This window comes from Myotis daubentonii, chromosome X (genome assembly GCF_963259705.1).
Source record: "Myotis daubentonii chromosome X, mMyoDau2.1, whole genome shotgun sequence".
In the NCBI taxonomy this organism is placed as follows: Eukaryota; Metazoa; Chordata; class Mammalia; order Chiroptera; family Vespertilionidae; genus Myotis; species Myotis daubentonii.
This window is the reverse complement of record NC_081861.1, coordinates 57,017,855-57,306,212: the sequence shown is the minus strand read 5'-3', so window position 1 is coordinate 57,306,212 and position 288,358 is coordinate 57,017,855. Positions and strand designations below refer to the sequence as shown.

Sequence of the window (288,358 nt, the reverse complement as noted above, 5' to 3'; positions counted from 1 at the left end):
GGTTAGAGAATTTTTTTACCACGTTCCTTTGAAAATGAAAAGTAATACTTTCCAGGTAAGTAGTTACTTGCCTTAGGCCACTTAATTATAAAGGACAGTTAGGAACAGTACTGAGCTGGGTCCTGAACTCCATTATAGTTGATTGTCAGTCAAAATAATTAATAATTAAATATCTTCTATGTCAGGCACTAGTAACTGACTCCAGGATGATTAAGACTTAATCACTATCTTGAGAAGGGCACACACTCAAGCAAAAATAATGCTTAAAAACTTAGTATTGTTTTTAAGAACTTACAAAGCAGTTTGTTTCAGGTGTGGTAGGGATAAAAATGGGAAAGGAGTGTTTCAGCTTTAAAATGTGTTTCCCGCCGAGACCGGTTTGGCTCGGTGGATGGAGCGTTGGCCTGCGGACTGAGGGGTCCCGGGTTCGATTCCGGTCAAGGGCATGTGCCTGGGTTGCGGGCATGTCCCCAGTGGGAGATGTGCAGGAGGCAGCTGATCGATGTTTCTAACTCTCTATCTCTCTCCCTTCCTCTCTGTAGAAAATCAATAAAATATATTAAAAAAAAATGTGTTTCCCTAATATAATTTCCATTTATCTTCAGGTAAGTCTGTTAAACTGGTTGGGCAGGCCTGTCCAGATGCTCTTTTGAGAAAATCCCCAAAAAGGATAGAAACATGGGCAAAACAAAGCTTTTAACCTGCTTGTTTTGCTTTTGTTTGTTTTTAAATATATTTTTTATCGATTACAGAGAGGAAAGGAGAGGGAGATATAGAAACATCAATGATACAAGAGAATCGTTGATCAGCTGCCTCTTGCACATCCCCCACTGGGGACTGAGCCCACAACCTGGGCATGTGCCCTCACCTTACTGGGAATGGAACCGTGACCTAATGGTTCATAGGTCGACGCTTAACCACTGAGCAACACTGGCTGGGCTAGCCGGCTTGTTTTGGTGTCCTGAAGTAGTGTATCTTGGACACACCATGGTGACATCTAGATGTGCCTCCTGAGCTAGGCCCCAGTGCCTTCATTTCTGAATTCTTTGAAAAGGAGGGGCATAAAAATAAACGGTAGCCCTAGCCCGTTTGGCTCAGTGGATAGAGCATCGGCCTGCAGACTGAAAGGTCCCAGGTTCGATTTCGGTCAAGAGCATGTGCCTTGGTTGCGCGCACATCCCCAGTAGGTGTGCAGGAGGCAGCTGATTGATGTTTCTCTCTCATCAGTGTTTCTAACTATCCCTCTTCCCTTTCTCTGTGTAAAAAATCAATAAAATATATTTTTTAAAAAATAAATAAAAATAAACCCTAAAGTTGTTTGGTTAAGAGCCAACATTAAGACCAAGAACCATGGGAATGGTGTTAACTTGATAAGCAATTATAAAGGGAAGATAAAGGCATTTTTTAAACTTCTATAGAGGTCAAAGGGAGATTTAGCTCACCAGGACTCCAGAAAAATCAGTGAGGTATTGTTACCTTGACGACTTGACTCTTGCACATCAGCAACAGGAGCCAGCAGAAGGGCAAGTATGCTCAACTGATAAGGCAATGCACAAGGAAGCAAGAGTATTGCAAATATCAGAGAACTGGCAAGGTGGAACCCACATACTTTGGCCCTCTGTACTTATGAGCATGGGTGAAAGCTCCCTTTAGTCATTCCCACACCTGATGGGGGCAGGATTCTGTTAAATGCTGAGGAGTTGCATAGGAAGTAGCTCAACACAGTTATACACCTCATTTATTCCACTCTGCAGCCTGTCAGGCAAGCATTAGTCCTCATTTTACATAAAACTGACTCTAAAAAAAATGTATCTGTAATAAAAAAGTTTATCTTTCAACTAAGACTGGGAGATATTTAAAGTTCATTCTTTAAGTTTGTTGAAGCAGTATTATGTTCCTGTACTACATTCATAGACTCACTGAAAAAAATTGTTTTCATTACTCCTGAAACTCCAGATAATTAAAGGGAAAAAATCATAGACTAGCCAACCACAGAGAAATGTTCCCTGATTAACACCCTGAGGGATTTGATTTCAGATTTTTCGGGGAGAACTCCTATATAAAAGGTGGGGCAAAAGTAGGTTTATAGTTGTTCATATGTAAAGTAACACAAGAATTAATAACACAAGTATATACTGTGTTGGGTGTACTCACAACTGTAAACCTACTTTTGCCCTCCCGTGTGTGTGCGTGTGTGTGTGTGTGTGTGTGTGTGTGTGTGTTTAATGAGACAATAAATGTATAGGTTGATTTTTATTTGCTTTATTAACTTTACATTTTTCCATGCAAATGGGTGAAACTACTGTTGGCAGAAACTTAAGACTGTGTGCCAAGGCAATCTCCAAATAGAAGCTGGTAACACAGAACCCACTTGACACATGGAAATTACATGAGGTTCATAGCAAACAGATCAGTAAAGGCCTATCAGAAAACGCAAGGAAAAAGAAAATAACAGTGGGAATCACAGTATTAATCTCATAGAAAATGGCAGGAATCAAGGCATAAGGCAAAATTCATCATGATGGTCATGGTGGTTAGAGAGCTCCCCCATAAGGATACGCAGACAATTCCTTAATTGCAGCTCCCTAAGTTTTCTCCTGATTTCTCTCATCTCCTCCATGAACATTTCCATATCATCTCCATCTCCGCCCATCCCATCATTGACCTGCCTATTGGGTATGGCCCATCGGAAGTTAGGGGCCAGTCGGCGGGCCTGTCCCCGTCGATTATTTCCCGCTGGCTGGTGGCCTTCACCTCCTCCCAAAGGGCGGTCTTCCTCTCCATTCTGCATGGGCTGCTCCATTTCCTCGTTTTCGTGGTGGATATCTGCCATGATGAGATTTTTTTCCAGGTTGTTTTTCTTTGAACACAAGTAAGACAAAGGCAAGGAGTGACTGAATGCTTGGTGCACTGACCAGTAGGATTCAGAGCCTGATATCAAAGGTTTTTAAAGTGTCATTTTTCCCCACCTCAGGAGTTTCGTGCGCCCTCTAGGGGGCCTCCATTCCAGCCCCACCCTCCAGCTCGCTCCTTTTCCTCCCTCCCACAAAGCCCACCATTTTTCCCTTCCCAGAGCTCAGCATACAGCAAAATGGAGGACTGGGGACTGGGAACAAGAACCTGGGGGAGGTCTCTGACTGGGCACTGCACCCGCCCCCCGCCCCCCACCACCGTACCCCGCACCCACCTGGGCCTATCCTTGCAGGCGGCTCCTCCTCCCGATTCTCGCCTGGAGCGCGCGGCCGCGACTCTGGGACCCGAAGACCTGCAGGGGCCGGCGAGGGGGAGCGGGTGGCGCCGCAGCCGAGCGCTGGCCCAGCGGGTGCGCCCACCCGCCCCGTCCGCCCCCTTCCTGGAGCCCCCCCCTTCCCGGGCCGCGTCCCCCCTCCCCCCGCCCCGTGTCCCCGTAGCGGCTTCACCATTTTCCTACAAGAACTCGGCGGTGACTTCCATCGCTGAGTTGCTCTGCTGCCCTCCCTGGAACCCCGCCGCCCCAGCACCCCCACCCCACGGGGTCGCCGTGGAAGTTCCCGGGAAAGCCGGGGCGCAGAAAGCCGGCGGGGACCAGGCGCTGATGCCCTGCGCCGGCCTCCGGGGTTGGCGGGCGGCCGCCGCCCTGGGCCCCGCGCGTCCCGGGCCCTTACCTGCTCCGCTTGCCCTGGGCCGGTGCCAGCCCGCCGCGCGCAGGACAGCGGGGCGCTGGTACCCAGAAGGGAGTGACGACTGCACCGAAGGCTGCGTCCCTCTGCAGCTCCCGGTCACGTGAGGGCCTCGCGTCACCAAGGAGCTCGCCCCCCAACTCCCGAGGCCAGTACAGCAGGAGCGCGCGTCCCCTCCCCCGGCTCATGCACTCGCACATACAGCCCCCTCCTCCGGTTTGTGCTCGGGGGCCCAGCAGGCACCACCCTCACACTCATCTCTGTCCTATCCAATCTGAGGGCCCACAAGTGGCATCACGTTCCTGGGGTTGGAATTTGCCCTTCTCTGTTTACCTAGGCGGTTCTGCAACACCCTCCACCCCCTCCCACTCCCGCCCCAGGCCTTGGTTTTGGCGTTTTCTGCTTTCTGTCCTCTTCTCGCTGGCCACCACCTCACACACACATAGGCACACCCTGCACAAGCACAGCCACCATTTTCCACCTTCTCCCCTGCATTTATACCCTTCTAGGAAATTTAGAATGAGGACTAGGGTAGGGAGGGGACAAGGGACTTGTCAGAAACCTAGGCAAAGAGTTAGAGTGGGTTGTATATAGCCTTCCCAATAATCTCTTAGTTTCCTTTTTTTTTTAAGTGAACATGCCTCAAAACAAAAATTATGAGGTTTCATTTTTAAAGAAATGCTTCATTCCACAGAACGAAAAAGCCTCATTGTTTGATTATGTTCACCTGTACCACACAGAAAATATTTTCTCTGGCTCCATACAACATCAAATCACTTTTGAAACACACTAGCTTGTTGCAAAGTTTCGTTTTGCAAGAGGGCCTCACCTTTCTGAACACAGTTGGTGTTTTCAAAATTATCTGTGAAGTAAATCTTCAGGGAGAAGTCCAGTTGTCAGACCTTGGCCATTTTATGTAAATTTGTGTGATGTTTTTTACAGAGTTCTTTCCAAACCTTCCAAACCACCCCTACAGGTATCTCCTTAGAATGATCTCAGAGGTTAAGTACCTAATATACAGAAGTAAGTTTCAAAGCCTTTTGATGTGAATGTTTCAAAAATTAAAAATAAGCAGGAGGTAAGTGAAGAAACTAAACTTGAGATTGAAACTCACCTTGAATGTAAATGTTCCTTTCTCCAACTTGAAATAACTTAAAAAAAATTATCACAGTTAGAAAATAGAGATGTCTTTAGAAAAGTGGTACTATTATAAAAAAATAATTAGGAGGTATTGCTTGTGATAAAGCAACCAAAAGAGTTGTGTACACTGAGGCAAGACAGGCCAGAAAAAGGCTAGCTTTGGCTCCAAATTCCTACGTAATCTCCTATCCTGCTAAACTAGCTGGAACATTGAATAAAGGAAGAGTATGTGTCTAGTGCATATATAGTTTGGAGATATATAAAGTTTTACACACACACACACACACACACACACACACACACACACATGCTTTTAGGGACATATGGTGTCAATATAAGGTTGCTGCCACCAATCCAATGCCAACATGAATCCCCAATCTGGGCTGTGGTAAATGGATAGACTTCATTCAGGTGAACAGTTTGCAAAAATGGCTAATGCAGCCTTAGGTGGGAACCAAAAGTATGCTCCCCCAAGAAAAAGAGGAGGTCTACTTATGTGTAAATAGTGAATGCCCTGATCCCTGATTGTTCCATTTTTATGGAAATGAGGGATTCAAATTTGCACAATTTGATTGGTCCAAATAGCATTGTTCTGATTGGTCAGAATTGTGCTTCCTGGTTTGTCATTATGAAGGAGTTCTGATTGGTTGGTAAATATGCAAATGAAGATATGACTGCATAACTCTGATTGGGCAGGCCAAGTCTCAGTCCATTGGTCAAAATATGCTTGCAGGAGCTCCTTTATAGGGTTGTCTTAGCCCGGAGGAACATGATACAGGAGGCTTGGCGACTCAGTCTGCAGCTTTCCCTGATACGTATTTTGTTTGAGAGACTCTCTGTAAACAATGACTGCTAGACTCTGATTACGAGTTTAGGTCCAGTTTATCCTCCTTGATGTTTCCAATAGATATATTAGCACGTAGTCCCGAAAGCTCAACTTACAAAACCACATCTAATAATTATCTTTTAAAGGGATGCTAGTGATTTCTGGGTTCTGTCTCACAGAGTACTCTTCATACAAATAGCTCTATTAGTGATATTGACTGAAAGGTGTTATGCCCAGAATTCAAGATCCCCAAGATACCATGCCAGGGAGCCAATCCGATGCAAAAGCAGAAGGTCCTTTATTGAGTTAGCTAACCCGACCCGGGCCTCCAGCCGACGCGGCGACCGGAAAACCGAGTGATATCCATGGGAAAATCAGGGCTTTAATAGTGAGGGGAGGGGGCTAGCTGTGGGCCCTTCGGATTGGCCAGGCGCCAAGTCGGGTCTTGTTGCACAGGATGTGGTCATCTCTATGGCGCGAACATCCCTTGCTTGTCATTGGCTAGTTCAAAGAAATCCCGGGCGTGGCCAGCAGGGGCCTGGGCTTCCGGGAAGAAGGCACTCTTCTGAGCACATGGTCTCTGTCCCAACATGGAGGATCCAGGGTAAGATGGAGGGCATAGCCCTCGCCCTTTCATTCCCCCCTTGTCTTGGAACTTCCGTCTCAATCATGAGACGGACTGCACTTTTATTTCACCGTCGCTAGGGGCCCATAGTGAGCACACAGAACTATCAACCGAACTATTTTATACACTTAACAAATGGTCCGGTGGAAGGGAAAGAAACCATTTTAGCTTTAACAACTTCTATTGAAATAGGATTTTTCTTCTTAAAATTCCTCCATGGCTATTAAAAAGCCAAATCAAGATAAATTTATTTACTGTCCTGATGTTTGCATAAACACAACAAGAATGGTAACTGACTATCTTTGCTGGAATTTCATGGTTGAACCTTAATGTGCCCCGTAGGGCCAGGAAGCCAAGCCATCCAGATGCCATCAGGCCTGCCTGCAGTATCTGCTGAGTTAGGTGAATCCCTCACCTGTAGCAACTCCACCTGAGCCCACGCTCCAGGCTTTAAGGCCCATCTCAGTAGCCCTCCTACTCGTTGCGGCCCAGAGTGTGTGGGGGTTTCGCAGGGATGCAGAGGCATCTTTACTGCTCCCCTTCTACTCTTACCAACCGCCAGTGATGGTAGGGCATGGGCCTGACGCTCCAGCGCCAGCCATCTTCAGGGCTCCCAGGCAGGACACCAGGCTTTCTTCGTGGCATTCTTAGTGGCTTCAAGTCTTTAGAGCTCAGATAGGGCTCTTCAAAACATGATACTCCAGTCAAAGTTTTCCGTTAATAAAACCACTATTAGGAACCAGTCTTACTGAATCTATGCAAAGAAATGTACTTACTTAGCATTGCCAGATTTTGGAGGAATTACATAAGGAGAAAAACATACTGATTTACTCTAAGATTTTCTGACTTTCCTTGCTAATTTCTTTTCATGGATTTAAAACAAAACAGTAATTGTTGGTATAAAACCTTCTTTCTATGCATAACCATGCCTCAGACTTTCTAGTCTAAACAGGCTTTTTCCAGCTTTACTACCCCTGACATGGGCATGGTCACGCAGGCCTGCAAGACAGTATTACAGGCTGCCAACTGTTAGCTGTCTCTCAACAGAGACCAAAACCTGATGGGCACCCTTCCCTGCCCAGTTGGGCACTTGTCCTCTTGGCAGCTAGACACCCTTTACTTTTGGGGGTCACCCCACACAGCTCCCTTCCAGGACAGCCAACATACATTCAAACCTGCAAACGAATCAAAGGTCAGTATAACATATCAGTACAATAAAACATGATACTAGACATGTGATACTAAAGTCTATTCCTGATCTTCCTATGAATTGTCCTTGTCATTTTGGAGCCGTGTCCATGAAGGTGCAGGCATTATCTAAATCTATTTAATGTTACCAGCATCACGCAGGTCGAGCACGCCGTAGCTTGAGCTTGAGCGGGTTGCGTTGATCTCGATCGACGCTCCATTTGGTGATGAAGTCCTTCCGGATCGTGGAGGGGTCCGCTGACCGGACGTGAGTGTGATGAACCCAGGTCGCGACGCCGTCTACCTTGAGAGCAGTGGGGGTTGTTAGCACCACGGTGTAAGGACCCTTCCAACGTGGTTCAAGGGTTTCTCGATGATGCCTTCTGACGTAGACCCAATCTCCTGGTCTGTGTTGATGAGGAGTTGGGGTTGGGCCAGTCTCGTAGATGGCGCGGAGGCGCGGCCAAATGTCCTCGTGTGCCCTCTGGAGCCCTCTTAAGGAAAGAGATAGTTCTTGATTTTCAAATTCAGTGAGTAAGTCAGCTTTAAGGTTAGGAATGATAGGGGGTGGCCTGCCAAACATGATCTCGTAGGGAGTAAAACCCAGGGTGTAAGGGGAGTTCCTCACCCGGTAAAGGGCATATGGAAGGAGAGCCACCCAGTCTCCGCCAGTCTCCATGGTTAATTTGGTAAGGGTCTCTTTTAGAGTTCTATTCATTCTCTCTACCTGACCTGAACTCTGGGGTCTATAAGCACAATGTAATTTCCAATTTGCCCCAATAGCCCTAGTTACTACCTGCGTTACCTGTGAAATAAAGGCTGGCCCATTGTCGGATCCTATCATAGCAGGAAAACCATACCTGGGTAAGATGTCTTCCAGCAGCTTCTTGGCCACCGTCTGGGCTGTTTCGTGCTTGGTTGGGTATGCCTCTACCCAGCCAGAGAAGGTGTCTATGAACACTAAAAGATATTTATAACCATACTTCCCTGGTTTAATTTCAGTGAAATCGACCTCCCATTGTGCTCCCGGTTTGGTGCCTCTGAGCCTGGTCCCTCTTTCATTTGATCCGACCCTTGCGTTTGTAAGTTGGCAGGTCTTGCAGGCAGACACAACCTGATCTATCTTGGTATTCTGCTGGTGAATTATGATTCTGGCATGTTGGATTAAGTCCTTCATTTTCCGGGTTCCCAGGTGAGTGGATTGGTGCATATGTTTTAACATCGTGTCCCCGAGCCAGTCCGGCAGTATAAGTTCTCCTTCTGGTGTATGCCACCATCCCTTTATTTCCTGGGCTCTGGGGAGCTTTCTGATACGTTGCAACTCTTCCTGGGAGTACTTGGGCTGGTCTGGTAAGACTGGGTCCCCTGGGTCTGGGAGTTGTAAGGCCATGGTAGGGACCGAGGTAAGGGCTACTGCCTTTGCAGCCTGGTCAGCCTTTTGGTTGCCTTTCGCTACCGGGTCATCAGCTTTTTGGTGTCCCTGGCAGTGGATTATGGCTAACTTGGCAGGAAGCCACAAGGCCGCGAGCAGGTCGAGAATTTCCTGCTTATTTTTTATTGTCCGTCCCTCGGCTGTCAATAGCCCTCTTTCCTGGTAGATTGCCCCATGAACATGAGCTGTAGCAAATGCATAACGGCTGTCTGTGTAAACGTTAAGCCGTTTTCCAGCCCCCAGTGTCAGTGCCTTGGTGAGTGCAATGAGTTCTGCTCTCTGAGCTGATGTCCCAGGGGGCAGAGCCTCCGCCCACACGGTGTTCGTGTCTGTGACCACCGCTGCACCCGCGTACCTGCTCCCGTTCCGCACGAAGCTGCTTCCATCCGTGAACCAGGTGGCCTCTGCATCCGGGAGGGGCCGATCGGTCAGGTCCTTCCGAAGTCCATGTACCTGCTCCAGGATTCCCGCACAGTCATGCAGTGGGGCATCTAGGTCAGGGTCAGGTAGCAGGGTAGCAGGGTTGAGGGCCGCACTGGGATGGAACCGTACTCTAGGGGGGTTGAGCAGCAAGCTTTGATAGTGGGTCATGCGAGCATTGCTCATCCACCTATCGGGAGGTTGTTTTAGGACCCCTTCAATGGCATGCGGGGTTGTGATCCAGATCTCCTGTCCCAGGGTCAGTTTGTCAGCATCCTTGACTAAGAGCGCGGTTGCCGCAATGATTCTTAGGCACGGTGGCCAGCCGGCGGCTACGGGATCCAGCTTTTTAGACAAATACGCTACTGGGCGACTCCAGGGGCCTAAAGCCTGGGTTAAAACTCCTTTTGCTACTCCTTTGCGCTCGTCTACAAAGAGGCGAAAGGGTTTTGTAATGTCTGGTAGGCCCAGGGCTGGAGCAGCCAAAAGAGCTTTCTTTATCTGATTAAAGGCAATTTCTTCTGTCTCAGTCCATTTAAAGGCCTTCCCCTCCTTGGTGGCTTCGTATAGGGGCCTGGCGATCTCAGCAAAACTTGGTATCCAGAGGCGGCAATAGCCAGCCGATCCTAGGAATTCCCTCACCTCCCTCCGGGAGGTGGGAGCAGGGATTTTCAAGACTGTCTCTTTTCTAGCATCTGACAACCGCCGCTGTCCGCCCTCCAGTATGTATCCCAGGTAACTCACCCTCTTTTGGCATATCTGAGCCTTCTTCGCCGAGGCCCGGTACCCTAAGGTCCCTAAGGTGGCCAGCAGATCTTTGGTCCCTTGCTCACAATCTTTGGCGGTATCGGCAGCAATCAGGATGTCATCTACGTATTGAAGAAGGGTGAGATTGGGGTGTTCCCTCCTGTACTCACCGAGGTCTTCATGCAGCGCCTCGTCGAAGATGGTGGGCGAATTCTTGAATCCTTGGGGCAATCGCGTCCAGGTTAATTGTCCACTGTAACCTTCCTCGGGGTCGTGCCATTCGAAGGCAAACAGGGATTGGCTTTGAGGCGCTAACGGCAGGCTGAAAAAGGCATCCTTCAAGTCTAATACAGTATACCAGATTCTAGAGGGTGCCAGAGAGCTTAGGAGAGTGTATGGGTTAGGAACGGTTGGGTGTATATCCAGGACTCTTTTATTTACTTCCCGGAGGTCCTGAACTGGCCGATAGTCATTCGTATGAGGCTTTCTGACTGGCAGGAGGGGGGTGTTCCAGGCAGATTGGCATGGAACCAGTACCCCTAGGCTCCGCAGTCTCCGGATGTGAGGCTGGATTCCCTTCCGAGCCTCCTGGGACATAGGGTACTGTTTGACTCTCATCGGGCCTTCTCCTGGTTTTAGTTCTACCAGCGTTGGGGCCCTGTGGGCGGCCAGCCCTACTCCCCCCGTCTCTGCCCAGGCTGTGGGGAATTCTCGCAGCCACCTGTCCATATTGTTCTCTACTGGTGGCGCCCCCTGGTGGAGGCGATATTCATCCTCCAGTCTCAGAGTCAGGACCTGGATGGGGTGGCCTTCGCCATCGGTGACCTGAGGCCCCCCTTGTCTGAAGGTTATTTGGGCTCCAATCTTGGTTAGCAAGTCTCGTCCTAATAGGGGGTAGGGGCATTCTGGTATTACCATGAAGGAATGGGATACCCGGCCCGTTCCTAGATCTACTGTTCTTCGGGTAGTCCATGAATACTGGCTCATGCCAGTTGCCCCTTGCACCCAGGACTTTTTGCTGGCTAGCTTCCCCTGAGGTGTGCGGAGAACCGAATGTTGTGCTCCAGTGTCGACAAGGAAGTCAACAGGCGTCCCCTCCACTTTAAGAGTTACCCTGGGCTCGGGGAGGGGATCCGAACCCCGACTTCCCTAATCACTCAGTCCTTCCAGCTCCAAGGCCTCCACCCGGTCTGTCTTGTTCCCCTTTTTACCGGCCTTCTTTGGGCATTCTCGGAGCCAGTGCCCTATCTCTTTGCAGTAAGCACACTGGTTCTGTTGCAGCTTCCTTTTCCCGTCCCGGGCGGTTCTCTTACCTCTTTCTTGGCCATCAGCAAGCTGGCGAAGGTGACGGGTCCGCTCCCCAGGGGACTCCATGGTGGTGGCTAGCAGAATCTTGGCCAGGTTTCGAGTCTGCTTCTCACTGGCAGCCACCATGGCGCGGGCTTGCCTATCCTCAGGGGGCTCTCGGTTATTGAACACCTTCTCTGCTACTACCAGTAAATCCTGTAAACTCTTTTCTCCTAATCTATCTATTCTCTGTAGTTTCTTTCTAATGTCCATGGCTGACTGGTTTATAAAACTCATGATTACAGCTGCCTTATTCTCAGGGGCTTCTGGATCCATGGGGGTATAGGTGCGATATGCCTCCATGATCCGTTCTAGAAAGGCAGCTGGAGACTCATCTCTTTCCTGCTGTACATTCCCTACCTTGGTCAAATTGGTGGGCTTTCTAGCAGCCCTGCGGAGACCTCCCATTAGAGTCTGACGGTAGACCAAGAGCCTCTCCTTACCTTCTGCCGTGTTGAAATCCCATTCAGGCCTAGTTAAGGGAAAAGAGACATCTATCTGGGCCTGGTTCGTGGTCGGATTTCCGTCTACACCGGGAACCATCTTTCGGGCCTCATTGAGGATCCTTTCTCTCTCCTCCGTCGTGAACAGAACCTGTAAAAGCTGCTGACAGTCGTCCCATGTGGGCTGATGGGTGAAAAGAACAGAATCTAGCAAGTCAATAAGTCTCCCCGGTTTTTCGGAGAACTTAGGGTTCTGTGCCTTCCAGTTATAGAGGTCGCTAGTTGCGAAAGGCCAATAAATATGGGGCTGGTTGCCATCCACATCCGGAGGTCCAGCGGCTCGTAAGGGCAGGGTCTTGATAGTGGAGTCGGGTGCTGCGACAGACAGCTCCCGTTGAGCTCTTTGCCGGGTGAGAGGTGGGCCTCCTACCGGAACCGGAACCGCGGCCATTCCCGGAACCCCGCCCCCAGCCATTCCCGGAACCCCGCCCCCAGCCATTCCCGGAACTGCGTCAGCTTCCCGCGACGGGGTAGGATCAAATCTCTCCGGCGTCCTGTGGAAATGATATGGGGGAGGAAAAATTAACTCTTCTCCAGTTCCCCCCTGCAAAACCGGGTAGGGGGGAGCTGGAGCTGACGGCAGGGTGACTTTCTTCTCCTTCTTCTTCTCCGCTTCCTGCAAGGCAAGAATGGGTTCTGGCTCCGGAGGGTGTGGAGGTAAGAAGGGCCTAAGCCAAAGTGGTGGATTTTCCACGAGGTCCTGCCAAGTAACAATGTAAGAGAGTTGACCAGGATGTCCCTCTTTGGGTTGGGAGACGACGTCCCTAACCCGGCGAATGGTGGGGAGATCGAACGTCCCCTCCGGCGGCCACCCAACACCAAAAGTCGGCCACTCCTTAGAACAAAAAGTCCGCCACCGGTCCTTCCGGACCTCCGCACTGAGGTTGCTGGCCCTTCCCTTTACCTCTTTGAAATGATCGACCATAATGCTTAAAGGAGTAGTTTGAGCCTGTCCCATAATGTCCATCCAGTAAATCCACAAAGTAAAACCGAAAAAACACAAACACAGACAACTAAGGGGCCCGAAAATATAGTATTCCAACTCCATGGAAGCGAAACCAAAACAAGCTTCCAACTCCATGGAAGCAAAAACCGAAAACGACCGTTGTGTGCCAACCAGCGGGAGCGACCGGACTGTCTCAGATTGAGGGGTTCCTACAGAACTTCCGACTCCGCGGAAGCAAAATTTCCCCTCTTCAGATGGAGGATCGGGGCGCCCCCCGACTCCTCCTGCCTGTCTCAGATTAAGGGGGTTCCTACAGAACTCCCGACTCCGCGGAAGCAAAGCTATACCCCTTCAGATGGAGGATCGGGGCGTCCCCCAGTTCCTCCCGCCTGTTGATCCACTCAGATCATTATTACAGGCATTTACAGGCATTTACAGATTTCAGAAGTGAGCTCACACCAAAACACACGACACAAACAAAACACGACCTACCTACCGCGGTCAGTCAGGCCCTCCGGACTGGGAGTCCCATCGATGGTGTTGGGGATCCCGGCGAGCCCCCAAAATGTTATGCCCAGAATTCAAGATCCCCAAGATACCATGCCAGGGAGCCAATCCGATGCAAAAGCAGAAGGTCCTTTATTGAGTTAGCTAACCCGACCCGGGCCTCCAGCCGACGCGGCGACCGGAAAACCGAGTGATATCCATGGGAAAATCAGGGCTTTAATAGTGAGGGGAGGGGGCTAGCTGTGGGCCCTTCGGATTGGCCAGGCGCCAAGTCGGGTCTTGTTGCACAGGATGTGGTCATCTCTATGGCGCGAACATCCCTTGCTTGTCATTGGCTAGTTCAAAGAAATCCCGGGCGTGGCCAGCAGGGGCCTGGGCTTCCGGGAAGAAGGCACTCTTCTGAGCACATGGTCTCTGTCCCAACATGGAGGATCCAGGGTAAGATGGAGGGCATAGCCCTCGCCCTTTCAAAAGGATGCTGATTAGAAACATGAGCTGTCTGAATAAAAGTCCTGGCTGCTACTAACTTGATGCGTACCTTTGGGTCAATTACTTATCAAGGTGTGTGCTTCCTTTGTAAAACACATTGTTAGAAGAAGTAAATGACATATATCAAGTACTTACCACAGAGCTTAATAAATTGCCAATAAAAGTTTACACATTTTTTACCATTATTAGATGATTTCTAACAAAATTTGAAGAGTAGGTATAGTTGAATTCTTTCCTTAGCTAGATCAACTTGTCTTTAAAATCCACAAGGACCCAACACATCTGTTTTTTTCTACTTTGCATAACCAGTGACTAGGTTCCTTGTACCAATTGGATGATTAGTGAATATTTGTTGACTGAATGCATTCACAACAGAATTGTTCTTCATTCAAGAAACTGTGTTTAGAGCAAGACAGAAAAGCTTTTATGAAAATTAGGAATTACCTAGAAAGAAACCTCTTCAAGTAGAGAAACCACTGTGACATAACCATTGACTTTCAAAGTTCCCAATTGGAAGTCTAGCAGTTGGAGTTTTATTTCTCTCAGTGGCTAAAGGTTTTGCTATCGTCTTTTTGACCCATATGGAAAAAGTCTTGTTTGAAACCACCACATTTTCTTGGATGAAAATATACGTTTGTATATTGTTCCACATCAGATATTATGCTATATAGGAAGTTGGTTGTAATGAAGTGATGTTTCAAAGATAAGTAAAAATCGTCCTGGAAATGCTATCTTTACTAAAATGTTATGAGGTGTTGCTTGAGATATTTTCTTGTCCCTTAAAGTTTTCTGGGGAGTTGGAGATAGATAACAACATGTTAAGAACAAAATTTGAAAAATTTCCAAGACTAAGTTAGGATACAAGAGTTTCAGTTTGGGACTCATGTGCCCTAAGGACAAAAAGAGGGTAAACTGGTTTGATCGCTCTTACCTTGAAATAATAGAAGGGCGATGTAGTATTGGGAAGGGAGAGAGTGGGCTTATATTTGAGGAAGTACAGTGTTTGTAAGAAGAATTTATCCCCTCTCCTTATCTCTTATAAATATGGCAGATAGTTACGCTTGATTCCCAAAGCCAATGGAGTGGGATCCTAAAAGAATTATACATAAAGTTTAGGGATATCTACAAGATGGCACAATTCACTTTTTATTCCTCTGCTAGATATCTGCTTCATCACTGGGGTTTTGAGCTACCTAGATGCTATAGGAGCTTAGAAAGAACATTTTTGCAGAGATTATGTAGTAGAATGAACTCCTTACCAAAGTTCCCAATTCTGGAGGTGTGAAAAATAAATCCTACCATATCTACAGGCTCTGGAGTTGTTGCTGGGGAGAAGGGAGTTATTGAGCTATAGGCTTACCAGAAACAGTTACATAGTAAGGCAAAGAAATCTATGACATCACAGGAATGTTGTGTGAGAATCAACTAGGAGCCACATGCAAGATATGGCTCAATCTTCCAACATGCCACAAAAATCTAAGGGAGCTGCTTGAGTGTGATTCCTTATCAGCAAGCTCTATAGAAATCAAACTTGAGCCACAGTGATGATTAATCACATGGGGATAGCAATCTTACCCTATGTAGTCAGGTTAAAGAGAGTCTTTTTATCCCCCTTTTCCAAAATCTCAAACCATCTGAGTAAATATAGGAAAGGAGGATGTGATGATTAATTTTATGTGCCCAGTAGGCCATGGGATGCCCATATATCTGGTTAAGCATTTCTGAGTGTGTCTGCGAGGGTGTTTCTGGAAGAACCTAGCATTTGAATTGGTGAACTGAGTAAAGCAGATGGCACTCCCCAGTGTGGCTGGGCATCATCCAATGCATTGAGGGCTTGAATAGAACAGAAAGGCAGAGGAAGATTGAATTTGTTCTCTGTGAGACTGTTTGAGCTGGGACATTGATCTCCTGCCCTTGGCATTCCTGGTTTTCAGGACTTCTAGTTCAAACTGGCATCTACACATCAGCTCTCAGCTCTCAGGTCTTTGAACGATGCCACTGACTTTCCTGGCTCTCCAGCTTGCAGACAGCACATTGTAAAAGTTCCTAGCATCCATAATTGTGTGAACCAAGACCATATCTATCTATCTATCTATCTATCTATCTATCTATCTATCTATCTATCATCTATTCATCCATCCATCTATCTATACTTACCTTGTAAGTTTACACACATTATATGTCAAATCAAAGTACACTAACATTTTATTTATAATTACTTTTGGCTCTTGTAGAGATGGTGATAGGCCAAAATCATAAATCTTCTGATTTATAATATTTTACATTTTTTCAAATATTCTGCAAAAATTAAGGTATGTATGAGAATAAGCAATAAATTATTTTGAAAGACTAGTAACACTGATCATTTCTATGTGTTGGCAGTACAGATGAGTAAATTCTCTCTCACACACACATACACACACATCCTCTTCTCTTCCTCCTCCCCCCATTACACTCCTACCCCATCTCCTTAATCAGGGGCTATATTTCCCACCACAAATCTGAGACTCAGGCAACTGTAGTATGACAGTATCTTGTGCCACATTTTACACTTAGAAACTTATACCTGGTGACTTGGTGCCCCCGTTCCTCCCTCATCCACTCCCATTTACTTATCTTCATCTTTGAGATTAAAGATGCATTTCTGATGCTGTTCCTCAGGTGGTGATTACTTCTATCTTCTAAATTGTCCAAGAAAAATGTATTCCTTTTGCAAGAAGCAAAATAAATCATTATTTTTTTTGTAAATTATGAAACAGCATGTATAGACTTATTTTAGTTTCTTAAACATACATAGTGTTGAAAATAAAACAGCATTTATTTAAATACTGATATGTGACAGGCATCATTGGAAATATATATATATATATATATATATATATATATATATATATACACACATATATATATATATTCATTATTGCATTTTATCATACCCCAAATACTCTGAGTTAGATGCTAAGATTATCCCTCATTTTATACATAAGAGAAATTCAGGACAGTGAGGCTAAGCAACAAATAGGAAGTGGTAGAGTAGGAATTCAAACCCATTTAGTCTATTTCCTAAGTCTATGCTCTTAACCTCTACTCAGTTTCATTTATTAGTAAGTCCCCAAATCTACATTTCACTCATTTTTTTGTCCTTTTATTGTTTGAGCCATTTTTCTGTGCTAAGCCTTGCCTTCCCTTTCCACATCTCAATCTCAGTACCATGTTTAGGAGTTCTGATTCCCAAGACATAGCTTTTTCCACTTAAAAATGTAAGAAATATATTTTCAGTTCACCATACTTTATTGAGCATCTGCTGTGTGCTAGGCAAGGCCCTGGAGGTATAAAAGAGAACAAGGCAGATACAGCCTTCATACTCCTATGGCACTCATGGTTTAATGGAAGGAAACCAGAAGGTGAGTGTGGTAAGTACTGAAATGGGAGTTGGAGCACTGAGTAAGAGGACTTAATTCAGGTGTCAGTGATGTATTCCAGGAAAAAGTAATGTCTAGGACGTCATGATAGAGTGAGGAGCTTTGTGGACCTGATCTCCAGTGAAACTAGTGAAAATTATATATATACTAGAGGCCTGGTGCACAGATTCATGCACATTAAAAGGAAATTAATTAGAAGGTGGCTGGCGGGGCGGGACTGGGCAAGATGGGCTGGACACACCCTGGAGCCAACCTCCCGCAGTCCCTCCCCAACTGGCTGCATCTGGGGTGGCACCTGGGCTTGAACAGTGTCTGCGGAGTGAGTGGGGTCCCTCTGGCAGTGGGGTCCCTTTGCCTGGCATGCAGGGATCGGGCCAAAACTGGCAGTCCAACATTCCCCTATGGGTTCTAGAGTGTGAAAAGGTACTCTCGAAGTTGCTGTCCTTGGCAGCTCCTGTGTTGAGTGTCTGGCCCCTGGTGGTCAGTGTGCATCATAGTGACTGGTCAACTGGTCATTCGGTCCCTTAGGGAATGGTCTTAAGGGCATATATCAGGTGGAAAACTATCTATTCCTCAATAAAATGCACAAAAATTTGATAAGAAAGGCAAGAGCCTGCCATATTTGAACCTAGACTGCTCCCTACCTCCTGACTCCCAGGTCAGGGAGTCATAAATTACACTTCCAGCCAAGAATAAGGGTGTTTTCTTTCTGCTCAGGGAACTCTGCCAGGCCAGAGAAGACACAGCTGATGAGTCCCTCTAAGTGAGCACAAGACCAAGCCCTCAGGTCCAGGTTTCTTAGCATGAATGGTCTTCACTGAGAAGCTCTGTGGGGGATCACTTGGCAAACCCAGAGCTGGTGGCAGGGCACACACATGCCCAATGGCCCAAAGCTTTGAGAGTCAAGCTTGTTTTCTGCAGTTCACCAGGTTCCTGTCTCTATTTACACATTCGTGGTCTCTCCCAGATACTGTGATTATGGCTCACCGAACATGGATTTTTGGTTGGTTGTTTGTTCTGTTTAGTTTCTGCAACAGCCTCACCATTGTTAAATTGCTTTTGCTTTAAAATATATCTCAATATCTTATCATGTGTTTTCCACTACCATTTTGCTCATTTTCAAAATGTAAAATTTAACTGTATTTAAAATTTTCTACTTAAATATTAGAAAAAAAGTCACACTTTCCTAAAGTTCTGACTGGTGTTTGTTAAAAGTAAATTTAGAATATTGATTAAAATCATTATATTCCTATACATTTGCAATGAACAATCTGAAAAGGATTAACAAAACAATTCTATTTATAATAGTATCAAAAAGAATGAAATACTTATAAATAAATTTAATAAAGGAAGTACAAAATGTATACTCTGAAAGCTACAAAACATTCTTGAAAGAAATTATAGGAAATGGAATTATAGCAATTGAATGAAAAAATTCCATGTTCATTAATTGAAAATCTTAATACGGTTAATGGTAATGCTCCTCTAATTGACCTAAAGATTCAGCGCAATCCCTTTCAGAATCTCTTCACAACCAATTTAATATCAACTATACTTAAATAAAAAATAAAAGGTTAAAAGCAAAAATAAAATAAAATTTAAATTAAAAAAGTCCTTCACTTCTGCTAAAATGGTTAGAATCAGAAAGTCAGACAAAAAAAGTGTTGTCAAGGATATGGGGAAACTGGGACTCTTACACACTGCTAGTGGGAATGTAAACTGTCAGCCAGTTTGAAAAATAGTATGGCAAGTCCTGAAATGATTAATCATAGAGTTACTGTATGACCCAGTTCAATTCCTAGATATCTACCCAAGAGAAATAAGAACATATGTCCTCCCCTAGCCCCCAAAAAGTAAAAAAAAAGGAAAAAAGAAACAAAGAACATTTGTCCTCATAAAAGTTGAACATGAATGTTCCTAGCACCACTATTCATAATAAGCAAAAGATGAGGAAAGCTCAAATATCCATAAATGGATTAATAGATAAACAAAATGTGGCATAAACATGCAATAGAATATTGTACAGCCATAAAAAGAAGTACATGCTACATAATGAATTAATCTTGAAAACATGCTAAGTGAAAGAAGCCAATCACAAAAGAACACATTTTATATGAACACAGTTTTAGGAAATATCCATGATTGGGAAATTATAGACAAAGTAGATTAGTGTTTGCTTAGGGCTGAAGCAATAGAAACATGGGGGAAGAGTCATAGCTAAAGGTATGGTGTTTCTTTTTTACTCAAAAATGTTTTATAATTGACTGTAGTGATAAATCGCACATAACTGTGAATATACTAAAAACCATTGTATACTTTCAGTGGGTGAATTATATGGTATGTTAATTAAATCTTAAGAAAGTTGTTTTAAAAGCCATCACGCCTGTCAGAATGGCTATCATCAATAATTTAACAAACAAGTGTTGACAAGGGTGTGGAGAAAAGGGAACCCTTGTGCACTGTTGGTGGGAATGCAGATAGGTGAAGTCGCTGTGGAAAATTATGGAGATTCCTCAAAAAATTAAGAATGGAACTGCCTTATGACCCAGCAATTCCACTTCTGGAAGAAACCTGAAATACTAATTGAAAGCATATATGCAGCCCTATGTTCATTGCAGCATTATCCTATATAATAAAGAGGTAATATGCAAATTGACTGCCACACCCTCATAAGATGGTTGCCTATGACCAGGCCTGTAGGGGGGTTAGTGAGGGATGACCATACGACTGAATAAGCAGGCTGCGTGGGGCAACCAGGCTGGCAGGGGGGCTGTGAGGGGCGACCAGACAGGCAGGGGGGATAGTTGGGGGCAACCAGGCCAGCAGGGGGGACAGTTGGGGGCAATTAGGCTGGCAGGGGGGCAGTGAGGGGCAACTAGGCTGGCAGGGGGCACAGTTGGGGGTGACCAGGCTGGTGTGGGGGGGCACAGTTAGGAGTGACCAGGCCAGCACACAGAGGAAGTGAGGGGCAATCAGACCAATGGGGGGGGCAGTTAGGGGTGACCAGGCAGGCAGGCAGGTGAGCGATTGGGAGCCAGCAGTCCAGGATTGTGAGAGGGATGTCTGACAGTCGGACATCCCCCAAGGGGTCCTGGATTGAAGAGGGTGCAGGCTGAGGGGGCCCCCCACCCCTGTGCACGAATTTTATGCACTGGGACTCTATTTACTTTTAGTTTCTTACTTGATATTTTCATCCTCATTCAGTTATTTAGGATTCATTCAAAAGCCTATGTATTTAATTAAAACCTAGGAAGAGTTACAAATGCCCTATTTGCACTCTACAGTATAATGAATTACTTGCTTTATTTAACTTGGAAGTAGAAATCAAAACTTGTGATGTTAGGAAAGGCTTGCCATTCACATTAAGATTTATTGCACAGAGAAAACCATTATTGGGAGAGGCAATCCACCTTGGGTCCTGAGCATCCCTGCACATTTTAATTGGGTGTACCAAGAGGTAAGGCCTGATCACTCTTCACAGGCAAGCCATTTCTCAGAGTTGTGTTTGCAACAAGCAATGTCTTTCGCTGGACAGGAAGCAGGCTTGCTTCTGCATACTAAGAAAGCTGTGACTTCTCCAAATTCAGGGTTTCTTCCCTGCAATACAATGCACTGCATGTAGAGGCATCCATCATGAGTCCTGTGCCATCCCATGGGACTTGTGGATCATGGATAACTGATACAAACCAGTAGGAAACTCTGGATACTACTTTTGCTGTAATAATGTGCATTGTCTCTGACCCAGGATTCTAGTGTCTTGTCTTCTGACAGTATCCATTAACCACTAGCAGGTTAACCTATTAACTTTTAAGTAGGGTGAAATCTTAAATTGCACAGTTCTTGACAGGTATTTCCAGATATTTTCCCTAAGTCAATTATGCTAAGGCAATGTTTCCCACCAGGATGATTTTTACCATATCATTATTTACCATATGCTATTAATATTGTGTTCTACTTCATTATTGTCTTCAAATTGACTCATTTAATTTGAATACTTTTTTGAAAAGGAAAAATTTACAATACCAGACTATATCTTTAACTACTATCATCATTTGCCTTAGACAGTGTTTATTAATACACATTCAAATTAATACACATACAAGGATATTACAATTTAAAATCCTATCTAATAAAAGAGAAACATGGTAATTAACCATAACTTCGCTACCCTTCCCATTGGCTAATCAGCGAGATATGCAAATTAACTGCCAACCAAGATGGCGGCCGGCAGCCAGGCAGCTGAAACGAACAGGAGGCTTGCTTGCTCCAGTGACAGAGGAAGCCAAGGTTCCCCACCTGCCACTGCCGGCCTCTGAGCTTGCACTCTAAGAAACAATGTTGCAATTATAGAACCGAAACAAACCCCAAAAACCTGCTTTCAGCTGGCCGGCTTTGGAGCTGGAGCTGAAACAGTGTTTCAATTATAGAATCCAAACAAACCCAGGTCAGCAGCCGAGGTCTCAGAGCTGGAGCCAAGCCTCAGAGCTAAAGCCGGCTCTCAGTTCCAGTGACAGCCATAGAAGATAAATAAATCCCAGAATAAAGAAAAAAGAAAAAAAGGAGAAGTTGGGAGCTTCGGTAGCTTGCAAGACTGAACACGGCCCTCAGCCCCTCACCCAGACTGGCCAGGCACCCCAGTGGGGACCCCCACCCTGAAGGGGGTGTGACCAGCTGCAAACAGCCATCATCCCCTCATCCAGGCTGTCCAGGCACCCAAGCGGGACCCCCCACCCTGATCCGGGACACCCTTCAAGGCAAACCAGCTGGCCCCCACCAGTGCACCAGGCCTCTATCCTACATAGTAAAAGGCTAATATGCCTCCCAGCACTGGGATCAGCGGAGCAGTGAGGCCTCACTGCCCCGGTGTCAAGCGGAGCCGCGAGGCCTCCTCGCCCCTGGAGCAGCATGACAGGGGGCAGCTGATCGCCCTGTGGCTCTGTGTGTGACAGGGAGCAGGGCCACAACCTCCCTATCCACCCTGCTCTGTTCGTGATAGGGGAAGGCGCCCCAACCCCCTGATCGGCCCTGCTCTGTGTGTGACAGGGTGCGGCGCCCCAAACCCCCCATGGGCCCTGCTCTGTGTGTGACGGGGTAGAGCCACAACCTCCCCATCGGCCCTGCCTTGAGTGTGACGGGGGGGGGGGGGGGAGTGCCCAAACCCCCTGATTGGCCCTGCTCTGTGCGTGACAGGGGGCGGTGCCCCAACTCCCCTATTGGCCCTACTCTGTGCATGACAGGGGGGAACTCCCCAACCCCCTGATGGGCCCTGCTCTGTGCGTGACAGGGGACAGCGCCCCAACCTCCCCATCCACCCTGCCTTGAGTGTGACAGGGGGCGGTGCCCCAACCCCTCAACCGGCTCTACCCTGAGCGTGACTGGGGGTGGCATCGCAACCTCCCGATCTGCCCTGCTCTGTGCACGACTGGGGGTGGTGCCACAACTCCCCAATCGGCCCTGCTCTGAGCCCGACCAGGAGCTGCACCTAGGGATTGGGCCTGCCCTCTGCCACCCAGGAGCAGGCCTAAGCCAGCAGGTCGTTATCTCCCGAGGGGTCCCAGACTGTGAGAGGGCACAAGTGGGGCTGAGGGACACACACCCCCCCGCCAGTGCACAAATTTTTGTGCACCGGGCCTCTAGTATTTGTATATTATCTAAAATCATCTCCACCTACCACCAGGTCCTCTACTTTAACCCCAAGTTAGCTGATTATATCAGAATTGGACAGACTATCACAACCAAAGTTTTTAGTTAATGAATATTGAGGTCTTATCTCCTTCCTTATAAAAAGTTCTCACAAGCTCCCGTGAAGAAAAAAAAAGGGGGGGAGGAAGTCTAGTGCTCTGACCTGCAATGGGGACAGTCGTCATGCTCCAGCTAAGTATGTCCAGGACTGTCTGGCCATCAGCCTAGGAGGGTCTGGTGCCTGCTGCAGGCTGGAGCAGAGAAGCCAAAGCCAGACAGTCTGGAGATGAGTGTGGTTGGGGTGGGTCCTTCTACATCCTCAGAGCACCAGGGGGATGGATTCATCCTGTCTGTAAAACTGCCACAGTGAGCCCCTGGACCCTCATATGGAATCCAGCCAGACCAGCATCCATCAGTCTGTTGCAAGCTTATGGAACAGTCTGGAGACATGAATGCCTCCCTCCCCAAAAGAAAGCATCACAGAGGAAAGATAAAATAAAACTGGCAAAACTGTGAGCCGTAGACACATATATACATATGCAGATTTAGCTGCATAGATACACCTTCTTATATAGCACTTTCATGTTTCCAGGTAAGGATGGGAATATCCCCAAATCTGACTTGAACATCTCTTTACACTTTACACATGCGAAAGAGTATCTGTTGAACTGGTGAAGTGGGCTTGCCACCGATCTTCTGGAAGAGCTCACTCACATTAAGGAAATAAGAGTCCAGAAGACAAAACCAGAATTGTTAGGCTCAGAGAAGCTCTAACGTGCAACATCTGTTATTCAGACTTATCTTCTGGTCCAACCCTCAAACAGACCCATCATGTCAGAGTCTTATGGGGAAGAGGGGGCCTATGATTAAAACCCCATTTGCCAGGATATCTATATCATGGCCTAAATGGCCCTGCATGTCTAAATTGAGAAGGGCATTCTCCCCATTTCTGTAGAGGTCAGTCTGGGAATTCAGCCTACTGGGGGTTCTGAAGAAATGTGTTGGGCTTCACTATTTGAGAATTCCAAAATATCAGCAGCAGTAGGGGCCTGAAAGGTACAGAACCTGGATGAAGGGGCAGGAATATCCAATGTATATGGTAGTATCAAGGTGGCTGGTGGGCATTTGGGCAGGTATAGCAGGAGAGGAAGATAAAGTGGTGTCCACCCAACAGTTGGCCTGGATTTGTTCTTAAGCGCAGGTGAAAACTACTTTCTCTACCCTCCCAAACCGCTAAAACAAATCTCTTGGGAGTTGGGATCCTGCATGGACAGATGGGGAAAAAATAATTGTCAGATATATCTCAGCCATTACCTTATCTGGTCTTCACAAGATCCCTTAGAGATCATTATTATCTCTATTTTATAGATAAGAAAAGATATAAAACTCTGGTGGTAATTTGGAGTTCATTTACATTTGCTTCTAAAATTCTGTCAACAAATATCAAGTGTCCCAATGCCTTTAGAAATAAACTGGTAAGTGCTGTTGGTTACCTCTTTTTTTTGTTATAAAATTTTTATTGTTTTTTTAAACTTTTATTATTTTAACAATACATGGATATTCTAGGAATAAGGGAAAATACAAATAAGCAGAATTTTAAAAATCACTCATAATCCTACCACTTAGTGATCTTTTTGTCTTTCATCCCTCACATGTTTTTTCTGTGTATATATGTATATACAAATGTATTCTTCCCTTTTAAAAATATGATATTCACATATTCCTTACTAACATTTTTTTCATTTTGTATCCTGTCAGAAACCCCCTTTTGTATAAACGAGTCAAGCTCTCTCTCCTATTAAAATGCAGAAACTTGGAGATTGGTTCAAAATATGATAAACAATGAGATGCAGAAACAAGAGATTCATCTAAAACTACTAATAGCAACAACTTAAAAGTAGAAAAATGGACAAAGGTTTATCAGGAAAATATAAATCACAAGAAAGCTATATGGCAATGTTAATATCAGAAACAATAAAAATCAAGGTAAGCTACATTAAATAAGGGTAAGGATGGTTTCGATTAACCTTCCAACGCATCACTATAAGTTTGTTTCTTACTCTCCTTATCTCATCTAATTCATTCACTTCTCTAAACATATCATCCTTGCTTAAATGCCTGTTGTGTATATCTTCTTTAAATTCCTGGAGAGACTGAATCAGCCTTTCTCTAAAAGTTCCTTCTGTTTTTTCCTCCTCCTCTGGCTCTTGCTCCTCCTCTGGCTTTTCCTCAGACTTTGGCTCTTCCTCAAGCTTTGGTTCACTCTCATTTTCTGGTTTTCCTTCAATTTTTTGACAGGGTTTCATCTTGTTTCTGTCCTCTTCCTTCCTTTCCTTTTTCTCTTCCTTTGTTTTTTTCTGCTTATTCCTCTTTGAATAAAATTACTTCTAGGAAGCAAGAAGGAGATGGTAAGTCAAAGGCTCTGGACCCGTGCTCTGGACGGAGATCTCAGCATTTGCTTTCTGTTTGTTTCTGAGCCATCATCAAATATCTTCCACCCAGAGACTCATTCAGCAATGACGGCTACCCTAAGACGTCCCCTCTCACCTCCTCTTTCCATTGCTTCTCCTCCCTTTCGTCCCTCCTTCCAGCCATTTTCAAGGCCCTCCTCAACCATCCCCCCCGCCCTCTCCCCGCGCAAGGCATAACACAAGACACTCCCAGAACAGAGGAGTCTAAGAGAAGCGGGGGGGGGGGGCGGGGGGGGGCGGGGAGTTAGGAACAGCGGGGCCCACAACTCAGTCCCGCCCTCGCCCACCTCCACCCCAGGCGTCTTTCTATTCCACTCACTTACCAGTACTGATTCGGTCAGCTTCTTCTTAGTATATTCTAGTTGGGTAGCGCAGTGAACAACAGACTTGCAGATCTGTGGACAAACGGGAAAAGCGAGGGGGAGGGGGTGGGGTGGGAGAGGGAGGAGGGAGGAGGAGGAGGGAGTGGAGGAGTGGGGGTGGAGCGAGCGCTTGGTGACCAGCTCCACGCACCTTTTTCCTCATTGAGGTTCTCGGTAATGGAAACTTTCTCGCCTCTGTTTCCCCCAGTTATCCCCCTCTTCACATGCAAGTTAGCTCGAATTTCCCATCACACAGGGAGATTATTTCTGAATATCTTTAAGACTGAGGTGGGAGTTGGGGGAAGGGTAGATGTTGGGAAAGTGGTCTGAGATGGCAGAGGTTTATTATTTTTAAATTATCACAAGTTTCCCTGTCCTTCTCTCGAGACCCTCAGTCAGTCCCTTTCCCAAGAGTTATAATTTCCTGCAGGCGCAGAGGTAGGAGTGAAGAGGTGGACTTAATCAGGTCTCTGCCCTAGGCCACCCCATCCTAGAAATCCCCAAGCAGTATCTATTTTGACACCAACCTGCAAAATTCCTGCCAAGTGACTCTCCTTGCCCGGTCTCAGGACCCTCTGTCGCGCTGCAGAAGGAAGCTGGTACCCAGACGGGAACAAGGACCAGACTAGCAGGACTTCTGCACACGTCGACTCCTGGTCACGTGATATCTACGTCACCAGTGAGCTCGAGTCCCTAATTTCCACTCCCACCAAAAGCGCGGCATAAGTAAGCCCTCCCTCTGCTCCCTCCCCATTTATACACTTGGCCCTGTCAGTCTTTTCCGTTGTTGAGAATCCCAGGGGGAAATTTTTATTTGCCTTTCTCCGATTACTAGGGAGGGGCTGCATCTTTTTCCGGAGCTACTAAACTTTTCTACTTCTTTCCAGAATTCTCTTCCTGCCTTCTGCTCCAATATTAAGAACTCCTACAGCCATTGCCCCTCCCTCAGCCTCCATTTCATCTGCAACCTGGTCTTTGGGTTGGTTTGCCAGCGGGTTGTAAAAAGTAAAAGAGAGTCTGGGACAGGAATGCGATTTTTTAATGTAGTTTTTACTTTATTCTTAATATTTTTATATTCTTTTTTTAAGCAAAATCTCTTTTATAGTCAGAAAAGACAAAGACAAAATTACTTTAGTTAAATGAGTTAATGTGCACAAGTTGGCAGCTACAAAATAGGGGATGTAAAGTTCAGCATAGGGAATATAGTCAATAATATTGTAATAACTATGTATGGTGCCAGGTGGGTATTAGACTTATTGGGGGGCTCAATTTAAAAAAAAATATTTTTATTGATTCTAAGAAGGGAGACAGAGGGATAGAAACATCAGTGATAAAAGAGAATCATTGATCAGCTGCCTCCTGCACACCCCACATTGGGGATCAAGCCCACAACCCAGGCACTTGCCCTAACCAGGCATGAAACGGTGACCTCCTAGTTCAAAGGTAGATGCTCAACCACTGAGCCACACCAGCCTAGCAGGGGGCAGGGGGGGGGGGCTCACTTTTTAAGTTATATAAATGTCTAACAACTGTGATATACACCTGAAACTAATATAATATTGAATCACAACTATAATTTAAAAAATGAAAAATGTAAAAAAAGAAGATGCTTCATCTCAGAATAGAACCTTAAGCCACCCAGGCTAAATTTTCAGAATCAATTTCTCTAGAGCAGCAGAAACAAAGAAGGGTATTCCTACTTATTTGGAAAGGGTCACAAATTGTGGAGGCTTGGAGTTTTGGTGTTGGAGTTAGCAGGAATCAAGAGACTTAGAGAAAAGCTCTTAAGCATACTCAGGAACAAATCAATCTATGACATTCAAGGGAGAGAATTCACACTTGTAAACTTTCTTAAGAGACACATTCTCTTAGGCTCTAACTTCTGGAATTCAGTATTTTTGTCACACTTGCAAAGTATGGAATTAGTGACAGCAGACTTATGTCCCTGTATCACCCAGCCAAATCATTTAGCACCTTTGGGGACTTGGACTTTTTTTTTTTTATTGGTAGAAAATAATGAGACTAATGAACAAGTTCAAACATTTTAAAAAAATGAATTAATGCCTATACAGTCCTGAGAATAGTGCCTGGCATATGGTAACTGCTTTAAAAGTACAAGCTATTATTATAATTATATTAGGATTTCATCTGGGGGAAAGGATTTAAAATGAAAAAAAATAAATAATGTTTTAACTCCAAAGCCCTGGTGGTGGTATTTGCCTAGAAGCTGTGCTGCCTACAGAATCATCAATTGTTTCTTCATCTGTAAGAAGGGAATAATAACATATTAGTACACCTCATATAATTGACTGTTGGGAATTCTAAATGATAACATTCGGGGAGAAGCACTTCACTTATATAAAGTCTTCAACAGATATTAGTTATCTTTCAACCTCAATTCAGTCTTTAGTAAAAGTCACAAATTTGCCAATAAAAATTGCATAGCTCTCAGAAGTAACATTTGAAAATTAATGAGGAGACATAAACATTATTATTGTTTTTTATAAGTTTTGGTGCCCCTTTGTGAGGCAGAATAAAGACCTCACTGGATTATGTGAAAAAGCAGCAACGTTACTATATCCCATTTTATTTCACTTGCTCTTCTGTCACATTATTCTTTCTTCTGGGAAGTGCGTGTATTTGAGCACCAGAAAACCCTAGATATCATGGTTTGAGTCTGCTAGTGTGAGAGACAGAAGAGGTTAGTCCCAGTGTCAGATCTAGAACGTGCTACTGGTCCAAAGTTGTGCCCAATGCTTCAAAAGACCAAAACTCAAACATCAGAGTTTGGAATAAGGAAAGGTTTATTGATCGAGAAGTCTCCAAGTGAGAAGAGGGGAACCTAATGCTTAAATCCATCTTAATGTACAGATTTCAGTCTTCTTTTATGTCAAGGAAAGAGGAAATGGGGGGGGGGGGCAAAAAGTGATTGACGACCACAGACATGTGGGTGCCAGAAGAGGTCCAAGGAAGATTGTGCTCAGTCTGTTGATCATAGCTGATGTAAGTCCAGGTCACAAGTTTCCTGCAAATCTTTCATAAACAACACATACTTCCCTTATCTCCTCAGGGAGAGTCATTCTCTGGGAATGGGCTGTTTTTGTAAAATTCAAACTGAAAGCAGAATTCCTACAATGATTAGCATGTCTATATGCACGAAGCTATCAACCATGGGAACAGCATGCTTGAACAAGATGAAGTTAGAGAGGCTGAGCATTACTCTGTTACAAACTGACCATGTGACCCTTAATAAGTTACTCACCCTGTATCTCTAAAAAAGGAGAGCACTGGCAAGCTCTAAGAACCTTAAAAAGAAGCATGTGATTGGTAAAAATCCTATCTAATAAAGAGGGAATATGCTAATTGACCCTCCATTGCAAAGATGATGGCACCCACAGCCAATAAGGAGGGAATATGCTAATTGACTGTCATGCCCTCAAAGATGGCGGCACCCACAGCCACAAGATGGCCGGCAGGGGAGGGCAGTTGGGGGGGACCAGGCCTGCAGAGGAGGGCAGTTTGGGGTGACTGGGCCAGCAGGGGAGCAGTTAGGTGTCAATCAGCTGGCAAGGGAGTGGTTAGGGGGTGATCAGGCTGGCAGGCAGGTGAGCGGTTGGGAGCCAGCAGGGATCAGGCCTAAACTGGTAGTTGGACATCCCCGAGGGGTCCCAGATTGGAGAGGGTGCAGGCTGGGCTGAGGGACAACGCCCCCCCCCCCCGCCCCAGTGCATGAATTTCATGCTCTGGGCCTCTAGTTTGAATATATTGTCCTTAGGATGATTGAAACATCCTGAATGGCAGCTGTTTTTCTTCAGCTTGATGGAAATGGTTTCAGAAATCTTTAGAATGTCTGAAAAGGGAATGGTGCTTTACTGCCATTATCTCATTTTATACTCCTAACAATAATAGCAAGGAAGATATTTCTATTTTATATATGAAGAAACTAAACAGAGAGTTTAAGCAGTGTGCCTAAAGACATTATCTCCTTAGATCTGAGTAGAAAAGGCTTCCACTTAAGGCCCTGCTTTTAGAAGGTCAGTGTCTGGCCCTCCTCTCAAGGTCCTCTTCCCTGGGTAATGAAGAGTCAATGGGGCAAAATGTATCTACTCGGAGCCTTCACTTCTTTTCTTCTAAACCACACTCTAGATACCTAGGACTCTAGGATATCCTACCCAAAGGATCTGGAGGCCAAATCCAAGGCCTGCTTGTGCCTCTTCTCTGGGTCTATCCTCCTGAGAATGGGCCACATCCACTATGGGTTTACCCTAGGGGTGGAATAGAAGATATAAGTGTAAAGACAGAACCCCCTCACATGTAGCCATTTGGAGAAAGGGCTAAAGGAAAGGGTGGACTTCCAGGCCAATAGGAGCTCAGAGAAGGCAATAGCCAGTTAGCTAATTAGAGAAAACCTCAAGGAGGAAAAAGAGTTTGACTTGGGCCTGAGATGGTGGGAAGAAAAGAAGAGACCAGTATGACTGAATCTAAGACCTGTGTTCTTACCATTCATTACCCTGGCCTTTCTCAAGCTGCCTTGCTGGGTAAAAGTCCACTTGCTCCTCCTTAGGGGTGCTTAGGTCTATTGATGATGGCTGCCATCTGAAAGTAGGTTCGATACAAACATTTTTGGACATGTTCTGCACTACCCTCAAGGACTTTTTCACTTATTTCCAGGTCATAAAATACAAATCAGTCAACCTTTCTGGATAGTACATAGGTAATTGTTAAGTACTCAAAATGTGCATTCTTTTTGAGTCTGTAAATCCATTCTTAGGTACACATCCTAAGGAAAATACTTAGTGCCAGTCACAATGATTTAATAAAACAAAGTTTAGAGGCCTGAATTCCTAGTATCAATCCTTTGATTTGGACCTGAACATATAAAGAGAAGCCACAAGTGAAAAACAGCAATGAAGGAGCAGAAAGAAAGAGAGCATTGTTCTAGGAAATAGCAGATATGTGCCCAAGCATATACACAAGCATATGAACATCCACACATGTTTGTACACATTCTCATAAACTGAGGGTTTTCCCACATGATTTTGCTATAGGATAAAAAGGCAAACATAATTCTGTAAAAACAATTCAAACTGCATCAATGATATGTACCATTTACAAATGGAAAAGGACTAGTAGGATATTTAACACAACTCTTTATAATAGGCACTTTTAAGAAGAAACTTAAAAGTCTTGCAATAGGAAACAGGTTAAATTAATTATGTAACAATCATATTATAGATTTCTAACAAAACATTAAAATAATACCTGAGAACAGAAATGAGAATCAATTTTACCTATGCAATTAGAAAAGATGAAAAATATTCATTATACTCATAGTTGGTGGGGTTGTGGATAAACAAGCATTCATTCACATGCACTTTGAGAACATAAAATAGTATACGGATGTTAACTAGACTTATTGTGGTGATCATTTCACAATATATACAAATATCAAATCATTATATTATACACCTAACATGCTATATGTCAATTATACCTCAGTAATAATAATAAATAAAAAGTACAAGCAAAATGCAAAAAATAGAATCAAATAGTACATTTTTAAGGTAATTTTGGCAATAGCAAACTTTAAAATATATGTGCTTTTGGACGCACCAATTCCTCTTCTGGTGATTTATCATACAGAAACACTCCCATGACAAATATGGTCATTGTAGTAGTAGTGGTAATGGACTTTGTTTGAAAAAAGAAAAAGTTTAAATATTCCTAAAAAGGGACTGGTTTAAGAAAAGTTTGATCATTCATAAAATGTAATAGTATGCAGTGATGAAAAAATAATGATGTGGAGTTATGTTTACTCACATGAAAAATGTCCAAGCCCAGCTATGGTGACTCAGTGGTTGAGCAACAACCTATGCACCAGAAGGTCATGGTTTGATTCCCGTTCGGGGCACATGCCCGGGATGTGGGCTTCATCCCCAGTTGGGGGGCATGTGCAGGAGGCAGCTGATGGAGGCAATGGATCTGTGATTTTCTCTCATCATTGATGTTTCTACCTTTCTCTCTGAAATCAATATATATATTCCAATATATATTGTTAAGACAAAAGGCAAATGGAAAGTTAACACATGTGGTAGTACTTTTTTGTCACAGCATACATATATTTATTTTTGTGTATTTACAATATGAGAATATAATGAAATTCCACCTCAACATGATAAATGAAGTCCACACAATTTAGTCCTATAAAATTTCAGGTTAGATGAATGAAATAACTGATGTGAACATATCTGGTTAGCTCACTGAGCAACCCAAATCCATTAGGGTCTCAGCTGTGTTTTGATGCCACCTCATGATAGCTGTTTATTGAGCACTTGAGTTTAATTATCATCCTTCCATTTTCCCCTGTGCCCAGGCCCCACCACCAACCATATTATATCCAATGTCAAGTTACTGTGGGGTCTTACTGTATTTCTATATCATATTAGAACTTTGAATGAATATATATTTAACCATTCCTATAGGATATATTTGAAATGAGTATCCAATATAAAGGAAACTTTTAAAAATTTATCTTTAATAGGTATGTATTAATTTATAATAGAAAAATAATTGAGATAAAACTTTGAAAACATGCAGAAGAAAGAAAATATCTGACAAATACAAAACAGTCATCATTTTTAAAAATACTTTTATTGATTTCAGAGAGAGGAAGGGAGAGGGAGAGAGAGACTGAAACATCAATGATGAGAGAGAATCATTGATTGGCTGCATCCTGCATGCCCCCTACTGGAGATCGAGCCCGCAACCCAGGCATGTACCTTTGACCAGAATCGAACCCGGGAACCTTCAGTCCGCAGGCTGACGCTCTATCCATTGAGCCAAACCAGAGAAGGCGACAGTCATATCTTTATTGAAATAAAAATGTTCTTGTAATATATAGGCACATGAAAAAAAGCAGGTTACAAACGGTAACCTGCTGAGGATCCTATTTTTTCAAATAATACGTGTGTGTGTGTGTGTGTGTGTGTGTGTGTATGCACCCATGCACTGGGCCTCTAGTATATAAAATATTATGAAATACTATACACCAAAATATTAGAAGTGGGTGTGATTGGATGATTGGTGGGTTTATGGGTGATTTATGTATTCTTTCATATACTTTCATATACTTCTTTGTAGATTTTTCTACATTTTCTCAGTATGTATGTGGAACTTCTACAATAGAGAAGAGTCTAAAAAATTATGATCTTATTTGTATGGAGTCCTTGTAATGGTTGAACACTTCACATTTGCTTCCCTTGGCCCATTTGTGACTAGTATGCATTAAAATGAGATTCTCCTCCCCAGTGCACTATGCCTCCCTCCAGTGCAATTCTGAGATAGTCAAGCTGTAGTATTAAATACTCTTAGGACAGGAGGTAACTCTTTCTTAAATTTTACCTGTTGAGCAACCTTTTCTAGGAATTTTTTGCTAGGAAAATTAATATTGTTGACAATAATATAATATTTTAAGCAGATTATAAAACAGTCCTAGTTACCAATTCAATTCTTTTAAAAAATATAAAATATAGAAAAAATGATTATATTTCTGGTTCTGCTTGACAAGTGCCATTTATCTATAGTTCCCTGACCTTTTTTCTCAGTGAAAATGTTTTACTTTTACAAATAAAGGCAATAAGTATTATTATTTAAAAGCAGGTTATAGGAGAAACCAAGATGGCGACATAGGTAAACACCGGAGATTGCTGCCTCGCACAACCACTTCAAAAATACAACTAAAAGACGGAACGAACATCACCCAGAACCACAGGAAGGCTGGCTGAGGGGAAATGCTACAACTAGAAGGAAAGAGAAAAGCATACTGAGACTCAGAGGAGGCGCAGTGCGGAAAAAACAAAGTTGCGGAGGAGCGTGCAGAGCTGGCTGGTGGTTGTCTGTTTCAATCTGGAGGAAGTCTCAGGCTCTGAGCTCCAGTTCCAGGCGAGTCCCTGGGGACCCAGACTCAAACGGGAGAAGCGGGACTGTCTGGCATCTGTCAGAACTCGAGGGCAGCTTTCTCTCCGAGGTTTGCAGCGGTTGCTGGGACTCTGAGAGGCAGAGCCTTTGGGAATGGGACTGAGAGCAGCCATAACTGCTCGCTCAGCCCACCCTGTTGATCCCCTGGGACCCGCCCTGCCCAAGCCTTGCACAGAGGCATTTGCGGGATAGCCTTAGGCAAAGGCTAGATTAGCACCTCTCTAGAGGACAGAAGTTCTCCCACTGCAGACACAGGTAATTCTCACAGCCAGTTGGCCTGGAGGTCAAATCCCCCCCAGTATTACCTACAACAATCAAGGTTTAACTACAACAAGACAGCGCACAAAGACCACAAGGGGGTGCACCAAGAAAGCATAAAAAATGTGGAGACAAAGAAACAGGACACAACTGATAGAAATGGAGGATATAGAGTTCAAAACCACACTTTTAAGGTCCTTCAAGAACTGTCTAAAAGCTGCCGATAAACTTAGTAAGGCCCTCGAAAAGACTGGTGAGACTGCCAATAAATATAGTGAGATCCTCAAGAAATCTAATGAGACCCTCGATGTTGTGATAAAGAACCAACTAGAAATTAAGCATACACTGACCGAAATAAAGAATATTATACAGACTCCCAACAGCAGACCAGAGGAGCGCAAGAATCAAGGCAAAGATTTGAAATGCGAAGAAGCAAAAAACACCCAACTAGAAAAGCAAAATGAAAAAAGAATCCGAAAATACGAAGATAGTGTAAGGAGCCTCTGGGATAGCTTCAAGCATACCAACATCCGAATTATAGGGGCGCCAGAAGAAGAGAGAGAGCAAGGTATTGAAAACCTGTTTGAAGAAATAATGACAGAAAACTTCCCCTACCTGGTGAAAGAAATAGACTTACAAGTCCAGGAAGCGCAGAGAACCCCAAACAAAAGGAATCCAAAGAGGACCACACCAAGACACATCATAATTAAAATGCCAAGAGCAAAAGACAAAGAGAGAATCCTAAAAGCAGCAAGAGAAAGAAACTCAGTTACCTACAAGGGAGTACCCATATGACTGTCAGCTGATTTCTCAAGAGAAACTTTGCAAGCCAGAAGGGAGTGGCTAGAAATATTCAAAGTGATGAATACCAAGAACCTACAACCAAGATTACTTTATCCAGCAAAGCTATCATTCAGAATTGAAGGTCAGATAAAGAGCTTCACAGATAAGGAAAAGCTAAAGGAGTTCATCACCACCAAACCAGTATTATATGAAATGCTGAAAGGTATCCTTTAAGAAGAGGAGGAAGAAGAAAAAGGTAAAGATACAAATTATGAACAACAAATACACATCTATCAACAAGTGAATCTAAGAATCAAGCGAATAAATAATCTGATGAACAGAATGAATTGGTGATTATAATAGAATCAGGGACATAGAAAGGGAATGGACTGACTATTCTTGTGGGGGAAAGGGATGTGGGAGATGCGGGAAGAGACTGGACAAAAATTGTGCACCTATGGATGAGGACAGTGGGTGGGGAGTGAGGGCGGAGGGTGGGGTGGGAACTTGGAGGAGGGGAGTTATGGGGGGAGAAAAGAGGAACAAATGTAATAATCTGAACAATAAAGATTTAATTAAAAAAATAAAATAAAAGCAGGTTATAAAACAATGTGTATAAAATGATCCTAGTTATATTTATTTATTTTTAAAATATATTTTTATTGATTTCAGAGAGGAAGGGAGAGGGAGAGAGAGATTGAAACATCAACGATGAGAGAGAATCATGGATCGGCTGCCACAAGCCAGCAACCTGGGCATGTGCCCTTGACCAGAATTGAACCCTTGACTGGAATCAAACCAGGGACCCTGCAGTCTGCAGACCAATGCTCTATCTAATGAGCCAAATTGGCTAGGGCCTGTATTTAAAATACATATAGAAGGAAAGAAAACTCTCAAGAATCTATACCCAATTTATTTGATGACTCTCAAGCACATATCTCATCCACTCATTCAACAAACATTAATTAGATGCTTACTAGGTATTGTCAACCCAAATCCATAGTCTTTTTCAGACCTTTCTTCTCAATTATTCTTCCTGATTGGACATGTTAGTGCAGTGGAACTGCATCTTTTTAAAAAAATATATTTTTTTATTCATTTCAGAGAGGAAGGGAAGAGGGAGAGAGAGAAACATCAATGAGAGAGAATCATTGAGCAGCTGCCTCCTGCACGCCCCCTACCGGGGATTGAGCCTGCAAGCTAGGCATATGCCCTTGCCTGGAATCGAACCTGGGGCCCTTCAGTCTGCAGGCCAATGCTCTATCCACTGAGCCAAACCAGTTAGGGCCAGAGCTGCATCTTAAAACAAGGTTGAATTCTAAAGTCAGCATTTAAAGTGAAATCTCACCTATTCAAATTTACCTTTGAAATATTTAGATCCCTACTTCACAGCATATTAACATAACCTGTAATGTTAGTGGGCGAAAAGTCATGCAGAAGAAGTTTTATGAAAATATGGAGTTTTACAAGAATTTATGTCTATAATTTTAAATATATATATAGATTTTAGAGAGGAAGGGAGAGGGAGAGAGAGATTGAAACATCAGTGTTAGAGAATCATTGATTGGCTGCCTCCTGCATGCCCCCTACTGGGGATCAAGCCTGCAGCCCAGGCATGTGCCCTTGGCCTGAATTGAACCTGGGACCTTTCAGTCCTCAGACCAATGCTCTAAGCATTCAGCCAAACTGGCTAGGGCTACGTCTATAATTTTTGTATATTTCTCAAATTTTCTGCAGTTAATCTGAATTACTACACAGAATTATGAAACAGATATTTTAAAGATAACCCAGACTTCATTCACTGTTGTCACTATATATAAAACAATTATCTATACTAATAAAAGGGTAATATGCTAATTAGACGGGACATCTTCCGGATGATCTTCTGGACGTCCTTCTGGACAAAGCCATGGTGGCAGGGCCAAGGCAGAGGCTGTTAGGGGGATCAGGCCAGCAGGGGAGAGCAGTTAGTGTGATCAGGCTGACAGGCAGGTGAGCAGTTAGGAGCCAGTGGTCCCGGATTGCGAGAGGAATATTTGACTGCTGGTTTAGGCCCAATCATGCAGGCAGTCGGACATCCCATGAGGAGTCCCAGATTGGAGAGGATATAGGTCGGGCTGAGGGAACCCCCTCCCCCATGCAAGAATTTCATGCACCGGGCCTCTAGTATATAAATAATACATAATAGATGTATAAATATATACAATTTAAATTAAAATATATATGTCCCGGATTTAGGGTGAAGGGAGAGAGAAAATGATGCTAGTGCTTCTGCCCTGCTTGTGAGTGGGATGGAGGGGATTATTTTTAGATGTATAAAATATGTATATTTATTTCACTGGGCTACCATATTACACATATTTTCTATCTAACAAAGCAATGTAAATATTTCCATGTTATCAAATATTGTACTTCATCATGTTAAAATGAACAGTAATTCATTTAGTCAATTCCTTGTTGTTTAATCTTAGGTTGCAAGCTATCACTAAAACTATAAGTATTCCCTAAGGAAAATTTTCTAAAAGTGAAATTTCTAGAGCTAAAAGTCTAGATTTTTCCCATGTGAATGACCTCATATAAAATGGATGGTATAATTAACAAAAAATATTCCCCAATTTGACAGGTGAATAAGAGTACCTTGAAAATTTAATTTGTATATCTTGACCACTAGTGAGGCTTTGAAGCTTATACTTATTTTCCACATAGATGTCTTCTTTGATCAATAACCTATTGATGTCTTTGCACCAGTTTTTAGGCCATGGTAACCATTGTTACTTTGTTGATTTTTAAGGAATATTTTATTACAGCTAACCATTGTTTCAGTTAGTCTCATTGTTTATAAGGAATAGAGACTCAGGCTAGCTCATCTGAGGCAGGATCCGTGGTGAGAATTTGAGGCAGTAAAGAAGATTCTGATCTTAAGGGAATCTGAAAACTGACAGCCAGTTTCTAATGGACCTCTAGGAGCCAGGACCTGAGGATTGTAGCTCTCTGCCATTAACTTGGCTCATTTGCTATCTCAGTCTCATCTCCTTTCCTCTCAACCCCCATCTCCACCTATGTCATGTCTCTACCTCACAGTTTCAGCTTCCTCATAATGTCATCCTGCTCATGTATCAGGCTTTCTGAGATTCCTAAGGTATAAACGTGCATGTACCCACGAGCTCCAAACATGCACAAACTTGCATACAATTTCAGGCAGCCACAGACTTCCCTAGTTGAGAACAGTGGGTCTAGGTGAAATAAAATGGTTAGTGGGTGAGAGTTCCTTGAACACTGGCCTAAGACTGGCTGAGGGGCCACCAGGGCCCCAGTGGAATGGCAGGCAGCAGCCCTGCAGCTATACTAGGCTCCTCCCAGGTTCTCTAGAGACAAGGAGGCCAGAGGTGAGAGGCCTTGCATTCCTTTAACAGAACATAACTAAACCAATTATTTATAAAGATTAAAAACTTCCAGGAGTGGAAAAGATAGATCATTTTTTTCAAAACAAGACAAAAATAAGGCACTTATTAGGCTGTAGGGGGATTATTTACTGAACATATAAAATGTTGATTTGTTTCAGGAAAATTTAAGTTTAAAATTTTCAAATGAATTAGTCTGTACTTTTTAAAGCTACTTGGGAAGTATAATTTAAAACATTCTCTAGTTGATACATAGAAACATGATTAAGTTATGAGGACTTTTCTATTTAATAAAAAATCTTATTTTTTATTGTAAATTACTTTTCTCCCTGAAGAGAGGAAAAGCTTGTGAATAATTAGCATGTATAAAAAATTTGCTTTCCTTTGTAGCTGATGGGAAATATTTTCTATTTGATATATGTCGACTTAGCCAAATAATAGAGAATTCTTGGAATAAATATCCACTCTCCTCCTCTCCCTAAAAGGTAATTATTGTATTTCTGTAATGTAAAAAGAAAGCATTTTAAGTTTAAAAATTGGAATAGAAAAGTACATAGACAAAAGTTAATGTTTCACTTTCCACTCTCGGCCTCCTTTACTAATACCTAACTTTCTGTCCACTTAAGTGCAGGTAGGGCCTCAGGGGGAAAGCAATGATTACAGGGAGAAGAAGTGGGGGAGAAAAAGCAGGTTGAAGCCAGTTAGAACAGGGGAGGGGGCTAACTTCACAAGAATTGTAATTGGACAGTAGCGCCAAGAGAAAAAGCTGCCTCTCCTTGGTGATTAGAGAAAGCCAAATACTACACCTGGCTGCCTGACATGCCATGGTGGGAAAAGAGACATTCCAGATTTTGAGTGAAGGGAGGAGAGGTTTGGGGTTCCAGCTGCCCTGCTTGATGGCGGGGAGGGGAGGATGGAAGCCTGAACTCTCCTGTGATGTGGCCATCACGCGTCGGGAGTTTACCTGGGTCCAAGTCCCCTTTCTTCCTGTCTTTTGTACCCTCTGAGTAATGTTACCTGCTGCAGAGGAAGGAAAACTTCTGGTCAAGGAATGCGGGAAAAGCAACTGTTTCCTGAAAGCTGTAGGCTGTGTTCTGACTGGAACAGCCTGGGCTGGACACCAGGATGGCTGGCTGCTGAGAGAAGAATTCTCAAGTGGATCAGAGTCTGTGTTCTTGACACCCATTCCTTACCTCCATTTTGGGGGCAAATGGATTATGAATATGAATATACTAGAGGTCCTGTGCAAGAAATTAGTGCACGGGGGAGTGTGTGTGTCCCTCAGTCCAGCCTGCACCCTCTCCAATCTGGGAACCCACCAGGATTAGGCCTAAATGGGCAGTCAGACACCCCTCTCACAATCCAGGGCTGCTGGCTCCCAATGGCTGGCCTGCCTGCCAGCCTGATTGCCTCCTAACCACTCCCTTGCCAGCTTGATCAACACTTAACTGCTCCCCTGCAGGCCTGGTCCCCCCCAACTGCCCTCCCCTGCAGGCCTGGTCCCCCCAACTGCCCTCCTCTGCAGGCTTGGTCCCCCCCCAACTGCCCTCCCCTACAGGTCTGGTCCTTCCTAACTGCCCTCCCTTTCAGGCCTGGTCACCCCTAACTGCCCTCCCCTGCAGGCCATCTTGTGGCGGCCATCTTGTGTGTTGGAGTGATGGTCAATTTGCATATTATCTCTTTATTAGATAGGACTAGGGGCCCGGTGCACGAAATTCGTGCACTGGGGGGGGGAGTGTCTCTCAGCCCAGCCTGCCCCCTCTCAGATACTGGGAGCCCTCAAGGGATGTCCTATTGATGGCTTAGGCCCGCTCCCTGCCCCCCTTGGGGAGCGGGCCTAAGCTGCAGTCTGGCCTCCCTTTGTGGGAGGTGACTGGGCTGATCAGGGGAAGGAACCAGCCCCATAACCCCGCTGCTGCAGCCACTGCCAGTCACCGCAGCCAGCAAGGTTTTTTCATCAACATGGATTCCAGTCCCGTCACCATGAAAAAATGACAACTTTCTTTAGGCATTTTCAAGATGTGTCTTTCATATAATAATAATTTCTTTATTATTTTTTTATCCTCACCTGAGGATATGTTTCCATTGATTTTTAGAGAATGTGAAAGAGAAAGAGAAAGAGAGAAACATCAAAGTGAGAGGAACACTTTGATTGGTTGTTGCCTGCATGAGCCCTGACCTGGGCCCCAGCCAGGGAGGAGCCTGCAACCTAGGTACATGCCCTTGGTCAGAATTGAACTCAGACCCTGCCATCGGCAGGCTGAGGCAGTATCCACTGAGCCAAAGTGGCTAGGGCAGGATATGACATTTCTTAGCCCTCCAGCAGCGGACCTTCGTTTTTTTCACCAGGAGTGTGGTGAAAAACCCTAGATCACCGTTTTGGATTCTTATTACCCAAGTTACTAAGAATATTACCAGTGGCATACAGGGAGCTTAACCAATGAGCGGTCAGAAAAGGTGCTTCCTCTGTAGTTCACACCAATCGGTGGCTTGGCACCCCACCCACCCCTGCCCCAGGCTTGATGCCTCTGTCCCAGGCTTCAGGCCTGGGCAGGGGAACCCCATCTCCCCCGATCACGGGCTCCACCCTTGCCCAGGCCTGCCGCCTTGGCCAGAGGTGTCAACCCACCGGCTCCACTCCTGCTACCCACAATCTCTGGCACTGCCCCTGCCCAGACCTAAGGCCTCTGGCCTAACCCCCAGCTCCCTACAATCGCTGACTCCGCCCCTGCCTAGACCTAACGCCTCTGGCCAAGACATTAGGCCTGGGCAGGAGACCCCCAGCTCCCCGCGATCTCCGCTCTGCCCCTGCCTAGACCTAATGCCTCTGACCGAGGCATTAGGCCTCGGCAGGGGACCCCCAGCTCCCCGAGGTTGCAGGCTCTGCCCCTGCCCAGGCCTAATGCCTCTGGCGAAGGCGTTAGGTCTGTGCAGGGGACCCCTAGCTTCCCACAATTGCAGGCTCCACCCCTGCCCAGGCCTAACATCTTTGGCCAAGGCTTTAGGCCTGGGCAAGGGACCCCTAGCTCCCCGGACTTCCGGCTCCGCCCCTGCCCAGTTCCCATTGCCGGCTCCACCCCTGCTTCCCGCTATCACTGGCCAGGGCAGCAAAGGCGCCTGATTCTCCAATCACGGCTCGGGGGGGTGCCTTTGCCCTGCCCCCCGGCTCTTAGCTCCCTCCTGGGTTTCTGATCACCATCATTGGCAGGGGGCTTCTTCCATCCTTTCTCTTTTGCCTCCCAGCATTGTGCCTACATATGCAAATTAACCGCCATCTTTGTTGGTGGTTAACCGCCATCTTAGTTGGCAGTTAATTTGCATATCACCCTAATTAGCCAATGGGAAGGCTAGTGAAGTTACAGTTAATTACCATGTTTCTCTATTATTAGATAGGACTAGAGGCCCGGTGCACAAAAATTTGTGCACTCGGGGGGGGGGAGGGGGGATCCCCTCAGCCCGGCCTGTGCCCTCTCGCAGTCTGGGACCCCTCGGGGGATAACGACCTGCTGGCTTAGGCCTGATCCCGGGTGGCAGAGGGCAGGCCCAATCCCTAGGTGTAGCCCCTGGTCGGGCTCAGAGCAGGGCTGACTGGGAAGTTGGGGTGCTGCCCACTGTCATGCACAGAGCAGGGCGGATCGGGAGGTTGCGATGCCACCCTCAGTCACGCTCAGGGTAGGGCCGATTGGGGGTTTGGGGCACCGTCCCCTGTCACACTCAAGGCAGGGTCAATGGGAGGTTGCGGCACCACCGCCTGTCACACACAGAACAGGGCCAATCAGGGGGTTGGGGTGCTGCCCCCTGTCACTCACAGAGCAGGGTCCATCAAGGGGGCTGGGGTTCCGTACCCTGTCACGCACAGAGCAGGGTTGATCAGGGGGTTGGGGAGCTCCCCCCTGTCACACACAGAGCAGGGCCCATCAGGGGGTTGAGGAGCTCCCCCCTGTCACTCACAGAGTGGGGCCGATAGCGGAGTTGGGGCACCGCCCCCTGTCACACACAGAGCAGGGCAGAACAGGCGGTTGGGTCGCCGCACCCTGTCACTCACAGAGCAGGGCAGATCAGGGGGTTGGGGCGCTGCCCCCTGTCACGCTGATCCTGGTGCTGGGAGGCATATTACCCTTTTACTATATAGGATAGAGGCCTGGTGCACGGGTGGGGGCCAGCTGGTTTGCCCTGAAGGGTGTCCTGGTTCAGGGTGGGGGTCCCCACTGGGGTGCCTGGCCAGCCTGGATGAGGGGATGATGGCTGTTTGCAGCTGGTCACACCCCCTTCAGAGTGGGGGTCCCCACTGGGGTGCCTGGCCAGTCTGGGTGAGGGGCTGAGGGCTGTTTTCAGGCTGGCGGGTGACTGAAGCTCCCAACCCCTCCTTTTTTTCTTTTTCTTTTATTCTGGGCCAGCTTTAGCTCTGAGGCTTGGCTCCAGCTCTTAGGCCTGGCTGCTGAAAGCAGGTATCTGGCTTGTTTGGGTTCTATAATCGAAACACTGTTTCAACTCCAGCTCTGAGATCCCGGCTGGCTGAAAGCAGGTTTCTGGGGTTTTGTTTAGCTTCTATATTTGTAACAATGTTTCAAACTGCAAGCTCAGAGGCCGGCAGTGGCAGGCGGGGAACGTTGGAGTCCTCCGTCACTGAAGCAAGCAAGCCTCATGTTCGCTTCAAGGTGCCTGGCTGCCCGCTGCCATCTTGGCTGGCAGTTAATTTGCATATCGCCCTGATTAGCCAATGGGAAGGGTAGCAGAGGTATGGCTAATTACCATGTTTCTCTTTTATTTGATAGGATTCTGGAAGGCTTTCCATGCATACAAACATTTTGAAAGTAGGAGTGTGGAAAAGAATCACAGGATAAGGACAGAGAGACACGAAGAGTGAAAGTTCTTAATCCTCACCCCTCTTTCACCATTGTGGGTATTTAAAAGACAAGGAGTATCAGAGGCTGACAATGGCTGGTGAAAGAGGCAGATAAGGAGGGACAAAGATGGGATACCTGGTGCTGGGGGACTGTGGGCCAGTCCCAGAAGGGGCAGAGCTGCGGCATATTCGCACTGAGTTCTGGGGGTCAACAGCCCCCACTTCAGCCATCCCAGAGGTCGTCAGATGTGAGGGTCAGCAGGTCAGGGCTCCTCCCCCTGGGGAGGGGAATACGGAGGAGGAGCAGGAGCCACCAAGGTTAGGCACAGTTTAGTGTGAGGGACAGTGGTGGGAGGCAGGGACAAAGCCCAGTCTGAGGCTCCCTCTCCTTTTTGGTGCCCTCATAGGCTTGGGGTAAGATCTACAAGAAAAAAATGGAGAACTTCACAGGAGAGGAGGGAATGGGAGGGAAGAGCTCCCACTGGAGGCCCCCCTAGAGGGCACACTATTCCTCTCAGGTGGGAAAATAGAATTTTAAAAAATCATTGATGGTAACGGAAGATTATTTGACTTTGGTTGGTGGACACAGTGCAATACACAGATCTTGTAACATAGAAATCCACACCTGAAACCTATACAATCCTATTAACCAATGTCAACCTAATACATTTAATTAGAAAAAACCACATTGCTATACATGGCTCTGAATCTTGAAAGGTTCATAGTAGGGCCTCAGTTCTCGATCCTGATCTTTTCACCAAGCATTCAGTCCTTTCTCTTGTCTTTTATCTTCTGGGAGTAATGGAGTCCAAAGTGGAATAAGCTGTGGTGAGGAGAGAGGGGCATGGAATGTGTGGGGAGAGAGGAAGTCCCAATATGGAAAATGTACTCAAGAAAAAAGGAAAAAGAAGTGGAACAGATCCCTGTGCAGAATGGAGAGAGAGGAAGGTGACCCTCCATGAAGTCAGTATCCTGAAGGCAATATTAGAGGGTTTGGGCTTCACTTTTCCAGAATTTTAGAGGAGGTGTGTCCATTTAGCTTGTCAATAACATTAACATGATAGATGGAGATGGAGAAGCTATGGAATGGTTCATGAAAGAGATGAGAGTTAAACTCATGGTAATGAAGTTGGGGTATAGTCCACATGGCTTTATTTTATTAATCCTCACCCGAGTGTATTTTTTCCATTGATTTTTGGAGAGAGTGGAAGTGAACGAGGGATGGGGAGAGACAGAGAGAAAGAAACATTGATGTATGGGAGACACATGGATTGGTTGCCTTCTGCTCACCCACTTACTGGGCTGGGGGGAATGAACTGCAACCCAGGTACGTGCCCTTGACCAGACATGGTTGTGCAGTGATGCTCTAACCCAGTGGTTCTCAACCTTCTGGACCTTTAAATACAGTTCCTCATGTTGTGACCCAACCATAAAATTATTTTCGTTGCTACTTCATAACTGTAATGTTGTTACTGTTATGAATCGTAATGTAAATATCTGATATGCAGGATGGTCTTAGGCGACCCCTGTGAAAGGGTCCTTCGACCGCCAAAGGGGTCGCGACCCACAGGTTGAGAACTGCTGCTCTAACCACTGAACACACTGGCCAGGGGTCCACATGCTTTAATGGGGACCACCCTCATCATCACCACCATGATGAGTTTTCCCTTATGCTTTGAAAAATGAGGTTTTCACTGTTTAATACTTTTCAACCCTGCTTTCTGTTTCTTTGCCTTTTCTTGATGTAATTTTGCTGATTCAATTGCTTTAAAACTTTTAGTATTGCCAGCTTCTATTTGAACATTGCATTCTGGCTTAGTCAACACTTCTTTCTTTCTCAGCAGATGTGTTTCACTCATTTTAATAGAAAGATGTTTACTATTATTTTAAATTTTTAAAGTTACAAAGCAGTATATACATTTATCAGTTTCATTTGAAATCATGTATATTTATGTTTCACATATATAAACAAAGAGTCTTTTTTTTAATATATCTTATTGATTTTTTTACAGAGAGGAAGGGAGAGGGATAGAGAGTTGGAAACACTGATGAGAGAAAAACATCGATCAGCTGCCTCCTGCACACCCCCTACTAGGAATGTGCTTGCAGCCAAGGTACATGCCCTTGACTGGAATCGAACCCGGGACCCTTCAGTCCACAGGCCGACGCTCTACCCATTGAGCCAAACTGGTCAGGGCAAGAGTCTTAAAGTATATGTACTAAAATGCAGGTGTTTGTTTATATGGCATAATTGTGAATGGTTTAAATGTTTTTCTCTTTGATAACTGTATTTTCTCCAAATCTGTACGTATTACTTCTATCCCTAAATATAATAAAACAATGTGTCAATCAGCTTTTAAAAGTGTCATTTAGTATAAACGTGTTAAAAGAACAAAAATGTATTTCAGGCTTTTAAATAACTTATTATTTAGCAATATAACCTTAGTATCTATTACCATAACATTACTTTAAAGAGTTACCCTTGTCATCTGTGAAAAGGGAAAACTGCTACTGAGTAGATCAGATGAGGTACTACTGAATGTGTCAGGGATTGCTGAGATGTCTAACCTGTGCTCAGGAACAAGTTCGGGCAGCTTAGAAGTACGTACCACCCTCCTCTGGATACTGCCATGTCTTCTAGACACTACTGTCACTTCTCCATCATTTTCCTTCTTCTGAGTGTGGTTGGTATGTTAGAATCCTCAAGGTGACAAAGCCCCACTGATTTCTATGAGATCATTGTTACACTTATAAGGGTGGGCACAAATGGCCCTCAGTAACTGATACCTTAACCAAGGTCTTAGTATAAAGAGGCCTCTCTTATTTTACTTACTAGGTCTTCCATTCTCCAAAGACTCAGACATGATTCCATTTGGGTGAACAGTGCTGAGTCAAGACATGAATATGAGACCTCATTAATAAAGTAAATGATGAATAAACTTATGATTTGTACCATTGGAGTCATCCAGCCACTTATCATGTTAATTATAATAAAGGTCATGTTGTTTATATATATATTAGTGGTGGAAATTTACAATAATACTCCCCAGTTGGTGATGACATTGGCTTTTTATGCCTTTGCCATGCTCTTGCAAGAGGTGGCTTTTCTTTCAGGACACTCCACAGTCTGTCACAGAAAAGGGTGGGCACAAATGGCCCTCAGTAACTGATACCTTAACCAAGGTCTTAGTATAAAGAGGCCTCTCTTATTTTACTTATTTTACAAGAGACACACATAAAGTTTATAAATTACAGATATTCACTGTCTTAGATTGAAACTGAGCAACACCCCCAAACCTGATCTCATCCCTCCATGAAAGAGTTTAAAATATTTTGTAAGATAAAAAAATTCCATAAAAATGTTAATAACTATTTCTCTGTAAAACTGTGCCATTCTCATAGCAAGTACAATTTATCAACTGTATACTCCCAGTGCCTATTACAATGTTTGATACATTGTAAATGTTGAATAAATGTTCAATATAGCCATTATGACTCTGTGGAGTCTTCAAGTCCTTGACCCAGTTACACTTTTGACTGAAGAACAGTAGACAAGTCATTTCATTTCTCTAGAGACAAAGACTTGCATTTACTAAGGAGCCTAGTAGGGGCCGAACGGCATGTCAAATTAAAACATTAATTAAATTCAGTGCGATGTTCAAAGCATGACACATAAACTGCCTGATTCAGAATCTCCTGTCTCTTTTGCTAACTATGCAGACTTTGGCATCCTTCCCTAGAATCCATGAATCAAACACACTTCCAACCAGGCCCCAATATACACATTATTATCATGCTTCCCTGAGAGATTCTAATGCATACTAACACTGGAGAAGCATTAGTAGTGCAGTGGAAACACAATTATATTGAGTACTGTTTTAGTCCATTCAGGCTTCAATAACAAAAATATCATAGATTGAGTGGCTTAAATAACAGAAATTTATTCTTCACAGTTCTGGAAACGGGGAAGTCCAAGATCAAGGTGCTGGCAGATTTGGCATCTGGAGATGCCCTGCTTCATGTTTCATAGACCCATCTCTTTCCAATATCTTCACATGGTGGAAAGGGCAAGGGAGCTTGCTGGGGACTCTTTTACAGTGGTACTAATCCTATTCATGAGTGGTCCATCCTCAGGCCTAATCACCTCCCAAAGACCCAACCTCCAGTTATCATTACAGTGGGGATTAGGTTTCAACATATAAATTTGGGTGGTGGGGCACAAACATTCAGGCTATAGTAAGTACAAACATGCCTAGAAAAAGACTGCAAGGAATTATATCAAAATGTCAGTGATTCAGCAATGAATATATCACATTACCTAAATGGTCTTGTTCTATGTTAGGATCTAATTATTTTATTTATTTTTTTAAATTATTACTATTTTTTAATCCTCACCCAAGGACATGGTTATTGAATTTTTAGAGAGAGGGGAAAGGAGAGAAGGGAGGGAGGAAGAGAGAGAAACATTGAAGTGAGAAAGAAACATTGATTGGTTATCTTTCCGTACACTCCCTGACCAAGGATCAAACCTGAAACCTGGGTATGTGCCCTGACAAGGAATCAAACCTGCAACCTTCCAGTGTATGGAAGGATGCTCCAACTAACTGAGCCACACTGGCCAGGGAGATGTTAGGTTCCATTTTTTTAAAATCATTCAATATTTCTCATGTAGATTTTATGTGATGTTTTATTTTTTTCCTCAAAAGTGTTTCCAAATAAATGGTGTATGTTGCTGATGCTGTAATCTAATAATCAAGAAAGTAAGGTGTATAAATATGTATGAAAATGGGCATATGCAAATAGAAAAAGACAGAATGGGTGTGTGATTAAAGATGATTTTTCTGTCATTATTTGCTTCAATGTCGTTATTATATTTTAATTGTTTGTACAGTTCCAATCTTATTGCCATTAAACCAATTCTGAATATATATGTCATTGCATTAATTTGGAATATGAAGAAAATAATGGTAATAATAACAATATTCATAACATACTTTTAGTGTATACCATGTTCCAGACAGTGTTCTAAATATTTACAGGTACTAATCAATCCATTCTTCAAAAGAAACCTGTGAGAGCTATTCTACCATTGTCCCCACTTTATATAGGAAGAAACTGAGGCACACAGAGATTAAACAAATTACCTGGGATTGTACAGCTAATAAATTGTAAAACCTGGATATAGCTAAAACTATTGGGCTCCAGAATCAGTGCTCTCAGCCTCTCAAAAACAAAAACAAATAATAAATCCATTAAAATGATAATTGGAACAGCTGGAGAAAGCCACCTAGTTTCTTAAATATAATTTAAAAATTAAGTTGTTTTTCTAGAGATTTTAGTAGTGGCAAATCCCAATCCTATTGTTTGTTTTTTTACAAGGAACCATATTTTTCCTCACATTGAATAAAACTGGTCATAAGGGATATAATAAGGCAATTGATATTGAGAACCAAAAAGAAAAAAAGCAACCGGAATAACATGGAGTCATCCACATTGAGGACCTGAGAAATTAGTATAAGGCCAAATTGTGAGAAAGATGAAATTAGGAGAAAGCAGAAACTATGAAGAAACAGAAGCAAGGACCCAGAGAAAAGCTATTCACTAAAAAATTAAGACCCCTCCTAGCAATGGGAGAGAAATAAGCATTTGTTGTGTGAATGCATATTTCATGGGACAGAAATGCACCAAGTTGATTCCTTCAGTAGTTTTTTTTATCCATACACATTTCAAAAATGAATAGGAATTGTGTGGTAAATAATATCTCCTAATTTGTGTTAAAGTATCATGGTGGATTTATGTATCTCCTTTAACAAAACTTGAATGTCTATTGGAGAAACTTGAAAAGTAAAGGGCTACCTTGTGATCAGAGCCAGCACTATAGCTTGAACATCACGTAGCAGGAAGCCTGCAGTAGAGAAACAGGGTTGATCTTGATAAGCAGTGGAACACATTTTGAACCTGTTTAGACTGAGATACCCTTAGAACATTCTGGAGGAGAGTTCCACTAGAGAAGTGGATAAGCATCTGTAGGACCAGAGCCCAGTTTGTGACCTAAATGTGGAATTGAGTTTCCTCATCACTAAGACTGTAGTGACAGCTGTAGAAGTGGATGAGAACAGCCATGGAGAACACGGAGACTGAGAAGAGAGAGGGAAGCAACATAGTTCAGGCTGTAAGAGTCTAAGGGTTGGAATCTGTCAGTTCTAGGCACATCTAAATCTCTACTCTGTTCTTACAATTCTAAGTAAAAGTAAAATGATAAGATAGTTATATAAGATTCACAATGAATATAAAAAAAAGGGTGAAGCTGAAAAAATGTTAAAAGTTATGTAAATTGAGACAGAACCAAGATGGCGGCATAGGTTAACGCAGGAGTTTGCTGCTTTGAACAACTACTTCAAAAGTGAAACTAAAACACGGAACGGACATCACCCAGAACCACAGGAACGCTGGCTGAGTGGAAGTCCAACAACTAGGAGGAAAGAGAAACGCATACGGACACTCAGAGGAGGCGCAGTGCTGAAGTCAAATTCTGAGGTGCGGAGTGCGCGGAGCGGGCTGGCGGCGGAGGGCGCGGTTGTTATTTTCAATCGGGAGGGAGTCGCAGACTCTGAGCTCCAGATACAGGCGAGTCTTTAGGGACCCAGGCTCAAACGGGAGAAGCGGGACTGTCTGGCTTCGGTCAGAGCGAGTGCAGCTTTCTCTCCGAGCCTTGCAGCGGGTGCTGGGACTCAGAGAGGCAGAGCCCCTGGGGACAGGACTGAGAGCCGCCATAACTGCTCTCTCCGGCCCACCCTGTTGATCCTGTGTGACCCGCCCTGCCCAAGCCCTGCACAGAGGCATTTACCGGATAGCCTCAGGCAAAGGCTAGATTAGCACCTCCCTAGAGGACAGAAGTTCTCTCACTGCTGACACAGCTGATTCTCATAGCCACTTGGCCTGGAGGTCAAACCCTCCCTGGAATTAGCTACAACAATCAAGATTTATCTATAAGACTGCGAACAAAAACCACTAGGGGGTGCACCAAAGAAGCATAACAAAATGCGGAGACAAAGAAACAGGACAAAATTGTCAATGGAAGAAATAGAGTTCAGAACCACACTTTTAAGGTCTCTCAAGAACTGTTTAGAAGCTGCCGATAGACTTAATGAGATCTACACGAAAACTAATAAGACCCTCGATCTTATATTGGGGAACCAACTAGAAATTAAGCACACACGGTCTGAAATAACGAATATTAAACAGACGCCCGACAGCAGACCAGAGGAGCGCAAGAATCAAGTCAATGATTTGAATTGCGAGGAAGCAAAAAACATCCAACGGGAAAAGCAAAATGAAAAAAGAACCCAAAAATGCGAGGATAGTGTAAGGAGCCTCTGGGACAGCTTCAAGCGTACCAACATCAGAATTATAGGGGTGCCAGAAGATGAGAGAGAGCAAGATATTGAAAACCTATTTGAAGAAATAATGACAGAAAACTTCCCCCACCTGGTGAAAGAAATGGACTTACAGGTCCAAGAAGCGCGGAGAACCCCAAACAAAAGGAATCCAAAGAGGACCACACCAAGACACATCATAATTAAAATGCCAAGAGCAAAAGATAAAGAGAGAATCTTAAAAACAGCAAGAGAAAGTAACTCAGTTACCTACAAGGGAATACCCATACGACTGTCAGCTGATTTCTCAACAGAAACTTTGCAGGCCAGAAGGGAGTGGCAAGAAATATTCAAAGTGATGAATACCAAGAAACTACAACCAAGATTACTTTATCCAGCAAAGCTATCATTCAGAATTGAAGGTCAGATAAAGAGCTTCACAGATAAGGAAAAGCTAAAGGAGTTCATCACCACCAAACCAGGATTATATGAAATGCTGAAAGGTATCCTTTAAGAAGAGGAAGAGGAAGAAAAAGGTAAAGATACAAATTATGAACAACAAATATGCATCTATCAACAAGTGAATCTAAGAATCAAGTGAATAAATAATCTGATGAACAGAATGAACTGTTGATTATAATAGAATCAGGGACATAGAAAGGGAATGGACTGACTATTCTTGGGGGGGAAAGGGGTGTGGGAGATGTGGGAAGAGACTGGACAAAAATCGTGCACCTATGGATGAGGACAGTGGGTGGGGAGTGAGGGCGGAGGGTGGGGCGGGAACTGGGAGGAGGGGAGTTATGGGGGGGAAAAAAAAGGAACAAATGTAATAATCTGAACAATAAAGATTTAATTAAAAAAAAAATAAAAAAAAATTCAGAGATGTATTAAAAAAAAAAAGTTATGTAAATTGTATATATAAGAAAGCTTGTATTACTGTTAAAATATCAAACAAGGTAGAATTCAAGGCAATGGACATTTATATAAATAAAGAGGAAATTTGATTTAAAAAAATCAATCCACCATCATAATCCTTTATTTATATACACCTAAAAAATAAAGTAAAATTAGAATAAAAGAACATGTAAAAAATGCATAATCATAGTGGGAAAGAAAAATATGTTTTTGGTAACTATTAATATTATCATAAATGTATCAGTAAGGATATCAAAATTTTACCCATGATAACCCCAGGATAGCTCTCTTACTAAAAGTCTAGGAATTAGAACCAAATCCATATTCTCCCTTTTATTAGCTGTGTGATGCTCATTTTTTTATATCATAAACCTCCTTCTGAAACTAATGAGAACTATAGACTCTCTCATCAGCACATGCATACATCTTGAAGAAATGGATACATCCATCCCCACCCCAAACACATATGTGCACATAAATTTGAACACAAGTTTAGGGAATACTCAAGTTTCCTCTCTGAAGACCTTGTGGTCTAATTTAATTTGATAGGAGCATAGAATAGGAGGGTTAAATAAAAAACAAATGGTAAGGTGAGAGGCACAAACACAAGTATATCAATGATTAGAGGGAATATAAATGGAATGAATACTTCAAATAAGACTGGATAAATAATAATAAATCATATGCTGCTTAAAAAGACACACCTTAAAGTAGGGACACAGAAAGACTGAAAGTAAAAATGTGGAAAAATACATAATGTATGTCATAACCAAAGAAAAGCTGATTCAATTATGAAAATAGCCAACAAGGTAAGCATTAAGTCAGGAAATATTACTAGAGGTAGAGATATATTTTATAATGATAAATGGACAATCTAATAGGCAGATACTAAAATTCTAAATCTGTATGCATCTAGTAACATTGATTCAAAATATAAAATACAAAAATATCAGAAATAAAAAGAGAAATAGATAAGTCTAAAGTTATTGTGGGACATATAATTGATAGAAGAATCAGGAAAAAATCAGTAGAAATGTTGAAGATTTAGGCAACAAAACTAACAAGTTTAATCTTATTTATATAGAGAAATACAACCTACAAATGCAGAATATAAATTCTTTTCAAGGGCAAATGGGACATTTGGTAAAATTGACCTTCTACTAGATCCATAAACCAATTATTGGCAAATTTCAAAGTACTGAAGTAATTCAGAATATGTTCTCTGATAACTGATGGATAGAGCTAAAAATTAATGACATAGATATCAATGAGAAAATCTCAAGATGTTTGGAAATTAGGCAATATATTTTTCAATAATTCATAGGTAAAAACAGAAATGACAACCAGATTTAATATCATCTTTAATGAGTGATAAGGAAAACACAACACATGAAAACCCGTGGGATGCAGCTATCTGTACTTAGCAAGAAATTTCATGCCCTTAAATGCATATATTAGAAAAGAAAAAAGACTGAAAATATCAATAATATAAGTTTGCTTGTAAATAAATTTTGGGGAAAGAACCAATATAAACCCACACATTTCTTAAGACAAAAAACAATTATGAACTTCTGTTATCAAGTTTGTGGGCCAGGGAGACCTTGGTCTTGGGGACTGGGATTGGGAGGAAGGTACAGAGTGTGTCAGTGGGAGGCCAGGACCAGTGGATAAGGGCAGGCTGTCCCTGGGCTGGCTTCCTGCCCCCAGTCCACTGGGCCCAGGGCAGCCTCGGTCCCTGTCCACTGCCAACAGTTCTTGGTAGTGGAGGGGGTTGGGTGGAAATAAGTGGGATCCCAGGGGATGGGGAAAAAAGAAACAATTTATGAATAGACATTAATCAGAGAAATGAAACATTCAAAAGAACGAAATAAACAAAATGTGATTCTACATAAATACTAATAAAATCAAACTCTAACAAAAGTGGTCAAGAAAAAAAGAGAGAAGACACAAATAGAATATCAGGGATAAAGAAGAACAGCAGTACATATTCTAAAGATTTTAAGAAGATAATAAAGGGATAATGTGAACAACTTCATACCAATACATTTAAAAATTTAGATTAAATGCATGAATTTATTTAAAAAACACAACTTCCAAAAGGGAGAAAAGAAGAAATAGAGAGTCTGAACAGTCCCATATCTATTAAATAAATTGAATTACAATAAAAAAAATCTGACATTGTGTACAACTTTGGGATAACAGCAGGAGGAGCTATGAAGACCCAAACAGAAAGAGCTAGCCAAAAAAAAAAAAAATTTAAAACAACAACAACAACAACAGAAAACATACAACAGAACATTTCGTGTCTCTAGAAATTGTCCTAAGGGAAAATAGAAAATGAAGAAATGTATATATATATATATATATATATATATATATATATATATATATATATATGGCTAATATGCTAAGTGTCCCTCTGACCATCTGACAGGTCACTATGACACGCACCGACCACCAGGGGAAAGATGCTCAATGCAGGAGCTGCCGTGGTTTGCACTGGCCATTTACAAAGAAACAGCACCACGGACCTGGCGCCGACAAAGCAACACTCGGCTTCCCCCAAGTGGGACACAGGCCCCGCCACCACCCTGGAGCAACAGCCCACCAAATGGCAGCCAATGCTGCGAAGACCCCATGGCGCAAAATGCGGCCCACAGCCCAGCCCAGCCTGGAAACTGTGGCTGTGGGTGCTGGGCAATGACTTCACATAGCAACGCCCAGCTTCCTCTCCCTTATGACTAGCCTCCTTGGAGTTTCTTCAGCCCAGGAACACGACTTGCTTTATAGCCAGGTGCAAACATTTTACAGTTTAACCAAATATCTGTGAAGCATTTTCCTGTGCCTCATCTCATTTGATCCTCACAGAAGTCCTGGAGTAGGTAGATAGGAGACTTGGTGGAATCCTATTTTCTTTTCATTAGCCAGAAAACAGTGATTTAGAAAGCTTAGAAATTTGACCCAACTGAAAAGAAGTAAGAAATGGTGGACCTTGAAAATGACTTTAGGTTTTCTCACTGCACAGAATATAGTCAAACACTGCTGCAGTTCAATATTTTACCCTTTGTTCTCCCTGTGTGATCTACAATAATAATCTGCTTCGTGTTGATATTTACTGCTTTGTTGCTGACAATTACCTGAAAGAGAAATTGGGGTGCTTCACTGGGCTAGAAAAAGTTTAGCTAAATCAGAAAGCAGGTCTAATTATGCAAGTTTATTCTATATATATAAAAGGCTAAGTTGACTTGCGCATGCACGATACATATAAAGCTCCCACTGGTGCTAATTGCACCCGTGTTTCCATCTGTCATTGTCGATCATGAATTTGGTTGACACTTCTATTACAGAGAAAGGGCGAATAGTGATATTAAAATATTTCTTCTAATTAATTTCCTTTCAATGTGCACGAATCGGTACACTGGGCCACTAGTTCTAAAATAATGGTAAAAACAACAAGAGCTTCTGGTATTTGAACCAGGACATGCTCCCTCCTTCCTCTTAACCCAGCTCTGGTTACAAATGAACAGTTTCAGCCTATGCATCTGAAACCTTTTCAGAAAAAAGGGTTTGTTAAGCCATATGCTAGTCAGAAAAAGAACCAGATCCTGGGACATACAGTTTAAACCACCAGCAACAGGGCTAGATGGAAAGATGAACATGTCTGCTATCCTGGAGCTGACAGGGCTCTTGTATACAATAAGTTTGGGGAAGGAATATGTAAGTTGTTTTGCAAGAACATTGGCTATAGATGAGGGGCGGGGGGCGAGTAAGTGAAATGGGGCCAATCCTAGAATAGGTGCATAGTCCACAAGGAAAAAAATATTACTACTATACTTGATTCATTGTGGGCAACAATCTGGAAAGTTCATGCATAAGGCAGGATGTGGTGATGTCTGGTGGTTGGCTTTTTTTTTTTTTTTTTAGATAGTCACCTGAAATTTGGTTCAAAGTTTCAACAAATATTCAGGGATGTTATTAGTCTTTTGCTGGTTTCAATCCACAGCTGTTAACTGATTACTCCAGTTGTCTCTTTCTCCCACTCTCCTGCCTGCTGTAATTTAAATTAGTACATCTCAGAATTTTTCTCTTGTCAACAGAAACTCTGGACAGTCATGGTCAAGAAGACAGGATTTCCACTCACCTCAGCTCTCAATCACGGCTTATAATATTTCACTTTGAGAGCAGGCCACCACCATTTCTTATTTCTTCCAAATTAGAGTTGGAGAGGCTAACTTTTTGGTGAGTGTGGCCAAGAGGTCCTGGATTCCCCTCTTTAACCAGTCACTACCCTTTAGACAAAAGTTCTACCCAACAGTGGCAGACCAGGAATATCGGGGTCCTGATTGACCTCATCCCAGTGAGCTCTTAGAGCAGAGGTTGTACACCAGGAGGAGAAAGCTAAACAAAAACAAACAAACAAAACAAAACAAAGGCTACTGTCCTGACCCAAAATTAGCAGCTCAGAGTCTTTGCCCAGGGAGAGAAGCAGTTCTTAAGAACAGAGACATTCTATGTGCTCCCTAAAAGAGCTGACTTAATTTGAAACATAGTCTGAGGAAGAGCCAGCTTAAGGGTATAGCAGAAAACAAATTCCTTAATTAAGAGAAACAATTTAAACTATAGGCCACCTGGTACACAATAGAGAGAGTTAATTAAAAAGAGAGTCTGCTGGGGGTCAGAATAAATTTCAAATATTGGCCTCAAAAACTTTCTCTGACTGAATTTAATGTGATCAGACTTTTTGAGAATTTTATGCCTCAGGACTTTGTTGAAAACAACAGAGCAAAGAAAGAGACAGTAAAAACAAACAAACAAACAAATAAAAAACAGTGTTGGTAAAATCCACTGTTATCCCAGGATGCCTGTGTAGGTGCCTAAGTTTGCACCCTCTGAGGGGTGACATCAAAAGGTTCACATAGTGGAGGAAACAGGCTTTACTAACATAGCCAGGCCAAGTCACAAAACAAATAGACAAGCAACAACAAAAACAATGAGTGGATGAAGGGAGGTGAATCAGTACCTAAGGAAGCTAAACTATATTACTTGAACTCTACAGATTTCAACAAAAATTACAAAATGTGCTCTCAGAGAAAAATTATACTGGACATAGTAAAATTTGAAAGTAAGACTTTATTCCTTGAGGTTGAATTGAACTCCAAATACAACAGGGACAGCAGGGTATTTATAATAAACTGGCAGGGATTAAAAATTACTAAGAGGAACTTGATTAGATATTAAGGGTTAGGGAAGAGGAACTCCAATGCATTGTAAGGTTGGGAGGATTCTTGCTAAAACTGGGATCAACAAAATTCTCTGCTAAAACTGTTCTTGACAGTCCAAGGACAGGGCCTAGTCATGAAGAGGGCTCAAAGGAGCCTGATTAAACTTTGGTCAAGAAAATAATACTTGCCCTAACTGGTTTGGCTCAGTGGATAGAGTGTCAGCCTGCGGACTGAAGGGTCCCAGGTTCGATTCCGGATTCCGGTCAAGGGTATGTACCCTGGTTGCAGGCACATCCCCAGTAGGAGGTGAGCTGATTGATGTTTCTCACTCATTGATGTTTCTAACTATTCCTCTCACTTCCTCTCTATAAAAAAATCAATAAAATATATTAGAAAAAAAAGAAAATAATACTTATCAATGTAGAGAAACAGAAATATGAGCCACAAACACAGGAAAGAGAAGGCAAAATGAACTGCTTGTGAGAGGGACAAGATGTCAGATTGAACATACAAAGCCTTCAAAGTAGCCATTATAAGTATCTTCAAGGAACTAAAGGAAACCATGCTTAAAGAAATAATGAAAGATATGAAGACAATGCTTCATCAAACATAGAATATCAATAAAGATTAAGATAATTTTTAAAACAAAATGAAAACTGAAGTTGAAGAATATAATGAAAATGAAAAATTCATTGGAGATACTCAAAGCAGATTTCAACTGGAAAAAGAAAATATGAGTGAAGCTGAAGAATGACAAATAGACATTATGCAATCTAAAGAACGGGGAGAAGCCCAGCAGGCATGGCTCAGTGGTTGAGTGTTGACCTATAACCAAGAGGTCACTGTTTGGTTCCTGGTTCAAACTCCGGTCAGGGAACAAGACAAGGATACCTGCTCTCACCACTATTATACTGAAATTTCTAGTCAGAGAAATTCAGCAAGAAAAAGTAAGTAATCAAATCTAAGATCCCCATCAAGATGGTGCTGCAGGTAAATGCAGTACTACTAGAATCCTCCAACAACCACATCAAAATTAAAATGAAACTACAGAACAACCATCATTCAGAACTGTCTAAAATATAACCAAACAGAAATCCAAAAACTAAGAATATAATAGAGTCCAGATGGCATGGCCCAGTGACCTATGAACCAAAAGGTCACGGTTTGATTCCCGGTCAGGACACATGCCGGGTTGCGGGCTCAATCCCCAGTGTGGGGCACACATGAGGCAGCCTATCAATGATTCTCTCTCATCATTGATGTTTCTACCTCTCCCTTCCTCTCTGAAATAAATAAAATATATTTAAGGAAAAAAAATAACAGGGAGAAAACAGAATGAACAAATGTGATCAGAGACTAAGGAAAATGTAACACACCTTTAAATAAACCAATATTTGTGCAATGCAAGTATCTGAAGGAAAGGAAAGAAAAATTAGTAGAAAATTATTCAAAGAAAAAAAAATAGCTGAAAACTTCCCAGATTTGCATTTATTTATTTATTTATTTATTTTTAAATCTTTATCATTGAAAGTTTTACATAGTTCCTCCTTTCCCCCCATTCACCTCTTCCAGCCCGCTCCCATTCCCCCCCACCCCACCACCACCACCAGGCCCTCACCATCCCACTGTCTGTGTCCATGGGTTATGCATATATGCATACAAGTTCATTTGTTGATCTCTTCCCACCCACCCTCTCCTGCCTTCCCTCTGAGGTTCAACAGTCTGTTCATGCTTCTATGTCTCTGGGTCTATTTTTGATCATCGGTTTATTTGGTTCATTAGATTCCACATATGAGGTTCATGTGATACCTATCTTTCTCTGACTGGCTTATTTCACTCAACGTAATGCTCTTCAGGTCCATCCATGCTGTTGCAAATGGTAAGAGTGCTTTCTTTTTTTATTGTTGCATAGTATTTCATTGTGCAAATGTACCACAGTTTTTTAATCCACTCATCTTCTGATGGGCACTTAGGCTGTTTCCAGTTCTTAGCTATTGTAAATTGCACTGCTATGAACATAAGATAAGTGTGCATATATTCTTTGTGATGAGTGTTTCAGGTTTCTTAGGATATATTCCTAGACGTGGGATCACTGGGTCAAATGTCAGTTCCATTTTTAATTTTTTGAGAAAACTCCGTACTGTTTTCCACAGTGCCTGCACCAGTCTACATTCCCACAGGCAGTGTGCTAGGGTTCCCTTTTCTCCACAACCTCGCCAACACTTGTTGTTTGCTGTTTTGTTGATACCTATTCTGACAGGTGTGCTTTTAAAAAGTAGAAAAAGAAGAGCAAACTAACCTAAAAGCAACCAGAAGGATATCATAAGAATTACAGAACAAATTAATGAAATACAGAAGAAAAAATGTAAAGAAAATTAACATTATCAGAAATTGGTTCTTTGATAAATGAAATTGGCAGACCTTAACTAGATTGAAAAGAAAGAGAAAATGCAAAGTACTAAAATCAAGAATAAAAGAGGGGATAGTACAATAAACTTTATTGAAATAGATATAAACTATAAGGGAATATTATAAATGATTGTATGCCAACAAAGTTGATAGCTTAGATTAAATGAACACATTTATATAAAAGACATGAACTACTGAAACTGACTCAAGATGTAATAGAAATAATGTCCAAAGACTCTTTTTTAAAAAATATATTTTATTGGTTTTTTACAGAGAGGAAGGGCGAGGGATAGAGAGTTAGAAACATCGATAGAGAGAAACACCGATCAGCTGCCTCCTGCACACTCCCCACTGGGGATGTGCCCGCAACCAAGGCACACGCCCCTGACCGGAATCGAACCCGGGACCCTTGAGTCCTCAGGCCGACACTCTATCCACTGAGCCAAACTGGTTAGGGCATGTCCAAAGACTTTTAACAAATTTGATCAAAAGCATGAATCTACACATCAAAGAAGCTTAACCAACTCCAAGTAGAATAGACAAAAGAGATCCACCTTAAGATATTTTATAATCAAATTGCTAAAGGACAAAGACAGAGAAAAAATTCCAAAGGCAACAATAACAGTGACTTCTCATATATAAAGGATACCCAACAAGAATATTGTTCCAATTTGTGGTTTTAATTTGCATTTCCCTAATAACTAATGATGTTGAACATATTTTTATATTACTTTTGGCCAACTACACATTTTTTTGCAGAAAGGTTTTTTGCCAATTTTTTAATTGGATTGCTTGTTATTTTGTTGTTGAGTTGTAGGAGTACTTTATTTTGGATAGTAGACCCTTATTAGATATATGAATTATAAATATTGCCCCCTTCGCTAGGTTGTCTTTTCACTTTCTTGATAGTGTTTTTTGATGCACAAAAGTTTTTAATTTTGATGAAGCACACTTTATATGTTTTTATTTTATTGCATTTTTTTCTCATGCTTTTGGTGTTAATTTGAAGAATCTGTTGCTTAATACAATGTCACAGCACCCAACCCTGGATTCTGTTCACACAGCTCCAGTTCACCACCCTCCCTCTGCTGGAGCCCAAGGTGAGGGGCTGCACAGGAAATTTTGTATGTTAGTCCTTTAAGACGGTGACTGCATTTCCAGCCAGCCGTCTCTCCCTGGCATACTTCAACCCTGCTTTTCACAGGCAGATGTTATGTGAGCACCTTTCTCAGTTCTGGTGCTCTTTGCTGGGGGGCCCCAGAATTCTCAGTGGCAACCCCCCACAGCTAAGATATCTCTCCCGGAACTTCAGCTGCTGTCTGTGGGATCCTAGCCAGCCCTTTCGAGCCTTCGCCCTTCCTACTAGTCTCTATGCAGTCTCCACTTTCCGACCTTGGTTATCAGGGTTCTCTCCAGTTAGGCTTCAGTTGATTATTCAGTATTTCTTTTTTTGTATTTTAGTTGTAATTCCAGTGTGGTCCTCGGAGCATGTCTGTGTAGCATCCACTTACTCTGCCACCATTTTTAATCTCCTTGTAATATATTCTTCATTTCATTTCATGTATTCTGACTGGTTCTTTATTATGTGTTCTAGTTCCATTTTTATGTTTCCTATCTCTTTGGTGAAGTTTTCATTAAGTTCATCTAGTCTTCACCTAAGTTCATTGAGCATCCTTATAACCAGTGTTTTGAACTCTGCATCTAGTAGATTGCTTGTCTCTGTTTAAGTTCTTTTTCTGGAGTTTTGTTCTGTTCTTTCGTTTGGGAGATGTTTCTTTGTCTCCTTTTTTGGCAGCCTCCCTGTGTTTGTTTCTATGTATTAGGTAGAGCTGCTATGTCTTCTGGGCTTAGTAGAATGGCCTTTTGTAGTAGGTGTTCTGTGGGGTCCAGTGGCACAGCCTCCCTGATAACCTAAGCCAGGCACTCCAGGTGGGCTCCACCATGTGTGCTGTGTACACCCTTCTGTTGTACTTGAACTTTGATTGCTATTGGCATATCAATGGGAGGGATTTACTCCCAGGCTGATTGGCTGCAAGAACTAACTGCAACCACTATGGAGGATCCGCTGTGCAGGGGCTCACCCCATTGAGCAGGACTTACTTCAACTGGGCTCTGATGCTTACTCTTTCTATTCCTTGATTGTGTGATTTGTGGAAGTGGCTCTGGAGCCTCCTGGAGGTGCAGGCCAAGGTCAGCTGCCACCTGTGTCCTGCCTGGGACCACAGGGCATGAGCTACAAAGTGATCTACAAGTAAATGCTACTTTTGCTGGGTTTAGAGATGCCCAGGAGAGGCCAAGCTGTGAACCAAGGCTGGCTGCCACTAGTGCCAGGACTGGGGACACTTAGCAAGAGGTATGGGGCACCCCTCCCAGGCCAGATGCTGTTTGTTTGACAGATTTGAGAAAAGTTTGAAGTATGAGCCAAGACAGGCCATTAATATGGAAAAGCCACTAGAAGTAGCTTGGGTGGGCCCACAAGTTGGGTGGGAATTACCAGGGTGGGGTGAACAGTGTTAGCCACGTTAATGGAGACTTAGATATGGTGTCCATCTGCTGGCTCTGTGGGGGAAGGGCTCAGTAAAGGCACAATGGTCTTTGCCAGCACTTCTGTCTTGGTGAAAGCTGCCCCCGCCTCAGCTCTTGCCAAGATGCCAGATAATTCAGTTTCTCCCTGTATGTCCTTGGTTCCTTTCAAGCTGCTGCCCGAGCCTTGTAATTCAGAGGGAGTGAGTCCAAGTAAATATGTGTGGGGGCCCTTTGAAAGGACCGCCTGGGAATCCAGCAGCTCTCTGTCTCATTCAGCTACAATACAGAATGGTTTTTATAGCCAGGTTATGGGGATTTCTCTTGCTGGCACCCCTCTGGACTGGGGGGCCTGGGGCCCTGGTGTGGGGCTAGGACCTCTCACTCATGAGGGAAACTCTGCAGCTGAGATATCCCTCTCAATTTTTTTTAAAAAAAATATATTTTAATTGATTTTTAGAGAGAGAGGAAGGAAGAGGGAGAGAGAGAGAGAAACATTAATGTGAGAGCCAAACATCAATTGGCTGCCTCCTGCATACTCCCTCCTGAGCATGTGCCCTGACCAGAAATCAAACTGGCAGCCTCTTGGTGCATGGGACAATGCCCAACCAACTGAGCCACACCAGCCAGGGCTGCCCCTCTCAATTTTTATATTATTTTTAAAAATATATTTTTATTGATTTCAGAGAGGATGGGTGAGGGAGAGAGAGGTAGAAACAACAATGATGAGAAAAAATCACTGATAGGCTACCTCCTGTGTGCCCCACATTGGGGATAGAGCCCGCAACCTGGCATATGTCCTGACCGGGAATTGAACCGTGACCTTGGTTCATAGGTCAATGCTCAACCACTGAGCCACGCTATCTGGGCTCTTTATTGTATTCATAGTTATTGGATTTCTGTTTGGTTATATTTTAGACAGTTCTGTAGAATGATGGTTGTTCTGTAGTTTCATTTTAATTTTGATGTGGTTGTTGGAGGATTCTAGTAGTATTGCATTTACCTGTGGCACCATCTTGATAGGGATCCTAGATTTGATTAATTACTTTTTCTTGCTGAATTTCTCTTACTAGAAATTTCAGTATAATAGTGGTGAAAGCAGGTATCCTTGTCTTGTTCCTGATCTTACGTAGAAAGCTTTCCATCTTTCACATATTGAGTATAATTTAGCATTGACTTTTTCATAAATACCCTTTATTATGTTGAGACAATCCTCTTATATTCCTAGATTTTTTAGTGGTGTTGTGTTGTTTTTTTTTTATCATGAAAGACTGTTGGAGTTTGTCAAATGCTTTTTCTGCATCAATTGAGATAATGATGTATTTTTCATTTTCTTATATTAATGTAATTTTTATATGTTGAATCACTCCTTGCATATTTGTGAATAATTTCCAATTTATCATAATGTAAAGTTTTCTTTAATATGCTTCTGGCTTAGTTTTCTAGTATGTTGTTGAGGATTTTTGTATCAATATGCATCAGGACTTTGGAGGTGATGGATATGTTTATGGCTTATAGTGTGGTAAATAAACAAACCAGTAAAATATGCACATACTATATGAGCAAACACTTCCACTGTTTTGTATTACCATAGAAATATAGGTACATGCATGCACAGGAAAGCATAGATAGATGTCTATTGTGGCATTGTATGTAAGAGCCAAAATATTGAAAATAGCCTAAGTCATCACAAGGGAAAAGGCAAATAAACTGTGATCAACCTGTATCAAAAAAAACTACAGTCATGCTCTAGTTGGTTTGGCTCAGTGAATAGAGGGTTGGCCTGTGGACTGAAGGGTCCTGGGTTCAATTCTGGTCAAGGGCACATGCCTGGGTTGTGGGCTCGATCTCCAGTAGGGGGCATGTAGGAGGCAGCCTATCAATGATTCTCTCTCATCATTGATGTTTCTATCTCACTCTCCCTCTTCCTTCCTCTCTGAAATCAATAAAAATATATTTTTAAAAAATACTACAGTTATTACAAAGAATGAGATTCTTATATTGAAGCATCTTTAGGAATATTGTTAAGTAAAAATAATATGACAATAACTATAATATAATATTTAGTTAAAATGCAAAACAGAAATATGTAAATTTCTAAATGGATATATGTCAAATTGTGTTTAATTGTGGGCAGGGAATTGAAATTGGAGGTGTGGTGAAAGCAGTATATTAAGATGAAAGAGGCTAGCTCAGTGGCTTTAGAACAATTTATTACTTCTTCATGTCATAGTTCAATGAGAGTTACTGGCTCTTTTGCGTGGTTCTGCTCCATTGATTATTCAGGTTTCTAGCTTGCATTCATCTCACAGTCATGTGTTCCAGATGGCACACATGGTTTCCAAGGTTACTGAAAGGAGAGTGGAGAGACCACCCAGCCATGTTTATAAGTATTAGAAGTGTCTTATATTACATTTGATAGCCCCAACATATGTGCAAAGAAGGCTAGGAAATGTAAGAGAACACATACTTTTTGATTAATAATTCTTACTTTCCAGAATCTATTCCATAGAAATAAAAATACCAGTAAATTTGATATCTGTACAAGCATGTTAATTGCAAGCAGAATTGCTTTAAGTGGGTAAAACATAGAAATTATTTGAATGTTAATTAACAGGGGAATGGTTTGAGTAATGTAAGGTACATTCAAACTATAGAAAATATATTTATTCGCATTTGTATGTACTTACCTCTGCAAAATCCTATAAGACTTCCAAGCTGAAATAAAGACATAGATAACTCAAAAATCATATGAAGAAATAAACAACAATGGTGAAGGTAGCTACATGGGTAAATATAAAAGTAAGTAGTTTTGCATATTTGGTTTATAACGCCTCTTGTTTTCTATATTACTTAAAAGACAAATGCATAAAACAATAATTATAAATCTACTAGAGGCCCAGTGCATGAAATTTGTGCACTCGGGAGGGGGTGGTCCCTCAGCCCGGCCTGTGCCCTCTCACAGTCCAGGAGGCCCGCGATGGATTGCCCCAAAGAGGTAGGCCCTGCCCTCCTGACCAGTGCTCTTCGATGGATCACCCCTGCAGAGGGAGGCCTCGCCCACTTGCCACAGCCCACTGGTCGGTAGCCTGGGCCTCCCTCTGCAGGGCGATCATGGGGTGGTGACTGGACCCCTGACCAATCGCATCACACCCGCCTTGGCTGGCCTGGTGCCAGTGGGTGTCATAGTGTGGTCTTCTGGAAGGTTGTCCAGACAGTTGTTCTACTGTTTGGTCATTTGGTCGATTTGCATATTACGCTTTTATTATTGTAGATGTTAATGTGCACAACCACCATAGACCATATTTCAGTTGAGTTGTACAGGAGTCTCCTTTATAACCAAAGAGCCTAATAGCTTATAATTCATAATGAAGGGCACCTGAAAGTCATAATGTAATATTATAATATTTAGTTAAAATACAAAACAGAAATATATAAGTTTCTAGATGGATAATCATCAAACTGATAAGTGTTTAATTATGGGGAGGAGATTAATTGAAATTGGAGGTGTGATTAAAGTATATTAAAATAAACTAAGTAGCCCTGGCTGGTGTTCTCAGCGGTTAGAGCATTGACACAAGCACCAAAAGGTCTCGGGTTCGATTCCTGGTCAAGGACATGTACCTGGGATACAGGTTAGATTCCTAGCCCTCTCACATCAATATTTCTTTCTCTCCCCCTTCCTTCTACTCTTTCTAAAAATCAATGGAAAAAGATAACCTCAGGTGAGGATTAACAAAAAAACAAACAAAGATGAACTAAGTAATTCATTAATGTGACATTATTATTTGTGGTAATAGCCACATAAAATATATAATGTCCTTATTTAACAACTAGAGGCCCAGTTCACAAATTCGTGCACTGGTGGAGTCCAGTCAGCCTGCCCTAATGGTGATCAATCGGGGGTGGGACCGGCTGGGGGGAGGGGCCACGGTTGTTCCAGTCATTCTGGTAGTTCTGCCATTCAGTCATTGGGCTTTTATTATATAGGATAATCCTGGAGATGTTGCAATATAATAAATTCATTCTTTTCAATTACTGTGTAGTTTTCTTGGTATAGATAGACCACAGTTTATGTAAAATTTCCATTTCGATGACAGGCTATCTTCAATATCTTGGCTATTAAAAACAATGCCACAATAGACATCTATCTATGCTTTCCTGTGCTCATGTGTATCTATATCTCTATGGTAATACAAAACAGTAGAAGTGCTGGGTTATATAGAATGCACATTTTTTTACTGCTTTATTTGTCTTTTTGTTTTTCATTTGTAAAAGCTATTGCGCTATTAGAGATATTTTTCCATGATCTATCATGGTACTGCAAATATTTTCTCCCAGGTTATTTGTCTTTGGACTTTTGATATGTTTTCTTTATAACTTCTGGATTTTCTTTCATGCTTAAGAAGATAATCACATCACAAATTATACATTATTTCTTAATTTTTATTTCAATATTTTATTTTTAATTTTTTAAACTAAATTTTTATTGATTTCAGAGAGGGAGAGGGAGAGATAGAAACATCAATGATGACAGAATCATTGATCAGCTGCCTCCTGCACACCCCACACTGGGGATCGAGCCCGCAACCCGGGCATGTGGCCTGACCAGAAATAAAACTGTGACCTCCTGGTTCATAGGTTGACATCAATCACTGAGCCACACCAGTCCAGCTGAACTTTGCACTTTTAATAAGCACTCTAGATGTAAGGAGCTACCTTTGTTAAGAGTTCTGTTATACAATGTTGCAATAATGTTATAGACTGAATTTGGTGAGTGATCCCTTTCCTATTTCTCTAGAAATAGATTACTGCCAATTTTATGCAGTCAGAAATAAAATACAGTGGGGCCTTGACTTACGAGTTTAATTCGTTCCGTGACGGAGCTCGTTAAGGAGCTTGTTAACTCAAATTACTCTGTCAACTCAGAGCAAAAAATTGGGCCTAGAGACGGCTCATATCTCGGAAAAACTCATTAGTTGGGACACTCGTAAGTCAAGGCCCCACTGTACTTATGTTTATATACATATGTATATACATATATTTTGTAAGACTAAAATATATACACATATCACATATATACACTAAATATATAACACATATATGTATATATGTACACTAAAAGTATATTTTTATATATATATAAATAATATGTTATATATTATATATTAGTCTCACAAAGAATTTTTACAAGTTTCAGCAGGGGAAAGGAGAGAGAGAGAGAGAGAGAGAGAGAGAGATTATTCCTTTAGATCTATTTCCTGAATCACTTCGTATAATTTACGCATGCCCCAAAGACTCTTCTGAATGAGTAAGGCAGGCCTGCCAGGAGCCTTCAGGAAGAGAATATTTCATGAGAAAAGGGAAACAAAACCTTAGTCCTTAGATTTAGAGCAAAAACTCCGACTACAGCATGCTATCTTTTTCTCAACCTTTTATCAGAGTCCGACCCCCAAAATGGACTCATCATGTCTGACTCCTATGGAGAGGAGGGATTGTGGCACTGAAAAACCAAAAGGGGCTGTTTTGCTAACAACAAGTATTCCTAGGGCAATCCCCACCTGTGTTAAGTGTCATTATAAAGGAGACTGAGGCTTCAGAAAACAGAGTGGGGAGTTCAACTCACTGGGGACTCCAGGTAACTCAGTGGGGATTTGGCACTCAGCTCCAGTGCCCCATCGGCAGTGGGGCCAGCAGAGAGCCAAGGACCCAGCAGACTTGGCAGGACCCAAGGGAGACAGGGGTGGGGCTCACCAGCACAGGACTGGCATGGAAACTCCTACCTCCCTGCCTGTTGGACTTGTTCTGGGTCAGGGGTTGAGTCATGCCAGGGCCCTCCCTCAAATTACTATGTTCTGTGGTGGGTTGGGGTCCTACACAGCCGGGAACATGAGCCCACCAAGCACAACCCCTTTCTTCTCCACAGCTGCCCTCTGAGGCAAATGTTTTCCCCATGAAAAGACCAGGTCTTAAGCAAGTGTGTCTGTAATAATTGCCATTTTATTCCTCTGGCTAAGAGATCCAGAGGTGATTTAAAGTTTATATTCCTAGCTCTGTTATAAGAGTTTATTAAGTCTTTCACTGCCTTTCAAATGCCATTTACAAGTTCTTTAGCTGTGTCTGTTTATTTTTAGCTTTTTGTGACACAAATAATACACACATATATATAGATATTCATTTTTTTGGAAAATGAGAAGATACAGATAGGTTAAAAAAAGAAATAAAGTACAGATCACACAGTTACTATTAATGTTTTGGTGTATACTAATTCAGATTTTTTGCATTATAGTGCATATAAATGGTCATTATATGTGTGCATATATATGTGTGTATATGTAATGTTTTACAATGTATTTTTTTCCATTTACAATATTCAATGAGCATCTTCTCATGCAAATGAATGAAACATCCTATTAAATGAATGAGATTGGGTCTAAAGATGAGATGTTGGTAACAAGAGTCATATGTAAATCAAAGGAATATTGAAGAATTGGAGTAAAATGATAACAAATATTTAGCAAGAAAATCCACACCAAAAGAACCCAGCGGTAGCTATATTAATAACAGAAAATAACTGAATTCAGGGGGAAAATGCATCAAATGTGATAAGGACGGTCTCAGGAATGCCGATGGTTAGAATGCAGAGCCCTAAACTCCTTTCTCAGACCCCTTATCTCTTCCAAACACCTTTCCATCTCATCTCCCTCTCTTGTCATTTCTTCATTATTAAAATGCTTGTAATCGATGTCCTCTTTAAATTCCTCGAGAGACTGAAGCAGTCTTTGCCTAAAATTCCCTTCAGTTTGCTGGCGTTCACATTCTCCATAGGGGCACTCTTCTCTCTTTGGCTTGGGGCTCTTGGCTTTCCCTTCATTTTCTTTGCAGGGTTTTTGCATGATGTAGTTGTTTCCTGCTTAAGTCTAGGGAGAAAATGTAGAGTAAAATTGCTTGTCAATTTCTCTTTGAAGCAAGATGCTTACCTAATTCCCCACCTCTGCCAAACAGGGCCAGCCCTCAGAAGTTTGAGATTCCACCCCTTCCCAAACCTCCCCCCTTCTCTACTTGCCCCTCCCTCAGCAACCCACCAATTATCCAGCAGACAAGGCTAATGGCAGACCAAGAGTGAGCTGTGAGCCTGCAAATTTTAACAGCTCTCTACCTTCCCAACACTCACCCGCAGAGACCCAGGTCTAGTATTTCCCTCTCTCTGACCTGTGAGAAATAGGGATAGTTTCTTCCTCTTTTTCTTGTCTGGAGATGTCTGTGAACCCAGATCCTGGGACCTGCAGACAGAAAGGAAGGGGGAGGGGAAAGGAGAGTTCTCTGGGGGATTCACCAGCCCCCAACGGTAAGAGGAACGTTATTATTTGGAATCCAGGATCCTCATAACCATCCTTGCCCAACATTTCCTACCTCCTGGCTCCCCTCCGGTCCCTATCCCTTCCTCCTGGATCTCTGTCTCCACTCCCAACCCCCTAACCCTTAGGCCTAGTCCTTGCAAGGCCCACTGTTCCCTCCCTCCCCATCCTCTCAGGCTGGCGTTGAATGAGACGAATTATTTTATATCTATCTCTAAATTTCTCTGTCTGCATCCCAGAATTCCAGCCGTTCTCCACACACCAGCCCACACCTCGTTTCCTTCAACAGAATTGGAGAGAGAAGGATATGGATAAAGAGAAAGCTTACCAATCTGAGAGAAGCTGATTATTTCTAAACTGTCATTGAATCTCTGAGTGTCTTTCAGGAGACTTCCACCTACTTCAGCCTCCCCTCCTACCCCCTTTCAAAAAATACAATTATCTCCGATGAGACTGTAGAGGTTTGGGGAAAGCCATTAGATTCAGCCATTATCACCCCAGGGGGACCAACGGTTCCCTCACACCAACCTGCTGGGATTTAAGGAATTCACGTCCTCCTTCTCTAGGCCACAAGCACCAATGCCTGCAGGGCAGTAAGGAGCTGGTACCCAGAGGAGAAAGAAACCTGAGAATATAGGAACTTCACGGCAGCTCTTGGTCACGTGAGTATTATGTCATCCTCCAACTCTGGTCCCCATTTTCCCCTCCCACCAGCTGTGCTGCAGAAGTGGAATGGCTAATCAACTTCCCACCCCCCACCACACCCGGCCCTGTCACTCATTTTTGTCATTGTTAAAGCCAGAAGTCAAAAGTGGCCCCTTCTTTCTGTGGATAAAGTTTGTCTTTCTCTGATTACCAGAAAGGGCTGCATCTTCCCATAGTCATATTAACCATTGTTACTTTTTAGTGGCTGTGTTGACAGAGAGGATTAGTCATTCTCTTCTAAGCCACAGGAACAGAAAGGTAACAGTCTTCCCCCCACCCTACCACCCACCAGTCAGTAATAGCCACCATTTCCTCTGCAGTTCAATTCTTGAAACTACGGACAAAAAGGGACCATGTGCTAACCTGACAAGTTCAGGAGAGTCCTGCATGTCGGCCTTACAAACTCAGAGACCTAAAGTAATCACATACAATGGTCTGATATTAAAACTTTTAAACTGAAAGTGGCTCATGGTAGGTAGTCACGTCCTAAGACAGTATTTTTCCCTAACGAAGGTCAATCTTCATCTTAACTAAGCCTGTCTGTTGTCTTTTTGCATCTAGGATAACATACCTGATAAACTTGCCTTTGCAATAACAAAGTAATTTACTTCCCCACCCTTCATCCCTCAAAGCACAGGCATTGCACCAGAGCAGACTGCAAATCATGTTAATTGTTGACTGTTAACTATCCTGTATTCACCTATGTAAAAGAAGCATATATCGTTTTACTTTTTATCCAATCCCAGAGGTTTCCCTGCCAGGAGCCGGTCCATGCTTGCTGTTTCAAGGGACCTGGCATATATGGCATATGGTTCTTAATATGTTTGCTCACCTTCTTGGCGCTGTGTTTTAACCAAGGTCACCTCTCCGAGAAAGGTTGTTTCCCAGGTAGGAATTTTTCCCCGAACCTGGCTGGAGATCTCAGACAGAACCTGGCTGGAGAACCTAGCGAGGGAACATGGCCACAGAACCTGGCTGGAGATCCGAAGCAGAACCTCTCTGGAGATCCAGACCAGAACTTGGCTGGAGATCCTGGCTAGAGATCCTGGCTAGGCTGCTGATCAACTGAACGCTGTCTCCCTGTCATTCCTTCTTCGCCAATTCCATCCACACCTTTGGAGACCCCTGGACCTGCTGGGGTTGGACCCCAGCATCTGGCGCCCGAACAGGGACCCCTAGTTAAGCCCCACTCTTGGGATGGATAGGACTCCACCGTAGGAAGAGGGTGGATAGTCTTCGCCGACTCCGTCCACACCTTTGGGAACCCCTGGAACAGGATTCCCCTAGGTAAGCCCCCCCCCACATTGAGAACCCCACACTCGGGACGGATAGGACTCTACCAGGGTACTGCAGACCCCCCTACAGAGGATAAGTAGGGTAAGAAGGTGGATAGTAAAGAACTTAGATTGACAAGATGTGCCATACTGAGTCCAAAGAAAGAAGACTCTGTATTGATTCTTAGATTGAGAAGATGTGCCATACTGAGTCCAAAGAAAGAAGACTCTGTATTGATTCTTAGATTGAGAAGATGTGCCATACTGAGTCCAAAGAAAGAAGACTCTGTATTGATCTTTAGATTAAGAAGATGTGCCATACTGAGTCTAAAGAAATAAGACTCTGTATTGATCTTTTAACACATATGCTTGCTAGCAGAAGAATTAAGGTTACTCCCAGTCAGACAGAACGTTTTATACAAGAAGTATGTCCATGCTTTTCTGAGGAAGGAAAGGTAAATGTAATGGCATGGGAGAAGGTAGGCCCAAGGAGCCTTATTCTTAACCCCACTGCAGCCTTTCCACCCTGGGAAAGTGCAGGATTGGCAAGCTCTCCCTGGGATGATAGATCAGGACTCAGGTAATAGCGGAAATTGCCAATGCTACTCTTAAAATGGATATAAGAGAGCATTTGAGGTTTTTCTTTTTAATGCCTGCCTTTAAAAAATAAAAAAGGGGGAATTTGACGGGAGCCGGTCCATGCTTGCTGTTTCAAGGGACCTGGCATATATGGCATATGGTTCTTAATATGTTTGCTCACCTTCTTGGCGCTGGGTTTTAACCAAGGTCACCTCTCCGAGAAAGGTTGTTTCCCCAGGTAGGAATTTTTCCCTGAAGTCAGGGAGGGGATGAAACTCCTTAACTAAGTGCCAGGCGGGTAGTTAATCACTACAAACAATCATGCTTAAGCTACATAATCTTTACTCCCTGGAATGGAGACAAGAAACGCCCTAACCTTTGTAATAGAGATTGATAGGATTGAATCAACTGGTATAAATACAGATGTAACAAGACAGCAAGAGACAGAACTGAGAACACAGGGCTTGGAAGACAGGACCAAGAGAGACAGAGCCTAGGCACAGAACCTACACAGAACGTTCTCTAGAGACAGAAGAACTTCGCTGGAGAGAGCATGCCAGAGGATCCTGGACAGGGACTGGCCTCGGAGCTTGGAGGCAAAGCCTGGCGAGAGAGCATGGCAGGGGATCCTGGACTGAACCTGACTGCAGAGATTGGCAGGAGAGCCTGACTAGAACCTGGTGACTGAACCTGACTGGAGATCCTAGGCAGAACCTCTCTGGAGATCCAGACCAGAACTTGGCTGGAGATCCTGACTGGAGATCCTGGCTAGGCTGCTGATCAACTGAACGCTGTCATCGTGTCATTCCTTCTTCGCCGACTCCGTCCACACCTTTGGGGACCCCTGGACCCGCTGGGGTTGGACCTCGGCATTTCCCCTCTTTGCCTTCTCCCACCTCCCTAATCTATCACCAGTGAATTTCATTGTAATGTATAAAATAAGATGCAAAACTGCCACTTTCTGGAGCACTTTCTCAAATCTGTTGAGATTTCGCTTCCTTGAAATTGTCAGTTTGGCTCAAATAAACTCACAAAAATTCTCTACATGTTTGAATATTTCTTACATTGACAAAACAAAATTGGAGCAGGTAGGGTAAATTGAAAAACTCAATGATCGGGATTTTGTTTTTCACCTTTGTTCTGATAATTTCTTATCCTTTTCTATAAATTTATTGTATTTTTTAATAATCAGAAATATAACAACAATCAGAAATAGAATCCAAATATGCACATTTGGAAAAAAGATTCAAAATAGGAAGATAAAAAGACCCAGCCACCTGTTTCTGTTGCTGAGTCATAAGATAAATATAAACCCTCCAGGCAGACACATTTTTTGAAGTTTAAAATGTACAGGGCAGCTGGATAGGCTACCCTTTTGAAGCACTCTTAGATATGTGAAACACTTTCATTACGTGAGCTACTGAAGCCATAATTCCACAGTACCTTGCCCTTCGATTTTTTAGATCTCAAAGGCCAGTCATAAAAATTTACTAGTTCAACCTCAGTATCACGTACTCTCTATCCCAGTTTGTACCAAGCCCTTTTATTTCCTTCAATGATGTACTCAAAAAATCCTCCCTTTCCTCAACACTCTCATTCAGAATCAAATAGCTTTTCATCTCCATCCTTAGACCTTATTCCGCCACAATGGGTAATTAGAAGCACCAACAAAAACTGGCCACTTTTCAGACACTAATTTTTTTGTTGCTAAGGATTTTGATACTAATCTAGGTGTATTTGTTGTTGATTTGTTAGCTTCAAACAGATGCAACAGTAAGAGGGATGTGTTCTTAAAATTTGTTTTTTGGCCCAGCTGGTGTAGCTCAGTGGTTGAGGGTAGACCTTTGAACCAGGAGGGCATGGTTTGATGAACCAGGAGGATTCCAGGTCCTGGCACTTACAAGTGTAGGTTTGCTGATTCGGTCCCCAGTGGGGGACATACAGGAGGCAGCAGATCAATGATTCTCATCATTGATGTTTCTATTTCTCTCTCTCTCCCTCTCCCTTCTTCTCTGAAATCAATAAAAATATATTTAAAACAAGCAAAATACAAACTTGTTTTTAGGAAGACTGTGGATCATTATGAATGCAAAGTTGCCACTAACCAGTTTGATGTACTAGTAAATGGTTCCAGAAAATGCTTTAAAAGACAGAAGAGGTCTTAAAAAGAATGAAATATTGTTATCACAGTTATTAAGGAATGGTTAGTTGTGATAGAGGCCAAAGATTTGTTGGTGGGGTGGGGAACTCCTGAATCCTCTGTAAACAGCTTTTCATGCAGTTGGTTAGACTTATGGTTTTCAAATGGCTGGAGGGCTACAGGTGCTGAAGATTTTGACATTATTAGTGAGAAGTATAGCTTTGAACAGATCTGAGTTTGAATTAATTGCATTTACTTACCTATTGTTTAACCTGAGATTTAAAGATTGGATATTTAAAGTTCCTTGTGCCTCACTGGCTGGTGTGGCTCAGATGGTTGATTGTTGACCTATGAACTAGGAGGTCACAGTTCCATTCGGGTGAGGACACATGCCCCAGTTGCAGGCTCAATCCCATAGAGGGCGTGCAGGAGGCAGCCGATCAGTAATTCTCTCTCATCATTGATGTCTCTATCTCTCTCTCCCTCTCCCTTCCTGTCTGAAATAAAAAAATATATATAAATAAAAAATTAAAAAATAAAGTTCCCTGTGCCTCATCTATAAAATGTGGCTAATAGTTCTAAGTACTTTACAGAGTTGTCATGATTAAATGATATAATTTATATAAAGCATTTAGTACATGACTAACAAATATCAAGTGCCCCAATAAACAACAGGTTTCAATGATTACCTCCTAAGGATCTTAGGAATCCTTCCAGTTCTCACTTTGGTTCCATTGCCACTCCAGTAATGCAAGAAGCCATAAATTCCTGGATAACTCCAGAAACATTTACTGATCTCCTTGTCTTACATCTTGCCACCTTCAATAGAATAATGATGCCAAACAACAGATATACTCATATCACTGCTCTTCATTATTTTACTTCATTCTCCAAAAATCCCATTAGATAGGGACATCTTTCACTGATCCTCTAAACATTTCACGGAGTACATCTCTGTCTATAAGTAAAAGCTTGTGTGAAAATTCATGCAAATATAAGCAAAGTAAGCTATTGAGTTAGATTTGAGCTTTTTTCCTGGTAATGGCTGATGGGACTCATAAGTAATGACAGAGAGACATTATGTGGAAAGGTTAGAGGTGGGAAGTGAGAGTACACCATTGTATAGTTCTTACATGAATTGGTATAGTTGTACTTGAAGCTAAATTGTAGTGAGTTAATAATGCATATTATAAACTTTAGAGTAAACACTAAAAATAAAGTCAAGGGTTATAGCTAATCATCCAAAGTGGAAATAAAATAGTAAAATAGCATTAATTATTTTTTAAAATATATTTTATTGATTTTTTTTACAGATAGGAAGGGAGAGGGATAGAGAGTTAGAAACATCGATGAGAGAGAAACATAGATCAGCTGCTTCCTGCACACCCCCTACTGGGGATGTGCCCGCAACCAAGGTACATGCTCTTGACCAGAATCGAACCTGAGACCCTTCAGTCCCAAGGCCGAGGCTCTATCCAGTGAGCCAAACCAGCCAGGCTAATTATTATTTTTTTTAAGCAGAGATAGAGGGTAAAAAGGAACAACAATGAAAAGATGACATATGAAAGCAAATAGCAAAATACTAGATTTAAATCAATCACATTATAGTTACAATAAATATTCATTGTTTAAGTACTCCAAGTAAAAGTGAGAGATTGAAGGATTGGGTAAAAATTCTGACCACGTATACACCAATAGTGAACTTTCAGAAAGAGAGACTAAAAAAACAATCCCATTTACCACCGCACCAAAAAAATTAAGCTACCTAGGAATAAACTTAACTAAAGAGGTAAAAGACCTCTACTCAGAAAACTACAGGAAGTTGAAAAAAGAGATAGAGGAAGACATAAACAGATGGAAGAACATACCCTGTTCATGGATTGGTAGAATCAACATCATTAAAATGTCCATACTACCCAAAGCAATCCATAAATTCAACGCACTTCCCATTAAAATACCAACGGCATATTTCACAGATCTAGAACGAACTCTCCAAAAATTCATCTGGAATAAAAAAAGACCCTGAATAGCTGCAGCGATCTTGAGAAAGAACAAAGTAGGTGGGATCTCAATACCAGATATCAAGATGTATTACAAAGCCACTGTTCTCAAAACTGCCTGGTACTGGCACAAGAATAGGCATATAGATCAATGGAATAGAATAGAGAGCCCAGAAATCGGCCTGAACCAATATGCTCAATTAATATTTGACAAAGGAGGCAAGAACATACAATGGAGTCAAGATAGTCTCTTCAATAAATGGTGTTGGGAAAATTGGACAGATATATGCAAGAAAATGAAACTAGACCACCAACTTACACCATACACAAGAATATACTCAAAATGGATAAAGGACTTAAATGTACGACGAGAAACCATAAAAATTCTAGAAGAATCCAATGGCAACAAAATCTCAGACATATGCCGAAGCAATTTCTTCACTGATACAGCTCCTAGGGCACTTGAAACTAAAGAGAAAATGAACAAATGGGACTACATCAAAATAAAAAGCTTCTGCACAGCAAAAGAAACCATCAACAAAACAACAAGAAAGCCCACTGCGTGGGAAAACATATTTGCCAATGTCATATCTGATAAGGGCCTAAACTCCAAAATTTATAGGGAATTCATACAACTTAACAAAAGGAAGATAAACAATCCAATCAAAAAATGGGCAAAGGACCTAAATAGACACCTTTCAAAAGAGGACATTCAGAAAGCCAAGAGACATATGAAAACATGCTCAAAGTCATTAATCATCCGAGAGATGCAAATCAAAACAACAATGAGGTACCATCTCACACCTGTCAGAATGGCTATCATCAACAAATCAACAAACGACAAGTGCTGGAGAGGATGTGGAGAAAAAGGAACACTCGTGCACTGCTGGTGGGAATGCAGACTGGTGCAGCCACTATGGAAGACAGTATGGAGTTTCCTCAAAAAACTAAAAATGGAACTCCCATTTGACCCTGTCATCTCACTTCTAAGAATATATCCCAAGAAACCAGAAACACGAATCAGAAAGGATATATGCACCCCTATGTTCATAGCAGCACAATTCACCATAGCTAAGATCTGGAAACAGCCTAAGTGCCCATCAGTAGATGAATGGATTAGAAAACTGTGGTACATCTACACGATGGAATACTATGCTGCTGTAAAAAAGAAGGAACTCTTACCATTTGCAATGGCATGGATGGAACTGGAGAGCATTATGCTAAGTGAAATAAGCCAGTCAATGAAGGAAAAATACCACATGATCTCACTCATTCAGGGATAATAAAGACCATTATAAACTTATGAACAAAAATAGATACAGAGGCAGAACAGCCTCAAACAGACTGTGAAACTGCAGCAAGAAGGCCAGGGAGGTTAGGGGGGCAGAAGAGGGGTAAGAGATCAACTGAAGGACTTATATGTATGCATATAAGCATAACTAATGGACATAAGACACTGGAGGGTAGGGGAGGCCAGGGGATTGTCAAGGGTGGGGGGAAAAAGGAGACATATGTAATACCCTTTGTAATACTTTAAGCAATAAAACTAAAAAAAAAAGATATGAATTAAGCAAGTCTTGCAGGAAAAAAAAATTCTAACCACTTATGTAATCATTATGAGAAGCCCACTTTAATATAAAGACACAAATGGGTTAATAGTAAAAGAATGAAAAAAAATAGTATGGAAACATTAGTCATAAGAAAATGGGGGTGGCTAGATTAATTAAGCAGAGTTGATTTCAGAATATGAAATGTCCATCCACAAGTGAATAAATAAGTTATATACATATATATATATATATATATATATATATATATATATATATATATATATAAAATGAATATAGTTTAGTTTTAAAAAGGAATGAAATTCTGATACATGCTACAACATATATAAACCTTAAATATATTATGCTAAGTGAAATAAGCCAGGCATGAAAGGAGAAGTATTGTATGATTTCATTGCTAGGAGATTCCGAGAATAGGCAAATTCATAGAAACAGAAAGAATAGTGGTTGTCAAGGGCTGGGGGAAGGGAGAAATGTGGAATTATTGTTAATGGATATAGAGTTTTAGTTTTGGAAAATGAAGAAAGTTCTGTAGATGGATAGTAGTGATGGTTGCACAACAGTGTAAATATACCTAATGTTACTGAACTGTACATTTAAAATGGTTAAAATGGTAAATTTTCTGTTATGTACATGTATGTTTTCCTATAAAAATATATTTAAAAGTGATGAGTAGGGAAACTTTGGATTAAAAGAGACCTAAGAGACATATCAAGGAAGGGTAATGTGTGTGTGGTATTAGATCCTCATTCAAACCAATGTAAAATAAAAAACCATGATAAAAAAAATTAAAAACAGAAAAAAATAACCTCATGGACATGGACAACTGTGTGATGATTGCCAGGGAGGGGGTGGGGGAAGGTGGAGGAGGGTATAGGGAGGATAAAATCCTATATAATAAAAGCCTAATAGGCAAATTATCCCCTCAGGTGGTCGTTCGACCTGGAAACCAGGAATTCGATGTCTCGCTATGATGTGCGCTGACCACCAGGGGGTAGCGCGGAACATGGCGGGCGTCAGTGACACAGTGCTGGCAGTGGGCAGCAGTGAAGGTGCTGCCGGCCCAGATGGGCCCCTATGAGAGCAGGACCATGGCGGGATGGTGGAGCAAGTGAGCAGGCGGTGCCAGGCCAAGGCAGATGAGAGTGGGGACCTACTTGCTCCACCGATTGCCCCGCTGACTGCAACCAGTGGCTGGCAGGCCCTGATTCCCAAAATTGGGGCCGGGCCCAGGCTGGGACAGAGAACTGGGAGTGGGTGGCAACCACCAACTTCCCATGGCACCCAGGCAGGGGAAAGGGGCCTCTTACCAGCTACCTGGAGGCAAGGGTGACAGGGATGGAGGTGCAGTGAGAATGCAGGGTGTCCACCCAGCTAGCTCTCACTGGCCCTGTTACCCTCTCCTGGGACACCAGGACTCACTTGCTGGGGAAGCCCCCACACACAGGTACTAGGTGCACAGGGGCACAGGTGCTGCTCAGGGCCCAGAGGTCAGCTGGGACCTGCTCTTCCACAACAGATGCTTACGCCTCGATCACCAGCCAGGCCTAGGGACCACACCTGTGCATGAATTCTGTGCACCAGGCTTCTAGTATAAGAATAAAAAAAAAAGAAAGACAAATACCATATGTTCTCACCTATATGTAGAATCTAATGAACAAAATAAATAAACAAAATAAAAAGAGACTCAAGATACAGAGAACAGACTGGCAGGTGTCAGAGGGGATGGGGTAGTAGGGCTGGTGAAAAAGGTGAAAGGATTAAGGAAAAAAAACCTTCATAGACAGACAACAGTATGGTGATTATCAAAGGGAAAAGGTGGTTGGGAGAAGTAGAGGAGGATAAAGAGGGGATAAATGGTGATGGAAGGAGACTTGTCTTGGGGCGATGAACACACAATAAGATATACAGATGATGAATTATAGAATTGTACCTGTGAAACCTATGTAATTTTATTAACCAGTGCCAGTAAATTTTAAAAAACTGTAATCTATATATATAAAAGCCTAAGCGACCATTAGGACCGAACGACCGGAATGACCAGAACAACAGGTTGACCATTCACTATGACATGCACTGACCAGCAGGGGGAATATGCTCAATGCAGGAGCTGCCCCTGGTGGTCAGTGTGCTTCCACAGCCAACCTCCCCCACCCCTCCCCCCATCTAGCAGGCCCTATCCGGCAGAGCCAACAGGTGCCAGCAGGCTCCGGCCGGCAGCCACCAGGACTCGGCCAGCCTGGCCCCAATCAGGACTGGGCAAGATGACCCTGATAAGCCCTAATTGCCAGCCAGGCCTATGGATCCCACCTGTGCATGAATTTTGTGCACCGGGCCTCTAGTAGTGAAATAAGTCAGACAGAGAAAGACAAATACCATATGGTTTCACTTATATGTGTAATCTAAAAAACAACAAAATAAAACAAAAACAGACTCATAGAAACAGAGATTAAACAAATGGTTGTCAGAGGGGAGGGGCATGTAGAGATAGTGAAAAGGGTGAAGGGGTATATAGTCAATAATATTTTGATAAGTTTGCACGGTGACAGATGATTACTAGACTTAGTGTGTTGATCACATTGTAAGGTATGTAAATGTCAAATCACTATATTATACACTTTAAACTAATATAAGATTATATAGCAATTATACTTAAATAAAAGATTAAAAGTACAATATGGTAAGAAAGGAAGGGGTGGAAATAGAAACAGATTTACCATGAGTTGGAAATTATTGTAGCTTAGTGGTGAGTACATCAGGTTACATTATATTTTTCCAAATGACTTTGAATATATTTGAAATAGTCCATAATAAAAGGATTTTTTTAAAAAATACTATGACAAATTTTAAAAATTAAGCCATCCAGTGGGAGAGGTATTTGCCACACATATAACTCACAAATAACTCATATCCAGATAAAAATATGCTGATGGGAATGTAAATTGATGCAATCACTTTGGAAAATATTTTGTCATTATCTACTAAAGGTGAAAATGGATGCCTATGACTTAGGAATTCCACTTCTAATATGTACCTGCCAGAGATGTACAAACTTGTTAATGATAGCATTATTTATAAGTAACCACCGAAACCGGTTTGGCTCAGTGGATAGAGCGTCGGCCTGCAGACTGAAAGGTCCCAGGTTCGATTCCGGTCAAGGGCATGTACCTGGGTTGCGGGCACATCCCCAGTAGGAGATGTGCAGGAGGCGGCTGATCGATGTTTCTCTCCCATCGATGTTTCTAACTATCTCTCTCCCATCCTCTCCGTAAAAAATCAATAAAATATATTAAAAAAATATATAACTAACCCAAAATTGGGAAATAATATCCATAATGATGAAAATGAATAAATGCATTATATGTTATATTCATGCAATGATATAATATATGCAATAAGAATGAACCAGATCTATACATAAAAACATGAATGGTGTTTATTAACATAATTTGAGTGCTGTAAGAAAGATCAAATGAGTAAAATCAGTGTGATTAAATTTATATAAAATTAAATCATAGGCAAAAGTAAATGGTTAGGAATGCAGATACAGGTAAAAAACTATAAAGAGAAGCAAGGAAATAATTACGGTAAAATTTAGGATAATGATTACCTCTGGTGAGAAGGGAGGATTTTGTGATTAATAAAAAAATCGTCAGAGGGGGCACAGGAGCTTGCAAATTTCTATTTCTTAACCTCGGTTTATTACATGTTACATGGGTATTTATTTTATAATTATTCACTTATGGTTATGCATTTTTCCATAGATGTGCTATATTTCACAATTTAATGATAAAAGGAAGAAATGCTATTGAGATAATTAATTAACATAGAATGATATAAGTTTTCCTAATCCTGTAAAGAGATCCAGATGGGTTAAACATTTAGATATAAAAACAACAACAAAAGTCTAGGAATAAATAATAAGAGAGAGGTTAACTTAAGTGTACTTAAGGAATGGGGAAAACTTTTAAAAACATCAATAAGGACTGATACAGCAAGGGAAGGTATTCAACAATTAGAATGTATGAATATAGAAATTCAAGTTTTATGTGAATAGGAAGTTCCCTATACTACTTCTGGAAATATAAAATGGTACAATGTTTCTGCAGGCAAATGTAGCACATCTCAGGATTTAACTAAGTAACTAATAAGGAACATGTTAAAGAACAATGGTGTAAGATTTCTAACTGAAATTTTTTATCCTTCAGTAAAAATGTATTGAGCACTTGATCTTTACATGAGCTTTGTTGGTGAAAAGCAACCTTAGTTTAAAAAAGAAAAAGCAACAACTTGAAAACAACCAAAATGTTCACCAATCTCCCATAAAACATAGTTATTCATACAATAGAATAGTATGTAGCCATTTAAAAAGATCACATAGATCTAACATATACTCAAGTGAAATACTGTCAAGATACATTGCTAAGAATAAAAAGAATATAAAATATAAAAATATATATACCATACTGGTCACCATCTTTATCCCTGGATAATGGAATTAGAGGAATGATAGGTCCTTATACCTTCGGAACACAATGAAAGGCAATTACAGTGATTTATTGTATGTCCACTGATATGTTTCAGTTTGGAGGTGGATAGGTAGGTGGGGAGAACACAAACGCCAACTACAAGGTATTTGCCCTCTAGAGATCTCTGAGAACCTCACCTTTGGTGATTTCCTGTTATAGACCAAGCATACTGCCGGAAGGTAGTGTAGGCCAGTAGCCTATCCCATGTGACCTCTTGCCAGCCTATGAGGTAAAGATTGTTTCCTATATTTTACAATTGAGAAATTTGATGCTTGTCCATGATTATAGAACAGTTTATCTGCCTGTGTTTTTTCCTCCATGCCCATTTGCCTTAATTATCAGCCATTCCCTGGGAGACCCATATCTTCTCTTCTTAACAGCTCCTTGATGATCACCAAAAGTAGATGCTGAGTACTTGAGATGAAATATTTTAAATTTAATTATATATAGACATTTAAAACAAATATTTTAAAGCTGGTCACCAGAACCATTTTGAGGATGAGGAAAAGTGGGCAGAGGAGCCTTTTAGTCAGGGAATGACGAATAAATGCCTCTATTAGTCAGGTTCTGCGGTGAAACAGAACCATTAGGAGATTATAGATAGATTTATTTTGAGGAATTGACTTATGTAATTATGGAGGCTGGAAAGTCCAAAATCTACAAGGTGGACTGGCAGGTTGAAGACCCAGAAAGAGCCAATGTTGCAGGCCATATGCTGGCAGTATTCCCTCTTGCTTGGGGGAGGTCAGGTTATTGCTCTATTCAGGCCTCCAAACTGATTGGGTGAAGCCCACCCACATTATGGAGAAGAATCTATTTTACTCAAAGTCCACTAATTTTAAATGCTAATCACACCCAAAAAATACCCTCACAAAAATATCCAGAATAATGTCTCATTCAATCGTATAGCCTAAGATGGGTAAGGAACAATTAGAAAAAATAAATACTTTTGTTGACTTAATATTTCAATATGAAGGCTTTATTCCTCCTTTAGCCAGAGAGCACTTTCTATGCTATCTGGACGGGGTGGGGAACATCTGGCCTTGCAAGGCATTAGGGGTGAGTTAATTAAATGTTTGATCAAATACGGCAGGCTAATTTTTAAGTTGATAATTTTGTATGGCCCTTGAACAATGTTATAAATATCCAAATGGCCCTTGGAAGAAAAAAGGTTCCCTACCCCTGCTCCAGGATTGCATGAATAGCACTTATAGAGTATGTTCTCTGACTACAAAAAATTAATTAGTTAAAAATCAGAAACATACAATATCTAAAAAAACACACACCAATATTTTAAGTAACGCTTGTAAATAATCCATGGGTCAAAAAGGAAATTACAAGGCAAATTAGGAATATTTCAAACTAAATGATGACATCAAATTTGGTGATGTTAAAACAGTGCTTAGAGGAAAACCTGTAGTTTTAAATACTTACATTAGAAAAGAAGAGAGATTTAAAATCAATGATCTAAATTTCTATTTACAAAATAGAGAAAAAAGGATATTGTACCCAAAGTAAATAGAAGGAAAGAAATAGTAACAATAAAGGCAGAAAACAATGAAATAGAAAACTGATTTCTTTAAAAAGCAGAAAAAAATTGCTCTAGCTGGTTTTGCTCAGTGGATAGAGCATCGGCCTGCCGACTGAAGGGTCCCAGGTTCGATTCCGGACAAGGCGGGCTCGATCCCTAGTAGGGGGTGTGCAGGAGGCAGCCAATCAATGATTCTCTCATCATTAATGTTTTTATCTCTCTCTTCCTCTCTGAAATCAATAAAAAATATTTTTTTAAAAAGCAGAAAAAATTAACAAAGGCAAATATTGGTTCTTTGAAAATATTATAAGATCATTAAACTTCTAATAAATGAACCAAGAAAAAAATAATTACCAACATAAGGTTTGAACTAGGGATATCACCACAGATTGTACAAACATTAATACATAGTGGTGAAATGTCATGAGCAACTTTATGCCTATAAAATCAATGACATAAATGAAATGGGAAAATTCTGCATAAAGAGAAACAACAAACTCAACTGGGGATCGAACCCACAACCTAGGTATGTACGCAGACCAAGAATCGAACTTGAGACCCTTTGGTGCACCAGACAATGCTCCAACCAACTGAGCCACACCAGCCAGGGTGACACCAAGACTTTTTACAAAGAATATACTAAAGAATCTACAAAAGAGCTACTAGAACTAATTGAGTTTAACAATGTTGTTAGAGCACACAGAGCACAGACCATAAAAGAAAACAATTGCACAATTGGATTTCAGCAAAGTTAAAAACTTGCATATTGATGTGAGGTCAACCTGCAAAAAACAATTGTATTTTTAAATATTAGCAGTAAACAATTAAAATTACAAATTAAAATAAAATCAATACTATTAACAATAGCTGAGAGTTTTAGCAATAGGGCTAGCAAAATATGTCTAAAACATGTCCATGAAAGACAAGACACTGTTGCGAGAAATGAAAAGAAATCTCAATGATTATAGAACTAGATCGTGTTACTTGATTAGGAGACTCAGTAATGTTAATATGTCAATCCTCCTTTTCTAAGTGATTTACAGATTCAATGCAATTACAATAAAAATCCAAGCAGGCACCTATAGAAATTGACAAGATGACTCTAAAATTTATATAGATTTAGAATAGCTAAAATGATCATAAAAATGAAAAGTAAGTCTGATGGAATCAAATTATTTTATGATATGGTATAGCTACAGTGACCAAGGCAGTGAGGGTAGGATATAGAATTTATATATAATCAATGGAAGAAAATACATAGTCCAGAAATAGACCCAAACATATATGGTCAATTATTTCCAACAAAAGTGCTAAGATATCTCACTGAGGATCCTTGATTCTTACCTCACATCATACACAAAAAATAATTTGAAAATGGATCATAAACATGAATACAAAATCTGAAACATCTAAAATAAAAATTAGCAGAAAAATCTTTGCAATATTGGAGTAGACAAAAATTTCTTAGGCTAGACAAAAAAAGAATACAGATCACAAAAGAAAACAATTGTACAACTGGACTTCAACAAAGTTAAAAACTTCTGATTTTTGAAGGACATTATTAAGAAAATAAAATGATAAGCTAACAACTAGGTTAAAATATTCACAATGCTTATAGTTGATGACTAGCTTGTATCCAGAATATATATTTTTAAAAAGTCCTAAAACTCAAAATAAGAAGATAAACAACCCAATTAAAAATGTGCAAAATATTTGGATACAAAATATTTTTAAGTAGATATGCAAACTGCCAATAAGCACCTGAAAAGTTGTTCAACATTGTTAGTCATCAGGAAGTACAAAATAAAACCTAATGAAATGATTCAAATTACAAAGACTAATAATGTAGACGATGTGGAGCAACTGGAAATCATATTTTGCTGGTGGGAATTTTTTATATTCATCTATATTAATTTCTAAAATTTAACCATTCTGGAAAAATATTTAATTACAAACATATACTTACCATAAGACTCAGCCATTCTATTGTCGAGTATTTACTCACAATAGATGAAAACATACTTTCACAAAAATATTTGTACATATATTTTCAAAGCAGTTTTGTTTATAAAAAGCCTATTATTAGAAACAATCCATCAATATTATGAATAGCCAGAGAGGAAATGAGGCCCTTAGTCCAAAGGCCCTTTAGGAACTAAATCCTGCCAACAACCTTGTGAATTAGAAAATGGACTGACTCTCAGTTGAGTCTTAAAATGAGAATGCAGCCCCGGTCAACACCTTGATTGAAACCTTGTGGAAGATTTTGTGGGAGAGCCACCTAGCTAAGCTGTGTCTAATTTCTTGACGCATGGGAACTGTGAGACAATAAATTGTTGTTTTAAGCCACTAAATATTGGGGTAATTTGTTATGCAGCAATAGATAACTAAACATGTACAGTTGAACAACAATAACGAACAAACTATTGATACAGGCAGTAACATGGATGAAACCAGGCACAAAAGATTACTCTCCACAGGCTTCCATTTATACAACATTATTGAATAGGTAAAAACCTCTTTATAGTGATAGAAATCAGATTACTGATTTCCCAAGATTAAGTTTGTTGGGGTACTGACTGCAAAGGGGCATGACTTTCTGGAGTAATGGAAATGTTCCATATCTTCAATGCAGTAGTCATTACGCAGGAGTATACACTTGTCGATATTCACCAGTCATTTGAAGTGTACTCTTCATACATGTACGATTTATTGTATGTAAATTATATCTCTAAAATTGTTTTTAAAAAGTGATCAAACCAAAACAACACAAAATGAGCCTAACACTTCTGCAAAACAAGACCATTTTAGACTGTGAAAGGCTATATAGGAACCCCTTAATTGCCTTGGCTCTGTAGCAGTTTTATCCTAGATGGGCATTCCATACTGATTGAGTGAAAACCACTATGAAATCTTGAATAATTTCATGGAATGGCAGGACAAAGAAATGCAGGACTAGTTCTAGAAACTGGGAAAATCACTGAGCTAATCCATATGATAAGATTCTTAACCCTGATCTTGTTTATCATGAGGTCATTAGGAGACCCTGAGATCTCACTCACTATCATTACCCTTGCTATCATGTTATGATTCTTGAAAAGGTTTCTTAAATCATACTCATGTAAAAAAAGAGAAACTTTGTATGTTTTAAAGCATTTTTATTACAAAATATAACCCAGAAATATTAAAATGTATAGGTTAATAAAATAGTATAAGATGAACACTCCTGTAACCATAACTCAGATCAATAAATAAAACTTATTTCAGCCATCCCAGAAGCCCCTTTATAGGCCCCATCTTTTTAAAAGTGTGCTTTTATTGATTGATTGATTGAGAGAGAGAGAGAGAGAGAGAGAGAGAGAGAGAGAGATATCAATCCGCTGCCTTGGGCATGGATTGAGCCCTTGGTGCATGGGACCATGCTCAATCCACTGAGACATACTGGCTGGGCTATGTGCCCATCTTAATTTAAAACTACCCTTTCTTACTGAAAGTAACTACTGTCCTGACTTTTGTCATAATAATTTCCTTTCATTTTTTATGGTTTTATCTTCCAAGTGTGCATAACAGGACACTATAGTTTAGTCTTCCCTTTTACATTTTTTAATACTTATTTAAAGTCTCTATTAATGTGGGGATTTTTTCTCCACCTCTTTCTTCTTCTTACAATTACCTGTGGAAGAGCTTGGGCTGTTTAACTTGTAGACCACAGTCTGGATTTTGCTCACTGCCTCCTTATGTCCAACCTGATTCTCTTTCCTCTAATTCCTGCAAATTGTCAACTATATCCAGCAGACTAAAATATTGACACCAACAGTTTGCCCTTATCCAGATGATATCATCTGGTGACTACAGGTCTATGGGGGACAATTTGACTTCCAAGTCTTCTGTTGATATTTTATAGTCATCTTTAAGTAAGATTCTGTGCTCTTAATATGTGCCTTATTAATTTGTCTAGTCACTCTATCTTGACGTTTCAGAACTTTTGTGTGAATCTCACTCTTTCCACAGTCAATTAGCCTCCATCTTTCTTCACTGTGACAACTAAATTTGTCATCCTGGTTTAGACCTTTAAGACCTTACATCCGATCCATTAGGGGAGGTGTTTCTCCCTCCATCCTCTCCCTCTTTCAATCTATGAGCATGGTATATTTCTACATTTATTTAGGTCTTCTTTAATGTTTCTCAAAATTTTTAGTGTAAAGGTCTTGCAAGCATTTAGATTTATTCCTAGATTATTTATTTATTTATTTATTTATTTATTTATTTATTTATTTATATTTTATTGATTTAAGAGAGGAAGGGAGAGATAGAAACATCAATGATGAGAGAGAATCATTGATTGGCTGCCACCTGCACACCCCATCCTGGGGATCAAGCCCACAACCCAGGCATGTGCCCTTGGCTGGAATCGAACCTGGGACCCTTCAGTCTGCAGGCCGACGCTCTATTCATGGAGCCAAACTATCTAGGGCTAGATATTTTATTTTTAAATAACTTTATTGGGGTCTAATTTACACACATTTTTAAGTATACAATTAAATGACTTGAACAAATGTATTCACCAGTGAACTTACTACTCCATCAAGATACAGAAAATTTCCTTCAGCTAAGGAAGTTCTATGTCCCTTTACAGTCAGAAAAATCCCAATCTTCAAGCCAGGCAAACACTGATTTCATTAAATTTATATCAAGATAAATTAGTTTTGCCTCATTTAGAACTTTATATAAGTGGAATCATGCAAAAAGCACATTTTTGTGTCTGATATCTTTCCCTGAGTATATTTTTTAGATTAATCTGTTATTGCTGGTACCAGTAGTTTGTTCCCCTTTATTGGGTAACGTATGATTATATCAAAATGTGTTTATACATTCACTTGTTAATGAAAATTTAGATTGTATCCATTTGGGAGCTATCATGAATGAAATTGCTATGAACATTTCTTTTCATGGCAATTTCTTTTTGAGGAAACATATTTTGAAATTTGTTTGGGAAAATTTCTAAGAGTAAAATTTCTGGGACATATGGTAAGTCTAAGTAACTTTTCAAGAAACTGCCAAAAAGTTTTTCAAAGTAGTTGAACTTCTCACCAGCAATGAATGAGAATTACAGTTGTTCCATGTCCTCAAATGTACTTGGAATTGTCAGCCTTTTTAATTTTAGCAATTGGATATTTCATTGATATTGCATTATAGGTTCCCCCCCCCCCCGTTCCTTGGTGATTAATGAGATTGAACATTTTTCCATGAACTCATTGACAATTTGTACACGTATTTTTGTGAAATGTTTGTTCAGATCTTTTGATAATTTTTATTGCATTGTTTGCCTTCTTATCTTAAAGCTTAGGAGTTCTTTATATATTTCTGGACACAGACTTTTTGTCAGTTACACGGGTTGTAAATATTTTCTCCCAGCTTCCCACTTCATTTTCTTAACCATGTCTTTCAAAGAGCAGACTTTTTACATTTTGTTAAGTTCAATGTCTATGTACTCTATTATTATACTGCCTTTATTACTATATCTTAAGTCTGGAAATCAGATAATGCAATTCTCCAGATTTGCGGGGGTTTTTTTCTTTCCAAAACTATTTTGTCTACTCTAGGTCTTTTGCATTTTCATATAAATTTGGGGGTAAGTTTGTCAAGTTAATCAAAGATGCCTGCTGCAATTTCTATTTTGATCAATTTGTAGAGAATTGATATCTTAACAGTATTCAATTTCATGATCCAGGACCATGTTTTTTTTGTTTGTTGGTTTTTTATTTTTTTACATTAATTTTGATCTTTAGTTTCTTTCAGCAGGGGTTTGTTTTTTTCAGTGTGCAGTTTTCTTAAATTTATTTCCAAGTATTTCACGTTTTTGGAATCTATCATAAATTTTATAAACACACATACTTTCCATTTTCATTTATTCATTACTAGCATACAGGAATACAGTTGAAATTTTGTTTATCTATAACTGTAACCCTGCTAAATTAAGTTTAGTTCTATAATAGGCTTATTGTAGACCCATTAAAGGTTTTCTACATACATGATTATGAGATTTGAAAATAAAGATATGCTTTTCCTTTCTGAAGCAGCAATTTGTAAAGATTTTGTTGTTTTAGTTCTGAAAATCCAACAAGGCTCTCTGCACTACACAGTTATTGGCTCACCTCATAGAAGGGCCTCATGTATCTAGGGGCTCCTCAGAAGAGCCATCAGCTGCCCTGTTCTTTCCAAGTTCTAAAAGAGTAGCTGCCTGTAGAGTCTATATTTATAAAATGACTTAGCAGAAGAGACAGGTGGTTGGGTATTTTTCTAACTTTAATACTATTTTTCAAATAAAACAACTTTTTTTTTCTTCTTATAAAAGTATACTTTTTTTCGGTGTTTAATATAAAAAGAGCAGAACAGAGAGATAGCAAGAATTTTTAAAAATCCACTCTCCTGGACTCTTCCTGACATTTCTTCTATGCATTTTAGTGGAGGGAAAATGGAGAGCATTGGTAGCAGAAAGGACAGCAGGTGGAAGGAGGCGTGTCCTGGGAGTTTAGGAAGGAAAAGGCAAGTCCTCAGAGAGGCAACGAGAATGGAGAAAGGACAACAGTCCCCGGAAAATATATTGCCCTTCCCTGGCAGCAGAAAAAGGCCCAGGAATCCACAATGAAGGGATGGCGACCAGAGAACGGGCGGAGCTGAAGCTGTTACAAGAGACCCCAGGGGGCGCGCAGGGGCCAGAGTAACCCCCCCGGCCCCCCGCGCGGAGCAGGCTGGGGCGGGACGGGGGCGGGGCCGCGCTCTGTGACGGAGGCCCCACGTGACCCGCCTCCTTGGACTCGCGCGCCTCGCTCCAGCGCCAGACCCCGCGGAGGCTCGCACCCTTCTGGTTGCAGCGCCCGGTGGCCCTGAGGGCGCGCGGGCCCGGGAAGCCCCAAGAGGCGGAGGCGGAGGCGGAGCAGGTAAGGGACCCGGAGCGGCGCCCGGGGTGGCGGCGGGGCGGCGGTGGCGAGCGGACCTGGCCGGGGGAGCCTCCGAGGGGTCGGGCTGCTCCGGGCGAAGCGCCTCGGAGACGCAACCCCCACGCCCCGACCCGGCGCGCGTGTGTCTGCGGAAATCGCCGAGCTTCCCGGGGGCGCGCTGGGCGGCCCAGGCGACGACCCTCGGGAAGCACCTGCCTCTGGGCCCCCGCCCCGCCCCCGTCTTTCTGGGTGTCGAACGCGGTGGGCAGCGCGGGGTGGGGGTGGGCCGGGGGCGTGCGTGGCGGGGGCGGACGGGGTGGGCCGGGGGCGGACGGGGCGGGTGGGCGCACCCGCTGGGCCAGCGCTCGGCTGCGGCGCCACCCGCTCCCCCTCGCCGGCCCCTGCAGGTCTTCGGGTCCCAGAGTCGCGGCCGCGCGCTCCAGGCGAGAATCAGGAGGAGGAGCCGCCTGCAAGGATAGGCCCAGGTGGGTGCGGGGTACGGTGGTCGGGGGGCGGGAATGAGTGGAAAGCCCTGAGACCCCAAAGCCTTACCCCACCCCCACCCCGTCCTCCATTTTGGTGCCTGCAGAGGCCTGGGCTTGGATCGCAGGGAAAATGGTGGGTTTGGGGCGAGGGATGGGAGGGAGTCAGAGGGAGGGGGGAGAGCTGGGACTGGAGGCCCCCTAGAGGGCGTAGGGAGCCTCTCAGGTGGGGAAAATGCAATTTTAAAAAGTCTTTGAAATTCCGGCCTCTGAATCCGGAAAGGTGCATAGTAGGGCCTCTGTCCTCGGTGCTGATCAGTCCGCCAATGAAGTAGTCCCTTCTATCTCTTGTCTCCTAGGAGCAATGGCGTCCAAAGAGGAACAAGTGGTTAAAAATCTCAACATGGAAAATGCCAACCAGGAAAAAGAAATAAAGGATGAAAAGGAGCAAGATGCTAATAAAGGAGAGCCTGGTGAATATTGTGTGCCACGAGGAAATCGTAGACGGTTCCGTGTTAGGCAGCCCATCCTGCAGTACAGATGGGACGGGGGTCAGAGGCTTGGGGAGCCACCGGCAAGGATGAGACAGGAGAATAGGGAAAGAGTTGGGGAGGAGATGAGGCAGCTGATGGAAAAGCTGAGGGGAAAGCAGTTAAGTCATAGTCTGCGGGCAGTTAGCACGGACCCCCCTCACCATGACCATCACGATGAGTTTTGCCTTATGCCTTGAGCTCTGATGTTTTCCCTGAAGTTGATAGGGAGAAACATCTTCCTAAACTTGTTTGTGATGTACCTTCTTGTAAACCTTTAGTGTTACTTGTTTCCTGTGGGTCTCCCAATACCAGCTTCTAATTGAACGTTGTATTTTGACCCAAAATTTGTAAGTTTCTGTGAGCAGGGGAGTTTTATCTATTGCATGGATAGATGCTCATTACATATTGTGGTTAATAAAGCAGTTTTAAAAGCATTTATTTTCTTATCTATATTTTCTCATTTTTTTCAAAACCAAACATATTACCTACTGGAATAGCTTGACCACATGATAAAAGCCATCTGAACACTTACTAAACATTCCTGTCACAATCTGTTTTAATTTACCTCTGGATCTATAATAATGAGACCTATCTCTTTAAAAATTATTGTATTTATCAACATGAAGATAATATCACTTCCCAGGGCTGCTGTGTGTTCTTGTTAATGCAATAAGTGTGAGCTTTTTGCAAGCTCTTGTTCCCACTGGGATATGCATGACCCATCCCTTTAAATATTCCCTTCAGCTATTTGGGGAATTAAAACCAGGTGTCCTATACTCAAGTCCCCTGAGCTAAGAAATAGGTACTTCTATTTCTCTGCTGCTTTGCCCATTCCCATTCTCTCTACTTGGTATTGATGTTCAGGAATCCTCAAGGCAGGGGTCCTCAAACTTTTTAAACAGTGGGCCTGTTCACTGTCCCTCAGACAGTTGGAGGGCCGGACTATAGTTTAAAAAAAAACTGAACAAATTCCTATGCACACTGCACATATCTTATTTTGAAGTAAAAAAACAAAACGGGAACAAATACAATATTTGTATTTGCATGTGGCCCGTGGGCCGTAGTTTGAGGACCCCTGCCTCAAGGTGAGAAAGTCACACTGATTTCTTTGGAACTCCCAATGAATTGAATCCTCACACTATTCCATAAAAATGTGGAGAAATCCCCTCTGTGTTTAGCATCATGGAAAGATCTTTTCTGTCTGGTTCTCTTTCCTTAGGTGTAGTTCTCTCCTAAGAAACCTCCCTCGTTCATTAGAGTATACAAGATGTGTGAGGCAACAGAGTTCACTTTCAATCTGTGACAGTTACACCAGCCCCCTGAAACCTATGAATACAAAGAATTATACTAAGTTGGATGTCAGGAGATTCAATTGACACTCAAATCTGGAGATCTTTATGAGAAGTTCAACAGAGAACTATTGGGTTTAAGTGTCCCAGCAGAACTTGGGAAATAAGTTACCTTAGAGTGTGCTAAACAGGTGAAAAACATTTTATGTACTAAGTCTTTTGTGGAAATAAACTTATAAGTGAGGATTCTAAAACAAGTTGGCAAGCCTGACTGGCATGGCCTGACTGTGAACCAGGAAGTCGGCACATGCCTGGGTTGTGTGCTCCATCCCCAGTAGAGGCGTGCAGGAGGCAGCCTATCAGTGATTCTCATCACTGATGTTTCTATCTCCCTCTCCCTCTCTGAAATCAATAAAAATATTTTTTTAAAAAATAAATAAAACAAGTTGGCAAGCTAAGACCCATGAGCCTAATCTGGCCTATTGCTTTTTTTTGGGGGGGGGGGGGGGGGGGCGGGGGGGCCAGCCAATGAGCTAAGAATAAATTTTACATTTTTTATGGTTAAAAATATTGACTATTTTGTGACATACAAAACTATGAAATTCAAAATTTGGTAGCTATAAATAAGGTTTTGATAGAATACAGCCATACTTATTAATTTACATTTGTCTGGCTGGTTTTGCACTACAGTGGCAGAGTTGGATAGTTGCCAAAGAAATAGTATGGCCTGCCTGCAAAGCCTGCATATTTATTATCTGGCTGCCCTAACAAAAAAGTTTGCCAACCCCTGCTCTAGACTATAACATCCAATAGCACTAATGAAACCAAAGGGAAAAGTGAATAGACAGGTGAAAATGTCACGTAACACAGCAAACCCTAGACACCATGAATCAGATGCTTAAGTAATTCCAAAGCCTTCCCTCTTTCAGGTGCTTGACACACAGGCACATTCGTGCAAGACAGAAGTTTATAAAGAGAAAAATTAAAGTTGGAAAGAAAACTGATGAACAGAGTAGCTTATGCCTTACCATACTTCTTACTCTTGATTGCCAGTATTTGCACCAGCTTCCATGGCAAACAGAAGCATTCTGTCTTCATTGAACTCAGGGTATTTAGCAGTTCTGTCATGAAGAGAAACTGGAAGCTTGCTCACATGTGAACTGATACTATGATAGGGGGTTAGACATGCATATGCCCAGAAAAAATGTACATTTCTTCCGTGTGTAGGCAGATCCAAGGTGCTCTGTAAGCCTCAGAGAAAGGTGGGTTTAAGATTGTAATTTCTGGAGAAGAGAGCTCTCTGCTAACAGCTTCCCTTGTTTTGTTTTGTTTTAGAGGAAAAATTCCTTATTGTTAAATAGGTTACAGTAAAATAAATAGAGTGATGGCTTGTTGGGGAATAAAAACTCCAATGGAATCATAGTCTCTCCATCCTGCCTCTAGCTCTTGGCTCTGCCTTCGTACTGGTCCCTTTGGACGACAAGGCCTTGGTGGGTATGCCAGGCCTTCTTGGGCCCTTAGGACCTCTGTCTTTCTGGCCAGTGGTACAGGTACTGTTTTGGACCCACTGTCTTTAGGAGCAGCAGCAGCAGCCTTGGCTTTCAACCCTTCCCTGCCCCCTTGGGTAGTGGCCTCTTTAAGGACCTTGTTCCCTGTCTTCTTTTTGGCTGGGGAAGCCACACCATTCTCATCCTTGGTGGCCGTGGGTTTTGAACTCTGAGAACCAGCTTTGGTTTTCCTGTAGGCCTTGCCATCTGCTGAGCTGTTCTTTAACCTTTGACTTCCCATGGGGCCCACTGGCACCAGGAGGGCCTTCGGCCTTGCCTGGCTGTTGGGGAGCTGGGGGGGGGGCGCTTCCTGGCATTGCCCACTCTTGCCTCTTCGTCCTTGGTCTGGCCACATTTCTTGGGGACCTCCTCCTTGACCTCACCAGGTCTCACCATTGAAGAAAATTCAGAAAATAGACTTATGAGCCACCTTGTGACCAAAGAAAGCAGTGCAGTTTGAACTTTCTGGTCAGAGGCAGAGCAGGGATTCTTACACAGACACTGGACTCTTCCAGCAAGGCCAGATAGCATAGGCAATGCTCTTTGGTTTGAAGTGAAATAGAGCCTTCATGATTGGCCATCATTTAAAACATTAAATCAGATTTATTCTTCAAATGAAAATGAAGTAACGGATTAGATTTACCTCCCTAATTTAAACAGCTAAAACCTGGACAAATTTTATGAAAAACAGTTTTCAGTTATTGAACATTAGATAGTGGAAGACGAAGTTTCCTGAGAGAGGGGAAACAATAATGTGAGCCTTGTGGTTTCCCCAGATTACTGTGTATTGTGGGATCTATAATACATGTGGAAGTAAAATGCATGTCAGTAATAGCACAAAGGCCAGGAGAGGGGGAATAAAAGCACACAATTTTAAAGTTCTTATTCTGTACATTGATATCACTTGAAGGTAGATTCTGAAATGTTAAAAATGTATTAAAAACCTCAAAACAACCATGAAAAATGTTGTAGCTAATAAAACCAACATAAGAGATAAAATGGAATCCTCAGTGTTCTCAGTAAAAAAATGTTAGAGGAACAAGAGAACAAAGAACAGATGGGACAAATGGAAGGTGGTTGAGTTAAACACAAACATATTAATATCAATAATCACATTAATGTAAATGGTCTAAACACCTTAGTTATAAAGCAGAGATTATCAGATTGTATATAAAAGGAAGACGCAAATACATGCTGCCTATATGAACCCTATTTTAAATTTAAAGATTCAAATAATTACAAGAATGGAAAAAGATGTACAATCTTAACACCAAAATCAAAACAAAGCTTGAGTGACTATCAGAGCAAAGAATAATATCAGGGATAATATGGTCATAGAAAGTCATTGCATTATTTTAAGGGGTGAGTTTGTCAAGAGGACATGCTAGTAACAATCTTAAACATTCACATATTACAGTGCTTCAAAATAGATGGAGCAAAAACTGATAGAACTGTAAGGAGAAACAGACAAATCAACAATTACCATCAGAGATTTCAACACCCTTTCTAAAAAAAAAAAAGAACAAGTAGACAGAAAATCAGCAGGTATATGTAAGACTCGAACAACACTATGAACCAACTTACCTAGTTGACAATTGTAGAACTTGCCACCAATGACAGTAGAATGAATATGTGTTTCACATGCATATGTAACATTTACCAAGATAGTCTATAATCAGGGTCATAAAATAAGTCTCCATAATGTTTACAGGATTCAAATAATAAAATATATGTTCTCTGAGCACAGTGGAATTAAATGAGATGCTAATAACAGAAAGATCTCTGGAATATACCCAGTATTTAAATTTAACTTCAAATAACACATGAATAAATAAAGAAGTCAAAAGGGAAATTATAAGGTACTTTAAACTGAGTGAAAATGAAAACACAATATATGATAATTTGTGGGATGTGGCAAAAGAAATGCTCAAGGGAAAATTTATAGCACTAACCATATATATGAAAACAGAAGAGAGCCTATAGATTAAATAAATGGAAATTTTATTTAAAATTCTTTCTCCAAAGAAAACTGTAGGTCAGGGTGGTTTTACTGATAATTTTACCAAACATTGAAGGATAATATAACAGCAATTCTATGAAAAACCTTTCAGAAAATTTAAGGGAAGGGAATACTTCCCAAATCATTCTACAAGGTTAGAATTACCCAGATAACTAAGCAGACGATTGTGTTACAAAAAATAACTACAAACCAATATCCTTCATGAACATACATGCAGAAATTTTAAACAAAACTTTAGGACAGAACCTACACAGAACCTAGAGACAGAAGAACTTTGCTGGAGAGAACATGGCAAAAGATCCTGGACAGAAATTGGCCACAGAACCTAGAGACAGAACCTAGAGACAGAACCAGGCAAAAGATCCTGGACAGAAACTGGCAACAGAACCTAGAGACAGAACCTAGCGAGAGAACCTGGCTGAAGATCCTAGAGACAGAACCTGGCTACAGAACCTGGATAGAACATGGCAAGAGAACCTGACTAGAACCTAGTGACTGAACCTGGCTGGAGAACCTACAGAACCTGGCAATAGAACCAGGCAAGAGAACCCAACCATGCTGATCAACTGAACGCTGCCTCTGTGTCATTCCTTCTTCGCTGACTCTGTCCACACCTTTGGGGACCCCTGGACCTGCTGGGGTTGGACCCCAGCAAAATAGGAGACAATAACTAGATAATTTAAATAAAAGTTAAAATCTCAAAACAAAACAAAACTTTAGTATAAAAAATACAATACATCATGATCAAGGAAGGTTTATCCCAAAGATTCAAGGTAGAGTTAATATTTGAAAATCACTGGGAACTCACCACATTAACATAAAATAGAATATGCTCATATGAATATGATCATATGATATAACAATATGATATAAAAATAGAATGTGATCATATGATCATATGGTCATCTCAATAGAAAATGAATGAAAATTTGCTAAAATTTAAAAAACACTTTACCAATTAAAAAAAATTGTCAATAATTTTGTCTAGAAAAATGCCAAAGAAAAACTGACTCCTTCCCAATCCTTTCGTGATTGTTTGAGGTTTATAATTTGGGGAGGGGGTGGGACAAGAGGGAATTGATCTTCCACTTCATTTCACTCGACCACTGCATCATCTGGGCAGAAATAGATTAGTTTCCTTCTAGTCCTACCAACAGTATCTGGGCTGAGAAACAGAGAGTCGCCCAGATAGTGTTGGCAGGACTGAAAAAGAACTACTCTATCTTGGCCCAGATGATGCAGGAATCTGCATCTGACTCTCTTCAGAGTAGTGTCACAATGGTCCAGGGGCAAGTTGTGCCTCTACTCCTACCCAGCAATGAGATTTAACAAAGCTAACTATGCAAGGTGAGTCCAATAACCACTAGATTTCATCCCGTCAGTTCAGCAGGATCTAGCTGAGTCTGTGCTTCACATCAAGAAGTCATTCAAGGGGATGGAAGGTGGAGCTAGTTGGCACCCAGCATTCCCTCTTCTCCTCTCTTGGTGAATAGGGTCGAAAAGGAAGTTGAACAACCTGGCAGCAAAAAAGCCAGTGTCAGTCAGCCCTCTCCTAGCACCATCCTTAGTGAAAACAGCTCAGTGGAGAATTGATCTTACACTCCTATTGGAGGCAAAGAAGGCTGTGACAGTTAATGCCTCACTTTCACCAAGAAAATGTCAGCAGGGCCAACAGAGGAGCTGAACTTCCATTCCATACATCTGCTATGATGCAGTGTGAACCAACCCTGCATTTTTGCCAGGATGAGGTCCACAGGACCCAGGGTGAATCTGACTCCTTCCCAATGCATATACACATACCCAGTGCTCACGCTAAACCTCAACAAGGGAACTGCCTGTTAAAAAATAAGATCAAATAGAATCCATCATCTCATAATAATCAAAGTGTTCAGAATATAGGATGTGAGGGCGATCTGGCTGCGACATCTGTCACCCCATTGATCGCCAGGGTTGATTCGGCTGATCTGGCTGGCTAGGCGGGTGTCCCCCTCCTCCCTCACTGATCCATGTGCGTCCCTCCCAAAGCTGCGCGCTCGGGAAGAGGACGACCTTCCCCCCCGAGGAGAGGACCGGTCTTCGGTCAAGGGTATACGAGTAGCTGTGCTCCCCTGCTAGAACCTCCAAACAAGCTCTCAAAGTGTACAGAATATAATCAAACGAACACAAATGTTCAAAATCAGTTTGTTTGTAATAATCAAAATGAGGAAAAATTCAGCTATTCTTCAACAGGTGATTGATTAAACAACATGTAGTGGTGCATTCATATCATAAAATACTACTCAGTGAAAACAAAGAATGAACTATTGATGTGTGTAACAATTGGATGGATCTCAAAGAAATTATCCTGTCAAAAACTCAAATGGTAAGTTCATTTATGTAACATCTTATAATAAAGAGGTAATATGCAAATTGACCATCATGCCCTCACACAAGATGGCCACCCCCATGTGGTCACAAGATGGCCACCCCCATGTGGTCACAAGATGGCCGCCTTATGTGGTCACAAGATGGCCACCCCTATGTGGTCACAAGATGGCCACGCCCATGTCATCATAAGATGGCCACCACAAGATGGCCAGCAGGGGAGGGCAGTTGGGGGTGAACAGGCCTGCAGAAGAGCGTAGTTGGGGATGACCAGGCTGGCAGGGGAGGGCAGTTAGGGGCGACCAGGAGGGCAGTTGGGGGGGGACTGGGCTGGCAGGGGAGGGCAGTTGGGGGCAATCGGGCCAGCAGGGGAGCAGTTAGGCATCAATCAGGCTGGCAGGCAGAGAGGTTAGGGGCGATCAGGCAGGCAGGCAAGCATTGAGAGACAGCATTTCAAGATTGTGAGAGGGATGTCCGACTGCTGGCTTAGGCCCGATCCCACAGGGGTCCCAGATTGGAGAGGGTGCAGGCTGGGCTGAAGGACACCCCCCAGTGCATGAATTTTGTGCACCGGGCCTCTAGTTTTAAAAATAACAATTATAAAGATGGAATTTAGTTATTGCCAGAGGTTAGGAGGGGTAAAGGGAAGTTAAGGACCTGGATGAAAAAGGTCAAGTGGTTAAAAAGTGCAAATTGGTAGTTAGAGAATAGTCACAGAGATGTAAATTATAGCATAGGGAATATCTATAATAATAAAGGTGTAATATGCTAATTAGACTGGATGTTCCAGACGTCCTGTGAGGGAAGCCTGGTCCCAGGTGCCAGAGGAAAGCTGGTGCCGGCAGTTGGGGAAAGGAAGGCCTACTCTTGCAGGAATTTCATGCATTGGACCTCTAGTAGTCAATAATATAATAATTATCTCTGCGGCCAGGTGGGTACTTGAAATATTGGGGAACCATTCTGTAAAGTACATGATTGTCTACTATGCTATACATCTGAAACCATACAGAATAATATTGAATGTAAACTGTAATTCAAAATGTTTTTAAAAAATATATTCTACTACAGGTCTGGTGCACGAAATTCGTGCACTCAGGGGAGTCCCTCAGCCTGGCCTGCACCCTCTTGCAGTCTGGGAGCCCTCAAGGGATATCTGACTGGCTTGGAGGCAGGAGAGGCTCCTGCCACTGCTGCTGCACGTGGCAGCCATGAGCCTGGCTTCTGGCTGAGCGGCACTCCCCCAGTGGGAGCGCACTGACCACCAGGGGGCAGCTCCTGCATTGAGCGTCTGCCCCCTGGTGGTCAGTGCACGTCATAGCAACTGGTTGTTCCACTGTTGGTCTAGTTGCATATTACCCTTTTATTATATAGGATAGGATAGGCCAATTGACCTTCATGATTTTTTTTGTATTACATACCCCTTTGAGCATCTAATGAAAGCAATAGACTCTATCCTAGGAAAATGTACATACTCATTAAAAAAGTACATATTCTATTCTTCCTCTGTATCCACATGCACACACACATAATTTTGAACATAATTCCAGGGGATTTATAAGATTCTCTAGTTAAGAATTCCTGAACCCACCCCACCTGGTGTGGCTCTGTGGTTGAGCATTGACCAGGAAGTCAGGGTTTTATTCTTGGACAAAGCACATGCCCAGGTTGTGGGTTGGATCCCCAGTAGGGTGTGTGCAAGAGGCAGATGACCAGTGATTCTCTCATTCTCTCTCAACATTAATGTTTCTATCTCTCTCTGAGATAAAGGCCTGGTGCACAACATTCGTGCACTGGGGGTGTGGGGGTCCCTCAGCCCAACCTGCACCCTCTCCAATCTGGGAGCCCTCAGGGGAGTGCTCTCTAATCTGGAAGTTTCTGTCTGTCTTTGCAATCATATAAGTGAATTGTCTGAGACCCCAGTTCAGTTTGGTTTGTTGCTCACAGAATAATAGAGGCTTTTTTTTTCTTTGTTTCATTGATGGAGATTTCCTGGAAGTTTTAGGATATCTTCCCTTTAATTTTTCCTAGACACTCTGATTTTACTTATGTCTTTCACCTTTGTTTTCCCTCCATCCCCCACCGCAACAGTGACTTGCTCCAGGTTCACTTTGCTCTAGTGCAGTGATGGCAAACCTATGACACGCGTGTCAGAGGTGACACACAAACTCATTTTTTTGCTTGATTTTTCTTTGTTAAATGGCATTTAAATATATAAAGTAAATATCAAAATATAAATCTTTGTTTTACTTTGGTTGCAAATATCAAAAAATTTCTATATGTGACATGGCACCAGAGTTAAGTTAGGGTTTTTCAAAATGCTGGCATGCTGAGCTCAAAAGGTTTGCCATCACTGCTCTAGTGTCTAGGAGATCCATCTGCCACCAGAACTATGATTCCCAGCATTCCTGGTGCTCCCTGCACTCTGGGCTTCTGCTTCTGGTCCTGGGGCTGCCACCAGTAGTACTATTCCCAGAATTCCTGGTGCTCCCCATGCTCTTGGTTTTCCTTTCCTGCACTGTCTCTATCCCATGGCCTACCACTCTGCCCAAGTCCTCCAAGCCGCCAGTTCTCACTCTCTGCTCTCCATCTGGCGGCTTGGGGAGCCAAGTTCCCCAAGCTGCTCCACTCTCTGCTAGCTCTCCCACTCTGCTCTCCGCCCGGCACCTGTGTATGCAAGTTAACCTGCCATCTTTGCTGGGTTAATTTGCATACTCACACCTGATAGGCTGGTGAGTGTAGCAGAGGGACGGTCAATTTACATGTTTCTATTTTATTATATAGGATATCTACACTAATAAAAGAGAAACATGCGAATTGGTGTCACTCTGCTATGCCCACCAGCCAATCAGGATGATTATGCAAATTAACCCGACAAAGATGGCAGTTAATTTGCATACGCAGGCTCAGAGTGAAGACTGAAGGCTCTGGCCTAATGAAGACTGAAGACTGAAGACTGAAGAGGCTTGGCTTCTCCACTGCGACTGGACCAAAGGCCTGGTTCCCAGGTGCCGGAGGAAAACCAGTGCTGGCAGTCAGAGGAAGGAAAGCCTATTGCATGAATCTCTTCATGCAATGGGCCTCTAATATATATATATGCGAGATTATTATGACCACCTGACATTTGTAGGCAAATTAGCCGTATACTGCATCATATGGGATATGGAAGCTGAAGGCCTGTTCGAACACCTTTGCTGTCTCCAGTTACCAAGATAAAACGTCTCCAATTCACACAGGAGCACAAGGATTGGACAGTTGAGCATTGGAGAAAAAGTCATGTGGTCCGATGAATCACGTTTCCAGTTGTATCATGCAGATGTCAGAGTGAGAATTGGGTGGAAACAGCATGAAAGCATTCACCCCACAATCATGAGTACAACCCTTCAAGCTGGTGAGGGCAGTGTTATGGTTTGGGGCATGTTTTCCTGGCATGATTTGGGACCTTTAATTCATGTGGAACAACATCTGAATAGCACAACATACCTAAGTATCGTTGCTGATCAAGTTCAACCTATCATGTTGATGGCATATCCCAATGGAGATGGCTTCTTCCAACAAGACAATGTGCCATGCCATGGTGCTCATATTGTGCAGGAGTGGTTTCAAGAACATGAGGGATGCCCTAACTGGCTTGGCTCAGTGGATGGAGCATCAGCCTGCAAACTGAAGGGTCCCAGGTTTGATTCCGGTCAAGGGCATGTACCTTGGTTGTGGACATATCTCCATTAGGGGGTGTGCAGGAGGCAGATGATTGATGTTTCTCTCTCATTGATGTTTCTAACTCTCTGTCTCCCTTCCTCTCTGTAAAAAATCAATAAAATATATATTTTTTTAAAAAGAACACGAGGGAGACTTTACCTTGCTTAGGTGGCCCCCACAATCACCAGATCTCAATCCAATTGAGCATTTGTGGGATGAAGTTAAAAGAGCCATGAGGAAGCTGGTTCCACAACCATCAAATCTCACAGAACTGGACAGTGCTATTCATCAGGCATGGTGTCAGATTCCTCGCATCACCTTTCAACATCTCGTGGAGTCAATGCCAAGAAGAATTGCTGCAGTATTGAAGGCAAAAGGTGGCCCAACAAAGTACTGATGTGGTGGTCATAATAATCTGGCCACTCTGTAATATATATCACAATTTTTTTTTAAAAAAAAAAGAATGCCTGAACCCAAGGAGTTCTCTCCCTTTAACATGGCTCAGCTATTTGTGTCTTCCACTTTCTGTCTCATTCCCAAGTAGCATCTTCTCCTCCTCTCTGTCCTTTCTCTACCTCCTAGATTTTGCTTATTCTTGATGTCAAGCTGCTCATGTATAAGGGTTTCTCAAAGTTCCTAGGGTACAGACTTCCTCAGGTGCAAACACCTGGTTTAGGTCAATCAGTATGGTCAGCATGCCAGAGTTCCTTAGACACTGGCCTAACCTGGCTAAAAGGATGCCATGGTGAATGTGGACTAGCAGGCAGCAACTTTACAGCATGACTGGGCTCCTTCTAGGTGCCCTGGAGGTGAAGATACTGAAATTGAGAGACCCAGCAGGCTGCATCTCTTAAATCAGGTGGTAGGCAGGGTTAAAGAAGCTTCCATTTGGCACTGTGAATAGGGTAGAGAGCAGGGGTCTCGAAGAGACCTGTTCTGGTTTTCAGTTGCAGAACAGCATTCCCATCTCTGCTGGGACTGAATTGCCTCTGTGGGAATTTGGGGGAGGGAGGGAAGGAGCCATCTTGGTCACCTCTCCATGGATATTTTTGGAATGAGCAACTGTCAAGTGCCTGAATACAAAGGATGAGAGGCTTTGGAAGGTGAGAAGGGGTGGAAAACAGCATAACCCTTCCCTCTTGACAAGGCAGAGATCATCAGCTGCCTTTGCTCACAGTGTAATCTCTGAATAAAAATAGCCATCAGCCAAATTTTCAAGACTAATATGTGTCAACCACTAGATTCCAGCAAGTCTACTTAGCACTTGCTCATTGTTTGGGAACATTGAATACCTGTATTTTTAGTAAAACATAACAGAATAAGCTCTCTGTGAAAATTACAAACATTTTGTATGTAGCCAATAAAATTTTCTATATAGTAAATAAAATTTAATGTTATGAACTTTACTTGGTCTCAGAATTTTGGAATCTTGTTGGTTTTTCCCCTTCCCCAAATGAAAATACCTTTATTTAATTTTTTTTCTTATAAGAGTAACCCATGCTATGGACCTAGAGACTACTATACTAAATGAAATAAGCCAGTCAGAGAAAGATAATTATCACCTGGTTTCACTTATATGTGGAGTCTAAAGAACAAAATAAACTGACAAGGAAAACAGGACCAGAGGCATGGATATATGGAACAGACTGACAGATCTCAGAGGGGAGGTGAGTGGGGATGACTGGAAGATATCAACCAAAGAATATATATGCATGTATGCATAGTCCATGGACACAGACAATAATGTGGTGAAGGCCTAGGAGAGGTGGGGGCAGGATGGAGGGGGGCAAAGGGGAGAAAAATGGGGGACATCTGTGATAGAGTGACAATAAAAGAAACATTTTGCAAAAAAAAAAGAAAGAAAAGAAATAGAAGAAATTAGGATGCCACAAAAAACCAAAAACTTTTAAAAAGAGAGATACTGTGATATTACCTTCTTCAAGGCATTTCAAAGTGATTGTGAAGCATTAAAAAAAGAAACTGGAGAGTAAAGAATAAGATTATGTTTATTAGCTCATTTTCCTTTCATGCACGTCAAGAATTTATTTAAGCAAGGAACAAAGGTACCAGGATGTAACAGCTCTCTCACATTCCTTTTACATAAATACCTGTAATAGCAGAAGTTGATCCTCAATATCTGAGTGCCTTAAAAAATTAAAATCTTTTAAATTAAAAAAGAGCAACCCATGCTGAGGCTAGTACATTAAATAAAACTAAAAAATCTTAGAAGGAAATAAAATCTTTATTTTAACTAGCTGCTTCCTTATCTGAGAATCCACTCTGTAGCTATTATGTGAAGGTCCAGAGGACTGGAGGAATGAGCATCCATCCATGGCTGAGTGGAGAAATAGATTACAGGCATAGATGCTCCAAGATCAATGAAGAGAAAGAAAAATTCTTCAGAGGTGTACCAATGTCCTGTAACCCTAGGAGAAGATGCAGCCTTTCCCTGATGAAACAGAACACATACCACAGGGAGAAGGGGCCACAGTTGACCTCAGGGATTAAGAAAGGCTAAAATGAGTGACAGGGTCACAAACCAGAGGATAGAAGCGGAAGGGGCAGGGGGGGCAAGAGGAGGAGGGTTAGTGAAGGAAAGGAGTGGGAGGGGAAGGGGGCTAGTGAAAGAAGAAAAGGCTGGCTCCTGACGCACTTTCTCCTGGTGGGAGGGGAACAAGGGACCCGAGCCCACTGGTGACGTTTCCCTCACGTGATCAGGAGCCGATGTGTACAGAAGTCCCTCTCCTCCAGGTACGTTCCTTATTTCCGTGGAGAAAGAGATTTTTAGACTGAGGGACAGCGGGGCCAACTGCCTCATAGCCCTGCAGGTCGGTACAAGAATGTGTGTGTGTCTGTGTTTGAGGGTAACCTTGGAGTAGGATTGGTGAGACGGATAGAGGGAGGATCTGGTCTGCTTTACAGATGCAACCTCCCGCTCACCCCCATTCATTTTGGCACAGAAAATTGAGTGAATGTTGTGAGAGAGGTCTGGGTACCATCTCTTATTTTTCTGGATAAGTGCAGGCTTAGGGCAGACAGAAATATGAAGAGAAGGAGGCATCTCTCTGGGAAGGCTACAAAGCCACTGCTGCCTGCTGACCCCTGAGGTGGGGGTGGCAGAGGGCAAACACCAGAGAGGGTCCAGGACTCAATTCTCTCTGCCCCTCCCCCGATGCCCATCGTTTGGTGCAAGAAATGGAGGATTTGGTGGGAGGAGATGGAGAGGGGTTAGGGGTTGAGAATGGGTATCAATTAGGACGTCCTAGGAGGCAGGCTATGTGATGGAGGGAGAATGAGGGAGGGGGAGGGGGTTGTTTGAAGAGGATGGCAAGGAAGTGGCTTGATCCCTGCTGGGTGGCTGGAGGAGGGCAAAGCCTGAGATCTCCGGATGGGGGGTGGGGCGGACCCCTGAAAAGGACTGCGCGCTCGGTATATCTTCCCCACCTTCCGCCCCTTTTGGAGCCAAAAATTTTGGGCTAGTGTGTGTGTGTGTGTGTGTGTGTGTGTGTGTGTGTGTGTGCGCGCGCGCGCGGGATGGGGGGGCGGCAGTGGTGGGGTTAGGTGGTCAGGTGTTGCCTATGAGGGTGATAGAGGTTCAGTCTGTGGAGTCCAGTTCCCTGTTGCAGAGGAGTAGCTTCTGAATTAGGGACGGTTATGAGGAGGCAACATAGACCTAAAATTTTACTGAGTTTGGAAATAATTTGTCTCTTGCGTTGTAGGAAAATGTCGTCTTTCTGTGTACGTGGAAGAGGGGGGAGTGGCAGGAATGCTCTGGACATTTCTACCCTGCCCTCCCCCCCCAACTCTACCATCACCATTTTCAGAGAAGTGAGGGGCTTTGTGCTATCTGGCACCGTGGGGCAGGGAGCTTGAAAGGCAGAGAGCTGAGCATAGCGCTGTCTGCCTTCTGAACACCACTGTCCTGAACCTCACTCATTTTAGTGCAAGAAAAAGTGAGCTAGAACTTTGGGAGGAGGATTCAGAAATATAGAAACACATTGGAAATTGTTGTTACCTGCCATTTCCCAGTGGTAGAAAAATGGAGGCTGTTAAGGAGGGACTGTAGAGGGGGATCAGAGGCCCAAGAGAAAAGGGTAAGGGTAGCAGGAATTGGGAAAGTTTTGACAACTATAGTTCAAAAAGAGTCAGTGTCCCTGTTACCAGTCATTCGCTTCACAATCCCTCATTCACCATCTGTCTTCTGTCTCTCTACAGGTCTTCAGGTCTGTGGTTGCATAAGAGAAGGAAAGACCTGCAGGAGCAGTGCAGGTCAGTGGGAAAGAACAACTACCCCAGGACCCCTGGGAGTAGGAGTGATCTAAGCCTGAGCAGAAGTTGAGGAGGCCATCTCCTGCCACCTCTCTTCCAAGTTTTCCTATTCCAGCCTCAGAATCTGTGGCCTCTGTCGGGACCCTAAGGGAACTTGGTGCTTTATGGCTGGTGAGGATAGTGGGGGAGAAAAAGGAAGTGAGAGATGGTGGTGTGGCATCTGTGAAGCCTCTTGAAAATTTTAGAGTTCCCCTGAAATCTGAGAACTGGCCATTGCTGTTGTGTCTGTAGATCTGTAAGTCTTACAATTGCAAGCAAGGGAAAAAAGAGACTAGTCAGAATTCTTGCAGGTCATTTTAAGTTGGGGGCTACCCAGTTAAAATCGTTATGGGCACACCTAAGGCCAGAGCAAAGTTTAGGGACACATCTGTTCTTACATACTTCTCAACACAGTCCGCTTAAATACACGGAGAAGCACTTATGGAAGTTTCTATAAGGCTGGCTCATGCAAACATGTGTGGAGTGGGAGGGAAAGGAGAAAAAGTATGGGTGGGAGTGCACTTGAATGTTTCCTGTGAGGAAACCCCTACATCATAAAGGCAAGTATCAGGACCTGCATTCCACCACCTAAGTCCTCAGTCCCCTTTGTCTCCTCTTTGCCTCCTAGGACAGGCAAACGAGGGGACATCTCAACATGGAAAAACTCTACAAGGAAAATGAAGGAAAGCTGGAAATCGAGGGAAAGCCAGAAGAAGAAGTAGATACAGAAGATGAAGGAAAGTCAGACGGGAAAGAAAAGCCAGAAGTGGAGGGGAAGCCAGAGCACGAGGAAAAGCTCCAAGACCAAGGACAGCTAGATGACGCGGGGAAACAAGAAAAGCAGAGCAAGTCCCAAGGTGAGGGGAAAGCACGCAGTGAGGGCAAGCCAGAACCCCAGGCCAAGCCAGAGAGCCAGCTGCGAGCTGCCGAAAAACGCCCGGCTGAAGAGTATGTGCCCCGGAAAGCTAAGCAAAAAACGGACAGGTGGACGGATGATTCCCTCAAGGACTATCAGGAGGACTTACAGAAAAGGCATTTGGGCATTGAGGAGAGGATGAGAGAATGTGGAGATGTGTCAAGGGCTCAGGAAGAGCTAAGGAAAAGACAGAAAACGGGTGGTTTTCATTGGCTGCAAAGAGATGTACAGGATCCATTCTTCCCAAGGGGCCAGCGGGGTGTCAGGGGAGTGAGGGGTGGAGGTAGGGGCCACAAAGACTTTGAAGACAGTCCATATATTTAATGCCTTTGGCCTTTAAATCAATTTATCTGATGGGAATATTGCCAACCCTGCTTTCCCTGGCAGGCGTTTGCCAGGCAATGTGCTTTAACTTCATGCTGATACTTTACATTAGGCATCACCCTTGTTACCAGCAGCCTTTTGCTCCAACTACACAGTACTCTCTGTTTCAGTAGGGGATTTTCACCCATGTGCATGGAATATATGTTCATGGTACATTGTAAAAATAATAAATAGTTTTCAGAACTGCATATATAGCATCAGCCGTTTTTGGGGGAGAAAAAGTTACACAGTGCATCCATGTGTAGGAAAAATTATGGAACAGCGGACCAAAGGAGGAATAATGATTTTCTCTGTGTGGTGACAGTGGAGGAACTTATGCTTTCTCGCATTTGCACTTTTCCCCCTAAAAACATATTACTTTGTCATAAAATAAAAAATAATAAAAATAAAATATTTTTTAAAGTAGAAAAATATATACCAAGCAATCAAAATAACTGTTCAGTGAGTTTATGAAGGTAGTGGAGACACTTCAAATTCCTGTTGTCAGGATGTGAAATTATGTGTAAAACTCACATTATTTCTGAGACTCGAAGATGGAGGAATCAACCAGGCAGTTATGCATCCATTGTGTTGTCATCTGTGAAATGGGAATAAAAATTGCCTTCAGGGCTGTGGAGATCAGATGAGATACTGAGTGTATAAGCTGTGTTGGCTGGCTCCTACCTTACCCTGCACTAGCAAGGCCAAAACCCTGTCAGATGTTTGGAGTAGGATGAGGAAGTTCTCAATTTTGCCTGAGAATAAGTCCAGACAGCTGAGAGGTGGATGCCACTCTCTTCTGGGACATACCATATCTGTTGGGCACTCTGCCTCTTCTCATGGGCCCTGCACCCTCCTAAGGGCCCCAGGGCTCCTGGTAGGCTGGAGTCCCCAAGGTAACAAAGCCCTTTTGATTTCCCTGGAGTCCCTGGTGAGTTGAATCCCCACTATATTCCCTACTGAACTGTGAAGAAGGCCCCTCTTCTCATGTTATAATTGTATTAATCCTGACATGAAATGTGAAAAAATACATTGTAAAATTGTTATTAATATATTTTAGGCATTATAATTACCCCACTAGACTTGCACTTCTCAAAGCAAAGAAATCTTACTCATTTTGGTAGCCACAATACATAATGGAAGCTAAAAAATCAATACATTAATTATGGACTTAGAAGGTCTCAATTCTTGGCCCAGTTATTGACCTGATTAAATACATAGCCTTAAGCATGTAATTTCATTCTTTAGTAACTGAAATTTGCTACTCTGAAAGGAGCATAGCAGGAGAGCACATTGATTACAAGATACATTGATTTTTAACATTGGGTATAGAAGTGTTTCTCAAAATTTTCTAGCTACTAGCAGGTTACCTGCACCCAAATCTATCTTGAAAATGCAGAATCCTGGCTCCCACCTCAGTTTCAATGCATCAGAATCTCTTTTGACCCGTCCTCACAATGTCTCTGTGTGTTCAGATACAGTGAAAAGGAAAAGAAGAAATTTTTTTCTGTGTGATGGGAACTCTTGGGATTTATTCTCTTAACATTATGTATGTTTTTAGCTCATTTTACTTTTTATCAAATGGATACATGTACAAAATTTTAAAATCCAATAGTGCAAAATAATTTATTATTAAAAACTCTGGTCTGCCTTGCCATTCCACATTCCCTCTCCAGAGACAACTGCCATAATGTTTTGGATTACTTCTTATAGTTGCCTCTGTATTTCTGAATCATATGATTAGGCTGCTTTTCTTTGTTAAATGGCTTCATCATCGAAGTGTAATTTACATACCACAAAATTGACACTCAAAATTGTGCACACTTAAGGCATACAATTCATTGTTTTTGGTGGTTTTTTTTTTAGTATATTAACAGAGTTCTGAAACCATCACAATTATCTAGTTTTAGGGTATTTTCATCACCCTAAAAAAGAGCCCCATGTCCATTAGCACCTACTGCATTCCCTCTCCCCACCAGCATCTGGCAAACACTGATCTATTTTCTGTCTCTATAGATTTGCTTATTCTAGACATTTCATATGAAAGGAATCACAATATATGGCTTCTTATATCTGACTTCTAGCATAATGTTTTCAAGGTTTATCCATACTGTAGCATGTATCAGTACTGAACATTCATGTAGATGTTTTATTTGCTTTTTAAAAATAAACTATTAAGTCAAAATATAAAATTTACAAGTACAGAAATGATGGTTCTGCCTTCATGGTTTATTATGTAGATAACCTCAGAGCATGCTAATGAAGGTGTATTATAAATTCAATTTACAGTGGGGCCTTGACTTATGAGTTTAATTCATTCCGTGACGGAGCTCATAACTCAAATTACTCGTATGTCAAATTAAAAAGTGAACGAGTGAGACACGTGATGCTGGGCTGATGTTGTGGCGTTCACTGTGACGTTCGCTGCGCCAACTAGCAGTGGGGTATCTGAAGCTGGCTTGTAACCAACTCAAAGCAAAAAATCGGCCGAGAGACGGCTCGTATCTCGAAAAACTCGTTAGTCGGGACACTCATAAATCAAGGCCCCACTGTGTTTGTTTTGTGTCTGGTTTAAAGAAAACACAAGTGTGTCGTATTTGATATTCTAGTTAATTTCTGTTGAAAGAAGCAAAGATATTTATTTTTTATTTTTTTAAAGAAAATCTTGTTTCCAGTTTTATTGAGATATAATTAACATACATCACTATATAAGTTTAAGGTGCACAGCACAATGGTTAGACTTACATATACTGTGAAATGATTACCACAGTATGTTTAATTCACATCTATCACCTCATAGATACAGTGAAAAGAAAAAGAAAACATTTTTTTCTGTGTGTTGAGAACTCTTAGGATTTATTCTCTTTACATTACACACACACACATACATATCATATAACAGTGAAAATGTTTTGTGTGTGAGCATGTTTTAATTTTCTTGGAAATATATATATATATATATATATATATATATATATATATATACATATATATATATATTTTGCTAGGTCATGTGATAACTCTATGTTTAACTTTTTTTAAAATCCTCACCAGAGGATATTTTTTCCATTGATTTTTTTAGAGAGAGTGGAAGGAAGGGAGGAGGGAAGGAAGAAGAGAGAGAGAGAGAAACATCAACGTGAGACATTAATTGGTTGCCTCCCCCTCACGCCCCTACCAGGGCCCAGGTTCAAATATGTAACCAAGGTAAGTGTCCTTGACCCAGAATCGAACCCACAACCCTTCAGTCTGCAGGCTAATGCTCTAACCACTGAACAAAACCAGCCAGGGCTATGTTTAACTTTTTGAGAAACTACCAAATTATTTTCCAAAAGCAACTGTGGCATTTGACAACCCCATCAGTAGTGTACAAAGGTTCCAATTTCTCCATATTCTCACCAACACTTGTCATTGCCAGTAATTTCTATTATAGCCATCTTAGTGGGTATGAAATAGAATCACATTATGGTTTTGATTTACATTTCCATACTGGCTAATGATGTTGAGCATTTATTGATGTGCATGTTAGCTATTTGTACATCTTCATTGGAGAAATGTCTATTCAAATCCTTTACCCATTTTAAAATTGGATTGGTTTCTTGTTATTGTTGAGTTGTAAGAGTACTTTGCTTATTCTCAACACAAACAAGTCCTATATCAGATGTATAACTTGCAACTGCTATTTCTTGACTTAACTTTAATCATTTTTTATTAACTTTCTGATATGATAATTGAGTAGTTACCTCTTACTATCATAATCTCCACTATCTATTTCCTGACCCCAATACAGTTTTACCACATATAATGTGTATTTCAACAAGCATTCCAATGATTCTGTTGCTTAACACTGAGGGCCTTTAGGTGCACTCATCAAGTTAGGCTAAGCATATGCTAGGATAGCTACTAATACCAAAACATCAGTGGCTTAACACAACAAAGGTTTATTTCTCAAACTTTATGAGGATTTGGGATGAAGAGGTTCTTCTCCCCCTAGTTTCCCAGAGATTCAGACTAATCATGATGCCACCACAGCAGAGAAAAAAGAATGCATGGAGATCTCATACTCATTTTTCTACACTTTGGTCTAGAAGTCATATAAATCACCGATGTTCACAGTCCATTTTTTCATATTTCTATCTCTTTTAATTCAGACAAGAAATTCTGAAAGAAGTGCTGTTAATGCTCTCTATATAGGTGACTAAACTGATGCTCAAAGAGTGTATGTGATTTATGCAAGGTGACATCAGTAAGGGGAAAAGCTTAGGTTGGAACCTCAGTTTATTTGGCTCTAAACTGATAATCCTTAACTAGTTTGATTTCCTAAATCCAAGGATTTGAATTTAATTTTCACCTTTTGCTCAATCAATCCTTTAAGATGTCAGAATAGTGGTAATGGTTATTAGATGACATACTTAAAGAGGAAGGCTCACAATGGCATTGCTTCCTCCACCATTAATGCCTTAAAACGGAATTTCATGTTAATTGACAGTTTAACTGCCTTGGCCAGCAAATCATGGACTATGCTTACAGTGCATGTGGATGTTCAGATGGTTATGCTATGGAGTTTTATTTCTATCCCTACAAAGTTCTTCATATACCAAAGGGGAAAAGTACTGGAAAAAATACAAAACTTTATGACTAACAATGAAAGTCTTGAGCCTATCACCTGTTGTTCCAACAGATAATGTTGCTAAGGACAGCCATAAAATAAGAGATAACTATTTTGCTTCTCCATCACTATATTCCCAAACACAAGAAATGCTTCTGGGGTAAAGAGAGAAGTATTTCTTTTTTAAAAAAATTATTTCAGAGAGAGGGAGCGGGAAAGAGAGATAGAAACATTAATTATGAGAGAGAACCATTGATTGGCTACCTCCTGAATACCCCACACTGGGGATCGAGCCTGCAACCCAGGCATATGCCCTGACCGGGAATCAAACCGTGACCTCCTGATTCATAGGTAGATGCTCAACCACTAAGCCGGCAGAGAGAAGATTTCTGAGAATAGTATCCAACTTCAAATCATTAGAACAAAAAAAATTGTATTGCTTATGGGAACCACGGGGAATTTATATCAAATGTTATATTTATTTATTTATTTATTTATTTATTTATTTATTTATTTTTATATATTTTATTGATTTTTTACAGAGAGGAAGGGAGAGAGATAGAGAGTTAGAAACATCGATCAGCTGCCTCCTGCACATCTCCTACTGGGGATGTGCCCGCAACCAAGGTACATGCCCTTGACCGGAATCGAACCTGGGACCTTTCAGTCCGCAGGCCGACGCTCTATCCACTGAGCCAAACCGGTTCCGGCCAAATGTTATATTTAAGTTGTAAAATGAGCAAGACAACTTTTGGTTTCAGCTCCAAATGGAGAGCTGAAAAGAATGCCACTCACACCTATAGTAGGAAAAATTTTGGACAAACTGCAAAACAACAAATTTTCTTAAAACCACCAGAGAACTAAGTCCACAGGGCAAATAGTTACCCCAGAATCTAGAGAGAGACTCATGGAGGGAGAAATAGTACACAAACATTTGTTTATTTGGGATAGAAACCACCAAGCACTTGTAGGACAATAAGAAAATTTAGCTAAAAACTGCTAATGCATTTCTAAAGACTGTGTGAAGGCTAGCATGAGAGTTTGAAGTTCCTCAGGGCCACAGACATAAGGGGCTTGCACTCTTCTTGCAGGCTTTACTTTAGAAACTGGATAGGTGTTCCCAAGGAAGATCAAAGAAAATCTGAGAAAACTTGCCCAATCTTGCCAGTTAGGAGTGGGAGGCAGCAGTCGCTATTGAAATTCCAGCCAGACCTATTTCCCCTGGTAAGCAAAAGACTTAATCTGCAGGAAGAAGGACAGCAAAGCCCATATCCTGAAGGCAGTTGTGGAAACCCAATGCAGCTGGGAAAGGAAACAGAAAAACAAAAAGCTCTATGAAGGGAGAGGCAGGCATGTGTGCTAGGCTCAGCACTATATCTGGAGGAGAGGCATGAACACATATAAAGGTTACACCACCCAAAAAACCCAGTGCTTGCCGAAAATGAACACCTGATCAGAACATCAGAGAATGCCTGTATCTCTCCAGAACACATCCTCCATGATTGCCCTGTTTATTCCCCTCCTTCCCCCTCATAAACTATCTTTGAAAAGGAGCCAAATTTAATTCCATGAATCTGTGGAGCAACTTATGCCCCAGTGCATTGTCAAAAACAATAGAGCAATCAATCAGCTTATTAGTGGAACTTAACAGCCAAGTGTGTTCTGGGAAAGAGATGGTAAAGAGAGGATTTTCAAATCCTCTGTCATCTCAGAGAGAATGTGGGTATACCCAATGCTGTGCCCTCTGAGGAGCAACATAAGAGGATTCACATAGCAGGGAGGAAGTAGACATCAGTAAAGTAATCCAGGCGGCCACTAAACAAATAAGCAAATAACAACAATACGCCACAGAAGAAGAGCACCAAGTATTCAGAGTTAATAAAATATATTGTCTGAAAAAAATGCAAGACATGCAGAGAAACAAGAAAGTCTGACACATACATGAGGAGCAAAGCAGGCAACAGATACTGCCTGTGAGAGTGACTCGATGTTGAATTTAACAAAAACTTCAAAGTATCCAATATAAATATGTTCTAAGAATAAAAAACAACTGTGATTGCCCTAGCTGGTTTTGCTCAGTGGATAGAGCATCGGCCTGCGGACTAAAGGGTCCCAGGTTTGATTCCGGTCAAGGGCACATGCGAGGTTGCGGACTCGATCCCCAGTAGGGGGCATGCAGGAGGCAGCCAATCAATGATTCTCTCTCATCATTGAAGTTTCTATCTCCCCCCTCTCCTTTCCTCTCTGAAATCAATAAAAATATACTTAAAAAAATAACCGTGATTAAAGAAGTAAAGGCAGTTATGATGAAAATGTCAGATCAAATAGAAAAAATCAATAGAGAAGAAACAAGTGGAAATTTTGAGGAATACAAAGAGAAAAATTTACGAGAGTAGCTCGGCAGTGGACTTGCGCTAGAAGGAAAAAGAATTAGTGAGTGCTAAGATTCATAGATTTTATGTACTTTGAGGAACACAGAGAAAAAAGAACAAAGAAAAATGAAGAGAGTCTGGGTAAAATACGGGACACTATTAATTGCAAAAACAAATACATAATAGGAATATTAAAAGGACAGGAAAGAGAGAAAAAGGAGCAGAAAATACTCAAAGAAATAATTTCTGAAAACTTCCCAAATGTGATGAAAAATGTCCATCTACTTATCCTGGAAATTCAATGGACCAACAAACAAATACAACATGGCAAAATGCTTAAAGCAAAAGACAAGGGGAAATGTTGAAAGAAGCAAGAGAAAAATGACTCCTAATTTACAAGAGAAACCCAATAAGATTAGCAGATAATTTGTCATCAAAACAATAGATGCCGCCCTAACCGGTTTGGCTCAGTGGATAGAGCGTCGGCCTGTGGAATGAAGGGTCCCAGGTTCGATTCCAGTCAAGGGCATGTACCTTGGTTGCAGGCACATCCCCAGTGGGGGGTGTACAGGAGGCAGCCCGATCGGTGTTTCTCTCATCGATGTTCCTAACTCTCTATTCCTCTCCCTTCCTCTCTGTAAAAAATCAATAAAATATATATTTTTAAAAAACTCTCAATGAGTGGAAGTGACTGAATAATTGAGGAAACAAACTGAGTAGTTATTAAACAAATTCATTATTCAGTGAAAAAGGGAAGATTTTACAGAAAACAGTTGACAGCAATTACTGGAAAAAATAAAAGCACTCCATATTTATACCAGAAAATTGGAACTACTTAATAAACAAGTTTCATACATATATATGTATTATGTCTATGTGCATAGAATGGTATTCTCTAAATACTGTTCTGCTGCTTCACTCAAAAATATAACTTGGTGTGCATTATTTCATTCTTTTTTGTATCTGCACAATTTCCATGGTAATTATTCTCATATTAATTGAAATTTAAATTATTTTCACCAACTTGATATTTCAACATTAGACTGGTTACAAAATAGAACTAGATTAGGTTTTTGTCCTTAAGGCACTTTCAGATAAGTGAGGGATAAACAGTAGACAGTCAAGAGAGTGGAAGTGTTAGGTGGGTAAATTCAGGGTCTAAAGGACAATGTAGCATAGGCAACTAAGGCAGAATCAAGAGGTTAGCGAAGGTTTCCTTTCCATTATATATTTAATTAAAAAAACAAATCCAGCCAGCAGCAATAGCAGTCTTCCCAACAGCTGTGCTTCTGCCACAGGAAAAAGTTACCTGGCCTAAGCTGTACTGTTGTTGAAGTGTGGTTCCCCTTCGCCCCCGGCCTTCCCGGACAACCTAGCAGATGCTCTATATAGTTGCAGACCTCAGGTTTAAGCAAAGCAATCTTGAGAATCTAGCTGAGGTGGATCTTGAGCATACTGTCACATATTGAAAGTCTAAGCAGACCAATTCAGGGATTCACATTACAGTGGCCAACATGGACACTATGGGGACATTTGAAATGGCAATGGTTATGACATAGCATTTCAGGTTCACAGCAATTCATCAGCATTATGCCCTGGATAACTGGATACCTCTGCCACAATAATCCACAATGTGTGCAGTATTTAGTTATGAGTTCAAGAAGGGCAGAATTCTTTGGAAGAGATGAGAAGTATAGAATTTGTGCTTCAGCCCTGGCCGGTTTGGTTTAGTGGATAGCATCAGCCTGCCGATCAGAGGGTCCCAGGTTCGATTCCGGTCAGAGACATGAGCCTGGGAGGCAGCCAATCAATGATTCACTCTCATCATTGATGATTCTATCTCTCCCTTCCTCTCTGAAATCAATAAAAAGATATTTTTAAAAAATTGTGCTTCAGGTTAAGTTAATTTGTTTGGATGTGGCCAATAGCTAATCTGAGTAGTTTGTGGAATGTTTAAAACTTATTCATGCCAAATTTCCAAATGTCAGGGAATGCATGATAGAAGGGATGGTAGAAGAGCTTACTTTCTGAACCAGATACAATCTGAGTAGAAATTAGCCCAGTCTCTGTGTGCACCACTCACATCAGAACATGAGCGGACTACTCTCAGTTTAGCAAAGTGATGGAATGTGCTATGTCTGCTTGCACTCTGAAGGGGCAAATCATCTCAGATAGAGGCCACTTGAGTGCATACTATGCAGCCAAACCTTTGGATCTGGAGCAGATTTTGTCATGCTGGGAGGGATGTTTCAAGCCATACAGAGCATGCTAGAGAAGTGATGGAGAGTAATACTCACCTCAAGCTCTTCTATGGATGAGTTTGAAACAGTAATTTAAAAAATGTGTAGGAGGAGTAGCTGAATATAGCTCCTAAGAACACAAGACTGTGGAAGTGACTTCTAAAGGGAATATAGAAAACAATATTCTGGATATCAAAGTCTCATATAGTGCTCCTGAATGGTAAAATGCTGCCTTCTTTTTCCTCCTTTCACATCACCTGGTTAGAGGCTCAGAGTGTCTATCCTTTAGAATGCATGTCATGTCTTCATTGTTAAAATTAACCCAAGCATCTTTTTCATTCCATTTTAAAAATAGTTTTCACTCACTATATTGCTATTATCTTCAATCACAGTATTTAAAAACTACTGTAATTAACTTAACTTCAAAGGTAGTTGAGTGTTGTATTGATGCGTTGAAATTTTTCAGGACAAGGATGAAAGTGAAGGTTTGTATCTCTTGTGAACATTTAAGAAGACAGGGCCAATATCTTCTATCAATAGCTCCATAAAAATGGTGTTAGGGTTACTCTGACTACATGTAAGCAGAATAAGCAGAGGAGTGGACAATTAAACTTCTGCTCCAATTTTTGTGCCATCAGGAAGAAGGTTCCTCTGTGAGCCAATTGGCAAACATCTCCTTCTGAAATGCTGAGATTTCTGGGTAATGCACAATTTAAAATTACAAGAGCTTCTCAAGCATCATGAAAGCTGGAGCCTAACCTCCACTCCCCATCCCCAATTCACATCTGACTATCTACCTAGTTAGATAACCCTCCCCTCTCCACTTCCTGCCACCTACCACAAAAACACACAGGAAAGGGGAAAGGTATAGAAGGCAACATTTGCTAAGGGCAATATGGGGAGGTGGGACAGACACTATGTGCATCATCAGCAGGGGAGGGAGATAACTTCCAGCTGGAGTGGCTTCAGAAGCTGGGTGATGAAGGTTGAAACCCTAAGAATGAACAGGACCAGGACCTAGGAAGAAGAGGAGGGCAGTCAGGAGGAAGAAAATGTCCTGCAAGGACAAAGAGAAAGAAGAAGGCACACTTGGGACACAGTGAATGAGAGTTCCTTTTGGATGGGGCAGAGAAGTGGAGGACTTGTGTTCTGAGGCTTAATTCTGATCAATGCTGAATTTCAGGATGAGGAAATAGGGTTTACTTTGTGTATGGTAGGGTTGCCATCCAGATCCTTTGGGCAGAAGAGTGACAAGTTGAAAATAAGGAAGAGTGAAGTTTAATTTGATGGTAACATGCAAGGTAAGTTGGAAGGGGAGAAGGAGGCACTGAAGGCAGATAGGCCAGAGAAAGGGACCTAAATCTGTACACAAATGTTTATAGCAGCTCTTTTCATAGTTACTCAAGACTGGGAATAACCCAAATATCCTTCTGTGGGTAAATCTATACATATATAGAAGCCCAGCAACCGGACGGCAGAATGACCAGTGGCTATGATGCCAACAAGCCTGATCCAGGCCCTGATCAGCCCCTCCCCTCCCCACCCGACCAGCCTGGCCCCCAATCAGCCCCCTACAGCCCAATCAGGGGCAGGGCCTCCCTATCGCCAGCCTGGCCTGATGGGCCCCCATTGGGGCAGGCCAGCTGGACCCCACCTGTGCACGAATTCATGTGCCGGGCCTCTAGTAGATATATAAATGGGAACATCCTCATAACAGAATACTACTCAGCAAAAGAAAATAATGAATTGTTGATACATGAAACAACTTAAATGAGTTTGAGGGCATTACACTGAATGAAAGAAGCCTGTCTCTAAATGTGACATATAGTAGATTTTATTTATATGTCATTCTGAAAAAGACAAAACTATAGGAATTTGGAGTAGATCAGTAGCTGCCAAAATTCAGACAAGGGATAAAATATGACTACAAAGGGGTAGCATAGGGAATTTTTTTGGGAGTGGTTATTGAACTGTGTACCCACTGTGGTGTTGGTTATACAAACCTATATATTGTTAAGCTTCATGAAACTGTACACCCAAAAAAGAGTCAATTTTGCAATATGATAGTACTTTTTGAAAAAAAGAAAAAGAAAAAAAAAAAGGACTGGAGTTGCCCCCTATTAAATGTAATAGCTGAAAGAAAAGAAACATTTTGTCATGGTAGTTAATGACTACATCTTTATAATTCACTGGCTATATTTACATTAAAAACTCTTCCTCAAATAATAGAAAATGTATCCTTCAACTGTGGAATAACTTTTTCATGCTTATATATAAGTTATAAAACATTAAGCCAGCAAAAAATTTATTTTTTCAAACCCTTCCTTTCCCTGTGGTAGACTGTTGTTGGCTGCCATATCCCACTGTGACCATTCTAAACAAGAAATCCCTCTCTGCCTCCTTCCCAAGATTCTGAAGATGACCTCACTGGCCAGATTGCTATTCCAGGCATCAACATACCTCCAAGTACCAGTGGATTCCTGGGTGTGGTGATATCAGTTTCCTGTTTTAACTTTTTTTTTTTACAGCAATTATGTTCCCTCCACATTCTGATCATAACAATTATAGATGTTGGTAGTTTTAATGGAACAAAGCGAATGATACCTGAATATCTAAAGAGTGCCATTGAGGGGAAAAACTATTCCACCTACTAATAAGCCTCACACCAAATAGTGGGATACTCTCTGAGTGTTTCATGAATGTGTGAGTTATTTTCCAACATATTTCTTTGTGGTCCAAAATCAAGCTCACTCTGCAGAAAGCAGGCTTTTCTATGGACTCATTTGATTAACAAGGCACTGGATCTACTAGAAAGGCTGTCTGAAGCCTCCATTTCAAATCCAAGTGGAACCACCTAGCACTCATGAATGAAAATGTCCGACATCTAGCACTTGATATTTCGAGTTCAGCCAGAAAGAGAAAAAGTTATGAATTACTTACATAAACTTATTAACTAGAGAAAACTGGGCCTCTTTGCACAGATTAATCTGGGAGAGTTTTAAAGGTGTTGTTTCGGTTAGATTTAAAAAAATTTTCTAACACATCAATATGTTGTGAAAACTGTCATTTGCAACTATTTTCCAAAGTGTTAAAAATTGATAATTTGCCCTCCATAATGTGTCAAATATTGTTTATGTAGGACCTCTTTTAAAAATATTTTAAAAGTATGCTGATTGTTTAAAACATTAAACAAAACACTTATTCAAGAAAACTAGTAAAAAAAAAAAATCCCACATCCTCACTCCTAGATTCTTTTCTAGTCGCCCCCCTCACCTCGTCTACCACCTCCGCCCATTTTAATGCTAAATAGGACTACAGGGGAAATGGTGGACTGTAGGGTATTGGGGGAGGAGGGGAGGGGAGCGATTTGGCTGTAGGAGGGTGAAAGCGATGATTCCCCAAAGAAGAAGGGGAAATGGTCCAATAAACCCAAGAGGCTGATCCTCCCTGGTAATCCGAGGAAGGCGAATAGAAACTGCGCGACAGTACCAGTTTTATTGTCTCTCATTGGCAAATACGAAAAAAGATTGACAGCATCAAGTGGAGGGAATACAGGGGGCGGGCTGCGGTATTAAAGGGAGGGGTAACTGAGGACTCCAGCTCATTGATGACGCGCGACCCTCACGTGACCAGGAGTCGACGTGTGCAGAAGTCCTTATAGTCCGGGGCCTGTTTCCCTGGAGCAGCTCCCTATTGCTGGAGAAGAAAAGTGCCCCGGATCCTTTCAGGTGAGTATAAAGGTGGGAGCTGCCTTGGGGACCTTCAAGTCTGGGAGTCAGAGAACAGAAGCCAAGCAAGGCCGGCACTGCTTTCTCAACACTACGGTTCCGCCAAACTCCCATTTTTGTTCAGGATTTTCGGGGCTGTTTGGTCGGGGGAGTAAGGTGGGTGTGGAGAGGGAGGACTGAAGCCAATTAAGGGTCGCGCTCGAGAGAGACATAGAAACAATTTGGAAATAACTTGCGTCTCCCACTCCCTGCTTGCAGGGAACCGGTGGGCACCGGGAAGGGAGGGCGGGGTTGCCTGAAAAGGAGAGAGAGGATGAAGATATGGGGAAACTTTAGACGAACAAGGCCTAGAATCGTGAAGGGGACCCGTGATTCGGGTACTGGTCTGCTCACCAAGCACTCCTGTCGGTCTGCAGGACTTTTGGCGTTTTGAGCGCGACACAAATCGAGTGAGGGAAGAAGGAGAAAAATCCGCTGGCTCCCTGCAGGTCAGTGTAAAGGTGCAATGGCCTCAGATCCCTTGTGGTGGGGGTGGGAGTGTGGATGACACCAAAGCACATCTCACTGTCGCCAGAGCAGCCTCTCCCCATCCGGATTAAGCCTGGAGGCCTTTGCAGAGCCTGCAGCGGAAATGAGGCGGGGGAGGGGCTAAGGTTGGAGAGGCATGGAAGGGGGAAGGGAGGCCAGAGTCTGGACCAGCGGGTCCCAGGTGAGAGGCTGGAGGTTGGGATGGTTTGGAATAGCCCGAAAGGCGGGAGTGTTGGAGACCAGTGGTGAGGGAGGAGTTAAATGCTTCCGCGCAGCCTGCATTTCTGGGCCTGTAGCAGGGCCTGCTGGGAAATGGTGGGCTGGAGCTGGAGGAAAGAAGATGGAGTTAGGAGGGGGAGAGGGAGAGGGAAGGGAAGTGGAGGAAGGGGTGGAGTCAGGGGAGTTCTGAGCCTAAGAAGCTAGCCTTCTCTAGTTGGAAAACTGACAATTCGGAATCTGAATGAAAAAAAGGCCAGTCTCTGCTCTGGGAATCCATACTCTGGCTGCTGGTCTGTTTGCCTGGCATCTAGTTGTTTGTTTCCTTGTTTTCTAGGATTAATTTATCCAAAAAGGAAATAATAAAAAAATACTCAACATGCAACAGTCTTGTGAAGAAAATGAAGGAAAACCACAGAACATGCCAAAGGCTGAAGAAGACCACCCTTCAGAAGATGTACCAAGGGAGGCAGAAGGAAATCCTCCGCCTTCCCAAGAAGGTGTCAGGCTGGAGGCAGAAGGAAACCTTAGAAGCGGGCTGACTCAACCTGTGCAGGCATTCAAAGAGGACACTCCCGTTAGGCATTTGGACCCTGAAGAAATGCTAAGAGGAGTAGATGAGATGGAAAGGCTTAGGGAAGAAATAAGAAGAGTAAGAAACAAGTTTGTGATGATGCATTGGAAGCAAAGACATTCACGCAGACGACCTTATCCTGTGTGCTTTAGGCCTTGAATTCTTTTTTTTAAATCTGATAGTAAAATCTGGCCCCTGCTTTCTATTAGCATATTCTGATGTATCTTTTTACCTTCGTTTTACTTTTAATCATCTGGTAGAATTTTGTTTATATAGTTTCCTTGTTAACCAGCATCTTACTGGATTTTGTATTTTGACCTATTCTCCAGGTCTATTTTTCAATTGGGAAGTTTCACACAAATGCATGAAAATATGTTCATTTCATATTGTAAAGTAACATAAGCTGCAAAGTATATTTAGTATCAGCTCACATATGTACAATAAAAATTCCAAATTGTGTGTGTGTGTGCATGTGTGTATACATACATACATACATACATCAAAAAATTAGCTGTGCTTATTTCTGTGTGGAGTGAGTTTTCTTTTTGCTTATATGTATTTTTTAATGAACTTGTGTCACAGACAGAATTAAAATTTTTTTAATAAGTAATGAAATAATTTGCAATCAGCTTATAAGGGCAATGGGGGCACCTAAACTCTTGATGAAATAACTATTAAAATGTAAACCTCAAATCACCTCTGGATCTCTTAGCCAGAGGAATAAAATGGCAATTATTACAGACACACTTGCTTAAGACCTGGTCTTTTCATGGGGAAAACATTTGCCTCAGAGGGCAGCTGTGGAGAAGAAAGGGGTTGTGCTTGGTGGGCTCAACCCACCACAGAACATAGTAATTTGAGGGAGGGCCCTGGCATGACTCAACCCCTGACCCAGAACAAGTCCAACAGGCAGGGAGGTAGGAGTTTCCATGCCAGTCCTGTGCTGGTGAGCCCCACCCCTGTCTCCCTTGGGTCCTGCCAAGTCTGCTGGGTCCTTGGCTCTCTGCTGGCCCCACTGCCGATGGGGCACTGGAGCTGAGTGCCAAATCCCCACTGAGTTACCTGGAGTCCCCAGTGAGTTGAACTCCCCACTCTGTTTTCTGAAGCCTCAGTCTCCTTTATAATGACACTTAACACAGGTGGGGATTGCCCTAGGAATATTTGTTGTTAGCAAAACAGCCCCTTTTGGTTTTTCAGTGCCACAATCCCTCCTCTCCATAGGAGTCAGACATGATGAGTCCATTTTGAGTGTTGGAACAGGTACAAGGTTAAGTGAAATATGCTGTAGTCAGAGTTGCTGCCCTAGATCTAAGGACTAAGATTTTTGTGAAAATTATGTGAAATTATCTGATCCTGAAGGCTCCTGGTGGGCTTGCCTTCCTAGTTCAGAATAAATTGCACAGAGCAATATAGGAAAGAGATATAAGGGAAAAGTCTCCTTTACCCCATCCCATCCTCAAATAAAATGTGAAAAAAACTTGCAAAGGCAGTAAGAACTTTATAAATGCACTTGAAGTCAAAAGGTTACTATGTAAATGTTAGAAATTATATTTCCCTTACAGATCAAACAATGACATCTTCTGATATTCCCACATGACTGCCACATTATGTTTTAATATTGATTTTTTTTTTAAAGATCCAAAGTTCAGATTTTCCTGTCTCATACTTTGTTTACATCAGGACCCAAACAAGACCCTCCTCTTGCATGTGTTATTATGTCTCTTTTTATTTTTTTATTTTTTTAATATATTTTATTGATTTTTTACAGAGAGGAAGGGAGAGAGATAGAGAGTTAGAAACATCAATGAGAGAGAAACATCGATTAGCTGCCTCTTGCACATCTCCTACTGGGGATGTGCCCGCAACCCAGGTGCATGCCCTTGACCGGAATCAAACCTGGGACCTTTCAGTCCTCAGGCCGACGCTCTATCCACTGAGCCAAACCGGTTTCGGCATTATGTCTCTTTTTAAAAATATATTTCTTTATTGATTTCAGAGAGGAAGGGAGAGGGAGAGAGAGACAGAAACATCAATGATGAGAATCACTGATCGGCTGCCTCCTGCATGCCTCCTACTGGGGATCGAGTCTGCAATCCAGGCATGTGCCCTTGACCAGAATTGAACCTGGGACCCTTCAGTCAGCAGGCTGATGCTCTCTCCACTGAGCCAAACTGGCTAGGGCATTGATTTCTTTTTAAAGCCTCACCTGAAGATATGTTTTTTTTCTTTATTGATTAAGGTATTACATATGTGTCCTTATGCCCCCATTACCCGCCCCCCCCACTCATGCCCTCACTCCCCCTGTTGTCTGTTTCCATTGGTTATGCTTATAGGCATGCATAAAAGTCCTTTGATTGATCTCTTCCCCTTACCCCGCATTCCCCTACCTTCCCTCTGAGGTTTGACAGTCTGATCGATGCTTCTTTGTCTCTGGATCTGTTTTTATTCATCAGTTGATGTTGTCCATTATATTCCACAAATGAGTGAGATCATGTGATATTTATCTTTCTCTGACTGACTTATTTTGCTTAGCATAATGCTCTCCAGTTCCATCCATGCTGTTGCAAATGGTAAGAGTTCCTTCATTTTTACTGAAGCATAGTATTCCATTGTGTAGCTGTACCACAGTTTTTAATCCACTCATCTCCTGATAGGCACTTAGGCTGTTTCCAAATCTTAGCTATGATAAATTATGCTGCTATGAACATAGGGGTGCGGGAAACCATAAAAATCTTAGAGGAATCCACAGGCAGCAAAATCTCAGACATATACCGAAGCAATATCTTCACCGATACAGCTCCTAGGGCAATGGAAACTAAAGAGAAAATAAACAAATGGGACTACATCAAAATAAAAAGCTTCTGCACAGCAAAAGAAACCATCAACATAACAACAAGAAAGTCCACTGCATGGGAGAACATATTTGCCAATGTTATCACTGATAAGGGTTTAATCTCCAACATTTACAGGGAACTCATACAACTTAACAAAAGGAAGATAAACAATCCAATCAAAAAATGGGCAACGGACCTAAGTAGATACTTTTTGAAAGAAGACATAAGGAAGGCCAAGAGACATATGAAAACATGTTCAAAGTCACTAATCATCTAAGAGATGCAAATCAAAATGACAATGCGGTACCATCTCACACCTGTCAGAATGGCTATCATCAACAAATCAACAAATGACAAGTGCTAGCCAGGATGCAGGGAGAAAGGAACCCTCATGCACTGCTGGTGGGAATGCAGACTGGTGCAGCCACTGTGGATAACAGTATGGAGTTTCCTCAAAAAACTAAAAATGAAACTCCCATTTGATCCAGTAATTCCCCTTCTAGGAATATCCCAAGAAACTAGAAATACTAATCTGAAGATATGTGGGTTTTTTTAAAAAAATATATGTTTTTATTGATTTCAGAGAGGAAGGGAGAGAGAGAGAGAGAGAGAGAGAGAGAGAGAGAGAGAGAGAGAAACATCAATGATGAAAGAGAATCACTGATGGGCTGCCTCCTGCATGCCCCACAGAGGATCAAACCTGTAGCCTAGTCATGTGCCCCGACCAGGAATTGAATCGTGACCTCCTGGTTCATAGGTCAACGCTCAACCACTGAGCCATGCTGGTCAAGCAAGATATGTTTGTTTTTTATTTTTAAAGCCAATAGACTTTAGAGAGGAAAGAAGGGAGAGAGAGAGAGATCAATGTGAGAGAGAAACTGATCAGTTGCAGCTGCCTCTCGAACGTGCCCAGACCATGAGTCAAACCTTCAACCTGGGTATGTGCCCTTACTGGGAATCGAACCTATGACCCTTTGGTGCATGCGGTGATGTTCCAACCAGGGCTTTAATTGATTTCTTGATTGATTATTAACAGGGAAATAGTAGGTTTGTCCAAACTCTGCTATTGACTCAATAATCTTACTCGTACACAAATCATTTTTCTTTCTCAAGTATTATGACAAGCAATTCCAAAAAGAAACAATGGAATGAATTGCACTCCTAATGTTTTATCAAAGTCTTGCATAATCATCTTCATCAGACTTGCCTGGGGAACATCTTTAAAATACTGATTTCTGGGTCCTACTCACTGACTAAAGGTGGACTGTAGAAATAACAGTTCACAAGTTCCTCCAAGTGATTATAATACATGCTGAAGCATGAGGACAACTGGTATATACTGCATGCTTTCTATTATTACAAATCCAAACTATAAAATAATTTGAAGAAAGAAATAGTGAATGTTTATTGAAGTTCAGGAAGTAGAATTCTATAGCAGCATTTATTTTTAAGTATGAACTTTTAAAAGAAAAGATTGATTGATTGATTGATTGACTTATACATAAAGTTTAAGATTCCCTTTAACAAAGAAAGACAAGATAAAAAGCCAAAGGAAAGAATGTAACACAAAACGCTTTTTTTGGTCAGTATACCATGTTTGGCCATGATTAACTTTTCCTAATGTCAGTAAAATATATCCAAATTCTCTTTTTTGTGATCAGCTCACAAAACAGTGAGCCAGCCTTGTACCCCCCTTGTACCCCACAGTGTGATGCCATCTGGGAGGGTCTTCATGTCTCCAGAGCAGTCTGCAAGGTTATGGCAGCCTGGTGGATGCTGGTGGATGCAGATTCCAGCTGGGGTGAGATGAGGAGCTCACTGCGGCAGTTTTACAGACAGGATGAATCCGCCCCCCTGGTGCTCTGAGGATGTAGAAGGACCCACCCCAACCACACTCATCTCCAGGTTGTCTGGCTTTGGCTTCTCTGCTCCAGCCTGCGGCAGGCACCAGACCCTCCTAAGCTGATGGCCAGGCAGTCCTGGACATACTAGTACTTACCTGGAGGACCATGACTGGCCCCATCTGAAGGCAGAGCACTTTGCCTTTCCCTCCTTCTGTTTCTCTTTCAGAGAACTTTGTAGGGGAGGAGATAAAGCCCCTAGGATTTCTAACTGGGAACATCGGTTGTGACCATTTTTGAGCAAGACGATGTCTGACCTGGGTCTGACCAGGTAACTTGGGACTGAAGCAGAAGGGGCTGGCCCTTCCTCAGAGTACAGTGAAGTGCCCCCTCCCCCCCCCATGGGGATGGACTTTCAACAAGACCTCACCCATTGCTCCCCTACCCACCTCCCAGAAGGCCTTGGGTGTCTGTTTGGATGGTTCTGTGGTGACTTGAACTGTGTGTGTGCCTGGTGCAGTACTTGTGATGTCCGCATCAGCCCAGGCCCAGCGGCACAGGAGACCCCAGGTAAAGGGAGCTTGCAAAACCATGTGGTCCTTCAATTCAGGGAAAAAATGGTGTCACTACCTGTGTGAACACCCCTAGGCACTGGAAGTCCAGCCCATGATTTGGGGACCAGTGCTGTCAAGCTATGAATTGGTATGAAGGTGCTTTTGAAAGCATTTATGGTGGAAGAAACAATGCCATTATGACCCTTGTTCTTTAGGTCTGTCATCTGAGGAATCATTACCACTTTTTCTGACATCCTAAAGGACTGGTTGGGTAATCAGATGAAGATGAAATTCAAATTCTTAGGTTTAGGAAAGCAATGTGGTTAGGGATATGGCCTTAGATTCAGATAAACTTGGATTCCAATCTGGGCTATTCTCCTTACAGTATGTGACCTTACATAAACCACTTCTTTCAAGTGAATATTTGTAGAAGATGTTTTCATGAAAATTTCTAACATCATCTTTATCTTTCTTTTTTTTTAAATTTTATTGATTTTTTTACAGAGAGGAAGGGAGAGAGATAGAGAGTCAGAAACATCGATGAGAGAGAAACATCGATCAGCTGCCTCCTGCACATCTCCTACTGGGGATGTGCCCGCAACCCAGGTACATGCCCTTGACCGGAATCGAACCTGGGACCTTTCAGTCCGCAGGCCGACGCTCTATCCACTGAGCCAAACCGGTTTCGGCAATCTTTCTATTTCTAGTTTTAACTTTTCCAATTAGCATGTTGAGCTTTTATGATCAGAAAAAAATAAAGGTGCAAATAGTATAATTCAGTTTGTCCTTTCTCTTAGTTGAGATTGGGTCTGTTGGCTCTTTCAGTTCATCATTTGCTTTCTGTTCCACCTTACTTCTGAAATGGACCTCGGTGAGTCCTGGCTGAGAAGTTCAGCTAATTTTAAGATGGTTATCTGGATTGATTGTTCTATAATTTAGTTGTAATTTTGATGTGTTCATGGGAGTATGGAGTGCAGCTTCAATTTACTCTGCCATCTTGGATCTCCTCTACATCTATATTTGTATACTTATATATCTACTAGAGGCCCAGTGCACAAAAATTTGTGCACTGAGGGGGGTCCCTCAGTCTGGCCTGTGCCCTCTCGCAGTCTGGGACCCCTCAGGAGATAACGACCTGCTGGCTTAGGCCTGCTCCCAGGTGGCAGAGGGCAGGCCCAATCCCTAGGTGCAGCCCCTGGTCGGGCTCAGAGCAGGGCTGATTGGGGAGTTGGGGCGCCGCCCACTGTCATGCACAGAGCAGGGCAGATCAGGAGGTTGCGATGCCACCCCCAGTCACGCTCAGGGTAGAGCCGATTGGGGGGTTGGGGCACCGCCTCCTGTCACGCACAGAGCAGGGCCCATCAGGGGGTTGGGGCGCTGCCCCCTGTCATGCACAGAGCAGGGCCCATCAGGTGGTTGAGGAGCTCCCCCCTGTCACTCACAGAGTAGGGCCCATAGGGGAGTTGGGGCACCACACCCTGTCACACACAGAGAAGGCAGATCAGGGGGTTGGGGTGCCATCCTCTATCACCCACAGAGCAGGGCCGATCAGGGGGTTGGGGCGCCGCCACTCTCACACTCAGGGCAGGGCCGATGGGGAAGTTATGGCTCTACCCTGTCACACACAGAGCAGGGCCCATGGGGTGGGGGTTGGGGCACCACCCTCTATCACCCACAGAGCAGGGCTGATCAGGGGGTTGGGGCGCCGCCACTCTCACACTCAGGGCAGGGCCAATGGGGAGGTTATGGCTCTACCCCATCACACACAGAGCAGGGCCGATCAGGGGGTTGGGGCGCTGCCCCCTGTCACACACAGAGCAGGGTTGATCAGGGGGTTGGGGCGCCAAACCCTGTCACACAGAGCCGCAGGGTGATCAGGGGGTTGGGGAGTTCCCCCCTATCAGGCACAGAGCAGGGCTGATCAGGGGGTTGGGGCGCCTTCCCCTGTCACGAACAGAGCAGGGCCGATAGGGAGGTTGTGGCCCCGCCCCCTGTCACACACAGAGCCACAGGTTGGTCAGGGGGTTTGGGCGCTGCCCCCTGTCACACTGATCCCGGTGCCGGGAGGCCTCTCAGCTCCGCTAATCCCGGTGCTGGGAGGCATATTACCCTTTTACTATGTAGGATAGAGGCCTGGTGCACGGGTGGGGGCCGGCTGGTTTGCCCTGAAGGGTGTCCTGGATCAGGGTGGGGGTCCCCACTGGGGTGCCTGGCCAGCCTGGGTGAGGGGATGATGGCTGTTTGCAGCTGGTCACACACCCTTCAGGGTGGCGGTCCCCACTGGGGTGCCTGGCCAGTCTGGGTGAGGGGCTGAGGGCTGTTTTCAGGCTGGCGGGTGACTGAAGCTCCCAACCGCTCCTTTTTTTCCTTTTTTTCTTTTTTTATTCTGGGCCAACTTTAGCTTTGAGGCTTGGCTCCAGCTCTTAGGCCTCCACTGCTGAAAGCAGGTTTCTGGCCTTTGTTTACCTTCTGTATTTGAAACAATGTTGCGATCCTGCTGGCTGAAGCCTGGCGGACTAAAGCAGGTTTCTGGGGTTTTGTTTAGCTTCTTCTATATTTGTAACATAGTTGCTTAGAGTTGCAGCTCAGAGGCCTGCAGTGGCAGGCGGGGAACGTTGGAGTCCTCCGTCACTGAAGGAAGCAAGTCTCAATGTTAGCTTCAAGCTGCCTGGCTGCCGGCTGCCATCTTGGCTGGCAGTTAATTTGCATATCACCCTGATTAGCCAATGGGAAGGGTAGCGGTCGTACGCTAATTACCATGTTTCTCTTTTATTAGATAGGATATCTATATCTATTTATATCTATATCTATATATCTGTTGAAAGCCATAAAAGTGCCCTCTTCAGATTGCTAGCAGCCTCTGCATGAACATATTTCTACCATGCTCAGACCCTGAAATCCTGATGTAGTCTGCCACACACTGTCTCCATGTGGGCACTCTCTTCAACCAAATAGAACCCCAGTTTCCATGACCTAGGTGTCTCCTACCTGGAAAGCCCTCCTCACAATTCTTAGGCATTGATTCTCTATGATGAGCCACCCTCCCAGGATTGATGCCTTTCTCACCCTGCTCAAGCCAACACGACTCTTTTCTCTCCTTTGGCAAAAACACCTATCTTGTTTTTTCCCATATAATGGTGTCAGTACTGAATTGTTTGGGAAAGGAAGAGATGAGGGAAAGGAACAAAAATAGCTTTTAAATTCTATTACATTACAACTATTTGATTATACTACCAGATTAAAAACACAAAATATGCTGTGCTTAAGTTCAAAGGTAAATAGAGCTTATATGTTGCTCAGAAAACAGCACTTGATCACAAATAGTTCACCACCTTCATACCCAGTTGGATGTTCTCTGTCAATAACCCCATTAAGGTGATGTTAGGGTTGCCTCTGACTACATGTAAGCAGAATACGCAGAGGAGGAGTCAATAAAATCTCTGCTACCAAATTTGTGATCCAATCAGAAAATAGCTTTTTCTGAGCCTCCAAGATTTCTAGAGATGCAGAATTTAAATATGAACAGAAATCCCTGAAGCAGAATGAGAGTAGGCACCTGACTGTTATCCTGGTACCTGACTTCCTGAGTATATAGCTACCATCCTCCTCTACCCATCACACATACACACTTGAAAGGGGTAAGGGATAGGCCATCCTTTGTTAAGGACCACAAGAAAGGTGGAGACCCTATGTATTATGCATCAGTGACAGTGATGGAAGCAATCACGTCTAGATAGCATGGTCTCAGGTGCCATGTGATGAGACCTGGACCTCACAGAATTAGCAGTACAAGGATCTAGGAGGATGAGGAGGCCAAAAGAGGGAAGGGGAAATATGGAACTCTCACTCACAGTGCCCCAGCTTTTGACTCTTACTGGATCTTCCTTACCAGCCAAATTAACTCCTCTTTCCTGTATTGGTGAGAGTGTTCTTGTCTTGTTTGAAGATCTGTAACAAACTGCATGAAGGGACCCTGCAAGGTAGACCAGTTGTCTTCATTCTCTTCCCATTGCCCCACAGATACATTCATTTTCTCTAAATCTATAACTAGAATAAAATATCAGCATTCCAGGGCTAGGGGTGGTGGTGGGGTAAAAGGACACTGCATTTAAGAAAATCAAATAGATAACTCATATACCACATGAATTACAAACTTTTAAATATGTATATTGTTATATTAGGAAATAAAACATTACCTATTTCAGTTTCATTTTGGGTTGAGGTCATCTCAATAGCAATAGGTGCCAATGACTTCTAAATTCCAAAGTGTAGAGCAAGGTGATGGAAATGGGTCTTGCAAAGGACTTAGATGAGTACTAACTTGGATCCCCTTAGAAGACCACCCATTCCCAGACTATAAAAGACATTTGAGAGGCCAAGAAGATTGTTGGAGATTGGAAGGGGAATTCTAATGAGAACTTTTGGCATTTCACGAATGCTTCAACCTTCTCTGTCACCTAAAGCCCAAGGCAAAAAGGCCTTAATGGTTCTAATCAGAACCTCTGGAATTTGGTAATACAGTAGGTATTTAATTCATTTCTGAAATCTAAAAGACAAGAGATTAACTGGCCTACATTGACATCAGAGTGAAGAAAATTTGAAGAGAGACTGGACTTCTTGAATTTGGGAGTTAAATTAAACAAAGAATATGTGAACAGTTCCATAGACATAACATGAGCCATGCAGGAGATAGAACTAGTTTGGGAATGTCATTGATCTAGGTCGTGATAGTCTTTTGGAGGAGCAAGGAAACTTCATCAGAAACAACCTGGAGATATACTATTGAAAGTCTAAATATTTAAAAAAAGAAGTCAAAAGTGAGTAGACCAGGGGTATGTATTTACCCATTTCAAGAGAACAGCAGGTGAGAGTTTGTGAACAAGGGGTGACTCCCTACAGAACCCACAAAGGAACCACACAAGAGGAGGAGTCAACTATAAATACCTTTTGTTTTTAAATATCTAAAAACACACACACAATCAAAGTAAGAGTCAACAAACATTTATTTGAGATTCAAATGAATAGGTATTCTGGAAGCAAATATTCAGGCAGAAACTCAAATAGTATTCCAATTAGGATGCAAGGCAAGGGATATTTATGAAGAAGGAAAGGGTAATAATTACATGAATAGAAGGAAAGAATGCTATGGGTGTTAAGCTAAGAAAGGAATGTCTATAGGTACAAATAAGCTAACATAATGATACTAATTTTAAAGAATGTTCTTAATTTTCAGTTGGTAGTTGGAATATATGATTTCCTGTTAGCTTTGCAAAGAGTTGTTTGGAATATAATGCTGCTTTAGGCCCAGTCCAAAGGTTACTTTGCCAGGTTTAAACATCCCAAAAGCTTGATGAGTAAGACATGCAAGGCAGTTCTGGGATGGAGGCTTTTACTCTATTTTAATGTGGCTCCATTTATATTATTTTTCACACTTTCCAGCCTGGAAAGTGCCAATACTATATGGCCATAACAGTACCAGTTATATAAGACTTTATTTTTTTTTCTTACTTCCTGTCTGCTCTCATTGAATGGAAACTTCTTTGACTAGAACTGATGGTAGGGTTTTTTACTTACAAAAGCAAGAAAGAAAGTCATGTGACATATACTTGATATCATCCAAGGGACAGGAGAAGAACTAATGCCAAAAGGTAAGTTTGCATGAATAACAGAAAGAAAAATTATTTTATTATAGCATCCTATAAGTTATGTACTATGTATAACTTTTGGATGGACTGCCAAATTATTTTCCATAGTGACTGCATGGTTATATATTCCCATCAGCAATGTATGAAAGTTACAATGCCCCACATCCTCGCCAAAACTTGTTATTGCTTTTCTTAAATAATTACCCTGCTGGTTGGTGTGAGTGCCTAAGAGGCACATCCCCGGTGGTTCTGCTCTTGTCTAAGCTTTCTACAGAAATTGGTCTTCCTGACTGATTTACTGTTGGACCAGACTATGTCATTCACTTGGAAATGTTGGTCCTAATGGTCAGAAACTACTCACAGTTTATATTGTTCTCCATAATGTCCTTAGGCATATGATATAGCATGTCCCGCTGCCTTCTAAATACAATTCCTAGGCCGTGTAATCCTTCTCATATCTCCTTGTCAGAAAGGATCTGAACAGGTAGTTTATATGAAGCTATACATAACTTATTGGGATTAATGTGGGAAATTTCCAAAATTGAGAAAAAGAGAAAAAGAACCATATGTGAAAGTCTCACAGAATTTTCAGCTTCTTTTAGTTTATGAAGACACTAGGGGCTTTGCCCTTGCCCTTGGGTACTGTGACAAGACTCTTTTTTGTGTGTTTTTCTTTATAAGAAACACTGTCCCTATTTGCAGATGATATGAACACTTAGGTAAAAAGCTGTAGGAAATCTATATAAGCATGTCAATTTTGAAGCATGTGCCATATGCTTCAAAAGAATCAAAACTCAACAATATCAGATTTTGGAGTAAGGAAAAGTTTATTGATCAAGAAGGCCCAAATTGAGAATATGGAAGGGCTAGCAGGTCCTCAAATCTATCCTAAGCAAACACCAAGTTTAGTCTTCTTTTATGTCAAGGGAAGGGAAGGGAAAATGGGAGAGGCAATAGGTGATTGACAACCATAGACATCTGGGCACCATAAAGGGTTCATGGAAGACCTCAAAATCTCTAAATCTCTTTGTTCCCAGTTTGTTGATCCTAACTGATCTGAGTCCAATCTTGAGGCTACTGAAAAATCTTTATTAAACAATTATTATTTTTGTATACATTTCCCACACCTCCTCTGGATAGGCACCTTCCAGCAAGCAGCTGCTCTTTTAAAAATATAAGGCACTGGCTGGGTGCTTCTCCCGACTTGGGATTGGAGAGCATGCCATTTTGGAGGATCTACAGGGTCCTACTTGGAAAGAGGTTGTGGAGAGTGGCTGTGACCCAGAACCCCAAAGCCGCAGCCCCACATGCCCAACAACACCACTGTGACTCAGTGCCCTTGGCCCTGCTGCCACAACCTGGTGCCCCCAAACACCTGGCCCCATCACCACAACTCAGCAAACTTGGCTCCTGCTGCAATTAACCAGCATTCCTGGCCATGCTGCCATGACCCAGTGGGCCCACCTCACCACCAGCACCCAGTCTCACTCTTGACCTCCACATCAGGCCAGGCTCTGTGGCCCCACTGCCAAAAGTCAGACACCTGTATAACAGCTGGCACAACATGGTTGGGGTTGAGCCTTAAATTCAGCAATCCTGAGGGGAGACCCCACTCTCAAATGGGGCATCAGTAATCAAGACCCAAGTACAATAGAAGAGTTCAAATAGCCCATATAAGAGACATTCCTAGAGTATCCAGTTCAGAAGATCAAAGAGGTCCACCACTAGGTTTCACAAGATACTTTCTACATAAGTCTACCCCCATGAAAACTGGGGGGCATAGTAGGTAAATCTAATACTTAGAAGCAAACACAAAGAGACAGCTAAAATGGGGAGACAAAGAAACAACTCTCAAATGAAAAAAAAGGAGGAATCACCTGAAAAGGAGCTAAATGAAATGCAGGCAAGTAATTTATCAGAGATAGATTTCAAAGTAATGGTTATAAGGATGCTCAAAAAACTTAGTGAGAACTAAAAGGAACTTAGTGACAACTACACCTGCATGAAAAAATATAGAAATTATGAATAAGACCCAATCAGAAATGAAGAATGACATAACTGAAATAAAGAATAACCTGGAAGAAATCAAAAGTAGATTAGAAGAAGCTGGGGACTGAATCAGTGAATTATAAGACAAGGTAGAAAAAAACACCCATTCAGAGTAGCAGGTAGGAAAAAGCAGGAGGATAGTTTAAGGGAGCTCTGGAAAAACATGAAATGTAATAATATCCACATCATCAAGGTGCCAGAAGGAGAAGAATGTGAGCAAAGACTAGAGAACCTGTTTGAAGAAATAAAGACAGAAAACTTCACTGAGCTGATGAAGGAAAAAGTTACAAACGTTTAGGAAACACAGAGAGTTCCAATCAAAATGAATCCCCAGAGACTGCCACTTAGATACATCATAATTAAAATGGCAAATGTTAATGACAAAGAAAGAATCTTAAAGGCTGCAAAAGACAGGCAGAAAGTTACTTACAAGGGAGCTTCCATTAAACTGTCAGCTGATTTCTCAATAGAAACACAGCAGGCCAGAAGGGACTGGCATGAAGTATACAAAGTAATGGAAATCAAGGGACTGAATCCAAGACTACTCTATTCAGCAAGGCTCTCATTTAAAACTAGAGACCCGGCGCATGAAATTCATGTGTGGGTATGGTCCCTAGGCCTAGCCTGTGATCAGGGCTATCTTCCCTGGTTGCCTGCACCCGGCCCCGCCCCCCGCCAACACCCACCCCTGGTTCCCTGTTCGCCATTGGGTGATCGGTGCCTGATGGTCAGGGAAAGGGACCTAGAGGTCACCTGTTCCCACCCGCTCACCAGTCCTGCCCCTGCCCCCGCCGTTGGTTGCCCTCTGTGTGTGGGGCGGCTGGCGGGGAAGGGGCCTTGGCCTGGCACCGCCTGCATCCCCCACCACCCACCTCCAGTTCCCTGTTCACCATCAGGCAATCAGAACCTGCTGGCCAGGTAGAGGAACCAAGAGGCAGTCAGTGCACCTCATAGTGACTGGTCCAGCGGTCATTCTGATTGTCCTGCCATTAGGGTCAATTTGCATATTACCCTTTTATTATATAGGATAGAGGCCTGGTGCATGGGTGGGGCCTGCTGGCCTGCCTTGATTGGGGCCCCAGATCAGCATGGGGGTCCCCACTGGAGGGCAGGGTTGGCCTGGGTGAGGGGCCATGGGCAGTTTTCAGGCTGGCCACGCCCTCGATCAGATTGGGGGTCCCCACTGGGGGGTGTGTCCAGCCAGGGTGAGGGGCCACGCCCCCGATTGGGATGGGGGTCCCTGCTGGGGGGCGGGGCTGGCCTGGGCGAGGGGCCGCAGTCATTCTGGTTTCTGGTCATTCTGCCGATTCAGTCGCTGGGCTTTTATTATATAGGATTATAGGTGAAATAGAGCTTCTCAGACAAAAAGTACATTACCACCAAAGCAGCACTGCAAGAAATGCTAAAGGCACTGTTGTAAAAGGGATGAGAGAGAGAGAGAGAGAGAGAGAGAGAGAGAGAGAGAGAGAGAGAGAAACTGTTTATTGCCTTCACTATCTGATAAGCATAGATAGAGAACCCCCCGAAGGCTGGGTGCCTTTGAAGCCCTAGCAAAGGTTGGAGCTAGGCACCACCTCTGTTTGTCCAGACAGTGGTGGCTGAAACTACTCCCCCATTTATTATTATGTAAATCCTTGCTGATGGGCTAGTCTGCCTGTTGCAGGCGGTCACCTGCCTAAGGACTATGCTATGGGTGCATCCCAGGTCAATAAAAGCTTGGTGAGGCCTGAGCACGAGAGGAAGTCCTTCCCCTTGAGTTGGACTTACTCGCCTGGTCCCCCAATATTTCCAAATTATCTCTTGTCTTCATTTTCATTTGTGTGCGGCTCTGCTTCCAGTTCCTGAACCCTGACCCACGCGGGACGTGGGAAGGAAACGAGAGAGAGAGAGAGAGAGAGAGAGAGAGAGAGAGAGAGAGAGAAAGTATAAAGAAAAAATGTCAACAAATAAGTGCCTATTAATAATAACCTTAAATGTAAAGGGAGTAAATGCTCCAATCAAAAGACACAGGATAGATGAATGGATAAGAAAACATAGTCTGTATATATGCTGTGTACAACAGATCCACCTTAGAACAAAAGATTCACACAGACTGAAAGTGAAGGAATGGGAAAAACATTCCATGCAAATGGAAATTAATAAAAAAAATTTAGGGTAGCAATACTCATATCTGACAAAATAGACTTTAAAACAAATGCCATAAAAGAGACAAACAAGCCCTGACCGGTTTGGCTCAGTGGATAGAGCGTCAGCCTGCGGACTGAAGGGTCCCAGGTTCGATTCTGGTCAAGGGTATGTACCTTGGTTGTGGGCACATCCCCAGTAGGGGGTGTGCAGGAGGCAGCTGATCGATGTTTCTCTCTCATTGATGTTTCTGACTCTCTGTCCCTCTTCCTTCCTCTCTGTAAAAAAATCAATAAAATATATTTAAAAAAAGAGAGAGACAAACAAGGTCACTACATAATACTAAAGGGATCAACCCAACAGGAAAATACAACCCTTGTTAACATTTATGCATCTTATACAGGAGCATGTAAATATATAGAAAAACTCTTGATAGACTTAAAGGGAGAGATAGACAATAACACATTCATAGTAGGGACTTTAACACCCCACTGATATCACTGGATAGACCTTCCAGGGCAAAAACATCCACAAGGAAGCAGTGACCTTAAATGACACACTAGATCAGTTGGGTCTAATTGATATTACAGAATATTTAATATAAAAGTAGCAGAATATACATTCTTTTCAAGAGCACATGGATCATTCTCAAAGATAGACCACATGTTAGGGCACAAAATAAACCTTAACAAATTAAAAAAGATTGAAATCATATCAAGCATCTTTTCAGACCATAATGGCTTGAAACTAGAAATCAACTACAACAGAAAAACTCAAAAACATTCAAACACATGGAGGCTAAATACCATGTTATTAAACAATGAATGGATTACCAATGAGATCAAGGAAGAAATAAAAAACTTCCTGGGAACAAATGAAAATAAACATCTAAAATCTATGGGACATAGCAAAAGCTGTCCTGAGAGGGAAGTTCACAGCATTACAGGCCTACCTCAAGAAACAAGAAAAAGTTGAGGCACAGGCAAACCTCGGATGGTGGCTGCCCAGCTGCCTAAGGCTCAGGTAACCAGGGCTGACCGAGGCTTCCACTGCCGGCAGTGGCAGTGGCAGCAGCAGAGGTGTGATGGGGCGTCGCCTTCTCCTGATCGCCGGGTCACTTCCCACCCTTGAGGGCTCCTGGACTATGAGTAGGGGCAAGCCAGGCTGAGTGATCCCCCTCCAGTGCATGAATTTTCATTCACTGGGCCTCTAATTTTTATATAAGTTGCATGTTTGTTTATCCATATCACTGGTAATCAGTACACATGGCAAGAATTTCCAAATTATGTCTTGTGAAGACACTGTGTGAGGAAACAAGTACACTGAAATGGGAATTGTGGTCCCAGCTATACCACTAACTGTGACCTTGAGAAAATCACTTTCCTCCTTAGTTTCCTTATTTGTGAAATGAAGTTTGAATTGAAAAAGTGACTTTCAATTTTTTTTACCCTGTGATGTACAGTTAGAAATACCATAAGGTGACAATATTTCCTACATGTAAAACTAAAACAAGTTTCTTAAAATAATTCTTAACACTAGTCATAAATTAGGGACTCTGATGTTTTTTGTTCTATTCTTTTGTGTTTAAAATTTTTTTCATGCTTTTTAAAAATATATTTTTATTGATTTCAGAGAGGAAGGGAGAAGGAGAGAGATAGAAACATCATTGATGAGAGAGAATCATGGATTGGCCGCCTCCCACATGCCCCCCAGTGGAGATCAAGCCTGCGACCCAGGCATGTGCCCTTGACCAGAATCGAGCCCTTTGGTCTGCAGGCCAACACTCTATCCACTGAGCCAAACTAGCCAGGCTTTTCATGCTTTTTTATTGACTTTTAGAGAGAAAGGGAGAGGAAGAGGAAGAGAAACATCAATGTGAGAAGAAAACATATATCAGCTGCCTCCTGCCTGCGCTCTGACCAGGGATTGAACCCACAACCTAGGTATGTGCCTTGACTGGTAATCAAATCTGCGACCCTTCCGTGTACTGAATGACACTCCAACCGAGCCACACTGGCCAAGGCCTATTGTGGTTTTTTAAAAATTGCTTATTGTTTTGTTTGTTTTTTGGTTAATCCTCAACCAAGGATATTTTTCTCCATTGATTCTTAGAGAGAGTGGAAGGAGGGTGGGAGGGGAAGAGAAAAACATCGATGAGAGGGAGACACATCGATTGTCTCCCCCCATTTGCCCCCAACCAGGGCAGGAATCAAATCTGCAACCCTCTAGTGCACAGGCTGATGCTCCAACTGAGCCACATTGGCCAGGGCCTTTTTTTTTTTTTAATTGCTTGATTATCACCCACAAAATGGATTTCAAGAGCCATAATGGGTGGCAATCCTCACGTTGAAGAACACTTTGGAGGGTCTTTAGGATTTCTTTCTGCTGTATTCTAAAAATACTAGTGTCTGCATTGGGAATGTAGAAAAAAAATATTTAAAAAAACAGCCCCAGTCTTGCTGAATCCTCTTTGATTTTCCTCAGCTTAGTTATAAGTCAAATATTCTGCATCTTGAGATGAGTACAAAGTATAAAAAATGACCCAGGCCAGATCATCTCTCCCAAGATCTATAGTAGGTGTAGCCTTGGTACGTAGCATCTCTAAACTCCAGTACCCTCATTTGCCACTTTATTAACCAGTCTATTTTAAGGTCTTATAATTTCCTGTTAATGCATTTTGCCCAATGAATTCAAATAAGTATTCATCCTATCTACTTGTTTACATTTAATCCTATCTAATAATAGCCAAACATGGTAATTGGCTGTACCTTTGCTATGCCTCCCATTGGCTAATCAGCGCAATATGCAAATTAACCGCCAACAAAGATGGCGGCTAATTTGCATACTGCAGGCAGGGTGGGACAGCGTGAGTGCGAGCCGCCATCCAGGCCCCCGTGTGCGACCCCAGAAGCCGCCTGCCTGCCACCCGTGATGGATCCAATCCTGGGTCGCAGGCCAGCCCCAGAAGCCCCAGAAGCCGCCTGATATGGCGGTAACTCTATCAGTAAGCACTCTGAAAGTCAGTGGCATAAATGCACCAATTAAAAGACAGATTATGAGGGTGAATCAAAAACAAAACCCACTTTAAATATAAAGACACATATAGATTAAAAGTAAATGAATTAAGCTGCAGCCTGTCTTGCTCAGTGGATAGAGCATTAGCCCATGGACTGAAGGGTCCCAGGTTCAATTCCAGTCAAGGGCATGTACCTCAGTTGCTGGCTTGATCCCCAGTCCCTATCAGAGCATGTGCAGGAGGCAACCAATCAATGTGTCTCTCCCTTTCCCTTCACTCTCTCTAAAATTCAATGGAAAAATATCCTTGGGTGAAGATTAACAAAAACAAAGTAAATGGATTAAGTAACATTAAAGAGATTATAAAAAAAATATAGTCCAAATTTTGTTAGTTGTATAATGGTTATGTTTAAACTAGAGGCCTGTTGCACGAAGAGATTCGTGCAATAGGCCTTCCCTTCTCCTGGCTGCCGGCACAGGTTTTTCTCCGGCACCCAGGACTCAAGCCTTCGCTCCAGCCGAAGCCGCCTTCCATCTTCCATCTTTGCTGCTCCAGCTTACCTTCAGTCTTCCCTCTGCCGCTTGGAGCCTACGTATGTAAATTAACTGCCAACAAAGATGGCGGTTAATTTACATATCGCACTGATTAGCCGATGGGAGGCATAGTGAAGGTACGGTCAATTACCATGTTTGGCTATTATTAGATAGGATTATTAACACCTAAGAAATTGGGTGAAGGGTAGATATAATATGCTGTAGTATTTTATAGTTTTTTTACATGTATGAGATTTAAAATTAAAATATTAAAATATTAAAAATTAATAAAATATTAATTGAAATGTATCTTCATTACATGAAAAAATCTCCTAATTGTTTCTAGCATAATTTATTAAATTGTGCTAAAATTTACAAGGGTTCAATTAAGAAATATCTTAATTCTAAATGACATAATAGAAAATATATAATAGTGCAGTTATAAGCACTTATCTGAAAATAAAAATTTAAAGAAGTGAATTTAAAGAAGGGATTAGCCAAAGAAAATATATGCACAACCCACGGACACAGACAATAGTATGGTGATGGCCAGAGAGAAGTGGGGGGCAAGAGCTGGGTAGAGGGGGCAAAAGGGGGGAAATAGGGACATCCTATATCCTATCTAATAAAAGGCTAATATGCACATTGACTGAACAGCAGAATGACTAGTTGCTATGATGCACACTGCTACCAGGGGGCAGATGCTCAATGCAGGAGCTGCCCCCTGGTGGTCAGTGCACTTCCATATGGGGAGTGCCACTCAGCCAGAAGCTGGCTCATGGCTGGCCAGTGCAGAGGTGGTGGCAGGAGCCTCTCCCACCTCCGTGGCAGCACTAACAATGTCCAACTAACTGTTTAGACCTGATCCCTTGGGGGCCTAAGCCTTTAGTCGGACATCCCCTGAGGGCTCCCTGGCTACCAGAAGGATGTCTGACTGCAAGCTTAGGCCTGATCCCTTGGGGAGTGGGACTAAATCCACAGGTGGACATCCCCCAAGGGGTCCTGGACTGCAAATGGGTGCAGGCCGGGCTGCGGGACACGCCCCCCCCATGCACAAATTTTTGTGCACCGGGCCTCTAGTATGACAATATATGGCTATGTAGACGCATAATACATATGCCAATATACATACACATCTGTACATAGCTACATACATATACACAATAGTGCCCTCAGGCTTTGTTATGTATTACAATTACCCAAGGAGCTTGTTAAAAAGTGGAGATTCTTGAGCTCCAGTCTGTGAGTCTGGAAGATACGAGCCAGAGGTCTTACATTCTCTAAAAGCTCCCCCATCAGTGTTTTTATGCAGATGATAGACTCACACTTTTTGAAAAACAGTAGGAAGTACAATTTAAAATGGTATCAGATGTTAAATTATGAGTAGGATCCCTCCTTACTGATTGGTAGGGGACAAGAAAAAGTAGTCAAATTTGACTGAGATTCTGAGTCCAGGTAGTTAGGAGAGTAAAAGTAATGTTAACAAAGAATAAAAAAGACTGGGTAGAATAGGAAGATTGGTTTTTAAGCTGCTTTATTCATTTTACAACATGAAAAGAATATTTTTCCAAAAACTTGGTGAAATTGCCTTGCTGGACAAAGAGTTTTATGCTGAGACAAAAACATTATTCAATTAGAAACTAGTAAGAGGAAACATCAAAAGGTTTACAGAAAAGTAAATCACAAAACTACTAGCTTTTGGAGTAGAGGCCACATTATTAACCTCAGTGAAAACCTTAGGATTTAAGGTATAAGGCAAAAGTCATAATGATTATCAGGTTCAGGAGTTTGGAAGCGTATAACATGTCTCATTTGCTGCTCCCTGGTCTTTCTCCTGATTTCCATCCGGTGCATTGCGATCTTTTCTACATTATCTCCCACTTCATTGTGATCAACACGCTTGTTAGATATGGCCCGTCGAAAATTAGGGACAAGTCGCTTAACCCACCCCAGCCTGACATTTCCTCCAGGCTTCTGGGCTTCGCCTCCTCCCAAATTGCGTGATTCCTCCTCATTCAGCACAAGGGCCTGGTCCGCTCCTTCGTTTTCCTGGTGGGCCTTTTCCATGATGAGATTTTTTACTGCTAGTTCCTTTTTGGACGCCATTGCTCCTAGGAGACAAGAGATAGAAGGGACTACTTCATTGGCGGACTGATCAGCACCGAGGACAGAGGCCCTACTATGCACCTTTCCGGATTCAGAGGCCTGAATTTCAAAGACTTTTTAAAATTGCATTTTTCCCGCCAGAGAGGCTCCCTACGCCCTCTAGGGGGCCTCCAGTCCCAGCTCTCCCCCCTCCCTCTGACTCCCCTCCCATCCCTCGCCCCAAACCCACCATTTTCCCTGCGATCCAAGCCCAGGCCTCTGCAGGCACCAAAACTGAGCACAGGATGGGGGTAGGGTAAGGCTATGGGGTCTCAGGGCTTTCCACTCATTCCCGCCCCCCCCCACCACCGTACCCCGCACCCACCTGGGCCTATCCTTGCAGGCGGCTCCTCCTCCCGATTCTCGCCTGGAGCGCGCGGCCGCGACTCTGGGACCCGAAGACCTGCAGGGGCCGGCGAGGGGGAGCGGGTGGCGCCGCAGCCGAGCGCTGGCCCAGCGGGTGCGCCCACCCGCCCCGTCCGCCCCCGGCCCACCCCGTCCGCCCCCGCCACGCACGCCCCCGGCCCACCCCCACCCCGCGCTGCCCACCGCGTTCGACACCCAGAAAGACGGGGGCGGGGCGGGGGCCCAGAGGCAGGTGCTTCCCGAGGGTCGTCGCCTGGGCCGCCCAGCGCGCCCCCGGGAAGCTCGGCGATTTCCGCAGACACACGCGCGCCGGGTCGGGGCGTGGGGGTTGCGTCTCCGAGGCGCTTCGCCCGGAGCTGCCCGACCCCTCGGAGGCTCCCCCGGCCAGGTCCGCTCGCCACCGCCGCCCCGCCGCCACCCCGGGCGCCGCTCCGGGTCCCTTACCTGCTCCGCCTCCGCCTCCGCCTCTTGGGGCTTCCCGGGCCCGCGCGCCCTCAGGGCCACCGGGCGCTGCAACCAGAAGGGTGCGAGCCTCCGCGGGGTCTGGCGCTGGAGCGAGGCGCGCGAGTCCAAGGAGGCGGGTCACGTGGGGCCTCCGTCACAGAGCGCGGCGCCGCCCCCGTCCCGCCCCAGCCTGCTCCGCGCGGGGGGGCGGGGGGTACTCTGGCCCCTGCGCGCCCCCTGGGGTCTCTTGTAACAGCTTCAGCTCCGCCCGTTCTCTGGTCGCCATCCCTTCTTTGTGGATTCCTGGGTCCCTGCTGCTAATCTACTCAGGGGCCTGGTGGCCATTCCCACTGCTTCTCTGGGGACTTGCCTCTTTCCTCCTTTTCTCCCAGTATACACAGCTTAACCGCCCCCCCCTCCACCCCTCCCCGCCCTGCCAGGACCCAGTTGCAAACTTTAAGGGGATGCAAAAAACCTCAGTAGTAAAAATGAATCACATTTTGGTTTAATATTTAAAAAAACACATTTATGCAGGAATATCTATGACGAGCAATATGCACTACCCACCTCTGATCCTCCTTGCTACCAATGCCCGCTGTTTTCTTTAACACAAATGCGCTGGGAGACAGGAAATGAGTCAAGGACATGGATTTTTTTCTAATTATTCTTAATACCTTTGTTCATTCCTCTTTTTTTAAAAAATGTATTCTCTTTATATAGTTCACATTAACTTTACCAGTATTAACTTTTTTATGGGAAATTTCAAACATATTAAAAAATAGAATAGTACAGTCCTCCCTGGATATCCATGGGAAATTGGTTCCAGGACCCCAGGGGATACCAAAACTCAAGGGTGCTCAAGTCCCTTATATAAAATGACATAGTCTTTGCATATAACCTATGCACACCTTCCCACATACTTTAAATCATCCCTAGACTACTTACAATAGGTAATGCAATGTAAATGCTATGTAAATAGTTTATGCTGCATTATTTAAGAAACAACAAGAAGTCTCTGTACATGTTCAAATGCAACCATCATAGGCCTAACAACATAGTGCATATCAACATAAATGTAAATTTTTTACTATTCTTGATCTTTGGTGAGGATATGGAACCCACAGATATGGAGAGCCCACTGTATAATGAAAGCAAATGCATTCAGTACCCATTGTTCACAGTTAACAACTCATGGTCAATCCAATTGTATCTACTAGAGGCCTGGTGCATGAAATTTGTGCACAGGAAGCCCTCGATCAGGCTTGATCAGGGCCTTCCTGATTTCATGCCGCCCCCTGGTGGTCAGTACATGTCATAGCAAGTGGTCGAATTCCAGGTCGGTTGAACTCTGGAGGGGACAATTGCATATTAGCCTTTTATTATATAGGATTGGAGGTTCAGTGCATGAAATTTGTGCACAGGTAGGGTCCGTAGGCCTGGCTGGTGATCAGGGCCCACCTGTGGGGCAACTGGTGGGGTGATAGGGGCCACTGCTCACACCTGCCTTGGCCTGGCACAGCCCACTCACCTGGCCCACCATCCTGCTGTAGTCCCGCTCTCATTGGGGCTGAGTGGGGCCAGCAGCACCTCCACTGCTGCCTACTGCCAGTGCTGCATTGCCAATGCCCACCATGTTCCATGCCGCCCCCTGGTGGTCAGCTCATGTCTAACTCCTGGTTAGTCGAACTCCTGCCCCTGGGGACAATTTGCATATTAGCCTTTTATTATATAGGATATCCTTACCCATTTTCCACCCTTAGAGATGATTTTTGAAGCAAATCTCATATATAATATCACTTTGTACATAAGATTTCAAAATGCATATCTACTAGGACTTTCTTTTTTATGTTAAACCACAGTACTATTTCATACCTAAAATTAATAATTCCTTAATATAATTTTATGTCCCATCCTTGTTCAAATTTTCAATTCTGTCATAGTTGTTTGTTTGTTTTTAACAGTTTGTTTGGATCAGGATCCAAATAAGACCTAATACCTAATGCTTCTTTCAAGATACTCTCTTTGCTTTTGGCTTTGACAATTTGATTATAATGTTTCTTGGTGTGAGTATCCTGCTTAAGATTTTTTGAGCTTCTTGGATGTTTATATTCATGACTTCCCTTAAATTTTAAAGGTTTGTTCATAATTTCTTCAAATAATCTTTCTGCTCCTTCCTCTCTCTTTGCTTTCTCTTTTTGCTCCTAATGAAGCATAGTAACCTCCATCTTGGGTAAAAACTGCTGTTTAAAGTTTTAACCCTGTTACTCTGTAAACATTTGCTTCATTAAATAATAGGGAAAATAAGACTAATCTCCATTCCAGAGAGGCCATAAACTATGCCCCAGACAGAGTTGTCAGTGCTAGCGCCAGGCCAGGCCTTAAGATATGATCTCACGGCCCTGTCCCAGCAAACAGGACTTTTTCTCAGAAGGTCTGGAAGTCTCATTCCAAATTTGGAAAACAAAGAGCTGAAAAACATATAAATAGGAAAGACTTCCACCAGATTGGGCTCCAGAATTTAAGAAGCAAGATTTCCTCTGGGCCCGTTAGCACTAGTGAAATGAAAAGGACTGCAAATAAATTTGGCTTATTGATTAAGGCATCCTTTGATTTACAATATGACACTCAGACTTCATAAATTCAATTGAATTATTTGAAAGTTACCTGTTCCTTTCTTCAGCCTGATCACATCTGATATTGAACATTCTGAGTTTTTCATTTCAACTCCAGAGTTTGTAACTGGTACAGTTTTATAATTTCTTCCTGTTTATTGATATTCCCTATCTGATAAAACATAATTCTCCTGGATAATCTTAGTTATTAGTCTATGATTTCCTTTAACTCTTTGAGCATATTAAAGACAGTTGATTTAAAGTCTTTGACTAGTATGTCCACTGCCTGGGCTTCCTCAGGGACAGTTTGCTTGTTTTTTTAATACTCACCAGATGATATTTTTTTAAATTGATTTTTAGAGAGAGAGAAACATTGATGTGGGAAAGCAATTGGTTGCCACCTGTATGCCCCTAACCCGGGACAGAACCCACAACCCAGGTAATGTGCCCTGACCAGAAATTGAACCTGCAACCTTTTGGTGTACTGGATGATGCTCCAACCAACTGAGCATCCCAGCCAGGGCAGGGAAAAAATTTTTTTAAATATGTTTTATTGATTTCTTACAGAGAGGAAAAGAGAGTTACAAACATTGATGAGAGAGAAACATCGATCAGCTGCCTCCTGCACACTCCCCACTGGGTATGTGCCTGCAACCAAGGTACATGCCCTTGACCCAGCTGTGGGCAAACTACGGCCCGTGGGCCGGATCCGGCCCGTTTGAAATGAATAAAACTAAAAAAAAAAAAAAAAAAGACCGTACCCTTTTATGTAATGATGTTTACTTTGAATTTATATTAGTTCACACAAACACTCCATCCATGCTTTTGTTCCGGCCCTCTGGTCCAGTTTAAGAACCCATTGTGGCCCTCGAGTCAAAAAGTTTGCCCACCCCTGCCTTGACTGGAATCGAACCTGGGACCCTTGAGTCCGCAGGCCGATGCTCTGTCCATTGAGCCAAACGGGTTAGGGCAGAAAATTTTTATTCATTTCTTTTTCCTGTGAATAGGCCATACTTTCTTTGCATGCCTCATAATTTTTGTTATTGTTGAAACTGGATATTTTTAATATTATCATGTGGAAATCATATTCTTGCCTCTCAGGATTTGTTGTTGCTGGAAATTGTTGGTTGTTTTGTTTGTTTGTTTAGTGACTTTTCTAAACTATTTTTTTAAAGTCTGCATTCTTTATCATCTGTGTCCACTGAACTCTGTGTTGTCCTAGCTTAGTGGTCAGCTGGTGTTTGACAATTACTTTAAATACCTGGAGCCAGTGGGGAAAAAAAAGAGAGAGGAAAGAAGAAAGACTCTCCCAGTCTGCATATTGGTCTATGTGGGAACTCATTCTATGCTTAGCCAGGCAATTTACAACTCTTCATTAGTTCTCACTTCCTACTTGCACAAAGTCTGAAAGTCAGTCAGGGATGAGAGCTTTAGGTCTCCTCGGGTCTTTAAAGCACATGCATCCCATTCTGGGCATTAAGTGTGGCCTTCTCAATCCCCTGTATATTGGTGAACTTTAAAATGCCTGTATTTCCTCATGTATCTCTTTACCCAGCCTCTTCCTCCAAAGCTTCTCATTCTGTTACTGTTTGTCTTGCATGTTATCCTTTGCCTCAGGCTGCTGTAGCAAAAGCCACTCCACTCCTGGGAAGATTCTGAGTCAGCAAAACAAAGAAAAACCTTTGTTGGTCTTTGAGGGGAATCTGCCAAACCGGTTGATGCCCACAGCCACAGTTCTTTGAGAATAAGGTCCATAGTGCTCCTTCTGGTTCTAGCAACCATCACCAGCTGATCTGGGGTGTTGAGGATGGTGAGCTGGCAATTTATAACACCATATCACTCTCTTAATGCAACCCATTAGTTTCTTTCTTCAAGTCTTCCCCTTGTTATTGTAAGTTTTGGATTAGATTCCAGAGTTCTGCAAAAGTTGATTCTGACAGTTTTTGGCATGGAACCTTTGAGTTACTATTCTGTCATTTTTGGCGATGTCTTCTCTCTATATGTTTTTTTTTAAATTCTCTAAATAAAATGGCAGCATACAGTTATTTTTTAAATTATCCTCTTTAAAAGAGTAATACAATATTATGTTTGCTTTCTCTCAGAAAGTTAAATAGAACACTTGGTTAATTGTGTTAGGTATATTGTCACAAATATTTGATATATTTGACTTGGTTTGAAAAAAACACTTTTTTAGTTGCTTTCTGAAATATAGCTGTGGAAATTTCATATTTCTAAATATGTTTAAAAGTTTTATGCAAGCCGAAACCGGTTTGGCTCAGTGGATAGAGCGTCGGCCTGCGGACTGAAAGGTCCCAGGTTCGATTCCGGTCAAGAGCATGTACCTGGGTTGCGGGCACATCCCCAGTGGGAGATGTGCAGGAGGCGGCTGATCGATGTTTCTCTCCCATCGATGTTTCTAACTCTCTATCTCTCTCCCTTCCTCTCTGTAAAAAATAAATAAAATATATTTTTTTAAAAAAAGTTTTATGCAAGGTGAAAATTATAGATGAACAGCAAAAGGTAAAAAAAAGTCTTGTTACCATTGTTAGTAGTAACTATTTGGGTACTGTTTGAGTGCTTCTAAAAATAATAAATAATGCAACTTAAAAATTACATCTATTCAAAAGAAATTTTCTTAAGTTTAAAAGATTACTAGTCAACCTCCCCTCCAACCCCGCCTTTTACCTCATGCTCTTTCTATCTGCCGAGAGAATACATTATCTCCCTCAAGTCTTCCAAAAATAATCAGGAAAAAAGAACAGTGAACAAAGATAACTACATTATGACAAAAGATCCAAAGTTATCAAAATAAATTATTATAGAAAAGAATAAGACCTTATAACATTTTAAAAAACCATCCATGTTGTAACACCTCCCAGACACATGGAAACCAGCACATTATACAAACATGCTTGCTCCATGAACCAGACTCTGCAGTTATCCAGAAATTACCAACTCCAAAACTGAAAAAATAATTTGCATATTTAAACTCAGAGCTCTATTGCTTGAAATATACCACATAAACTTTGGGTTTGAACATTTATTTCGTTAATGGCCAATTGACTTTGCATAAACATCAACTTCATTTTCAGCCATAATTGTAGAGAAGAGACTGAAATGCAAGTTTTCTGTTTCTGAATTCGGTATGTTTTTCAATACACAAGGATACTTCTCAGTTCAATTCTCCCTATCAGAGATAATTGGGATGGAGTTATTATATATCTTCAACATTCCTCCTTCTCCTCTAATAGGCAAGGCATGGCCTATAAAACAAACAACTAAACTTGAGTCCACAGCTCTGTGTGCCCAAACAAGACATTTAACCTCTCTCAAGTTCAGTTTACTAGCTTATAACCAAATTAACTAAATTTAAGAGTATTTTAAAAGATTGCTTGAGGTAATATACTTAAAGGTGATTGTAAATTATAAGCACTATTCAAATATGTTTCTACTAAAGAGTATCACCTCCCTGGAAAACAATTCATACAATGAGATGGGTCTGTCAGTCAGGAGCTAAAAGCATTGGTGACTTGGACAAGAATGACAAGGTGGGAAATGGTAATATAAACCATGAACTAAGAAGTATGGATGCATTTATTAATAGAGAAATATAATTAGGAGGGAAATAAAGAATTATGGTGCATTTATACAATAGAACACTATACACAGTTAAAATGAATGACCTATATCTCACACAGCAGCATGAGTGAATATCCTATCTAATAAAGAGGGAGTATGCTAATTGACTGCCATGCCCTCAAAGATGGCGCTGCCCACAGCCACAAGATAGTGGTGCCCAGTCCCCTCAGCCCTGCCAGGGTGGCAGGCATACAGCAAAGCCAGGCCCGCCCCCAGGAGGTCCTGGCCACTGTGCATGCCTGCCTCCAGAGTCCCCCAGTCCCCTCAGTCCCCCAGCCTCCCAGGGCTTCCCAAGGTGCAAGCAAGCTTCCAATGGCAGCTGCCCAGCTGCTCAGGGCTGGCTCAAGGTGCAGGCAAGACTCAGATAGCAGCTGCCCAGCCACCCAGGGCTGCCCAAGGCTCAGGTAACCAGGGCCGGCCGAGGCTTGTGCTGCCAGCAGTGGCAGCAGCAGAGGTGTGATGGGGTGTCACCTTCCCCTGATTGCCAGGTGGCCTCCTGCCCCTGAGGCCTCCTGGACTGTGAGAGAGGTAAGGCTGGGCTGAGTGACCCCCCTCCAGTGCATGAATTTTCATGCACTGGGCCTCTAGTCTTAAACATAATATTGCATAAGAAAAGCAGGTTGAAACAATTTATTTGAAAATGTAAACATTATTAAGATGTTTACATGTCCAAAAATAATTTATATATATTTTTATATTACACTATATATTATACTAGAGGCCCAATGCACAAAAATTTGTGCACTCGGGGGGGCGGGGTCCCTCCCTCAGCCTGGCCTGTGCCTTCTCACAGTCTGGGACCCCTAGGGAGATAACGACCTGCTGGCTCAGGCATGCTCCCGGGTGGCAGAGGGCAGGCCCAATCCCTAGGTGCAGCCCCTGGTCAGGCTCAGAGCAGGGCTGATTGGGGAGTTGGGGCACCACCCCCTGTCATGCACAGAGCAGGGCAGATTGGGAGGTTGTGATGCCACCCTCAGTCACGCTCAGGGTAGGGCCGATTGGGGGGTTGGGGCACTGCTCCCTGTCACATTCAAGGCAGAGTCGATGGGGAGGTTGCAGTGCCACCCCCTGTCATGCACAGAGCAGGGCCAATCAGGGGGTTGGGGCACTGCCCCCTGTCATGTACAGAGCAGGGTCCATCAGGGGGTTGGGGAGCTCCCCCTGTCACTCACAGAGTAGGGTGTATCAGGGGGTTGGGGTGCCGCCACTGTCATACTCAGGGCAGGGCCGATGGGGAGGTTATGGCTCTACCCCATCACACACAGAGCAGGGCCCGTGGGGTGGGGGGGTTGGGGCACCGCACCCTATCACACACAGAGTTGCAGGGTGATCAGGGGGTTGGGGAGCTCCCCCCTATCAGGCACAGAGCAGGGCCGATCAGGGGGTTGGGGCGCCTTCTTCTGTCAGGAACAGAGCAGGGCCGATAGGGAGGTTGTGGCCCCGCCCCCTGTCACACACAGAGCCACAGGGTGATCAGGGGGTTTGGGCGCTGCCCCCTGCCACGCTGATCCCGGTGCCAGGAGGCTTCTCAGCTCCGCTGATCCCGGTGCTGGGAGGCATATTACCCTTTTACTATATAGAATAGAGGCCTAGTGCATGGGTGGGGGCTGGCTGGTTTGCCCTGAAGGGTGTCCTGGATCAGGGTGGGGGTCCCCACTGGGGTGCCTGGCCAGCCTGGGTGAGGGGATGATGGCTGTTTGCAGCTGGTCACACACCCTTCAGGGTGGCGGTCCCCACTGGGGTGCCTGGCCAGTCTGAGTGAGGGGCTGAGGGCTGTTTTCAGGCTGGGACTGAAGCTCCCAACTGCTCCTTTCTTCTTTTTCTTCTTTTTTTTATTCTGGGCCAACTTTAGCTCTGAGGCTTGGCTCCAGCTCTGAGGCCTCAGCTGCTGAAAGTAGGTTTCTGGTTTGTTTCAGTTCTATAATCGAAACTCTGTATCAACTCCAGCTCTGAGATCCCGGCTCGACTTGCTGAAAGCTGGTTTCTGGGGTTTTGTTTAGCTTCTATATTTGTTACAATGTTTCTTAAACTGCAAGCTCAGAGGCCGGCAAGGCAGGCGGGGAACATTGCAGTCCTCCGTCACTGAAGCAAGCAAGCCTCATGTTCAGTTTAAGCTGCCTGGCTGCCGGCCGCCATCTTGGCTGGCAGTTAATTTGCATATTGCCCTGATTAGGCAATGGGAAGGGTAGCGGTTGTACGCCAATTACCATGTTTCTCTTTTATTAGATAGGATAATGTATTAGTATTATATATTTTATGTGTTTTATACATACTTAGTAAAAGTATGTAAACATGTGGAAAGACACACCATCTTAGGAGTATGGTTACCTCTGGGGAGAGCATGGGATAAATAAAAAGGGAGGCAAACTCAGTTATATTTATACTAGAGGCCCAGTGCACAAATGTGTGCATGGGTGGTGTCCAGCTGGCCTGCCCCATCAGGACTGGGCTGAGCTGGCCAGGGAGAGGGGATGTGGGAGGTTGGCTGACTAGCCCCGCCCCTGATCAGGGTGGGTGAGGCTGATCAGGGGTGGGGCTGGCCAGAGGGAGGGGCTGTGGGCTGTTGTGGGCCAACCCCTCCCCCTGGTAGAACTCCTGGTCGAACTCCCCGTCAAACTCCCAGTCGAAGGGACAATTTGCATGTTAGCCTTTTATTATATAGGATCATGTGATTACTTAAAACTTAAATGGAACAGCCTTCATACATTTCAGACCATTTTTAATGGCATAAGCTATTACCAAGACTGCCCTGGACGTTGTTGCTCAGTGGTTAGAGCATCAGAGGGTCCAGGGTTTGATTCCCAGTCAAGGGCATGTACCTGGGTTGCAGGTTCAAACACCAGCTCGGTTGGGAAGCATTCAGAAGGCAACCGATCAATGTGTTTCTCTCTCTCTCCCCTGCTCCTTCCTCTCTTCCACTCTCTGTAAGAAATCAATGAAAAAAATATCCTTGGGGGAGGATTAACAAAAAACAACAACCAAAAAACAAAACCTATTACTATTACTAAGACTTATTTTAAGTGAAAATCAGAATAGTATACATCATTTGATTCCACTAAACATATTTATAAATATAAAATACATGTGTTTCATTATATGTATATAAAAACCTTTTAAGTCTACACACTAACTTGTTTCACTTTCTATAGAATCCTGGTTGTTTATTGCTGCATATCAAGCAATGCCCAAAATTAGTAGCTTACTAGTAAAACAACAATTTTTTTTTATTATGTCTTCATCATCAACTCTTACAGTTCTGTGGGTTTATTGGGCTCAGCTGGGTGTTTTTCCATGGCATCCCTTACGAAGTTGCAGTTAAATCTCAGCTGGAGCGTTGAGCATCTGAAGACTTAAATGGGCTAGATCTTTTGGCAATAGATGCTGGCTGTTAGGAGGGAGCTCAGCTGGGGCTGTTGACCAGAGTGTCTAAGGTGTCCACATTAATCTAAGGTGTTTCAGTTACCTACTGTCATGTAAGAAACCATAACAAAATTTAGGAGGCAAACTTAAATAATACCAAATATTAATATCTTTCATGATTCTGTGGCTTAACTGGGCTTAGCTGAGCCATTTTTCTCTTCCATATAGTTTTATTTGGGGATATAACAATCTGGAGACTCAATGGATAGAATATCCAGAGTGGCTCACTCATATGGTTGGCAGCCAGAGCTGGAATAATTCTGCTCTGCCTAATTAGTACATTTTCCACAGGAACAGAATTAGAAGCGTACTGTTCTGCCCTTTTCATGTGCTTTACATAATAATATACTTAAGATGTAATTCCACACCACTGTGTATAGAATTACATCTTTCTTTCATTTATTTATGTATTTATCTATTTATTTTAAATATTTATTGTTCAAAGTATTACATATGTTCCCTCCTCCCTCCCATTGACCTCTCCCAGCCTGCCCCTGCAATGACTGCATGGTGCTCTGACACATCTATGTTCTCTGTCATACCTATGTATTCAACTAGAGCTAAATTAATGGACATTTAGGCTAAATACATCTGCCCTGGGCTACAGAGGACATAGTGAAGAGCATGATAGTGCCCAGGTACTGAAGGGACTTATATCCTCATGGGTTTTATGCACAGGGAAGCAGGCCATTACAAAAGGAGGGATAAGTCTAGTGAAGGGTTACTTGTCTAGATTGGGTAGAACCCATAAACAGCTAGTTCACAGAATTCTGTTTTGGGCTATTAGGCACAAAGGCTGGGCCTACCCTGAAGAGATTCATCCCAGATGTAACATCCTGTAGAAGAAAGAGCACAGCTGAAACAGGAGACAAACAGCCTGGCTGTTAATTCTCTGCCATGTACTCACTGAAGACTCTTTAGAAACATCGATGAGAGAGAAACATCGATCAGCTGCCTCCTGCACACTCCCTACTGGGGATGTGCCTGCAACCAAGGTACACGCACTTGACCGGAATTGAACCTGGGACCCTTGAGTCTGCAGGCCAACGCTGTCTCCACTGAGCCAAACCGGTTAGGGCTCACTGAAGACTCTTGAAGTTCAAATGTTGGGAGTTCCTTGGCGCCCATTTTTGGCTACCTTTCCCTGTCACATCATGCTGTCTCCTTAGGCAGCTATCTCATCTATACCTATATCTTCAATTGCATTCACTCACATATGATTCCTGCATTTCCCTTTCTAGCTCAGTCTGTGATCCAAATATCTTGCTGCATTCCTAACATCTCTATGAGGTGTACACAGGTACTAAAAAATAAAGATGACCCATCATGTCCCTTCCAAAAAGGAGCCATTATGTGTTGCCCATCCTGTTAACATCACTACCTATCACATCGATAATGGGGGCAGAGTACTGAGAATCACATTGACACCTCTTTCTTATACCCCCTTACCTAATTCTCAAATCTTTCATGAGTTCATGTATTTGTTTATTCATGCATATGTTCATTACTTAGTAGAGAGGAATATTGCTGGCTCAAGGGAGAAGGGAGATAATACACAATCACAGACCTGGAGTGTGTGACCCATTGCAAAGAGAAGGGCTGCCTTAGGAAGGTTTGTCACAGGAGAGAAAGAAAGTAGAAAGTATAGTTGCTGATGCAGATAAGTTGTTAAGTTTGGTGGTTGAAGCATATAGACGACAACTTGTGTGATAATATCTACTTTTCCAAAGAAACAAAAAGCCAAAAAAACAGTTAAGAATATTGAGGTGTGAGAGTGTTGAAGATGTTGTGCTGCAGTGGTCTCAGATATTGAGAAAGTATATTGATTGGAAATGTGGTAAGACCGCCAGCCAGGCCTGAGTACTGCCCCTACCCTGCAGTAGCCTTCCTTCTACCTTATCTCCCATACCACCACCACCCCTTTTCCATCAGGCTCCAGTCACACTGGTTTTTGTCTTTTCCTGGAACAAGTCATGCTCCCTCCTCCCTCAGAATGTACTGTTCCTGGGTCTAATAGCAAAAGATCTTTACGCCCACACAGTTCTTTCTTGTTGCCAAGGTCTTAGTTGAAAAGTCATGTACATGGCATGGCCTTCTCTAGTGATAAAGTAAGTCTAAGTAAGTGATGGTCTTTGAAGTAGGTAAATTGGGTAGCCCTAGACATCCTTGACTGCTCTCTCCATAGATATTATTTTCTATCTCATTTCCTTGTTTTATTTTCTTCATGGAACTCTTCACCCATTGAAATTACATTGGTTATTGTTTATTTTCCGTGTATCCAAAAGTGAATGTAAGCCCATAAAAGGAGGGCCCTTTCCTGTCTTGTTGCCTAATAGCCAAATTGCTATGTGCTACATGTCTGGGTTACCTACCAGATACACCAAAACAGAAACAGATACTTAAAGTTGAGTGGCAAAACCAATTGACATTGGAATCAGAGATGACAGTGTATAAAATAGTTAAATCTTGGATATTATCTTTTTAGAAGATCTCAAACTATAGGAAACATCAGAATCTATCAGGGACATTGTTTAAAATACAGATTCCTGAGCCTCATCAGGTCTGGGGTAAGTTTTCAAAAGTTGCAGTTTACCAATATACCAGCTGCTTCTAATAAAGGTGGCCTGTGGCTCATTCTTAGACCAATACATATTTTTTTAACATGATGTTTTACTAGGAGAAACTGCTTCTATGCCATTCATCTATTACTTATCATACAGAGTTTTGTTACATCTTTATTTTGACTACTGGTGTAATTACTGGGAAGCACAGTGTTCATACAGGACCTCAGAATGATTTTCCAAATGGGATCTCATTTTACTCTTTCTAACCTTTTCCTAATTGTATATGAAACGGAGGCTCATTGCATACTTCCTGTTTGAGAAACTGCTTTGTAAAATTAGTTTTAAGATGTTTTCTTCTTTTGCTTTGGCAATGTAAAATATGAACTTCAGGCTCATTGATTATAACAAGTGTAGAATTTTGAGACAGGTTGTTGATAGTGGAGGAAGACTGTGTGGGAACAAGGGGTATATGAGAACTTTGTACTTTCTGCTCAGTTTTGCCTTAAACATAAAACTGATCTACAAAATAACGTTTATTTAAACATATAAAAATGGCTATTGCTTTGATTTTCTCTCCTAAAAAGGTATGCTTGAAAAAAAAATTAGGACGTAGAGTTCTTTACACTCTGGTGATGAGAACTGGAATTTCAACTTGAATCTCACAATTGAGAACAGATTAGGAAGGGATGAGGAAGAAACAAGGGTTCTTTAAAACTGCCAGATGGATTTTTCTACATCTGAAAATGTGGCACAAGACCCTGTGCTGCCACTACTATTATCCTTGTGGTCTCTGGGCCTCATGACAGACATACTCTGCCTGATTGGGATGATGCTATGGATAGTTTCTAATCTGCCTCCCCTTCTACTGCATGTGTAGTTGTGGACATATTTTCAGATAAGTAAATCTCTCTCTACAACAATTTTGTGAATAAATTTAAGAGCATATCCCTACCTCCCATTTTTAAATATAATTTTTCTTATAATTACATAAGTAGTAAGTCCTGGTTGTAAGACAAATTCAAACACCAAAATATATAATTTCGATATAGCTCTGGGGATATGTATTACTTATAGTAGTTTGGTACATCTTCTTGCTATAGCTTTATAGCAAGACCTTTCTATGGAAGAATATCCTCTACACCCAGCCCCCTGAAAATATTGAATTGAGTGTTTGCATTGTCTTGGCGATGCAGAAGAGTCAGACAAACTAAAGGTTAAGTGTTCCTCTTTTTCATCTGAACTGTTAGGCCTTGAATCCTCTATTTTCTTTATTGAGGTTTCCTTTTTCATCATTAATATGAATTACTTTTATGTTTCTCTTTCCAATAATTAGACAACCAAATATACACCCCTCCTACAAATTGATTCCCTTAAGCTACATCCTCCCTTCCCTCTTCTCATTTTCACAAACATTTTCAAAGGGGGTACTATATTCACTGTCTGCACTTTCCAAGCGCCTCAACTGACGCCTTAATTTCCTTTCCAATTTGCTGAATCTGCTCTCAACAAGATCACCAATGGCATCATTGTTATAAAACCAAAGTTGGTCCTTTCAGCTCTTATCTGTAATATGAGCCCATATTTATTTTGTTTCTAATGAAAACAATACATGATCCTTGTTTTTTGTTGTTAAAAAAAAAATTGCAAACTTGCAGAAATGTTGCTGGAGTAAAACAAAGAATTCCTCTCTTTTCCTGGACCATATGCAACTAAGTTGCTAACATGATGTTCTGTAGCTCCCAACTACTTTAGTGTGTGTGTCTTAAGAAAAGAACAGTCTCCTATATCAGTGATTTTCTACCTTTTTTATCTCATAGCACACATAAACTAATTACTAAAATTCTGTGGCACACCAAAAAAATATTTTTACTAATCTGACAAAAAAAATAGGTATAATTTTTATTCATTCACACCGGTTGGCTATTGCTGTATTGGTTGTTGTCATTTTTTTATTTGACACTCTAAGCAGCGGTTCTCAACCTGTGGGTCGCGACCCCTTTGGTGGTTGAACAACCCTTTCACAGGGGTGGCCTAAGACCATCCTGCATATCAGATATTTACATTATGATTCATAACAGTAGCAACATTACAGTTATGAAGTAGCAACGAAAATAATTTTATGGTTGGGTCACAACATGAGGAACTGTATTTAAAGGGGCAGAAGGTTGAGAACCACTGCAGGGAAAAGAGGTCAGTGCCCCTGACTAAATAGTCGGGTATTGCATATTTTAAAAACTCTTAAGACACACCGGTTGAAAGTTTCTATCCTATATAACCACAAGACAACCATCAAAATCAGAAAATGATCATTAATAAGATTTATCAAAATCTAATCCTCAGATCCTGTTCAAATTTCACCAGTTGTTCCAATAATGTCCTTCACAGCAAAAAGATCCAGGACAGAACCCTGTGTAGCACACAGTTGTCATGTCTCTTTAGTCTTCTATAGTTGAGAAAAGTTCCTCAGTTTTGCCTTGACTTTTATGACGTGGCATTTTTGGATTGTGGACCAGTTATTTTGTAGATTGCCCTTGATTTGGGGTTTGTTGATGTTTCCTCATGATTATATGTAGGGATATTATAGAAGTGATGCTGTGTTTGCCTCATTGCATCCTAGCAGTGTGTAATTTGGATTTTCCTATTACTTATGCTATTCTACTTTGATCATTTATTAAGGTGTTGTCTCCCAGTCTTTCCCACTGTAAAAAAAACCTCTCTCTGCAATTAATAAGTATTTGAGACTATGCAAATATCCATTCCTCATTAAAGCTTTAATTCTATTAATAATTAAATAAAAATTTAATTTAATTATTGATAATATATTTATGCCATGGATTCGTTTTTCCCTGTATAATTGAATTGTCTATATTTTATTATTATGTCTTTTTTAATACTCCCCAAGGACTTGTTCATTGATTTTTTTTTTTTTTTTAGAAAGAGGGGACGGAAAAAGAGAGAGAGAAACGTTGTGAGATAGAAACATTGATTGGTTTCCTTCAGTACCAGAGTGCCCTGACAAGGGATTAAACCTGCAATTTAGGTCTGTGCCCTGATGAGGAATCAAACCTGCAACCCTTTGGTGTATTGGACAACCCACCAACCAACTGAGCCACACTTAGCAAGGCTAGTGTTATATGTTTTAATGCTTGAATTTTTCTCCTCAAGCCGCTTTCTGTGTTCTTTGAATATGCTCCCTTTCTTCTTTGAGCACTTCTTTGCTATCCAGCACATAATATCCTCAAATCATCTTGTACTTTCCTTTTCCAAAATTTGGAATTAAACACTTCTTTAAGGAACCCTGGTTCCTTTTAATGAGGGCACATATTTAGATTCTTGCATAAGTTGTTGATTTTTTTCCTCCATCCGGTTTATGACTCTAGGACCCTTAATCTGAATTCTTTTTCTGTCATGCTGCATGCCTCTTTCACTTAGCTGCTTTTCTGGTGAGTCCTCCTTCTCTTTCCTTTGGGGGTTTCTTTGTCTACCCATGTTTGATCTCACTGACATATCTAGATGTTGAGTCATTCAGGGGCTGCTCCCTGGGTGGCAGTGGATCCTCGGGCTGTGGTTGCTCCTCGGGCAGTTGTGGTAGCAGCTGCTCCTCAGTTGGCAGCAGCTCCTCTGGTGGGTGCTGTTCACAGCTGTGGTGGCTCCTCTGGCTGGTGGGGGGAGGCTTCACACACAGCTGCTGTTCCTCAGACAGAGGGTGTGCTGATCACGAGGCTGCTGTTCCTTGGATGGGGGCAGGCTATACACGCAGCTGCTACTCCTTGAACTGGGGTGGACTGCTCACATGGCTGCTGATCCTTGGATGGGGGCTGGCTGCACGCTGCTGTTGTTCCTCTGATGTGGTGGGCTGCTTGTGGGGCTACTGCTCCTAGGACCGGCTGCTTCTCGTCGGACAGGTGCAGGCTGTTGTGGCTCTGCTCCTCGGACTGGTGCGTGCTGCGCAGGGCTGCCACTCCTCGGACGTGGGCAGTCTGCTCTTGTGGCTGCTGCTCCTCAGACCAGGATGGGTTGTTGCTGCTCCTCGAATGGGGGCGGGCTGCTCGCAGAACTGCTGCTCCGAGGATGGGGGCGGGCTGCTCACACAGCTGCTGTTCCTCAGATTGGGCAGGCTGCTCATGCGGCTGCTGCTGCTTGGACGAGGGCAAGATGCTTGTGCAACTGCTGCTCCTAGGATGGGGGCTGGCTGCACAGGGCTGCCGCTCCTCAGATATAGGAAGACTGCTCGTGCAGCTGCTGCTCCTCGGACAGGTCAGACTGCTTGCGTGGTTGCTGCTCCTCGGACGGGGAAGCGGGCCGCTCACACAGCTGCTGCTCCTTGGACAGGGGAAGGCCACATGAGGCTGCTGCTCTTAGGCTCAAGGCAGGCTGCTCGCGGGGCTGATGCTCCCTGGACAAGAGTGCGCTGCTCACTTGTCTGCTGCTCACATGGTTGAAAAAATAATGTGAAAAGAAGTAGGAAATAAAGGAACAAAATAAAAGAGAACAAAGAAAAAAAGCAAAAAAAAGCTAACAAAATAATAATAATAAAATAAAAATGAAAAATTGAAATGTCATTCCTTTGGCTGGCTTAAGATCCCAGTTTTCTGGAATGTCTGTGCTTTTTTGTTGTTGTTGTTGTCATTGCTGGGACTGAAAGTCCCTCTATAGGCCAGACCCTGTTAACTCCCAGGGACTAATCAGATTTGTTTAATCCTTCATCTAATTCAGGGTGGAATCTGGGTGTGGCTGTATTCCTTGCCTGGGGGCTGGAGGGAGGAGTTATAGCCTCAAGAGAAAATGGCTGCCCAAGTCCTGGGCTCAGGGGTGACTCAGCACTCAATTTGCTGCCACTTCTCCTGGCCCCCCCTTCTCTCCCCAGATTCCACTCGTTCGCACCTTCTCCCGCTCTTCAGCACAGTTGAGTGTCTGTATCCGAAATGTCCTATGAACAGGGTTCAGTGAAAACAAACAAACAAACGCCGGCTGCAGAACGGGGAAGGCTGAGTCTCTGTAAGCTACTCTCTTACCAGCACTGCATGGTCTGGTCAGCGCTTCAGGCTGCCCCCTTTTAGGCTCAGACCTCCGTAATTACAGAACCCAGATCTCAAATCCCCCAGCGCCAACAGTCCCTCAGATATCCTTTCCACAGTCAGGGGCTATGCCTGTCCCAAGAAATGCGGCTGTGTGCTGCACGGTCTCCCTCTGACCCTCTGGGCTCAGAGGTCTGGCAAACTTTCCTGCCCAGGTCCCTGGTTTTTACCTTTCCAGGGGAACTCTGCCCTTCCCGGCTGCAAACTGTCTCACCAGCTGAGTATACTTTGCCAATTCGAGGTGGGTGTTATTAGTTTCAGCTGCTCACCCCATTTGCTTTGGGACAAGCCCTGGGACGCGTCTGCCTATTCCACTGCCATCTTGGCTCTTCTTGAGGGAACATATTTAGAAAGCAAGATATAGAGACACTAGGTGACCCCACTTCTATTGAAGTGTTGCTGCTCCCAGGTTCTCTCTGTGAACAGAGCTAGGGTACACACACAAACATACTTTTTTAACATCTAATTTGTTCCCAAATATCTTTAAACACCTTGGAAATTATTTGTTCCCATTATAACTCCAATTCCAATCTAACACTCTTGAGTTCATTCCAGTTTTCTCCATTTTCATATTTGTAACTCCCTTCCCCAACAGTGAGAAACCTGTTTCCCAATTTCCTTAATATATTTACTCATGTGCCCAATATTCCTTTATGCAATCACCAATCACCTGTATGTAGATAATTTCTAATTGAAGACACCATCCCTTCTCCTCCACTGAAGATGTCCTCACCTGACTCAGGCATCTGTACCCTGAGTAGTCTACTGCTGGTACTTCCACCACCATAAAAACACCCACCTCAAATTTCTTGTGCTCAAACAATCCAAGCCAACCCGCCCCCTGCGTGAAGTTTCTCCTCCTCTCCCCACTTGGGCTGCAATAATGGTCACTGACCATTGAAGTTTTCCTGAAAATCATCTTGGTTTTAGCACTTAAAACCTTGTATGATGGGAAATCCCTTCCCAGAATGTGAAAAGTTATAGTTTTGGCAGTGGGTGCAAAAGATTGAAGTACAAAATCCATAAGGCGGCCCCCAAATTGGGGAATGAAAGCAACATTGTGTGTATGTTTTTTTTTTTAAAAAAAGCAACATTGTTTTTAGTGTTAAGTGTATAAGGCATAGATGATCCATCTTTTCTAGACCCTGTTGCTAGTTTTTCTACACGGCTGATGTTGGAAATTGCATTTTGTGGTTCACAATAATGGATCATCTATTGTTTCATCACTCCCAGTGATGCATCATAAGTGTGTGTTGTAAACATGAGCAATAACATTCTGTCTTTAACTCTGCTGGTAGATTAACCATTGTGCTTTTAATTGAGATAGTACTATTTAATTGTTAACATTGTGAATATAGTGATTTTGTTTTTTAAAAGTGCAGATAATGAAAATGGGAACAATTAAAATATCAAGGGCTGCATGACCCAGACATCACTAAAAAAGAAGACTAAATTACTGTGCTATTTTAATGACAGATGGAAGGGTATATCAAAATAGACTTAGGAAAGTAAATGCTAAAACAGAACATATTGCACAATATGGAGAAAATAATCTAGAATTAGGAATGGTAGAGAAGGTGATGTGGAAGCACATATAAAGATTGACTCTTCCAATTATAGACACTTTTTTCTAAATCAGTATGCCCGCCCCTGCCCTGACACACACACACATTTTCTGAAAAGACACCACACTCAGTTAAAAATAATGGCAGTTGAATTAGCTTGGGTATACCAAGCAAATGAACTTGCATTACCATACAGTTTTTCTGATTGCTGTATGAAACTTAACAAAATTATATTCCATTATCTGGAAGATGAAACTAAAACGTCCTGTGGATGAACAAAAGAGGGAATTTTTATAACAAATGTGAACATAAGAGTGCATATATTCTTTTGAATCAGTGTTTCAAGTTTCTTCAGATGTATTCCCAGAAGTGGAATTAATGGGTTATAAGGCAGTTACATTTTTAACTTTTTGAGGAATCTCTGTGTTTTTCATAGTGGCTGCACCAATCTACATTCCCACCAACAGTGCATGAGGGTTTCCTTTTCTCCATAACCTTGACAACACTTGTTTGTTGATATATTGATGATAGCCATTCTGATAGTTGTAAGGTGATATCTCATTGTGGTTTTAATTTGCATTTCTCTGATGATTAGTGATGATGAGCATCTTTTCATATGTTGATTGGCTATCTGTATGTCCTCTTTAGAAAAGTGTCTGTTCAGGATTTTTGCCCATTTTTTAATTGTATTGTTTGTTTCTTTGATGTTGAGTTCTATAAATTTTGGGTTTTAATTCCTTATCATTGGCAAATATGTTCTCCTGTACAGTGAGTTGTCTTTTTTGTTGTTGTTTTCAGTTGATCAGCAGCCTATCCAGGTTCTAGCCAGGTTCTCTAGCCAGGATCTCCAGCCAGGTTCTATGTTTATTGTCTTGTTACATCTGTATTTATACCAGTTGATTTTAATCCTATCAATTCTATCCCAAAGGTTAGGGCATTTCTTATCTCCATTCCAAAGTTACTCTATTGTTCTATTAAGCTACAAGGAAGTAACTGAAAGATATTATCCTAAGTAAAGATTATGTAGCTTAAGTGTGATTGTTCATAGTTAAAGTGATTAATTACCTGCCTGGCACTTAGTTAAGGGGTTTTATTCCCTCCTTAACTCCAGGGAAAAATCCTCACCTGGAGAAACAACCTTTCTCGGGGAGGTGTCCTGTTTAAGACACATAGTGCTAAGAGGGGGAGCAAACATTTGCCATATACGCCAGGTCCCTTGAAACATAAGCTGTGCAGATGTTTCTTCCCTGCAGCGACTGTGTCAAGCAGCAAGGGTGGACTGGCTTCTGGCAAATTCCCCCTTTTTTATTTTTTAAATGATAGCTTGTGTAAATCAGCAGCCACCTCTTGGATTGGGTTGTTTAAGACTCAGAAGAGCCGAAGCCGGTTTGGCTCTGTGGATGGAGCGTCAGCCTGCGGACTGAAAGGTCCCAGGTTCGATTCCCGTCAAGGGCATGTACCTGGGTTGCGGGCATGTCCCCAGTAGGAGATGTGCAGGAGGCAGCTGATCGATGTTTCTCTCTCATCAATGTTTCTAACTCTCTATCTCTCTCCCTTCCTCTCTGTAAAAAATCAATAAAATATATTAAAAAAAAGACTCGGAAGAAGACTGACAAGCAATGATAGGGAGCATAGCAATAAACATAGTGGATGGAGTGCACAAGGAGCCTTGTTCCTGTAGAACAGTGGTTCCCAAACTTATTTGGCCTACAGCCCCCTTTCCAGAAAAAATATTACTCAGCATCCCCTGGAAATTATTATTTTTTAAATTTTAATAGCAATTAAACAGAAAGATATATGTATTAATGTTTCTACCTTTTTCGTAAAATATAGTAAAGAAAGGTGTAAATTAGAAACATTGAAGTTTGAAATTATGAAACTATTTATTGAACTCAGAATAGAAAGGTAATACAAAAAAAGTTAAAACAAATGCACCTGTGGCCATCACCGCCCGCCTGGATCGCTGCAGCGCCCACCAGGGGGCAGTAGCGCCCACTTTGGGAATCACTGCTGTAGAAGGTTGCTGGCCTCTTCAGCCAAGGGATTTCAGCTGTCCTCAAGTTGGTGGTTTGGTTGTCCTTGTTGATCTGGCTAGCAGGCGGTGTCATTGGCGACGGGTTTCCTGAAGCATCAGCGCGTTGAAGGGCTGGATCAAAGGGTCCATCAGGGCCGTGCTTGATGGTGGTGTCGGTGTCCGGGGAGGAGTCAGCTGTGCCCTCTTGGTCTGCCGATATTTTTTTTCTCTCCATGTTTGAGGCCAAGTGTCTCTGCCTAGCTATGGAATTGTGCTAGAAAGAGATAGTTATGCATCAATTGCTTTAAGCAGGGGAACGACAATAAAACACTTCAGTTGTATTGTAACAGTTCCTGCATTCTTTTGGTTTTGTTGATGGTTTTCTTTGCTGTGCAAAAACTTTTTAGTTTAATATAGTCTCCTATTTGTTTATTTTTTTCCTCTGCTTCTCTTGCCTGAGGAGATACATAAGAAAAAATATTTCTATGAGATTTGTCCAAGATTTTACTGCCTATGTGTTCTTCTAGGATTTTTATGGTTTTACTTCTTACATTCAAGTATTTTTATCCATTTTGAGTTTGTTCTTGTGTATGATGTAAGTTGGTGGTCTAGTTTCTTTCTTTTTTTTTTTTTTCGTGTACCAGTCCAATTTTTCCAACACCATTTATTGATGAGACTGTCTTTACTCCATTGTATGTTCTTGCCTCCTTTGTTAAATATTAATTGACCATATATGTATGGGTTTATTTATGGGATCTCTGTTCTGGGTTTATGCCAGTACCATGCTGTTTTGATTACTATGGCCTGTAGGATAGCTTGATATCAGGTCCTTAACCAATAATATTTGGTGCTATCCTCTTTTAGAGATGAGGCTAGCCCTGGCCAGTGTGGCTCAGCGGTTGAGCATTGACCTATAAAGCAGGAGGTCACAGTTCAATTCCCAGTTAGGGCACATGCCCAGGTTGTAGGCTCGATCCCCAGTGTGGGGTGTATAGGAGGTAGCTGATCAATGATTCTCTCTCATCATTGATGTTTCTATCTCTCTCTCCCTCTTCCTTCCTCTCTGAAATCAATAAAAATATATTTGAAAAATGTATACATGAGACTGCTTTATATAAAATAAAAAATTCCAGCTTTTGATTTGACAGTTTATCTGTATGTGTATATGCAGGAAGCCACGGCATACCAGCACTATCATGAATGTGCACCAAGGAACACAGGAGGCCAATGGACCTTGAGCGTTAGCAGGGCTTAGGCTATGCACTGATTGTTCTATTGTTCATGTTGAGATTGTGGTGGATCAAAGCAATTTCCCAACCTGATAACCTCCAAGTAAATATTTACTGGACCTTACTGATCTTTACTGACCTTTGAGACTATCTGTCTGCTATGTGTTAGGTCGGGGAGAGCCCAGGATCAGATACATGTAGACATGTGACAAGATAATGGACTACCCCTGGCATTTCTAACAGATCAGCATGCCAGACACGGATACTGGCTTCTCCACGACCCCCACACAGATACTGACTCCTTCCTGAATATCTTGCTGACCCCCTGCAGCTGAAACTTCCTCAGCTGAATACCTCAGCTCATGTCCCCGCCCCTCACCCAACCGCAGTATAAAAAAAGCGCCCCCCTCCCTATTGGCGTGAATCCACGTGCCCTGTCCTTGGGGGTATGTGGGTCTCCCGGCGATGCAGAATAAACTTTCCTTCCTTCCTTCCTTCCTTCCTTCCTTCCTTCCTTCCTTCCTTCCTTCCTTCCTTCCTTTTCTGATCAACTCTCTTTATTTCCTTCGCCACCTCCTGAGCCACCTAACCTAACACTATGTGCTTGCTGTGCTTTACTGAAGGCAAGATGTGTATGTAAAACTGAGTAAAAAGTGGAGAAGGCCAGGACTCCATGTGTCTCTTCAAGAAAGAGACTCCACCTGGCCCCCACCCCTTAATAATGCATATTTTTGTTTAGCATTTTCATTTGTGCATCAGCCCCTCCTTCAGATCCTGAACCTCTCCGTGCAGGTCATGGCAATTGGCACCTTGAACAGGGACTGGAGGAGAAGATTCTCCTGAGCAAAAAACAGAGTGAAAAAGGAAAAGTGGAAACTCACCAGTGCACAAAGCCCATGCCAGCTTCGGAGTCGTGACTGTGAGTGTACATAAGTGAGTGGGGATGTTTCTGGAATCAGTCAGGTTATAATGGGGAAGAATTCGAGTAAAGGGGAAAAAATATTATTGTATACTTTTGGCTTGCATGCTCAAGGATAAAGGAATTAAAGTGTCAGAAAGTATTCTCTTACAGTTTTTGCATATTATCATAGAGTATAATCCTTGGTTCCCTGATGCTAGAACATTAGACCTTGATCTTGTTGTAATGTACCCTGTGAATCACAGAAGGACGCCTCAAGAAGTCGAATTAAAGAGTCACATTTATTGCAATCCGGGACTATGAGGGGGCATTCCCAAATCTCATAGCAATAAGATGGTGGCAAAACCAGACTTATATAGGCAAAAATCACAAAGGTATTGATTACATCCCAGGGTTTGGAATGTGGCACCTGGCTCCCAAAAAAAGCAGATTACAGAAGCAGAATTAAGCATGTTAATTACAGTTTCGGGTCTCAGGGTCACTGAATTGACAGAAATACATTATCTAGAGTCCTTGGGTAATCTGGGTTAAACTTAGGCATGTTATCTAAATTACAGTTTTGGGTCTCCGGATCACTGAGTTGATAGAAACACATTATCTAGAGCCCTTGGGTCTCCCGACCACTGAGTTGTCAGGACAATTTACAGTAATTGTGCTGTCCTGGTCTCGGGACCACTAAGTCAGCTGGAATGCACCACCTGTGGCCACTAAAACAATTTAGGGTAATTGTGCTGTCCTGTTTCCAGGTACAGTAGAATGTGCTCTCTAAGACCAGTATGATAACAATCAATCGATAAGGCATTCAATAGAATGGGATGACTTATACAATTTAGAAAATCAAAGTAACTTTTATATTGTTAAGCCAAACAACAGGGTTAGAGTTAAACTACAGTTTCCACCTGAAATGGTTGCTACCATACTTCAATCTCAGAAAACAAGTGGGTAGGAATTTAAGGAAAAATCAGGCTCAAGGAAAACAAGTGCCCTTGTCATCTTTAACTATGTGGGCTCTTGTTTGAGCTGTATATTGCCCACTTCATATTGAGGATCAAAAGCCTACAGAACGCCAGGAGGATTTTCCAGCACACCCTCCTCCTCCTGAAGTAGAGCCTGCAAAGCCTATAATACCTAAGGCCCCCGATCTTCCAACTGTGGTGTGGGAAGGCTCATCAACTAGAGAAAATGGGGCTGACAGTCCGTTTACAAAAGGACTCAATGCTTTGCCTGAAAATTATCATATGATGCCTTGTGACTGGCATATTTTAGCTAAAACGACTTTAGATGCCAGTCAATGCTATGGAGAACAGAATATGATAAGACCTATAAATAACAGGCTGTGGGTGTTCACTGGGACCCTACCTGGGAGCCCTCTGGGCTGCATTCTGGCTGTAAGTCCCAGGCAATGTAAAACATCTGAAAGATCTGTGGACGAAAGGGGCCGCATGCTGACCTGACAAGCTCAGGAGAGGCCTGCATGGCAGTTTTGCAGACTCGAGACCTAAAGTGACCACAAAGGATGGTCTGAAATTAAACCTTAACTAAAAGCAGTTATGGTGGGCAGTTCCGTCCTAAGCCGATATCTTCACTGATAAGGTCAACCCTTACTGTAGCTGAGCCTATCTGTCTTTTTGCATCTATGATTACATACCCTTGAAATGTCTGGGTAACTTGTGATTTCCCTGTATCTGGAGCCCCTGGGGCATGGCCAGGTGTGCTGGGCCCAGGACAGATGCAGCAGATTCTTTCATTTGTCATGTTAATTGTTCCTGCACCCACCTAAGTATGTGTCCATCATTTTACTTTTTATCCTATCACAGAGGTTTCCCCGATTCGCTTGATCCCACCTCCTTAAATCTGACACCAATGAATTTCACGTATAAATACGGATGTAACCCTGCCATTCTCCGGAGCACTATCTCAATTCGTTGAGGTTCTGCTTCCCGGCATATGTCGACAGTTTGGCTCAAATAAACTCACAAAAATTATTTACAGGTTTCAATGTTTGTTTTTTTTACGTTAACATTAATTGGCATAGTCGCGGCAGGATTCCAAAGAGGCTCACCCAGGACCATCCCTTGGACTTTGACTCGGTGCTAGGATCCAGCAAAGGGCCCATTGAGCCAGCTGGTTCTCCGCCCATTGGGTGAACGTGGGTGAGTTTCTCTTGGATCCAGAACCTTCCCTTCCTTTGGTCGAAGGTCGGACTTTATTTGAGCTGTTTAAAATCCTCGAGGTTGAACCAGGGTTGCTAGGACCCCAGGTTAAGGGTTGACAGAACCCAGGCTAAGGCAGGACTGGAGTAAAAAAAATGGGTGGCTGGATTTGATTTCGGCTCTTCAATTGGTTTTGCTTTCTGAGAGTCTGAGCAAAAAAGAAAACCTTCGCTGTATAAATGAGAGCTGAACTAGTTCAGCTCCGATGATAAGGGGCAACATTTCTTTTTAGAATATTTTGACTCTGGGATGTTCTTAGGTGACTAAGAATTTTTGTGGATGTTTCAGAAATGCTGGAGCCCCATAGGGAAGTCCCGACGCAACTGTAATTAACTAAATGGCTTAGCTAGGGGGCCTCCTTAAGGCTTGGTCTGCCCGGGCCCTAAAACTTTCCTGTGGTTTTAGACAGCCGGGAGAGAAACTGAGGCCACATTTGACCCACTGCATAACATGTCTAGAAAGTTTGCTCAGACTCTACAGATATTCAATAATAATAAAGAAAATTAACATGGGAAATTGTGCCTCCAAGGCCAGAAGCTCCCGAGACACCAGCCCTCATTTAATACTCCTGATAGCAAGCCTTTACTTGCAAGTACTTTACAGAAATGGGAAGATTTAATTAGAAAATATTAACTGAGAAATGGCTAAAATGCAGTTTGTTTGGGGTATCTATGTTAATATTTTGCATGCAAAAATTAGAAAATGAGTACATGGGAAGCATATCTTGATTTTGAAATTGGAAGCTTCTAGAGAAAAGCACAGGAAAAATTTATTCTGATAAGATGGGTTTTATTCTGTACATGTGTGAAGAGACTCCAGTTCAAAACTCTATCTAAATGTCCAAAAACAGGACAATTGCACGCATTAGTTTTAAACTAGCTTTTCCATTTACATGTGAACAGAAGTACCAGACGCATTTTTAAATTTTGTAAAACTTTTCAATTACGAGAAGGAGATTTTAAATTAGAATACTCAGGGACGAGGCGTCCATATTGGATCGCCATGTGTTCCCTTCCTCCCTTCCCAAAATCCTGCTTTGGGGAAGTTTCAGCAAATGACTCAACATGATTAATAGAAAGACATTTTAAATTTTTTTCCTATTTCACTACAGCAAAGACACAAAAACATCAAGGCTCACAGAACACACTAAAAGTTTACAGCAGAGAATGTCCAGCATTAGAAACTACCAAAGGCAGTGTCTTTTGTCCCTGGTTCAGGAACTTCCCCTCTCTAGAATTTCAGTATATTCCCAATGGACTATTCAAAAAACAAACAATGGGCTAAAGGAAAAACAGGGTGTAGACATTAATTAATTTCAGAATAGTTCTGAGACAGTCTCTAAAATTTTATTAATTTCCATCTTATTAGAATAAATTTTTCTATGCTTTTCTCTAGAAGCTTCTAATTTCCAAATCAAGATATGCTTCCCATGTACTCATTCAGTTTAATTTCAGAGCTGGCATTTTCTAATTTCTGCATGCAAAATATTAACATAGGTACCCCAAACAAACTGCATTTCTGGCCATTTCTCAGTTAATATTTTCTAGCTAAATCTTCCCATTTTTGTAAAGTACTTGCAAGTAAAGGCTTGCTGTCAGGAGTATTAAATGAGGGCTGGTGTCTCGGGAGCTTCTGGCCTTGGAGGCACAATTTCCCATGTTAACTTTTTTATTACTATTGAATATCTGTAGAGTCTGAACAAATTTTCTAGGGGTGTTATGTACTGGGTTGCAAAATGTGCTGCTTATGGGTTGAGCTCCATGAGGCTGTCCCCTCTCACGTCACAATTCAACGCTCTTACGTGTCTCGGTTTCTCTCCTGGCTGTCTAAAACAGCCAGAAGGGCTCGGGGCGCTGGCTTACCAGGCCTTATGGGCGCTCCCCCTAAACGAGCCAGTCAGTTAATTACAGTTGAGTTGGAATTTCCCTGTGGGGCTTCTGCACGTAGTGAGGTATAACCTCTGACACCTCCACAAAGGTTCTTAGTCGCCTAAGAACACCCGGGAACTGGGCAGGAGGGAGGATGTGCCCCTTTATCTTTGGAGCTGTCAGCTCTCATTTATACAGCGAAGGTTTTCTTTTTTGCTCAGACTCTCAGAAAGCAAAACCAATTGAAGAGCTGAAATCAAATCCAGCCACCCATATTTTTACTCCAGTCCTGCCTTAGCCTGGGTTCTGTCAACCCTTAACCTGGGGTCCTAATCAACCCCGATTCCACCTCGAGGATTTTAAACAGCTCAAATGAAGTCCGACCTTCGGCCAAAGGAAGGGAAGGTTCTGGATCCAAGAGAAAACTCACCCACATTCACCCAATGGGCGGAGAACCAGCTGGCTCAATGGGCCCTTTGCTGGATCCTAGCACCAAGTCAAAGTCCAAGGGATGGTCCTGGGTGAGCCTCTTTGGAATCCTGCCGCGACTATGCCAATTAATGTTAACGTGTAAAAAAAAAACATTGAAACCTGTAAATAATTTTTGTGAGTTTATTTGAGCCAAACTGTCGACATATGCCGGGAAGCAGAACCTCAACGAATTGAGATAGTGCTCCGGAGAATGGCAGGGTTACACCCGTATTTATACATGAAATTCATTGGTGACAGATTTAAGGAGGTGGGATCAAGTGAATCGGGGAAACCTCTGTGATAGGATAAAAAGTAAAATGATGGACACATACTTAGGTGGGTGCAGGAACAATTAACATGATGATGAAGGAATTTGTGGCATCTGTCCTGGGCCCAGCACACCTGGCTGTGCCCCAGAGGCTCCAGATACAGGGAAGTCATGAGTTACCCAGACATCCCAAGGATATGTTATCTTAGATGCAAAAAGACGGATAGGTTCAGTTACGGTAAAGATTGACCTTATCAGTGAAAATATCAGCTTAGTACATAACTGCCCACCATAACTGCTTTTAGTTAAGGTTTAATTTCAGACCGGTTTCCGAGTCTGCAAAACTGCCATGCAGGCCTCTCCTGAGCCTGTCAGGTCAGCATGTGGACCCTTTCGTCCACATTATATATAACTAAAATGAAAAAAAACGTGATAAAGCTTTTCTAGTGGTAATTATATATGCCTAAACGTAGTTTTCCAAAGTCTTTGATAACTTAAAACTTTTGAATTTGCTGAATTAAATAATAAAAATTATTAAATATCTAGGTATTTTAAAATGACAGAATACTGAAATATTAATCTGTTTGCCTCACACGAAAAATCTAGAGGATAGATTTGAATCTATTAATTGAATATGTCTTATATTTTATTTGAAATATCTCTTAAAATATGAATATATTACTAATCTGAGAAATGCTAAGAATTTAACTTGTCACCTAAAATTTGAAGCTTCTGCCCTGACCGGTTTGGCTCAGTGGATACAGTGCTGGCCTGTGGACTGAAAGGTCCCAGGTTCGATTATGGTCAAGGGTATGTACCTTGGTTGTGGGCACATCCCCAGTAGGAGTTGTGCGGGAGGCAGCTGATCGCTGTTTCTCTCTCATCAATGTTTCTAACTCTCTGTCCCTCTCCCTTCCTCTCTGTAAAAAATCAATAAAGTATATTTTAAAATTTGAGGATTCTAAGAGTTAAAAGTATAAATTAAATTGGGAGAAATTATATGATTGTTATAACAGAATGCATGAAGTATGGAAATTTATTTTTGAGGAAAATAATTCTTGCATTTTCTCTGGAAAAATTAGTAGTTCAAAATATATTGTAATATTAATGCATATGTGTGTCTGTGTACTATGTCTGATAAAACTTCAACCTAGAGTATAATATTTTATTGGCCTGATTAAAAGAGGATTAATTCTATAGTCTAAACCAAATTTTTAATATTAAAGCTGATTTAAATTTAATTGATGTCTTTTATAATAATTACAAACAGTGTGTAATATAATCTTTGGGCTATGTATATTTGATAGTCTTTCCAAGTTATATTTCAAGACTTTAACAGAGAGGGATATTTCAAGGGCCCTGGAATGATTCAAGGATTTATTCTCTCTTCTTAAGAGAAATATTTTTAACTAAATTGGGCCAATCTAATATACTTGAAATCATATAGGAAGCTTTGTCAAACAAAAAGTAATAACTATGTTCTATTTATATACATGTATTTTGAAAGTGATTGAGGTTTCAGCCTCTAAGCTTGGCAGGAAACCAGAATACTCAGTAACCGAATTTTAAAACAGGGGCATACATAATGCCTCAGACCCCCACTCAGCCTGCCCTTCAGATGGCATTTGTACTTCATGGGTCAAATGTATAAGTTTGCTTACTTTGCTTTTTCAATAAAGGTGCATACTTTACTTAATAAGTTAGCTTTTCACAATATAATCAAGGTCTCATATAAAGTCATTTATATGTGAAGCCAATATGTTATGAGAAATTGGTTCTAGTAAAGTCCAAAGTAAAATTTGCATATATATGCAAATGAGCACTGGCCAAAAAGAATGCTGTTTAGAAATAAATTTAAGCTTAAAAAGGAGAAATTTAAAAATCTCTTCCACTACTATTTACAAAATAAACTGAAAGTTATTATTCAAGCATTAAATCTCATCATTAATGAGACAGCGTAAGTAAAAAGAAAGTTACTTTCACTTAAGATGTATGCATTGCAGCATTGGCCAGCATGTCTCTCTCCTACCTGCTTTTATGGAAGGTGACCAAGTTGGTTGCTCTGTTTAAAAATAAGTCTTTAATGTAATGACCTATGGTAAACCCATAGGAAAAGCAGACTTTAGCAATGTTTACCCAATTAAGAAAGAAACTCTCTAGAAGGGAGTTAAAGATTGCTCTGGAAATGATACAGAAGGAAACGTCCTTCAATGAACTAAGAACCATAATTGAAAACCAATGTATTAGGCCTTCAAAAGTAGAAATACAAAAGAGTTGCCTTAAGACCCTGAATGACTTCCTGAAATTATTAGGGGACATTAATTGGTTAAAATTAATATCTAAAAATCTCTATGGGAGCCCTAGCTGGTTTGGCTCAGTGGATAGAGCGTCATCCTGCGGACTCAAGGGTCCCAGGTTCGATTCCAGTCAAGGGCATGTAACTTGGTTGCAGGCACATCCCCAGTAGGGGGTGTGCAGGAGGCAGCTGATCCATGTTTCTCTCTCATTGATGTTTCTAACTCTGTATCCCTCTCCCTTCCTCTCTGTAAAAAATCAATAAAATATATTAAAAATCTCTATGGGAGAAATAACAAATTTATTCAGTATACTTAGGGAATCCTGAGAAAGCTTTTATTAAGTGTATGCAGGGAACCACAGAATCATTTTCTAATTTCATGGCTTGCCTCACTCAAGCAGTGGGATGGCAAATACAACATGAAACAGCAGTTTGCAACCATCTAGAAAATCTAGATGCCAAGTGGTTTGGGGCCATCTAGTAAATCCTATCTTCCCTAAACCAAGAACACTTAAGAATAAATGATTTGGATTTTGCCTCCCTAAATAGGGTAAATAGCTTATGTCAATGTATTCAAGGAAACTGATAGCAGATATCCAATTAGTGTCATTTGCTGTCCATGCCCAAGGACAAATGAAGTTAGAAAATAAACCTTATTTCAGACTGATTTGAATTGACAAATTGGAATAAATGGATATTCAGAGGAACTTAACTGTCACCTACTAAAAAACAAGTTACTACAATTTTTATATTACACCCCTATTATCATACCAAAAACAAACAAACAAAAAACCAAGAACCTATTTCTGGAGCACTAACTGCTTTTACTGATGGTTCATCTAATGGTAAAGTGCCTTATCATGCAATTGATTCAGATCAAGTCATCCAGACCAGTCACACTTCTGTGCAAAGAATTGAATTAGAAGCTATCAAGGCTGCACTGCAGGATTTCCAAAAGCCTCTTAATATTATTTCTAATTCTGCCTATGCTGCTGGCGTGGTAAACAGAATTGAAACTACTCGATTAAAATGGCTCAGTGACCAAAGTCTACTTATGCTATTTAAACAGGTATAGCAAATTGTACAGCAAAGACAATATCCCTTTATATTATTCTTATCAGGGCTCATACCACTCTTCCTGGTCCTTTAACAAAAGGAAATGCATATGCCAATCAATTAGTTGCTTTATTACAACAGGCCACAGAATCTCATCAGCTTTTACATCAGCTTGCCAAAATGTTGTCTAAACAATTCTCAATCAGTCAACAGCAGGCTAAACAGATTATCACGGAACACTTGTATATTACATCTGCCTCAAGGGCCTAATACAGGAATTAACCCTCAAGTATTGATAAGGGACCATATCTGGCAAATGGGTGTAACACATTATACTCCTTTTGGATGCCTTGGGGCATTGCATGTCTCTGTAGATACCTTTTCAAAGGTCCTGTGGGCTGCTGCATTTACAGGAGAAACTCGAAACAGGTCATTAATCATTGCCTAGCTGCTTTTGTCATCATGGGATTCCAAAAATTATTAAAACCCATAATGGACCTACATACACAACCTATCATTTCCAACAATTCTGTAAAAAATGAAAAATTCAGCACATTACAGGAATACCATATAATTCCCAAGGACAGGCAATTATAGAATGCCAACATCAGCGGCAAAAATCCCAACTTGAAAAAAAAGGGGGGGGGGAATAGTGATGCTGGCGTAATCTCCTATAAGTAGACTACACCAAACCTTAATTACCTTAAATTTTTTCACTTGTAACGCTGATGGCAAGACACCAATGGAACTACACTGGTGTAATAATAAGACAAAGGAAAAAGGTCTGGTTAGATGGAAGGATCCTGAGTCTGGTTTATGGATAAGTCCCAACCCTTTATTAACCTTTGGTTGAGAATATGCTTGTATATTTCCAGAAAACTCCGCCAAGCCGGTGTGGATTCCTGCAAGGAACATCAAACTTCAACATAGAGCCATGGAAGGAACTGACCAAACTAGTGAAGACCTTGCACCTGGAACCTCACCCTGTACCTGTGGCCCCAGACAGATGACTACACCAGCCACAGATAGCAGTAGCCCAAGCACGCTGAAGATAAGGAATGGGAGGAAAACAAGACAGACGACAAATAGTCTGGAGATGACCTGGGGGATGTCTGCAGATGCGGAATGAAGAGTGTTAAAAGGACTTGAACCTTACAAGTGGCATACACTTTTCAAGATTTATTAAGAAAACAAAAAGGGGGAGATGGGGTAGCTACCGCATAACGCATACTGGAGTGAATTCTATCATGAACGTGCACCAATAAATGCAGGAGGCTGATGGACCTTGAGCCTTAGCAGGGCTTACACTAGGCATTGTGTTGAGACTGTGGTGGCTCGAAGCAATTTCCCAACCTGATAGTCTCCAAGTAAATGTTTACTGGACCTTATTGATCTTTACTGACCTTTGAGATTGTCTGTCTGCTACGTGCTTGCCGTGCTTTATTGAGGGCAAAATGTATATGTAAAATTGAGTAAAAAGTAGACAAGGCCAGGACTCAGTGTGTCTCTTCAAGAAAGAGACTCCACCTGGCCCCACCCCTTAATAATTCATATTTTTGTTTAGCATTTTCATTTGTACATTGGCCCCTCCTTCAGATTTTGAACCTCGCTGTGCAGGTCGTGGCATGTATATATTTCTGTTTTACACTCCTTCACTCCAAATGTTCACATTCTCATGTGCAGATTTTTTTTTCACCTCTCTAGTGGCTGGACATACTCTTTCAGGGCATAGAGATCTGGTGGAGGATCATGGACAAGGAGTGGAAAATTCAAGAAAGTTCTGGCTGTTGCTAAAACTACCTCCTCCACTCTACCCACAACTTGCCACTGGTCTCCTCACCCTTTTCTTCCCCTTGCAAAACATTCCGGTCATATTTTTTTTAAAAGAAAGACATAATTTTTTTCTACTCTCTTTATAGGGACTCACCAAACTCTGCTTACTATTTCACTTATATTTTCCAGGTCTGTTTGTTTGTTTGTTTGTTTTGGGTATTATCTTTCTGGGATGGGCTGGAGTGAATTCTAGCCATGTAACTATTTTGAGAACTTTTGGTACATTACCCTACCTTAAGAACACCCCACATATTGCAGCAAGAATTTAATAATGCTATGTCTGGAGCAGCCACCCTCATTCCATGGAGCTCAATTGCAGTCTCTGTTTCTTCAGATAAGCTCAAGCACCATAGTAAGCCTCAGAAACCTTGACACACTGGTACTTCTGATATGAGAGTTCCCTTGTGAAGAATACATGAAAGAACAGGTGCAATGTAGCAAGTACAGAGCCTGCCCAATAGCTGTCACTCAGCGTTCTCTGGGTGTGCAGAATGAGAGGACACAGTGTAATGCCACGGACACAGCCTGGCATTCAGAATTTCCTGTGTTTAGATACAAGTACCTAGATCCCAAGGCCTCTTGACTCTAGTTGGCCTCCTCTGCAGGGGTGGTTCACTTTGAAACAGTTAACTGGGTGTTAGGCTAGTAGGAAACTCAAAGGGCAGTAATTATAGAATGTTTAGACTCCTCTGGCCCCCAGAGCTTTCACTATGCCTTTAAGAAAGAGACTTTCTGTAAAGATTTAATCATGCTTGTCTGTCCCTGAGGAAATCGTTTGGGACCAGCTCTTGTCTTCCTCAGCAGCCCAAGTTGATCTTCAAACCTCCAGCTCCAGACCTCACAGATTCTTTTCACAAGAAACCTGTGAAGACATTGGTGACAAGTCACTGCCTTCAGGCAACGGTATGGGTGAGTTGATAAGCATGAGGCCTTGGCCTTAGATTCCCACAGGGCTAGAGGAGTTCTGGGTCTTCTCCTGTATCCCAACCCACAGATACTTCATCCAGCTGAACTCTCCCCTTTAGAAAAAGAGTGACAAGGGCTCAGGCTGACTATTTTCTGTGCTCTTGAGGAAATGAACCAAGTGGTCCCTGGCACACTCATCCTGGTTCCACATGGAAAAGCTCCCCTCCTTTGGATGTGGCTGAGGTGAAATTTATTTCTCTACTACAGGGGAAAGACTTGAGTCATGTGGGTCTTTTAGGTCCAGGGTTTGGAGATTGGGGAGGATCACCTAGGTTGGAGGGATTTTGTATAAATTAACATTCTTTGGATACATACCAGAATTGGGGAGGGGCAGAGAACCCACCAGTACCCTTGAATCTTACATCAGCTATTCAAGGTAGATTGTATTACCCCATAGTAGTTTATTGAGGCTTGCTTTATGGCCCAATATATGACCTATTCTGGAATGTCCCCTGTGTGGTTGTTCTGTACATTGTTTTATGTTAATTTACTTAATTCACATTTTAGAATCTTTTCCTTCTAGTTGAATTTTTGTCTGCCATTTATGTGTCAATCAGTGAGCTGTGTTAAAATTTTCCACTCTGTTCATAGATTTGTCCATTTCTCCATTTACTTCAATCAGTTTTTGTTTTGCATGTTCTAGCTCCATAATAAGACATATAAATTTAGAATTCTGTATTAGTATCTTCTTATTGCATTGAACCTATTACAATAAAAAATTATTTTTTCCTTAGTATGCTTTTTACTATGAGTTTTCAGGAAGTTAGTATATAAATGATATACACTTAGCTTAAAAATCACTATATAATACAAAATGCCATGTTAATAGCAAAAGTTAAAAATCAAATTGCATGTGAAAAGTTGCATGAGGAAATTACCACCTATATTTTGACATAAGGTTTATATAAATGATGTAAAAAATACTCTTAAACAATAGAGGGGTCAACTGATATCAGGGAGAATGTACGTATAAATATAAATTCACAATAAACACTTAAAAATATGCCAAATGAACAAATTAAATAAAATGAAAATGAATCACATTAAATGAAACAGAGGACTTATAAAATATAGCATATAATATTTCATTCTGTAAAAGAATATATCAACATGTGTATATATGTGTGTAATTGTAAGTGGGTGCATGACACAGAGGAAAATTATGAAAAACAGGCACAAATAAATTAACGGATACTATATTTGTATTATGATGAGCAGAAGGGAGGCCTATAGGGAGAGAGAGAATAATTTTAGTTTCTACATTTACATTTCTATATTGTTTAATAATTGTTCACCAATACAAAGTAATCTGAAAAAGTTGGTAATCTGAAAAAGTTGTTGAGATAAAAATTTATTAACAGGAAAATCTGCAGATTAAGTCATAAAATGATAGTTTAGAAATACTTTTACTGACTTAGAAATATGTTTATGTAATGCTGCAGAAAAATAGAAAATTTAAAAAAGTTTCTCAGATAATTCAATGTGTGAGCACTGGTGAGATTTATAATATTTTTTTTAATTTTTTTTAATATATATATTTTATTGATTTTTTACAGAGAGGAAGGGAGAGGGATAGAAAGTTAGAAACATCGATGAGAGAGAAACATTGATCAGCTGCCTCTTGCACACTCCCTACTGAGGATGTGCCCGCAACCAAGTTACATGCCCTTGGCCGGAATCGAACCTGGGACCTTTCAGTCCGCAGGCTGACGCTCTATCCACTGAGCCAAACCGGTTAGGGCGAGATTTATAATATTTTTAAAATTTTCTATTTCTGTAGATTTTAAAATATGGAATTTTAAAAAATAAAAGATTGGAGATATAAAATAATTATACACTGATTATAAATATGATGCTTTTATATTCTTTGGTTTGGAAATAAATTCATGGTTTTATAAATAAAGGTTTTTATGGGGAAAAGAAGAACATAAGCACACTTTATTTTACAGTGTTTCTGTGTGTGTGTGTGTGTGTGTGTGTGTGTGTGTTATCTGTATGTTTCTATACCTCAATCTTCTTCACAACAATTTATCCACACACTTACTCTTGCAGCTTTCTATTCAGTTCACTTACAGGCTGGACTTCCAGCCCTAGCACTTGAAGATGCCAGGATGGACATAAATAAAGAAGGATCATTGTCAGCATGTAGAAAAGTCCCTCTAAACTCCCTACAGTTTACCAAGCCCCTAGCTGAGACTTTCACACCTACAATTCTGACTCTGATGTCTAGATGACATCTTTCTATTTCCTAAGGATATTGTTCCTAATGAAAAGGCAGAATTTTAAGAAACAGAAACAAATATTTTCTTCAAGCAGATTACAAAACAGTAAGTACTCTGTGATCTCCACTCTCTTTGAAAAAGTCATCCTATATAATAAAGAGGTAATATGCAAATTAACCCTCACACCCTCACAAGATGGCTGCCTACGACCAGGCTGGCAGGGGGGTTAGTGAGGGATGACCAAACGAATGAACAGCAGGCTGCATGGGGTGACCAGGTTGGTGGGGGGGCCGTGAGGGGTGACCAGGCCAGCAGGGGGGAGAGTTGGGGGTGACCAGGCTGGTGGGGGTGTGTGTTAGGGGCAACCAGGCTGGCAGAGGGGGGATAATTGAGGGTGACCAGGCCAGCAGGGTGGGGCAGTAAGAGGTGACCAGGCTGGTGGGGGGGGCAGTGAGGGGCAACTAGGCCAGTGGGGGAGCAGTAAGGGGTGACCAGTCCAGCGGGGGTGGGGCAGTTAGGAGCAACCAGGCTGGCAGGGAGGTGGCAGTTGGGGGCGACCTGGTCAGCAGTGGGGGCCAGTTAGGGGTGACCAGGCTGGCGGGGGGGGGTAGTTAGGGGCGAGTAGGCTGTCAGGTAAGGGCAGTTAGAAGCTACTAGGCAGGCAGGTAGGTGAGCAATTAGGAGCCAGCAGTCCAGGATTGTGAGAGGGATGTTCAACTGCTGGTTTAGGCCCGATCCCACAGGAGTTGGCAGTCTGACATCCCCCAAGGAGTCCTGGATTGGAGAGGGTGCAGGCCGGGCTGAGGGGACCCCACCTCACCCCTGTGCAAGAATTTCATGCACCAGGCCTCTAGTCCTATCTAATAATAGAGAAACATGGTAATTAGCTGTAACTTCGCTACCCTTCCCATTGGCTAATCAGCGAGATATGCAAATTAACTGCCAGCCAAGATGGCAGCCGGCAGCCAGGCAGCTGAAGCGAACATGAGGCTTGCTTGCTCCAGTGACAGAGGAAGCCAACGTTCCCCACCTGCTGCAGCCCAGCTCTGAGCTCCTGAAGCAACAGCTCCAAAAGATACAATGTTTCAATTATAGAAGCTAAAAGATGACAGTTAATTTGCATATACCAGTTGCGAGGGAAGACTGAGGACAACATGGAGGCCAAGCGGTACAGAAGGGAGCTAAGTAGAGGCCTCAAGGATAGAAACGGAGCCAAGGCTGCGGAGGTGGGAGGTGGGCGGGAGGTGGGAGGGCAAGCCCAGCCACAGCGGCTGCTAGCTGGAGGGGCAGCAGCTTGGAAGGGAAGGGGCAGCGCCTGGGAACGGGGAGGTGAAACCCACCACAGCACCTGGGAGCGGGAGGGGAAACCCAGCAGGAGTGGCTGGGAGCAGGAGGGGAAACCCAGCAGGAGTGGCTGGGAGCAGGAGGGGAAACCCAGCCGCAGCGGCTCAGAGTGGGAGCGAAGCCCACCTCAGTGGGTTTTGCTCCCCTCTCTGCTTCGCTCCAGCTGCTGGAAGCCCTATTCTTGCAGGAATCTTCCTGCAATGGGCCTCTAGTCCTATATAATAAAGAGGTAATGTGCAAATTGACCATCACTCCAACACACAAAAATGGCTGCCCCCATGTGGCCAAAGATGGCCACCCCCATGTGGACACAAGATGGCTGTCACAAGACAGCCAGCAGGGGAGGGCAGTTGTGGGTGATCAGGTCAGCAGGGGAGGGCAGTTGGGGGTGACCAGGCCTGCAGGGGAGGACAGTTGGGGGTTACCAGGCCAGCTGGGGAGGGCAATTAGGGACAATCGGGCTGGCAGGGGAGCTGTTAGGCATTGATCAGTCTGGCAGGGGAGTGGCTAGGGGGTGATCAGGCTGGCAGGAAGAAGCGGTTAGGGGCAATCAGGCAGGCAGGCAGGTGAGTGGTTGGGAGCCAGCAGTCCTGGAGTGTGAGAGGGATGCCAGATTGGAGAGGGTGCAAGCTGGGCTGAGGGACACCCTCATGCATGAATTTCATGCACCGGGCCTCTAGTATGTATATAAAAAGACTGAGGAAAGATACTTAGCTTCACTTCCTACTTACCCTGCATGTACATTTCAATTTATTAATGTGCATTGGTCTACTTTATGCTGGGAACTGTCAACCAATTTCTTATCTGCTTCCCATTCTCCCTCTCTGGATATGTAGACCTGCATAACTAGAAATATCCACGGAGAGCATGACCTCAAACAAAGCAAAATTAGATCAAACATGATGGTGAGTCCTGGAAGCCCAGCATTGAAACAAGAAATGCAACAGAGTGGGAAATGTTTCTACCTTGGGAAACAGAGGCAACATGTACCCAAGCATTTGTCCTATTGCATAGCATACTCCTGGACTGGATGTCTTCACGGGTGAATTTTAGCAAATATTTCAAAAAAAAGAAAACTAACATTTATCTTTCTCAAACTATTTCAAAAAATTCAAAAGGAGGGATGTTCATTTTATGAGGCCAGCATTATCCTAATTCCAAAACTAAGTAAAGACACTACAAGGAAAGAAAATTATATGCCAATATCCCTGGTGAGCATAGATGCTAAAATTCTCAGCAAAGTATTAGCAAACTGGATCCAGCTATACATTAAAAAGATCATACACCATCATCAAGTGGGATTTATTCCAGGGATGCAGATGTAGTACAATATCCATAAATCAATAAGCTTGATATATCGCATAAACAAAATGAAGGATAAAGACAATATGATCAGCTCGGCCAGCATTGCTCAGTGGCTTTGCGTCGACCTATGAACCAGGAGGTCACAGTTCCATTCCAGGGCACATGCCCAGATTGTGGGCTTGATCCCCAGTAGGGGGCATGCAGGAGGCAGCTGATCAATGATTCTCTCTCATCATTGATGTTTCTATCTCTCTCTCCCTCTCCTTTCCTCTCTGAAATCAATAAAAATATGTTTTTAAAAAAATGATCATATCAGTAGATGCAGAAAAAAATTGATAAAATCCAGCATCCATTTATGATAAAACCGCTCAGCAAAGTGGGAATAGAGGCGATATACCTCAATATAATAAAGGCCATATATTAAAACCTACAGCCAACATCATAGTCAATGGGAAAAATCTACAAGTGTTTCCCTTAAGATCAGGAACAAGTCAGAGATGTCCAGTTTCACCACTCTTATTCAATATAGTACTGGAAGTCATAACCACAGCAATCAGACAAGAAGAAATAAAAGGCATCCAAATTGGAACGGAAGAAGTAAAACTGTCTTAATTGCAGATGACATGATACTGTATACAGACAGTCCTTGGGTTACGTCGGACTCGACGTACGTCGTTTTGTGGTTATGTTGCCATCTCTCATTTATTTATATAAAAAAAGTTTCATTATTTTGACGTATGTATAATGTGCTTTGGGTTTTTATTATTTATTTACCACAAGTAAAGGTCAGGAATTGTTATCTTTCTTTTAATTTTTTTTTTACTGTTTCACTTCATTACTGCTGTGTATGTGCTCTATGTGAGTGAAGTAGGTGCTTGTATAGGTGGGTTCTGACTTATGGTGAAAATCGTGTTATGCTGCACCTTAGGAACGGATCTCCGATGTAATCCGAGGACCTACTGTATAAAGAACCCTAAAGATTCCACCAAAAAACTACTGGTACTGATAAATGAATTCAGTAAAGTTGCCAGATACAAAATAAATATCCAGAAATTAGTTGAATTTTTATATACTAATAATGAGCTATCAGAAAGGAAAATTAAGAAAACAATCCCATTCACAATTGCTTCAAAAATAATAACATATCTAAGAATAAATTTAACCAATGATGTAGAAGACCTGTACTCAGAAAATTATAAGATACTGCGGAAAGAAATAGAAGAAAATACAAATAAGTGAAAGCAATGGAGGAATCATGTTACTTGATATTAAAATATACTACAAGGCATAATAATCAAAACCACATGGTGCTGGCATAAAAACAGACATACAGATAAATGGAACTGAACAGAGATCCAAGAAATAAACCAACCCCTTTATAGTCTATTAATATTTGACGAAGAAGGCAAAGCATACATTGAGGTAAAGATAGTTTATTCAATAAATGACTTTGGGAATATTGGTCAGATATGTTTAAAAAAAATAGAGCACTATCTTATACCATACACTAGAATAAACTCAAAATGGATTAAAGGCGTTTATTTAGACTCTAAACCATAAAAATCCTAGAAGAAAATGTTGGTAGTAAAATCTTGGACATTTCTGAAAGCAATATTTTTTTCTGATATATCTCCTCAGGCAAGGGAAATGAGAAAAAATAAAAAAGGGACTACATCAAAGTAAAAAGGTTATGCATAGTAAAGAAAACCATCAACAAAATGAGAATACTACCCACTGAATGGAGAATATATTCACCGATACATCTGATAAGGGTTTAATATCCAAAATTTTTTTTTTTTGCTTAAAGTATTACAAAGGGTATTACATATGTATCCATTTTATCCCCCCGCCCTACACAGTCCCCTAGCCTCCCCTACCCCCCAGTGTCTTATGTCCATTGGTTATGCTTATATGCATGCATACAAGTCCTTTAGTTGATCTCTTACCCCCCTACCTCCTGCCCCCCAACCCTCCCCGGCCTTCCCGCTGCAGTTTGACAATCTGTTTGAGGCAGCTCTGCCTCTGTATCTATTATTGTTCAAAAGTTTATAATGGTCTCTATTGTCCATGAATGAGTGAGATCATGTGGTATTTTTCCTTTATTGACTGGCTTATTTCACTTAGCATAATGCTCTCCAGTTCCATCCATGACGTTGCAAATGGTAAGAGTTCCTTCCTTTTTACAGCAGCATAGTATTCCATCGTGTAGATGTACCACAGTTTTCTAATCCATTCATCTACTGGATATCCAAAATTTATAAAGAACTTATACCAGTCTGCATTCCCACCAGCAGTGCACGCGGGTTCCTTTTTCTCTGCATCCTCACCAGCACTTGTCATTTGTTGATGATAGCCATTCTGACAGATGTGCGATGGCACCGCATTGTTGTTTTGATTTGTACCTCTCAGATGATTAGTGACTTTGAGCATGTTTTCATTTGTCTCTTAGCCTTCCTTATGTCCTCTTTCGAAAAGTATCTACTTAGGTCCATTGCCCATTTTTTGATTGGGTTGTTTATCTTTCTTTTGTTAAATTGTATGAGTTCCCTGTAAATGTTGGAGATTAAACCCTTATTGGTGATAACATTGGTAATTTATTCTCCCATGCAGTGGGCTTTCTTGTTGTTTTGTTGATGGTTTCTTTTGCTGTACAGAAGCTTTTTATTTCGATGTAGTCCCATTTGTTTATTTTCTCTTTAGCTTCCATTGCCCTAGGAGCTGTATCAGTGAAGATATTGCTTCGGCATATGTCTGAGATTTTGCTGCCTGTGGATTCCTCTAAGATTTTTATGGTTTCTTGTCTTATGTTTAAGTCCTTTATTCATTTTGTGTTTATTTTTGTGTTTGGTGTAAGTTGGTGGTCTAGTTTCATTTTTTTTTGTATGTATCTGTCCAATGTTCCCAACACCATTTATTGAAGAGACTGTCTTGACTCCATTGTATGTTCCTGCCTCCTTTGTCAAATATTAATTTAGCATAGTGGTTTGGGTCAATTTCTGGGTTCTCGATTCTATTCCATTGGTCTATATGTCTGTTCTTGTGCCAGTACCAGGCAGTTTTGAGAACAGTGGCTTTGTAATACAGCTTGATATCTGGTATTGAGATTCCTCCTACTTTGTTCTTCTTTCTCAGGATTGCTGCAGCTATTCGGGGTCTTTTTTTATTCCAGATGAATTCTTGGAGAGTTTGTTCTAGGTCTTTGAAATGTGCTATGGGTATTTTAATAGGGAGTGCATTGAATCTATAGATTGCTTTGGGTAGTATGGACATTTTAATTTCATTGATTCTACCAATCCATGAACATGGTATCTTCTTCCATTTGTTTATGTCTTCCTCTATCTCTTTTTTCAGTGTCCTATAGTTTTCTGAGTACAGGTCTTTTACCTCCTTAGTTAAGTTTATTCCTAGCACCCTAACCGGTTTGGCTTAGTGGATAGAATGTTGGCCTGCTGACTGAAAGGTCCCAGGTTCTATTCCAGTCAAGGGCATGTACCTTGGTTTTGGGCACATCCCCAGTAGGAGGTGTGCAGGAGGCAGCCGATCGATGTTTCTAACTCTCTATCCCTCTCCCTTCCTCTCTGTAAAAAATCAATAAAATATATATTTTTTAAAAGTTTATTCCTAGGTATCTTAATTTTTTGGTGCAATGGTAAATGGGATTTTTTAAAAAATATATTTTTACAGAGAGGAAGAGAGAAACATTGATGAGAGACAAACATTGATCAGCTGCCTCCTGCACACCCCCTACTGGGAATGTGCCCTCAACCAAGGTACATGCCCTTGACCGGAATCGAACCTGGGACCTTTCAGTCCGCAGGCTGACGCTCTATCCACTGAGACAATCTGGTTAGGGCTGGGATTGTTTTTTAATCTCTTTTTCTGTAAGTTCACTATTGGTGTATAAAAATTCCATAGATTTTGTGTTGTTAATTTTGTATCCTGCTACATTACCAAATTCATTTATTAAGTCTAATAATTTTTTGATGGAGTCTTTAGGGTTTTCTGTGTACAGTATCATGTCATATGCAAATAATGACAGTTTTATGTCTTCTTTTCCAATTTGGATACCTTGTATTTCTTCTTGTCTAATTGCTATGGCTAGCACTTTCAGTATTATATCGAACAGGAGTGGTAAGAGTGGGCATCGCTATCTTTTTCCTGTTCTTAGGTGGAATGATTTTAGTTTTTGCCCATTGAGTATGATGTTGGCTGTAGGTTTGTCATATAAGGCTTTTATTATGTTGAGGTATGACCTCTCTATTCCCATTTTGCTGAGGGTTTTTTATCAAGAAAGGGTGTTGGATTTTGTCAAATGTTTTTTTCTGCATCAATTTATATGACTATGTGATTTTTATCTCTCAATTTGTTTATGTGATGTATCACGTTTATTGATTTGTGGATATTGCACCATCCTTGCATCCCCGGGATAAATCCTACTTGGTCATGGTGTATGATCTTTCTGATGTACTGCATGATCCAATTTGCTAGAATTTTGTTGAGGATTTTGGCATCTATGTTCATGAGGGATAGTGGCTTGTAATTCTCTTTCAGGAGTTTCCTCAAAAAAACTAAACATGGAACTCCGATTTGACCCAGTGATCCCACTTCTAGGAATATATCCCAAGAAACTAGAAACACCAATCAGAAAGGATACATGCACCCCTATGTTCATAGCACAATTTACCATAGCTAAGATATGGAAACAGCCTAAGTGCCCATCAGGAGATGAGTGAATTAAAAAACTGTGGTACATGTACTAATGGAATACTATGCTGCTGTACAAAAGAAGGAATTCTTACCATTTGCAACAGCATGGATGGAACTGGAGAGCATTATGCTAAGCCAAATAAGCCAGTAAGAGAAAGATAAATATCACATGATCTCACTCATTTGTGGAATATAATGAACAACATAAACTGATGAACAAAAACAGATCCAGACACAGAGAAGCATCGATCAGTCCATCAAACCTCAGAGGGAAGGTAGGGGAGGGTGGGGGTAAGGGGGAGATATCAACCAAAGGACTCGTATGCATGCATATAAGCCTAACCAATGGACACAGACACCAGGGGGGTGAGGGCATGAATGGGAGTGGGGTGGGAGGGCAATGGGGGGATAAGGACACATATGTAATACCTTATCAATGAAGAAAAAAAAGAACTTATAAAACTCAACACCAAAAAACAAACAATCCAGTTAAAAATGGGCAAAGGACCTGAATAGACACTTCTCCAAAGAGGATGTACAGATGGCCAATAGAAATATGAAAAGGTGTTCATCATCAGTAATCATCAGAGAAAAACAAATTAAAACCACAGTGAGATATCACCCCACACCTGTCAGAATCAATGTATCAACAAGCAACAAAGACAAAAGGGAGCCCTTGTGCACTATTGGTGGGAATGCAAATTGGTGCAGCCACTGTGAAAAACAGTATGAATGTTCTTTAAAAATTTTAATTGGAATTGCCATATGATGTAGTGATTCCATTTCTGAGAACTTATCTGAAAAAAACTGAAACACTAATTCAAAAGAATATATGCACCCATATGTTCTTAGCAGCATTATTTACAACTAGGGGCCCGGTGCACGAAATTCGTGCACTGGGTGTGTGTGGGGAGGGGAGTGTCCCTTAGTCCAGCCTGCCCCCTCTCACATACTGGGAGCCCTCAGGCGTTGACCCCCAGACCCCTCCGATTGCTGGCTCTGCCCCTTGCCCAGGCCTGATGCCTCAGCCAGAGGCGTAGACCCCCATCACCCTCTGATCACCTGATCGGCCCCTTGCCCAGGCCTGACGCCTCCACCAGAGGTGTCAGGCTTGGACAGGGGACCCCCACCTCCCCCCGATCACTGGCTCTGGCCCCCGCCCAGGCCTGAGGCCTCTGGCCCAGGAATCATGCCTGGGCAGGGGACCCCCATCTCCCTCTGATCGCTTGCTCCACCCCCCGCCCAAGCCTGACGCCTCTGACCCAGGCTTCAGGCCTGGGCAAGGGGACCATCATATCCCCCCAATCCCCGGCTGCGCCCCCCGCCCAGGCCTGATGCCTCGGCCAGAGGAGTTGACCCTTATCACCCTCCGATCACCAATCACCGGATCGGCCCCTTGACCAGGCCTGAGGCCTCCGGCAGAGGTGTCAGGCCTGGGAAGGGGACCCCCAGCTCCCCGCGGTTGCAGGCTCCGCCCCTGCCCCTGCAGGATGCCTCTGGCTGAGGCGTCTGGCTCGGGCAGCGGGGACCCGCAGCTGCAGCGGCCCCGCGATCGTGGGCTCCGCTTTAGGCCCAGGCAAGGGACCCCTAGCTCCCGGGACTGCCAGCCTCGACCATGCCCAGCTCCCATCGCTGGCTCCACCCCTACTTCCTGCGATCACTGGCCAGGGCGGCAAAGGCGCCTGATTCTCTGATCATGGCTGGGGGGCAGGGCAAAGGCGGCCCCAGGGCCGCCTTTGCCCTGCCCCCTAGCTCTTAGCTCCCCCCTGGGTTTCCGATCACTGTCAGTGGCAGGGGGCTTCTTCCTGCTTTCCCTTTCGCCTCTCTGCATTGTGCCTACATATGCAAATTAACCGCCATCTTGTTGGCAGTTAACTGCCAATCTTAGTTGGCAGTTAATTTGCATATAGCCCTGATTAGCCAATGAAAAGGGTATCGTCGTACTCCAATTACCATGTTTCTCTTTTATTAGATAGGATAGCCAAGAATTGGACATAGCCCAAGTGCCCATTAGTAGATGAGTGTATAAAAAAATCATGATACATTTACACAATGGAATACTACTTCGCCATAAAAAAGAGGGCAATCTTAACCCATTGTGAGAGTATGGATGGTCCTGAAGAGCATTATGCTAAGTGAAATAAGCCAGTCAGAGACAGACACATTTCATATGATTTCACTCATTTGGAATTTAACGAACAAAATGAACTAACAAGCAAAATCAAGTTAGACTCATAGAGAGCAGGCTGACAACGGTCTGGGGTGGATGGATATAACACAAAAGAAAAAAAAAGAGAAAAAATTTCATGCACCCTGACAACAGTTTGGTTATTATGGGGGGTGGTGGTTGGGGGGGGGATTAAGGAAGGTATAGGGGATAAATGGCAATATTCAGAAACTTGACTTGGGGTGGTGAACCTGAAACCTGTATAATTTTGTTAATCATTGCCACCCCAATAAATTCAATAAAAATGAATAAAAAAGAGCAAATGCAATGTAGCAAGTACAGAGCCTGGCCAATAGCTTGCACTAAAATTCTCTGGGTTTGCAGAATGAGGGATCACAGTGTAGGCAACTGACACAGAGCTTAGCATGCAGAGTTCCTTGTGTTTGTAGCTACTAACAGCTGGGTCCCAGGCCTCCTGACTCTATTTGGCCTTCTCTGCAGGTGGTGTTCATTTGGAAACAATATACTTATTGGCAGTTTGTAGCAAGCTCAGGAACTATAAGAATCGTATTAAGTATCCTCTAGCCCCCAGAGCTTTCACTATGCCTTTAAGAAAGAGACTTCCTGTAAGGACTCCATTTTGTCTGTCCCTGAGGAAGTTGTTTGGGACCAGCTCTTGTCTTCCTCAGCAGCCCAAGTTGATCTTCAAACCTCCAGCTCCAGACCTCACAGATTCTTTTCACAAGAAACCTGTGGAGACATTGGTGACAGATTATTGCCTTCAGGCAATGGTATGGGTGAGTTGACAAGCATGAGGCCTTGGCCTTAGATTCCCACAGGGCTAGAGGAGTTCTGGGTCCCCTCCCCCACTCCAATCGATAAGACACCTAGGCAACCTCCATTTTAAAAGAGGAGTGGTAAGGACAAGCCCAAACTATTTCCCTTCCTCTTGAGGAAATGGGCCAAGTGGTCCCTGCCACACTCATACTGGTTCCATATGGAAAACTTCCCCTCCTTTGGATGTGGCTGAGGTGTTTTTTATTTTTCCTTTCTTAAAGGGAAAGACCTGAGTTGTGCAGTCCAGGGGTTGGAGAGTAGAGAGGGTCACTTAGGTTGGGGGCTATAAATTAACATTATTTGGATGCATACCAGAGGTGGGGAAGGGGCAGAGAACCCACCAGTACCCTTGATTCTTTACATTAAGTACTCAGGGTAGATTGTATTACTCCCATAGAAGCTTCTTGAGGCTTCCTTTATGGCCCAGCATATGGCCTATTCTGGAATGTTCCCTGTGTGGTTGTTATGTGCATTGGTCTATGTTTCCATGTAACTGAATATTTGCCAGTCATTTTATATGCCACCCAATGAGATGTGTTAAAATTTCTCACTGTTGCCCTGGCCAGTGTGGCTCAGTTGGTTGAACATTGTCCCATGCAACAAAAGGTTACCAGCTCAATTCCTGGTCAGGGCACATGCCCAGGTTGTGGGCTCAATCCTCAGTAGGATCATTCAGGAGGCAGCTGATTGATGTTTCCCTCTCATGTAGATGTTTTTCTCTCCCTCTCTTCCTCTCTCTCTAAAAATCAGTAAATAAATATACATATTTTTAATTTCCCACTGTAACTGTGGATTTGTCCATTATTCCAGTCACTTTTTGCTTTGCATATTTTGGCTCTGAAACATGCATACAAATTTAGAATTTTTTATTCATATCTTCCTATTGCATGAAACCCTTTACCCTAATGAAATCTCCTTCTTTCCTCTAGTAATGTTTTTTCTTTAGATTACATGTTGTCTTTTATCAATATGTTTAAACCAGCTTTGAGTAGATTCATATGTAAATGGTATACTTTTGCCACTACTTTTATTTCAGATTTTCTAGATCATTAACATTTTGCATGTATCTCTTTTAAAGAGTATTTGTTGGAATGTTTCTTACCCATTCCAATAATATTTGTATTTGGAATATTTAGTCAGAAACTGTTAAGGTCACACAATGAAATTACCTTAGAACACTTTGATTTCATTTAGTGTTCTCCCAATTTATTGTCATGCATTTCAATTCTCTACATATTTAACCCCCAGAATAAATTATTATCATTGTGTTATAGAATCAATATTCTTTTAGATTTGCCTACATAGTGACAAATATCATTAGTCTTTCTTTTTTTTAAAAAAATATTTTATTGATTTTTTGACAGAGAGGAAGGGAGAGGGATAGAGAGTTAGAAACATCAATGAGAGAGAAACATGGATCAGCTGCTTCCTGCACACCCCCTACTGGGGATGTGCCCACAACCAAGGTACATGCCCTTGACCGGAATTGAACCTGGGACCCTTGAGTCTGCAGGCCAACACTCTATCCACTGAGCCAAATCGGTTAGGGCTCATTAGTCTTTCTTTCCTGCATTTATGTGCCCCCATCTGGGATCATATTTCTTCTGCCTGGAGAAGAATCTTTAATATTTCTTTTAGTTTCAGTCTTCTGGTCACAAATGTTCTCAGTATTTTCTATGTTAACATCACTATGAAATGCATATCTTTTCTTCAGGAATGTTTTTCCTTAAAGCATACTCTTTCCTCTATGAATATTGTTATATGGACTTGATATTATATTACTTTTGGAAACTTCACAACCAAGACCTTTTCAAATACCACTTCTGCACTATTTCCTCTTCTTTTTACCAGACTCAAATTAAACATGGGTTAGATATATTCACTACATCTTCTTTAATTCCTTCCCCTTCTCACTAACTTTTTATTAATCCTCACCTGGGGACATGCTTAGAGAGAGGGGAAGGGAGAGAGATAGAGAGAAACACTGCTTGGTTGCCTTCCACAGGTGCCCTAACTGGGGACTGAACCTGCAACCCAGGTATGTGTCCTGACCTGGAATTGAACCTGCGACCATTAGGTGCACAGGACAGTGCTCAACCAACTGAGCAACTACACCTAAGGCACTCCCCTTCTCTTGCAGTGTTATCCATATTCATTCTAGATTTTTCATCAGACCTCTCTTTCATTATTCTAATTGCTTTTTCAGATGGGAACTTACCTTTGACCCTTGAACCATAACACCAAACTTTCAGGGTAGTTTTTATTATGCCCCTAGAACAGAGGAAGGAAGTGAGAGTCACAAATGATAACTTGTCCCAGGGTCACCTAGCCTGAAAAAGGCACTAACAGGGACTAACATCACAGATTAAACTCAACACCCAAATCCTCTCCTCTTTGCTTTTCTTCTTGGTTGTGAATAGTCGCTACCTCTCATCTCCCAGGAAGTGGAACCACAGTGAAGTCCTTCAACATTTTTAGCACTGTGATGTATTTCATTTTAGACTAGAGGCCCAGTGCACGAATTCATGCATGGGTAGGATCTGGCCAGCCTGGCCCAAATCAGCGGATAGAGGCTGGGCCTGTCAGATGGCGAGAGGTTGGCTGGCCAGCCCTGCCAATTGGGGCTCGATCAGGGCTGGGCGGGCTGGGGGGAGGGGCCACGGGTGATTGGCTGGTGGGCCCCACCCCAGATTGGGGTGGGAGGCTGATTGGGTGCGGGGCTGGCCATGGAGAAGGGCTGTGGGTGGTGGGCCAGTCCGCCCGCCCCAGAATGGGGCTGGGGGAGGGGCTGGGAGAGGTTGGCTGACAAGCCCCACCCCCAATTGGTGTAGGGGGGTGATCGGGGGTGGAGCTGGCTGGGGGCGGGGCCGTGGGCCGATGGGGATGGTGGGGGCCCATTGGGGGTGGGGTCAGCCGGGGGAGGGGCTTAGGAGGTTGGCTGGCTGGCACTGCCCCCTATTGGGGTAAGGGGGAATCATGGGCGGGGACGGCTGGGGGGAGGGGCTGTGGGCTGATCAGGGTGGTGGGGGTCCATTGGGGGCAGGGACAACTAGGGGGAGTGGCTGCAAGAGGTTGGCCAGCTGGCCCCACCCCCTATTAGGATAGGGGGGCACTTAGGGGAGGTGTTGGCTGGGGGGAGGGGCTGCAGGCTGATCAGGGGCAGGGCCAGCTGGGGGGTGGGGCCACGGAAGATTGGCCAGCTGGCCCCACCCCTGATCGGGTTTTCGCTGATCGCAGTGGGCATCATAGCGACCTGTCATTCCGGTCCTTACAGCATTCCAGTCGCTGGCTTTTTATATATACTAGTATAGATTATAAGAATCAGTAATATTTCTCCATTAGCTATGATATCTCCCCAGGGCATTTTCTAGTATTGAGACCATTGATGTGTTGTTCTCAATTTCAGGGCACAATCCAGAAGGTGACACCACAGAAAGAAGACCAAGACGTTGGGGTATTTACCGAAGGAGATATAACAATGTGTCTGAACAAGTAAGTTCTGGCATTCATCCTTCATCCCACGAGCAACAAGATGGAGATTCAGCAACAAGTGATGCTCACATGGACACCCGAGTAAGATAGTAAGTGACCAGGTAGCATGGCTAAAATGCACCGCCAATGAAATACATAACCTTGGAGTTAAATATGTCATTCTTCTCTCCAACCAGGAAGAATGAGGAATGATAAGATCAAGTTAATCATTGAGAAAACTTTATTTTAGTGCAGTATTAATGGGGGTGAACATGTATAGAAGACTTCCTGAGCATATATGGACTACTTCTTTCTCTCCACTGCTCCACAGTGCTCCCTATGCCATTCCACACTGTCATTGGAGAGGCAATTTTCAGGAACGAGTCCAAACCCATATTAACAAAGAAAGAGAGCAAAAACCTCCAGAGACAAAAATGGAGGAGAAGAAGCAGGATGAGACTTCAGGAAGCTGGTTCAAGATCACAGTGAGTGTCCTAGAAAAGTGGAACTAATATGTAGAATGTGTTGGACTTGTGTAGAAATGCTAGATACCTTTCTGGGGCAGAGAAGTTGGCAATGTGTCCTTTTATTAGTAGGAGTTAACATCCTGGGTCATGTAAAGGCAGACTCAGAGAAGCAATATAAAGAAAACAGACTGATTGCAAGGAAGATGAGACAGGTAGTCTAAAAGCAAAGGAGGAAGCTACTTGCCAAGGAGCTGGAGCAACTCCATACCTGAAGGCACAGTTTAGTCCAAGCTGAATGCGGTAGAATGTTGAGTCCCTGGGGTCCTTGTGAGAGGTGCAGGCTAAGTCTGCCTTAGGTAGGATCTCTTAGAACTTTATAAAAGGAAGTACATGTTAAACATTTTAAGTTGATTATTTGAGGAAAACTATTTGAATGGAAAGAATGGTATTTAGGGAATTCATGTCTGGTACAAAAGTTAGCAATAATGGATACTAGCCTATCCTAAACAATTGTTTTAAAGGCTGAAAAACAAATCTGAAAAGAAAACCTGGTTGGATTTATTCATAACCTTAGATCCCATTATGTCAATCTCTCCTATTTTTTCTTTGGCTCTTAGATTCCATTCGGCATAAAATATGATGAGAAGTGGCTGCTGAATTTGATTCAGAAGCAATGCAGCGTCCCCTTTACTCCAGTCGAAGTAAGAGAGGACAATAAAATGGATGAGAAGTAACAGGGCAGATGAGCAGTGGCTCTGGTCTCATATTCTGTTTCTCTTGTCACTATCCCTATAGTTTCACTATGAGAAAATGCAGGCCCACTTCTTTGTTGAGAATGCCAGTATTGCCTTTGCATTGAAGAATGTTGGTGGCAAGATTTGTGATAAGAATAATGAGAAGGTAAGTATCAAAGGTATGACTAGGACTGGCCAGGGGCAAGAGAGCAGGACAGGGGCAAGGTCTGCTTAATCCAAAGGCTCAGATTTCCTGGTGCTTACCCAGCCCCTCTTGTATTCTCTGCAGATATCTATCTTTGTCATCCCCTCTAATGCACCCCAGGCTGTGCAGAAGGAGCTGAAGTCAGAAAAGGAGGATCAGATAAAGGTAATGCAGACTCCAGATCAGTTGTGCATCCATATCCAGACCCAATTCTTCTACCCCACATATTGTCCCCCTTCACTACCTCAGAGTCAGAGCCACTGAACCCCATGGGGTGATGACAAGGGGCAGTGAAGTGGATTTGTTAGAAAAGAAAAGGACTGGGGCTACAGGCATCTTGGCTCTCTTTCTCTGGTCTATGTGGTTCCTCCCCATAATCACAGGTGAAGTCAGCAGAGGAATTGGACCAGGGCAAAGGGCTGGAGCCAGAAGACATGAGTGCAAAAAGAAACCCCATATGCACCACCTTATCAGATAATTCAACCAACGGAAGGTTAGTTGTACCCTCTTTTACCCCTGGTGAGCCTGACCTACCCTTGATAGTATACGTTTGCAGAGGCAGCAAACAGGTCTTCTGGGAGTATCATAGGCCCTCCACTCTCTTTTCTGTGTCCTTCACCTGTGCTTAGAGGGATCCTTTCCTTCCTCTGATCTGCTCACCTGTTCTCCTGTTCTGGGGTCAGTTTCCTGACTCTGCACCCAAACTTATCCAGCATGCCCTCCTAAGATTGTACTCCAGGAAGCATGATATCCCCTCATCACCAGTACTAGGGGTGACCAGTCTTGAATCAGATGCTGGTGATCTGGAATGGGAAAGGTCCTCCAACATAGGTCCTCATGTTGAGACGGGTCTTCCTGTTCTGTGCTGAGAAGGGCTACCCTCCCCTGCCATGAGCGGAGCTCTCTTTCCTTTGATCCAAAAGGGTCTCTTCTCCAAACCCAGGCAGACATGGGAAGTTTACTGCCCCATGTTAAGGGCTGAAGTCCTGGGTGGCTGCTGTCATGACATTAGTTCCTCTGGAACAATGCCACCAGTTGGGCTTTCCTTGAGAAAAACCAGGTTTTCCTGAGTTATGGGGCCAGAAGTAAGCCACCACCAGTGAGCAGAGGGCCTCTGGAGGCAGCAGTGGAATGCAGAAGGCACAGAGAGTTGAGGAGACAGAAGGACAGTCCGCTCAGTGCCCCTCCCTCCACACATCACATCATCTGTCTGGTCCTTCAGTGGAGCTCTGGGTAACCTGACATGGATAGGATTGCTCAGAAAAGAAACCAACTAAGATAGGCACAGGTGCACAGGGGTCCATGAGAGAGAAGGCCGTGATTATAATAGGGACCACACATCCCCCCTCCCTAAGTTGAGCTGAGCCTGATCTTTTCTTTATTCCTTCTGGGGAAGGTCTCCCGATCCTGTGGTTGCTGCGTTTCCCATGCCCAGTTCAGACTCTCACAGGTGACAAAGGCTCAACCAATATCCCATGGGCCCCAAGTCCAACATGTGCAAGTTTTTCATTCCTAACTAGGATCCCAGGACCCAACAGTGGCAGGTGCAGGAAAAGTATGCAGCTCTAAATGCTGCTCTTTACGTCACTGGAGAAGGGAATCAGGGCATCTAGATGGGAGCTACCTAGCAGAATGGAGGCTTGGGGGTAGGGCAGGAGGAAGGGCGAGGGTTCTTCCTATGGATTAGTCCTTGGGGAAGGTTCCCAGGTCCCCGGAAGGCTGGGACACTAGAGTATAGCTGGGCTATATGTCTGGTGTAGGTTTGCTTGCTCCAACAAGGCAGGGCTGCTCTGCAGATTCAGTTATGTTTCTGTTTTGTCTTTATTTTGGCAGCTGCATCCTGGAATTGTTCCCCAAGTTTTTATGCCTGGTAAGTATTTCTCCATGACTGACTCCTTTAAGTAGCACAGACACTTCCCACAACCTGCTCTAAATGCCTTTATGTCTGGCTCAAGTTACATTTTTGGATCTGACCCTTAATCCTCATTAGTGGATTGACCCATGTTGGAATCTGACAAAGGCTCTGGACCTTCTTCACACAAGTTCTCTGCAGGCTCCAGGCCCCCCATGATGATGGTACAAGTGTAGTCTTGCTCATGGAATTTCCAAGGCTTTTTTGCACCTGACTTCTGACCCTCACCCTCACCTTTTCCCGATCATTCAGTACCACCTGCTGGTCTGCAAGGCTGATTCCTCTTCCTTCCCCAGGATGGTCAGGAGCCACCCCCACCAACTAATTTGGGGATTGAAGCCCACAAGAATGTACCATCCTGCAAGGTGAGGAGGGGGAATCAAGCAGGGTTTTAGGTGGTGAGTGAAGATGGGGCATCAGCTGTGGTCCCGAGCACTGTTGTGATTTCAGGGAAGTTTCTTTGGATCTGACCCACTGAAGAGTCTAGTCTTGCAATTTCTGAAGCAGTAAGTACTCCTGGAAACACCAGGAATGGGGAGGTCTGGGACTGCTATTTGGAACTCTCACATCGCATTTGGGGCCTGGTTAACAAAGCAGCTTGTCCCCTTTGCTCCACCACAGATATTACTCTATCTATGACTCTGGAGACCGGCACTGTCTTCTCTGTACTTATCATGACAAGGCCTGCTTCTCCCTGACCATTCCTTTCAACCCCAAGGACCCAGCCCAGTGAGTATCACAGCTCAAACTCTTTTTCTGGGGGGGTGTCTCCCCAGCAGAAACCAGTCAGTTCATGGAAGCACTCCCATGGCCAGACCTCCACATCCTATTCCTCTTTTTCTCCTAGAAGCAGCTTGTTTGAGTACTTCAAGGATAACAGGAATATGAAGAACCTCAAGGACCCCAGTGCGTGTGGGATGGGGAAGATTGGGCAGGGAAAGGGGGCATGAAGGGTCAGTCATAGGCCCCAGGGAGTGGCAACCCTGACCTCTGCTGTCCTTCCCTCACAGACCTGCGTTTTCAGCTGCTGAGACATACAAAACGTGACATTACATGCACACTCTGTGTGTTACCCAAAACTCAGCATGACCTGAGCTCCTTCGTGGTGGACATGTTGTTCCAGTCGGTGAGCACCTGCTTCCTCTCTCAGACAGGCCCAGAAAGATGCAGGTACGTGGGAGCTGTAGATGGTGACTGAACACCTGTGTTTCTCCCTTTCAGGAAAGGATGCTCTGCTTCTGTGTCAATGGGGTGTTCAAGGAAGGTGAGTGCCTATAGAGTTCTCTCCCCAGATGTCCACTGCTCCCTCCCCCTTGCTGGGCTCCCTCTCAGAACTCTCTCAGCTTCCTGTCAGCCCTGCAGTGGTTCAGTAGTTGGGAACACAGGTATGGGGTTTGATGGTTTTCATCCCAGATCCTGACTGTGAGAACTTGGGCCCATTACTTAACCTCTTATTTTCCTCATTTGTGAAATGGGACTAATAATACGTACCTCTTGGGTAGCTGAAAACAATGAATTAAATGAACTTGTGAGGTGGTTGTTCTAGGGCCTGGCACATAGTAGGGACCATGTTAGTGAGAAGAGATTGCTCCTATGGTTGCCCTCCTCATTCCCGACACTCTGAGTCCCAGTGAACAGTTGTCCCCTTGGGAATTAGTATGAAGTCCACCCTGACTGGGGTATTCTGTGTGAACATGTTAAATGTGTGCAACTCCAACATGGTATTGTTGTTTGTTGTTGAAGTGGAAGGAAGGTCTCAGGGTTCTGTGCGTGCCTTCACCCGGACCTTCATCACTACCCCTGCCAGCGATTCCAGGTGAGTGCTGTGCTCTGGGTGGGAACACGCAGCCCAACCTGGGCTCAGGGCTGTGGGGTGAGGCAGTGCATGTTCTCAGGGTTTTCTCCGTGCTGTGGGAAGCCAGCAGGTTGATCCAAGGAACAGTCCTGCAAAGGGGCTAAGAGTTTGGGCTCTGGAGTTAGAACACTGAAAGTGTTTCAGGTTTCTTTCAGGTTCTCTTCATGACGCCAACACTCACTAGATTTGTACCTGAGTGAAATCACATGACCCTCTCTGTGACCTATGTCTTCCTCTGAAAATGGGATTAGATTGTCTTCTCCCGTGGGCTGTTTCACTGAGTAAATGCAATGGGGTTAGGGGTATAAATCTATTGAAGCTGGTAGACAATCTCTCCAAGACTGGGGATGTGAGAGGGGCAGAACTACCAGGCAAGGAATCTGGGGAGCAGATACAGGTGGGTATGGGAGGAATCTAGTTGCTGAGTAGCAGTGGAAGCAGGATCATTGTTGAGGGTGTGGGGTTGTCCATCCATCAGTTGTCTGAGGGCCCATTTTTCTCCAGTCTATGCATCATGAATGATGAACTGTTTGTGAGGGACGCCATGCCCAACACGACTCAGCGTGTGCATTCCATAGAAGTGCCTACACCCACCACCAGCTCCATGACCACTCTTTCCCAGGAGCAGCAAGAAATGGTGCAGGTTTTCTCCACCAAATCTGGAATGAGCCTCCAGTTGTCTCAGAAGTGAGTGCTGGGTGTGCATGGGGATAGGAGGAAGCTGGGAGGAGCAGAGGAGTGAATAATAGAAACTTGCAGGTAATTTGCTTTGCTTGTTTATTTCACCTATTCCTCTGAACATTTATCTCTCATTGCATATAAGCAACACAGTTATTTTGAACAGGTATGTATTCCTTTATGAAATTCTTTATTTCTTGGACCTCATTCTTTTATTGACACATTTGGGCTTCAGGAATTTTTCCAACATAGAGCTTATTTCGCTGCATATGTAAATGTGGAGGCATATTTGTCACATAGTTTATGAAATAGCAGAGTGTTATCAGATTGTCTCCACTTTTGTCCCAATGGATGTCTCCTGCCCTTCTTCCACCCCAGGTGTCTTCATGATAATCACTGGGACTACACTAGAGCTGTACAGGTGCTCACTCTGTGCAAGGTGAGGTCTGGGAATTCAGGCCAAATGAGTGAAGAATGGATGGCCTGGGGATGAGACTCAGAGCTCCTGGCTGTACTAATCTCCCAACTAGCTCCCTTTACTTCCTCCAGGCCAAATACAAGCTCTCAGAGGAGGCCCTCCCACAAGCTGATCCTGGATCCTAAGAACACAGCCTCACCAAAAACCCCTTGGGTGTCATCATCTTCATCCTCATCATCTTTGTTATGTTTTTCCTCCAGTTTTACTATATTCCTGTTATTGAGCCAGGAGGTCTGGTTGGAGCTAGTAATTCAATGCTTAAGTGACACTCATCCACCCAAAGGGCTGGTTGTTTTGTGTATCTGTTCCTTCCAGGAACCCTAATTCTTTTCGTAATAAAGAATGACGTTGCATGTTATGTCCCTGCAAAATCATTCAAGTCAAAATCCATTCATTGGTTTATAGAGGAGGAAAGGGAAATTCAGAGATGGTCAGTGAGTACTTGGAGAACAATGTGGTAGAGACTCAAATCCTGGATCTCTTTACAACCCAGGCTGTGTATGTCCCCAAGGCCATGTGGCTTCTGAGGTAGTATGCTCTGTTACTCTGGCAGACCTGGGGGAGGTGGTCTGTTCCCCTAGTGTATTAGTCCAATATTTTTAGGCAGAAAACAGCATTACTTTCTTAGCTATACAAATCTATTCAAATTTAAAAACAATTCCCTTGGGGACAAACAGTATTAAAGAGCAGTAAAAACCTAAGAAGAAAAAATTGTCATCATTTATGACTGACATTGGAGTAATATCATTGATATGTAAAGAAATCAGTAGAGAAAAGGGGAACTGATATTAAAGCAGAATTGTTATTAAAAGCAGTAGAAATGCCCAAGAAATCTATGAAAAGCTATCCAACCATAATTACCTATTTAGCCAGAATTGTGAATCCTATATAATAAAGAGCTAATATGCTAATTACACCATCCAGGCAAGCTTCCGGATGAAGGCAGGGCTATGAGGGCCAGCTGAGGCTGCGAGGGCCAGCTGAGGCAGACGGGGCTGTGAGGGCTGAGCCCCTTGCATGAATTTCGTGCATTGGGCCTCTAGTATTGAAATAAAATGAAGATAAATTTTACTAAAAGAAAAAAGAAACCTAATAATCGTATTTTTAGAAAAATACGTGCACTATATTGCTGTATTAGTTTTTTAGGTCTTCTATAACAGTATCACAAAATGGATGGCTTAAAAAAACAGACATTGCACTGACCTGTGTGCTCAGTGGTTAGAGCATTGGCCCATACACCAAAGAGTTATGGGTTTGATTTCTGGTCAAGGGCACATATCTGGGTTACAGGTTCAATTCCCAGCCTCAGTCAGGGCCCCTGGGGGAGGCAACAAATCAATGTGTCTCTCTCATATTGATGATTTTCTTTCTCTCTCTTTCCATCTCTCTCTCTCCCCCTCTCCCTCTCCCTCTTTATCTCTTTCTTTCCTTCCCTTCCTCCACTCTCTAAAAAGCAATGGAAAAAACATCCTCTGGTGAGGATTAAAACACACACACACACACACACACACACACACACACACACACACACATACACACATACACACACCAGAAATTTATTCTCTCACTGTCTTGCAGGCCAGAAATCAAAGTTCACAGTGCCAGTCGGGCCATGATCCTATAAAGACTCTAGGGGAGAGTCATTTCTTGCCAATGTTAGCTTCTGGTTGCTCCTGTTGTTTTCTGACTTGTGTCAACATAACTTTATCTCTTCCTCCATCTTCACATGATCTTCTTACTTGGGTCTCTGTTTCTTTTCCTTTTTGTCTCTTATACAGTCAAGCATCATTGGCTTTATAGTCCCCTCTAATCCAGGGTGATTTAATCTTGAGATCCCTACTTAATTTTATCTGAAAATACCTTTATTCCAAATAAGGTCACATTCTGAGGTTCTGGATGGTCATATCTTTTAAAGTTCACTAGTCTACTCTCACTCCTCCACCCCCTCCCCAAAATTCACATCCATCCCAGGTAAAAAATACACTCACCTCATCCCACCATCACCAAAAGACTTTTTATAATAAAATATATTTTATTGATTTTTTACAGAGAGGAAGGGAGAGGGATAGAGAAGTTAGAAACATCGATAAGAGAGAAACATCGATCAGCTGCCTCCTGCACACTCCCCACTGGGTATGTGCCCGCAACCAAGGTACATGCCCTTGACCGGAATCAAACCGGGGACCCTTGAGTCTGCAGGCCGATGCTCTATCCACTGAGCAAAACAGGCCAGGGCAAAATGTCTTAATGAATTCTAACCTCAACTCTAAGTCAAATATTTCATCCCAATGTCAACTCAAAAATTCCCAAATCTCATAATCTAAAAGGTATGGGTGAAACTCTGGCTATGATCCATGTGCAGATAAAATTTGTCTCTATTTGTGGAACTGTAAAACCAAAAAAGTTATCTGTTCCAAAATACAATAGTGAAACAAGCATATGATGTACATTCTCATTCTAAAAATAACATATAAAGGATTAAAAGAGTCACTAGTCCCAAGCAAGTTTGAAACCAAGCAGGGTAAATTATATTAGGATTTAATACTCAATAATTATTCTTTGTGGCATCATGCTTTATTCTCTAGGGGCCCTGCCCTCTCTGAACTCTGCTTCTATATCTGTGTCTTTGTCCTCAGAGTTATTCTTTTCCTTTTGTTTTTTAAGTCATTTATTCATTAATATGTTGTCAAATTGTTTTTTTATACTATTCTTTGTATTTCTTGAAGTACGTCACATGTTAGCAGCCAAGTAGCTCTGTCACCCTGTTTCCTATCTGTAGAATCCCAGAAGTCTGACAGCCTTCTTTCATTTTGTCCCTCCTTTGTTGCTCTCAAGGAAAGCTGGCAGCAATTTTGGTTGTATAACATTTTTCTCAAAAAACATGTGGGTCTCCTATGTATGTCCAGGGGATCCATGCCATCAGACAAGAGGCTTCTCCACAGATGTTTCCAGGACAACCTCATTTCTATTCCTGGATTCTGCTGAGAGGATTGACTGGATCCATTAGACACATATCTAATGTCTTCAACAAAAGGTGTTCCGCCAGACTCTTGGCTCTTTTTTCAAAAACACACTTAAAAATATTCTGCAACCTAAATAGACTGAGTATTCTCCAAATTACCAAGTGCTGGTTCCTTTTTACTTAATAGTTCCTTCCTCAATTTTAATTCTTTCATCTTTTACTATAAGCATCAGGAAGAAACCAGGCTCTTTACTGTAAACAGTTATTGAGGTAAGAAACATCCAAACTTAGAGAAAGTTTATGAGTTTATTTGAGCTAAACAGAGGACATGCCTGGGAAAAAGATTTACTTATGCACCAAGAGGTCACCAGTTTGATTCCTGGTCAGGGCACATGGCCAGGTTGCAGGCTCAATCCCCAGTAGGGGGTATGCAGGAGGCAGCCCATTGATGTTCTTCTCACATTGATGTTTCTATATCACTCTCTCCCTTCCTCTCTAAAATCAATAAAGACATATTTTTTTAAAATATATTTTATTGAATTTCTACAGAGAGGAAGGGAGAGAGATAGAGTTAGAAACATCGATGAGAGAAAAACATCGATCAGCTGCCTCCTGCACACTCCCTACTGGGTATGTGCCTGCAACCAAGGTACATGCCCTTGACCAGAATCAGACCTGGGACCCTTGAGTCTGCAGGCCGACGCTCTATCCATTGAGCCAAACCGGTTAGGGCAATAAAGACATATTTTAAAAGGATATAAAGGTAGATAAAAGACCTAAATGTAAGTCATGAAACCATAAAAATCCTAGAAGAAAACATGGGCAGTAAAATCTCAGACATCTCACAACACAGTATTTTTGCAGATACATCTCCTAGGGCCATGGTCGGCAAACCGCGGCTCGCAAGACACATGCGACTCTTTGGCCCCTTGAGTGTGGCTCTTCCACAAAATACCACGTGCGAGTGTGCACATACAGTGCGATTGAAACTTCATGGCCCATGCGCAGAAGTCGGTTTTCAGCCTGGGCGAGTCTATTTTGAAGAAGTATTGTTGATATTTGGCTCTGTTGACTAATGAGTTTGCCGACCACTGTCCTAGGGCAAACGAAACAAAGGAAAGGTTAAATAAATGCTACTACATCAAACTAAAAAGTTTCTGCACTGCAAAAGAAACCATCAACAAAATGAAAAGGGAACCCACTGGATGGAAGAATGTATTTGTCAATGATATAGCTGGTAAGGGGTTAATTTCCAAAATACATAAACTACTCATACAACTCAACAAAAGGAAGACAATCCAATTAAAAAATGGAAAAATGTCCTAGCCAGTTTGGCACAGTGGATGGAGCGTCGGCCTGCAGACCAAAGGGTCCCGGGTTCGATTCTGGTCAAGGGTACATGCCTGGGTTGTGGTCTCGGTCCAACGTGCAGGAGGCAGCCAATTAATGATTCTCTCTCATCATTGATCTTTCTATCTCTCTCTTCCTCTCCCTCTTGAAATCAATAAAAATATATTTTTAAAAAGTGGGAAAAGCCAAACCGGTTTGGCTCAGTGGATAGAATGTCGGCCTGCAGACTGAAAGGTCCCAGGTTCGATTCCGGTCAAGGGCATGTACCTTGGTTGCGGGCATATCCCCAGTGGGAGGTGTGCAGGAGGCAGCTGGTCGATGTTTCTCTCTCATCGATGTTTCTAACTCTCTATCCCTCTCCCTTCCTCTCTGTAAAAAATCAATAAAATATATTTGTAAAAAAAAAGTGGGAAAAGGACCAGAATAGATACTTCTCCAAAGAGGACATAAAGATGGCCAATAGATATATGAAAAAAAAATGCTCAAATTATCAGAGATGCAAATTAAAATGACATTGACATATCACCTCACACCTGCCACCATAACTACCATCAATAAATCAACAAACAGCAAATGCTGGTGAGAATGTAGAGAAAGGGAACCCCAGTGCACTGCTGGTGAGAATGCAGACTGGTGCAACCACTGTGGAAAACAGTTTGGAGTTTTCTCAAAAAAATTAAAAATGGAACTGCTGTTTGACTCAATGATTCCACTTTTGAGAATATATCCTAAGAATACTGAAACACCAATCAGAAAGAATACATACACCACTATGTTCATAGCAGCATTTCTTTCAATATCTAAGATCTAGAAACAGCCCAAGTGCCCATTAGTAAATGAGTGGGTAAAAAAAAGCTGTGGTACATTTACACAATGGAATATTATGCAGCTGTAAAAAAAGAAGGATCTCAGCCTTGTGACAGCATGGATGGACCTGGAGATTATTATGGTAAGCGAAATAAACCAGTCAGAGAAAGACAAATATCAAAAGATCTCACTCATATGTAGAATCTAATGAACAAAATAAACTGACGAACAAAATAAGTCCAGAGGCATGGAGGCATGAAACAGACTGACAGATCTCAGAGGGAAGGTGGGGTGGAGGAAACAGGAAGAGATTAACCAAAGAACACATATGCATATATGGATAGCCCTTGCACACAGACAACAATGTCCTAAAGGCCTGGGGTGGGGTGGGGACTGGGTGAAGGGGAGCAAAGGAGTGTGTGTGTGTGTGTGTGTGTGTGTGGAGGGAAGGGGACATCTGTAATACTGTCAACAATAAAAAAGATATAAAGATAATCACAACCGGATTTGGTTACTAATAGAATATGAGGGACAATGAAGAGGGGACAATGGCTAGGTTCTGAGTTGGCCAATGGGTGGATACTAAGGCAGGAAACAAAGGAAAAATAAGCAGGTCTAGGTGAGAATAATTTACATGAGAAAGCGTGAGACAGTATATAGAGAGACTTTTAATCTTTTTGAGGGGTGAGGAATCACAACATCTTTTGAGAATCTGCTAAGAAGTATGTTCTCTCTCCCTACAAAAAAATTGAATCTATTACCACTACCACCTTCACATATACACATAACTTTGAGTAACATTTAATGGTTTCCACAGACTTCCACGTTCACAATGCCTAATCTAAGGTTACTCAGGATGGACTGCAGAGAATATTCCTCAGGGCCTTTCATAAATGAGGGAGTACCAGAGTGGTATGGAAAGGCAGATAGTGATCCTGCAGCAAGGCTAGGTTCTTCCTAAGTGCCCTGGAGGCGAGGAGGTTAGGGTGAGGATCCCAGCAGTCTCCACTTCCTAAGCCAGGTGAGAGATAGCAGAAAGGTCTGAGAGAGGCCTCTACCTGGACAAGGTGAAAAAGAAGAGAGCAGGCTGACTGGGGAGGCTCTTCCCCCAGCAATCACTTATCTATGATTCTTGGAATACCCCACCACCAGGTGTAGAAGAGGCCCACCTGATTTCCAGTATGAGGACAGACCCCTGCCTCCACCATGTATCTGGGAAGTGAATCACTAGGTGGGAATTTGGGAAAGAAATGGAGGGAACCCAAAGATTTGCTCAGGTCAATACCTTGGTCACCTCTCCATCCATATAATAAGAGTAACAGTCAGGAGTATGAATGTAAGGAATGAGAGGCTCTGGAACATGCATGTCAAACACAAAGGCTAACAAGAGCCAAATAAACAAGGTTTAAGTTTATGTGGGCCGCAAAAAAACAAAAGCTTCAATTTTCATAGAAACGTAGGTTTATTTCCATAGAGACATGCTGAATACAAAGGGCTGAAATAAATGAGTCATCGTTCACATAAAATAATAGAACATTTTAATAAAAATTTATCTTTTTTCTTGAACATTAACTTACCAGACACTGAATAATTGCACAAATTAATAAGCATAACACAAATAAACCTATTTTTCTTGTGCTCCAAAAATGAAATATTAGTTCATTATTAATAATCATGTATAACAGGATATTGTAAAAATTAAGTTACAAAATTTTTATTAAAACGTTTCTTACATACCGTTATATTGGCTGGGCCGCATGCTGCCCGAGGGCGGCAGTTTGACATGCTTGCTCTGGAATGTGGCAGCGGGAAGACCAGCCCCTTCCCAGTCTATCAAAAAAGAAATGATCTGACTATCTTTATCGCTCAACCTGCCTCAAAACCATCATTTGTATTAGCCATTAAACTTTAGCAGATGATTTCAGTTGTCAGCAAATGCTTTTTCATATTTAATGAATGTTTATTATGATAGAATAAGATATATAAGTTTATTAATAAAACTTGAAATTTGACCCAGAAGGGGGGAAAAGGTAGATTATTTACATTAAATGGCCATGATCTGACAACTGGATTTCTTCCCGAAGATCTACTTCACAGATCATTTTCAAAATACCAACTGTGTTTAGGAACACCCGACCCCCTCCTTTCTGTAAAATTTTGAAACAAGCTAGAATGTTCCAAAAATGAAGTTGTATGGAGCCCAAAGAAAATGTTTTCTGTGTGGTGCAGAACATAAACAATGATACTTCCCCAGGTTGAAGCGTGTCTTTTAAAAATGAAATTTCATACTTTTCAGTTTTTTGGACCATACTGATTTTTGAAAAGGAAATAATAAAGAGAAATGGTTAGGAAGCAGATATATAGCCAGGGAGAAGAGGAGAGAAAGCAGAAAAGGCCAAAGCCAATGCCAAGGCTGTGCTGTTGTTGGGGATGGGGGAGGTGCAGACCCGCCCTGGTAACCAGGGAACAACCCCCAATCGTAGGGTGGGCCCTCAGATTGGAGAGGACCAGGCTGAGTGACAGGAAGGTACACGCTGGGCCCAGCAGAGACTTGGAGAGATTGGTTGCGCAGTTGGGGGCGGGTCTGGTCAAACACCTCTCTGGCCAGTGGGAGCAGGGCGGGAGGGGGGGGGGGGGGCGTTGGACTGGGAGACAGGGGTGGGACGGGGAGGTGGGGTGGGAGGGGAAGGGCGGGGGCTCCTGAGCTCCTTGGTGACGCGAGGCCCTCGCGTGACCAGGAGCTGCAGGGGGACGCAGCCTTCGGTGCAGTCGTCACTCCCTTCTGGGTACCAGCGCCCCGCTGTCCTGCGCGCGGCGGGCTGGCACCGGCCCAGGGCAAGCGGAGCAGGTAAGGGCCCGGGACGCGCGGGGCCCAGGGCGGCGGCCGCCCGCCAACCCCGGAGGCCGGCGCAGGGCATCAGCGCCCGGTCCCCGCCGGCTTTCTGCGCCCCGGCTTTCCCGGGAACTTCCACGGCGACCCCGTGGGGTGGGGGTGCTGGGGCGGCGGGGTTCCAGGGAGGGCAGCAGAGCAACTCAGCGATGGAAGTCACCGCCGAGTTCCTGTAGGAAAATGGTGAAGCCGCTAAGGGAAGAGACCTGGGGAGATGTGAAATGGGGGTGGGGGAGGGACCTGGCGGCAGCGAGTAGGTGAGTAGCATTTGCCAACAGTCCCTGCTCCCTCTATCCCGGCCCTCTGCAGATCTGTGGGGCTGTGGGTCTCTGTCAAGTATCCGGCGGCGCACCCGCGGCAAGAATCAAGAAAAGGGGAGACATCAAGGATAGGCCCAGGTGGGTGAAAGGTATAGTGCTGCGGGGTGGATGCAGAGACCAGTCTGAGACACCGCCCCCCCCCCCCCCCACCCTTCCACCACCAAGTCCTCCATCCCTGGTCCCCTGGCTTCCACTTTGGTGCCTGAAGAGGCCTAGGGATGAATGTATAGGAGAAATGGTGGGTTTGGGGCGAGGGATGGGAGAGAAGTGAGAGGGAAGTGGGAGAGCTGGGACTGGAGGCCCACTAGAGGGTGTAGGGAGCTTCTCAGGTGGGAAACAAGAGTTTTAAAAAATAACCTTTCCTATCCAGGACTCTGAAAGATGAGTAGTAAGATGTCTGTCCTCGGTGCTGATCTGTACACCAAAAATTGAATTCCCTCCCCTTTTATCTTCTAGGAGTAATGGCGTCCAAAGAGGAACAAGTGGTTAAAAATCTCAACATGGAAAATGCCAACCAGGAAAAAGAAATAAAGGATGAAAAGGAGCAAGATGCTAATAAAGGAGAGCCTGGTGAATATTGTGTGCCACGAGGAAATCGTAGACGGTTCCGTGTTAGGCAGCCCATCCTGCAGTACAGATGGGACGGGGGTCAGAGGCTTGGGGAGCCACCGGCAAGGATGAGACAGGAGAATAGGGAAAGAGTTGGGGAGGAGATGAGGCAGCTGATGGAAAAGCTGAGGGGAAAGCAGTTAAGTCATAGTCTGCGGGCAGTTAGCACGGACCCCCCTCACCATGACCATCACGATGAGTTTTGCCTTATGCCTTGAGCTCTGATGTTTTCCCTGAAGTTGATAGGGATACATCTGCTTTCTAAAGACACATGTTTGTAATGTACCTTTGTTGTAAATCTTTTGATGTCACTTGTTTCTGATGGATCTTTACCAGCTTCTAGTTCAATGTGGTGCTTTTGTCCCAGCCTATGAGATTTTTTTACCAGGAGAATTTCACCTATTGCATGGAAAGATGCTTATGATATATTCTGAAGTTAATAAAGCAGTTTTAAAAAGTAATCTCTGTATTCTTTTCACTTCATATCTTATATTAATTTAATACATGAAGAGAAAATGCTGAAATTAAATATATCAAGTGACTAATACAGGGACTCATTTTTGTGAGATGGGTTGATATGTTTTACTTTATATTATCTGCAGTTTGAGAAGAAATAGAAACTATTGTTTAAAATATGCTTTTAATGATTTTAGAGATATATGAAGGGAGAGGGAGAGATAGAAACATTGATGTGAGAGAGAGAAACTTTAAACGTTTGCCTCCTGTATGCACCTTGACTAGGGATTGAACCCACAACCTGTGTGTGTGCCCAAACTGTGAATCTAACCAGCAACCTTTCAGTGCATGGGATGATGCTCAACCAATTGAGCCACACCAGCCAGGTTGGAAACTATTTTTTAATGATCTTATGAAAGTAGGAGGGTCAGTTAGTAAATACTTGGTTATGAAATTTGGATACTTTAGCTCGGGGGTGGGGAACCTTTTTCTGCAAAAGGCTATTTGGATATTTATAAAATCATTTGAGGGCCATACAAAATTAACAACTTAAAAATTAGCCTGCTACATTTGGTCATACATTTAATTAACTCACCCCTAATGCCTTGGCAGGGCCAGACCAAGTGATTTTGTGGGCCTTTAGCCAGATGAATGGACCCGGGACTTCCTTATATATTCGAGTCTATATTTGCTTCACATGACTGCTTTCACTGTGTCCCATAGATTTTGGATTGTTGTGTTTTCATTGTCATTTGTTTCCAGGATGCTTTTTATTTCTTCTTTGATCTCTTTGGTAACCCAGTCATTATTTAATAACATGCTATTTAGCCTCCAAGTGTTTGAATTTTTTTATTGTTTTTATTGTAGTTTATTTCTAATACTAGAGGCCCGGTGCACAAAAATTTGTGCACCAGGGGAGGGGGGTCCCTCAGCCCAGCCTGTGCCCATTTGCAGTCCAGGACCCCTTGGGGGATGTCCATCTGTTGACTTAGGCCCACTCCCCGGGGGATCAGGCCTAAGCTTGCAGTCAGATATCCTTCTGGCAGCCAGGGAGCCCTCAGGGGATGTCCAACTAAAGGCTTAGGCCCCCCAAGGGATCGGGTCTAAACTGTTAGTTGGACATTCTTAGTGCTGCCATGGAGGTGGGAGAGGCTCCTGCCATCACCTCTGCACTGGCCAGCCATGAGCCAGCTTCTGGCTGAGTGGCACTCCCCATTTGGAAGTGCACTGACCACCAGGGGGCAGCTCCTGCATTGAGAGTCTGCCCCCTGGTGGGCAGTGAGCATCATAGCAACTGGCCATTCTGCTGTTCAGTCAATTTGCATATTAGCCTTTTATTATTATTATATAGGATGTCCCAATTTCCCCCCTTTTGCCCCCTCTACCCAGCTCTTGCCCCCCACTTCTCTCTGGCCATCACCATACTGTTGTCTGTGTCCATGGGTTGTGCATATATTTTTTTGGGCTAATCCCTTCTTTAAATTCACTTCTTTAAATTTTTATTTTCAGATAAGTGCTTACAACTGCACTATTATATATTTTCTATTATATCATTTAGAATTAAGATATTTTTTAATTGAACCCTCATAAATTTTAGCATAATTTAATAAATTATGCTAGAAGCAATTAGGAGATTTTTTTATGTAATGCAGATACATTTCAATTAATATTTTATTAGTTTTTAATTTTTTAATATTTTAATTTGAAATAATTTCATACATGTAAAAAAACTATAAAATACTACAGCATATTGTATGTACCCTTCACCCAATTTCTTAGGTGTTAATTTAAACATAACCGTTATACAACTAACAAAATTTGGAACATATTTTTCTTATAATCTCTTTAATGTTACTTAATCCATTTACTTTGTTTTTGTTAATCTTCACCGAAGGATATTTTTCCATTGAATTTTAGAGATAGTGAAGGGAAAGGGAGAGACACATTGATTGGTTGCCTCCTGCACATGCTCTGATAGGGACTGGGGATCAAGCCAGCAACTGAGGTACATGCCCTTGACTGGAATCTAACCTGGGACCCTTCAGTCCACCGGCCAATGCTCTATCCACTGAGCAAAACAGGCTGCAGCTTAATTCATTTACTTTTAATCTATATGTGTCTTTATATTTAAAGTGGGTTTTGTTTTTGATTCATCCTCAAAATATGTCTTTTAATTGGTGCATTTATGCCACTGACTTTCAGAGTGCTTACTGATAGAGTTACTGCCATATCAGGTGGCTTCTGGGGCTTCTGAGGCCGGCCAGCGGCCTGGGACTGGATTCCGTCCCAGGCGGCAGGCAGGCGGCTTCTGGGGTTGCACATGGGGGCCTGGATGGTGGCTCGCGCTGGCGGCTCATGCTGTCCTGCCCTGCTTGCAGTATGCAAATTAGCTGCCATCTTTGTTGGTGGTTAATTTGCATATCGTGCTGATTAGCCCATGGAAGGCGTAGTGAAGGTACAGTCAATTACCATACTTGTCTATTATTAGATAGGATTACGCCATTGTGATCTGAGAAGATGCTTGATATGATTTCAATCTTCTTGAATTTGGAGAGACTGCCTGTGTCCTAATATGTGGGCTATCTTTGAATATGTCTCGTGTGCACTTGAGAAGAATGTATAGGTATTCTGTAGCTTTTGGGTGAAATGTTCTAAAGATGTCGCTTGATTAAGTCCATCTGATCTAGTGAGTCGTTTAGGATTGCTGTTCCGGTGCTGATTGTTTTTCTAGAGGTTTTATCCAGTGTTGTCAATGGGGTGTAGGTGTTAAAGGCCCCTACTATGATTGTATTTTTGTCGATCTCTCTCTTGATATCTTCCAGAATTTTTTAATGTATTTGGGTGCTCCTACATTGGGTGCATATATGCTTACCAAAGTTATAACCTCTTGTTGTATCGATCCCTTTAGTATTATGAAGTGGCCTTCCTTATCTCTTGTTATGGCCTTCACATTGAGGTCTATTTTGTCAGATATAAGTATTGCTACCCCAGCTTTTTTTTTCATTTCCATTTACCTGAAAAATATTTTTCCTTCCCTTCACCATCAGTCTGTGTGAGTCCTTTGTTCGAGGTGGGTCTCTTATAGACAGCATATGTATGGGTCATGATTTCTTATCCATTCAGCCACAATATGTCTTTTGATTGGAGCATTTAGTCCATTTACATTTAAGGCTATTATTGATAGATACTTGTTTGTAGCCATCTTTATTCTTTATGTCTGTGTTACTTCTTCCCTTTCTATTTTTTTCTTTTTACAACAGTCCCTTTAGCATTTCTTGCACTGCTGGCTTCATAGTGATAAACTCCCTTAGCCTTTTTTTGTCTGTGAAGCTCCTGATTGCCCCTTAATTTTTTGAATGATAGCCTTGCTGGATAGAGTATTCTTGGATTCAGTCCTTTGCTTTGCATCACTTTGTCTACTTCATTCCATTCCCTTCTGGTCTGATGTGTTTCTGTTGAGAAATAATTTGATAATTTAATGGGCAATCCTTTGTAGGTAACTCTCTGTCTCTCTCTTGCAGCCTTTAAGATTCTCTCTTTGTCATTAATATTTGCCAATTATGACATGTCTTGGTGGGGATCTTTTTGAGTTCATCTTGTTTGGGACTCTGCTTGTGTGACTTTTTCTTCCCCAAATCAGGGACGTTTTCTGTCATTTCTTCAAATAAGTTTTCTAATCCTTGCTCCTCATCTTATTCTTCTGGCACCCCTATTATACGTATGTTACTTTGTTTCATGTTGTTCCAAAGCTCCCTTAGGCTCTCCTGCTTCCTAATTTTTTTCTGCAATAGTTCAGATTGGGTGTGTTTTTCTGCCATATCTTCTAACTCACTAATTCTGTCCTCCGCTTCTTTTAGTCTACTGTGCAAACCTTCCATCATGTTTTTTATTGTAGCTATATTATTTTTTATTTTCCCTTGATTCTTACATAAGTTGTTGATTTTCTCATCCAGCCAGTTTATGAATTGTATTACCATTATTCTGAATTATTTTTCTGACATATTGCATGCTTTCATTTCATTTAGTTCCTTTTCTGGTGATTCCTCATTTTTCTGGCGATTCCTTGGGTTGTTTCATTGTCTCCTCACTTTTGCTGTCTCTTTAATGCCCTGGGCACCCTGCTTGGGGGTTGAGAGATTGAAGACCCTATCCGGGCAATAGTCAGGAAATCGTTAGCCCAGAGCAGCTGTGGGCAAACTATGGCCCGCGGGCCGGATCCGGCCTGTTTGAAATGAATAAAACTAAAAAAAAAAAAAAAAAGACTGTACCCTTTTATGTAATGATGTTTACTTTGAATTTATGTTAGTTCACACAAACACTCCATCCATGCTTTTGTTCCGGCCCTCCAGTCCAGTTTAAGAACCCATTGTGGCCCTCGAGTCAAAAAGTTTGCCCACCCCTGGCCCAGAGGCTGCATCTGCCTTGAGTCTCACACCTTTATTGTCTCTGTTCTGAGTTGTATCTCCTTTTCCCTCTGATCTGGTCCCTCAGTTGGCTGCTTCAGATGCTCAGGGTGGTGGGAGTGTGTGCACAGTTCCTCTGATGTGTGACTCCCTGTGAGGGCCCAGAGTCCTCTGACGTGCAGTTTGCTGTGCAGCCCAGCACCTGTGGCATTGTAGCACCCTAGGTCTCTCTGGCAGCACACTTGCAGCGAGGTCCTGTGGACCCAGGCTGGGCACACCAGCTTGCTCTAGGTCATCCTGACAGTGCTTTCCTATGACCCGGAGTGAGGTGTGTGCTGGGTCGCTCCAGGTAGCCCCTGCAGGACTCTCCCAGGGGCCAGGGAGGAGCGGGTGTAGGTTGCTCTGGGTCACACAGTTCCCGCTTTCTTGTAGCTTGGAGTGAGACACGCACAAGGTTGCTCCAGTTCGCCCCTCCTTAGTGTGGCACAGGGGCGGGTTGCCCTGGTTCACTCAGTCCAAGCTCCCCTGTGGCCTGAGTTGGGCGTGCTTGCTGGGTTACTCCAGGTTTCCCCAGCAGCAAGTCCCTGGGCTTGGGGTAGAGTGGGCGTGGGTTGCTCTGGGTCACACAATCCCTGCTTTCTTGTAGCCCAGAGTGAGATGTGCGCTGGTTTGCTCCAGTTCACCCCTCTTCAGTTTGGAGGACAGGCGAACTGGTGCAACCTAGTGTGCGTCTCACTCAGTTGGTGCTCCTGGGTCACTCAGTTGGTGCTCCTCTGTCACCCAGAATGAGGAGAGTACTCCCCTGCCCCCAGAGTTAGGTGCACATTGGTTTGCTCTGGATGGCCCCAGCAGGGCTGTCCCAGGAGCCAGGGTGGAGCAGGCATGGGCTGCTCTAGGTTGCACAGTCCCCTGTGGCATGCTCTGGGTTGCTCCGGGTTGCCCTGGCAGCAGATCACGGTGCTGGGGGCAGAGCGGGTGCTAGGTGGCTTTGGGTCAGGCTAGCAGTAGTTTTGGGGTCCAGGGTGGGGTTGGGGCACAGGGTTCCCCCTGGCTTGCACTTACTGCAGGGTCTTGGAGCCAGATCCTAAGACTCTGGGTCCCAGCAGGCTGGTGAGGAGGCCTGGTGTGGGAGCTCACTCTGGTGGCCCATGCTCCCTGCAGACGTCTGGGAGCCTACTGGGAGGTACTGCACCAGTCACTGCCAGGGCACGGTAATGGTTCCACATGGATTATGGCTGGCAAGTGGCGTTCTCTAGGCATCCTCTGCCCTTCCTTATTGAAAACTAGAGGCTTGGTGCATGGATTCATGCACATTGAAAGGAAATTAATTAGAAGAAATATTTTAAAGGCTGGGGAGGGACCGCAGGAGATTGGCTGGTGGGGGAAGGACTGCAGGAGGGCTCCAGGGTGTGTCCGGCCCGTCTTGCCCAGTTCCAATGAGAGGATTAACTTGAAATGCAGGCAGATAGGGCACGGGTCCAGTGGAAAACAAAGGTAGGTGAAACATAGGCAGGGGCAGATATGGCAGTTTGAGCCAGCCTAACCACAGGAACCAACCAAACAGAAATAATAAAATGTTTTTGGACTCAAAGCGGGAGGCATGGGAAACCAAGGGAGGGCCTGCAGTAAACAAGATGTACAAACACATGGAAACAGAAAAAGTTCAGCATAAGAACAGAGAAAGAACACATAGAGACAGGGAAAGTTTAGGTCAGTTGCTGGGCAAAAACAATTGAGGGAATCAATCAGGTGATGACACAGGTAGACATAGAGCAACAGGCAGCCCACTATTGGGTCCCCCTCCCCTTGCGGGGAGTCTGAATCTGCTTGTAATAAATTTTCCACACTTTGCTTAAATCTTCTGGTCTGTGTAGCTCATTCTTTAGCATTGTGAGACACGGCCCCAGGAAAACACCTTGGCTCACCATTCCGGTTATCACCAATCAGGGCCAATTGGCCGGGGAGGGACTGCAGGAGGACTCCAGGGCATGTCCAGCCCATCTCACCCAGTCCTGTCAGTCGGACCCCAGCAGTAAGCTAATCTACCAGAGCGTCTGCCCCCTGGTGGTCAGTGCGCATGATAGTGACTGGTCAAACAGTCGAAGGAACGGTCGGATACTTAGCATATTAGGTTTTTATTATATAGGATTGTCTCCTCAGGTGTGTCTAATTTGTTAATTCAGTGTGGATGTTCTCCAATTTAGTTGCTTTTCTGGCCTGGCCCTAGGACAGTGATGGCGAACCTCTGACACACTCAGAGGTGACACGCGAACTCATTTTTTTGGTTGATTTTTCTTTGTTAAATGGCATTTAAATATATAAAATAAATATAAAAAATATAAGTCTTTGTTTTACTATGGTTGCAAATATCAAAAAATTTCTATATGTGACACGGCACCAGAGTTAAGTTAGGGTTTTTCAAAATGTTGATATGCCGAGCTCAAAAGGTTCGCCATCATTGCCCTAGGAGGAGGTGCACAACACTGCTGCCTATTTGGCCACCATTTTTTCTTTTTTCCAGAATACTTTCTTTAAGAAAATATTACCATCTGGCTGGTGTGGCTCAGTGGTTGAGCATTGACCTATGAACCAAGAGGTCATGGTTTAATTGCTAGTCAGAGCACATGCCCAGGCTGTGGGCTTGATCCCCAGTGAGGGGCGAGCAGGAGGCAACCTGATCAATGATTCTCACTCACCATTGATGTTTTTATCTCTCTCTTTCCCGCTCCCTTCCTCTCTGAAATAAAAAAAAAAAATCTATTTTTTAAAAAGTAAAAAATAAAAACTGAACAGAATAGAGATTCTTTTAAAAAAAGAAAATATTACCAAGCTTGGGACTGGATATGTTACATTAACTGTTACATATTTTAAAGCACCGACAATTTTCACAATCACCATTGTTTTATGACTTGTGTTATCATACAAAATGTTTCAGTTTGAAATAAATACAACAAAAAATCTTTAATGACCATGAAAAAAATAGTAACAAAACTTTCAGCATTAGAACAATTCAATCTATCACATAAGGGCTACCAAGTTGGTGAACAATAGTTTCTTGTATAAGGAATGCTCTGCTTATAAGCTATTTATGATTCTAGTCAATTCTCATATTTTTTCCTGAGTTATTAAAGTTATCCTTCAAGTGTGTATTTGTACAGTGAAAATTAATAGGGAATTTTATCAAATTTGTTAAATTGCTACATTATGCATGTCTCTATTTTTACATTGTTAACCCAATTGTTTATAAATGAAGACATAAAAGAGCAGAAGTTAAATTGCACTAGAAATTAAAGATAAGTAAGTTAAGAGTTTAATGAGATGATTTCTTTTTAACTGATCAAAGAGCATCTCAGACCTTGCCTGATCTTCAGAATTGCCTGAGGCACTACTGAAAAATACAAGTTTCTGGACTCCTGCACTTATCTAATGAATTAGCACCTTGAAGATATGGGCCTAGGATTCTGTGTGTTTGACACACACCTTGGATGACTGCTAATGTAAGGGCAGATTTGAGAAACCCTTGGCCAAACAGGATTGATAAAATACTGAAACATTTGTTGGCCTAGGGATGGAAAGAGCTAGGAATAAGAATATCCATTCATTCCAGCACTGTACAAAGGGGAAAAAATTATGAAAAATAAAAAGAATAACAATAATATAAACAAACATTTTTAAGACTCTGCATTTCCATCAATAGAACAACAAAAAGTGGATGTGACACGTTTATACAATGGAACACTATATTTCAGTTAAACTGAAAATCAATATAGATGAATACCAAGGCAAGACATGTAAGAAAAGTATGTTTCAAAACCATTCATTACCTACAGTACCATTCTCAACAGTTCTTAAGTCTCAAAAAGTAATGCTGTATGTTCTTTATAGGTAATAAAAATATCTAGTAAAAGAATAAAAACATTGAGCACATCAGCCTTAAAGTGTGACTGCCTCTGGGAAGAGAGTGGAGTGAAAGAAAAGTGAGATAAATACAGGTATAACTGTAATGTAATTTTTAAAAATCTATAGCACAGATGATGAAATAGCAATATGTTATAAATTGGTTGATAAGCATACTGATGACTATTATGTTCTCTATATTTTTGTAGTTTTAGGTATTTAGAAATGATTTATTATGTTTTATGTTTATTAGAGCATGATAAATCAGATATTATGATATATTCACACCAATAAAAATACATAATGTCATGTGTTTTATGGAAGACAATATTTGCATTGTGTTATTGGTGAAATATCCTATATAATAAAAGGGCAATATGCAAATTGACTGAATGGCAGAACTACCAGTCACTATGATGTGCACTGACCACCAGGGTGCAGATGCTCAACACAGGAGCTGCCCTCTGGTGGTCAGTGTGCTCCCACAGGGGGAGTGCTGCTTGACCAGAAGCTGGCTGATGGCTGATGAGCACAGCGGAGGTGGCAGGAGCCTCTCCCACCTCTGTGGCAGCGCTAAGGACATCCCCCTTGGGCTTCTGGACTGCAAAAGGGCGCAGGCTAGGATGAGGCCCCCCGACGGCCCCCCTCTCTCGTGCATGAATGTCATGCACTGGGCCTCTAGTTGATAATAAAGCTTGAAAAGTTAAAAATCTATCAACTAGGGATTGATTCAATAAATTATGTTATAACGTCAACAGATGTGTTTTCAGAAATTTCAAAGAATGAATATTTGTAGAACCAAGTGTCAGTATCAGAATAGCATAAGATGTCCCTCCTTTCAGTTCCACTTTTAAAACAGATAGTTAGGCACCCATCTACTAACAAAAGTGCACCTGTGGGAGTTGTTGGATTCAACCCCATACATCGAGGGAACCAGGAAGAGTGTTGCCCACGTGTGCATATGGTAATAGGCAACCGACCTCTGTACAGGCTTTGGAATCAGCCTATGAACCTGCTCTAATCCCTCTTAGCCACTGTTTGGGGAAAATGTGGAGAGTGCTAACTCAGGCAGTGACCCACAGATGTGAGAGACTATAAAAATCTAGAATTCCTGAGGTGGAGATTCCACTTAGACAAAAAATGTGTGTGTGTGTGTGTGTGTGTGTGTGTGTGTGTGTGTGTGTTTGGATGCATTGAAGAGGGTAAGAAAAACTTTGCCACTGCTGCCCATCCCTCAAGGCAAAATAGCATGTGGCTGAATTAGCTGGAAGTGACCCCTCCCATGGGGGAAACTGAGATTAGCAATTGAGTGGCTGGTTATCCCAGCTTTGCTGAATGCTGCTGAAGAAACTTGTTTCTCTCCAGCAGCACCCAGTGTACTGAGGCAGGAACTCCATGATTGGTTGAGGGGAGTGGGCATGATATTGGGAAAGAGGCAGGCATTAAAGAGATTTGGTACTTGCTAACTGCACACCAGGCTTCAGCAAAAAGCCCACAAGCCTCTGGGAGAACTTCACTGGAGGATCGCCACACTGATCCCACAGACACTCCCAAGGCCATGAACACTAAACTCATCTCTCCCCCACTCTGCAGCCAACTTCTAGTGTGCACTCCCAAGTGCCACAGTGAGATTGAGCTCCAGTAAACATAGCACTTTCAGATAAACAGACCAGGGTTTCTGGGAGGGGAAAAAACACAAACTTAAGCCATAGTGCCATCTTCTGGAAAACAAAAGAGAGGTTTCCAGCAACCCGTCTGGTAAACTGTTAAGAACCAGAGAAGACATAAAAGTTTAAAAAATCTGCCACAAGAGTAGCAAGAAGTGTGGAGCAGGTATATACATACAAGATCAGAGAAAACCCCAGATATAAGAAGATCCAAAAAAAAGCAACTCCCACATGAAGGTAGCTAATAAAGTTTGTAAAAGGTGACTGCTGCTTCACATGTGAACACAGCAATGCAAAACACCAAGGAAACATGTCTTCACCCACAGACAAAATTTTCCAATAACCAAAGTCAATTACAGAGAATGTTTGTGATTTAGTTGATAAATAATTCAAAATATCTGTTTTGAGGAAAGTCAAAGAGCTACCAAACACACACACACACACACACACACACACACACACACGCACGCACGCACGCACAAGCACACACACACAGAAAGACAATTCAACAAAATCAGGAAAATAATACATAATTTATAAAGAAGTAGAAATTACAAGAAAGAACCAAACAGAAATTCTGGAACTGAAGAATTCAGTGAATGAAATGGGGAAAAATGCAATAGAACACCTCTTCAGCCAAGTAGACCAAATGTAAGATATAAAAAGTGATCTAAAAGATAGAAAACTTGAAATAACCAAAATACAGGAGAACCAAAAAAGCATGAAAAAGAGCAAAGAGAGCTATGTGACCTATGGAACTCCATAAAATGTACAAACATTAAAATAATTGAGATTCCAATAGGGAAAAATGGTAGTGTGTCAGAAAGCTTATTTAAAGAAATAATAAATGAGAACTTCCCAAACCTGGGAAGAAACATGGACATCCAAGTTCATGAAGCTAATAGATCACACTAGACTCAATGCAAAAATATCTTCTCCAAAATACATTAAATGAAACTGTAAAGATGAAACTGTAAAAATTAAAGATAAAAAGAAAATCCTAAAAGCAAAGAAACAGATTTAACCTACAAAGCACCCCTCAAAAAGCTACCAGCAAATTTATCAACAGAAACCCTACAGGCCAGGAGAGAGTGAAATGACATATTTTGTGTGTTAGTCAAGAATACTCTATCTGGAAAAGTTATCCTTCCACTATAAATAAAGAAGGAATGAATTCTTTCCCAAACAAAAGCTAAGGGTTTTCATCACCACTACATCTGCCTCACAGTAAATACTGAAATGAGTTCTTCAGGCTGAAATGACACGATGCTAATCAGTGACATAAAAACATAAAATGTATACAACATACTGGTAAATATAAATATACATTAATATTAGAAAATTCTGTAAGCTAGAAAAGAGATGAATCAGTAGCAAATCCTGAGTAGACCACAGAAACTAAACACCAAGCCTTCTAGAAACAAATTGCAAAACCCTAAAAGACTCGGGAACTGGAAGAACTAAGAATCTTCCAAGGCAGTGACCAGAAGGTGGATCTGATTTCTGGATGATTCACAGAAAGCATCTCAAGAGAGCATTTAACCACCCCTATGATTTCACCACCTGAACCAAGTAGAATCCCCACCTCAGGCACAACATCAACCCACATTTTCTTCACACCCTCCCTCTATTTTACTGGTCGCCCTAACAGCCAACGCACCCCATCCTACAACAGTTTATTCTTCCTTATTGTAGGTGTCAGGGTAGGGGGAAGCTGGTAAATATTGATTTTAAAAATCAAGCTGACAAAAAAAATTTAAAGCAGACCCATTTAGATCTGCTTTAGGACTGGTGGTCAGCTGATCAAACAGGCATGAAAGAGGGCCAAGAACGGGATAGGAGAAGCAGCAGGCACTTGTCAAAACCCATCCAGTGCTTTTAAAATGTGTCTGAAGAAGACTAGAGTATCTGCTGCAAATGTGCTTGCGGCAAGTTTGAATCATCTCTCTCTGCTTCTTCAGTATTGTTCAATTTCTCTGGTTAAGCTCATATTTAACCACTTAACTTTTGCTAAAATAATTTGCAACAGTTGCAGCTACCTTACTGAAACAGGATGTTATTGGGACACTTAGAGCCACTTTTGCTCTTGAGAGCAACACCCATTTTTGAGAGCAGGTGCTGAAATTAATTCCCCATTCTTCAACCAATGATAAATCTAATTACAAAAATATTCCAGGTGTCTTTTATTGATGTCTTCAGAAGAACGAAGGAAGAGATTTCCTGGCATATTGCACAGCAAAACTTCATCAAACACCTTTCATTAAACAGATTTGCATTCCTTCCTGCAGCCTCATGAGATGGATGAGCATCAGGTCCTATTCTTCCTTGACAATCTCCTTCTCTCCAAATCTCTGTTCTAAATGGAGCCATTTACCACTCTCAGCTTCTTATGACCAAATCTTCACATACATCACCTTGTTCAGCATATAGAGGGCCCTTCTTTACATCCCTCCACTTTGAAGTATGGGAGAATTGTATATAATAAATGTTTTTTTCATTGCCACATTGATTTTCTCATTTCCCTATCATAACTTCCAATATAACACTTCCTCACCACAGGGATTTTCAGCAGATCGCCCACGGTGTCTCTTTTGAGCAGATTGTGTAGGCTGGAGTTTTGGTTCCTGCCTGCAGCCAACAATTTCAGCAAGTCACTCTTTTGCCCATGAAATATCAAAGGTGTTCATTGGTGTCTAGTAGTGGACAGATCAGCATTGCTTATCTAAAGTCTGTTCTACCACACCAGTTTTTAGCAAGGTTTATGGTGGGGCTGTGTTCATTGGGTATTCCATACAAAAAAGTATGGATGTGTGGGCAGCCATGTTTCTTAAGCTCATTCCTAAAATACCCCCTACAAGAGTGAACATTCAGGGCTCTGACTCATGAGTTGAGAAATGTGGAACAGAAAATATTTTTTTCCAGACAATTTTGGGAAAATGACTGTCCCAGGTCCATTCTTTTATGCAATTGGTGATTATTTATTTTAACCTATTTTTTGATGTATGATTGACATGGAATTAACTATATATTTATATTGTGAAACTTGTCATTATACACTCAAGCACCCATTATATTATAACCACTATAAGGATAATGTGTTCCTCATTCCCCTTTCTAATTCCTCCCACTCCCTCTCACATCCCCTCCACCATCCCCAGATAACCACTGATTTGCTTTCTGTTGCTATAAATAAGTTTGCATGTTCTAGAGTTTTATATAAATGGAAGAAGACAGTTCATGCTTTTTTTCTTACAGATTCTTTGATTTTTCATAATATTTTCAGATTCATCCATGCTGTTAAGTGTATCAATAGTCTATTCCTTTTATTATTGAGTAGCACTCCACAATTTGTTTTTCCATTCACCAAGTGGTAAATGATTAGTTGTTTCCAGTTTGGAGTGATTATGAATAAAGCTGCTACCAAGCTCATGAAAAGTCCTTGGGTGAACACATGCTTTCATTTCCCTTGGTGTGGAAGGGATATATTATATGGTAGACATATGATTACCTTTTTAAAAATTTCCACACTGTTTTTCAAAGTGGTTGTACGATTTTACATTCCCACCCAACCAATGATTATTGAGGTTCTACTAGATGCTGAGATATAGCATTGAACAAAGCAGACGAATAGGCAAGCCCTCATTCAGAAGAGCTTCTGGGAGTCCCAAGGTGGTCTCTGGGTAGCAATCTGTGAGATAGAATATAGTATGCTGGATTATATTACAGTGTTCCATAGGGATGAACACCTATAGATGGAGGAGGGGCAAGTAGGTTTGGACCAAGGGAAAAGTCAGTCTTTGATGTAGGCCTAGTGATAGCTTTTGCCCACCCTGTGTGAAGTTGTGGAGCTAAAATGTGCTACCAGATTTGTCAAGGATTAGGTCTAAGTGGCTATATACCCTACCTTCAGCTATGAAAAGCACCACAGGGGAGCATTACTATGGGTGAGACAGCTCTCTCAAACAGAGGTTACCCCTGAAACCACTATCTGTTCATATTCATGCCAGCAGGATGAACAACTAGTCCTTCCTCAAAGGGAACATCTAGGCAGCACAACTCTGTGTTCATCACAGTGTACCCATTTTTCTGATTGGATCCACTGTGCTAGGGGCAGGGGCCTGACAAAAAAGAATTACTAAGTAGGCTGAGGGGCAGGGACCATGGGAGAGAAAAATTGCTAATTATCTCGCTAAAAAAGCAATGTGTTATGATTGAACCCAGCCAGGTGTGACCCTGCTCGTAAATTTTTTGTAAACTTCTTACCCTGCCAGTACCAGGAACGGCTAATGAACTGCTTTGCAGTTTGTTTTTTCTTTTAAAAAAAAATACTTTGTAGTGTTGCAGATAAAAGGTCTTGCTGTACTCTTGGTCTGCACTGCAAGCTGTGGGCTCTTATGGGAAGGACACGGCTAGCAGTCAGCTGGTCAGCTTAATAAAGGCTCTTAAAATTTAAATTCTGAGTCGGTGGTCTATCTTGCTGAGCTAACCCATAACACCACTTCTCCACATACTAGTATATCCAGGAGCAAATTATGTAGGATCCAGAGGGTCTGTATTACTGTAGAAAACTTACAAGATGAAAATACCAGCCCATAGTGCTGCAGCTGGTCTTGCAGCCAAAACGAACACTCATCTCTTTCTGCCATTATCCATTCCAGATTCCCTTCATCTTCAGCTCCTGAATCTGATGGTCTTAATAGGTTATGAGTGGCATTATTTATAGTCTCATCCATGGTCATCTTAACCTCCCCTGGATTGGGTTGCTACCCTGTCCTTTTGCTGTCAAATTTGGGTAAGGATGTACCAAAAGGCACTCAAAGGATCAATTTGGAGCCAAACATTTTCCCCCATCCTCAATGTGTAATATCATCATCATCCCTACCCCCTCCTGAAGATTAGAGTCTATTTCCTCTGACATGATTCTGTCTCTCCTTTCTGAAGGATCCTTGATGAGTACAAGGAGGACAAAGGGCAAAAGTGGCATTTGTAGCTTATGTATAATTCAATATCTCAAAGTTCTAGGAGTCATGCACCCCAAGTTTTCCAATCTGGACGAAAGGAATAATGGTCATTCCTGCTTACACCCCTTGTTTCCAAGACCCATGGATGATTCCCTTTGAGAACTAGAACGATGCAAAAATTTCTGGAGGATCGCTTGCAATGCCACTAAAATATTGCCTCCAAACAGAACTTCACCTGAGCCTTCATCAGTCTGTTCTAATCTTCTGTTAGGCAGTGGCTTCTGGGTGATACAAAATGGCATTTGAGTACTGGTTCCATGATTATGGGTTTATTTTCACACCTTATTGCTGTAAAACAGGTGTTCTCATCTGATATGATGATTTATTGGAATAGCCCAGGGGTGGGCAAACTTTTTGACTCCAGGGCCACAATGGGTTCTTAAACTGGACCGGAGGGCCGGAACAAAAGCATGGATGGAGTGTTTGTGTGAACTAATATAAATTCAAAGTAAACATCATTACATAAAAGGGTACAGTTTTTTTTTAGTTTTTTTTTTTAGTTTTATTCATTTCAAACGGGCCGTAGTTTGCCCACGGCTGGAATAGCCTGACATTGAGTCAAACACTCTTTATGCTCTCAGATAAAGGTCATGGTTGAGGACCTACAGGTAAACAATTACCTGAAGTTTGTGTATAGTCCTCTCAAAAGATTGACCTTATCAGGGTGAAAAGGCCCAATCTATTCAACCAGTCCTTGTATTTGGTGCTCAAGATTAATTTCTGTTGCTGAAAGGTTGGCAATTAAACAGCAGAAAAGTTATATCCACATAGATAAGTCAAGGCTCATACTGTTAGGCCCAGACATAGCCTCCATCTCTCCCACATGGCCACTTTGTACATGTTCCCATCAGTATGGATAAACATAGTTATAAAAATTTATCAGCCCAAGGACTTTGTGTAAACCCTCTCCAACCAGTCACTAGTGCTTTCCCCAATCCATATATGAACTCAAGCTCCCAACAAAATTCTCCTTTTCTGTTGATTTAAACCAATGTCACATGCTTCTTGATGGGACTTGCCACTATGAAGTGATTTAAATTATCTCACAGGAAGGATATATCTCTCTTGTCAGGTTAAAAAAAATAGAGGAACTGAGATGCTATTAAGTACATGCTTTGCTAGTTCCCCTGTTTATCCTGGAGTTCCCTGTCCTCCAATGAGGTGGTAGCCTGCAAATCTTATAAATGACACCACATGCATTTGTTAATGGAGTGTTGGCATTCTACATATGCCAATGACATCTTTCCAGGGAACTGTATTTGCACTTTATTCATAGTGTGTTTCTCTCCACATCCCATGTGGTTTAGGGTTCAGGATCCGGAAGAGGAGCCGCACACAAATGAAAGAGAAGAGACAAGAGATAGTTTGGAAATATTGGGGGGTAAGGTGGGTAAGTCCAACTCAAGGGGAAGGACTTCCACTGGTGCTCAGGCCTCACCAACCTTTTTTTAAAAATATATTTTATTGATTTTTTACAGAGAGGGAGGGAGAGAGAGAGTTAGAAACATTGATGAGAGAGAAACACTGATCAGCTGCCTCCCACACATCTCCCCCTGGGGATGTGCCCACAACCCTGGTACATGCCCTTGACTGGAATCGAACCTGGGACCTTTCAGTCCACAGGCTGACGCTCTATCCATTGAGCCAAACCGGTTTTGGCCCCCACCGACCTTTTATTGATCTGGGATACACCCATCGCATAGCCCTTAGGCAGGCAATTTCCAGTAACAGGCAGACTAGCCCTTCAGCAAGGATTTACATAATACTAAATGGGGAAGTTGCTTCAGCTACCATTGTCTGGACTAACAGTGGGTGCACAGCCCTGACCATTGCCAGAGCTCAAGGGTCACCAGCCTTCCAGGATCCTTGTCCACACCTTTCTGATAGTGAAGACAATGGATGACTTCCCGTAATATTCCAAAGATAATTCCAAATATTTTAAGCCAAAGTGGTGAGTAATTATAGGCATTTCAGATAGGTGAAATAGTTTGGGACTCAAAGTTTTGTGGTTCCCTGGTCTGACTTCTCACTTGACTCTCTATGTTAATGACAGGCCTCCTGTACCAAATATATTTGCATTAGAACAAGGCATTTCCCAATGGATATCCTCACCAAAGATGAAACCTCCAAGTGAAAGGGCGAGGACTACGCCCTCCACCTTGCCCCAGGGTAAGGGCTATGCCCTCCATCTTACCTTGGCCATGTGCTCAGCAAGGCTTCTTCCCCAAAGCCAAGCCACTGCTGGCCACGCCCAGGATTTCTCTGGACTGGCCAATGATAGTTAAGGGAAGTGCACGCCATCACTATGACCACATCCTGTGTAATGAGACACCGACTGGTGCCTGGCCAATCGGCAGGGCCCACAGTCCTTTCTCCTCCCCTTACCCCAACCCCCTATAAAACCTCTCTCCACACAGAGTTCTCTCTCTCGGCCACTGGAGCTTACCATTGCATCGGTGAGTGTGGCAGGGGAGCCAAACCCGGGTTTGAAATGAATGACTCTTTGCTTTTGCATCAGACTGACGGGCTCCCTGGGGGTCTTGGGAACTTTGAAATCTGGGCACAACACAAGAACTGTTGCAAACATTTTAACTTATCCTTTACTTCCTTATGTCTTTGTCTAACTCATGTGTATGCATATATTTTTCTCTAACAACATGATGAGTTTCATGAAGAATTTTCACAGGAATCTTAAAAGTTTTCATAACAATGTTTCATATGTTGACTGTAATGGCTACATGTGTAAATGCATTTATCAAATTATAGACCTAACATGAATGCATTATATGGAAGGTAAATTGTAGTTTAGTAAATCTGATTATTAAAAGACTGTATCCCTTCCAGTGGTGCCAGAACAACAGAAAGATGAACAAGGATTAGAAAACCTATTCAAACAAATAATATCAGAAAACTTCCCTGAGGTGGGGAAGAAAAAAGTCACACAAGCCCAGAGAGTCCCAAACAAGGTGAACCCGAAAAGACCCACACCAAGACACATCATAATTACCATGGCAAATGTTCAGGACAAAGAGAGAATCTTACAGGCTGCAAGAGAGAGACGGAAAGTTACATACAAGGGATCTCCCATTAGATTATCAAATTATTTCTCAACAGAAACACATCAGGCCAGAAAAGAATGGACGGAAATTTACAAAGTGATGCAAAGCAAAGGGCTGAATCCAAGAATACTCTATCCAGCAAGGCTATCATTCAAACTTGAAGGGGAAATAAGAAGCTTCACAGACAAAAAAGGCTAAGGGAGTTTATCACCACCAAGCCAGCAATGCAAGGAATGCTAAAGGGACTGGTATAAAAAGAAGAAATAAAAGGCCCAGGAAGAAAACAGCCACACAAAAAAAGAAATGGCTACAAACAAGTACCTTTCAATAATAACTTTAAACGTAAACGGACTAAATGCTCCAACCAAAAGACATCAAGTGGCTGAATGGATGAAAAAACATGACCCATACATCTACTGTCTACAAGAAACCCACCTCCTTAGAAGGGACTCACACAGACTGAAAGTGAAGGGATGGAAAAATATCTTTCAGGCAAATGGAAATGAAAAGAAAGCTGGGGTAGCAATACTTATATCGGACAAAATAGACCTCAAAGTGAAGGCCTTAACAAGCGATAAGGAAGGCCACTTCATAATACTAAAGGGATCAATACAACAAGAAGATATAACCCTGGTAAACATATATGCACCCAATGCAGGAGCACCCAAATTCATAAAAAAAAACTCCTGGAAGATATCAAAGGAGAGACCGACAACAATACAATCATAGTAGGGGACTTTAATACACTACTGACAGCACTGGATAAGTCCTCTAGACAAACAAACAGCAAAGATACAGGAATCCTAAATGAATCACTAGATCAGATGGACTTAATAGACATCTTCAGAACACTTCACCCCAAAGCCAGGGAATATACATTTTACTCATGTGCTCATAAGACATATTCAAAAATAGACCATATATTGGGTCACAAGCAAAGTACCCCCAAATTCAAGAAGATTGAAATCATAAAAAGCATCTTCGCAGACCACGATGGTATAATATTAGAAATGAACTTCAATAAAAACAACCAAAAATACTCAAACACCTGGAAGCTGAATAGCATGCTATTAAATATTGATTGGGTTACCAATGAGATCAAAGAAGAAATTAAAAACATCCTGGAAAGTAATGACAATGAAAACACAACAATCCAAAACCTATGTGACACAATGAAAGCAGTCCTGAGAGGAAAGTTTATAGCTCTACAGGCCTATCTCAACAAACAAGAAAAAATGGTAGTAAATCATCTAACTCTACAACTCAAAGAATTAGAAAGAGAGCAACAAGAAAAGCCCAGAGTGAGCAGAAGGAAGGAGATAATAAAGATTAGAGCAGAAATAAATGACATAGAGACCAAAAAACAATACAGAAAATCAATGAAACCAAGAGCTGGTTCTTTGAAAGGATAAACAAGATTGACAAACCTCTAGCCAGACTCACCAAGAAGCAAAGAGAGAGGACCCAAATCAACAAAATCAGAAACGATAGAGGCGAAATAACAACAGACCCCACAGAAATACAAACGATTGTTAAAAAATACTATGGACAGCTCTACTCCAACAAACTAGACAACCTGGAGGAAATGGACATATTCCTAGAAAAATACAACAATCCAAAACTTAATCAGGAAGAATCTAAAAATCTCAACAGGCCAATAACTATGGAAGAAATTGAAGCAGTCATCAAAAAGCTTCCATCAAACAAAAGCCCAGGACCAGACGGCTTCACAGGGGAGTTTTACCAAACATTCAAGGAAGAACTAAAACCTATCCTCCTCAGACTACTACAAAAAATTCAAGAGGAAGGAACACTTCCAAGCTCATTCTATGAAGCCAGCATCACCCTAATACCAAAACCAAGTAAAGACAACACAATGAAAGAGAATTACAGGCCAATATCCCTCATGAACATAGATGCCAAAATCCTCAACAAAATCTTAGCAAATCGGATCCAGCAGTACATCAGAAAGATCATACACCATGACCAAGTAGGATTTATCCCAGGAATGCAAGGATGGTACAATATCCGCAAATCAATAAACATGATACATCACATAAACAAATTGAAAGAAAAAAACCACATGGTCATATCAATTGATGCAGAAAAACCTTTTGACAAAATTCAACACCCATTTTTGATAAAAACTCTCAGTAAGGCTGGAGTAGAAGGATCATACCTCAACATAATAAAAGCCATATATGACAGGCCCACAGCCAACATCATAGTCAATGGACAAAAACTAACACCATTTCCCCTAAGAACAGGAACAAGACAGGGATGCCCCCTCTCACCACTCCTGATCAACATAGTACTGGAAGTGTTAGCCATTGCAATTAGCAAGAAGAAGAAATAAAAGGCATCCAAATTGGAAAAGAGGAAGTAAAACTGTCCTTATTTGCAGACGACATGATATTATACATACAAAACCCTAGAGACTCCATCAAAAAGCTACTAGACTTAATACATGAATTTGGCAATGTAGCAGGATACAAAATTAACCCCAAGAAATCTGAGGCATTTCTATACACCAATAGTGAACTTTCAGAAAGAGAGATTATAAAAACAATCCCGTTTACCATCGCACCAAAAAAAATTAAGCTACCTAGGAATAAACTTAACTAAAGAAGTAAAAGACCTCTACTCAGAAAACTACAGGACGTTGAAAAAAGAGATAGAGGAAGACATAAACAGATGGAAGAACGTACCGTGTTCATGGATTGGTAGAATCAACATCATTAAAATGTCCATACTACCCAAAGCAATCTATAAATTCAACGCACTTCCCATTAAAATACCAATGGCATATTTCACAGACCTAGAACGAACTTTCCAAAAATTCATCTGGAATAAAAAAGACTCCGAATAGCTGCAGCAATCTTGAAAAAGGACAAAGTAGGTGGGATCTCAATACCAGATATCAAGATGTATTACAAAGCCACTGTTCTCAAAACTGCCTGGTACTGGCACAAGAATAGGCATATAGATCAATGGAATAGAACAGAGAGCCCAGTAATTGGCCCGAACCAATATGCTCAATTAATATTTGACAAAGGAGGCACGAACATACAATGGAGCCAAGATAGGATCTTCAATAAATGGTGTTGGGAAAATTGGACAGATATATGCAAGAAAATGAAACTAGACCACCAACTTACACCGTACACAAAAATAAACTCAAAATGGATAAAGGACTTAAATGTACGACAGGAAACCATAAAAACCCTAGAAGAATCCAAAGGCAACAAAATCTGAGACATATGCCGAAGCAATTTCTTCACTGATACAGCTCCTAGGGCACTTGAAACTAAAGAGAAAATGAACAAATGGGACTACATCAAAATAAAAAGCTTCTGCACAGCAAAAGAAACCATCAACAAAACAACAAGAAAACCCACTGTGTGGGAAAACATATTTGCCAATGTCATATCTGATAAGGGCCTAATCTCCAAAATTTATAGGGAACTCATACAACTTAACAAAAGGAAGATAAACAATCCAATCAAAAAATGGGCAAAGGACCTAAATAGACACCTTTCAAAAGAGGACATTCAGAAAGCCAAGAGACATATGAAAACATGCTCAAAGTCACTAATCATCCGAGAGATGCAAATCAAAACAACAATGAGGTACCATCTCACACCTGTCAGACTGGCTATCATCAACAAATCAACAAACGACAAGTGCTGGAGAGGATGTGGAGAAAAAGGAACACTTGTGCACTGCTGGTGGGAATGCAGACTGCTGCAGCCACTATGGAAGACAGTATGGAGTTTCCTCAAAAAACTACAAATGGAACTCCCATTTGACCCTGTGATCCCACTTCTAGGAATATATCCCAAGAAACCAGAAACACCAATCAGAAAGGATATATGCACCCCTATGTTCATAGCAGCACAATTCACCATAGCTAAGATCTGGAAACAGCCTAAGTGCCCATCTGTAGATGAATGGATTAGAAAACTGTGGTACATCTACACGATGGAATACTATGCTGCTATAAAAAGGAAGGAACTCTTACCATTTGCAACGGCATGGATGGAACTGGAGAGCATTATGCTAAGTGAAATAAGTCAGTCAATGAAGGAAAAATACATGATCTCACTTATTCATGGATAATAGAGACCATTATAAACTTTTGAATAATAATAGATACAGAGGCAGAGCTGCCTCAGATTGTCAAACTGCAGCGGGAAGGCCGGGGAGGGTTGGGGAACAGGAGGTAGTGGGGGGTAAGAGATCAACCAAAGGACTTGTATGCATGCATATAAGCATAACCAATGGACATAAGACACTGGGGGATAGGGGAGACTAGGGGACTGTCTAGGGCGGGGGGAGGAGGGGGTAAATGGACACATATGTAATACCCTTTGTATTACTTTAAGCAATAGAAAAAAGAAGAAAAAATAAGTAAATGAATTGCTTATTGGTCTGATTGAGAAGGGAGGATTGATTTTGTGACCTCAACTGAAGATTTTTGATGCAAGGACCAATTTGAACAGCAAAGGCCCCTCCCTCTGATTTAGTCAGGGGTGGAGCTTTAAGGCAGAGTTTTGCTGCAGAAATGTGGATGGGGCATGAAGTGTGCTTGCCTCTCGGATTTATTTCTTTTTCCGGTTTTTTAAAAATTTTATTTATTTATTTATTTATTGCTTAAAGTATTACAAAGAGTATTACATATGTCTCCTTTCTCCCCCGCCCGCCCTTGAAAATCCCCTGGCCTCCCCTACCCCCCAGTGTCTTATGTCCATTGGTTATGCTTATATGCATGCATACAAGTCCTTTGGTTGATCTCTTACCCGCCCCCCTTCTGCCCTCCCACCCTCCCCGGCCTTCCTGCTGTAGTTTGACAGTCTGTTCGAGGCAGCTCTGCCTCTGTATCTATTTTTGTTCATAAGTTTATAATGGTCTTTATTATCCAGAAATGAGTGACATTACGTGGTATTTTTCCTTCATTGACTGACTTATTTCACTTAGCATAATGCTCTCCAGTTCCATCCATGCTGTTGCAAATGGTAAGAGTTCCTTCTTTTTATAGCAGCATAGTATTCCATCGTGTAGATGTACCACAGTTTTCTAATCCATTCATCTACAGATGGGCACTTAGGCTGTTTCCAGATCTTAGCTATGGTGAATTGTGCTGCTATGAACATAGGGGTGCATATATCCTTTCTGATTGGTGTTTCTGGTTTCTTGGGATACTCTCCTAGAAGTGGGATCACAGAGTCAAATGGGAGTTCCATTTGTAGTTTTTTGAGGAAACTCCATACTGTCTTCCATAGTGGCTGCAGCAGTCTGCATTCCCACCAGCAGTGCACAAGTGTTCCTTTTTCTCCACATCCTCTCCAGCACTTGTCGTTTGTTGATTTGTTGATGATAGCCAGTCTGACAGGTGTGAGATGGTACCTCATTGTTGTTTTGATTTGCATCTCTCAGATGATTAGTGACTTTGAGCATGTTTTCATATGTCTCTTGGCTTTCTGAATGTCCTCTTTTGAAAGGTGTCTATTTAGGTCTTTGCCCATTTTTTTAAAATATATTTTATTGATTGTTTACAGAGAGGAAGGGAGAGAGATAGAGAGTCAGAAACATCGATGAGAGAGAAACATCGACCAGCCGCCTCCTGCACACCCCCCACCGGGGATGTGCCCGCAACCCAGGCACATGCCCTTGACCGGAATCGTACCTGGGACCCTTCTGTCCGCAGGCCGATGCTCTATCCACTGAGTCAAACCGGTTTCGGCCTTTGCCCATTTTTTGATTGGATTGTTTATCTTCCTTTTGTTAAGTTGTATGAGTTCCCTATAAATTTTGGCGATTAGGCCCCTATCAGATATGACATTGGCAAATATGTTTTCCCAAGCAGTGGGTTTTCTTGTTGTTTTGTTGATGGTTTCTTTTGCTGTGCAGAAGCTTTTTATTTTGATGTAGTCCCATTTGTTCATTTTCTCTTTAGTTTCCAATGCGCTAGGACCTGTATTGGTGAAGAAATTGCTTCGGCATATGTCTCAGATTTTGTTGCCTTTGGATTCTTCTAGTATTTGTATGGTTTCCCATCGTATATTTAAGTCCTTTATCCATTTTGAGTTTATTTTTGTGTATGGTGTAAGTTGGTGGTCTAGTTTCATTTTCTTGCATGTATCTGTCCAATTTTCCCAACACCATTTATTGAAGAGACTATCTTGGCTCCATTGTATGCTCTTGCCTCCTTTGTCAAATATTAATTGAGCGTATTGGTTTGGGCTGATTTCTGGGCTCTCTATTCTATTCCATTGATCTATATGTCTGTTCTTGTGCTAGTACCAGGCAGTTTTGAGAACAGTGGCTTTGTAATACATCTTGATATCTGGTATTGAGATCCCACCTACTTTGTCCTTTTTCAAGATTGCTGCAGCTATTCAGGGTCTTTTTTTACTCCAGATGAATTTTTGGAGAGTACTTTCTAGGTCTGTGAAATATGCCATTGGTATTTTAATGGGAAGTGCGTTGAATTTATAGATTGCTTTGGGTAGTATGGACATTTTAATGATGTTGATTCTACCAATCCATGAACACGGTACGTTCTTCCATCTGTTTATGTCTTCCTCTATCTCTTTTTTCAACGTCCTGTAGTTTTCTGAGAAGAGGTCTTTTACCTCTTTAGTTAAGTTTATTCCTAGGTAGCTTAATTTTTTTGGTGCAATGGTTAATGGGATTGCTTTTTTAGTCTCTCTTTCTGCACATTCACTATTGGTGTATAGAAATGCCATAGATTTCCTGGCGTTAATTTTGTATCCTGCTACATTGCCGAATTCTTTTATTAAGTCTAATAGTTTTTTGATGGAGTCTTTAGAGTTTTTTAAGTATAATATCATGTCATCTGCAAATAAGGACAGTTTTACTTCTTCTTTTCCAATTTGGATGCCTTTTATTTCTTCTTCTTGTCTAATTGCAATGGCTAATACTTCCAGTACTATGTTGAACCGGAGTGGTGAGAGTGGGCATCCCTGTCTTGTTCCTGTTCTTAGGGGAAATGGTGTTAGTTTTTGTCCATTGACTATGATGTTGGCTGTGGGCCTGTCATATATGGCTTTTATTATGTTGAGATATGGTCCTTCAATGCCCACCTTGCTGAGAGTTTTTATCAAAAATGGGTGTTGAATTTTGTCAAAAGGTTTTTCTGCATCAATTGATATGACCATGTGGTTTTTTTCTTTCAATTTGTTTATGTGATGTATCACGTTTATTGATTTGCGGATATTGTACCATCCTTGCATTCCTGGGATAAATCCTACTTGGTCGTGGTGTATCATCTTTCTGATGTACTGTTGGATCCGATTTGCTAAGATTTTGTTGAGGATTTTGGCATCTATGTTCATGAGGGATATTGGCCTGTAATTCTCTTTCATTGTGTTGTCTTTACTTGGTTTTGGTATTAGGGTGATGCTGGCTTCATAGAATGATCTTGGAAGTGTTCCTTCCTCTTGAATTTTTTGTAGTAGTCTGAGGAGGATAGGTTTTAGTTCTTCCTTGAATGTTTGGTAAAACTCCCCTGTGAAGCCGTCTGGTCCTGGGCTTTTGTTTGATGGAAGCTTTTTGATGACTGCTTCAATTTCTTCCATAGTTATTGGCCTGTTGAGATTTTTAGATTCTTCCTGATTAAGTTTTGGAATGTTGTATTTTTCTAGGAATATGTCCATTTCCTCCAGGTTGTCTAGTTTGTTGGAGTAGAGTTGTCCATAGTATTTTTTAACAATCATTTGTATTTCTGTGGGATCTGTTGTTATTTCGCCTCTATCATTTCTGATTTTGTTGATTTGGGTCCTCTCTCTTTGCTTCTTGGTGAGCCTGGCTAGAGGTTTGTCAATCTTGTTTATCCTTTCAAAGAACCAGCTCTTTGTTTCATTGATTTTCTGTATTGTTTTTTTGGTCTCTATGTCATTTATTTCTGCTCTAATCTTTATTATCTCCTTCCTTCTGCTCACTCTGGGCTTTTCTTTTTGCTCTCTTTCTAATTCTTTGAGTTGTAGAGTTAGATGATTTACTACCATTTTTTCTTGTTTGTTGAGATAGGCCTGTAGAGCTATAAACTTCCCTCTCAGGACTGCTTTCATTGAGTCCCAAAGGTTTTGGATTGTTGTGTTTTCATTGTCATTAGTTTCCAGGATGTTTTTAATTTCTTCTTTGGTCTCATTGGTAACCCAATCAATATTTAATAACGTGCTATTCAGCTTCCAAGTGTTTGAGTATTTTGAGTTGTTTTTATTGTAGTTTATTTCTAATATTATGGCCTTGTGGTCTGAGAAGATCCTTGGTATGATTTCAATCTTCTTGAATTTGGGGAGACTTTGTTTTTGACCCAATATGTGGTCTATTTTTGAAGATGTCCCATGAGCACTTGAGAAGAACGTATATTTTGTGGCTTTGGGGTGAAGTGTTCTGAAGATGTCAATTAAGTCCATCTGATCTAGTGAGTCATTTAGGATTGCTGTTTCTTTGCTGAGTTTTTGTCTAGGGGATTTATCCAGTGATGTCAGTGGTGTATTAAAGTCCCCTACTATGATTGTATTGTTGTCGATCCCTCCCCTGATATCTTCCAGAAGTTTTCTTATGTATGTGGGTGCTCCTGCATTGGGTGCATATATGTTTATCAGGGTTATATCCTCTTGTTGTATTGATCCCTTTAATATTATGAAGTGGCCTTTCTTATCTCTTGTTATGGCCTTCACTTTGAGGTCTATTTTGTCTGATATAAGTATTGCTACCCCAGCTTTTTTTTCATTTCCATTTGCCTGAAAGATATTTTTCCATCCCTTCACTTTCAGTCTGTGAGAGTCCCTTCTAATGAGGTGGGTCTCTTTTAGACAGCAAATATATGGGTCATGTTTTTTTATCCATTCAGCCACTTGATGTCTTTTGATTGGACCATTTAGTCCATTTACGTTTAAAGTTATCATTGAAAGGTACTTGTTTGTAGCCATTTCTATTTTTTTTTTGTGGCTGCTGTCTTTCTGGGCTTTTTAGTTCTTCTTTTTACACCAGTCCCTTTAGCATTTCTTGCATTGCTGGCTTGGTGGTGATAAACTCCCTTAGCCTTTTTTTGTCTGTGAAGCTTCTTATTTCCCCTTCAAGTTTGAATGATAGCCTTGCTGGATAGAGCATTCTTGGATTCAGCCCTTTGCTTTGCATCACTTTGTAAATTTCCATCCATTCTTTTCTGGCCTGATGTGTTTCTGTTGAGAAATCATTTGATAATCTGATGGGAGATCCTTTGTAGGTAACTCTCTGTTTCTCTCTTGCAGCCTTTAAGATTCTCTCTTTGTCTTGTACATTTGCCATCGTTATTATGACGTGTCTTGGTGTGGGTCTTTTGGGGTTTATCTTGCCTGGGACTCTCTGTACTTGTGTAACTTTTTTCTTCCCCATATCTGGGAAGTTTTCTGACATTATTTCTTCAAATAGATTTTCTAATCCTTGCTGCTCTTCTTGTCCTTCTTGCAGCCCTATTATGTGTATGTTACTTCGTTTCATGTTGTCCCGAAGCTCCCTTAGGCTCTCCTCCTGCTTTTTAATTTTTTTCTCCAGTTGCTGTTCAGATTGAGCTTGTTTCTCTGCCTTATCTTCTAATTCACTAATTCGGTCCTCTGCTTCTTCTAGTCTGCTGTTGAAACTTTCCATGGTGTTTTTGATTGTAGCTATATCACTTTTCATTTCTTCCTGATTCTTGCATAGGTTGTTGATTTTCTCATCCATCTGGTGAATGAATTGTACAACCATTATTTTGAATTCTTTTTCTGTCATGTTGCATGCTTCAACTACATTAATGTCCTTTCTTGGTGACTCCTCATTGTCTTTCCTCTGGGTGTTGTTTCGTCTCTTCATTTTGATTATCTCCCGATGGTTCAAACGTCGAGTTGCGTGGGCCTGGGCCATGTGCAGTGGGAGCCTCCCACCACCCTAGTGTCACTGAAGAGCTCTGACACTAAGATGTGTGGTTGTTGTGGGTTGGTGGAAACCAGGCTCGCTCAGAGTCAGTGTTGTCAGCGCTCAATGTGGTCTCGTATGCGCCCTTAGAATCAGGGACCCTGCCTGCACCGTGCTGAAACAGAGACCCCCCTGAAGCGTGTTGAAAACCAGAGCCCCATAGCGTGAGCCAGGAGTCAGAGTTCCCCAGAATCCAGTATCAGAGTCTCTGTTGCTTTGCGCGACCTTGCCTTGAGAATCAGGGTCCCTGTGTGCCCTTGCACCAGGAATTGGAGTCACTGGCTCTTAGTATGAATGCACAGGGAATCAGGATCTCAGGCGCAGGTGAAAAGAAACACAGTCAAGTCACTGGTGCTTGGTGCTGCCTCCTGCCCAGAGAATCGGGGTCCCTGGGCCTGTGATAGGCGGGACAAATTCCTGGTGTTCGCACGATTGCTCCCAGCCCAGGGCTCAGAAGCCGGCAGTGCGCCTAGGCTCAGTTCCTGGGGTTCGCGCGATTGCTCCCAGCCCAGGGCTCAGAAGCCGGCAGTGCGCCTAGGCTCAGTTCCTGGGGTTCGCGCGTTTGCTCCCAGCCCAGGGGCTCAGAAGCTGGCAGTGCGAGTAGGATCAGTTCCAAGGTGCTCGCGCACTTCCAGGCTAAAGTTCCTGGAGCGCTGAGGCCCCAGCAAGGGGTGGGTCTATCAGTTAGTTACTCTGGCGCTGCCTGCAAGCCTGCGGGAAGCGGGGATGGGCTCTGTTACTCAGGGATCTGCCGCGGGGATTTCTGAACTTTTGGTGTACGCAGGTCTGTAGCTATGGTCGCAGGTCTCTGTCCCCAGTGGCTGCAGGGTCCTGGTATGCGTCTGAGATCAGACTGGGTGGTGCTGAGGCCAGGATCCTAGTCTCAAGCAGCTCTGTTTCCCAAGATGGCGTGGTCACCGTGCCTGTGCTGGCCGCCCAGGAGTGTCCGCGCAGGGAGCGGGACTCCGCCGCCTAAGACTGCCCGGTTTAGCAGCCCCTTAGAAGACCTGCACAATCTAACTATCCCTAGCTCATACACACACACCACACGCGTCCACACACTCCTCTATCACTTCCTTGCTCTCTCACACTCTCTCCCTCCCTACCTTCCTGCTGGTCGCCATTTTGGAAGTCTCCTAGGATTTATTTTTAAGCTAATCTCTTAAATCTAGAAAACCCTGCTTTCCTTAAACTAAGGACAATTAAAGGTTATGTCAAAGTCTTTAAAAGGGACTGATAGCAGTAATCCAATTTCTAAAGTAAAGTACGATTATTTCAGATAGAAACTGGTTACATACTGATCTTAGAGGGCACATTTTTCCTTTGCCTGAGAGGGACAGCACAGCTGTCCCAGGGTCGAAGGGCTCCAGTTCAGTGTTCTGGAGACCCAGGACCCAAGGACTCTAGATAATGTGTTTACCCAAAGCTGTAGTTTGGATTGCATGTCTCTGCTTCTGTAAATTGATCTGTCTTTATTACTTAAATATGTATCTTTGTTGTTTAAAATTGTTTAACTAGTGAAATTTCTGTGTCTCTTATGTATTGCTAATCACCTAAAAATTAAGGCTAAAAGTTCTAGCTACCTGGAAAGCATGGCTTTGGTGTGATGGGAGGAAAGAGAAATGTTAAATGGATGGTAGACCAGTGAGCTGGTACTGGTCATTGGTGGTGGATTATGAGAAGGGCTGGACGCGGCCTAACGTCTCCTTCCTTGGAACCCCTGAAACGTCAGAAGGTACTTCTGGCCTTGGTTTTCTTGGTTTTTGGTTTTGGATTTGTTTGTTTGTTTGTGATGAGTACCGTTTCTATCTGGATGAAACATAGGCCAAGAATCCTGTCCTGGGGTGTGGGAACGGGAGACCACCACATCTGTTCCTGTCAGGCCCCATCAGGGGACTTGGGCGGTGTTCCTGTTATCTGCTCAAGATCCCAAGACTGTAAAAGTACTTGTTCACTGAAAGGGTGTAAGTGTAAATCTTTATTTGATGTGTGTATGTCTCATGTAAGTGTGGAAGTCTGCGGGGGGGGGGGGGGGGGAAAGCACACGCTTGATTTCTTTAAGGCTGAGTGCTCTGGCCAATAGCAAAGTACCCTGAGCGGCCACCCAAGGGTGCTTGCCCTCTGTCAGAGGTGGAATCGGCCCGCCTAACTAGTAAACATCTCTGTCTGTTTGTTGCTGGGAACTTTGATTTGCTATGTGATATTCTGTGCTGGGTTGGGATTTTGGAATTCTGGGGTAGATTTAAAAGGTATTTGTGGCTTTTCTAGTCTGATTGGGACATTTAAGGGTGGGGCTCACAGTTCATCAGGGCAGAGATTTCATGGGCCCTTCCCCCTGCCTGTGCAGAATAAAATACAGGCCAGTGTCATTTGGCTTGCTGGTTAAATGAAGACAATGGGCCTTAGAATCTGTAAAGGTGGGCGGGAATGAAGCTGGTCAAATGTACTGAAAGGGTTTGGTATCTGTTGCTGCTAGCAAAGGAGGGGCTGATACCCCCTTCTAGCACACTCCCTTGAAAGAGGCCTGGTTGCTGCTCTGCCACAAAGGGAACTGGTAGAAAGGCAAGAAAGCAGAGCGCTGTAACTAATAAACAGGGTTACCTAAAAGCCATCAGGACTTTGAAGTTCTCCAAGAGAGGAGGAACCTGACCCGGAGACTGGCCAAAACCTCGTTGGGTTGGGAGAGCCGGAGGCTATGATAAGGTCCGATAACGGACCAGCCTTTATTTCGCAAGTAACTCAGGTAGGAACCAGGGCTATTGGGGCAAATTGGATAGGCCCCAGAGTTCAGGGCAGGTAGAAAGGAACTATGGAAATTGGTGGGGACTGGGTGGCTCTCCTATCATGTTTGGCAGGCCACCCCCTATAAAACCCTTTTCTTTAACTATCTCTTTCCTTGAGAGGGCTCCAGAGGGCACACGAGGACATTTGGCCGCGCCTCCGCGCCATCTACAAGACCTGCCCAACCCCAACTCCTCATCAGCACAGACCAGGAGATTAGGTCTACGTCAGAAGGCACCACCAGGAGACCCTCGAGCCACGTTGGAAGGGTCCCTACACTGTGGTACTGACAACCCACCACTCTCAAGGTAGACAGCGTCATGACCTGGGTCCATCATACTCACGTCTGGTCAGCGGACCCATCCGTGATCCGGGAAGACTTCGTCACCAAATGGAACATCAATCGAGATCAACGCAACCCGCTCAAGCTCAAGCTAAGGCGTGCTCGACCTGCCTGATGCTGGTAACATTGCTTGCGATCACTCCTGCCACCAGGAGCCCCCACAATACTGTGTAATAGACTTAGATAATGCCTGCATCTTCATGGACATGGCTCCAAAGAGACAAGGACAATGTATAGGATCACATGTTTAGTAGCAGAAGATTTGGCTGCTGAAGTGGCCATGATGCCAATATTATGTTTCATTGTATTGATATGTTATATTAACCTTTGATTCTTTTGCAGGTTTGAATTTATGTTGGCTGTCCTGGAAGGTGACTGTGTGGGGTGAACCCCCAAAAGTAAAGGGTGTCTAGCTGCCAAGAGGGCAGGTGCCCAACTGGGCAGGGAAGGGTGCCCATCAGGTTTTGGTCTCTGTTGAAAGACAGTTGATGGAGAAACCAAGATGGCGGCATAGGTTAACGCCAGAGATTGCTGCCCTCGAACAACCACTTCAGAGATATAACTAAAGGACAGAACAGACAGCATCCAGAACCACAGGAAGGCTGGCTGAGTGGAAATTCTACAACTAGGAGGAAAGAGAATATCATACCCAGACTCAGAGGAGGCGCAGTGCTGAAGTGAAATACTGAGGTGCAGAGTGCACGCGCAGAGCGGGCTGGCGGCGGAGGGCGCAGTTGTTGTTTTCAATCGGGAGGGAGTTTCAGACTCTGAGCTCCAGATCTGGGCGAGTCTCTGGGGACCAAGACTCAAACGGGAGAAGCGGGACTGTCTGGCTTCGGTCGGAACTCGAAGGCAGCTTTCTCTCCGAGGTTTGCAGCCATTGCTGGGACTCTGAGAGGCAGAGCCCCTGGGGAAGGAACTGAGAGCAGCCATAACTGCTCGCTCCGCCTGCCCTGTAGATCCCCAGGGACCCGCCCCGCCCAAGCCCGGCGCAGAACCATTTGCCGGATAGCCTCAGGCAAACGCTAGATTAGCACCGCCCTAGAGATCCAGCACAGAAGCTCTCCCACTGCAGACACAGCTGACTCTCATAGCCAGTTAGCCCGGAGGTCAAATCACCCCCGGTATTGCCGACATCAATCAAGGCTTAAAGGCAACAAGACTGTGCACAAAGACCACTTGGGGGTGTACCAAGAAAGCATGAAAAATGCGGAGACAAAGAAACAGGACAAAACTGTCAATGGAGGATATTGAGTTCAGAACCACACTTTTAAGGTCTCTTAAGAACTGTCTAGAAGCCGCTGATAAATGTAGTGAGATCCTCAAGAAATCTAATGAGACCCTTGATGTTGTGATAAAGAACCAACTAGAAATTAAGCATACACGGACTGAAATAAAGAATATTATACAGACACCCAACAACAGACCAGAGGAGCGCAAGAATCAAGTCAAAGATTCGAAATGCGAAGAAGCAAAAAACACCCAACCGGAAAAGCAAAATGAAAAAAGAATCCGAAAATACGAAGATAGTGTAAGGAGCCTCTGGGACAGCTTCAAGCGCACCAACATCAGAATTATAGGGGTGCCAGAAGATGAGAGAGAGCAAGATATTGAAAACCTATTTGAAGAAATAATGACAGAAAACTTCCCCCACCTGGTGAAAGAAATAGGCCTACAGGTCCAGGAAGCGCAGAGAAACCCAAACAAAAGGAATCCAAAGAGGACCACACCAAGACACATCATAATTAAAATGCCAAGAGCAAAAGACAAAGAGAGAATCTTAAAAGCAGCAAGAGAAAGAAACCCAGTTACCTACAAGGGAATACCTATATGACTGTCAGCTGATTTCTCAACAGAAACTTTGCAGGCCAGAAGGGAATGGCAAGAAATATTCAAAGTGATGAATAGCAATAACCTACAACCAAGATTACTTTATCCAGCAAAGCTATCATTCAGAATTGAAGGTCAGATAAAGAGCTTCACAGATAAGGAAAAGCTAAAGGAGTTCATCACCGCCAAACCAGCATTATATGAAATGCTGAAAGGTATCCTTTAAGAAGAGGAAGAAGAAAAAGGTAAAGATAAAAATTATGAACAACAAATATGCATCTATCAACAAGTGAATCTAAGAATCAAGTGAATAAATAATCTGGTGATCATAATAGAATCAGGGACATAGAAAGGGAATGGACTGACTATTCTTGGGGGAGAAAGGGGTGTGGGAGATGCGAAAAGAGACTGGACAATAATCGTGCACCTATGGATGAGGACAGTGGGTGGGGAGTGAGGGCGGAGGGTGGGGTGGGAGCTGGGAGGATGGGGGGGAAAAAAGAGGAACAAATGTAATAATCTGAAAAATAAAGATTCAATTAAAAAAAAATAAATAAAGACAGTTGATGGTTGGAAGCCTGTATACTGTCTTGCAGGCCTGTGTAACCATGCCCATGTCAGGGGTAGTAAGGTCTGAGGCATGGTTATGCATAGAAAGAAGGTTTAATGCCAACAGTTACTGTTTTATGTTTTTCTGCTTATGTAATTCCTCCAAAATCTGGCAATGCTAAATAAGTTATGCCAATACATTTCTTTGCATATATTCAATAAGACTGGTTCCTAATAGTGGTTTTATTAACGGAAAACTTTGGCTGGAATATCATGTTTTAAAGAGCCCTGTCTGAGCTCTAAAGACTTGAAGCCAATAAGAATGCCATGAAGAATGCCTGGTATCCTGCTTGGGAGCCCTAAAGATGGCTGGCGCTGGAGTGTCAGGCCCATGCCCTACCATCACTGGTGGTTGGTGAGAGTAGAAGGGGAGCAGTAAAGATGCCTCTGCATCCCTGCGGAACCCCCACACACTCTGGGCCGCAATAAGAAGGAGGGCTGCTGAGATGGGCCTTAAAACCTAGAGCGTGGGCTCAAGTGGAGTTGCTACAGGTGAGGGATTCACCTAACTCAGTAGATACTGCAGGCGGGCCTGATGGCAGCTGGATGGCTTGGCTTCCTGGCCCTACAGGGCACATTAAGATTCAACCATGAGATTCCAGCAAAGGTAGTCAGTTACCATTCTTGTGTTTATGCAAACATCAGACAGTAGATAAATTAATCTTGATTTGGCTTTTTGATAGCCATGGAGGAATTTTAAGAAGAAAAATCCTATTTCAATAGAGAAATGCAATCCGTCTCATGATTGAGCCGGAAGTTCCAAGACAAAGGGGGGAATGAAAGGGCGAGGGATATGCCCTCCATCTTACCCTAGCAGCCATGTGCTCGGGAGGGCTTCTTCCCGGAAGCCCAGGCCTCTGCTAGCTATGCCCAGGATTTCTTTGAACTCGCCATGGATATGACCACATCCTGTGTGGCGGGACCCGGCTTGCGCCTGGCCAATCGGCAGGGCCCACAGTCACCTCTCCTCCCCTTACTCCACCCCCCGATAAAACTCCTTCCCACTGGGCTAGCCCTCTCTCTGCCACTTGGCTTACCGTTGGGTCGGTGAGTGTGGTCAGGGAGCCGAACTAGTTCGAATAAAGACTCTCTGCTTTTGCATCGGACTTGGCTGGCTCCCTGGTGTGGTCTTTTGGGGATCCTGAAATCTGGGCATAATACTTAGGAGCCTTCTTCTTGATATTATCTCTGCCTAGGCCCTAGAGTCTCCAGAACTGTGAGAAATAAACTTGTTGTTTAAGCCATTCCATCTGTGCTATCTTGTTATGGCAGACCAAGACGTTTTCAATTTTGGCAGCTAATTGGAATCAACTGAGGAATGTAAATATACTGAGGAGTGGACCTACCCCTAGAGATTCTGATTCAATTGGTTAAGTCCAGGCATTAGAAGGGATTCTAATGGATGTATTGTGTTGGAACCTACAGGTACAGGAGAATAGTTTTCTGGATTCTAAAAAGGTGATGTAATGAATCTGACATCACTTGGAAGATATTCTCCCCCCTCCCACACTCCAATTTCTTGCTTTCCATTGTTTTTCCCCCAGCATACATTTCCCTTCATTTTCTGCTCAATCAAGGTCCCCACAGATGAAACCAGAGATTCCCCCACCTAAGAGTGCTGTTCCACATCCGAGATCAATCCTAATTGGAGACACGTTAAACTGCTTCAGCCCCACTTCTGTGCTCCCAGATGACAAAAGTGAATCTCTTATTCTGCCTGTTATCCAGAGCCAGTGCAGCTCTCTAGAGCTACATCTGGCCACTTAATCCAATTAGAAAATGGACAAAAAGCATGAACTGATAATTCACTGGTGGTGAATAGCTATGGGGAAAGATATTGAACATCTTTAGCCATCATGGAAATTCAAATTAAAAACACAAAGAAAACTTAAGAACACCTATACCTATCAAAATGGCTAAAAAAATATGGACCACACTAAATGCAGGCAAAGCTTTGGACAGATAAAGCGAGTCACTCTTACATTGCTAATGGGAATGTAATATGGTACAGGCACTCTGCAAAAACAATTTGGCAATTTATTTGAAAATTAAACATGCAATTGCCATATTGTACACCAATTGCACAAAGACAATTAGCCCAGAGAAATAAAAATTTGTGTTCATGCAAAAACCTGTACATGAATAAAACTAGAGGCCTATTGGACAAAATTTGTGTACTAGGGGTGGTCCCTCAGCTGGGCCTTCACCCTCTTGCAGTCCAGGACCCCTTGCTCCTTACCACCCACCTGCTCGCTGCTCCTTAGCATTGCTCACTTCTCCTTAGTACTGCTGCAGAGGCGGGAGAGGCTCCCGCCACCACCGCTGCACTTGCCAGCCCTGAGCCCAGCTTCTGGCTGAGTGGTGCTCCTCCTGTGGGAGCACACTGACCACCAGGGGGCAGCTCCTGCATTGAGCATCTGCCCCCTGGTGGTCAGTGCACATCATAGTGACCGGTCATTCTGGTTGTTCTGTCGTAAAGATTGCTTAGGCTTTTCTTATATAGACTAGTGGCCTGGTGCATGAAATTCATGCACATTAAAAGGGAATTGGAGGAAATATTTTAATATTGCTATTTGCCCTTTCTCTATAATAGAAGTATCAGAGCTGAAAGAAAATTAGTAAAATGTATATGAAAATATTCCTCCTGTCAAAGTCTGGGGCACGCTACGGGACCCAGAGTCAAGTCCCCGCCCACCCATGTGCACCTCGAAATCACGCAAGACCCAGACCCAGCTGGCCCCACCCCTCTCAAGCCCCACCAGGTGGGGGGGCGCTGCCTCAGGTCCCCCGTCAAGCCCCACTGGGTAGGGGGCACAGCCTCAGGTCCCCCGTCAAGCCCCACCAGGTGGGGGGTGCGGCCTGAGGTCCCCTGGTACGGCACTGAGGCACACAGCCTGAGGTCCCCCATCAAACCCTACTGGGTGGGGGGCTTGGCCTGAGGTCCCCTATCAAGCCCTGCTGTGCTGGGGGCGTGGCCTCAGGTACCCCGGCCAAGGGTGGGGGGGCACAGCCTGAGGTCCCCCTTCAAGCCCTCCTAGGTGGGGGGCATGGCCTGAGGTCCCCCATCAAACCCTACTGGGCCAGGGGTGTAGCCTGAGGTCCCCTGTCAAGCTCCACCGGGCGGGGGGCGCAGCTCAGGTCCCCGGCCCCGGTGCCACACAGCCTCAGGTCCCTGCTGCTCGCTCGTTATGGCTCGTTACAGGAACCCCGCTTCCACTGTGGGCACAGCCATCTTGTGATGGCATGAGGGAGTGAGGGTCAATTTGCATATTACCTCTTTATTATATAGGATAGTTACAAAGTGAAAATAGCCCAGATGGCCTTCAACAGGTGAATGGTTAAACAAACCATGGTACATGCATACCATGGCATACTACTCTGCAATAAAAAGAACAGACTATCGATACACTTAACTTGGATGGTTCTCAGGGGAATCATGCTGAGTGAAAGAAACCCATTCCAAAGGTTGCACACTAGAAGATTCCATTTATATGACATTTAAAAAATTACAAGTGTTTGAAAGAGGTTAAGATATGGGGCCAGAGAGAAGCTTGTTCTGGTATGATGGGTAGCACAAGGGAAAGTTGTGGTGATGGAACAGTTTGTATCTTGTTTGTGGTGAGAGTTATAGAATCTACATGGCTGGTAAAAGTGCATGGAAATAAGTGCATATAAAACTGGTAAAATCTCAGTAAGCTCTGTGGACTGTACCAAGAGCCATTTCCTGTTTTGATATAGTGCTATAGTAATGCAAGATGTTATTGCTGCAAGATGGTGGAGGGTATAAATGACGTCCCCACACAATTTTTAAAACTTCTGGTAAATCAATGAATATTTCAAAATAAAAATGTTAAAAAAACAACATAGAGGGGGGAAATAGGGTTAGGTACACAACTCTCTAAACTTTGTCAGTGAGACTTTAGATATAAGACAAGAAGTGAATAAAAAGCTTAGCATGGTTTTAGACCAGTAAAATGATCAAGAAATTCATAAATACTACAATGAATATGGCACTCTACTTGATAAAGGTGTTGTTTGTTTATAGAAGTGAGCATCACAGCTTGTGCAGTACTCTGAAGTGGTGCAGAGATTATCAGGGTACAGGGAGCAAAGCTTGGATTTTAAGGTAGTCCAGGAAATGCAGTTCCTACTCCATAATTTTCAAGCACTGTGAAGGCCTGATATAAATGCTAGAGACTGCCATGAATGAAGGGGAAGACTGGACCTTCTGGTCTTGGCCCTGTTGGCTCATGGTTGGGACAGGGGAAGAGCAACCCGAGACACAAAACATACAATTTGCAATGTAACTCTTTAATATGAAAATAAACAAGGATCTTGAGTGGGAAAAGTACAGAACAACTGGCAGGCTTCAAGGTGAACTTTGGATTCCTGGTTAGTCTGGCTTCAACCTTAGTCATGGATGTGGCCTCAGGTTGCAAGAGAGATATAACAAATATGATGAGGATGAAAATGAGAGCACCTAAGGGCTCATTTCCTGGGCTTTGTTTACAAGATCCTAGGTCACTGCATGAAGGCATCCTCTGGGATCTTGCTCTTCATCTAGAGAAAGTCAAGAGAGAGCATTGGGAAGACAGCAGAGCAAAGGCCACTAAGATTTATCCCCAGGCCACCTGACTTCTGTCCACTTGACCTTGCTAAAAGCCTGGGACCCATTTCTTTTTATATCTAAACTAGAGGACCAGTGCATGAAATTCATGCATGGGGGTGTGTGTCCCTCAGCCTAGCCTGCACCCTCTCCAATCTGGGATCCCTCCCACAATCCAGGACTACTAGCTCCCAACCGCTCGCCTACCTGCCTGCCTGATTGCCTCTAACCACTTCTACCTACCAGCCTGATCATCTCCTAACCAATCCCCTGCCAGCCTGATCGATGCCTAACTTCTTCGCAGCCAGCCCAATTGCCCCTACTGCCCTCCCCTGCAGGCCTGGTCACCCCTAACTGCCATCCCTTGCCAGCCTGGTTGCCCCCAACTGCCCTTCCCTGCCATCTTGGTCGCCCCCAACTGCCCTCCCCTGCTGGCCTGGTTCCCCCCAATTGTCCTCCCCTGCAGGCCTGGTCCCCCCCAAATGTCCTCCCCTGCAGGCCTGGGTCCCCCCAACTGCCCTCCCCTGCAGGCCTGGGTCCCCCCCCAACTGCCCTCCTTCTGTAGGCCTGGTACCCCCCAACTGCCCTCCCCTGCTGGCCTGGTTCCCCCCAACTGCCCTTCCCTGCAGGCCATCTTGTGGTGGCCATCTTGTGTCCACATGGGGGTGGCTGTCTTGTGTGTTGGAGTGATGGTCAGTTTGCATATTACCTCTTTATTATATAGGATTCTCAGACTTCACTTTTTAATGAGGAAAGAACTTTAAGTTTGGGTGTCATCTCATCATTGTACTAAAAGAGCTGATGGTGGGGGAGGACAGATGACCTCCCTTAGGACCAAGTGGAGACACTTTGACCTCACAATGTCACTGCTATATCTTGCCACAGAAAGAAGCCTCCAAATTTACCAAGATGTATGCACCAGAAAGACTAGGTGGCACTCATGTAATGCTGAAAAGGCAGTGAAAAGAAATAATTATCAACTGGAGGCCAGGTGCATGAAATTCGTGCAGAGGTAGGGTCCCTAGGCCTGGCTGACAATAAGGGCCTATTGGGGCCTGCCTTCCCCCGGCTGCCGAAGGCTGGCCAGGGCCTTCCTTCTTTTGTGCCACCCCCTGGTGGTCAATGTATGTCATAACAAGAGGTCAAATTCCCAGTCAGTCGAACTCCCGAGGGGATAATTTGCATATTAGCCTTTTATTATATAGGACTAGAGGCCCAATGCACGAAATTCATGCAAGAGTAGGCCTTCTTTCCCCCAGCTGCCAGTACCAGCTTCTCTCTGGCACCTGGCACCTCGGCTTCCCTTCAGCCACAGGCAGGTACCTGGGGCCCAGGCTTCCCTTGCAGCCGTGGCTTTGTTCGGAAGGATATCCGGTCTAATTAGCATATTACACTTTTATTATTATAGATAATAGCTTATGGACTACTGGAATTCAACTGCTTAATATATAGATCTTCGGTAGCTTAACATATACTTAAAGGAAACTACATTGGTGCTAATAAAAAAATATCAAAACAGTGTATACAGTAGGAAAACTGGGTTTTACTAAATATTGCAATGTACTAGCATAAAATTATGGTTTTTTCATATGTGAACTTTTGTTTAAAAAAAGGAAAGATCTAAAATAATTACTGTTAAGTTCCCACTATGCAATCCTCCCAGCTCCCTCCTATCCCCATGAACACCCATCACTCACTTCTGAGACTACTAGAAGCTCATCCCAGATGGGGTGGAGGAGACTTGTTCCATTTCTTGCTGCTCCTGAGAGAGGGTGGGCCCAGTAATGAAGGAAGGTTTGGGCACTTGGGTGGGAAATGCATTCTGAGTCTTGTTGGGGGTGACATCCCCCACCAACAATTCATCATTTAAGATACATAGGCTGGAGGAAAAATGGACTTTCAGACAACAGATGGACAGACAATCCCACACCCTCAACAATGATCCTGCTTCCACTACCACTCAGCAACCAGATTCCTCCCATACCCCCCTGTATCTGCTCCCCAGATACCTTGCCTGGTAGCTCTGCCACTGCCACTGAACCTACCCTTGGAGAGATTGTCAACAAGCTTCACTAGATTTGTACCCCTAACCCCACTGCATTTACTCTATATAATAGCTCAAGGGAGAGGGTAGTCCAATTCCATTTTCAGAGGAAGACAGTGTCAGAGAGAGGTAATGCAATTTCACTAAGAAATAAGTCTAGTGAGTTTTGGGGTCATGGACAGAACCTGAAAGAAACCTGAAACATTTTCAGTGTTCTAACTCCAGAGCTCATACTCTTGACCCCCGTGGAGGACTGTTCCTTAGATATACCTTTTAGCTTCCCACAATACTGAGAAAGCCCCAAGGTCATGCACTGCCACACTCCCACAGCCCTGAGCCCAGGTTGGGCTGCATGTTCCCACCCAGAGCACAACACTCACCTGGAATTGTTAGCAGGGGTAGCAATGCAGGTCCGGGTGAAGGCACACACAGAATCCTGAGACTGTCCTTCCCCTTCAACAACAAACATCAACACCCACCTTGGAGTCGCCAATGCTTTACACTCTCAGACAATGTTCCCCAGTCAGCATAGGACTCCATACTCATGTCCAAGGGTACAACTGTTCACTGGGAGTCTGGGCATCTGGAATGGGGATGGCAACAACAGGAGCAATCTGCTCCCATTGACAAAGACCCGACTATATGGGAGACCATGGAACAACCGTTTCACAAGTTCATTTGATTCATTTTTTGCAGCTACCCAAGAGGTGAGTATTATTAGCTGAATTTGGTTAGGTAAAGGCCCATGTTCTCACAATCAGGATCTGGAATGACAGCCATCAAACCCCACACCTGTGTACCCAAAGCCCCAGCTGTATGGGGATGACAGACATGGACACAGGTCAGACCAGAATGGTTTGGGGACAGACTGGAGGCTAAACACACACAAGACAGTAATAAAAGGGAAGGGATCTGGGAAGCTGGGAGAGTTCTGAGAGGGAGTCCAGCCAGGGGAAGGTATCAGTGGGGCATCTGGGGAGGACATTCCACACACTCACCTTCCTTGAATACCCCATAGACACGAAAGAAGAACAGGCTTTCCTGAAAGGGAGGAGTGCAGTTGCTCAGCCAGCCGCGAGTTTGACATGCTTGATCTACACCTGTCACCCACCTGTGTCTTTCTGGGCCTACCTGGGGGAGGAAGAGGATGCTCTCCGAGTGGAACCGTATGTGCACGATAAAGGAGTTGAGGTCATGCTGAGTTTTGGGCAACACACAGAGGGTGCTCACAATGTCATATTTTGTATGTCTCAGCAGCTGAAAACGCCTGTCTGTGAGGGAAGGACAGCAGAGGTCAGGGTTGCCACTCCCTGGGGCCTATGACTGACCCTTCATGCCCCCTTTCCCTGCCCAATCTTCCCCATTCCACACGCACTGGGGTTCTGGAAGTTCTTCATATACTCATTATCCCTGAGGTACTCAAACAAGCGGCTTCTAGGAGAAAAAGAAGAATAGGATGTGGAGATCTGGCCAGTAGGGGTGTTTCCATGAGCAGACTGGTTTCTGCTGGGGAGACACCCCCCCCCCCCCGCGCAGAAAAAGAGTTTAAGCTATGATACTCACGGGGCTGGGTTGTCTGGAATGTAGGGAATAGTCAGAGAGAAGCAGGCCTCATCGTGATAAGCACTGAGGAGACTCCATCTGTCTCCAAAGTCATAGATCAAGTAATATCTGTGAGGGGACAATGAAGACAGTCTACCTCTATGGACTGGACCTCAAGGGTGACTTGAAAATTCTTAGGGCGAACCTGTGCTTGAGTGGACTGGACTGTCCTAGCCCTCCACATTCCTGGTGGTTTCTGGGGTACTTACTGATGCAGAAAATGCAGGACTTGATTCTTCAGACCATCAGATCCATTATACCTTTCCTGGAATCAAAGATATTTGAGACCATGTGGCTGATAAAGCCTCCCTTACAATAGCCCAAATTTTGATCTTTCTTTCTCACCTTTAAGGGCTTTACTAAGTAGTGGCTGTCAATGTCAATTGGTGGATATAAATTTTGTCCATCCTGGAGAAGGGAAGATAAGTTAGCAGTACAGACCAGGGAGGTGGTCTTGGGTGATTAAAAGAAAGGATGTGGCCAGGAGACGGTGAAGGTTGGAGGTCAAGAGTGAAAGAGCCTGCCCAGCTGGCATGGCTCAGTGGTTGAGAGTCAACCTACAAACCAGGTGGTCACAGTTCGATTCTTGTTCGGTGCATATGCCCGGTTTCCAGCTTGATCCCCAGTGTGGGGTGTGCAGGAGGCAGCGATCAATGATTCTCTCTCATCACTGATGTTTCTATCTCTCTCTTCCTCTCCTTTCCTCTCTGAGAACAATAATAATATATTTTTAAAAGAGTGAAAGAGCTATGGGCAAGATTCCAATGGGTGTCTGCATCATAACGTCCTGGAAGTCTCTATTGTTTTATGCAACTTGTGTATGTGTGTTTTTGTGTGCTGTTTCTCTTTCTTTCCCTCCCTCCTTTCTTTTACTGACTCTCCTTCCCACTCTCTGTGTATATACATTTTCACAGAGATCATATTCATGTATTTTTCAAAAGTCTATGTCCCCCAAGTGGTAATGGTCTGGTGCAAACATGTAATACAGAGAAGATAAAAAGGGCTTGAGGGAAGGTGTGGAGGTCATTAATAGCAAGAGAAATGATGAATGTAGGCACTTACCAAGCGTAACAAGTTGGGGAAACATTTCCTGATGGCGCTGTCCAAATCCAAAAATAGAAAGAAGTGGTTGATAGTTTGGGTTAGAATGCTTCCATTTACTAAAAACACTGATGGCATGAACAGAGACAGGTGTTCTGCCTACCCAGCAACTCCCTTTGCTCTCATCAGTCTCTGATTTCAAAGCTTCTCGGACCACTTCCCTGTTGAGCACTAACCATATACCACATGGAATCTCTGAAACACACAGTCTCTTCATCTCTCTCCACACCTTCATATTCATATTACTGCTCTTACTTCTTCCCTTCCTCACCTTTTCCCTCTCTCTCTTTCTCCCTCTCTATTTTCCTGGTTACTCCTTCTCCAGTGCCACAAGACACAGCATTTGGATCCCAGGCTCCAGGGCTTCTTCCCCCTCCCTGCCTCCTTTCCCTTCCTCTAGGCCACCACTGATGGCTCCAGAGAGAAGAGGCAAAGTGATGGGGGCTCAAATTTCTGCTACCTCACTGGGGGTCCAGTATCTGCCAGGAAGAAGACATGCCCCAAAGAAGGCCCAGGACTCTGGGGTAGGGAGGGAAGTGAGGGAGGGAAAAGGAAGGAGATGAAGACAGAAGGAGAGTGAAGATAGGAGCAGAGATTGGAAAGAAACAGAAGAATAGAGACAAAGGAGACAGAAAAAGAAAAGTAAAGGGAAGAGAAAGAAACTCTGCCCTGGCAGCGGAGGTGGGACCAGGAAAGAAGAGAGAAGAGAGGGGACACGGTTCCTCTGCGGCAGTCCTTTCCTTCATCTGCCCCTGGATGTCCCTGGGTCTCCAGGTAGGAATGGAAAACATGCACCTGTTGGCCTCAGGGCCATGGGATGTTGGTTAAGCCTTTGTCACCTGTCAACCTGAACTGGGCATGGGAAATGCACCACCCATGGGATCAGGAGACCTTCCCCAGAAGGAGTAAGGATCAGTCCCCAGTTGAGCACAGGGTCAAGGGTCTGTGGCCCTCTCTTATAGTTACCATCTACCCTCCTCATGGCCCCTGTGCACCTATGTCTGTCTTAGTTGGTTCCTTTTTTGAGGAATCCTACCTGCTTAAGTGCCGGGAGCCGGTCCATCCTTGCTGTTTCAAAGGACCTGGCATATATGGCATACTGTTCTTAAAATGTTTGCTCACCTTCTTGGCACTATTTGTTTTAACCAAGGTCTCCTCTCTGAGAAAGGTTGTTTCCCCAGGTAGGGATTTTCCCCTAAGTTAGGGAGGGAATAAAACCCCTCAACTAAGTGCCAGGCGGGTAATTAATCATTTTAACTACGAACAATCATGCTTAAGCTACATAATCTTTACTCCCTGGAATGGAGATAAGAAACGCCCTAACCTTTGTAATAGAGATTGATAGGATTGAATCAACTGGTATAAATACAGATGTAACAAAACAGCAAGAGACAGAACTTAGAACACAGAACTAAGAACACAGAACCTACAGACAGAAGAACTTCGCTGGAGAGAACATGGCAAAAGATCCTGGACTGAACCTGACTACAGAAATTGGCAAGAGAACCTGACTAGAACCTGGTGACCGAACCTGGCTAGAGATCTCAGACAGAACCTGGCTGGAGAACCTAGCAAGAGAACATGGACACAGAACCTGGCTGGAGATCCAAAGCAGAACCTCTCTGGAGATCCTAACCAGAACTTCGCTGGAGATCCTGACCAGAACTTGGCTAGAGATCCTGGCTAGGCTGCTGATCAACTGAACGCTGTCTCCATGTCATTCCTTCTTCGCCAACTCCGTCCACACCTTTGGGGACCCCTGGACCTGCTGGGGTTGGACCCCGGCACTTAAGGTTACTCAGGGGTCCTCTGAAGGACCAGACAGGTGATGTGATATGTTGAGGGAGGGCCAGTGGCACCGACAGGGCTGTCCTTCTGTCTCCTCAACCCCCTCTTCCCTCTGCCTTCCATTGCTACAAGAGGCCCTCTGCTCACTGCGTGTGGCTCACTTATGGCCCCCAATTCAGGAAACCCTGACGTCTACCAAGAATGGCCCCTCCTTGACATTGTACTAAAGGAATGCATGTCATGATGACAGCCACCTGAGGCCTGGGCTTTTGGCATGGGGCAGGAAAGTCCCCACATTCACCTGGGATTCTAGTGGAAAACCTTGACATGCAAGGGAAAGAAAGTTCTTCCCCAAATAGTTAGGGATACTCTGTATCCTCTTAGAAGCAGGAAGGACTGTCTCACATGCGCCTGTGGTAGAGGATGTTTCTCACCCCAGATCAGCAATATCTGCCTGGGGGCTCAACACTCCTAGAACTGGTGAGTGGGCAGCCCTGTATCCTGGAGCACATTCTTGGTGGGCATGCTAGAGAAAACTAGATGCAGAGTCAAGAGCCAGCCCCAGACCACGAGAACCAGTGAGCAGGTCAGAGGAAGGGTAGAAGACCTCTAAGCACAGGTGAGGGATACAGAGAAGAGAAGGTAGGGCTTCTACTCCTACCAGAGAACCAGGGCTGCCACCATCTGTGACATGGCACTGTCAGAGGTACTTTATGCTCCTAAGAGTCAAAGGACCCCAGGAATGATGAGAGGGGCTCACACTGACCTTATATAAGCATACTGGTCTAGAAAGGTGCCGCACAAAGGGTTATCTTCCAGCCACAGCTCTTCCAGTTTCAGGCCTTTGATTTTGCACAACTCCCAGGTAGAGTTAAGCTGAGAAATATGGGTGGGGGGGGGGACTGAAAAATAGTCCAAGGGAAAAGGGACATCCCAGCCCCTGAACCCACAGCCCACTCCCTTCCCCACAGGTACCTTCTCTTACCTCTTGTTATCACTCTGATAACCACTATCACCTACTCTCAACCCAACTTTGATCTGTTCCTCTTCTCACCTCATTTTTGGAAAGGTTCAGGATCTTGACTGTGGGTGCCATCTGTATAATATCAGACAGGCCATCCAGCTGGCACAGTCTGTTGTTGTGCAAGCTCAGGGACAACAGCTTTGGGGAAGAATTAGAGTGATGCTTACCATCTAGGACCTCGGAGACAATTCTGCCCTCTGTCCCATCTGTTCCACCCCCTACCATAACACCAGCACTGGGTCTAAGGCCTCACCTCAGGGAAATCCTTTTCAATGATCTGCAGAGTGGCAGCCATGCAGTTTCTTCTATTCAGGATTATAGCAACATCACATCTCACCAAATCTTCAGGAAACCAAGAGTAGGAAATAAGGCTGAGAGAGGTCCAGGGCCAGCACCAAAACCTCCTTGTTACCATCCCTAAGTCTTCCTCCCCGGCAGAACCCTCTGCCCTTAAGTGCCCTAGAATTACTGCTGTCAGACATACCTGGGTCATAGCGGAGAAACTGGAGATCAAGAGCTTTCTGAGAGGCATCATATCGTTTGTACATGGTCAGCTACAGAGGGAGATGGAGAGAGAACTCTGAGGCTGTGATGGTGATAGGGAAATCGGGGCTGGAGGAGGAACAGGGGAGGATCTGAGGGCAAACATATACCGTTGAGTCTGCATTACCTTTAGCTGTTCCATTATTTCTGGCTCTAACTTATCCCGCACAGAGAAGGGTACAGCAGAAGTACTGACAAAGATAGCTATCTGCAGGAAGAAGAGGATTGGTTAGCGCCACAAATCCTTGTCCTACAGAAAGTGACCAGCTCTGCCTGTCCTCCTGCATAGGGACTAAGGACAGATAAAGACCTTGACACATACCTTTTGGTTCTCCTCATCATAAATCTTGTTGCTGACATCCTTCAATGCAGAGGCAGCGTGAGCATCCTGGACAAAGAACCGGGCCTTGTTTTGCACATGGTGAAACTATAGGGATTGAAGCAACAACCATAGTGTTAGAAGCCAAAGGCCCTAGCTGAACCGGGTTTCTCCCCCTATGCTGTGTCCCCCTCATCTGGCTTCACCATCCTCTCTTACATCCACTGGAGTGAAGGGGACACTGCAATGGCTCTGGATTGAATCCATTAGCCATGTCCTGTCATACTTTCTTCCATAGGCAACCTAAGGGCGAAAAGGGCATGGAGACAAAAGGAACAACATGAAAGAAGGCTGGAGAACAGACCCAACACAGTGTTTTTTTCCTACCTTCTACTGAGCTTTAGGGCTTTTAAAGAGGGGGCCCTGGCATGATTTCTTGTGCAAAATATGGAGTTCTTAAATCCAGTATGTCTCCATTTATTTTTTAAAGTATACTTTTATTGATTTCCAAGAGAAAGGGAGAGAGAGACAGAAACACTAATGATGAGAAACACTGACTGGCTGCCTCCTGCATGCCCCACATTGGGGACCGAACCCACAACTGAGGCATGTGCCCTGACCCAAATCAAACCACGACTTCTTGGTTCAGAGGTCGATGCTCAACCACTGAGCACATGGGCTGGGCTATTATCTCTCCATTTGAAGCTCTCCTCCCCATAAACAACTTAAGGTGTTAGACATTTTCTTCCTTTTATAAAGTTCCAGGAGATCCTTTCTAGGACACTGCTTGCCCCTCTGAGAAGTTTTCCAGAGACTCGAGCCCCCATCTCCCATATCCAGCTTGAGTCAAACTGAGATATCTAGTGTGGACTTACTCCATTTCCTTGACAGTAATTCCACCTTTCTTTTTAGACAGCCCTCTCTGTTTATCATATAGTCAGCCTGTTTCCTTATATTGCTTCTCTGAGTTTGCCCTTAAATGGTTAAGTAATAAAAAGGACAAATTGTAAACTGTTCCCAGAAAAGTACCGAGCGTCTCTATGTGAGACCAACACAGTCCACCTGACCTTTCTCTTCTGCACATGTCATACATTTTTTTCAGGACACTCACTGTGACCTTGAACCAACTCCCCAGGGTTTGATCTTGTATGTTCTCCATTTCACTCTTGAGATGTGTTCCATTACTGCAGAGAGTAACACGCAGACCGTCTTTTTTATACCATTGCACTGTCCTCCTGTCCTGTCCTCTTCTATAGGGAGTGCTGCTGGGGGGAAGAAAAGGGTGGCCATGAATGCTAAGAAAGTCTTCTATGCATCCTTCATCTCTGGCACCAGGACTACAATTAGGATTGCTCAACCATGATTTCACTTCTAACATTCTTCAGTTTTCCAATGAGAGAAGAAAAGGAAAACCATGGACAGTGAAATAGTTGCATAGTCCTATGGGATGCTACATGCAAACCAGGCTGCCTGGTCACTTACTGTCTGTTTTGGTACCTCTGGACTTTCCTTATCTCCACGTTTCCATCATCCTTCAGGAGGTTTGGAGGCTGAAGCTCATATCCACCATATTGATAAGGACTGGTCCTGTTTCCAAAATTACCAAGCAAAGAACTCCAACCTTTCTCACTTCCTTGAGGTGAAGCCCAACTACCATCATCATTGACTTCTGAAAGAAGGAACAAAAATACAACTTTGGAGACATATTTGTGCCCACTTACCATGTACCATGTCTTAGGCTAACACCATGACAGGGCAACTAAGTGCCAACCTGCCCTAAGAGACCAATCCCACAAACCTCAGATAGGAAACACCTCTGCCCGTCCAGATAGGAGAGCCTTATCTGACAGATGGTGCTATCAGAGGAGAAATGGTTCAGAATGAGGAAGGAGGAGCAAGAGCAGGGAGAGAAGGAGATAGGGGAGGAAAAGGAGGTAACTGTTGAACCTTTTTAAAAAATGGAACAGGATTTATAAAGAACAGAAGTGTATACATTCATGGGTTAGACTGGACACCAGCCAAACATCAGGAAGGCTGTGCTTCCTTTGCCAGTGTAGTACAAGCTTTAATATCAGGTGGAACCAAGGGGCCAGCCTCCTAAACTGTCCTCCTCCATTGTGCCTTGCCCCCAACAATATTCTATTTGAAATACCCAGGGTGAGCTTTCTCTTTGCCCAGTCTTAAATGCCTTTGAGTTCAGGAGACAGCTCTTCCAATCTCAGCTTTTCTGTAACAAGGGTCTGAACGACAAACTGGTTATTGATCTCTAATTTGCTCCCTCTATGGTCAGAGAACATGCTCTGTGTAATTTCAATTCTTTTTAAACTTGTGGGGGTTTTCTTTGATGGCACAGGAGATGGCCTGTCTTGTTGAATATTATATAGACACTTGAAAAATGCTGTACTCTGCTGCTGTTAGGAGAAGTGTTCTATTTGTCACGTTGATCCTGTTAGTTCATTGTGTTACTAAGATCTATATGCTGATTTTCTAACAGTTCTATCACTTGCTGAGAGGGGGGTTTTGAAGCCCAACTATCACTATCATTATGGACTTGACTATTTCTCCTTTCAGCCCCATCAGTTTTTGCGTCATATACTTTTTGACCCTGTTGTTTGGTGCATTCATTTTTAGGTCCATTATGTTTCCCTGATGGATTGCTCCTTTTTTTAAAAATATATTTTATTGGTTTTTTACAGGGAGGAAGGGAGAGAGATAGTTAGAAACATCGATGAGAGAGAAACACCGATCAGCTGCCTCTTGCACATCTCCTACTGGGGATGTGCCCGCAACCAACGTACATAGTACATGCCCTTGACCGGAATCGAACCTGGGACCTTTCAGTCCGCAGGCTGACGCTCTATCCACTGAACCAAACCGGTTTCGGCTGGATTGCTCCTTTTATCATTGTGTGATGCGCCTCTTTAATAAGTTTCTTGTAAATTTTCTACTTTATTGGAGATTGTAGCCACAGGTATGCTTATTAAGTGTCTTGGTTATATTGCACTCTGTATTCATTCCTAAGTTGTGTTTATATCTACCCCTGCCCCCCAAAACACTCCTGCCAATATATGTAATTCAACATGTGGAAGGATTTGGCAGTATTTTTGGCATCTATAGAATAAGGTGGTATCAACTGTCTCTCTCATATGTGGATTCACTAAGGGTATTTTATTTTTACCATATTCAACTGAAACTGACAACACTGGTGGTTTGGGGGGACAGGAAGATTATGGGAATTATACTGTTAGAAACCAGCTTCGTTTGGGTTCTCATATTTAATATTCTCTAGGTTTGTGTTGTACATTTTGTACATTAATTACTCCATATTGTCTCAGTGCAACTTATAAGTAAAAATCCATTCATTGCTGATAGTTCCAACCAGACCTCATGTGAATTCCTCTAGGGCGTCATTGCTGTCGCTGTGTGGCCCACTGTCAGGACAATCCTATAACTCACAGCCTTTAAGATGTTCCATGTGTGGCACTGGAAGTGAAATTGAGATATTCTGATCTCTTATATCCTTGCTCATTTTTTTAAAAGTTTTATTTTTTAAAGAGAGAGGGAGAGAGAGAAAAAGATGGATATGAGAGATAAACATCAATTGGTAGCCTCTCATATGCACCCAAACTGGGGATCAAACTTGCAACTAAGGTATGTCTCTTGAATGGGAATCAAACCCATAAACTTTTAGTATATAGGATGACACTCCAACCAAATGAGCCACCTGGCTAGGAAACACATTGTGATGGTTTTTTATTGTTGACACATTGTAATTTTTATTTGCATATCTCTGTGGGGTGCAGCTATATGAAGGACTGACCTGTTGGCAAAGTCACAAACAAGTCCCAGCTTAGAGGGCATAGTCCTCTTAGCATAATTAGGCTTGACCTTATAATGCTCCCTAGATCTTATCTGGGAAGCTAATGGGCTGAGGGAGGTGCAGCAAGTGCTGCCAAAACAAGTGAAACTCACAAGAAGCTAATGGGCTGGGGGGGGGGGGGGGTGCAGCAAGTGCTGCCAAAACAAGTGAAACTCACAAGAACAGTGTAACTATGGTAACCACTACCTTGATTTCCTCTGACTATAAAATAAAGGCTCAGCTTGCCTCTGGATCTCTCTCTGTGGCCTCAGCCAGGCACAGGGAAGATCCAGAGAGAATAACATTTGAAAGCTTTCTCCGTGTTCTTCATTCTTTGCTGACTCCATCCACACCTTTGGGAACCCCTGGCCCGCTGGGGCTGGAACCCGGCATATCTCTTAGTGATGTTTCCTTCTATTCCTTGCTTGTGGAGTTAATATTATGGAAGGGTGTTGTTGAATCATGTCAAATGTTAACAGCTGACAACGGCACCTTCTTCCATACACCCATCTGTTTTCTTTCTCATTTTCCAGGGGACTTGTAACAATGAATATAAATAGCACCTATTCTTCCCTTGTTAAACACCAGATATTGTGTTAAGTGCATGACCTAGTAAAGCTAAGAACTTATGAGTCTTACTGAGTCACAGGTATCTCTCCAGAGGTTTTCAGTGTAGTTGCATATATTAACTCAATTCTTGCAATTACCTCATGACTTAGAGACTGTTACTATCCTCCATTTAAGGAAGAAAAATGTATGTGAGTCACCGTGAGGTCAAAGATAGCTGATCCGGACCACAGAATTTATCCATAGAATTCAAACACTGACCAAGTTCACCTCAAATCCTATGCCCAGAACCAATAATGTGTGACTCTGTGTTAGGGCTGAAGTGGGCCCTGGGACTCACTCAAAAGCTATTAGGCAGCGATGGGTACAGTGTCCGGGACTAAGATGCCCTGAACTCCAGCCATCTGTCGAAAAGACACATCATTGCACACTGTTCCTTTGTACTGTCTCTCTTTTCTCAGACTCTGTGAGAACTGTTTCTAACATGTGTGAGGTGGTATGTCATTGTAGTTCTAACTTGCATTTTCCTAATAGCTAGTGAGGTTGAATATCTTTTCATGTATCTGTTGGCCATTTGTATGTCTTCTTGGAAGAGTTGTCTGTTCAGGTCCTCTGCCCATTTTTTAATTGGATTGTTTGCTTGTTTAGTGTTGAGTTATGAGTTCTTTATATATTTTTCTATATTAACCCCTTGTTGGAGCTGTTATTTGCAAATATCATCTACCATTCATTTGGTTGCCTTTTTGTTCTGTTGTTGGTTTCTTTTGCTGTGCAGAGCTTATTTTTTAAAATATATTTTTATTGATTTCAGAGAGGAAGGGAGAAGCAGAGAGATGGAAACATTGTGCTGGGCTGCATATCTGGCGCTTCGGCCAGACAGGTCATGCTGTGCTGTCTGTTCCTAAAACACATAGATAGGAACGTACTGACATCAGGCGAGGCCTTGAAATATGGTCTCTCATGGCCCCTTCCCAGCATGCAGGCCTTCTTTCTCAGAAGGCCCGGAAGTCTCATTCCAAATTTGGGAGACAAAGGACTGGAAAAAGTATAAATAAAGAGAGTTTCCTCCATATTGGGGGGCCCAGAATTTGAAAGACACATTTTTCTCTGGGCCTCCACAAAATTTAGTAATAAAATGTAACCCCTGCAGTCAGCACTTCAGTTCAGCTTCTGCTTCAGCAGGGTGCTGTAACTGTAGTCAGCTGGCCAGCTTAATAAAGGCTCTTAAACTTAAATTCTGAGTTGGTGGTCTATCTCGCTGAGTGAACCCATAACACATCTATGATGACAGAATCACTTCTCCTGTACACCCCACACTGGGGATTGAGCCCGCAACCCAGGCATGTGCACTGACCTCCTGGTTCATGGGAGGTCATGAGCCATGCCTGCTGGACCAGAAGCTTTTTAGTTTGATATAGTCTCATTCATTTGTTTTTGCCATTACTTCCCTTGCCTTTGAGGTCAAATTCAACACTGAAATTTCAAAGGTATTTTTTTATCTTTAATTTCTTTATTGGTTAAGGTATTACAAATGTGTCCTCATCCCCCCCATTAACCCCCAATGCCCCCCTCCCCCCACTCATGCTCTCATCCCCCTGTTGTCCATGTCCATTGCTTTGGCTTATATGCATGCATACAAGTCCTTTGGTTGATCTCTTCCCCTTACCACCACCCTCCCCTACTTTCCCTCTGGGGATTGATAGTCTGATCGCTGTTTTCTGTCTTTGGATCTGTCCCTGTTCATCAGTCTATGTTGTTCTCTATATTCCACAAATGAGGGAGATCATGTGGTATTTATCTTTCTCTGACTGGTTTATTTCACTTAACATAATGCTATCCAGTTCCATCCATGCTGTTGCAAATGGCAAGAGTTCCTTTGCTCACTTTACACTCAGTATTGTTTTGGGGCTCTAGCAATTCCATAAGCTTAGATCAGGGACTGGAAAACTATGGCCCATGGGCCAAATCTGGCCTGTGGCATGTTTTTTCTGGAACCTTTAAGATAAGGACGGTTTTTACATATTTGAATTGTTGAAAAATCAAAAGAATATTTTTTGACAAGTAAAAATAATTTTAATTTCAGATGTCAGCATCCATACATAAAGTTTTACTGCACCATAACCATACTGTTTCAATTGTGGCTTTTACTCTACAATAGCAGAGTTTAAAAGTTACAACAGTCCTGGCCGGTTTGGCTCAGTGGATAGAGCACTGGCCTGCAGACTGACGGGTCCCAGGTTCGATTCCGGTCAAGGGCACATGCGAGGTTGCGGGCGCATCCCCGGTGGGGGGTGTGCGGGAGGCAGCTGATCAATGTTTCTCTCTCATTGATGTTTCTGACTCTCTGTCCCTCTCTCTTCCTCTCTGTAAAAAAAGAAATCAATAAAATATATTTTTTAAAAATAAAATAAAATAAAAGTTACAACAGAGACCCAATGACCCATACAGCCTCAAATATTTATGATCTGGCCCTTTCCAGAAGAAATTTGTTCAGCTCTGGCTTAGAGTGTCCTTCGAGCAAGTGCCCAGTAACTCTGATAAATGGCTAGAGGTCCCTTTGGCAAAGCTCAGGAAGATTTACTGTAGATAGTTGTGTGACTTCATTGTAGGGCCTTTACTAAGTAGTCTATTCATTCATGGTTTCCTAGGTCAGGTGTGGGAATTGAGTAAAGGACCATCATTCTCCATCAAGATGGCTCAAGTCCCTAGATCTAGAGTTTATATATATTTTACTTTCTTATATCTTATAATTATATTTTATTTATCTTTACACCGATCAAATGCATCTTTTGAGAATGTTAAGATTTTTCAAGATCCAAGAGATATGTTGATCAATAAGCCACCTTCAAGGGTTGCTATAGCTCAAACCATTGTCACTACTCTTCCATCCTTGCTGCCCTTTACGGTAAACAGCACTCACCTAGACCTAGAAGGTTAAGTGCTTTTACTTGGCCTGTGAATCCAGGATTCCAACATCACCACTGAAATAAGGCGGCCATATCAATGGCAGCATCTCCCATCCATCTGAGGCCTGCACAAGTCAGTCACTTCAGAATACTTCAAAGTCAATACGTTCCCCAATGCTGTAGGGAAGGGCGTATCCTCTGAGTCCCTAACAACAGCTACTTGGTTCATCCAAAATTGAGTTCAAAGGCATTTCAATTCAAGATTGTTCTACCTCTGCCTGCCATGGAATATCAATATTTCATCCTCTAAAGTCAACTGGGTCTTTAGGATCTTCAGATCTGCCTAGGTCAGATAACCTATCCCAGATCCCACTTCCTTTGGGGTCTTTTGCTTGCAACCAATTTTGTTGTCAAGTGCTCTGTTAATCACCCTTTCCATTTGCTTATGATAGAGCTTATTCTAGCTATTTCATAAAAATAAGACATCCTTAATAAAATATAAATACATAGTATACAACAACTCTTTGAGGGCTAGATAAGCAGGTTTGGATATTGTACAGCCCAAGGAGGCCAAAGCATGCTATGTAACTGTTATTGCTAAAACACACCTGCTGCCTTCCTGCTATCTGACATGTATGACACTGAATTCTAGAAACCGTGCTATGGCTGTCCCATAAATACCAGAGGCCTCTCCCATCATACATAGCTGAGCCTGCGTGTGGCTCCCACATTATTCAGTTCCTACTCCAAGTCTCACTGTGGTGCATATGTTTCATACACAGAGATCTGTTTGAGACCCTAGATGCAAGGTATTTCAGTACACATGTGCACACGCATCACACACTTCCTCTCTCTCTCTCTCTCTCTCTCTCTCTCTCTCTCTCTCCCCCCACACACACACACACACACACACACACACACACACCTCTATTCTTGTTAGCTTTCCAATCTCTATAGCACAGGAAATCATATGAGTGTTTGCCAGTGGTGGACTGCTTGCAGTTACCCTATGCAGAGTATAGTTTACAGAAGCAACTTTTTTTGCTATTGCTAATGGTATTTTCATGATGAAAATATTATTTTCTATTTGTTGGAGTTACAGCCAATAAAATTTGTTAATCATTATTACAATTATTGTAGGTTCCATTAAGTTTTATATGAAGACAATTATACTCATGTTTCTTTTCATTAATATTCATTTATGTATATATATATATATTTATTTCAGTTTAATGCAATGCCTAGGAAACTCAGAACTTGAACAAAAGTGATTGTTTATGGTCATCTTTGCCACTTCTGATTTAAAATGAAATGTTTTTAATGTCTCTCTATTACGTAGCACATTCGTTGTAATATTTTTAAATACCTAGAACCAGTTTAGAGGAGTATTTTTGTATTCCCAGTTAGCTGAGAGTTATTTGTGTTCTTGTTAATTTTAATTGGCTGTTGAATTTTACTGTATGCCTTTTATCTCCAGAATCTTTATGATAATAACCCTTTCTTACTCCTTTATCTTATGAATGTGTGATATTCAGTTATGAATCTCTTAATGTTAAATCAACACTGCAAGTTTGAGATAAAGACAACTTTGTCATGCTGTATTATCTGTTGTATCTATTGCTGCATTTATCTTGCTATTATCTTATTTCTATTTTTTTACCTTTCTATAACTAAGAGTGACCAATAATTCTGAGGCATTGTTTCTCAAAATATACTTAATATGAGTATTTTTATTTCTTCAATATAAAAAGATTGTTTTTTGTCTAGAATTTACCCATTTAATATAAATTTTCAAATTATCAACAGATGGTTTTCAAAATATTGTCTTATCTTTTACATTTTTACTGTAAGTACAAGCAGGATAGGATGTCTTTTCAATTCAAAAGTGGTTCATCTGTGCTTTCTAATTTTCTTGACCCATCTTGTCAGAGGTTTATTATTATATTTTGAAATAACTAGCATCTAAGACATTACTCACCTTTTCCTATCTGTGATCAATTTCATTAAAATTTGCCCTTTTTATTATTTTTCCTTGATGATATGGAAAGGCATGATAATATTTTTATTAAGTATACTACAAGTGAACAGTCTTTTCATCTGCCATCAGGTTTTCTTTTATAACTCTTGTCCTTGAACACATGGATGTCCAAATATGCAATACACTAGTTTACTTTGAAAGGACATGTGGCTTACAGTCCTGGGGATTTTAATCAAGTCCATCATGTCTATTCATTTCCATAGTTGGAATATCAGATGATTAAGGGAGATGGAATTGCAGCATTGAAGTACAGAAAGTTCTATTATTAATATACTAGAGGCTCAGTGCACAAAATTCATGCACAAGAGGATGTCTCAGCCTGGCCTACACCCTCTCCAATCCAGGACCTGTCAGAGGATGTCAGACTGCCAACCCCTATGGGATTGAGCCTAAACTGGCAACCTGACATCTGGGAATGCTGGCTCCAAACCACCCACCTGCCTGCCTGCCTGATTGCCCCTAACCACCTCTGCCTGCTGGCCTGATACTCCTAACTGCTCCCCAGCTAGCCTTATCACCCCTAACCACCACTGCCTGCCAACCTGATTGGATCTACCTGCCTCTGCCTGAAGGCCTGATCGCCTCCTAACTGCACCCCTGCCAGACTGACTGCCCCCTAACTTCTCTACCCTGCCAGCATGATCACTCCTAACTGCCCTCCCTGCTGGCCCAATCGCCCCCTAACTGCCAGCCACTGCCGGCCTGATTGCCCCCCTAAACTGCTCCCCCCTGCCAGCCAAATTGCCACGAACTAACCCCCCCCTGCCAGCCTGATCATCCCCTAACTGCCCTCCCCTGGTGGCCTGATTGCCCCCTAACTGCCCTCACCTGCTAGCCTAATCGCCGCCTAACTGCCCTCCCCTGCCAGCCCAATCGCCCCCTAACTGCAACCCACTGGTGGCCCTATTACCCCCCTAACAGCTCCCCCTGGCCAGCCCGATTGCCCCCTAACAGCTCTTCCCTGCTGGCCTGATCACCCCCTAACTGCCCTCCACTGCCAACCTGATTGCCCCCTAACTGCTCCCCTCTACAGGCCTGATCACACCCTAAATGCCCTCCCCTGCCAGTCTGATGGCCCCCTAACTGCCCTCAACTGCCAACCTGATCGCCCCCTAACTACTTCCCACTGCCAGCCTGATCACCCCCTAACTGCCCTCCTCTACCGGCCTGAGTGCTCGCTAACTGCCCTCCCTGCTAGACTGATCAACCCCTAACTGACCTCCCCTGCCGGCCTGATCACCCCCTAACTGCTATCCCCTGATGGCCTAATCATCTTCTAACAGCTCCCCACTGCTGCCCTGTTTGCCCCATTACTGCTCCCCCCTGCCAGCCGGATCACCCCCTTACTGCCCTCTCCTGCTGGCCTAATCACCCCCTAACTGCCCTCCACTGCCAGACTGGTCGCCCCCTAACTGCTCCCCTGCCGGCCTGAACACCCCCTAACAGCCCTTCCCTGCTGGCCTGATTGCCCCCTAACTGCTCTCCCCTGCAGGCCTGATTGCCCCAGAACTGCCCTCCCCTGACAGCCTACTCACCCCCTAACTGCCCTCCATTGCCAGGCTGGTTGCCCCCTAACTGCTCCCCTGCCAGCCTGAACGCCCCCTAATAGCCCTTCCCTACTGGCCTGATTGCCCCATAACTACCCTCCCCTGCCAGCCTGATCACTCCCTAACTGCCCTCCCCTGCAGGCCTGATTGCCCCATAACTGTCCTCCCCTGCCGGCCAGATCACCACCTAACTGCCCTCCACTACCAGCCAAATCGCCTCCTAACTACCTCCCCTGCTGGCTTAATTGCCCCCAATTGCCCTCGCCTGCTGGAATAATCACCCCGTAACTGCCCTCCACTGCCAGCCTTATCATCCCCTAAATGCTCCCCCCTGCCAGCCTGATCCCCACTAACTGCTCCCCCTTGCTGGCCTGATCAACCCCTAACTGCCCTCACCTGCCGGCCTGATAGCCACAACTGCTCCCCTTACTGGCCTAATCTCCTACGAACTGCTCCCCCCTGCCGGTCTGAACTCCCCCTAACTGCCCTCCCTTGTTGGATTGATCACCCCATAATTGCCCTTCCCTGCTGGCCTGATCGCCCCATAACTACTCCCCCTGATGGCCTGAACGCCTGCTAACAGCCATTCCTTGCTGGCCAGATCACCCCCTAACTGCTCCCCCTGGCTGGCCTGATCGCCCCCTAACTGCTCCCCACTGCCAGCCCCATCACCCCTAACTACCCCCTCCTGCCAGCCTGATCAACCTCTAACAGCTCCCCCTTGCCTACCAGATTGCCCCTAACTGCCCTCCACTGCCGACCTGATCGCCCCCTAACTGTCCTCACCGACTGGCCAGATTGCACCCTAACTGCTTCCCCTTGCCGGCCTGATCACCCCCTAACTGCTCCCCCCTGCTGGCCTGACCACCCCCTAACTGCTTCCCCCTGCCAAACTTTTTGCCCCCTAACAGGCCTTCCCTGCAGGACTGATCGACCCCTAATTGCCCTCACCTGCCGGCCTGATCACCCTTAACTGTCCTCCCCTGCCAGTCTGTTTGCCCCCTGTCTTCCCCTGCCAGCCTGATACCTGCCTAACGACCCTCCACTGCCAACCTGATCACCCCCTAACTTCCCTCACCGACAGGCCTGATCACCCCCTAACTGCTCCCCCCTGCAAGACTGGTCGCCCCCTAACTGCTCCCCCTTGCTGGCCTGATTGCCCCCTAACTGCCCTGCCCTGCTGGCCTGATAGCCCCTAACTGCCCTCCCCTGCCAGCCTGATCACCCCCTAACTGCCCTCCCTTGCCGGCCTGATCACCCACTAACTGCTCTGGCCTGCCGGCCCAATCACCCTTAACTGCTCCCCCCGGTGGCTTGATTGCCTCCTAACTGGCCTCGACTGCCGGCATGATCACCCTGTAACTGCCCTCACGTGCCGGCCTAATCTCCCCCTAACTGCTCTGCCCTGATGGCTTGATCGCACCTAACTGCTCCCCCTTGATGGTCCCAACACCCCATAACTGCCCTCTGCTGCTGGCCTGATCATGCCTTAACTGCCACCCCCTGCCACCAGATAGCCAACCTAAATGCTCCCCCCGGGCGGTCTGATCACCCCCTAACTGCTCCCTGATGCCGGCACGATCATCCCCAATTGAACCCCGCTGCCGGCCTGTTCACCCCCTAATTGCCCTTTCCTGCCAGCCTGATCGCCCCCTAATTGCTCCCCCCTGCCAGCCCCATCACCTTATAACTACCCTCCCCTGCCAGCCTGATCAATCTCTAACAGCTTCTCCTTGCCGGCCAGACTGCCCCCTAACTTCCCTCCCCTGCCGGCCTGATAGCCCCCTAAGTGCCACCCACTACAGGCCCGACTGACCCCCTAACTGCTCCCCCCTTCTGACCTAATTGCCCCAAACTGCTCCCCCCTGCCGGCCTGATCATCTCCTAACTATGGTCCCCTGCCAGCCTGATCGCCCCCTAACTGCCCTCCCCTGCTGGCCCAATCACCCCCTAACTGCCACCCACTGCCAGCCCGATTACCCACCTAACTGCTCCCCCAGGCTGGCCCGATCGCCCCTACCTGCTCCCCGCTGCTGGCCCGATTGCTCCCTGACTGCTCCCCCTTGACAGCCTGATCACCCCCTAACTGCTCCCCCCTGCCAAACTTTTTGCCTCCTAACTGCCCTCCCCTGCCAGCCTGATCGCCACTGCTGGCCTGTTTGCCCCCTATCTGCTCCCCAATGCCAGTCTGTTTGCCCCCTAACTGCCCTTCCCTGCCAGACTGATCGACCTCTAATTGCCCTCACCTGCCAGTCTAATCACCCCTAACTGTCCTCCTCTGCTGGCCTGATATCTGCCTAACGACCCTCCACTGCTGCCGGGAGCCGGTCCATCCTTGCTGTTTCAAGGGACCTGGCATCTATGGCATACGGTTCTTAATATGTTTGCTCACCTTCTTAGCGCTGTGTTTTAACCAAGGTCACCTCTCCGAGAAAGGTTGAATCCCCAGGTAGGGATTTTCCCCTGAAGTTAGGGAGGGAATAAAACCCCTCAACTAAGTGCCAGGCGGGTAATTAATCCCTTTAACTACGAACAATCATGCTTAAACTACATAATCTTTTCTCCCTGGAATGGAGATAAGAAACGCCCTAACCTTTGTAATAGAGATTGATAGGATTGAATCAACTGGTATAAATACAGTTGTAACAAGACAGAAACACTCAGAACTTAGAACAGAATCAAGAAGACAGAACCTACACGGAGCCTAGAGACAGAAGAACTTCGCTGGAGAGAGCATGCCGGAGGATCCTGGAGAGGGACTGGCCTCGGAGCCTAGAGACAGAGCCTAGCGGGAGAACATGGCAAGGGATCCTGGACTGAACCTGACTACAGAGATTGGCAGGAGAACCTGACTGGAACCTGGACACTGAACCTGACTGGAGAGCCTGGACAGAACCTGGCTGGAGAACCTAGCGAGGGAACATGGCTACAGAACCTCGCTGGAGATCCGAAGCAGAACCTCTCTGGAGATCGAGACCAGAACTTGGCTTGAGATCCTGGCTAGGCTGCTGATCAACTGAACGCTGATCTCCGTGTCATTCCTTCTTCGCCGACTCCGTCCACACCTTTGAGGAACCCCTGGACCCGCTGGGGTTGGACCCCGGCACACTGCCATCCTGATCACCTCCTAATTGCCCTGATTGACCGGCCTGATCGTCCCCTAACTGCTCCCCGCTGCCGGCCTGATTGCCCTCTAACTGCCCTTCCCTGCTGGCCTGATCGCCCCTAACCACCTCTGCCTTGGCTCCTGCCACCGTGGCTTTGTCCAGAAGGGCGTCCAGAAGGGCATCCAGAAGATGTCCAATCTAATTAGCATATTACCCTTTTATTAGTATAGATATGAACTTCATTTAAAAAGATAGCAGAAATATAGAAAAAATTGAAGTAGAAAAAGCATGGACTTTATATCTATATATATGGAATGTGGTCTCTCACTTACTGCCTATTTGATTTTAAGGAGTGCTTAATGTCTCTGAGCTTCAATTCCACCATATGGTATTCAGGGGTGCTATTTGCCAAGTGTTTCCATTTCTTTTTTTCTTTTTTAATTTTTTTCTTACCTTTTGCAGGCACCTGGTAGAACTTCACTTCTTGCTTGATTCCTCTGTATTGGAGGGGATGTGTATGTGATTAGTTCTGGCTAAGGGGTGGGACTAATGTGTTATTTGGGAGCAAGAACACATGGTGGTTGGTTTTGAGATTCCCCCATCAAGGGCCCGCTTCCCTTCAGGCACAGTCACTGATAATTTTCTAAATGGTTGCTCCTTTGTCAGTTTGAGTCTCCAAGTTATTCCAATCAGGATTGCTCAGATCGCCAACATGTACCATCCTGTGATGGATTGCCATGCCATGGACATGTAGTATGAGTGAAGAATAAGCCACTGAGATTTGGGAATTATCTATTACCATGGCATAACCCAGCCTTTTCTGTCTCATATATCTCATCTGTAAATTAAAACAATACCTTCTTGCCCAGCCAGCGTGGCTCAGTGATTGTCGACCTATGAACCCAAGAGGTCACGGTTCGATTACTGGTCAGGGCACATGCCTGGGTTGTGGGCTCCATCCCTACTGTGGGGCACGCAGGAGGCAGCTGATCAATGATTCTCTCTCATCATTGATCTCTCTCTCTCTCTCTCTCTCTCTCTCTCTCCCCCCCTTCCTTCTTTTCTGAAATCAATTAAAATATATTTTTTAAATAATGCCTTCTTAATATTCTTTCTAAGAATTAAATAACTTATGTGACGAAGTTATCACAGTACCTGACATATAATAGGAAATGAAAAATGGAACTATAATTATTAAATAATGATAAAAGGCTTATTTAGAAAAAGTATGGAAAATTGGTATGAGAGATTCTGCATCTGCTCATCCTTACAGGTAAGTTGTACTTTGCTATAAGAGCAGGACACTTTTTTGTTGCTATATATAAGACTTCCTAATGACTTGTACTTCGGCACTCATTTGTTGCCATCATGATATCAGAAACCTATAAATTGGAGGTATGTAAAGAATGAAAAAGTTGAATGCTTAAGCAGGAGAGAGACTAATGAAGTAATGTGCTAGAAGAAAATTAGTTTGAACAGGGTCTCCTAAAATGTTTTCTAAAACACACCAGTACCTCAAATGGCCTGTGGAAAAACGTTCCATTCCCATATAAGTTGAGGAAGCGACCTTCTTTAGACTGAATGTTTATGTTTCCACTTAATCTCCAACATGATGGTGTTTGGAAGTGATGGGGAGGTGCCCCGATGAATGGGATTACTGCCTTTACAAAGGAGACCCCAGAGATCTGTTGCCCTTTCTGCCTTGTGAGAGAGAACACAGCAAGAAAACAGCTGCTTATGAACCAGGAAATGGCACTCACCAGACAAAGAACGTGCCTGTGCCTTGATTTTGGACTTCATAGATTCCAGAACTGTGAGAAATAAATCTCTGTTGTCTATAAGCCACCCAATCCTTGCTGTTCTGTTATAGCAGCCTGAAGGAACCAAGACCCTGCCACTCTCTTTGAGATTCAAGTTGCATGTTAGCATAATATCTTAAAAATACTACAATACGGAAATCCTTTTACCTTCATCTTGGTATGTGACATATTTCTGTGATGGAAGATGATCCTTTTGTTGTTGCTGTCTCTCAGACATAGTGTCCTGTAGAAAAAACTTGGAAGTGCTGAAATTAGAGAAAAATAAAGTGGCTTATTATAATAAAAACAGTACTCTTTAACCATATATCAAACAATATTAAATCATCCATAGATGTAAAGACAATCCTTTATTTGCTGAAGTATGCTCACTCTAAACCATATACATGATTTTTATGAAATGTATCCCTTATCATTTTACTTAAAATGTTTTCCTAAATAAATTCACTATGGTTTCTAATGTGAAGAAAAACAGACAGTGTTCAAGGAGTCTAAGAAGCAATGGTTAGAAAATCAAAAGCTAATAGTGTTTGGTTATGCTAGTTTAAACTATTTAGGGATCCCAAACACAAAAAGATTACCGCACCCCATCACATGCTCTTTTTAAAAAAAATCCTCACCCAATGATGTTTTATAAATTGATTTTAGAGAGAGGAAAGGAAAGGGAGAGGTAGAGGAATAGGGAGAGGAAGTGGGATAGAGAGACGGGGGAGAGAGAGAAACATCAGTGTGAGAGAGAAACGTCAATTGGTTGCCTGTTTGCCTCACATATGTGCCTGACCGGGGATCAAACCTGCAACTTAGATATGTGCCCTGACCAGGAATCAAAGCCAAAACCTTTGGTTGTACCAGACAAACGACACTCCAAGTAAGCCACCCAGCTGGGACCCATATACATTTTTAAAAAACTCAGTATTGAACAGAAAAGTAAATATAATAAATAAATTCTGAATCTTCACATGATGCTATGTCCACGCTTTTATTTTTAAAAATCTAATTCCTTTAAAAAATTATTTATCTTCCTTTCTCTCTAGAGACAAATAAGGGACAGAAATGAAAATCATATTTGGAATTGGCTATACAAACTGGCATCTCAGAGGTCTCTGATGTCCTTAATAACACATAGTCAGAGGGAGACAGAATAAGACACTGCACAGACAGTGAATATGGCAGTATGGTAAGCAAGAGCAAGGCTTTTTTTTAATCGGAAATTTTTCTTTAAACCAGAGATCGTCTCATTTCGTCTTCACATGAACCTTATAAAGCAGGTACCATTATTATTCCTATTTTGCATGTGAGAAACTGGGTACAAACAGGAAATTATTGGCTTGGCGTTGCACATCTGGTAAGGTGCAGAGTCAAGGAGACTGAAACTCGGGTCTGGCTAATTTTAGGAAACCGCGGCTGTGCCCTTAGCTGGAGTAGAAGCGGGACCCTTCGGTCCGTGGTCCGCAGGCTGGCGCTCTATCCCCTGAGCCAAGCCAACTGGAGCGAGGTCCGGCTGACGCTTCCTCACCAAGAACATGTTTCTTCTGTATAAATACGGGAGGTGGAGAAAATGGCCACCTTCCACTTCTAAAAACCCTCATTTCTCGGTTTTATACGCACTCCCACGCAGAGTATCCCCAGCATTTTTTCCCTTTAGTGGGCAGTTACTTTTTGTTACCCAAATGCTTCCCGTCACTGTGGGGAGCGGAGGGAAAGGGTGTAGGACGACCAATGAGAAAAAGCGGCAAAGGGGCAACACGGTTGGTTTACTGCCCTCCCCTCAAGAAATTTGGCAACCTGCCCGCCCTGCAGAGGCCTGCAGCCGGGAGGTGGGGGTGCCTGGGGTCTGCCCGACGCGGGAGTTGGAGGTGCAGGTAGTGGCCTCGGGGGCGGCCTGCCCTCGCCCTGCCCTGGGCAGTATTTAATGCTAAGTTATTGCCCAGGGGGGGCGGCGCGGGCCGGGCCCCGGTATTTATTGCTGTACATAGTGTATGTTTGTGATATATAAGGTTTTCTTTATTTTGTATATGATCATTAAACACCTGTTAAAAAGAAAAAAAATTGGCAAATTGAGACATGGAACCATGGCAGTACTTAATGATAATGACCCTGCCACAGCTAGAACATCCTGCCCATTTCATTTTATTTTAAAAATTAAATTAATTTTTTTCCATTTATCCCCTCTATGACCTCTTCCACCTCCACCTATCACCCCCGCCCCTGTAATCACCACACTGCTGTCCATGCCCATGAGTTCGCTCTATTTCTGTTTTGCCCAATTCCTCCGCCACCCCCACCACCAGAACAGGGCTTTGATGTGGCAGCGGGAGGGAAATGGGAAGAGGGTCTTACCTGATTTCCTCAGCCTGGGCTCGAGAGAAATCCATAAACCCCTCCGCGCCCTCTCCCGCGCCAATCCTCTGAAAAAAAAAACCGTCTAGTTCAGACTCGGGACCCTCCTACCCGGTGGCAACCCCCTACGGACCGAGGTCCACGGCTCGGGAGGCCGGAGCGAGGCCCACCGCTCGGGAGGCCGGAGCGAGGCCCACCGCTCGGGAGGCCGGAGCGAGGCCCACCGCTCGGGAGGCCGGAGCGAGGCCCACCGCTCGGGTGGCCGGAGAGGAACGGGGCGGGGGGAGATACGGTGGGCCTGTCTCTTCAAAATCCCCCCTCAGCCAGCGCGCGGACCGTTTTAACGGTTTTCTGAACCTACCAGCAGTCTGACTCCTCAGAAAGATAAGCGGAGCTACGGGTCGAGGACTCACCACACACTTAAATGGCGGACACGGCCATAAGGGGGTCACAAAACTGCCAGATGCATGTAAATGCGAAGGACCCTCATACACCACCGTAGCGGTTAACATGACTGACTTCAGGTTCTATGTCACCGGCAGCTGTGGGGCCTTACCTGACTTCCAAGACCGTTCCTGACAGGAGTCACAAGATGGAGACACTCAGGGTTCGATAGTCCTCGATCCTCGCCTGACTGAGAGCGGACTCTCGCGTGATCATATATAACAATAGCGATGATACGTGATCATAGCGTGGTGCGTCATAGCGTGGTGCGTGATCATAGCGTGGTGCGTGATCATAGCGTGGTACGTGATCATAGCGTGGTACGTGATCATAGCGTGGTACGTGATCATAGCGTGGTGCGTCATAGCGTGGTGCATCATAGTGTGGAGGTGATCATAGCGTGGTACGTGATTATAGCGTGGTGCGTGGTGCGTAACCCTAGGATATACATGAGCCACAGTGATTGGGTAGCGGCAGGGTTCACCCAAGTGCCCGGCTTTGCCTGTGCTGAGATGGTAGAAGCCACGTAACTGCTGAGTTAAAATCTGCAGAGTTCCGTAGCCCACAATCTTCACATGGTAGAGATGGCTGAGGCTGACATGTGACCATAGGGGCATACATGTCCATACCATCCACGTGACCCTAAGAAGCCGTTCATTGATGTGATTTTGAGGGCTGACGCCTTCGCATGCCACTAACTAGTAAGGGTCACATGACAGGAAGAATCCACATGGTGGGCGGGGTTTTTAGGAGTCCACGATGCTCTATGACTTGAAGAGCTGGATCTACCTCATGGCCACAGTGGCACCAGGTCTAGAGAGGCCAGGTGAGCTCAGGTACTGACAGGATCAGTACTTCTAGTGTCCACATGATGGCAGCATCCACGTGACCACGGCTTTAGGAGCCCCCAGTGCTCACAAGCTGGGTCAGCTTCATGACAGTAGGGTTCCCTGACCTGTTTGTTTCAGGAAACTTCTCTTCAGGAGACCTGGAGATCTGAGATTGCCCACATTCCTGGGCTCCCCAGTGATGGTGGTGCCCCTGGGTGCCCTCCCTCAACACACAAGCTGGGCTTCACCTGTCCCCACCTCTTCTCTAATGTGCTAATTTATGGGGGTTTTCTAATAACACATGCAATTACATAAATTAATACATAGCAATGAAATAGGTCCTCCCTAAAATAATAATTATTGCCATATTGTAGGGACTACTTTAGAAGAATTGGTAGTGGGTACAGGTAAGTGTGGTTGACTTAATTTCATGCAAATCTAAAGGATATTAAAACAATCCTAGTAAGTGCTTCTCCAGAGGACCAAGAATCCACATAGTGGACTGCAGAAGGGCACTGTCAAGTGGCTCAGACTCCCAGGAGCTGAACATCCCCAGGAAGGGTAACAGCTTTAGTCTTTTTACCTTACCCAACTCCCAGACCAACTTCAGCTGAGAAATAGTCGGGGGGACTAGAAAAGCAGTCTCAGGGAAAGAGGGACATCCAAGACTATTAACCCATACACACCTCCCCCACAGATACCTTTGCATGCCCACCATCATCACTCTGATAATCACTACCACCCACTCTCAACCCAACTTTGATCTGTCCCTCTTATCACCTCATTTTTGGAAAGGTTCAGGATTTTGACTGTGGGTGCCATCTGTATAATATCAGGCCATCCAGCTGGCACAGTCTGTTGTTGTGCAAGGTCAGGGACAACAGCTTTGGGGAAGAAAAATTAGAGTGATTCTTACCATGTAGGACCTCAGAGACAAATCTGCCTTCTCTCCCTTCTGTTCCACCCCCTACCATAACACCAGCACTGGGTCTAAGGACTCACCTTAGGGCAATTCTCTTCAATGACCTGCAGGGTGGCAGCCATGCAGTTTCTTTGATTCAAAATTATATCTATTTCAAAGCCCACCAAGTATTCAGGAAGCTTAGAGAGGGGAATCATAAAGCTGAGAGGAGTCCAGGGCCAACACCCACTCCTCTCTCATTACCATATCTTATTTTCTTTCACAATTACTTATGTCAGCTGGATCAAAGTGAAGCATCTGGAATTCAGGAGCTCTCTGGGAGACATCATATCATTTGCTCATGATCTGCTGCAGAGTGAGATGGAGAAAAAGCTCTGAGGATGTGGTGGTGACAGGGGAATCGGTGGCTAGGGGAAGAAGAGGTGGGACTGAGTGGGGGCATACATCATGAGTCTGCATTACCTTTAGCTGGTTAATTTCTTCTGGTTTCAACTTATTCTCCATAGAGTAGGATATAGCAGTACCTGGAATACAGATACTTGTAGCTACAAACCCAAAGGACTGTGTTGACATGCTGCATTATATGGTGTTCCTTCATATCTTCCTCACAGGGGGCTGATCACACAGTAACCAGCTTCTTGCCCTCTCTGAGGTTGCTGAGTCTTGTGACATGGAGGAGCTTCTTGTGAGTCATTCAGATGCTACATGGAGGAACAGAGGATGGAACCGAGCCCCAATGCATAGGAATGACCCTGCCATGCACACGTTTAATAAACTTTTCCTGCAATATATGGGGTTTTCTTAAATAAAAGTAAAGTAGCAAATAGATTTGGAAGTAGTCACATGGCAGGAAATAATACCAGCACATGCCAGAGATGTCATACAAAGACCTGCAAAGTTTAAAGGAAATCGCAAGCAGTAGTTTGGTCACTATAATGAGAGTAGAACAACATTATGGTTTTTCCTTTTAAAAATATAATCAATGAGAATAGATGCCAATGGTCAGAACCAGAGCTGTAGCTCTAAAAATCTCAGATCAGGGGGTTTTGTAAGGATGAAGAAGGGAGGAAAGTGCCTTGGCTCCAGTGCATCAGCCAGAATTCTCCGGAATTTTCCACCCCTGGCAGCAAGTGTTTCCTTCATCATTATGCCCTCAGAGGGCAAGTCCAACCTGTGAGTGAGCTGAAGAGAAATCTGCACATGAGAGTATGAACATTTTTTTAAAAATATATTTTATTGATTTTTTACAGAGAGAAAGGGAGAGAGATAGAGAGTTAGAAACATCGATGAGAGAGAAACATCGATCAGCTGCCTCCTGCACATCTCCTACTGGGGATATGCCCGCAACCCAGGTACATGCCCTTGACCGGAATCAAACCTGGGACCTTTCAGTCTGCAGGCTGACGCTCTATCCACTGAGCCAAACCGGTTTCGGCGAGAGTATGAACATTTGATGTGAGAGAAGTAGAAGACTAATGCACACATGTACACACATAACCTGTCAAGAGTTGAATTTTTTTTTGTAAAACAATATTATGTGAGCAATGTTGTAAACTGGTAAATATATGTCAACTCTTTTGTCAATTGGTTATTTGATATTTTTAAATTCCTTTCAGCAAATTTACCTACTATTAAAATATTAAACTCTAAAAATATATATTTAGAAAATGAAATCATCTACACCCTGCATCTATATGATCCCCTCACCTTTATCCACAGATACCCTCTATAAAAAAATTGGTGCCCAGCATGTGTGGCTCAGTGGTTGAGCATTCACCTATGAACCAGGAGATCACGGTTCAATTCCTGGTCAAGGTACATGCCCAGTTTGCAGGCTTCATGCCCATTGTGGGGTGTGCAAGAGGTAGCTGATCAAGTATTCTCTCTCATCATTGATGTTTCTATCTCTCCCTCTCTCTTCCTCTCTGAAATCAATAGAAATATATATATATTTCCTATATAATGAGGAAGTAATATGCAAATTGACCATCACTCCTACACACAAGATGGCTGCCCCCATGTGGTCAAAGATGGCTGCCCCCATGTGGACACAAGTGGCCAGCAGGGCAGGGCAGTTAGGGACAACCAGGCCTGCAGGGGAGGGCAGTTCAGGGGGACCAGGCCTGCAGGGGAGGGCAGTTGGGGGCAACCAGGCAGGCAGGGGAGGGCAGTTGGGGGGTGCCATGGTTCTTATTCCAGCATCAAGAAGGGTTCAGGAATCTGGAGAAGGTCATGCGTAGATGACATAGGAATCCAGAGACTAATAAAGAGTCCGGAGACGAAATATAATTTTGTAAGGCATTGGGGGTCAGAGGAGCTTAGCTAAAGGAGCTAAGATTCAAGATCCTAAGTCTAAGGTCTTAGGTTCTCTCCGTCCCCAGGACTCCATGCTTTTTATTAACACAATTTGTCCTGAGGCAAGGCAGAGATATATACTTCAAAGGGAATACAGAAACATTGTCAGAATGGGGGAATTAGCCTACGGCTGTTCAGATGTTTGGCCAATAGGAGGCAATAACATGTAGATTAAGATGCCTTTTAGCTGCCTGGCAGCCACAATCAATTTAATGTATCCTATTCAGGTTTGGGGAAATGCCTTCAGCCATTCCCAGATGCAGCCCTGCTGTCAGGCTGGAATTGTTCTGTGGCGGGGGGGGGGGGGGGGGGGGGGGGGGGGGGGGGGGGTGACCAGGCCTGCCGGAGAGGGCAGTTAAGGGTGACCAGGCCTGCAGGGGAGAACAGTTAGGGGTGACCAGACTGGCAGGGGAGGGCAGTTAGTGGCAATCAGGCCGCAGGGGAGGAGTTAGGTGTCGATCAGGCTGGCAAGAGAGTGGTTAGGGCAGTGATAGTGAACCTATGACACGCGTGTCAGAGGTGACATGCAAACTCATTTTTTTGGTTGATTTTTCTTTGTTAAATGGCATTTAAATATATAAAATAAATATCAAAAATATAAATCTTTGTTTTACTATGGTTGCAAATATCAAAAAATTTCTATATGTGACATGGCACCAAAGTTAGGGTTTTTCAAAATGCTGACACGCCAAGCTCAAAAGGTTCGCCATCACTGGGTTAGGGGGTGATCAGGCTGGCAGGCAGAAGTGGTTAGGGGCAATCAGGCAAACAGGCAGGCAAGCAGTTGGGAGCCAGCAGTCCTGGATTGTGGGAGGGATGTCCAACTGGCCATTGGGATCGGGCCTAAATGGGCAGTCGGACATCCCTCGAGGGGTCCCAGATTAGAGAGGGTGCAGGCTGGGCTGAAGGACACCCCCCACCCCGGGAATGAATTTCATGCACCAGGTCTCTAATATATATATATAATTGGTACAGTTTCTAGATGTATTTCTCTTTAGGAAATGTGATTACCTACCTTAAACAATTTATAAATATCTTATATGTGCATATATTATTATCAATCACATAATTAATTTTATGCAAATTAGACTTTTCACTTCTTTTGAATTCTCCAGATTTTCATTTCTTCAGATAATGAAATGAAATTCTCCAGATTTTCATTTCTTCACCTGTCCAATGTTTATTGGAGAATCATTTTGCTTTTTAGGTGAATTATTCATTCATATCTTTTGTCTCTATCAACTATTTAGCAGAAGTCCTTTATATTCAGGCATATTAGGACAAAGTTTGTAATACTGTTTGTGCAGTTACTCCCAGATTCCCAGATTTCCACATTTTAAATTAATTTCATTTGATAATACATATATTTGTTTTAAATTTTCATTGATTTTGTATTTTCAAAATAATACAGGAAAAATCATAGGGCTTCATGAAATATAAGACCACTTTCAAAGCCTTGAAAGCTCAGAACACAATGAAAAACTTTAGACTTAATTCCACACTTGTGAAAAAGGCAGATAATATTTTAATATTTGCCTAGCATAAAGGAGATACCATATGAAGTGCCTCTGGCTTAAACTAATTCTAAAAATTATTATTTCCTTCCCACCATTGAGGTTACTTTACCTGTGCTTCTCTTTGGACCCCACACACCAAATTCTAGACAGGCCAATTCATGTGGCTCTATATCTAGGCCTCTAGGCCTAAGGGACGGGATTTCATCTCCATCATCATCTTCGACACCAAGGGAAGGTGGTGTTTGAGTACCCAATGAGCATGAAATAGGTACCGGAGTAATCTAATATTAGATGAGTGATCTTGAAAAAACTTTGAACAATGTTATAAATTTAATTGGAAGAATAAAGGGAAGTTTAAAAAAACCTTGTCTATTCTTAAAAAAAAATGTTAAATGTAAAGAAATGTGAATTATTGGGAAAATATTTGGAATATATTTTATAAACAAATGATTAATATTATTATATATAAATAAACCTGTTTGCCTAGAAGAGTGTTGTTCAAAGTCCATAGTGAAATAATTCAAATGAGAACTATGAATCACAATCAAATACATAAAGATTAAAGTATAAAAATTAATTATATACAGAGAAGGGCAAAAGTAGGTTTACAGTTGTTCATATGGAAAATAATATACTAATAAATAATAATATAAGAATAAACTATGTTCTGCATATTCACCACTGTAAACCTACTCTTGCCCCACATTGTATATGTATATGCTTGTGTGTGTACAAAGCTTGTTGAAAAACTCTCTCTCTATATATATATATTTTGCAACACAAATTTTGAAGAAATATGTGTGTGTGTGTGTGTGTGTGTATGTTCATGTGACTCTACATCTATACACATAGAAATATATCTAGAAAATTTCAATTCAATTACAAAGGATGGATACCTTGTTGTGTATAAGGATGAAAGAAATAATACAAGGAAAAGTTCTCTAATAAATATACATTTCTGCACTGCATTTATTTTTGGAACAAATATATACATTTTGAAATCTGAAATCTGTATCTTTACCTGTGAAGCCAGGCTACTATTCCTGCCTGTATTTCTGCACATCAGTGAAACTGGTTGGGACTCAATTTCCCATCCTGTAAACACCAGGGCATGTGTTTAGGTCAATTCTTTTAAAAATGGAATACCCATATGACCTATATCATAAGGAATATAAACTCTCAAATAGAAGGACAGGTGCAATGCTGAAGATAAAATTACTTGAAGGAGCAAGCCCCAAATATGCCACGACCTTCACCGCGAGTTCAGGATGACTTGCAGGAGGGCCAACAACACAATGAGTACACTATACAAGAAATGGGAATTTTGAAGGCATTGGGGGGGGGGGGGGGTGGCCTAGGTGGAAGCCTCTGGCATGAAGAGGCAGGCTGAGTCAGGGTCCCACCTGCTTTTATTTACTTTGAATACACATTTGCCCTTTAGCAATGCATACAGGCAGATCAAAGGTAAAGTTTGGTGAACAATGTAAGGATTATCAGGTCAGGAAATCACCTGGAGCCATCACAATCACAGCAGGGCAAACTTGTGCTGAATATCAAAGTCCATTGGCCTTTCAATGTCTCTTTTGTACTTTTATGCTAATTGCTGTTTGCTTTAGCCTCCAGCATTTCCCCTTTCTGTTTTCTTAATAAATCTTGAAAAGCATTCCGCATCTATAGACTAGAAATAAACATATAAGACCAAGAATGAGACAGACAATAGTGGTTATGCTAAGAGGCAAATGTAGGGAGATCCAATGAAAAGGATTGAATTCTTTCATGTCTTTTTTAAATTGCTGCCAGGCATATAAGAAACTAGTCTGTAAGTTTGCCTGGGACTGCTGGGAGTAGTTGTCTGTCCGCAGCTACAGGTACAGATTGAGGCTCCAGGTGCAAGGTCCTCATTAGTTTGGTTGGCTCCTCCCTCGAATTCATGTTGGAGTTTGATGTTCCTTGCAGGAATCCACATGGGCTTGGAGGAGTTTTCCAGAAATATACAAGCATATTCTCAACCAAAGTTTAATAAAGGGTTGGGACCCTTCCATAAACCAGACTCAGGATTCTTCCATCTAACCAACCCTTTTTCCTTTGGTTTCTGATGACACCAGTGTAGCTCCATTGGGTCTTGCCATCAGCGCTACAAGTGAAAAAATCTAAGCAGTGATGGCGAACCTTTTGAGCTTGGCGTGTCAGCACTTTGAAAACCCTAACTTAACTCTGGTGCCGTGTCACATATAGAAATTTTTTGATATTTGCAACCATAGTAAAACAAAGATTTATATTTTTGATATTTATTTTATATACTTAAATGCCATTTAACAAAGAAAAATCAACCAAAAATATGAGTTCGCGTGTCACCTCTGACACGCGTGTCATAGGTTTGCCATCACTGATCTAAGGTAATTAAGGCTTGGTGTAGTCTATTTACAGGAGATTTCTCTAGTATCCCCTTTTTGGTTTTTCAAGTTGGGATTTTAGCCGCTGATGTTGGTGTTCTATAATTGCCTGTCCTTGGGAAATGTATGGTATTCCCATAATGTGTTGTATTTTCCATTTTGTACAAAACTGCTGGAAATGACAGCTTGTGTATGCAGGCCATTATCAGTTTTAATAATTTTTGAAATTCCCATGATGGCAAAAGCTGCTAGGCAATGACTAATGACCTCTTTCACCATTTCCCCTGTAGATGTGGTGGCCCAAAGACTTTTGCAAAGGTATTTACAGAGACATGCAATGCCCGAAGGCATCCAAAAGGAGTATAATGTGTTATATCCATTTGCCAGATATGTTCCCTTATCAATCCTCAAGGGTTAATTCCTGTATTAGGCCATTGAGGCAGATGTAACGTATAAGTGGGACATTCCTTGATAATCTGTTTAGCCTACTGTCGACTGACTGAGAATTGTTTAGATAACATTTTGGCAGGCTGATGTAAAAGCTGGTGAGATTTTGTGGCATGTTGTAGCAAAAACGACTAATTGATCGTCATATGCATTTCCCTTTGTTAAAGGACCAGGCAGGGTGGTATGAGCCCTGATATGAGTAATATAAAAGGGATATTGTCTTTGCTGTACAATTTGCTGTATCTGTTTAAATAGTATAAATAGACGTTGGTCATTGAACCATTTTAATTGAGTAGTCTTAATTCTGTTTACCAGGCTAGTCGTATAGGCAGAATCAGAAATAACATTGAGAGGCTCCTGGAAATCCTGCAATGCAGCTTTGATAGCTTTTAATTCAGTTCTTTGCACAGAAGTGTGACTAGTTTGGATGACTTGGTCTGAATTTACTGTATGATAAGCAGCTTTGCCATTAGAGGAGCCATCAGTAAAAACAGTTAATGCTCCAGGAATAGGTTCCTGCCTAGTATTTTTCTTAGAACAATAGGGCTGTAATATAAAAACTGTAGTAATTTGTTTTTTAGTAGGTGACAACTAAGTTCCCTGAATATCCACTTATTCCAATTTGCCAATTCAAATCAGCCTGAAATAACATTTCTAACTGCTTCCCAGTGAGGGGAAGATAGATGCATTGGGGTTCTTCTCTAAGCTGCCTGCAGCACTTTCCGAGTTGAGATTTTAATTGCGCCATGAGCTCTATATATGTAACCACAGTTTTAGAGGATTAATGCCTTAAGTCAGTGAAGATCTATTATTAATGCCCTAAGTCAGTGAAGATCTATTATTAAGATCTATTATTTTGTCTTTGATAGTATTGCATTGTGGGCGAACCTTTGGAGCTCGGCGTGTCAAAATTTTGAAAAACCCTAATTTAACTCTGTTGCCGTGTCTCATATAGAAATATTCATAATTTTTTTATATATTTGCAACCATAGTAAAAAAAAAAGATTTATATTTTTGATATTTATTTTATGTATTTAAATGCCATTTAACAAAGAAAAATCAACCAAAAATATGTATAAAATAAACAAAAACAGAAAAAACAATGTATATTTAGGAAAAAATAATAATAAAAACAATGATAATCAAATGGTATGAAAACTAGAAATTAGTGACTTTTTTGGTGCTGAAGATTGTCTGCTAACTCTTTGATTGCAGGTTTATACTTGGTGCACTTCAAGGCCAAGCAAGAGCCAATAACTTCATCTGTTAGCCAGCTTCTTTTGTTCATTTTAATATTATTTAATGCTGAGAACAAAGTCTCACAAAAAATATGTTGATGAAAAAACTGTTAGCAAAGCCATCGCTAGATTTTTTATGTAGCTAAAAGTGTCAGGTACTCTGTTTCAAGCACTCAAAATTTCTTGTTCGTAGTTGCACTCTTCTTCATTATTCAAACGATTTTGTTCCAGATTTTCAGGTTTCGACCTTAAGTCGACAAACACATGAGTCCAAATGCTACCTTGAAAATCTGCAAGTTGCATCTCTAAATTGTCAATTTGCATCCATTGGAAATCCTTTAATTCCAAAGTACTGTAAACAACTACATCCAGATACTTAATTATTTTAATGGTCTGTTCTAGGCTTCTAAATAGGTTGAATCTTTCGCTGAACTGTTCAAATAACGAGTTTACTATATTCTGGTACATAAGTATGGACTCCATTACACTCATTGCTTCTCAAAATGCTTTTTTAATCCGAGGAAAATACTTGCAAGTTTTAGTTTCAATATCTCGCTTCGAAATTTTAAGTTAACTTTAAAATTTTCATCAAAAGATTTGATGTATCTAAACATAACGTCAATACTTTTGCCAAAACCTTGTAATTTTAAGTTCAGTTCATTCATATGAACAGAGAGATCTGTAAAAAAACATCAAATTGCTGACCCATTTATGATCACTGATCTGAGGAAAGTTTGCCAGATCCTTATTTTCAATAAATACCGTAATTTCTTAAAAGCACTCCACAAATCGCTCAAGTACTTTACCTCGACTCAGCCATCTCACTTTATTGAACATCAGTAGTCCACTGTAGGTTGAATCAACTTCCTGTAAAAGTGCAGAAAATTCTCGCTTGTGAAGGGGTTGAGAAGCTATAAAATTCACAATTTTTGTTACAACTGACATTAAATCATTCAATTCTGAGAATCCCGACTTGGCACACAACACCTCCTGATGGATAATGCAATGAAAAAGTACAAGTGGATATCTAATTGCTTCCATAAACAATTTTAGGAATCCCACATTTTTTTCCACCATATTTGGTGCCCCATCTGTCGTGACTGACACAATTTTAGAGATATCAATGTTTAGGTCACTGAATGTTTTTATAACAACCTTACATATTTCATTTCCTGATGTGCTTATTGGCACTGATTCTAACTTTATCAACTCTTCTCTCATTGTGAGACCATCAGAATATCTAGCAATAATGGCCAACTGAGCAATTGATGTGACATCAGTAGTTTCATCAAGAGAAATCAAAAAATATTTACAACTTAAGTCTTTTTTTTAATTGATGTTGTACGTTTTTGTTAAGATCTATTATTTTGTCTTTGATAGTATTTCTACTGAGTGGTAACTCAGAAATTCTTTTAATAATATCAGCTTTATTTTTCATATCGTGAAATAGAGCTGGTGCACATCTTAGAAATGTTTCCTTAAATTCTCCGTCACTGAGGGCTTTTCCATGCTGAGTTATGGAATGAGCAATACAGTAACTTGCTGATGTTAAATTTGTAGAGCATCTTACAAACTTAATGATGGAATTTGACTTCTAGAGGTGTAGCTGCCTAGAAATGTATTCTTTCCTTTCATCGATACCTTTTTTTCAAGAGCTGACAATGATTAGTTTCAAAATGTCTCTTTACATTCCACATTCTGCTTACTACCATTTCATTACACAGCATGCACAATGATCTGTTGTTTCTGTCGACAATCCCGTACATCTCGGTCCATATTTCTTGAAAGGGTCAGCTACTGCTACTTCCACTTCCTTTATTATTCAATCTTGCTGTTTTATTTTTTTTATTATCTTGCTTTTTTTTTTTTGATTCTCCATCACAAGGCTGCAAAAATAAATAAATATAAATCACGGCGTCTTTTTGTAAAAGGTTGATAGGTTTCTTACCTATTAACTTTTTGCAGTGTTGTTGCACTGACTCCTGGTGCAAAACAATTCAAAGATAGTATGTATAACCAACAAATATATGGTGCTGTAATCAATTATCCGACACGCAGAATGTCTCATCGAGCACTGTTGCACTGTATATCTTTTTCTTCTAACCCTCCCACTCCTGTCTCCTAAGGAACATGGCGATCAAGTGCAACCGTTTGCCGAATGCACCGAATGCAAGGGAAGCTTACCTGAGGCACATGTTGACAATAACGAGGCCGTTTCTAGAATTGGGCATTTTGTCACTCGAGTAAAAATAAAATGTCATGAGTAAAGATTAATCTCTTTTATAGTGCAATTCTTAACCTTTTTATATTAATGTCAATATTGGAACAATGTATCTTGGATGTTTTTCACTATGTATCTTTGCTATGCAACACCGATGTACATGTTTACATCCGGTTTTAGAATTGCATTATTGATCATGAGTAACGTGAGTAATAATATGACTCGAGTGATGTCCAACTCTGGCCGTTGCGAGAGGCAAATATTTGAATTATGCAATTTTTTATCTCTGTTGATGCATGTTACCCAAAATGAGTTCGTGTGTCACCTCTGACACGCGTGTCATAGGTTCGCCATCACTGCCCTAAGTGGACTCACACTCAATAATAGTTGGAGAGTCCTTATTTTGGAAGATGACCCCCAGTGGGACTATTTGCAGTAGGATTAATCTGTCCTAATAAAAGCAATTTTGGCTATGCCCATGCTATTTGGGCTAAGGAGCTTGCCTGCCCAATTCTTAGTAACTCCTTCCTAGCTTCATCTGTTAATGTTTGGGGCAAGGAAAGATTAGAGTCACCCCTAAGTATATTGAATAAATCTGTCATTTCTCCCATAGAGATATTTACATAAGCCCTTAACCAATTAATGTCCCCTAATAATTTCTGAAAGGCATTTAGGGTCTTAAGGCAATCCTTTCATATTTCTACCTTTTGAGGCCTAATACATTGGTTTTCAATTATGGTTCTTAGGTAATTGAAGGGCGTTTCTTTCCGGGGGCAATCCTTAAGCACCATTTAGGGAGTTCCTTTTCTAATTGGGTAAGCAATTGCTAAAGCCTGCTTTTCCTGTGGGCTTGCCTTAAATTGCTACATTAAAGACTTTATTTTTTATGATTAGACTTGAGGCCCGGTGCACAAAAATTTGTGCACTCCGGGGGGAGGGGGGTCCCTCGGCCTGGCCTGTGCCCTCTCGCAGTCTGGGACCCCTTGGGAGATAACGGCCTGCTGGCTTAGGCCTGCTTCCGGGTGGCAGAGGGCAGGCCCAATCCCTAGGTGCAGCCCCTGGTCAGGCTCAGAGCAGGGCTGATTGGGGAGTTGGGGCGCCTTCCCCTGTCATGCACAGAGCAGGGCGATGGGGAGGTTGTGATGCCACCCTCAGTCACGCTCAGGGTAGGGCCAATTGGGGGGTTGGGGCACTGTCCCCTGTCACACTCAAGGCAGGGTCGATGGGGAGGCTGTGGCACCACCCCCTGTCACGCACAGAGCAGGGCCAATCAGGGGGTTGGGGAGCTCCCTCCTGTCACGCACAGAGCAGGGCCCATCAGGGGGTTGGGGAGCTCTCCCTTGTCACACACAGAGCAGGGCCCATCAGGGGATTGGGGCGCTGCCCTCTATCATCCACAGAGCAGGGCCACTCTCACACTCAGGGCAGGGCCGATGGGGAGGTTATGGCTCTACCCCGTCACACACAGAGCAGGGCCCGTGGCGGGGGGGGGGGGGGGGGCGCTGCACCCTGTCACACACAGAGCAGGGCCGATCAGGGGGTTGGGGAGCTCCCCCCTATCAGGCACAGAGCAGGGCTGATCAGGGGGTTGGGACTCCTTCCCCTGTCACGAACAGAGCAGGGCCGATAGGGAGGTTGTGGCCCCACCCCCTGTCACACACAGAGCCATAGGGCGATCAGGGGGTTTGGGCGCTGCCCCATGTCACGCTGATCCCAGTGCCGGGAGGCCTCGAGACTCCGCTGATCCCAGTGCTGGGGGAGGCATATTACCCTTTTACTATATAGGGTAGAGGCCTGGTGCATGGGTGGGTGCCGGCTGGTTTGCCCTGAAGGGTGTCTTGGATCAGGGTGGGGGTCCCCACTGGGGTGCCTGGCCAGTCTGGGTGAGGGGCTGAGGGCTGTTTTCAGGCTGGGGGTGACTGAAGCTCCCAAACGCTCCTTTTTTTCTTTTTCGTTTTTTTTTATTCTGGGCCAGCTTTAGCT

The 288,358-nt window shown here is 42.9% G+C and overlaps 11 protein-coding genes, 1 non-coding gene and 2 pseudogenes across 25 annotated transcripts; 6 read left to right on the top strand and 8 right to left on the bottom strand.

The window, feature by feature from the left end:
* Positions 1-2,246: 2,246 nt before the first annotated feature.
* On the bottom strand, positions 2,247-3,947 carry BEX3 (brain expressed X-linked 3). 5 transcript variants are annotated; one of them, XM_059678811.1, is made up of 3 exons: positions 3,654-3,947; positions 3,591-3,616; positions 2,247-2,847 (listed from the first exon to the last, which is right to left on the bottom strand). In XM_059678811.1, the coding sequence occupies exons 1-3, from the start codon at positions 3,857-3,859 to the stop codon at positions 2,495-2,497; spliced, it is 585 nt and encodes a 194-aa protein (XP_059534794.1). In that variant the 5' UTR covers positions 3,860-3,947; the 3' UTR covers positions 2,247-2,494. The 5 variants fall into 5 exon arrangements, with proteins under 5 accessions (XP_059534794.1, XP_059534792.1, XP_059534790.1 ...); XM_059678809.1 differs by lacking the exon at positions 3,591-3,616 and adding an exon at positions 3,188-3,265 and having other exon boundaries at positions 2,247-2,826; positions 3,645-3,935; XM_059678807.1 differs by lacking the exon at positions 3,591-3,616 and adding an exon at positions 3,188-3,265 and having other exon boundaries at positions 2,247-2,860; positions 3,645-3,931.
* A 2,424-nt stretch (positions 3,948-6,371) lies between these two features.
* LOC132223500 (uncharacterized) lies at positions 6,372-12,812 on the bottom strand. The gene is given in 3 exon segments (XM_059678653.1): positions 6,372-7,425; positions 7,588-8,765; positions 8,856-12,812. Coding segments are annotated over 2 exon segments (5,130 nt in total). The 3' UTR covers positions 6,372-7,425; positions 7,588-7,592.
* Positions 12,813-24,422: 11,610 nt separating this feature from the next.
* Positions 24,423-26,449, bottom strand: TCEAL9 (transcription elongation factor A like 9). Of its 3 annotated transcripts, none has more exons than XM_059678892.1 (3): positions 26,294-26,449; positions 25,724-25,799; positions 24,423-25,302 (listed from the first exon to the last, which is right to left on the bottom strand). In XM_059678892.1, the coding sequence occupies exon 3, from the start codon at positions 25,237-25,239 to the stop codon at positions 24,925-24,927; it is 315 nt and encodes a 104-aa protein (XP_059534875.1). In that variant the 5' UTR covers positions 25,240-25,302; positions 25,724-25,799; positions 26,294-26,449; the 3' UTR covers positions 24,423-24,924. The 3 variants fall into 3 exon arrangements, with proteins under 3 accessions (XP_059534875.1, XP_059534874.1, XP_059534876.1); XM_059678891.1 differs by having other exon boundaries at positions 24,423-25,320; positions 25,728-25,799; XM_059678893.1 differs by having other exon boundaries at positions 24,423-25,317; positions 25,728-25,799.
* A 40,835-nt stretch (positions 26,450-67,284) lies between these two features.
* Positions 67,285-69,456, bottom strand: TCEAL7 (transcription elongation factor A like 7). Of its 2 annotated transcripts, XM_059679220.1 has the most exons (3): positions 69,366-69,456; positions 68,692-68,762; positions 67,285-68,399 (listed from the first exon to the last, which is right to left on the bottom strand). In XM_059679220.1, the coding sequence occupies exon 3, from the start codon at positions 68,373-68,375 to the stop codon at positions 68,097-68,099; it is 279 nt and encodes a 92-aa protein (XP_059535203.1). In that variant the 5' UTR covers positions 68,376-68,399; positions 68,692-68,762; positions 69,366-69,456; the 3' UTR covers positions 67,285-68,096. The 2 variants fall into 2 exon arrangements, with proteins under 2 accessions (XP_059535203.1, XP_059535204.1); XM_059679221.1 differs by lacking the exon at positions 68,692-68,762.
* A 20,532-nt stretch (positions 69,457-89,988) lies between these two features.
* On the top strand, positions 89,989-91,550 carry LOC132223333 (protein BEX2-like). Of its 2 annotated transcripts, XM_059678571.1 has the most exons (3): positions 90,050-90,104; positions 90,512-90,589; positions 90,946-91,550. In XM_059678571.1, the coding sequence occupies exon 3, from the start codon at positions 90,951-90,953 to the stop codon at positions 91,314-91,316; it is 366 nt and encodes a 121-aa protein (XP_059534554.1). In that variant the 5' UTR covers positions 90,050-90,104; positions 90,512-90,589; positions 90,946-90,950; the 3' UTR covers positions 91,317-91,550. The 2 variants fall into 2 exon arrangements, with proteins under 2 accessions (XP_059534553.1, XP_059534554.1); XM_059678570.1 differs by lacking the exon at positions 90,512-90,589 and having other exon boundaries at positions 89,989-90,104.
* On the top strand, positions 90,067-209,232 carry LOC132223332 (protein BEX2-like). 3 transcript variants are annotated; one of them, XM_059678566.1, is made up of 3 exons: positions 90,067-90,104; positions 90,512-90,589; positions 208,619-209,232. In XM_059678566.1, exon 3 carries the CDS (start codon positions 208,624-208,626, stop codon positions 208,987-208,989), a length of 366 nt encoding a protein of 121 aa, XP_059534549.1. In that variant the 5' UTR covers positions 90,067-90,104; positions 90,512-90,589; positions 208,619-208,623; the 3' UTR covers positions 208,990-209,232. The 3 variants fall into 3 exon arrangements, with proteins under 3 accessions (XP_059534549.1, XP_059534551.1, XP_059534550.1); XM_059678568.1 differs by lacking the exons at positions 90,067-90,104; positions 90,512-90,589 and adding exons at positions 207,672-207,800; positions 208,152-208,240; XM_059678567.1 differs by lacking the exons at positions 90,067-90,104; positions 90,512-90,589 and adding an exon at positions 207,702-207,800.
* Positions 93,826-94,351, bottom strand: LOC132223498 (histone H1.8-like; annotated as a pseudogene).
* On the top strand, positions 104,676-107,831 carry TCEAL5 (transcription elongation factor A like 5). 2 transcript variants are annotated; one of them, XM_059680409.1, is made up of 3 exons: positions 104,676-104,786; positions 106,251-106,304; positions 106,972-107,831. In XM_059680409.1, the coding sequence occupies exon 3, from the start codon at positions 106,999-107,001 to the stop codon at positions 107,581-107,583; it is 585 nt and encodes a 194-aa protein (XP_059536392.1). In that variant the 5' UTR covers positions 104,676-104,786; positions 106,251-106,304; positions 106,972-106,998; the 3' UTR covers positions 107,584-107,831. The 2 variants fall into 2 exon arrangements, with proteins under 2 accessions (XP_059536392.1, XP_059536391.1); XM_059680408.1 differs by having other exon boundaries at positions 104,772-104,863.
* LOC132223497 (GMP reductase 1-like) lies at positions 115,983-117,067 on the top strand (annotated as a pseudogene).
* On the top strand, positions 120,423-122,489 carry TCEAL8 (transcription elongation factor A like 8). 2 transcript variants are annotated; one of them, XM_059678922.1, is made up of 3 exons: positions 120,423-120,571; positions 120,988-121,059; positions 121,653-122,489. In XM_059678922.1, exon 3 carries the CDS (start codon positions 121,695-121,697, stop codon positions 122,046-122,048), a length of 354 nt encoding a protein of 117 aa, XP_059534905.1. In that variant the 5' UTR covers positions 120,423-120,571; positions 120,988-121,059; positions 121,653-121,694; the 3' UTR covers positions 122,049-122,489. The 2 variants fall into 2 exon arrangements, with proteins under 2 accessions (XP_059534905.1, XP_059534906.1); XM_059678923.1 differs by lacking the exon at positions 120,988-121,059 and having other exon boundaries at positions 120,441-120,571.
* BEX4 (brain expressed X-linked 4) lies at positions 142,003-143,593 on the bottom strand. Of its 2 annotated transcripts, XM_059678967.1 has the most exons (3): positions 143,441-143,593; positions 142,956-143,033; positions 142,003-142,596 (listed from the first exon to the last, which is right to left on the bottom strand). In XM_059678967.1, the coding sequence occupies exon 3, from the start codon at positions 142,589-142,591 to the stop codon at positions 142,229-142,231; it is 363 nt and encodes a 120-aa protein (XP_059534950.1). In that variant the 5' UTR covers positions 142,592-142,596; positions 142,956-143,033; positions 143,441-143,593; the 3' UTR covers positions 142,003-142,228. The 2 variants fall into 2 exon arrangements, with proteins under 2 accessions (XP_059534950.1, XP_059534951.1); XM_059678968.1 differs by lacking the exon at positions 142,956-143,033 and having other exon boundaries at positions 143,441-143,575.
* LOC132225374 (small nucleolar RNA SNORA63) lies at positions 164,566-164,691 on the bottom strand. Its single transcript, XR_009450889.1, has one exon. It is a non-coding gene; the product is annotated as a small nucleolar RNA SNORA63 (small nucleolar RNA).
* Positions 180,828-200,114, top strand: NXF3 (nuclear RNA export factor 3). Its single transcript, XM_059678652.1, is given in 18 exon segments — positions 180,828-180,906; positions 193,440-193,614; positions 193,836-193,989; positions 194,589-194,672; positions 194,767-194,871; positions 194,995-195,098; positions 195,224-195,403; positions 196,744-196,780; positions 197,119-197,187; positions 197,273-197,328; positions 197,444-197,551; positions 197,670-197,728; positions 197,833-197,948; positions 198,044-198,086; positions 198,566-198,638; positions 199,182-199,364; positions 199,734-199,794; positions 199,905-200,114. Coding segments are annotated over 18 exon segments (1,740 nt in total). The 3' UTR covers positions 199,959-200,114.
* A 38,089-nt stretch (positions 209,233-247,321) lies between the features above and the next one.
* On the bottom strand, positions 247,322-274,817 carry LOC132223495 (nuclear RNA export factor 2-like). Its single transcript, XM_059678651.1, has 17 exons — positions 274,690-274,817; positions 257,310-257,414; positions 256,939-257,089; positions 256,047-256,130; positions 255,831-255,935; positions 255,636-255,716; positions 255,450-255,519; positions 255,219-255,307; positions 254,996-255,103; positions 254,708-254,817; positions 252,115-252,151; positions 251,398-251,460; positions 251,262-251,317; positions 251,014-251,121; positions 250,826-250,884; positions 250,582-250,721; positions 247,322-247,360 (listed from the first exon to the last, which is right to left on the bottom strand). The coding sequence occupies exons 1-17, from the start codon at positions 274,815-274,817 to the stop codon at positions 247,322-247,324; spliced, it is 1,533 nt and encodes a 510-aa protein (XP_059534634.1).
* Positions 274,818-288,358: the final 13,541 nt, after the last annotated feature.

Bases quoted from the DNA above. Each gene is read 5' to 3' on its own strand.
- TCEAL5 (XM_059680409.1), top strand. From the start codon at position 106,999: ATGGAAAAACTCTACAAGGAAAATGAAGGAAAGCTGGAAATCGAGGGA.
- LOC132223333 (XM_059678570.1), top strand. From the start codon at position 90,951: ATGGCGTCCAAAGAGGAACAAGTGGTTAAAAATCTCAACATGGAAAAT.
- LOC132223332 (XM_059678566.1), top strand. From the start codon at position 208,624: ATGGCGTCCAAAGAGGAACAAGTGGTTAAAAATCTCAACATGGAAAAT.
- TCEAL8 (XM_059678922.1), top strand. From the start codon at position 121,695: ATGCAACAGTCTTGTGAAGAAAATGAAGGAAAACCACAGAACATGCCA.
- TCEAL9 (XM_059678892.1), bottom strand. From the start codon at position 25,239: ATGAAACCCTGTCAAAAAATTGAAGGAAAACCAGAAAATGAGAGTGAA.
- BEX3 (XM_059678811.1), bottom strand. From the start codon at position 3,859: ATGTGCGAGTGCATGAGCCGGGGGAGGGGACGCGCGCTCCTGCTGTAC. The intron at 3,617-3,653 runs GCGGAGCAGGTA...CGCGGGGCCCAG, and splicing joins CTGGCACCGGCCCAGGGCAA to GGCGGCGGCCGCCCGCCAAC. The intron at 2,848-3,590 runs GGCCGGCGCAGG...AAAACAACCTGG, and splicing joins GGCCGCCCGCCAACCCCGGA to AAAAAAATCTCATCATGGCA.
- BEX4 (XM_059678967.1), bottom strand. From the start codon at position 142,591: ATGGCGTCCAAAAAGGAACTAGCAGTAAAAAATCTCATCATGGAAAAG.
- TCEAL7 (XM_059679220.1), bottom strand. From the start codon at position 68,375: ATGCAAAAACCCTGCAAAGAAAATGAAGGGAAAGCCAAGAGCCCCAAG.
- LOC132223495 (XM_059678651.1), bottom strand. From the start codon at position 274,817: ATGACGCACCACGCTATGATCACGTACCACGCTATGATCACGTACCAC. The intron at 255,308-255,449 runs GTATGTCTGACA...GGTTTCCTGAAG, and splicing joins GTTTCTCCGCTATGACCCAG to ATTTGGTGAGATGTGATGTT. The intron at 247,361-250,581 runs GTAGGCCCAGAA...GACTTTCTCTAG, and splicing joins GCATCCTCTTCCTCCCCCAG to ATGAAGAGCAAGATCCCAGA.